This window comes from Bubalus kerabau, chromosome 4 (assembly GCF_029407905.1).
Source record: "Bubalus kerabau isolate K-KA32 ecotype Philippines breed swamp buffalo chromosome 4, PCC_UOA_SB_1v2, whole genome shotgun sequence".
Lineage (NCBI taxonomy): Eukaryota > Metazoa > Chordata > Mammalia > Artiodactyla > Bovidae > Bubalus > Bubalus kerabau.
Genome location: NC_073627.1, coordinates 181,615,809 through 181,839,103, shown reverse-complemented (window position 1 = coordinate 181,839,103; position 223,295 = coordinate 181,615,809). Strand labels below are relative to the sequence as shown.

Sequence of the window (223,295 nt, the reverse complement as noted above, 5' to 3'; positions counted from 1 at the left end):
GCCTGCGGAGCCCTGAGCAGGATGTCCACCACCGTTCCCCAAGTCAGCCGACCTTCAGGTCTCCTTGAGAAAATCTTAGTGGAGCCCAGCAGGGTCAGCGTCTGCTGTGAGGAGCCGGGCTGAGAGTAGAATTTCCTTCGGTCAGTTCAGTTCAGTTAGTTGCTCAGTTGTGTCTGACTCTTTTCGACTCCATGAACCGCAGCATACCAGGCCTCCCTGTCCATCACCAACTCCCGGAATTTACCCAAACTCATGTCCATTAAGTCGGTGATGCCATCCAATCATCTCATTCTCTGTCAGCTTCTTCTTCTCCTGCCTTTCCCAGCATCAGGGTCTTTTCCAAGGAGTCAGAGCTTCCCTGGTGTCCCTTCAACACTGCTTTCCTGGGCTCCTGAGCTGGGGCCTGCTCCTGCCCTCCTGCTGAAGGCCCTGCGCCCGACGCGAGGCTGGGCCAACCGGAACGACCGAGCCTGGAGCAGAGGAAGGTTCACCGTGGGGCTGAGCCAGAGGAGCAGGTGGCTCTTTTCAGCAGACCCAGACTCCCCAGTGGGCTTCAGGGGGCAGTTTTAGGGGCAGGATGTGGGGTTAGGGTTAGGGTTAGGGTGTGTGCCTTCCTTCCAGTGGGGGGGGGAGGCGGTGGGAGATCAGGGCAGTGCCCGGGACCCTGGGCTCAGCCTGCAGCCCACCCTCTGGGGTAGGGCTCTCACAGTGTCCGGCGTGTGAGTCCTGGGGGGACAGGACTCTGCACCCCCCAAGACTGCGCCTTTGTTTGCTGGCTGCTCCTCCCTTCCCTGATTGGCTACTGCTGGAATCTGCGCTTGGGAGCAAAGAGAAGGTCTGGGAGGCTGAAGACTGTTTCCAGGAAGAAATGGGGGAACCCAGAATGGTTCCGTACCTGAGAGGGCCCCACAGGGTCCTGACCGTTTTCACTCCTGGGGTGTCAGCTGGGGGCCTTGCAATATGAGTGATTAGCAAGAGGAAATCAAACGTTTACCCATGGGGGCACCTCCTGTCCACAGCGGAGGCGCTCTGGTGGGGGGCATCTCAAAGAGGAGCCTTGGAGTTCAGGTCTAAGTACTGTCTTCCACTGGGCTTCCCTGGGGCTCAGACGGCAGAGGATCTGCCTGCAATGCCAGAGATTCGGGTTTGATCCCTGGGTCAGGAAGATCCCCTGGAGTAGGGCATGGCTACCCACCCCAGTATTCTAGCCTGGAGACTCCAATGGACAGAGGAGCCTGGCGGGCTGCAGTCCATGGGGCCGCAGAGTCGGACAGCACTGAGCGACTAACACTTGCACCATCTTCAGTTAAGGCTGAGAAAGAGTGTGTGGAGGCCAGTATAGGAAGGGGACTCAGAATGATTAACAGATACAGATACGGTTGTTGTGCAGACTTAAGTCTATGGTGATTTGGTATCAGCCTTCTCTCCTGACTCAGACAGGAGACTCCCTTACAAACAGAGATTTCCCTTGTGGATGAAAAAGCGTTTCTGCCATATCAGTAAACATTGTTACAGACAGCCGGCCACTGAAGCTGCCCTTGTACCCTGGTGGTGAGCCCCCAGGGAGCCCGGAATGAGGACACTCCCAGGGTGGGCTGAGAGTGATGCTTTGCTGGGCTGGCTTGCTGAGGACTTGCCGGAAGTAAGTCTCTCAGATGGCTTTCAGGGAGAGCTCTGAAGAAGTGAGGGAGGAACCAGGATCTATGAGAGCTTTTGCAACAAAGACCAGGGGGTCAGAGCATCAGAAGACACTATTAATTACAGAGAACCAAGCATCTCAGGTTGGTGAATTTAGCCCCTTTCTATGAATGGGAAGAGGCAAGAGTCGGCTCCCTGACGCCACTCCCTTGATGTGCAGCTCAGCTACCTGCCGGGCCAGTGTCCTGGGCTTTCTCACCCTGAGCCCCTCTGCCCTGGGGTGGCTGCGGCCCCTTTGTCTCCACTCCGAGTCCCCCCAGGACTCACTTTCCAGGGCAGCTGTGGTGGTTGGGTGGCTGCAACGTTGCTGGTCTACTCATGTTAGCGTTAGTCGCTCAGTCGTGTCTGACTCTGCGGCCCCACGAACTGTAGCCCGCCAGGCTCCCCTGTCCACGGGATTCTCTGCAAGAACACTGGAGCGGGTTGTCCTGTCTCCTCCAGGGCATCTTCCTGCATCGGCAGGTGGGGCGTTACCACTGGCGCCACCTGCAGGGGCTGGTACGCAGCAGCATGTTTCGCTCACAGCCCTGCAAGCCCAGTCTGGCGCCAGGGGGGTGGGCTGCCAAGGACAAAGCTCAGGTTGCCAGAGCTGCTGCAGGTCTTTGCTCAGAACCTGGAAACCCTCACCTTCGGCAGGAGTGAACATAAAACTCTGAATTAAAGTGTCCAGAGATAAGAGTGGAAGCCACAAACCAACAAAACAAGCCCAGCTGGAACCAGCGGGGACCACGGTGGTGACAAGTCCGACCTCCAGCAGAGCCCGAGTCTCATTCGAAGCTGCTTTTACTACTTTAGATACTAGATGACAAACCTACCAGCGGCCGTGGGAGGATGCAGACTGGAAAAGGACAAGACGGCGTGGCAGCCGGCTCCCTCGGAAAAGCCCCGATGCCTCCCCGTCATTAGCATCGCTCCTCCTCCTCTGTCTCTACTCTTGGGAATTAAACCGCCCTCTCCGGGTTGGGTGAGAATTGGTCCGTGAACTTGGTTCCTGCTTTTCCGTTCTTTGGCCACTGAATAAAGCCTGCGCTGTGTTGATCTCGACTTTGGTTTTGGCTGCTCCAGTCTGAATGAGAAAGGAACGTCTCCTGCCAAGGCAGGGAGCCGCGGCCTGGCCGGGGCCTGAGCAGGGTCCCCTCAAATCAATTCGGTAGCACGTGGAGGACCCCAGCCCGAGGCAGGACCAGACTCTGGGGGAGACGCAGCCTCAGGTGAGTGGGCAGGAGCTAAGACACCGAGCCCGTCCGTGGATCAAGGATGAGACAGGCTGAGATTCAGATCCAGACTCAGGAGACATGCTCTCATTCTGGAAAGTGAAAGGGATTCTCCCCCTTGTTCTGCAGGAAAGAAAAAATTCAAAAAGAAAGAAAGATTAGCCCATGAGCTAATCTTTCGAGCTTTTATCAGATAAGCCGAAAGTATTTAAGAACATTTTCAAATCAACACTTCACTGGATTCCCAGAAATAGTTTTGTATTTTGGCAGTACAGCAAATGATAAGACGTGATTCCCAGCACAAGTGAACTACAGAACTCCAGCTCCTCTAGCCCTGGAGACGCAAGGCGGGAGCAGCAAGTCTGGTTGCTTCCGGTTAACCAGCCGGTCCGGCCCTGACAGTGCGGCAGCAGGTAGAGCACAAGCCAGGCGAGGAAGGGAGACTTCAGGGAGACACGTGGGGGTCTGCACCTGCAGGCAAGGGAGCAGCAACACCTGTGAATATCGATGTGAAATAAAACTCAGGTCTTATGACGAGACAAGGAAAAGTTAAGCATGAAAAGTCTTCTCTGCCCTCTGGCCTCCTCTCCTGCATTAGGCATCGCCTGGACTACCACATCGGCAGGAATATCCACTCAGCTAAAGAGCAGCCTTCTGCCAGCATCAGCAAGACGACTCTTCATCGAGCACACTAGTTGGTAATCTCAGAAGAGGTCGCACGAACCAGTGCGATGATGACGTTTACATCTGACTGTGTACCGTTGCTTTGATGTACAGTCCTCTGGCTCAAAAATCGTGTGTAACTGTGTCTTGATTTCTGGTGGGTGGGCCAGTTCTCAGGGCTTTCTGAGATGCTCCTCAGGTCATAACCCTTGAATCTGGCTCAAATAAAGTTTTCCATTTTTTCTTAGATTGACTGATTAATTGTTCATCAACTTTAACTTTCTATTTTCTAGATCCTCCTGTTGATAATCTATTACCTTCTCAGATAATCTATTACCTTCTTGCTCCTTTATAATCAAGAACCTACTTCTGTTAAACTGAAAAGAAAAATCAACTGGATTGTCATTTATCCCAAATCTTTTCCCATGTCCAAGCTCAATTCAAAAATTTTTCCTTACTCAAAAAATCATTTTGAGGCAACTTAAGGAGTATTTATATTACATAGGAAGAAAAAGCAAACACGTAGATAAGGAAAAGAAGTCAGAAGAAAATTAAGAACTGAGGCGGAGGTCAGAGTCTGGAGATGACTCTAAAGATAGACAGGAGACCTCAGTGTTTGGCTGGACATGAGCCAGGGCTCCTTGGGACCAGCTGAGAGGTGCTGGCACAGGATGCTGCATTGGACACGAAAAAGGAGCCCCCAAGAGCTGGGATGTGTTGGCTTCCTCATATCAGGCAGGTTTGCCTTATCTGCATTGATTCTGGTGGGAGTTGATCTTCATGTTGTTTTTACATTCCATTCAGCTTATACAGTGACCAATAACTTTTGGGGCATTTTGGTGAAAGTGAAAGTCGCTCAATAGTGTCTGACTCTCTGCAACCCCAGGGACTATACAGTCCATGGAATTCTCCAGGCCAGAGTACTGGAGTGAAGAGCCTTTCCCTTCTCCAGGGGATCTTCCCAACCCAGGGATCTAACCTGGGTCTCCCTCATTGCAGGCAGATTCTTTACCAGCTGAGCCACAAGGGAAGCCCAAGAATACTGAAGTGGGTGACCTGTCCCTTCTCCAGCAGATCTTCCCAAGCCAGGATTGAACCAGGATCTGCACTGCAGGCGGAGTCTTTCCCAGCTGAGCCACCAGGGAGGCCCAGGAATACTGGAGTGGGTAGCCTTTTCCTTCTCCAGGGATCTTCCCAACCCAGGGATCAAACCCAGGTCTCCTGCACTGAAGGCGGATTCTTTACCAGCTGAGCCACTGGAAAGCCTGAGAATACTGGAGTGGGGAGCCTGTCCCTTCTCCAGCGGATCTTCCCAACCCAGGTAATGGGAGGAAGGTGCAAACACCCAGTTACAGGGTGAGTGGGTGTTGGGACGACCACAGAGCTGGGAGCAGAGCTTAAGCTGCTGTAGGGCCTGAGGACCATGGGTCCCATGAGCCCTCATCCCAGAGGAAAGAAAGGATTGTTGCCTCTTTCTGGTCCTTTCTCTGTGTTGTGTCTGTGCGAGGGGAAGACTGCTGAACGTGAGCAGCTTACAGGGCAGGTGTCCCACCATCACATGCACACCTTGCACGGACACAGCGATGCATGTCAATTGCCTCCCAGTAGAACTGGGGTGGGAGGGACGAACCACACACAAGGAAACAAGGCTGCTAATCTGGTCCCTCGGAGAGACTTTGCGTGATGGTTTTTGTGAAGAAACTTCCAGATCTAAAGCCATGCAAACGTAAAAGGAGAAAGGACAAAGAGTCACATTTGTTTTCCTCAATGTTTTCCTTTTAACTTGCTTCAGGCCCGGGGCTCCCCCATGTTGTTCTGCTGCACTGAAAGGTCCGCACCCCCAGAGCTGAGTGTGGAGGGAGTGGACCGTCCCAGGACCCTGACAGCTCCGGGCCTCCTGCCGCAGAGGGACAGGGACCAGGGACCAGGCCCCAGGGAGCCGGGAGGCTCCGCTCACTGAGGGCTTCTGCTGCTCCTGTGACAGGGCTCCCGGGAGGAGGCGGGAGGGCTCTGGGCTCCAGAGGGCGGCTGCCGATGGAGTCGTGGGCGCGCAGAGCATCCGCACCATCCAGGCCTCCTCACTGCCCGGGGGGAGGGCACATGGCGAGGAGTGTGGGGTGACCCCGGGGGGCACGCGGTGTGGAGTGTGGGGGGTGACCCTGGCGGGCACGTGGTATGGAGTGTGGGGTGACCCCGGGGGGCACGTGGCGAGGAGCGTGGGGTGACCCGGGGGGCACGTGGCGAGGAGCGTGGGGTGACCCCGGGGGGCACGTGGCGAGGAGCGTGGGGTGACCCCGGGGGGCACGTGGCGAGGAGCGTGGGGTGATCCCGGGGGCACGTGGCGAGGAGTGTGGGGTGATCCCGGGGGCACGTGGTGAGGAGTGTGGGGTGACCCCGGGGGGCACGCGGTGAGGTGTGAGGGGTGACCCCGGGGGGCACGTGGTGAGGAGTGTGGGGTGACCCCGGGGGGCACGCGGTGTGGAGTGTGGGGGGTGACCCCGGCGGGCACGCGGTGTGGAGTGTGGGGTGATCCCGGGGGCACGCGGTGTGGAGTGTGGGGTGACCCCGGGGGGCACGCGGTGAGGAGTGTGGGGTGACCCCGGGGGGCACGCGGTGAGGAGTGTGGGGTGACCCCGGGGGGCACGTGGTGTGGAGTGTGGGGTGACCCCGGGGGGCACGTGGTGTGGAGTGTGGGGTGACCCCGGGGGGCACGTGGTGAGGAGTGTGGGGTGATCCCAGGGGCACGTGGTGAGGTGTGGGGGGTGACCCCGGGGGGCACGTGGTGAGGAGTGTGGGGTGACCCCGGGGGTGCGTGCTGCAGAATGTGGGGTAACCCCGGAGCCTCTTCTCCCAAACACCCTGGAATGCACACTCCAGCTATTTACTTTCTAAAAAACCGTGCCGTGGTCCAGGGTGAGAAAAGTGTGGTCGCAGCCAGCTTTGTTGGTACATGCCTGGCAGGATCCATCCGGAGGGCGGTTTCAGACCAGAGGCCCAGGGCCTGTGTGGCTGCTGCCCCGTCACCCCATTCTCACTAGAGGGACCCTGGCTTCTGACCCACCTCCCCACCCCCAACTTTGGCTTCCCAGGGGCCCATGGTTCCCCGGCTTTGGTTTGCTACTCGGGGCCGAGGAGGAGAGCAGGACTGGACAGACTCCCCACCTCCCCAGGCTCAGGGGGCTGGCGGGACCACTGGAACCACTAACACACGTCGATTTGACCCAACCTTGTTGCCGCTCAGCTGTTTCTTAACCACTTTATCATTTTGTTTTCTGTGCTGTTCACTTTATCACAAGCGTCATATTAGTGTGGATTTGTAACTGTCATTTCTGGTAACACCATAGTGTTCCATAAAGTGCCTTTATCTCATCTGCTCCAGCCTCCCTCTGTACTAGGACTTTGGGGGTTGGTTTCACTTATTTCAGTGCATTTTCAATTGTTTTGGTATTTTAGGAGGGACATCTGGAATTACCAGGTCAAGAATTTTGTAAGATTTCTGACCTTCTTGCTAACCTGCTTTCCGTCATGTTTACACTGATTCTCAGGGCAAGATGCTTTCAACCACCAAGCTGAAAGATTTCAGTCACGACAGCAGCTCCTCGGTGTTCCGACATCTGTTGAGCTTCCGTGATCTTGAAGATGCGCCCTTTCACAGAGGTGCGCCCCATGGTCTGAAGAGACGGGGTGGCGGGACCCTAAATTCCCCCCAGGACCCCACGCTCCATCCGCCCTGGTGCAGCTGACCCAGTGCCAGGTGTAAGATATGGGCAACACCTGCTGGAAGACGGGCTCAGAGGGCGTGGAATCTCAGAGCACAAAGTGCTGCTGGGACTCCAGGAAGGCCGGGGAGCCGCTCAGCGCCAAGGGGCCAGGGGTGGCCCTGTGGCAGCTGGGAGAGCTGTGAGCCTCTGCACCCCAGGCCCGGGGAGATCTGTGACAGGTGCGGACCTTGGGACGTGGATGCATGCTGCATGATGACCGTGTCCATCGGGAGGGGCGTCTGCGTCTGTGAGGACGTCCCTGCTCTGGGGGGACACCCGCATCGGACATGACCTCAGGAGCAGAGAGTAGGGGTGACGGCAAGAGGTGTCACGTAGCTTCTGGACAAGCTCAGGGGCAGTGCTTCCAGGAACAGTCCCGACTGTGCGCATGGACCTCAGGGTAGACGGGTCAGCCTGCAGCCACGTCGTCGCAGAAGCAGCCGTGGCTGGGGAGAAACGCCCCCTGCCCCAGACCCCACGCGCTTCCAGACTCAGTGAAGACGCACACGCAGCTAGAGACCCTTCGTGCTACAAATGTGGTAACACCTTTTTTATTTAGAGTAAGATGTGTTAACATCCAGCATGACAAAATTTGTACAAAGTTCACAATTTAAAAATGAATATCACTGCAACTTGTGATTCCACACATTTATAGCAAAATTAAAGTGTCAACAAACCCATGCCGTGTAGTACAAAAATAAATCAAACTTCAGTTCCACAGAGAGCACGATAAATATTTATACAAAATTCTGTCTTAATAAATGATTACTTAAATTAACTTAGAAATGAATATGAACAATAAGTTATAATAAATAAACTCTGATGACTCACAATAATTCCATATGAAAGGTCAGCATTCTAATATGTGACACTTTTGTGATCCCTATATAATAGTCACAGATAACTTTGATTTGATATTATGTACCAACGTTAGATGAGCAGCAGATTTGTGCTTAAAACCCCTTTCCATTGTACATAGGTGAGAACAATTAGAATCCCAAACTGATACTACCTATTACGCTACGAAAAGCATCACTATAATTGGCAAAGAAGCTGCAGACAACGACGGGGCGGGGAGATGCATGTGCCGATATGAACAACGGGGGCCCGTGCGGAGGCCGGGGCCCCGGACGGGATATGTGGCCGCAGGTGGCGAGGCGCACCTGGCTTCAGCTCTCAAAAAGGCAATTCTGAGCAGGGCAGCTACAACGAATCACGCAACAGAAAGAGGGCCCCGCAGGGAAGGCGCCGCGGCGCCCGAGTCATCACACAATCTTCTCCCAGCTAATTATTAAAGTCCTCCTGGAAAACTGTAAGCTTTTGTACAGTGAACAGTATAAAGTGCCGCTGGGATGTACATGTATTTATACATATATATATACCGAGGTTGAGTATTGTATCAGAGTATTTGCGGTGAGGTCCCTGTAATGTCCCGTAGCATCATCAGGTCAGCGGGGAGGCCTCCTCGGATTCCTCCAGGGTCAGAGTCACGAGGCTACTGACACGGGAATTGCACACCTCCGTACGGATATATAGGACAAGGTAAGTGCAAATAGTCGACTGGCACGCTGTGGGGACAATGACCCTGTAAGTCCTGTTCTGCTAAAAATATTTTTTTTTTTTAATTTTTACAAAACCCATCTTTTTTTTTTTTTTTCATAACAAAATTTTAAAGTACTTTTGTACTTCCTGCATAACATCAAGACATGGAAGGAAGAATGCTATCACATGTAAATCAAGTCAACAGCAATCGAAAACACGACAGGTCGTCCCGGGGACGCGCGAAGAGAGGGGAGCGCGGCGGTGGAAAGCGGTCTTACGCATCGTGGAGAGCAGTCGTCGGGGGAACAGTCAGTCTGCAGGGTGGAAACGAGTCTGAGATGATCTAGTGTAAAGCAAAAAAGTGCTGAAGGGCATTTAGTTACTCCCACCATCTGACGGCATTCGTTCCTAGAGAAGGTTGCGACCGAGCAAACAAGGCTATGCGAACGTTCTAGGGTCCGCGGGCCTCCGGAGGGCGGGGCCGCACGTGGAGCGCGCATCCGCCTCTGGACTGGACGCGGCTTCCCGAAGCCGGCGCCGGGCGGGGCGCCTGTCTGAGCCGCTGTCCCACCCAGGCCGGCCCGCAGCTCAGCCCGGTCACGCGAGGACTGGCACCGTCTGCCTTTATCCCCCACGGGAAACTCAGGACAGCGACAACAGGAATGGTAACTGGATAAGGTGGAAGGGGAAAGAAAGAGTCTCAAAGGATCTTTGAGCGCAAAGGAAAACACATGGATTCTGTTGGGTAACAGACGGTTCAGAGGGCGAGGAGCCCTCGGGGAGGGAGGAGAAGGTTGCTCCAAAGCGCCCGAGAGAGGAGGAGGAGTCTTCGGGTCGTCCACCTCTACTCTGCCCCTGTCTTAGCTGAAGGTCCCACCGTCACACCATGTAACGCTCAGGAGTTAATTTAAAAGTGCTGTTTAAGCTGCTTTGAATCTTCTGCCAAGTTTCCATGGCTTGATGTTGTCTTACAATAAATTACTTATCTCATTTCTTACAGTTAATCCATATGCCATTTCCTTGGAATGCAAAAAACCTCATTTATTGCCCCCACCATACACCATCCTCCTAAAACAAACAAACAAAAAAATCACATAATATTTCCAAGCATTGTTCAAAAATAAAGCATTTTTTTTTGCAACCAATTCTTGCTATGAAACAATATGCACACAAAATGTATTTCTTAAATTCCGTAAGATCCTCCAACATGAGGCAAAACGATAACATCTAAAAAGTGGCTGCTGGGCCACCAAATGATCATTCAGAGCTGTGTGTGTGTGTGTGTGTGTGTGTCCATTTCAGTTCAAAATACTAAACATTTAATCACTAAAGCATTAAAAAGAATGTACACTCTATTTATTTTGATCGGCTTACCTCTTCAGAAATATATATACCCCCAAATGTGCATACATTAGCAGCTATAAACATTACATGGCATGTCACACTATGTCAGCTTATATGAAAACGTACAAAAATGTGAATGTATTCCAAAACTATTCTGCAGGTACTATCTTTAAAGCAAGACATAAAATCATTATGAAGTCTTGTAAGCATAACACTGTTTCAAACAGAAATAAATATATAACACTTTCTGGTAAATTACAGCAGCAAAGAACAAGAGGCATCGTTTTTTAAGCAAGATTCCACCACTACAGCAGCTGTTCAGACCTGAATTCCTCTCACAGCCTGCTTTATATTTTCCAGTAGAGCTTTATTTTCTGGGCTCTGATAACGGTCTTGATTTGTATACATGTCCGTCAAAGTAGTCACGTATGCATCAAAATTTTGTTCATTGATTGGATCCTACGAGATATTAAATAGTAGTTCATATGCAACTTTTATTTTCTTAATAGGATATTCACATCAGCATAAAATAGTATCCCAGCCTAACGCCACTGTCCTTATCTTACTTAAAAGGCCTTTCAGAGCAACTTAACCTTAGGGAATTTACCGATCAGCCCCACCAGAGCGGTTCACGGTACGGTTTGGGGGAGGTAACTGCAAGCATCTGAGGTCTGAGAACCACGAGGACAGACAGACAGACAGCTACGCTAGGATGAGCACTGCGCTCGGCCCCCGAGGGCCTCCGCCCGGTGCCGGTCACTTACCATGTGTGGCAGCTGGATGTTGGCGAGGCTGTGGATCAGGGACTGGCTGAGGTTGGCGAGCTCGTGCAGGAGCGACTCATTCTGCTGCTCGATCACCTTGTTCTCCTCCTCGATGGTCTTGAGGCTGGACTCCATGGTGGTGATCTGAAACGCACAGACCATGCGACATGTAACACAAGCCGCCCCCAGCAAGACGCCTCGGGGGCCTACGCGGGGACACAGCCTCTTTGATCAAATCCAGAGGTCTCCGTGTGAAGAGCTGGACGCTGAAGGGGTCACTTGGTGTGCTTTGAGTCCTCGCGCTCCAGCCCTTGGCACCTGGACCCTAACAGCTGGTCTCTCTGAAAAGGAACCAGTGCATGAGGGCGGGCGAGGTTCCCAGGTCGTCTCAGCTTTCATGCAGGTTTTACCAGGTCTTCTGGCCACTGAGCACAAACGATCGTGTGAGGACCCGCCTTGTGCCACCCAGGCCTTTCTGCTGGCGTGACAGGACGATCTGCCTGGATCAGTGCCTTAGGACGTGGGGCTAACACTTCCTAGGCTGAGTCTAATGCTGCGCAGAGAAGTCCTGAAATATTGTTTACTTGTGAGTCACTATCCTCTGCAGAGAAAACATCTGCTTCTGCTTTATTGACGACGCCAAAGACTGACTATGTGCATCACAACAAACTGGAAAATTCTTCAAGAGATGGGAAGACCAGACCACCTGACCTGCCTCCTGAGAAATCTGTACACAGGTCAAGAGGCAATAGTTAGAACCGGACATGGAACAACAGACTAGTTCCAAATTGGGAAAGGAGTACATCAACGCTGTATATTGATGTATATTGTCACCCTGCTTATTTAACTTCTATGCAGAGTACATTATAGGAAATGCTGGGCTGGATGAAGCACAAGCTGGAATCAAGATTGCCGGGAGAAATATCAATAACCTCAGATATGCAGATGATACCACCCTTATGGCAGAAAGTGAAGAGGAACTAAAGAGCCTCTTGATGAAAGTGAAAGAGGAGAGTGAAAAAGCTGGCTTAAAACTCAACAATCAAAAAACTAAGATCTTGGCATCTGATCCCATCACTTCATGGCAAACAGATGGGGAAACAATGGAAACAGTGACAGACTTTATTTTCTTGGGCTCCAAAATCACTGCAGATGGTGACTGCAGCCATGAAATTAAAAGACGCTTGCTCCTGGGAAGAAAAGCTATGACAACCTAGACAGAATATTAAAAAGCAGAGACATTACTTTGCCAACAAAGGTCCATCTAGTCAAGGCTATGGTTTTTCCTGTGGTCATGTATGGATGTGAGAGTTGGACTGTAAGGAAAGCTGAGCACCGAAGGATTGATGCCTTTGAACTGTGGTGTTGGAGAAGACACTTGAGAGTCCCTTGGACTGCAAGGAGATCCAACCAGTCCATCCTAAAGGAAATCAGTCCTGAATATTCATTGGAAGGACTGATGCTGAAGCTGAAACTCCAATCCTTTGGCCACCTGATGTGAAGAACTGACTCATTAGAAAAGACCCTGATGCTGGGAAAGACTGAAGGCAGGAGGAGAAGGGGAGGACAGAGGATGAGATGGTTGGATGGCATTACCGACTCAATGGACATGAGTTTGAGCAAGTTCCGGGAGTTAGTGATGGACAGGGAGCCCTGGCGTGCTGCAGTCCTTGGGGTCCCAAAGAGTTGAACACGACTGAGCGACTGAACTGATCCTCTCCGTAGTCATGAGGCAGGGGTCCCTAGCGGCCTGTATGGTGTCACTGCCTCCCTACCTCAAAGAAGGGTCTGGCATGGCTTCCTGACCTCTCTCCCTTCCTCTAACCTGCCAGAGAGAATGTAACCATTGCTGTGGAGCCTCCTGGCCTCTGCCGGCCACCAGACAACCAGGCCTCACTTACTGCACAGAAGGCTGGAGAACTGCTTGCTCTGCGAAGGTTGGAGGGACCCGGCGATGGAAATGAACAGGGAGCTCCTGGAGGTCACAGCGTGTGTGCTGGCTCCATGGGTCCCCAGACTGGCCTCAGAGGAGAGGCATGGAGACAGGACTGCCTGTCGCACGCCAAGCTCACAGCCTGGAGCCTCCAAGTGGCAACACCGACTGCCCCGAGTTACCCGCGTCTCTGCTCATCAGCGCTAAACTCTGATTTCTCAGGTGTTGTGTCCCTGCTCACATCCAAGGATCCCAAGCAGTTGGGGTCTGAGGGAGCCCCTGGCTTCAGCTTTCCCAGGTTCGCCAGGCGAGATCTGGCTCTTTGTGGATTCAGGAGCAACAGCTCCTTGTCAATAGGCACGTCTCTAGGTGAGAGTGTTTCCCGTGGAAGAACACTCGTTGTCCTGGGCTTCTGACCCAGCAGGGTTCAGAGAAAAACCTAGCACCAGGAACCGCTCTGAGTTGGGGCACAGGTGGAATGGGGCACGGGCAGAGTGCTGCCAGGGGGTCAGCATCCCCCGCGGCTGGCCCCTCGGGGTGGAGGGGCTGACCACGCTCCCGCGGGGCTCCCAGCAGGAGGGCGGAACCCGCACCTTCCTCTCAAGCCCACCCCGAGGCAGCCATGGGTACTGGGCGTCTGGCATCATCCAGCCCAGGAGAGGCCAAGGCTGGCTCTGATGGAGGAATGGCCCGGCCATCTGTCCGGGGCACCCGGGGCTCGGGGAGGGGCTGGAGGCAGCCTGTTCTGCAGGTCAGGAGCCCCGTGCTGCCAGCTCAAGATCCTCAGCCTGCGGAGGGCGGGGGTGGACAGGGAGGGGGTGTGGTGGACAGGCCCCCTGCTATTGGGAGCATCCTCGTCTAAGTGTGTGACGAGCAGCAGGCTTCCTGCAGCGGAGGGACGAGGACCCGAGGACCATGTGTGCATGTGAACACAACCACTTGCCCGGGCTCAGGATAGAGTTGAAACGTATAAGAGACATACACAGAGCTAAGCAAGCACTGATTTGATGAAACAAAAAGTATACATAACTCTACACTTGAAAAAATTTTTTTTTTTTGCCAAGCCACAAAGCTTTAGGGCTCTTAGTTCCCTGACCAGGGACTGAACCTGTGCCCCTTGCCTTGGAAATGCCGAGTCCTGGCACTGGACGCCAGGGAAGCACCCGTCCTGAGCACTTCTGATGGAGAGACCACTGAGCTCTTCTGAGCTCGGGACCCAGGACCCTGCAGGGACCCTGGTTTCCCGCAGCCTCTGCAGGAGTAAAACGCGGGTCAGACTGACATTCATGCCTTTGAGGCAGCAGAACCAGAGCCTGCTCCTGCACTGAAAGTTCACACGGAGCCCGCAGGTAACACAGGTAAGGGGGAGGCTCGGGCGGTCTGGGTTCTAAGCTGGGGGTGGGGTGGCAGGCACCATGACCTTTGCCTCGTATCCATCACTGGGTGTCCAGTGTGGCCAGGGGGCCCCGCTGAGCTCTGCCTCCGCCTCCGGTCACAGCACAGCAGCGAGGCCCCCTCCCTCCCTGGGTGTCACTGGCACCGTGGGGGCAGCGGGGCAGGGGGGCACCAGAAAGCCAGGCAGTGGGGTCTCCAACCTTCCCACCCTGGAGAGGCTGTGCCCCCAGGGGGCAAGCACCAGCAGCGGCCTGTCCCTGGATGCCTGAGCCCATAGGGAGGGTCCCAGAAAGGCTGCGAGCGTCCCGGAGGGGACAGCTGGGGAGGGGGGTCTGACCACGGGGAGGGGGGTCCAAGCAGGACGGGGACCCCCAGTGTCACCTGTGACCACACCGGGGTGGGGGATGGCTGTGGAGGGGAGATCTGACCATGGGGAGGGGGACCCAAGCAGGATGAGGGCCCGGTGTCACCTGTGACCACACCAAGGGTGTCCCACCCCAGAGCCTCAGGAGGCACAGCCCTGTGGACAGCTGAGCGGATGCCCTGGACCTGCAGCTCTGCAGCCTCGGCTCGGCCGTTGCAGGCCGCACGTGTGGCCTGATGCACGCACGTCCTGTGTGGCTGCTGCAGGCACGTGGGGTCAGGACAAGGCACCTGGGCTCAGGCCTCTGGCAAGGGCTCAGTGGAGACCGGACCTGGCCCACCCAGCAGCCTCGCCAACAGTCTGCGTGGACACAGGCGGGCCTGGAGCCCAGGGACAGGCTCGGTGTTCCCTGAGGGGACAGGTGGCCCAGCCTTGGCCTCCGGGGGATGAGCTCTCCCCCTGCAGGGACAGGAGACCCTCAGGACCCACCGCTGGGAACTGCGCTTCCCTGAAACGGACACGAGTGAACACTAGTCCCTCTGGGGCCCCACGGGGACAGCAAATTTTGCTGCTGAAATCACCTCGATAGAAGACCAAGAAAAGGGTGAGAGAGTAAAGGGAAGACTGGGCGAAGACCAGGGGAGACGTGCCTGCTGGGGGCCTGGAGGCTCTGGGGCCACTAGGTTGGGGGCCGCAGAAACTGTTACCTGAGTTCTGAGCTTGATCATGTCAGCCTCCATCTGAGAGTTGGACTCGTTCAGCTCCTTGATCTCCTCGTCCAGCTGCTTGATTTCCTCGTCATTCTCTATACCTGTGGGGACGGGAGGGTCAGAGACATGGGCCGGGGGCCGCTGTGGGGACAGGAGGGTCAGAGACATGGGTCCAGGGCCGCCACGGGGAGGACAGGGGGTCAGAGACGCCAGGCCTGGGGCCGCCGCGGGGAGGACAGGGGGTCAGAGACGCCGGGCCTGGGGCCACTGCGGGGAGGACGGGAGCACCGTCACTCCTCCAGAAAGGGAGCCCGGTTTGCTGGGAAAACAGGCTCTTGAATGAAAACGAAACGGTCATGGGTTGTGGGTCTTCTCATCCCCACTGCCATCCTCACAGTGATGGCACCTACAAACGGGAATCAGCTGGGGGTCACGGACCCTCACAAACGGAAAGGTTTCGTCTTCAGCGAAACCTGAGATGGTTCACCAGAGCCTGCGAGTGTGCCCCTCTGAACCCGGTGGTCACCCCGTGTCCTGGGCGTGGGTGTCCCTGGCTCTGGCCGTGACCTATCTGCTCTGTGTGTGGTCTGCCTCTCTGTCCCCCCACCCCCTTCTCCCCCCACTCTCAGAAGGAGCCAGGTGGCTGATGTATCTGAAAAGAAGACAGTAGGGTGCCCCCCACCAAGCTGGGGTTCTGCAGATAAGACTCATCACACACACACACACACACACACACGACCAAAGCCCTGACTTGCCAGGCGCTGAGCGGGCGCTCCTGTGGGAGGCGCAGGGACCGGCTCCAGGTGGTGGTCTCAGAAGCTCCCGGAATACCGACCCTGACTGGTGGGCACACCCCTCATCTGAAGGGCCAGCTTGTGAGGCTTTGTGGGGAGGAGTTCCGGGGGGCCAGGAGGGCACTGCAGGCACCAGCTCCTGAGGGGGCCCGGGTGGACTGCAGGGAGGAACGTCGGGGTGCCTAGGGGCGCGTTGGAGGCCAGGTCTCCCAGCCGGCTGCTGCTGCGAGGCCTCGCCGGGTCAGAAAGGCCCTGGCGCTCGCGGTGCTTGCCCTGGCCTCCTGTGGTTGAGAGTCCCCAGGGGAAGAGCGGAAATCCTGCAGATACAGGTGCGGGACGGGCACTCCTGTCACTTGCCCGGCAACTGGGGGAGACTGGGGGCCGCTGTCCAGCTTTGCAGAGAGAGGGGTCCAGTCTGCCCCAGACGGAGGGCCTCTGACAACCCAGAAACCCTGCACACGCTGCACCCGGCGCCAGCACCCGGGAATCGAGAAGAGAGTGAGTGGGGGTTTCGGTCTTCACTGCTGTTTGTAGTGAAATGAAGAAAAAGAAGACTCAAGAGAGTAACACATCCTCCTGTAGAGAAGCCCATTTCTTCTAGGACATCACCTTTCCTTGTGAATGTGATCAGGCGGGACGTGTCGTTGCGCTCAGCTTGATTTCCCTTTAATTATCCTTCCTTCCGAACGGTTTCTCCCACGGATCTGTTTCAGGTGGGAAAGTCAGCCTCATGGGAGAGGTGGTCTTGAGTGCCCCCTCCCTCGGCCATGCTCCCACTGTCACCTGGAGGACCCTGTGTCCATGACCCTGATCAGCCCCTTAGGTCCACAAGGCGCTTCTCTGCAGCCTCTTACAGGGTCCAGAGGACCAGCAACAAAATCTGCTTTTTTACCAAACGCTCCCGAAAAGCAGCCCAAGGATACATTAGACGATACTGCCAGTACTGAAACGAGGTCTAACCTTTCTCAGCGGTGGGCAGCTATTTCCTGCTCTGTATCTGTGACCAGGCCTTTATGGAAATCCCTCAAAATTAGGAACTAGGGTCAACTGAGTTAGTGTATACAAAAGCAACCACTTGGGAGGTTTCCATCAAGGTGATGGCCAATGTTACTATTCTTCTGCAGTTGAAGGTCAGGTACAGCTCAAGGTAAGAATGCATAAAAACAATCAAGATAAGTGCATAAAAACCCTGATTTGTAAAGCAACTAAGTCATGAGTTAATTTACCATGTAATGAGGATTTGCCACGACATTCCTTTAAGTTCCTTAAAGGGCTTCCCTGGTGACTCAGGTGGTAAAGAACCCTCCTGCAATGCAAGAGACCGTGGTTCAATTCCTGGGCTGGGAAGATCCCCTAGAGAATGGCATGGCTACCCATTTGAGTATTCCTGCCTGGAGAATTCCATGGATGGAGGAGCCTCAGGGGCTACAGTCCATGGGGTTGAAAAGGGTCGGACGTGAGTAAGCAACTAACAGTTTCACTTCCTCTAAGTCCCTACCCATCCAGGCGCAGTGAGTACATCTCGTGTGAAACCTGAGGAAACATCACAACCCCTCCTGGATCTTTGGGCTTTGAGGGTCAGGTTTTCTCAGCGAGTTTCTGTCAGACTTCTGGACAAGCTCCCCAGGTTGTATTTCTTGTTCTTTGGGTCTGGACGATTTAAAGTCTTCTCTTCTCCAGGTGTGCTCTGCAGCTTCAGCTGAAGACCAGCCATGTGAAGAGTGAGTTATCACATTTTTCTAAGAAGCACAGAGAATCCGCCTCTATTCCCCGACCCCTGAGGGCCAGCTGCCTCTGCAGATTTCGCGATCTTCGTTCGGACTGTAAGGTCCCTGATGCCGGGGTCTGTACACGAGGCCAGTGGAGCTCGTCCCAGGGAACCGCCCTCTGTGACCCTCAGAGCCGCTTGATCAAGAGACCGGGCTTTGGATAATTCGTGACAGGAAGGGTGAAGAATGCGCTACGCATTCTTGCGTCTGCCTGTATCCAATCCGAGATTCATGTTTCCCTTGAGTCGTGAGTGTGTGAGTGTGATCGTCAGTGGAACAATCCACTTCGGGGCTGGCAGTCTGAAGATCACGGCACTGTTATGAGACCCAGGGAACGGCGGAAAGACTAGCATGCCTCAGATTTCCCCTGAACTTGCCTTGATTAGCTTGTCAGGATGCTCCATCAATGGTACTTCATATACAGCGAAGCCTGTGAGATACCCCAGCGTGTCAGCGCTTTTGTCTTGGGGCTCAGTTCAGTCGTTCAGTCATGTCGGACTCTTTGTGACCCCATGGACTGCAGCATGTTAGGCTTCCCTGTCCTTCATCAACTCCCAGAGTTTACTCAAACTCATGTCCATTGAGTCGGTGATGCCATCCAACCATCTCATCCTCTGTCCTCCTCTTCTCCTGCCTTCAATCTTTCCCAGCACCAGGGTCTTTTCCAGTGAGTCAGTTCTTCACATCAGGTGGCCAAAGGATTGGAGTTTCAGCTTCAGCATCAGTCCTTCCAATGAATATTCAGGACTGATTTCCTTTAGGATGGACTGGTTGGATCTCCTTGCAGTCCAAGGGACTCTCAAGAGTCTTCTCCAACACCACAGTTCAAAAGCATCAATTCTTTGGTGCTCAGCTTTCTTTATAGTCCAACTCTCACATCCATACATGACTACTGGAAAAACCATAGCTTTGACTTGATGGACCTTTGTCTGCAAAATGTCTCTGCTGTCTAGGTTGGTCATAGCTTTTCTTCCCAGGAGCAAGTGTCTTTTAATTTCATGGCTGCAGTCACCATCTGCAGTGATTTTGGAGCCCAAGGAAAGAGTCTTGGGGCTAGATTCTGACAAAAGGGAACTAGAAGAATTTTGATAAAGTTATGAGATGAGAATGTGGTCTCTCTGGAATATAGGTGAAATCTTAGGAGCCTGTTTCACTGTTTTGAACTTTCATCAAAGAGCGTCCATCAATTATCATGTTTTGTTTGACTTTCATGGAAAACCAGCGTCTACGCAGGGTACAGAGATCACATGACCAGTAGATGTCCTGAAGTCTGGAGGTGTTTCTGAGCTGCTCTGATGAGAGGCTTAGCAGTCTGGGATTTAAGGCCGGCTTTCCAAACACGACAGACAGACCTGGAATCTGAATCCACATCCGCTACTTACCAGTCCAGTGATGACTACTGTCCTTAATCTCTCAGAGCCCCAAATGCCCGCATCACAAAAGGTCCCGTCAGACACAGTGGCTCTAAGAGATCAACTGTAGGTCAGATGCCTGACCTTCAGCGAGACTTGCCAAACAGGGGCCAAAGAAAAGCGTCAGATGCCGCTGTCCGAGCAGCCTGCCAGCACCAGGCCTCTGCAGGCACGTCTCTGCTCTGACTGGAAAGTAGCACAGACTGGTTTTGTCCTGCTGACCCGGTCATGGGAGCTAAAAAAATAGCTAAAATAGCTAAAAGAAAAAATATTGCATCTGCTCTAGTGCTGCTGCTGCGAAGTCGCTTCAGTCGTGTCCGACTCTGTGTGACCCCATAGACAGCAGCCCAGCAGGGTCCCCCGTCCCCGGGATTCTCCAGGCAAGAACACTGGAGTGGGTTGCCATTTCCTTGTCCAATGCATGAAAGTGAAAAGTGAAAGTGAAGTTGCTCAGTCGTGTCCGACTCTTAGCGACCCCATGGACTGCAGCCTACCAGGCTCCTCCGTCCATGGGATTTTCCAGGCAAGAGTACTGGAGTGGGGTGCCATCGCCTTCTCCGTGCTCTAGTGCAGTGGGCTTCAATACTTTGAATTAAAAAATTAGCAAAAGACACAGCTCTTCCTCACAAGTCCTAAAATTGTCACCTAAAGCTTTTTATTGTGATGTTAAATAGTTGTCAAAAATGTATATATTTCTAGAAAATTTTATGTTGCAGAGTATCTTCAATATATTTCCATCAAAGCCTTGGGTCAAGTGTTTAATTTATGAAAACAATCTACTGTGTAAATTAAGTGGCAAATCAGGCTTCATTATCAAAACAATTTGCAGATCAGATCAACCTTCCCATGGAGGTCATCATCACTTTAAATCCAATAAAAACATTAGCCTGGGCCCCCATCGTACCTCTAGTTTTTGGTCTAGGAGGTCAGTAGGCGTATGGATGGATGGACGGTGGATGGATGAGAGGGTAGCGGATGTGCGGATGCACTGCGGCACACAGGCTGCCTCTCCGTCTCCTGCTGAACTCAGCCCTGCTCCCCCGCTCCCCTGCCTTCCGCCTCCCGGGATGTGCCCTCAGGAGCCCAGCATTCAGGAGCGCTTCCTGTTCTGGTGAGTCCTTTCTTAGCTAGCTGACAGTGGGGACTGCAGTAGGGGGAAGGGCTGGCCCATGACCGGTGGGTTCTCAGTCTGTCAGATTCTGAAGAGTCAGGGGGAGTTTGAGGGTCTGGTAATGAAGTTCCCAAAGGCCTCCACAGGGGTGTGCCCCCAGGTCACCGCCGAGAGCCCATGTCACCCCTCAGAGCCCAGGTTACCCCTCAGAGCCCTGGTCACCCCTCAGAGCCCCAGGTCACCCTTCAGAGCCCAGGTCACCCCGCAGAGCCCAGGTTAACTCTGAGAGGTCCAGGTCACCCCTCAGAGCCCAGGTCACCCCTCAGAGCCCCAGGTCACCCCTCAGAGCCAGGTTACCCCTCAGAGCCCCGGTCACCCCTCAGAGCCCCAGGTCACCCTTCAGAGCCCAGGTCACCCCGCAGAGCCCAGGTTACCCTCAAAGCTCTAGGTCACCCCTGAGAGGCCCAGGTCACCCCTCAGGGCCCCAGGTCACCCCTGAAAGGCCCAGGTTACCCCTCAGAGCCCAGGTCGCCACTCAGAGCCCAGGTCACCCTCAGAGCTCAGGTCACCCTTGAGAGCCCAGGTCAGCCATCAGCCCAGGTCACCCCTCAGAGCTCAGGTCACCCTTGAGAGCCCAGGTCAGCCATCAGTCCAGGTCGCCACTCAGAGCCCAGGTCACCCCTCAGAGCCCCAGGTCACCCCTCAGAGCCCAGGTCGCCACTCAGAGCCCCAGGTCACCCTCAGAGCCCCAGGTCACCCTCAGAGCCCCAGGTCACCCCTCAGAGCTCAGGTCACCCTTGAGAGCCCAGGTCAGCCATCAGTCCAGGTCGCCACTCAGAGCCCAGGTCACCCCTCAGAGCCCCAGGTCACCCCTCAGAGCCCAGGTCGCCACTCAGAGCCCAGGTCACTCCTCAGAGCCCCAGGTCACCCCTCAGAGCCCCAGGTCACCCTCAGAGCCCAGATCACCCCTCAGAGCCCCGGTCACCCCTCAGAGCCCAGGTGGCCCCTCAGAGCCCAGGTCACCCCTCAGAGCCCAGATCGCCCCTCAGAGCCCAGGTTACCCTCAGAGCCCCAGGTCACCCCTGAGAGCCCAGGTCACCCCTGGGAGCCCCAGGTCACCCCTCAGATCCCAGGTCACCCCTCAGAGTCCTGATCACCCCTCAGAGCCCAGGTCACCCATGAGAGTCCCAGGTCACCCCTCAGAGTCCTGGTCACCCCTCAGAGCCCAGGTGGCCCCTCAGAGCCCAGGTCACCCCTGGGAGCCCCAGGTCACCCCTCAGATCCCAGGTCACCCCTCAGAGTCCTGATCACCCCTCAGAGCCCAGGTGGCCCCTCAGAGCCCAGGTCACCCATGAGAGTCCCAGGTCACCCCTCAGAGCCCAGGTTACCCTCAGAGCCCCAGGTCACCCCTCAGAGCCCAGGTCACCCATGAGAGTCCCAGGTCACCCTTTAGAGCCCCAGGTCACCCCTCAGAGCCCAGGTTACCCTCAGAGCCCCAGGTCACCCCTCAGAGCCCAGGTCACCCCTGAGAACCCCAGGGCATGAGACCCCAGCTTTGAAGCCCCCTCCCGGAGGGGAGAGAGGGCCAGGTCCCCTCAGCCCTACTGGGTAGAGCGGGGCCCTGCCCGGCGGTGAGCCGGCTCTGGTTCCCTCACAGGTCACCTGCCTTTGCTGCCGCCTTCACCTCTCTGAGCTTCCTTTTCCTTCTAGGTAATGGAGAACGTCAGGGCCCAGGCTCAGGCTGTTAATGATATAAATGAATCGGTGCACAAAATCCCCGGACAGAGCTGCAGGCAGGGGAGGGGGCCCTTCCCTCAGCTCAGCTCCCCGACCGCAGACAAGAGGGGAGGGGGAGTTCTTTCATTTCCTTCTCTCCTGATAGTGTGTGTTAGTTGCTCAGTCATGTCCGACTCTGCGACCCTATGGACTGTAGCTCGCCAGGCTCCTCTGTCCATGGGGATTCTCCAGGCAGGAATGCTGGAGTAGGTTGCCATGCCCTCCTCCACCTTCTCTCCTGAACACTTGACCAAAATCAGAAACCAAAACCACACACAAACAACAGAAAAACCAAAGCCCCAAGGCCCCTGCCGCACGGCTCCGGGGAGGGAGGCTCACAGGCCTGCAGTGAATGTGTGTGCGGGGGTCCCAGAGGATACCCTGATAACTGTGTGGGGCCCCAGCTACTTGGAGACGATAGGGGGTCACTTGGAGGACACTCGGAACAATGAGGTCTTTGGGGGATGAGGCCAGAGCAGGCTCTTCTCTAAACTTTAGAAAGAAAAAGAGAGAACGCTGGATTTTAGAACCAGAAAGAGGCTTCGGGACCTTCAGACATGCTCCTTCCCTTTCAGGTGAACGCCTGGGGGAGAACGGCCAGACTTAGGCCCGAGTCAGCCCAGGGCTTTGAGTGGGCCTGGCCATGGAGCTCCACCACCGTAAGAGGACAGGGCGTCATGGAGAGTGAGTGACCTTGGACAAGGCGTACCCTCTGGATGCTCAAGAGAAGAGAGTGAGAGGCCGTCTCTTCCTCACACACATGCCTTCAACTGCGGAGGGCAGGCGTGGCTGACGTGGGCAGTGACCACTGACCCCTAGCCCCTCAAAGAGAGGAGCGAATCCCTCGAGTCCTACCCTTGGGTCAGACACACAGGGATGAGGCCATTTATCCGCGGAGTGACATGTTCAGCTCTGGGTTCAGTAAGAAATGCCTCTAGTCTTGGCAGAAAAGTCCCGACAGGTGTGGAGCGAGGGGACTATCAGGCCGGGCTTGGCATGGACTGGGCTTGGGGAGACCCGGGTTTGACCTGACTCTGGAGTTTCATCTCCAGGTGACCTGGGCTCCCAGGGTCCTTGTCTGTGACAGAACCTACAGCAGGAAGACAGGTTCCGAAACCTGGAGTCATGGAGCTGAGCTCAGATGCAGAGATGAGCCGATGGCAACCCCCGAGGGTGACCCCGCTGACCTGGGCTGGGCCTGGAGTTGGGCGTCCAGCCAGATGAAGCCTGGGCTCCTTGCCCACGTGGCACCCGCCCTTTCTGGTTCCCAGCTGCGCTTGGCCGACATGGAAGAAGGATTCTGAGGGTCAGACGTCCCACAGGAGAGATGCCAGCCAGGGCCTCCCCACACTCTGGCCGCCCTCCCGGTGGAAGGCTCCTCCTCCAGTTTGCAGACCTGCTCACCCCACTTCTTGCTGTGTCTACACTGCTCCATCTATCCAGATTCAAAAGCTGGTGCGGGCTCACGTCAGTTTGCAGAAGAATTTTTGTTTTAGCTCCAGGGTTGTTTGTAGGTGAGATGTCATGCTAAACATTTCAGAAAGAGCTCAGTGGATATGGCTTTCCTTGGGGCAATGTGCCCCTCGATGGCTGAGTGAGAGGGGGTGTTGGTGACCTTGGAGTCTCTAGACCGGCTCCTCAGGCTGGTGGGCTGGTCTGAAGGCTTCTGTCCAACTGGTCCTGCGTCTTGAGCCCCCAGGTGACTTGAACAGACGTGGGGCTCGTGGGACCAAGACTTCAGGTGAGGTGTCGTGGCCCTGGCTGCCTTTCTGGTGGGTGATGGAACCCATGTTGAGGACTGTTGTCTCTGCGCCCCTTGAGCCATCCTCAGGACCAAAAATGAATGTCCAGTGAGCGACGGCAGCTTCCAGATGGTGGCTAGGGCTCCCAGCTCCATCAGGCCAGCACGCGGCAGGGCTGGATCCTGGTCTGCCTGGACCCCAGCCCAGGAAGTAGGGGAGGAGGGTCCGGGCTCCTGTGATGTGCCCAGGCCTCTGGCCCGGGGTGACCGCGCCTTTGGGGACACAGAGTCAGGGAGGCACCTTGCCCAGAGCCTGGATCCACGACTTTCATAGAAAACCTGCTCTGCCTGAGCCCCGCTCCCCAGAGTACCCCCGAGGGGTCTGGAAGGGGAGGCTCTCTCGGGTCACTTTGCTGACTCCCGATCACAGTTGCGCTGAGCTCTGTTCACCAATGAGCACAGAACCTCGGCGCCCAGGGACACACACAAACACTACCCCGGTGACCGAGGACTGCCCCTCTCGGGGACACACGAGGTCACCCCCCTCGAGCCTTGGCGACCGGGCTGTGGTCCGAGCGTCCGTCCGTGTGTTTGTTACAGACATGTCCTTGTTTAACGCACGTGCTGGTCCATTAACACTGGACTCTCGCCCGCAGCCCTAAGACGGAGCCGGTCTCTCACGCTTTCTCCCCAGGACCCTTCGTGGCCCCTCACGCCCAGGTCCCCAGATGACACCACAGCCCTGCCTGGTGCCTCTTAAACCGTAAAGTCTCCAACAGGACAACACACAAGCTGGAAAAACACAGCAGCAGGGGCCGCGCGGGAAGAGGGCCCTGGTTAGGGACCCCCTGTAGGAGGAGGCCGAGACGAGGCCCTGCAAGAAACTGACCGGGGGCTCCCCCGCCCCGCCCGCGCCCGCGCCCGTGCCCCAGGGGCCTGGAAGAGCCCGGAGGGCCGACTGGGGGTCAGAACACAGCCTTGAGTGTTCTGCAGGCGAATCCACTGCTGTGGAATCTGGGGGCCACAAGGACAGACTGGGACTGGACTGGTACCCTGGCATGCGGCCGGGGCTTCCCACCTGCACTTCTGTGCCCCTGCAGGAGAGCATCTGGAGGAGGGCTGTGTGGACGGACAGACAGGCGCAAGGATAGACCCCAGAGGACAGTGGGGTGGGGGTGGGCTGCATGTGGCCGGGGGACCCCTGACTCGGCTCCCTGGGAGGCCACCCCCCGTGGACTGGCTCTGGACAGGCAGGAGTGACCGGAGCCCCCCTTGCACGAGGGGCCGGGGTGGGAGGATGGGGGAGGCGGGGCGGGAGGGCGCTGTTACCGTTGCTGGCCCGCTGCCGGATGGTCAGCATCTGCTCTCCCGACAGTTTCGCCTTCTTCATGGCGGACGTGGCCCGTGGGCATCCCGACAAGCTGGGGGCGAGACAGGAGATGGCGTGAGTCACGCGCTGGGGACCCCAGCGGCGGGGAGAGCGGCCCGGGGCCCTGCCTGGCAGAGGGGACACCAGCTGGGATGCAGGCAGGCGCGGTGGGGACCACAAAGCTCAGGCTGGTCTGGAGCCCAGGGCCACGGCATGGCTGGGCCGAGGTCTGGCCACCGGGCTCCAGGGAGGCAGACCAGCACCTTCAGGCCGCGTCCACCTTTGAGGGTTTCCGGGACTCTTACGGAGAAACCCCCTTCTTTAAAAACTTCCTTACAGAAAGTCTCAAACCCGCACAAGGGTTGGTTGCAAAACGTACCGAAGTGAAAGGTGGAGTGAGGAGCCCCCAGACTCATGCTGACCCAGCAGGTCCCCTCCCCACAGGTACTGGGAGAAATTCAGGGTCCACCTCCCAGCCCCCGGTGTAAACACCTGTGCACTCCCTGACCATCGGGGTCTGACGCCTGGCTGTCTCCTCACACACGTGCCAAGGTCCCCTGTGTATCCCCTGTGTACTCTGCACCCTGGGCTGGGCCCTGAGCCTGAGCTGTGTCTCTGCAGGATGCCTCTCCCTGTTTCTTACTTTCTGGGTCCATGCTGAGGGCCACCCCACCCAGGGGCATAGCACAGAGTCACTAGGCAACACGTCTGCCTCGGCTCCGTGAGCTTCTGGAAGGTCTCCTCTGATGCCTTCTCTAACACTTTCCTGATGTGCTTTCGGCAGGTGGGGGGATAGGTCTTCGTACAATAAGGAAGTTCCCAGTTGTGGGTTCGAGGGGACGCTTGTCTCTGATTACTGTGCAGGGTTCTCCCCCTGGAGGCTGGGTGACCGCCCCGCCCGCTGCTTCTCCAGGAACCTCGCTGGGCCCCAGACTCGCTCAGGAAGCTTCTAGATCCACAGGGGAAGGGGCAGCAGGACAAACAGGTTGCTTCCTGTTTGCACCCCTGGGACTGTCAGCCCCAGGCCCATTGATCAGAGGCCAGCATGTCCCCGGGGCTCCAGGACGCTCATGAATTGAAAGCTGTGCGCTGAGGGTGACCGTCCACCACGACCCTCCCACCCGAACACTGAGCGGTCAGACGGAGCGATGGACAGAGCGAGGGTGGACAGAATGGAGGCGGCCCAGCCACACGGAAGCCAGGGAGGGCCACGGTGTCCCCAGGCATCCGTCAGCAGGCGGATGGTGCCCAGCAGCAGGATGACCTGCAAACAGTCTCACACAGGGATTCCTGGACCCACGCAGAGCGTCAGAATCTGATTTCAGTCTGCAGTGGTTTCTCCTCGTTTCCAGTTAACTGAACCGCTGGCCGGAAGTGACAGACTAACGGCGCCCTGCAGCCGGAGCTGGGAACTAAATTAGGAGACAGAGGCCCGGAGATGGATGCGTTTTGTGCACGCAAGCCCGCTCTATGCTGCTCCCATTCCGATCCTGTGACTGCATCCCAGCGCGGCTCAAATTTGGAAGTGCCCTGGGTAGGCAGCCTCAGCTTGGGTGTTGGGTGGCCGGGTCCCCAGCGAGGGCACAGTGCCATCTAGCGGCCACTTGCGCCAACGTCACCGGGTGCCAGGGTCCCAGCTGGTCCAGGGATCTCAAGTCCACGTGGCGGGTCCTGCTGGGGAGACTCTGGGGGTCTCAATGCGATAGGGGTGGAGTCCTGGCGGGGGGAGACCCAGCAGCCCTTAAGGAGAAGTCGCTGATGAAAGCCAGACTTCTCCTGGAAGGGCCCAGAAAGGTCCAGGATCCAGATTCCCAGCAGCAAGGAGTTAACTGGTCTCTGCCCCAGGGCCCGCACTTGGGCCCCAGACTGGCTGCGGCTCCAGCAGGAACTCCAGGAGGGCTCTGGGCAAACACTGCCAGGGCTTCAGGGGGACGGAGGGGATGGGGGTGGGGGGCCCGGCGTTTTATCAGGACTCGCCCCCGCTGTGCTGCAGTCTGCTGGGTCGCAAAGAACTGGACATGACTGAGCAACAGAACAACAACCCCCAGCCCAGCCCACCCCCGCCCACCAGAGGCACTCCCTTCAGGAGGACGTCGCCGTGAAATTCCCAGGGTGGGGCGGTGGTTAGAGAGACACGGGGCAGTGGGGTTGTATTGCTCCGAGGTTTGCTCACGGCCCAGAGTGGCTGGGAATTGGGAACCATGGGCCCTGGCCTGGCGAAAGGCCCCGACGCGGTGTCTGTCCCAGGAAATGCAGGTTTGCAGTTCTGGTATCTTGTTTGTGATTTCACCATTGCTGCTAAAATCCTCGTAAGGACCCCACACCTCCCTGTACAGCACACGGACTCCCACGCTAACGCCGCCTTTACGAGGTGACTCTGGGGCCGCGCCACCCGTGCGCTTGAGGGCTGGGAGTGCAGCACGGCAGGCAAACACGAGGGACCGGCGTTGACAAGGGCGCGTGTCACACCCGCTGAGCAGCCAGCTTTGCATTGGCTTCCTGGGACCTCAAGGCGGGTGTCGGGGCACAGGCTGTCCTCTGACCCCCAGAGAATCCCTGCCTCCCCTTACTTGTCCGATCTGCTCCCGTTTCAGTGTGAAGGGCTGTCCTGCGGTCCTTTCTCAGTCCATGATGCAGATCTGGAGTTTTTTCCCCCAAATATTCTTGAGTTTCTCCCAAACCATTTGGTGTCAAATGTGTACCCTGAGCCTTGGAGAGAGGGCAGTGTTGGAACAGCAGGCTCTGCATCCAGACACCCGGGCCTCGGGGCAGTTGGGGTGTCCCGGTCACAGGCGTTAATTAGCAGGGGGCTGTGGGCAAGAGGGGAGAGTGGCAGGGTCCGCAATCACAGTGTTTCCCTGGCTCGGTGCCCCTCCGCACATGCATTTTGATGGCGTCACAGGGGAATCAGCTGTTTGTGAGGGTCTGGGGGCCTGGGCAGCAGGTATAACAGGATTGCTGGGGTCTTCTCTCCAAGGACGGGGAATTGAGGGGCTTGCACACCGTCCTGGAGAGGATTGCTGTTATCATGCTGTTCTGACCCACTGTTTGCCCGGAGTTGCTGTGGAGCCTGAGGGCAGGTGTGGAGTCAGACAACCCACAGGGATGGCCTTTGGAGGATCAGGCATGCTTTCCCTGGCAGTGTGGGGACCGTACTGCTCACGAAGGGGCTCTAGCACTCTTCTCTTGGGCAAGTGCCCCGCTGGTGCGGGGTGGCTGCGGCCCCCTGCGGGGAGGCCTGGATGCTTGTCTCCAGGAAGCTCAGGGATCAGTCCGGTATAAATCATCGCTGTGGATGGTCGTGTCCCCAGAGGACGCTGATGCTCTGAGTCCAGAACCGACAGGACCCAGTGGGAAACTGGCCTGTGAGGCACCCTTGAGTCAAGGTGACGTAGTGCTGGAGGGCTGGGGGGCTTGTCCTGTGACCTCACGAGGGAAAAGAGGGGTGTTTGGACCCGGACACAGAGGAAGGACGTGTGACAAAGGGCAGAGACAAGGCGGCGTCCCAAACTGCCCTCCCCACCCGCAGCCCGCCCATGTCACGACCTCTGACCTCTGACACCGAGAGGACAAACTGTTTAACACTGAAACACAGTAGGTCGTGGTGTGTGTCAGGCAGCGTAGGAAATTGACACCATCATATCTGTTCATCAGTTCTGGGCTTCTCATCCACATCTCCCATTTTCCTATACTATTTCTGTTTTTGGATATGAGCGTAACTGTTCTGTGAGTGTGGTTTTTTCTTCCCATGAGTTCAGGGGCACATCTGGGGAGCAGGTGAGAGTGCAGGGGGCCGCCGACACTGAGGACGTAGGGCAGAGGTGCTGCAGGAGCGGGGACACGGGGCCTGGGCTCCTGGCAGGGGGTGACAAGTGTGGCTGGGCGTGTCCTCACCCAGCTGGGCCCCTGGCTGCCCACGAGGGCTGCTCAGGGTGCCTTCCCAGAGTGAGGACCCAGCAGGCAGGTGCTGAGGGCAGCAGAGGGTGAGCCTGAAGGACCCAGGGCCACGGAGCTCAGCAAGGGAACTGGGGTTCGGATGGGGCCTGCAGGGCACCCTGGGTGCTGCTCGGCCCTGCGCCGTCCCAGGTGGGAGCCCCCACCCGTGTGCTGCGCACATGTGGGCCTGCATTGACTCAACCAAGCGCTGGGGAGCCTCGGCTCTTGCATCGTGGTGACCGAGCATCAGCCATGGGCCCAGCAGCCTCGCACGTCCAGTGACCCCAGACCTGCAAACGGAGCAGCAGCGGATGGATGGACGTGCACACGCTTCAGGAGGAGAAAGTCTCAAAACATCAAGCATGGTGGCATCTCCCCAGGAGTCTGCCCCCAGCCCATGTGCTCTCGGGCCCGGGAGGCCGGCGCTGTGACCCAGCAGCTAACATTCACCGGCCCTGTGGGATTCGCGGTTTGGAACAGATGTTGGATCTGAGTTTTTCCCTTCTTAGTGCTTTCTCGCAAGTACTGAAATGTGGAGGTTGGAGTAAAAGAGTTCATACATCTGAGGAGCTTGCAGGGGCAGCAGTCAGCACAAGGTGGGTGGACAGGGGATGGGCCGAGGTGGCCAGTGTGAGGCCTGCCCCAGAGAACAGGGCCTGTTGGCTTTCTTCTCTCCTCCCAAGGAGGCAGACTCTGATTACAGTGTGAAACGGGGGCCTGGCTGGTTCCCCCAGAAGAGTACCACAATCACGCTGAGTCAGCACAGGGTCTGCTCCAGGGAGACGGTCTTCACGCCCGCAGCATCTTCTCCTCCGGAAGCCTGGGAACCTCTGCCCTCCTCACCTCCTGCAGATCTCAGAGAATCCAGAACGGAGGCGTCTCCTCTCGTAAGTGAGCTGCCTTGATTCCAACATCCTTTCCTCAAATAGAGAACTACCAGCTGGGCTGGAGGCCCTGCCACGCCTTCCGTTCCCTCCACCCCGCCGCCAGGAGGCAGTGGGAGCCGAGGTTCGGAGAAGGCGGGAAGGGGCGCGTGATGGCCCTGGGGAGAGGCAAGTGTCCAGGGGCTGGACAAGAGCCCAGTAGGAGTGGGTGCAGGGCTGGCCTGCGGCCAGACCAGCGCGCCAGGGCTGCAATGCTGTGAAGTCCAGATTTACCTCCCCCAGTCTTGAGCCAGGAACCCTGGGGCTGCTTCAGTGTCCCCTGTCCACACGTGGGGTTTGGGCGAGTGTGGCTGTGGTCTCAACCTGAGAGGGAGCCCACTTCCACGCTCCTGGGCAGACAGCGACCCATCCGCCGAGGCCAAGGGCGGTGGGTGCTCCTCCCGGTGGGATGGCTGGGTGGAAGAGGTCTGCCCTCTTCGCTCCCTCTCCCTGGGGTCCATCCCATGGCACCAGGCTTCTTTCATACCTGCCATGCGGCAGCCTTGGCCTTGGTCTTGCAGATACACAGACAGACAGACTGAGACGCTTGTGGTCCACAGACATGCGCCCAGACAGCCCTTGGTCGTCCAGCTTTCTCCTTACTGGCATCTCTGAAGTGGGACTATGCAGACCTCAGGGAGCTGTGGCTGCTTGTTGACATAAATTTTGGTAAAAACAAAAAACAAAAACTACAGCTTTTCCACATCACAGAAAGGCAGGTGCATAAAGGCTCTCTTCTCCTTGGACTCACAAGCATCCCAAGTGGACTGCATTTCCCAGCATCCCATGAAGACTACACTTCCCACCATCCCTTGCACTAGGTGATACTATGGACCAGGTTCCACCAGTGGGGTAAGAAGGAAGTAATCTGTGTTCCCTGACTCCCAGGGGGATCCTCCGCATTCTCTCCGTCTTGGGCTGTGGAATGAAGACCACCCTTGAAGAAGGTGCTGAAGGTGACTGAGCCCTTCTCTGGTGTCCCCTCATCTTGTTCTGTCCTGTGAGCAAGAAAGGAACCTCCAGTCTTTGGAGTGGTTGTTAAGGCTGTGTATCCAGCTTGCGTTTACATTAAAGGAGAAGGTTGATTACAAAAATAACTCATGGAAGTCACTCACTATGGTGACATTTTTACCACAATTCTCTTGGGAAACATCAAGCACAATAAATATCCTAAAAAAGGCGATCTCTCCATTTATAAAGGACTGTGAAAGTGAAAGTGAAGTCGCTCAGTCGTGTCCGACTCTTTGCAACCCGTGGACTGTAGCCCACCAAGGTCCTCTGTCCATGGGATTCTCCAGGCAAGAATACTGGAGTGGGTTGCCATTTCCTTCTCCATAAAGGACTGTAGAGGAACTGAAAACAAATAAATTAGGTCATGTGGTCCAGGTGGGAAGAGGTTTAAGAGGGTCTGGGAGGTAATTTTTAAAAAAATTATTTAGATGAAGCCCAGTGAGAGATGACTTACTTCTAAGGTCACTTACTTATTTATTCATTAGGATTAGAGCTGTGGCTTTAATTTTGGAGAATCTTCTACTCTACGTAAAGTGGAATGAGACTGAAGTGAGTGCACAGTGTGGCCATTTCCCACAAAGAGCAGTGGATCCACAGGTACAGAAACCCCCTCCCCAGCCCCTCCCTCACGCCTCTGTCTCTCCTGCATAGGAGGCTCCACAGTTTGCATAGTCCTGACACCCCCACTCAGGCTGGGGGGCCTTTCCAGTCAGCTGAGCCATTGCCCCCACCCCCCGGAGGCAGGTGAGACCCTGCCAGAGTGTCCTCTCTCTAGCCCTTCCCCTCACACCTCTGACCCTGCTCCTGGAATCTGACCTGGAACCACTCCAGGCACCTCGTCACGTGTCTGGTGAGATCCTGGTGCCTCGGTCAGTCTGCATGTCAGGATCTGGCCCATCAAGTCCCTGCGACTGCCCTGTGCCTTTAACTCTTTCCATTGCCTGGTTTCTTTCCTTCAGATAAAGCTCACATCCAGCTGCCCCTTCCAAGAATGCCCTCCCTTGCTCCTGAGCAGCTACACCTACTCCCAGGTCTTGTTGTTCATCTCAGCTGCACCTTTTGACTCAGCCAGTCCTAACGATGGAGGGAGCACTTCTAGAGCTTCACAGAAGCTCTGCTGAGGAGAAAGGGGGTAGGAGGAGGTCCTCCGCATCCTTATATGGAAGAAATGAATGGAAACGATTTCACAGCAGATGGGGGCATGGGCACGCAGGGGGCGTGTTGGTGTGGTCACTTCCCTGAAGAGGAAAGTGGGGCAAGCGGGTGTCCTGGGACCAGAAGCCAGGGCAGGTGCCCCCCTTTCATCTACGGCCCCTGAGAAAGTGGCCCTTCATCATCTCACTGGGTGGTCATGGATTGGGGGGAAGAAAGCACCAAACAGGAATTTCTGTCTGTGTCTACTCTTCTGACTCTAAAAGCTGCTTTGCTCTTGTGGCATGTGGGCTGTATAAACAGCTTGAATCTCAAGCCACTACCTGTGTCTTTCTGGGATGCTTGTCCACACCCAGGCCTCAAAAATCTGAGGAACCGCCAGTGGGTTCCAGACAGTCGTCCGGGCCCAAGGACTTCACTGGGGGAGGCATCAGGACCCTCTGCTAAGCCCGTGTTTGTGCCTCAGCTGTATGCCAGCCAGGGTTGCGGTTCTCACACCGCCAGGGAACAACATTCCATCTATACAATGAAACAGATGAAAACTTGTCCAACAGCTGAAAGGTGCAGGCCAGCATGCGACAGGACACGACTCAGCCTTCAACAGGAAGGTGGCCTGATGCCGGCTACGGTGTGGAGGGACCCGGGAGCTGTGCTGATGGAGATGAAGGCTCATGGGACAGACAGCCTGTGATTCCCCCTAGCTGAGGACCAGAGAGTCCGACCCGCTAGACGGCGGTGCCAGGGGCCAGCGGGGCTGGGAGAGTGCGTCCAGTGGGTACAGGGTTTCCCTCTGGAGGTGAGGGCTCTGGGGGTGAACGTGCTTGCACAACAGTGAGACTCTACCTATCGCTCGCGAACGGGACACTTAAGAGTGGGTAGGACGGTAAATGTCATGTTGTGTGCTTTTTACCACAATTGAAAAAGTGCAGGTCAGCTCTCCCAGGGTCCTGTTCACCCTCAACCCCCTGCACCCTGTCCCCCATGACACATTTATACCCAGAAGGAGGGCGCCCGCCACCTGCCACCTGGGGGTTCCCGCCACTCTCCAGGCAGCATGCACGTCCCTTCCCTCCCCAGAGGGGGCAGAGGTAGCGGGTCAGACAGCTGAGTGAGCTTCACAGAGAAATGAAGCATTAAAATCTCCGCGCAGCTCCGCCCACCACAGGCAGGGCCCCGCCCACCGTGGAGCAGCCTCCGATACTGAGGCTCCGCCCCTGCGGCTCCGCCCACCACAGGCAGGGCCCCGCCCACCGTGGAGCGGCCTCCGATACTGAGGCTCCGCCCCCACAGGCTCCTCCCTCAGTGGCTCCGCCCCCCGGCTCTGTCTTTCTGTGGAGCCGCCGGAACACAGCTCTGCCCCCAGTGCTAGACGGGGTGGGCTGATGGTTCCTGCCCTGGACTCAGGGTCTCCTCCTGGCACCCTCTCGGCGCCCTGGGTGAGCTGTCTGCAGACCCGAGGGTGCATCACGGGGATTCTGGACGGAGAGATTCTGCGGAAGCACAGTCACGTGTCTGTCTTCACTAGACCTGCCCCAAGATTCCCTCCCGCTCCAAGACGGGGGTGCCTTTGAATCAAAGCCCCCGCCTGGCCAGACACAGTGCGGAGGAGTGTCGGTTAGGGGAAAAGAGACCGGGAAGGGTAGAAACCAGGAGAGCCTGGGCGTCTTTATGCGATTGCTGGGTCCGGGCACCTGACTGTCAAGCCGGAGGGTAAGCAGGTGTTGGGGGTGCGCGGAGGGGCCCAGGGTCCCGCCAGGTGGGAGCGCCTCAGAATCAGGGGCCCGGGTTCGCCCCACAGGCCCCAAGGGGGCGCTGAGTGACCAGCCTGTGGGGGGTGCACGCTGCTGGGTGGCTCCCCACGGTCACTCTTCTGATTCTCGGGCAACAGTTCAGTCAGAGGCTTGGAAACAGCACGAGGAGCAGTTACATTCATGTCCTCTGGTGATGTTTCTGGTACCCAAGAGTGTGTGTGTGAGTTAAGTCGCTCAGTTGTGTCCAACTCTTTGCCACCCCATGGACTATAGCCTGCCAGGCCCCTCTGTCCATGGGATTCTCCAGGCAGGGACACTGAAGTGGGTTGCCATGCCCTTCTCCAGGTACCCCAGTGCTTATATGTCATCAGAGAAGTGGAGCTTGCTCTCATCTGTGTCTGATTATGGCTTATCTGTGACCCTTACCCATAGATCACGTAGGCAGGACTTAAAAAATTTTTTTTAAATGTTTTTGATTGCCAGAGACTGAAGGAAGCAGGCACTTTTTGGAGGGCATTTTGGTACTTCCTATCAACATGTGAAAACTAGCGTTTCTGCCTCTGGGACTGTGTCCTGAAGACGCCCTGGCACAAGGGAGCACAGATGTCAGCAGAGCGAGTTCTCTCGGGTAACACCCCGTCTAGAGTGGAGTTTGGGGGCGCAGGCCAAGCCCTCCCGCTGGAAGGGAGGGCGGCTCTGAGCGGAGTGAGACGTTTGTCCCGCTAAGTGCATGCAGTGGCCAGCCTGGCCCAGGTGCCCGGGTGCAGGGCTGGCCCCACCCCACGCACACAGCCATGAGCACTGTGATCTGTTTCTACCCAAAGGAAGAAGCCAGTGTGTGCTGTGGGTTGGGGGCCTCTGTGTCTTTGGATGCAAGCCTCTCTGTTCAAGGGTGCTTTCTGAAGGGAGATGCGGGGACTCCCCACCCCGCCTTGGGGAGAGTCAGGGAAAGACACTCATCTGTCTCTTTTGGCCCCTGAGTTTCTACCTGAGCAGGAACTTCTTTACAATAAAAACCAAACTTCCTAAAGAATGTTAAGGCTCATTGCCGCATGTCATTCCTTTCGGCTTACTCTGTGTTTGATGTGGTTTTGCAGATGGAGGTGAGGTGCCCGGGGTCTGAGGTTAGAGAGTTCATGAGACCCTGTGGGTTTATGTCATACGTGAGGTGCTGTGTCTCCCGCCTGGCTCCCAGAAAGCTGGGGGTGGCTGAGATGTGTCCACATCAGTCATTCATCCTGACGCCTGCGGGGGCCACTTGCCTCTTCTTCTGAGTCAGTGTGATTGTATGTACATAGATTTTAAAATTAAGCAAATAATAATCAGTGTGGGGGGTGATTGGATTTTTGGAGGTTTTCTGATGTATCTGATGAGGCGCCTGTAACCACGTGCCACCTTGTCCTTGAGTGGGATATGTTTGCCATATTCAGCCAAAACGAATAATTAAACCCACAGATACTCTTGTGAGTGTGTGTGCGTGTGTAAAATGACAACCTGTTTCTGTGGATCCCAATCAAAGGCATTGGGAAGCCTCTCCGTATACACTGATGTGGTGGGACGAGTGTGTGCTCTGCAAAATGCGTCTGAGTTTGCTTCTTCCTTCCCTGCGCCTCGGCATGCTGTGAGCTGGTGTGGGTTCCCAAGTCCTCGCTCCCCCTGGCTGGCACGCAGGGGGGCAGGTGCACTCACCTGCGGTGGGTGAGGAAGCTGCCGCTGACGTGCCCCGAGCCGTCGCAGCCGGGCGTGGGGCAGGACATGCCCTCCGTCTTGACCGACTTCCAGGAGAACTGGGAGCCGTTGAGGTAGCCGTCCTTCTGCCTCTTGGCCGCCAGCGGACACCCGGACGCGCTGCGGTGCGAGGCGTACTTGCCGGTGATGTGGCCCTGGCCATCACACCCGGGCACCGGGCACCTGGGGGCAGAGGGGGCACGTGACTGTCTCGCCCCCAGGTGCCCGGTGGCCCCACAGCCGAGTCAAAGTAACCTGACACGAGGGAAAACCCAGCATCTTCTACTCCGGTTCCGGTGGGATTAAAACAAAACAAAACCACTCAAAGGCACCACCTAGTGGAGCCGTGAGGTAGTTCACCCTCCGGGAAACTGGTCCAGGGAAGGTCCAAGAAGCTTTCCTGGAGCAGAGCATCCCGGCTTGGGGAGGGATGCTCACACCGCGGGAGGAAAAGAACTCGTTTGTTGGAGCAGCTGGGGTGCGGGTGTCTGTCTGAGAGGCACCGCTTTGAGACAGGGTCTCAGCCTTCGGCAGGAGATGTGCAAACTCAATGGGAAATTGACTTTGGGATTCTTTTTTAAAGATTATTTTAACAAAAAAAAAAAAAAAGATTATTTTATAAACCTGTTCTTCTCAGCTTCTCAGCTCCTGTTCTTCTCAGGAGCTGGAGAACACCTATTTGTTTGGCCGTGTTTTCTAGACCACAGGATTCCCCTCAAGCCAGACAGGGGTGTGAGCAGCAGAGGTGGTTTAGTTACAAGGTACTCCAGGAGCACTTTTTTATTTTTGTAATAAATGGGAAGCTCACCAACTGGAGCTAAAGTTCAGCAACAGCCTAATCAAGCAGTGCTTCTGAGACCTCTCTGTAACGGGTTATGCAAAGCGCCGGGACTTACAGCCAAACCACAGGCACGCTTTTAATTGAATTTTTTGGTTTGTTTTCATCAAAAATTTTCTCCAAAGACACTGAGTGAGATTAAAATTTCAGGAAAGTGGCATTGGATTTATATCACAGGTTTCTGAGGCTCACTGGGAAGAGGTTCAGGGCCATTGCCTGCACGGAGAGGGTGGGGGCTGGCCTTGTACCCCCGATGATCTCCATCCTCCTTAGCAAGAAGCAGAGGACCGACAGCGGAATGACTTGCATAAGCGGGAGACTCAGCCGTATGCTGGGTGTTGTGGTTAATAACGTCATAGGCACTCATGAATCTGACAGTGTATGTAAATACGCTCAGTATGTATGCAAATACACCCAGTAAATTAACTCTTTCTCCCCGTGAGTGGTAGAGGGACGTTCCTTGTAACCGGTTGTACACCCCAGATGGATGGACATTCGGCTGTCACCTCGTCTGTCCCTCGGAGGGTGCTGTGCGTGGTTCTGCTCTCGAAGCTGTGACCTCGCCCTCGTCCAGCCGCTCGGAGCCTGACCTGCCCCAGCCGGCAGCCCCCCGCCCCGCCCCCAGCCGGCGCACCTGATGGGCTCCTGGTCCTCCTTGTCCTCTTTGCTCTGTGCTATCCTGATGCCGCTCTTCTTGGCTCTTGGGCAACCTGAAAGGCTAAGGAGACAGGTGACTTCAGAAGCTGGCCTGCACCTTTACCCTCGAGCTCCTTTCACCGTTGATGGTGCTTTGACCCAATTTCCTCTGGAAACTGGTGCTCCTTGGCGTGAAGACAAAGTCCTGGGGGAGGGCCCATTCGGGCACAGGAGAACCTTGGGGACTTCAGACACTGCAGGTCTCCCAGAAGGGCACCCAGAACCTGGTGGGGGGAACTGGCCCCTGTGCGGTCCGGAGCCCAAGGAGAGGCGGGACTGGCTTGTGGTGGTGGGGTGTTCTCAGAACAGAGGGGCTACAGTGCGGAGACACACAGGCCCCTCTTCCTTTCTGCAGCCGTGCCTGCAGACGCATCACAGAGCCCCCCAACCTGGGAGGGGTGTGCACCTGCCGTCCGGCCCCATTTACCTGATGTACGACTTCCCATGGCACCTTTGGAAGATGCAGTGCAAACTGACCAAGCTGATTTTATTTACTTTTGGAATTTGGAGAACTAACAGCTCCCATTATCTAAAGGAAATTTTCCAGCTGGAATGTCTGTATGATTTTTCTTTCCTGTTCAGCAGTAGCTAATACCAGGCTATTCGGTGTGAAATTATATAGAATGACAGGGAATCTTTGTAAGGAACCAGAGAACCGGGCCCCGGGCGGTCTCTGGAGCTGCCCAAGGGGCTGGCGGCGGGGCCCGGCGGGGTCTGGGAGGGTGTGCCGCTCTGACCCTCTTCCTGACTTTGTCGGGGCTGCGTCCCCCGAGCACGCTGGTCCTCAGCCCCTCGCCCCATCACCTCCGTCTCCCTAGCCATGTCCCGCGCTTGTGCAGCTGCCTGGCTCCTCTCTGGGAAGCCGCGCCTCCCGGCAGAGGTTGGTCTGAAGCCCAGACCTGCGCCCTGGGGCTGATCGGTGTCGGCCCGTCCTGCCTGCCTCCCTCTTGTCCTGCCTTCCCTCCTCCACCCTGAACTTCAGGGCGAAGCGTGGCTCTGGGCCCCCGCCTGCCAAGATGGGGCTGGGAGTGAAGAGAAACTGGAACAGAACCAAAGCAGAGCAAGTGGTGCCACAGGGAGCTCAGTCTGGACCTGACCCTGACTCCGAGGAAAACTTGGCTCTGATACAGGGGCTGGACTGGAATCCTGGCATCATGTCCAAGGCGGGAGAGTCCACAGCCAGCTGTCCCAGGCTCTCCCAGCCTTGGCAAGTTTCTCCGAGGCTCTGCCAGGCTCAGCGAGGCCAGCCTATGGGTAGGAAGGGGTGCTGCTGTGTCTGAGTGATGGTCCTGCATGCTGGCCCTTGCCCTTGAGAAGCTGTGTGTGTGGCTGTCTGCATGTAGAGCTTTGTGGCCCACGTGAGAGCCTCTAGATGGGGCCAGTGCCCCCCAGAAGGTTGCCAGTCCTGATCTGTGCTGGTACCGGGGAGCCTTGAAGGGGGCTCTCACTCCTGCTGGTGTCTGCGCTTCCTCAGGCTGGTTCCCCCACCTGCCCGGGACCGGGGGACAGGTCCACCTCGGGGCAGGGAGGACGTGGGGCTCCAACTTGGTCTCCCCAAGCTCAGGGGACCAAGTGGCGCATCTCAGCCCTGTGCTGCCCCGTCCCCAGGGAGGGCAGGTTGTGTCCTTGTTGTGAAAGAGCGGAGCGAAGGTGCCTGGGGACCAGGACCAGACCTCGCGGGGTGCCGGGTCCCTGCGCCCTGTGTTCACGCCCCGAGGGTCAGAGCAGCCCTGGAGGAGAGTGCAGCGATTCATGGAAATGCTCTCGGCACAGACGGGAGGGTCCGGGGACGGGTTCCTGCAGTGCCGTCCTGGTGGACAGCCTGGAGCCTGTGGGGTGCCGCTGCCAAGGCGGGAGGGTCCCGGGGACTCAGGCTCCCGCTGCGCGTGCTCCAGGCCACAAGGCTGTAGTCCTGGGTTGGGGGGGTGTTGGGGAGCCTGCGGGGAGGGCCTCCCAGAGACGCTGCTGTGCCGAGGCATCTGGAGACGGCCGAAAGGAGCCAGCCTGGAGCGGGGCCAGGGAGAGAAGGCGGTGCCTGGAAACAGCGCCTCTGCCGGAGAACTGAAGAAAGGGCTCTCGTGGCTGTGGTTCGAAGACTGGATACTTGGGACGTGGCCTGAGCTCCTCCGTCTGCAGAGCGAGGTCTCTCCGCCGATGTCAGAGGAGACAGAGCTTCTGACGATGGGTTGTGTTTTTTTGATAGGACATCAGAGATGGCCAATACTATTGATTACAGTAAGCTTAAGAAAGCTTCAGAAGTGCTGGAGACAGCAAGTCACACCACCATCCCAACCGCAACAAGAGCGCAGGCGAGTCACAGCCTGTGTCGGGCGGGAGGGCAGCCCTGCCTTTCCCCGAGGGAGTGTCTCAGGCCGTCCAGGGGCAGTCCGTCCACGACCAGCCGGGACATCGGCGGTGGCCTCTTAGCCAAGTCCTGCTTCCTACAGCTAAGCACTCAGAGCCTGTTTCCTCCAGCGGAGACAGACATGATCCTTCCGCTGCTCAGGGTGCTCTGAGGATGGCGGGGGGCACGTTTCCTGGTTCCCGGGGCAGCGTCCAGGACACAGCCCTGGGGAGAGGTGATGTCCGAAAGCAGACGACCTGCCTCTGGTTGGGGGCGTCGGGGGGCCCGAGGGTCAGTCCTCTCCTCCCTGGAGCCCAGCACCTCACCTGCCTCTGGTGGGGGCATCGGGGGGCTCGAGGGTCAGTCCTCTCCTCCCTGGAGCCCAGGGAGGGGCACGCACATCTCTTCGTGGTGTGCTTTGCGGACCTTGCGTGTTTCATGAGTCAAAGGTTGCGGTCGATCTAACAAGTCTATAGGCTCCATTTTGCCAATAGCATCTCTCACTTCATGTCTCTGTGTCATATTTTAAAAAACTCTCGCAATATTTTAAGCTTTTCCATTATTGTTACATCTGTTATGCTGCCCTGTGATCTTTGATACTACAAGATAACTACAGCTTGCTGAAGGCTCAGATGATGGTTAGTGTGTTCACAGCATTTGAATCAGTGGCCCGGATCCACCGAATCCGCCTTATCTCTGAGGTGCCTGTGCCAGGCTGGAATCTTGGCAGGGTTTAGAATAAGGCTGAGTGAGGGTCTGCTCCCTGGGAGGAATTTCCCCAAGGTTCGCAAGTAGGGGCACCACCTCGTGTTCCCAGGATGTGACAGTCGTCCAGTCGTGTCCGACTCTTTGCGACCCCATAGACCATGCAGTCCGTGCGATTCTCTGGGCCAGGATACTGGAGCGGCTAGTCTTTCCCTTCTTCAGGGGATCTTCCCAACCCAGGAATCGAACTCAAGTCTCCCACACTGCAGGCGGATTCTTTACCAGCTGAGCCCCCAGGGACGCCCCGAAAGGCATGTTTCTACGTGTACTTGTGGCCTCTGAGGGTCACTGGGCCTCTGTCCCTCTCTGGCGTCCAGTGTGCACAGGAGTGTCACGCAGGCCCCTCCTCCCAGCCAATGGCTCGAGCCCGCTCTGACTTGCACACACGGAGCGTATTTCTCCGATAAACAATGCTGTGGAACATGCCACCCCACAGGGCTGCGTATAGCCCACAAGTGCGCTGAGAACCAAGTCAAATTTATTTCTCAGCTCTGTGGACTAGTCCTGGTACTGTTAACTCCAGCCCTAGAGAAGGGCTTCAAGTCAAGCTTTAATTACATTTTACTCACAAGTTTACACTATCCTAACTAACCCTGTTCTATGTAAGTGAATGCATACACATGTTTAAAATTAAATTGAATACATTTACGTCATGCCAAACCAAAAAGAAAAAAAGTAGAAAAGCAGACAGGTGGACATGAAATGACCAGGAAAGGTTCGCTTTTAGTTTGCAGGCGTTGCTCGGTACTGGGAGCTGTGGCCTCGTGAGGGCTGAGATACAGTCTAACTTAAAATCAAGAGTAGCGCAGAGTGTGCTTGGCTTAGATACTGAACTTGAGCTTGATCTGATTTCACTTCATGTTCCCTAAAGCAGTGAGGCTGCTGCGGAGATCCCTTCTGGAGGTATTCACTCTGCTCTGCATTTACGATGCAGCAGCTGGCTCTGGCGGCCTGGTAAACCCAGCAAGATGACCTGGCGAGACTCCTCTGGACCCTGAGGTGCGTGGCAGTGGCCCCGGGAACATCGGGTGTGTTTGGAGACGCCCAGTCGTCAAGAATGGGGAGGGGGTGCCAAGACAATGAGTGGGTGGGCTGGCGCTGCTCCCCAACACCCGGCGGTGCACGGGGTGGTCCCAGGGCAAAGGAGGGTCAGACCCCAAACGTCCACAGCGCCAGGTGACAGCCCCAGACAGAGACTGAGGTGTTTCCATCGAGCGAGTGTGAAGTCTGGCCATCATTCGGTTCTCTTACTGGGGCTTCCTAACCCCTGCATCCCCAGACCCGCGCTGTTTAAAGGATGCTCCCAAATGGATGGGAAGTGGACACAGAAGCATGCGACTTGCAGCAGGACCCTAACGAGGAAAGAGCCTCCCTGGCGAGCTGTGTCCCGAGCCAAGCCCAGCCAGCCGGCGGGGGGCGGCCCTGACCGGAGCCCCAGGACCTGGTCACTTTGCAGCCACACGGCGTGGCCCCACCCTGCCCCCCATGGCCCAGTCTGCTGGTTTGCAGCCGACGGGCCTCGGGGTGACCCCCAACTCTCCTGACTCCTCCCTCTCTGTCTCTTCTTTGTCCTTCCCCTTCAGTTTTTGTGGGGGAAACTGAAGGGCTCACCCACTGCCCAATCTATGATCTGATCTCAGAGAACGGCAAGCTGACAGCTATGTCGCCTGCCCATCTGTTGGGGGCAGCTCTGCGCCTCCGTGGGAGGCTCTGTGTCAAGGGTCTCCGTTCAGACCGGCTCTTGTCCTGACCGGGCTTGTTGATCCCGACTGCACTCGACAAGGCATTCCTGCTCAGGGCCTCGGGTCTACACCCTTCTTTGCGCAGACGTTGTATTGAAAGTCTGTCCCTGCGCTCCTGACACAGGGCCTGCTGTGGGGGTGCTGCTGTCGCGGTTTAGTTGCCAGGTCATATCTGACTCTCTGGGACCCCACGAACTGCAGCCCTCCAGGCTCCTCCGTCCATGGGATTCTCCAGGCAAGAATACTGGAGTGGGTGGCCATTTCCTTCTCCAGGGGATCTTCCTGACCCAGGGATCAAATCTGTGTCTCCTGCATTGCAGGCAGACTCTTTACCCTGGCCACCTGGGAGGCTCCTGGTATAGAATGGAGGTTCATAAACTGTTTAGGGCGTGTGAGCGGCCTGGAGTCCCCATCATCTCGGACGACGGAATCTCCACGCTGCCCTTAGAAGTCCCTGCCTTCGGGGACCGGCGGGCCCGGATTTGTGAGGTCAAGCATTTCTGTGTGCTCAGCTCTGCTGATCCCTGCTTATAATAACCAAACAGCTTTGTGGCTCTAATCTCAATATTTAGGAGATCAGCTCTCAGTGGGATTAGCAAGCTTGCCTCTCAGGGGCTGTTCTCAGGGAGCTTATAATATCCTGGCTCTTCTTCTCATCCTTTGTCAATTTAGAAGGGCGTGCTCCTGCATGACGAGAAAGGATTCCTGCAGATGGAGCTGGTGGCACCATTGCCGGAGGGACAGGGGCGTCCGAGGGGCCCGAGAGCTGGTGTTCTGAGTGAAGGCGCCATTGGCTGGGGTCAGCCTGCTTTGTGGTCGAGGGTCTCTAGACCCTCAGTTCCCCGATGGAGCCACCTGAGCACGTGTGGAGCCTGAGCTGAGAGGGCATGGGGGAGGGTCTCGAGCCCGAGGCCCCCGTGGAGCCACCTGAGCACGTGTGGAGCCTGAGCTGAGAGGCCATGGCGGGGGTGGTCTCGAGCCGAGGCACGTACCTGCGGTGGGAAGCGTAGTTGCCCGTGATGTGCCCGGAGCCGTCGCAGCCAGGCGTGGGGCACCTGCAATCACAGACACACACAGGGGTCACTGGAAAGCTTCAATCTCCTGAACAAGTAGCTTCCTTATTCATCTAGTTTCTGAGGCTCTTAAGTGCTGAGCCTCCTTTGGTGAAGGAGGCGGGGCAGAGCTGGAGGGTCCCCGGGCGCATGGAGCAGACCCATCCCCGTCTCCTCCAGGCTCGGCCAGACCCCGCCTCCCTCTGCGCACGGCGGTGCCCCCGGGGGCCGGAGGTCTCGGGGAAACACCTTGGTCCCCAGATATTCAGCCTGCAGTCTCCCCACCTCCACACGCCCTACGTGCCCACCCCGTCTCTTATTCAAGCTCGGTGGGCCAGTCACAGCTGGCGAGTTGCTGCACCTTCCACGCATGATGTGAGAATTTTTACATGAACAGGCACACACACTGGCCCAAGACTGGTCTGTGTCTAAACTCAAAACCGCACGTTACAAGGGCCCGGCCACACTGACCCCCTCCCAGCCCTGCCCCTGATCGACTGCAGGGCCTGGTGCAGGCACCCCCGTGCTAGGCCAGGGAGTGGGACCAGGGTTCTTTCAGACCCTCCGTGGGCACTCAGGGAGCTCTGCTTTGGCACCAAGGTCTCTTGGTCCGCAGGTCAAGTCAACTGAGATCATGAGAGGGGTCCGGACGCCTAGGGGCCTGTGCTTAAACCTTCCCGGGAGCTCCCTGCAGTCTCTCTGCCACATCAGAGCTGCGCCCGTGGCAGACGCTGTGTGTGAAGAGAGTTCCCTGAGTCCTGCCTCTGCGGACTGCCTTGAATCCACCATCGCGGGAACCAGCTGTCCTGCAAAGACGCTTTGGCTCCAGCTACGTCAGCTGCATTTGTACCCGCCAGGAGGGTGAGAATAAAGGACAAAAGAGGGAAACATATCTTTTCTTTTTACGAAGTGTTAGCTCTCAAGAAGCAAGGATGAAATGATAACGGTGTGACTGCCCAGGAGGGACTCTTGGAGGGGGCCCTGTGCCAACATCCACACTCAGTGAGCATCTGAATTCCTGGCAGGGACACAGATCACGAATATAAAACAGTCAATAAGGGTAAATGCTTTCTGGGTGATTTCAGCTTGCTCTCTGCGCTGAAAGACACCTGGGTATTGGCTGTTGGGCCAAGGCCAGCAAATTACTTGCTTACAGACAGACTTTCTCAAGGTCAGTGAGCGTGTCAGGGCATGTGTGACGGGCCCACACAGACCCGGGCTGAGTCCAGGGGTGTGAATGTCATATCTTGACACGTAGATGTCCAGTCCGTTGTGGATGTTTAGGAACTGCCTAATTCTCATCTAGTCCTGGGGAAAGGGGCACAGTCACCGACCTCGAGCACAGGGCTGGTGTGTCCTCTGAAGGACGAAAGTTTAATTGACCGCCTGCACTGCGGGGAAGGCAAACGTGGGGGAGACGTCGTCGACGTGTGTAAGTGGAGTCAGGGTGTAAAAACTGGAGTCGGAGGCTGAAGGATGCTGTACTTTCATCAAAAGCAACACGCGGATCAGACTGTAGACCTGACTGTCGCCAGACTAACAGCTGTGCATGAACTTCAAGTCTGATCACAAGACTATTCGGTCAATAACGTGAGTGACTGAATTGAACTAGCTGATTTCCCAAATGGCACCTCATGTGGAGAGACCTCCCCAACCCCAGAGGGAGGAAATTTTGAAGCAATAAAAATCATCCTAAGAAAAGCAGCTCTCCATGCACGGCTCTGTTTTGAAAATGTATCAAGAAACAGAGACGTTTCCTGCCAGCCAATCATGTACACGTGGCCTTGCTTTGTGGGCAAAGAAACCCTTCAACTCTTCCTAAGTTCAGTGCAAATTTATTTAAAATATATTCAGTTAAACACAAGCAGAAATTTTTAATGACTGTTTTTGGTAGAGGCGAGAGGAGGTTGACACACCCTGCTCCGGTTTAATCGAGGCGTCACAAGCAAGACTGCAAATGAAAACAAGATCTTTACTAATTATAAAAAAGAGAAGAGGAGTTTGGAGTAGTTTTTGTGCATTTAAACCATTTATGAAAGTGTCATTTGAAAAAAAGATGTATTTAAAACACCCTTTGTCACCATGAAAACAAAGAAAATGTGGAGTTGGGTCATTTTCAGAGCTTTCACAGTGTCAAAAAAGAAAAAACATTTCCGGAAAGCGGCCTGGCTTTCTGGAAAGGTTTGTTGTTTTATTTTCAGGGTTTCAAGTTAGGTAGATGAGATCCAATACCTGGCCTGCTGCTGTGGGCTGTGCGAATGTGGAGAAGCTAAGCCCTCCGCGGTCACACCCTCACCTGGGGGAAGAAGACGGGCCGTGGGGGCTGCGAATTCACACTCACGGTCACCCACCCCAGAAACAGCCCGCCCTGGTTCTCCGCAGGGCGGTGGTTTGGCGTTTTCTTCTTCAGGGAGAGCTTCTGAGGTGCAGGAGGCATTCCGGGATGGGGACTCATTATTCTTTCTCTAACAGCGCTGCGGAGCTCATTTTTGTGTTACTGCTCAAGACTTTAAGGCTTTTACAAACTCTGAGATTTGCATACAGATTTCCTCGCTTTAATACATCCCAGCGTTTAAAAATACACTGTTTTCTGAAGTTGGTGAATGGGTAAGCGGCCATTCGCGTAACAAAAGGAGTCCGCTTCCGGCGGATCAGCCCCGGCAGCAGCTCAGGCTGCTGCACGATCAACGCACAGAAGCTCGATGGGCTTCTGCCGGGAGGGGCGCGTTTCCTCCGCGAAGGGAGGCCGTGTGTGACCACCCATACCCCGGAGGATGGAACCGGCGGGCCGCTTGTGCCGCACAGCTTGGCTTTGGAAACGGCAGCAGAGCGCGACTGGGTTTCCATGGAAACTCCCCCCAAGGCTGGGGCTCCGGCGCCTGCGTGAGGCCACCCCAGCCAGAGGTCCTCCCTGCGTCCAGCCAGTTGTCACCGACGCTCCACCAGGTCTGTTTTACAGGCCTGTGGTTAGAGCTGTAAGTTTCTGATAAATAAAATACTAGCTTCTTCATTTTTTTTCTCTCTAGTCCAAAGGTACCATGGGTAAAAACACTCTGAGACAGGAAATAGTGAACGCATCATCTTAGAATCTCTGTCTATTCCCAACGAAAATATTCGTGATCCTTTGCCTTATCTGTGATCTTGAATTGCCTTGGGATTTAATCCATATCAAGAGAAAGTAATTCGGGGTAGTTCATATTATTATCTGGCTGAAGAAATTGGTCCTGTGTAGACATTTAAGAAGGTATATGGAAAAATCATAATAAAATCTTTAAACCACGTTTATGTTTTGCAAAATTCAGGCAAAAGTCTTAAAAAAAAAAAAAATCAGGACCACTCACAAACTCCTGGATTTCCTGGAACTAGCGTCTCTCAGTACGGACAGAAGAGGTTTCTGTGGCTTTTGTGAATCTAAGGCGTAAGGCCTGAGTACTCTGACTTCCTCTCGACCATCCGGCCCCAGAAGGGCCACTGCAGCTCACACCTCCCCAGGTCGGGAGCCCCACCAGCACAGGAGAGGTCCTCTCCATGCATCACGGCCTGTATCAGGAGAATCCTCTGATCCGCACATCACAAACGGGGCAGAGGCTGCCTCCTCGCCTTGCCTCTGATTCATCCTCTGCAGGACATGTCACCCTTGCTGTGATTTTCCTCCTGTTTACAAAACCGGGACCCTGACGCAGGGTGTAGCGGGAATAGAAGTGGTTTAATCTGTTGACTGAAGCTGTGCTGTGTCACTTAATTACTCCGATGGACATCTTTAAAGCATCTCCTCTGTGTCCCGTCGTCCTCTCTCTTTTGTATTTGTTGTTGTTGTTTATCCTCTCTCTCTTCTGTAAAGAAATTCGAGGGCTTGATAAGTAGTTCTGATGAGTGAGACATTTAAAGTAGGGCATCTTCTCTGCGACAGGAGGGCCCCGTCAGTGACGGGCCCTGAGTCTGTGCAGCCGCCCACCCTGGGCTCAGGCAGGGAGCTGTCTCATTGGCCCCTCGACAGGGGCAGCGGATGGCCAGGCAGGCGTCCAGCACAGCCTCAGATGCCTGTTCTCAGGGATCAGGTCCACCGGAAGTGATGCGGATGAGGACCCAGAGCCGGCCAGTCTCTCTGCAGCCCCCGGGCGGGGGAGGCGCCCTCGCTGGTGGGTGGCAGGAGCCACACGGGGCCGTGTGACCAGTCTGCCCAGTGTCTGCTGCGCCACCTCCCCAGGGCCGGTCCACAGGGACAGCGTCCTCAGGATACTCAGGTCTCTCATCTTGATAAAACCGGTTACTTAGTTTTAAAAATCTTATAAGTAAAGGCGAAAGCCCTGTGGGCAGGTCTGACCTGTCCTGGGGCCTCACCTGGCCTGCGAGCCGCCCTGTGAGGTCAGACTGCAGACAGGCCCCGGCTCGGACGGCAGCAGCAGAGGAACGCTCACTGGCCCCGCGGGACGACAGTGTCAAAGTTACTCAGGTTCCGGGAGATTTTTGAAGAATTTCGTGGCGTGCTTCTGTAACAGCCCTTTTTATTTTAAAAAAATTGTCTATTTATTTTAATTGGAGGCTAATTACTTTACAACATTGCGGTGGTCTTTGCCACATGTTGACACGAATCAGCCGTGGGTGTACGTGTGTCCCCCATCGTAGAAGCCTTGTTAGTCCCTTTCTTTCACACTCATCCTACCAGGGGCATTTGTTAGGTAAAACACAAAATACTCTCAGTTTTAAATACTCTCGATTTTAAATGAAATCACAAAAAAGGCAAAATTAGGCCTCATCTATAATAGTAAACTGTAATTGGAATGATTGATGTCAACTCTATAAAAGATCTGTCCCATTTATATGAAAAGTTCAATTCAAAAACATTTATGTGAAAACTCAAAAACATTTTTTTTGACTTAAAGAGATGTGGTTCTAAAAATGTGTATCTTTATTTTGAATTTTTTGGCATATAAATGGGAAACAATAAAGAAATGCAGAGGAGTGCAAAATAAAGCTGTTTTAAAACAGACAGCTGACATAGACTGACTTTGAAATCTCCCCAAACAGAAAGAAACCAGGTCACTTAAAAGCAATAGACATCTCTTCTCCCCAATTTCCTGGGTTTATTTCCTGAAACTGGGAGAAAGCAAGGATCTTATGAGTCGATTTTTAGTTTGCGTGACAGCCAGTCATTTTCTCTTCTTTTGAATTTGGTATGGAGGAGACAAGTTTTGACCTTTCTCCGCCCAGGCCCCACCTGGCCCGTCTCACTGGGAACCGTTCCACCTTCCCACCCGACCTGGGCCCGCCTGGAGACCCCTGTCTCACCTCGTCCTTCTTCTTGCCTCCTGTTAAAAGACACAGGAGCACTGCAGACACAAGCCCTGACACCAAGGCAACTTCCTGGGCGGGGGGCTCGGCGAGGTTGGATCCCAGCCCCTGTAACGCCACCTGCACGGCCCCTGCTGGCCTGCAGAGGGGGCGAGTGGGCGTCCTTCCCTCCCAGGCCTGGGGGAGGCGTTTGCAGACTGGCCTTCCACCTGCGCCTGTCCACAGGACGCACCCCAGCGTTCCCCATCCCCGGCTCTCCGCCCTTCCCGAGTCACGTAAGGACCTTTATCCTGCACACTTGGCCTTCTGGTGTCCTGAATGTCTACACATTTCGAGCCCTGATATTAGCAGACTTTGGGAGAAAGCCTTGCTTTCATGCATGACGTGTGAACCAAAATCACCTTTTTCTTTTGCTTCCAAGCACTATTATTCTTTTTAAATTACACTCAGACACAAACAAATCAATGAAAAAGAATCATAAAATGTAGTACCCTTCACACGATTTTCCAAAAACATTCATTTTGATGATTCAGATAGCGTTTTGGAATGGGTTAGACCTCAGGTTACTAAGAGCAAAGTGTGGTCTTGCAGATCAAATTTAAAGCTGTGACTACAGGGGCCCCCAGGCTGCTGACTGCCCACAGCCTAGTGTGGTCAGGGGGCAGCAGGTGGGCACGGGTGGTGGCCTGTGGGGCAGGTTTCACCAGAGCCGTGATGCCCGGCGACTCACTGACCACAGCAGGGCTGCAGTCGGCAAAGCCCAGCTGGGTGGCATGCATGCCCTGCCACCCGTTGGTAAATGGCGTGTCCTCATGGGTTTAAATTCTGACTCAGAGGCCCACACGCCTGCATCAGCCTGGCGTCACCTCTAATGAGTGTTGTGAGACCCCCCCGCTGCTCATCCCCCACTCAGGCCCCTGGATGTCCTTGGAGGGTGGGCGTTGCCCAGGTCTTGGCTGTCAACACTGGGCATAAGGGCCCCGGACGGAGCTGGGCTGGGCCCGGCCCTCTCCTGGGCCCATCTCTGGGGGACACTCGGGGAGCACTCTGGTGGTCTGGGGAGCGTGGGGGTGGGCAGGGCCTGCGACGGCAGTCCCACGGTTCATGCTGCATGCTCTCCGGCATCCTCCGATCATGCATCTCTGCTCTCAGGCCTCCCCGTCGGGCCGGGCGCTGGCTCGGACCCCAGGCGCCGCTCTGAGCCGCTGCCCGCTGCCCGGCGCCCCAGGTGATCACGGACAGGCTCCTGCCCAGGGTGGCCGACCTACCTAGCAGTGCTGCCGTCCCTCTCAATAACGGGGCGTGTCCTTGGGGCACTGCTGCGGGAGCACATGCACGTCCAGCAGCAGGGGAGCGGCTAGGCCGGAGCTGCGGCAGCCGCGGTCAGAATTGGAATTGGACGCGGAGGACCCATGCAAAAAAGAACATACAGAAAGGTGACTGTTGGAGAAACCGCCGCTGACCCCAGCCAGCCGTCCCCGTGTCCTGGGGCCACCGCGCTCGCTGTGCCTGTGATGGGCATGCTGGGCCTGGGGGCTGGACGCGGGCAGGGCCGCCCGGGGGTACTCACCTTCCGCGGTTGCACAGAGCGCTAGGGCGGCCACACCACTTACACGGGGTGGAAGACGGGCGTCAGGGACTCGAGTGCCCACTGGGAGGGGACCCTCACTGGCCACGGAGCAGGAGGGGGATGGAGGGGGGTGCCCTTTGCTGCCCTCATAGCGTCCCACCCACGTCCCTGCCTCTCAGGTGAGGCAGCGTCTGTGACCACATCCAGCTGGCCTTTAGTGGTAAGAAGTGGACCCTGGGCTGGGGAACGGATGGTGGGCAAAGGTCATCGACTAGGAGGGGGCAGGGAGGGCTGCCAGCTCGTCCAGGCCCGTCTTCTCAGCACCAAGAGTCAGTGGGGTTGCACTCGGGGAGGAGGCTGAGGGTCACCATGCCAGGGACACTCCAGGCAGGCATGCACGGGCCGTGCCCACCCCCCGAGCCCACGGGCACCCGAGGCGCAGTGCCGCCTGCCGGGTGGACACAGGCTTTGGTGCGGACGTGCCAAGGGGCCAGCTGGCTGTGGCTGCTGCAGGAGCACATGCACGCCCAGCAGCAGGGGAGTGGCTAGGATGGCAGGGACTGGCAGAGCCAGCTCCATTGCTCTGTCCATGGCAGTTCAAAGCCCCTCTCGAGGCAGCGGAGGACAGAGGTTCCATAATTTAAAAGCAAGTCCACTTCCTAAACTGCCGACCACAGCAAGCCTTTGGGAGGAAGTTTGTCCAGGGCAGAGGAAAGGACAGTCTAGGACCAGGACCGAGGGGCACTGGGACCAGTCACATCGTCCCTTTCAGCTGGAATCTTGTGCCTCCTTCTTACGTTCTTGTCACTGCCGTTTCTCTTATTTTTTATACTTGTCATGCTTGTGGATCTTTCATTTTTTGAAGCCCCCATCTTTTCTCAGAGTAAGTGTCTTTTATTCTAAACAGGAGAAGATTAAAAAATTTCTTTGTCCATCTTCTACATGAGTAATCCTGGGGTTCTCTGCAAACTCTCATGTTTTATGTCTTTTCTCTTCCTGTCCATCCCCACCCCTCTGCCCCACGTCTAGCCTCCTGCCTGAGCCTCTTGTTCACAACTGTCTGGGTTTTGAACACTTTCCAGGTTGGTTTCTCACCTTAGTCTCCGGCATGTCCTCCCTTCCTCTATGGAATCTGCCTTTTCCCTGTCTCACGTCTTTTTTTGTCAAGTTTTAAATGGTTTCATAGATGCTGAGTTTTGCAGAAGTTTCTAGAAATAGATTCATCAGATATCCTTATCTAAAGCCAAGAAGGTGAATCCAAACAGGTGAGCTACATGTTTAGGGTCACATAGGCGGCACGCCGCTGAGAGCAGAGCAGAAGCCTCTCCTCTGGTGCTTCTTTCACTCCACTAGACTCTGTAAACGTCCTCTTCTCAGCAACAGATCCAAGCCTATGGCCCTGTTGTGAGGTCTAGCCCTCATCTGGGGGAAGTTCAAAGACACAGAAGGTGGTTTGTTCTTGTCTGCGATCCACTGACCCCCATGGCCCTCTGGGTGTCTCACAAGTGGGAGAGGATAGAAACCCATTTCTGTGATTCCTGCATGGAGGGCATGGCCCCGAGCAGGGTCCAAAAGTCACCGATGGTCCTGATTTCCCTCCGATTATGGGAGGGGCGAGGGCACAGATGGGCATCAGAATGTGAACCACCTGCGTGGTCCAGATGTGGCGACCCGGAGAGCAGGTCTGGACTCGGGAAGGTTCCTTCCACTGAGGAAAAGCCCAGAATCGCCAGAAGGTGCCCAGGAAGGTCAAGGAGAGGCCTGACCCAGCGGGGATGACAGGCAGGGAAGAGGCAGGGAGAGGGCAGAGAAGGGAGGAGATACGAGAGCAGGTACCAAGGACCTGGCTCCTGGACACGCCTGCATCAGCCTGGGGCCAGCTCAGGGAGCTGGGTCGGGGGCGCTGGGCACAGGGTGGACCAGGTTCCCTCTGTGACTGCGGCAGGTCCCTGGTGTGCTGAAGTGGAGACTGCCTGCCGTGGGGCCCTTGGAGCCTCAGCAGGAGGTCACTGACCCTGGGGAGGTGAGCGTGGGGCGCACTGTTTGCAGGGAGAGCACAGGGACATCCTTCACCTCTCCAGGGCCACGGAGCCCACGAGCAGGCGTCCTCGCTGGGAACCTTGCAGAGAAGCAAGGCCTCCCCCAGGTGGACATGTCTAAAGGGAAATTTGGGAGAAGCACTTGGAGTGAAGCAAGAGAGAGGGGCTAAGGAAGAAAGAGAAGTGGAATGAGATGAGCCGACGGGTGAGGAGGCCAGGAGTGAATGTTCACCGTGAGGAGTGACGCCCCCACAGTGACCCCCGAGACCCGACGCCCCACAGTGACCCCCGGGACCCGATGCCCCAGAGTCACCCCCGGGACCCGACGCCCCACAGTCACCCCCGGGACCCGACGCCCCACAGTCACCCCCGAGACCCGACGCCCCACAGTCACCCCCGAGACCCGACGCCCCACAGTCACCCCCGAGACCCGGCGCCCCACAGTCACCCCCGGGACCTGAGGCCCCCACAGTCACCCCCGAGACCCGATGCCCCACAGTCACCCCCGAGACCCGACGCCCCACAGTCACCCCCGAGACCCGGCGCCCCACAGTCACCCCCGGGACCCGAGGCCCCCACAGTCACCCCCGAGACCCGACGCCCCACAGTCACCCCCGAGACCCGGCGCCCCACAGTCACCCCCGGGACCCGGCGCCCCACAGTCACCCCCGGGACCCGGCGCCCCACAGTCACCCCCGGGACCCGGCGCCCCAGAGTCACCCCCGGGACCCGACGCCCCACAGTCACCCCCGGGACCCGACGCCCCACAGTCACCCCCGGGACCCGACGCTCCACAGTCACCCCCGAGACCCGACGCCCCCAGTCACCCCTGGGACCCGATGCCCCCAGTCACCCCCGGGACCCGATGCCCCCCAGTCACCCCCGAGACCTGATGCCCTAGAGTCACCCCTGAGACCTGACGCCCCCAGTCACGTCCGAGACCTGATGCCCCACAGTCACCCCCAAGACCTGATGCCCCCAGTCACCCCTGAGACCTGAGGCCCCACAGGTTGCTGCCTGCAAGTCCAGGCTGTGGGGCAGCCGTGTACCACTCCCTCTCCCACACCCTGAGGCCCTGGGCTGCTCTGCCTCCCGGAGGGAGCGTCCTGTGTGCTCCATGGGTGGAGAGGACTTGAGGCCTGGAGCCAGGTCACTCGGGAAAAGGACAAAGCATTTGGAAGCACTGAGCTCGGAAAAGACTCAGGGAAACAGTGCTGCCTTGGACCCGGAGACTCTCCTGAGGACGGAGCTCTGGTCCCAAACTTTCAGGAAGAGCTTTCTCGGGGACCCCCAATGGAGGAAAGCACAGGTGCTCACGGGGACGGGGTGACTGTGGGGAACAGAGGGCAACAGTGGGTGGATGGGGCCAGGCCTGCCCGTGACCTCCTGGAGGCCCAAGGGCTAATGCCCCAGGCTTCATCCTCGGCCTGGGATGGCCCAGAGAGGCACCAAGTGTCCACCCCTTGGGGGGACTGGGACCCCTCTGCAGGGTTTTTTAGGAGGCCCAGCCTGTCTCCAGGTGACGGCACATTCAGGGGAGGCCTTCTGCAGGCCCCCGGGAAGAGGAGGCAGGTCCAGGCCTCCCAGAGCCCTTGCCAGCAGCCCCCTGTCCCCACCTGGGTCACCCACACGACCCCCTCTGTTTACTTGAGCCACAGTCTCACCCCCATGGGGGCCTCTGCTTCCCAACAACTTCCCCGCCAGGTCCTGTTTCCCTTCCGGACCCGGGGCATCACAGGGCCCGAGCTCCCGTGGTCTCTCCCTCCCATGGGTCTTCCCAGCCACCCAGGCCAAGAGCTGCTCTCTCCTCTCTGTGGATGCCCTCATCCCGTGGGGCAGAGCAAGGCGCTGTCCTCTGTGCTCGAGTCTCTTGCCAGTCTCAGGGCCCAGAAGCTGGCCCCTGTCTGCCTGGCTCCCCGTCCCAGAGCAGATGGAGGAGGGGCCTCTCCCTCCGAGCTTGGGCTTTGGCAGCCAGTGCTCATAGAGCTTGTGCTTCTCCATTTTCTGCCCAGCAAGCTAGGTGCCGGGTGACTCAGAGCCGGTGAGGACACCTTGGTGGGTGGTGTGTGCTCTCGAGGGGCCTATCCTCGGGGCCCTTCCTGGTCTCAGGGGGTCTCAGTGGCTGGGGGACGGTCCAGCTGCGTCCCGGGAAGTGATCTGGTCTTCCACCCAAGTGCTGGCTTTCCTCCCAGCTGGAGCTGGCGAGCTGCCATTTCCTGCCCTTGCTCACTGACGCAGCTTTGCCCCTCTGCCCTGGGTACTTCTGTGGGTGGCAGGGCTAAGGATGCTTTCTGGGTGGGTGTTAGCCTGCTGACCAGCGGGGCTGTGCACGGACTAAGTCGTAGGTCCTGAGCATCTGCGTGTGTGAAGCTGGGTGTGATCACAGGGACTCTGTGATCATAGGGATGAAGTGAGCCTGGCAACCGGCCCTCCCAAGCCCTCCCCACCCCAAGACCCAACCCTGAGACAGAGGACACCAGGCCTCCCTGTCCTTCACCATCTCCCGGAGCTTGCTTAAACTCATGATCATTGAGTCAATGACACCATCCAACCATCTGGCCCTCCGTCGTCCCCTTCTCACACCGCCCTCAATCCTTCCCAGCATCAGGGTCTTTTCCAGTGAGTTGGCTCTTCGTATCAGGTGGCCAAGGTATTGGAGCTTCAGCTTCAGCATCAGTCCTTCCAATGGATACTCAGGGTTGCCTTCCTTTAGGATGGACTGGTTGGTTTTCCTTGCTGTCCAAGGGACTCTCAAGAGAGCCCAGCACCACAGTTCAAAAGCATTGGCAAACCACTTCAGTATTCTTGCCTTGAGAATCCCATGAACAGTATGAAAATGCAGAATATGACTTAGCTATTTTTTTTCTCTCCAGATGGGCCGGTTCACGGAGATCCTGAATCTCAGGGAGCCTGTTGACTTTCCCCCTAGCACAGAGGACGGGCCTGGAGCCAAGTTAGGCTTCTGTGCAGGGTGCTTCCTAAGAATGGCCACTGTCCCTGACCACCCAGCATCCCAGGCCATCCCAGAGCGAGCGCCAGTGACCATGAAGGCCTCTGTGCAGCAGTGGGCTGTCTAACTGCTCACCCACACTCTCCAGCAGCCCTGGGTGCTGGGCTCTACTCTCTTTGGCTGATCTCGCAGACAAAGCAGGCACAGAGGTGCCCAAGATGTGCCCCCAGCAGGCTCAGAGGCCACTGCCTGCTGGGGGGCCAGTGGGTTTAACCTGGGCAGGCTGATGGACAGTGGGCAGTGGCTCTGGAGAGGCACCATGACAGCCACCGACAGGCGTTGGCTCTGGGTGCTCCTCTGCCTGGCTCACGACAATCCCAGCACTGCAGAGCGTCCTGTGTCCTCCTGTCATGAAGTCCGGCTCAGATGCATCCGGTCCTCTGTAGGGACCGCGGTCCTTGTCCTGGGCTGTGACATTCTGCCCACGGAGGGTCCCAGGTGGTGCCTGGGTGTCCTGGGAGTGGACCTCAGGTGGCAGGGGCTCTGTGGATTGTTCAGCTCCACGGGATGCCACCTGGGGCTGTGGGCAGGGCGGTGGGCTCGGGGCAGATGGGCTCGTTAGGGAGACAAACAGATCCGGGGTTCCGCTCGCCGTGGACACGCTGCCTCTGAGGGCTCTCCATCCCAAAGTGTGCGGGAAACTCTTACAAATAAAGCCACGTCGTGGAGTCTGCTAAATATCAGCACTATCTGTGTTTAATGGAAACCAACCTGGATCTGAGTTTTAAGGAAATCATTTTAAAACGTGGCTACCCCAGAGCATATTTTATAAAAACTTCACTTATCGCAAACCACAAATGAGTTTATAGGAAATGAATCACATTTAAAAATGATTTTTGTTATGTTAGCCGTAAAGGAGAACCATTTTCTGGAAAAATAATAAGGAAGGAAGGAAAAGGAGAAGAAGGAAAGGAAAGAACATGTTTAATTAGGAATTAGGAAGAGAGGAACACGGTGATCTGTGATTCTCACGTTTCATCAGCAGTCGCCTGGGGAGATCTCTGGGGTGGGGGCCCATTCTCTGGCCCAGAAGACAGGGCAAGTTTTGCCCCCCTGGGAGGAGGGCTCTCTGGCAGTTCATGCTGGGTGGGAGGACATTCTGCCCCCGCCCCATGGCACTGCAGGGCCACCCAGTGCTGGGAGGTACCACAGGATGAGCGAGCCGGTTGCTACAGAAACCTCCTCCCTCAGACACCCCCCTGGTGCTGCTGATTCTGTGATGTGTGGGAGAATTGGGGAAGCCCGCTCCTGAGCAGGGGAAACTGGCAGGGAGGGGTGGGCATCCCGGGCGGGCAGGGAAGGCCTTTCCTGGAGAGCAGGGCTCAGTGACACCATCTCTTGCCTGGACAGTGCTGCACAACCAGAATCAGGAACTGTTGGGACAGACACACCACTGGGTCCTCAGAGCTTCAGGAACCATGGGTCTGAGAGCCTGGGGGACCAGAGGCCACCCTGCAGCCAGGCTCCTCTGGGGCCGCCCGGATAGTCTGAGTCACAGCGCCTGGAAGCTCTGCGGACACAGCTGTGTCCCGAGAAACAGATTGGAGACTTGCCTGCAGAGACGTGCTCCCTGCGTGCTCCTGGGGACAGAGCACGCCCCGCATGGCCTGGGGACTCCCGCTGGGTCACCCTTCGGGAAGGACTCTGTGCTGGGCGCCAGGGCCCTGGGGCTGTAGCCCCACTCTCTCCACGCTGGGCAGGGTGTGCACGTGTGAGTGCAACACGTCTACAGACTCAAGGCCCAGGGTCTCACTCTGCAGAGGTGAGGACCTCGGGGCCCCCGGGCTTTGACGGTGCTCTGTCGAGGGGGAACGGCAGACCCCAGGCCCTGACACGCTCCTCCTGTCAACCTGCCCCAGACTTGCTCTCCAGCTGCCACGTCCCCAGGCCCAGAGATGGGAGAGGAGGCCGATGAGTCCAGGCGCCCAATTAGCACGTGGCCACACCGGGCTGGACGAATTCGTGAGGACCCGGGGCCTGCGCTTGCCTCATGACAAGGATGCTCACTTCTCATGTCAGGGAAAGAGCGAGTGACCTAACAAGCTGTCGAAACTCAAAGGACGTCAAACGTAAAAAACCACATCCTTGCTTGTCAGAGGGGCTGAGGGGCTGGTGCGTCCTTGAGGCTGGGGAGTCAAGCGTGGGGTTGTTCTCTGCACGCATACAGTGTCAGCTCTCACAGAGGCTCCTGGGGGTGCTGACGCCCAATCGTGAGACTTTCTTGGCTGAGGCTGTTCATGAAGTTATTTCTTGGTCCAGAGAAGATGCACTTCAGCCAGAAAGGCACCATGGATCCCTAAGAACCCGCACTGTGGGCCGCCTGGGCACTGCCCTCTCACGGCTGCTCTCACCTCCATGTTTGATGGGGTCCCAGAGAGGTCACGGCCTCCCTGCCTCTGAGGGCCCCTAGAGAAGCTGCCCCCAGCTTCTGGGGACCCTTCCCCAGTCTGGCCGCTCCGCTGCTGGTGGGCGGGGTCTACCTTGCAGAAGCATCCTCAGACCGCGCCTCTGTGCCCTGCTGTCTTCCCACCTGTCTTTGGACCAGACCAACCTGGAGCAGAAGACGATGAACACAAGTTTCTTCTCTGGGACCAGGACACCAGCCTTCATCAGATGCAAGTTCACTGTCAGCCCTGAATCACTCGCTCTGGTTAGACTCTGAAGGAAGTGTTTTCTGTGATTTTCATGTTTGCTTATGCAATTTATCAGTGCCTACCACACAGCAGAAATGCCTATTGGGCCATTTTCTCCTCTGGTCTGTGGACGACGGGGCTGCAGTCTGGTCTGTGTGAAGAGCAGCTTGGAAGTTCAGCTGAAGCTCATACTCGTTCTGAGAGGCCATTCAGAGCTGGGAATGTCTCCTGTTGGCAGAATGCTTTCCAGTGTGCGGAGGCCCGCAAGCTCCTGCCAGCCAGTTATCCGGGCTTTAAGGGTCGTTTCTTCTCTGCTGGCCTTACCACCCGACTCACCCTGCCCTCTGCTAGAGCTGTTTGTTGGTACAAGGGAGCTGCCTGCCTTGTCTCCCTTCAGCATCTCAGGGCCTGAGGCCACGCGAAGCTGAGGCAAGTGGCCAGAGAGTCACGTGGGTGAAACAGCAACAGAGTTTTCTGAAGGGACTCAAGGGCCACAGGCCTCAGATACTATGAAATATAAGATTTAAAGCGAGATTGTCATTTCTGATACCAGGAAGTTAGCATCAGAGGCTCCTGGAAGGTCACTCCCGAGACAGAAACTTGGGAATCAAAATTCAGAAACTCAAGGAATCAAAACGGGCTTTGCAGGAGATGCGAGATTTGTGGGGGAAATGACAGCATGGCCCCCAGTACACGGGCTGACAACTCGACCAGGGGACACGGCTCAGCCTCTTGCAGGCGGCGCGGCATGCGACCAGGAACGTTAAAATGTGATCTATTTTAGACGAGACCGCCTAGGATGTGAGGGTCTGGTCTGCTTGGAGCTATGAGATGGGCAGAGAATAAAGAGAGGGTTTCTCAACATCTCCAGTGCTGTTCTGACCCTCAGACAAGGCACAGGGAATGAAAATGCCTCTGTTTTCATCTGAAAAACACGTCACCCAAAAAGGCAAGGGAACTGAAGCAAGTATTCAAGGCAGACTGAAAGCTAAGAAATGACAGAGCAAAAGATGATCAAAATATGCCAGTTGGGAGGATGTTTTAGAATTCAGAAAGTGGGGAGAAGAGAGTGAAATTAGTAAGCGAGGATGAGATCTGATGAAGGTTTGATGGGCTGATGGACATTTTTATTTGATGATCTTAAACCTGATTTGCAAGTCTGATATGAGCATTTTAAAATAATACCATATTAGACAAGAGGCAGGAAAAGATATATTAGGAAAATGGAGTCCTTTTATCTCTGAAATATTTTGATCTCAGGTGTTGGGGTTTCGAGTGTAAGAAGTTCTGTTTCATTCACGTGGTGCTGCAACTGGGTCAGACTTTAAGTGCTGACTTCCTCCTGACCTCCCCCCCGCAGCCCGCCGGCCCCCAGCCTGCTGAAGCCCCTTTGGCCTGGCCCACCAGGCCCAACTGGGCCGTTTGCACCTCCCCGTCTCTTCGCAGACCCCGGTCCTTCATCGGAAGCCCTTCTCTCAGTCAATCTGGAGCTGGCGCCTGAGAGACACGGCCCGCCCCATCCTTGCAGGGAACCGCGGTGTGGGCGCCAGCTTCGGCCCGCCGTGCGCGCAGCAGGACTACAGCGGTCACCTGCCTCCTGAGGCGCGCGGGGGCCCTCACTGCCGAGACCCGGCCCTGCTCTGACTCCCCAGAAGGGGCTTGGAGGAGCTGCCCCGGACCCCCGGACCCCCTGAGGTAGAAGAGGTCGTCTTGTGACGCTTACTACCCTCCTTACACCGCACTCCTGGAAACCCAAAGGTGTTTACGTGCTTCCAGGTCTTTGGCGGTCCTTATTAGTGCAATGGAAAAGGAATTTTCCAAAGAAACTGGCTGATGGATCGCAAATACTTGCAACGAAGGGATAAACAAAATCTTAAATGATTTCTACGTAACCTAAGAGCCGGCTCCACCTAGTTCCCTGAGGGACTAAAAGCCAGAAACACGCATTTTCAAGGGTGAACAGGTCTTGTTGTGATGCGAAAGGGGAAGAAAGCAGAAACACCTCAGCCAGAAGCAGAGAGCAAGAGGGAACAAAGCGGAGTCGCTGGGACGATCCTGATGGGACGAGCGGAAAGAGCCTTCCCTTGGGAAAGGCCAGGATTGACAGAAACGACTGAAGCTCGCTCAGACTCCCCACGGGCACGTCCAGTGCTGAGTGGGGACCAGGCCAGGTCCTGGTGCTGAGCCCCACGCGCCCGACCCCTCTGCCCACACACCAGCCGCCCTGGGAGCCCTGACCCCGCACAGTGCTAGAGCTGAACTGAGCGCACCACACGTTCGATGGAGAACAAACCAACAGAATGGAAAACCCAACGGATAGTTACCCCCTTCCTTGGGAGACAAACCCCTTGGAGAAGAGAATGTGGGAAAGCTACATGGCCTAAAAATGTGCGAACTGAAAGTCCCGGAAGGGACTAACATCTCCAGTGTAACATGTCACGGGGTGGTGGACAGGGAGCGCCAGAGACAGCAGAGGATGGTGGGGTCCACGGGCCGGCACGGTTCAGGAAGACAGGAGCCACGACGGGAGGGAGGAAGCGGACAGAGGGGACCCACGGCAGCACCCCAAGTCCCTTGGGGACAGGACGAGCCTCTCACTGCTTCCACAGACAACCCAAGTATTGGAAACAGGCTGAGGTCACTTTCCCTTCCTTCGGCGAGTTTTAAACGTGGGGCAGGAAGCAGTGGAAAGTTGCAAGTATTCCTCCCACAAGCCTGTGGGTCCCCGCCTGCACGGGGGTGTGCGTCCCTCCTTGCCGTAGACAAAGGGGGCTACATTTGGGGCAGAGGGGCTTCCTCTTCATCTTTTCAGAGTCGAGCTCAGACTGCCCAGCTCCATGACTTGTGGGGGCTCTGGGGGGCCTGGGGCTCATCTCTGCTGCCTGCAGGGCAAGCTGCCTATCTGCTCGGGCGCTGGGCACAGTGGACCGGCCACTCGGCTTCCTGCTGGACGGTGATGCCGCTTCCGCCCCAGCTTCCCACCCTTTGCTTTTCACTTGGAAAATCATGGTCCGGGTGCAGGAGACGCCGCACGCCACTCAGCAGAGCGAGGCTGGAGCAGGTCGTGCGCGAGCCACCAGGGGTCCATGTGGCTGTCACCAAGACCGTCCTTCCATGCACAGCTCTGTCCCCTGTCTCAGGCTGACCGTGTAGAGTGCGCCCTCTACCACTGTCTCCTCCCCACCCAGGCCATCAGCGTTTATGAATTTACTGGAACTTTCCGGATCATCCTTCGAATCCCCTCCCTTCCCAGGGGAAACCTGGGGCTCAGATGCGTGGCCGCCTGCACCCAGGGTGCCTGCTCAGCCTGCCTGCTGGCACTAATGCGTCCCCCGTAGGATCGTAGGCTCCTTATACGACTGCATTGCACAAACCAACTCACTCTGATTCATTCACAAGCTTGTTTACTCAAACAGCTGGTGTCCCCAGAGCAGTGCAAAGTGCTGTTGAGGACCGGGCAGATGCTGGAGCCCCAAGAGGCGCCCTCGGAAGCCTCTGTCCTGGGCTTGGTGCAGGTGGCCACACGGCCACACAGACAGCATGCAAGACCAAACAACTGCTGCAGAAAGAGCTGGGGTGCCAGGCTCGTGGGGGAATCCAACCCCGGTGAGGGGTCAGCCAGCTCTGTGAAGAGCGCACCCAGCTCCGAGGTTGGGCTCCTGGAGACAGTCTGGGATTGGATGGAGAGAAGGGTCAGGGAAGGTCAGCTCCAGAGCTTGGCAAAGGGCCAGGCAAGGGAGAGCGCCAGAAAGGTTTTGCACTGTGAAGTATGCACACACGGTAGGCAGTTACCCGAAGAACTAAGAGACGTGTGCATCTCAGGGCCTCTTAACCCATCTTTAGGACTCAAGGCGGAAAAGCCCCAGACTCCTCTGTCCATGGGATTCTCCAAGCAAGAATCCTAGGGTGGGTTGCCATGCCTTTCTCGAGGGGATCTTCCTGATCCAGGGATTGAACCTGGGTCTCCTGCATTGCAGGCAGAGTTACCAGGGAATCCTAAGGTGAAATAGTCTGTTAAGCTATGCTTGAGGTGAAGCCGAGGTTCTTCTCCCAGCAAAGACTGGTGAGCGGCAGTGCCCTCCCCGCTGCTGGACACAGAGCCGGGTCGTCCGGCCTAGCGGGGCCCGCCGTCCCCAGGGCGGCGCGTGGGAGTGCCTCTGCTAGATGATCAGATGGTAGGTGGGACGGCCTCTGGTGGAGGACCCGCGTCATCACACTTTCCCACCTCCTACCGGTTTGTCCGCTCAGCCTCGGCAGGAAAAGCGAGCGTCCAGGGAAAGCGGACAGTGAAGCCGCTGGCTCGGGACAAGTCCTGTCGCTCTGATGATGTGTGAGGGAAATTGCGTCATCAGTCACATCCGGACAACGCATCCTCGCAGGGCAGCCCGTGGCGTGGCCGCAGGCCGCCATGTTGCTGAGCGGGAGACTTCTGTGCTGCCCGGTCCTAAGGGGACCGGTGGGCCGCTGGGCTCAGGGCCGGCCGGCCACGGAGGGAACCTGTTTGTGGCGGGAAGTGGAAGCTCTGTAACAATGTCCATTTCCAGGAAGTGATTGGGTGGCCCTGGGCTCCTCCAGTGGAGTTGAACAGAAGGCAACCCCGGGGCTCGGCGGCACTCCTGCTGACTCACTCTTCTAGTTCAGGAGCTTTAGTCGCCACATATATGCCGACGACCAGGTTTCCAGCCCCAGGCTCCCCTGAGCGCCTCTGCGCTCACAGGGCCCTCTTCTGATTGCCTGGGATAGTCAACTCTCCGCAGCTGCACCTTCACCAGCTCCAAGTCTCCCCCCAGGCTTCCTGTTTTTGGGGAATGCAGATGGTGGGGGAGCCTTTGTGGGGTGCCCACCCACTCACATCAGGTTCCTCTGGCAGGACCCCCAGAGTCTGACCGCTCCTGGTGCCAGCTTTGCTCCTGACCTCGTCTTTGGAATCACCTCCAACGCTGGCAGTCACCAAGGCCTCCCCCACAGGCCTCCGCACCACCCTTGCCAACCTGCAAGCCATCCTTCATTTGGGGCCAGTGTGATGGGTGGAAGATTCAGGTGACGCCCCCACGGCACTGACACCCACTTCCTCGGACTGGAGCTCTGAGTCCTGGAGGCCTGACGGGGTCTGAGCTCTGATGTGCTGCTTCATGTTCTAGAACCTTCCCCCGGATGCCCCTCCCTGGCCCCCAGAGTCCACACAGGGGTTTACATGCAAATCCAGGGAACAGCACACACCCTTGGCCTGTCGTCCGTGTGTAAGGCTTGACTACAGGAGCTGGCGGGTCTATAAAATGAGACGTATGTGTGCGGAGCTCATCACCCGGCTTCCTAGGGCGCCACTCCATCTGCGATCCACCCGCTGTCTAACTGTCCACTGCTGGCAACGAGGACGGGTGGACCTTGACGTGCCAGCCACCTGCGTTCCTGGGCTGGGTGTCTGTGGTTGATCATAGTTCTTTGTCAAGAATGAAGCTACAGAATCACCACCCCCACCCCCAGGAATATGATGCACCTTTTAAAGACTCCATAACCTGTATGGTACATGAAGAAGCAGCCTTAAAGATCCTCAATAGATGTGATTAATAAAAAAGCTAACTCGTATTTAGTAGAGAGATGATATTATATGTAATTTTTCTTCCCCTACATTCTCAATTTTTTGAGCTTATAGTAGCCTTGCTCCCAAAAAGTCATTTTCAAACTCCCTGGTCTTGTTAAGAGCACACGGTGCCCCCTCTCAGCTAAGATCCACTCACATGTGCCTGTGGTGGGCGATTGCACACCCCAGTACAGTTCACCTCAACCGAAGGAAGGAGTAAGACAGCACCAAAGCCCCCTGCCCACAGGATGACGCGAGCAGAGGGACCCAAAGCTGATGTTCCCAGGCCAGGGCAGGGTTCACGGAGCAGGGGCCGCGCAGCCACACGCCCCTGAGCGTGGACGCCGAGACGGAGCTGCTCTCTGCGGCCCTGGGGTTGAAAACGAGCAAAATCAAGTTATGGTCTTGAGTCCCAGACTCTGCCCTGCGCTCTGTGGTGGCATCTTCAGGATCCAGACGCCAAGGATAATTGGGATGGGGAGGGGCTGAAGGTGCCCTCCGTGGAGCAGCTCTCCTGACAGGTAGGCTAATTAGGGGGATAAGTAAGCAAGCTTGCAAGAGGAAGATTCCAGCCATGAACAGAGAGCAGGCTTCTGACCACTTCCTCGCCCCAGGTACTAATAATGTATATGTGAATTATCAGCCAGGCTTATTTAGTCACCACAGAAGCAGCCCAAGGTGCTCTTTGATGACACCTGCTTAACCAGATTTGAATTTCTGTACAAGTTTGAAAGTAATAAAGTCCAATATATTTTAAAAATAACAGAGGCTTTCCACTACCTTGTATTGAATGCTGCCTGACTGGTCCAAAACAAGGAGGTTTTGGTGCGACATGCAAATATTCTATTCTGAAAAAAATACTGTGAAACTTGTATAATATTTAGTTTTAATCTAAATGGCATGAAATTAAAAAGAGGACAGAATGTAAATATAAAAGGACTAACCTATTTGTCAGTGTCTTAATAATACCACAAAAATGTTTAGGACACAGATGATTAAAAATTTGTAAACTTTTTGGTTGCAGGAATAAAATATTCCTGAATGTGTATTAAAATACAGTAAAACTATATACAAAGGACAGTACTGGGACTTCCCTGGTGGTCCATTGGTTAAGAATTTGCTTCTAGTGCAGGGGACTTGGGTTCGATCCCTGGTCGGGGAACTAAGATCCACAAGTCAAGGGGCAAAAAAGCCCATGTGCTGCACCTAGGGAGAAACCCTCCCCCCGAAGAACGAAGACGACGCAGCCAAACAAAGAAGCAAACGTTAAAAAAGAACAGGTCAGTGAAGTCCAAGGTTCTATGCGGCACTGTCCGCTTGACAGGTGTGGCTATTAAATCTGGATCAATAACGCAGAATACCACCAGAAATGCAATCCCTCAGCCTCATCACCCTCTCAGAAGCCACGTGCAGCCATGGTTGCCAGACTGGACACTTTCATAGCCCCAGAAAGTTCTGTTGGACACTCTTGTAGAAACTAACATTATAAAGCCAAATCACACCTTTGTTTTTAATGATCAGAAAGTATTTGCACTTAATGTTTTTTTTTATTTTATTTTATTTTTAAATGTTTATTTTTTCTTGAAAAGGTCAGGTTAGAGAGGCAGTTCTCATGTCTTTCTACTATCGCAGTATTCTCGAATCCCCTGTGAAAGTAGTAGGGTGTCTCCATCTCTTATTGTGGGCAGACAACAGGATTAAGCGCCTGAACCACCTGGAGATGACTAAGCAAGACCCATGGGTACCTGGGACCTGTCTCTCTTTGTAAAAATGCAAAAAAGAGACACTAGACTAGAAGGGATGTGATTTTCCTTGAACTGTAGCTCCTGGAAGATGAAGGGTCACATTTAGGAACAAATGCACAGGTGAATCTGCTCCTGGACAACTCTGCTCACTAGCACCCCTGGCCCACAAACGCTCCCTTCACCTCCTCAGAGTCGGTCTTTCCGATCAAGAAAGAAACCTGAAGAGAATGGTCCTCTCTCCTGAAATTGCCAGGAAAAATGCCCTCCAAAATCCTTGTCGATGATTTCCCAGAGGGAACATCTACTTTATTTCCAATTTTGCTCATTTTGCTCTGGGGAGCTATAAATTAGTGAAGTGTTTACTGGAATAAAACCTCAGATTCACAGTGAAAGGCCAACGCAACCTAGACCTCCCTGGTCAGGCCTTTCTTTCCTGCACAGAAGCAGCTTCTCAGGCAGCCTGGGGTCGGGGTGGGCCAGCCGCTGAGCGGGAAGGAAGGTCATTGCTCAGAGTCGCCCAGAGGAGCCCGGGGTGAGATGAAAATGGGACTAGCTTCCCAATAATTAGGAGAGGCCAAGTTTAACCAGATGCAATGCACGAGGAAGATGCAGGCAATCCAACATGCTTTATGAAGGGCCATGTGTCTGGCCTTGAATCCTGGCCTAATGACACAGACAACATACCTGTATTCACGCACATGTGTGTTCATGCACTGACACACAGTGTATTTAAATACGTATTTTAAAACTGCAGTATTTGAAATTATAAGGAAAGTCATTTTTTTCCTTTTGTTCACATGCACCAAATATGCTGTATATTTTATATTCTTAATTTTACAAAGATTAATCTTGCAGTTAAAAATTAAATGTATTCAAGGAGTAATTTTTAAATAGATTGCTGCTGCTGCTGCTAAGTCGCTTCAGTCGTGTCTGACTCTGTGCGACCCCATAGATGGCAGCCCACCAGGCTCCCCCGTCCCTGGGATTCTCCAGGCAAGAACACTGGAGTGGGTTGCCATTTCCTTCTCCAATGCATGAAAGTGAAAAGTGAAAGTGAAGTCGCTCAGTCATGTCCGACTCCTAGCGACCCCATGGGCTGCAGCCCACCAGGCTCCTCCATCCCAGGGATTCTCCAGGCAAGAGTACTGGAGTGGGGTGCCATTGCCTTCTCCAAATAGATTGTATAGCGTGGGCTATTTTAGCTTAGCTTAGATTACAAGTTGTGTTCTATTTATTTAGAAATAATTAACATCATTCAGTACAGTCTGATGTCTGTGTTAAAATGTTACCATTTCAAAATGGAGGAAAGGAGTGTTCACAAATATGTCTTAAGAAAGGTCTTCCTCATGGCCTTTTTCTGGACTTAAGACTTCCCCAAGTGTATCGCAATAAAAAACATAAGAAGCTCAAGGCTAGCTTTGCCATTAGAAACTCAGCCCCGTCCCCAGGAGCGGGATCTGTCCCTCAGGGCTCCTGTTTCTCGGGTTAGACTCAGTGGTCACTGCCAGCTGGTCTGTGGACAGCCAGCAAGCAGACCGTCCAGTGGGCAGAAGAAGTTGGTTTGGCCTCTTGGAAGACAGCGCGCACAGCAGGATGAAGGTGAAATGAAATGCAGGGCCCTTGGACCCATCCTCCCTTTAACAGAAGAGGACGCTGCGTCCCAGTGGCGGCAGGGGTGAGGGTCTGCTCGATGAGAGCCCTGGACCAGGGGCCCTGATGAAACCCATTCAGACCTACAGAGCTTCCACACAAGACTTTAATTACTGTGTGACTGAGCAGAGAGGAGGTTGGGGATCTGGCCTCATTAATCACATTTCATTTAGTTTTGATGAAAATGGATGATGAAACACCAAGAAACAGCCTAAAGATTCAATTTCTCAGGGCTGACAAGACCAGATTTTCTGGGCAGTCTTGTGGCTTGTCCAGCAAATCCCTGATTGTGACGGAGAAGGTGCCTGGGAGGCCAGGGGCCGGGCTCCTGACGACTGTCTGTGATGAGCCTTGATTCAACTGTGGTCCCGGATGGAACCCACAACTGCCAGCTGGGCCAGGGCCCACTGAGGGGCGTCCACTCGGCTCCCAGGAGGACGGCCTGATGGCTGGCTCCACTCTGCACCCCCCCGGAACTGCGGGGCCTGGGGCTCCAGTCTCCCTGCCCGGGCCCTCAGACCCTCAGCTCTGCCCAGCCCCTCAGCCCCGCCGTGCCCCCTATCCCCCCAAGGCCTCCTCTAGGCCCCTGTCTGCCAGGAGGCTTGCCCACTGGGCCCCCCTTCCATCTGCCAGGACTCCCCGCACTCTTCTTGGTGGCTGTGAACACGGGCCTGGGTGCCTTGAGGGCAGAGAGGGGGGTCTTATCTCTGGATGTGGGTTACAAGTTTTTAAAATGAAAGAATGACCAGCTTGGTTTATGGTTTTCCAGGAAATGCCCTCTCCCGGTTTTTGCTTCCACCTTGATGCTCAGGGACTTTGCACAACATCCCTTTTTACTGAGGGGATGTGAGCACAGAGGGCCTCGGGGCAGCAGGAGGCTGCACTCGTTGTGATGGCAACAACCGGAAGTGAGAACACCTGCAGTGCCGGCCTGCAGATGCATTCGTGCACAGCACACACGCACAGGCACGCAGGCACACGTGCTTGCCCCTACACACGCGCACACGTGCACAGGTGCACACGTGCTCACGCACACACACACACACGTACACACCCACACATGCACAGACACACATGGATACACATGCTCACGCTCACACAGATGCACACATGCTCACGCACACACACAGGCACACATGCATACACATGCTCACACGCACACACATGCACAGATGCACACGTGCTCACGCGCACACATATACACACGTACACACCCACACATGCAAGACACACATGGATACACATGCTCACGCTCACACAGATGCACACATGCTCACGCACACACATATACACACGTGCACACCCACACATGCACAGACACACATGGATACACATGCTCACGCTCACACAGATGCACACATGCTCACGCACACACATATACACACGTGCACACCCACACATGCACAGACACACATGGATACACATGCTCACGCTCACACAGATGCACACATGCTCACGCACACACACAGGCACACGTACACACCCACACATGCACAGACACACATGGATACACATGCTCACGCTCACACAGATGCACACATGCTCACACACACACATATACACACGTACACACCCACACATGCACAGACACACATGGATACACATGCTCACGCTCACACAGATGCACACATGCTCACGCACACACACAGGCACACATGCATACACATGCTCACATGCACACACATGCACAGATGCACACGTGCTCACGCGTACACATATACACACGTACACACCCACACATGCACAGACATACATGGATACACATGCTCACGCTCACACAGATGCACACATGCTCACGCACACACATATACACACGTACACACCCACACATGCACAGACACACATGGATACACATGCTCACGCTCACACAGATGCACACATGCTCACACACACACATATACACACGTACACACCCACACATGCACAGACACACATGGATACACATGCTCACGCTCACACAGATGCACACATGCTCACGCACACACACAGGCACACATGCATACACATGCTCACACGCACACACATGCACAGATGCACACGTGCTCATGCGCACACATATACACACCTACACACCCACACATGCACAGACACACATGGATACACATGCTCACGCTCACACGGATGCACACATGCTCACGCACACACACAGGCACACATGCATACACATGCTCACACACACACACACTTGCACAGATGCATAATCACACACATGTATACACCCCCACACACAGGTACACATGCATACACCTGTGCACACATACACATGTCCACACCCGCACAGACGCACACATGCTCATGCACACACACACACAAACCCACAGGCACACATGCATTCACACACCCACACACATGCATGCACATGCATGCTCACACATACACATGTGCATGTGTTCACACACAGGCACACACATGCTCGCAATACATATGTACATGTACACCATGCACACACAATACACACATGCTCATGCATACACACATGTATACACACCTGCACAGCACCCATACACAGGCACACACACAAGGGAACATGGCAGGGAGAACCCAGCCCTTGGGCACCCCCATCTGCAATATCCCTAACCCCAGGCGTTCCAACAGGTGTAACTGCTGCAGTGTCTTTCCTTTCCTTATTTTTCTTTCGAAATTAAAGGACCTGCTATAAAGCTCTCCAAAGCTGGAGGCTCAGAAGAGTTCAGAGTGAACTGAAGTTCTCCTTATTCCAAGGAGGTCACAAAATCATTTGGTAAACATTAAATTAGCGCTTACATTTTCCTTCTGCATTCTGCTTAATGTTGTCAGAAAACCCAGCAGTTCACCCTGAACTGTGGGACGTGTGTGTGCTGCCATGGTGATGATGACGATCACTGAGCGTCTACAGTGAGCCAGGTGCCAGACGCGCCCATTTCACAGATGAGGACTTGACGCCTTGGATGGGAGAGGCAGCGCTCAGTGCTTTGTTTTCACAGAGTCTGCTGCTACATCTGAGTCTTCCTTTGATAACCTAAGTCTGGTTTTTCACGCTGCAGCCTTGCTCATAACCTGCCTCCAGACCTGGCAGATGGTGGAGAACAAACAAACACACCTAGACTGCATCTCAGACCCTGCCAGAGAGACTACAGGTGCTTCTACAAAGTGAAGATCCCTTTATAAAGGAAAGGAAACATCAACACCTTTCTCTCTTTCTTTCTTCGCTTCGCCTTGTTTTTGGTTGACTTGTGCGTGAGCATGGTTAAAGGTGATTAAAACAGAATCCCAAACCCAACCACTGGGTCTCTCCCTTAGTAACCCAGGCCTAACAGCAGCATCAGAAAGAGAAGGAACAGGAGGGAGGCTCTTAGAACATGTGAGTTCTTATGGCCAGTCAGTTCTGGTCGTAAGCGCAAACAGTCCCATGATGTCTGTCTGCAGGGCCAGCGTCCCCCGGGCGGGCCCTCTGGGGTTGACTGTGGCCGGGGCAGTCTGCTCTGGAAACAGAGAGAGCAGCCCGGCCTTTCTCCGGGACCCTCAGCTGAGCAGGGCGGCTTTGCTCTATTAGTACGTGTGTGTGTGTTCGTTTGTGTGAGTGTGTGAGTATGTGTATGTCTGTGTGTAACTGGAGTCGTCCTGAGGCACTCTTACTGTGGAAGCTTCCCTACACTGCTCCCCTCAGTTTCCCATGTGAAGCACTTTAAACTGGCCCTCCTTATGGTAAAAACAAAATGCACCTGCAACAAGCTGCATTTCCTGGGGTATTTTTAAAAGATGCCGCTGCACAGACTTTATCACCTTCTACACATGCAGGGACACAGACGGTGGGGGGAGGTTCCTCTGGGGATGACAGAAGACCCCAGGAAGGGTTTCCCACAACCACTGCCAGGCCCCACCTGGGAGCTTAGCCTCACGGGCTGGACCCCCATTTAGTCCCCATTGTGGGTCATGAGAAAACTGCACGAGCTCTAAAGATGAAACCTTCCGAAGAAAGAAGAAAGTCAGAGCTTGCATGTCCACGCAGTTAAGCACAAACTTTTAATTCTTCATCCAAAACCAGACCCAGTACAGGGTTACTAATTTTGAAAAGGCAGCGTGAACTGTGGAAAAGGCAATTGGGCCACTTACTGACTGAGCCGCCGACCACCCAGCCTGTTTCCATATCTGCAAGGTGGGTCCAAGTCTCCCTCTTCTCACAGGGTACAAACCACCCCACCCTCGTTGAGGGGGCCTCACCATCCATGATAGGGCTATGGGCGGGGAGCCCTGCAAATCTCAGGGTGCACTGGGCTCACGGGGTCCTGGTGGGTCTCGTCTGTGGTTTGATGTGACCCCAGGGGCCTGAGGCCGCTCCGTACAGACCCTCATGCATACACTGGGGCACTCAGGTGGCCCTGCTGTTGCAGAATAAAATGATTTTCTAACTGAAAGAAGGGTGTCCGAAGGGTGCTCCCTGTCTCTCCCAATGTGAGAGCTGAAGCCTCAGGACGACTTCTGCTGAGGGGAGCTAACTGTCCAAGGGGTCCCGTGCCTCCTTCCACACAGACACACACCCTCTGTGCAGGCCATGGTTCGAGTCCACAGCAGGAGTGATTCACAAAGTTGCCTGGAAATACTGCTGGGAACCAAGGGGGTGGAAGATGCTAGAAATGAGGACCGTTTCTCAGAACTCGGCCTACGGTGAAGGTGGGTGAACTTCCTGTACCCAGAACAATGGGAGCTAGGGGCCGAGGCTCTGCTTGGTCCCTGCCAGTAACTTCCCAACACCTGCACGACATCCACAGCTGATGAGAAAATCCTCGAAAGTTCTAGCAAAAGTAACCTTTAGAGAAAAGTCGTATCTTGGCTCAAGTTCAGAATTCTAATTCTTCAATTTAAATAAATGTAACCAGGTTTTAAAAAACGTTATGGGATGTATATGATTAAAATTCGTGTGTCTACGGTGAAAATACCTGGGAGAGGTGCCTCAGAAGGACAGACCACACGAGGATGTTTTAAAGGGCAGAGACCAAGGGGAAGGTTCACCGCCCCCCACCCCCAAGGACTGAGTCCAAGTTCAGACTCAGCAGGAAAGGGAACCAAGGTCGACAGTTCCTTCTCCTGCCAGGACCTGCATAAATCACAGAGGTTCTGGGTCTGGAAGACAAAGTCTCAAGCAACAAGGGGGTCTAATGTGTCCCCCCAACTCCAAGTGTAAACAGGAGCCAGTTTGGGGGCCCATTTCTAGAGATAATTGCTTCTGATTTGAATCAGCTTAAACTGGTCAGTTTAAGTTTAAACTGGTCACGGAGCTAGCTAACACACTTACATCATGCCCGTGTCTGCACTGATCTTGCATTGGGGAGTAGGAAAAAGGACTTCTGGCTGGGAGGATGTGGTTTCTTTAAAACAAAACACTGAGGGTGATGTGAAGTGATTTACGCGGTCTCTTCTGTGGCTACTGCTCAGGTGATCTCAGCCAGGGGAAGTTTTAGGGGAGAAACTCCTCTTGAGCATCAGAGCTGACTTACATTAGGCGGAGTTCTCACCAAAAAAAAATCACATTTGTTTGGACGATTTTTTTCCCTTTCTTCCCCTTGCCTGGGGTCTCAAAGACTGCCACAGTCAGGGGTCCTCTCACGGAGGGCGGGGCGGTGTGGGGGACGCTCAGCCTGGGAGGGGCGCCCGGCCGTAAGCGCCCGCCTGGGAGGCTAGGGAATCCCGCCTGCTTCCGGCCCCTGTCGCGCGTGCCATCACCTGCCTCACTGCCTGGTCACCGACCTGCCCTCTGTGGCCCACGGACCAGGGACGAGAAAGCAATAGCTGCAGAATCTGAATGACATTCACAGACACATTACATTTTAATACACATTCAGTTTACATATTGTACACAAGTCGACAAAATGATCGGCTTCTTCTTAAGACTATCCCATGTGCGCTGCTCTGGGTAAGTGTCATCTCAGGAAGTTCAAGAGGATGGGTGACCCAAGACCCAGAGTGTATCTGGCAAAACTCATTGCCTGTTTGAGATCAAGAATGTTCTGTTAATAGCCAACTAACAAAAGTCCACGTTAGAAGTGACAAGAGGAACGTTCTCAGAAGCTTCTGTTTCTTAGCTGATGCAGAAGAGAGAACAAATTTTGAGGCAATTGAGACCCAAAGCTGTGTGTATGAAGAGGTGGTGACCACTGACTCACACAGTCTTAACCAGGTAAGAGGCTGTGCAGTGAGAATCGACCAGATTGTTGAAAATATACACGGAAAGAATTAGCTATTAAAGGGGCACGTGCGTGAATTATTCTAGAGGAAGCAGCTGCAAATCCTAAAAGGATTAATCTCTGCTTCTGTGCAGGGAAAGCCTTTGTGGGTGCAGGAAAAAGCCAGAGATGGAGGGGTGTCATCCATTAAAAGATTAACGAGAAAAAGCCACAGTATAATCTAAGGTATCCTCAGCTGAGAAAGACTTATCATCAAGTGAAAAATGGTTGTTTAAATATCAGATTATTTATAGTAGACATGGAGGTGAAACAGAGCATTTCAGAAAACTTGTCAAGTTTGGATTTCCTGGGAAAAGGGTCAGTCGAAACGGGATTTACTTGCTGCAAAGACAAGTGACAAGTTACAGGTGATGGAGGCTTTTAGACAGCTGGAAGCAGGAAAGGCCACTGTGGCCTCCCCTCCGGGAGGGCCAGGGAGGAGGCAAGGGACATCCACCCTGCACAGGAGGCTGTGAAGGGCACATTCCCTCTGAAGATGCTGATGGTGTGGATATCACACCAGCCTCCAAGGAGAGATGCGGCAAAAAGGAAGTGCCAACCCCGGAGGAGAAGCCGGTCTGCCTGGAGCTTGAGATCAACACGACCGTCTAAGCCCAAAGGCTACGGAGGCAAACCAAGGAGAGCCAGACCCGCCGGAAGCCTGCTCAGGTCTCCGAGTGGAGGCCGCCAAGGAGAAGCCGCGCTCCCAGGAAGCTGTCCCCAGGCTGTCCCGTTTACAGCTGGCCTGCTGGGACTGGAGATGCCCTCCTCAGCGAGAGGCAGACGGAAGTCGCCGTGTGCCGCCGTGTTAGCCAAGGTCCGAGTACGGTTAACCCCATTTCAATCGTGAGGGGAACATGATTTCAAGCCACGGAAAAGGAGGTCTTAATAGAGCGGGCTGGACGGTTCTTGCTAACGCTGTCCGTTTGAGGTCCTAAGCTACGTGTCCGCCAGGCACTGCGTGGACGGCTACAGACCGCATAGCCGTCAAGCAAGAGGCCGCCCTCCCGGTGTTTACACGCCACGAAGAGAACTCCAGGGTCTGGTGGCGGGAGGGCTAGTTCAGGAGGTCACTGAACATGAGCAGGTGGTCTATGGCGCTAGGGCCCTGGACAGGGGTCCTGTAAGAGACGACACGGAGTGAAACAGAGCCTGCACCCAGCGGACTGATGCCCTGCTCTGTTGTGGGAGGGGGGGGTCCTGGGGGAGGGAGCCCAATGGGGTCTGAAGGCAGAATTTCCTCTGCATCAGAAGGAAAGCCCTTTCCAAACGAAATGGAAGCCAAGCAGTTTGATGTGATGATTTTTATAAAAGGCCAGGTAATTAAAAACGATGACTGGAGAATCTTGGTTCTCATCAGGTTGTGGAAAGCTTGTCTCGCCCTTGTTCTCCTGACAGATGACAGCAGGTAATAACACGCGGGCTGGGGCTTGGCCTGACTTCTTCCAAAACCCGCCTAGGAGCCGAATGTGAATACGTCCATCTACCTACTTACATCTACAGACACACAGAGAAGAGAACCCTTAGTCTGGCGGTATGGATGCGGCTGACCAGACCCACACTGAAAACCCAGAGACAGTTACAGGCGCAGAGGAGAGGGGGCCATGCTGTGTGTGCTGGTGAAGCCTTAGCAGGGTTACGGCTGCCCTGATGAGCATCTGTGGCTATGACCACAGTGCACTAAAGGAATTAGCTAGGATCATGGTGGAGTTTGGTTATTCGTCCTATTTAAATATCCACTCTAAAAATGATCATATTAAGCACTGGCTTAAAAAAATCAGATTCTGACTTTTCACATGACAATCACTTCCTTAAAGTCTGAGTAACGCTGTAAAACTCCCCTTCCACGTGCATGCATATCTGGAGAGAAAATACCTATGCTTTAGAAAATTCAAGATGGGAAGGATGCGATATGAAAAAGCTAGAGGTAAACGAGAGGGAAAAGGCAGAGGGATTGCCCACACAGGTGACCAAAATCCTCAAGAACATTCACGTGTGCTGTTTAGGCGCTGGTGCACACACGTGGCTTGGTAAACACATGCTTCTTTGCAAACGACACACCCCTTTTGTTACCACTAAGTGAACAGATTTTAGAAAGAGAAGGATTTTCGTTAAATCTTACTTGAGTTCTTGTGAGCTGGTGGCCAGCATACTTCGAATGCTTTTGTCAGCCAGCGGGCAGCCCGACAGACTGTAAGACAGGCCAGAAGAGTCCGGTGAGAAGCCCTGAGGCCCAGCGTACGTCCCCGACAGACACAACATAAAACTGAAATCAAAAAGTTGAATGCAGAAAAGCGATGGGGCAAGTGCTGTATATTGAATTTTGTTGGTGCAGTGAACTAATGCATGCTTCCACAGAAATTTAAGGAAGCATGTCTTTGCGGAAACCATTTGAAAAGTAAGATTCAAATATTTGGGCTCTTTGGTCTCAATGTCTGTAAATCATAATCCAAATTGAGGTAGCTTGCTTTGAGATAAAAGACTTTATAGAAGACGTCGATTAGCATGCTTTTGAAGGTCAACATATAGCACTTAAAGGGGTGACACAGAAGTCAACGTTTGTACTGGGACAGCATTGTTGAGGTAAGCTGAAAACAATAAATTGAAAAGACAGAATCCACCATGAGAAAAGTGAAGGCACACCTTCTGTGCGAGGCGTAATTACCAGTCACATGACCACTCCCATCACACCTCGGTGTTGGACATCTGCCACCAAACAAAAACAAAAACAGCCAAAGTAGTAAGCATGTTTCCCGCCCCCCCAAAAAAAAAAACTTGAAAAAAGTTTCATTGTTTCCAGTTTAGCTGCAATGTCTGCACGGGGTTTAAGCTGCCTGAAGAAAAGCTGCAAATGCACAGGATCACATGGAAATGGCGTCTCCATAGCACAGAGCATCGCTCAGAACAAGCGTCCACGGCTGGCCTGTCGCCCACCCGCCTGGCCCCTGGGGACATCTGTGCGCTGTGCGTGTCGCATGCTCAGACGGCAAGGCAGATACAGACCCGGGTAGAGGTGAGCCAGAGGAGGGGCTCGGGGGAGCGACCGTCCCGCCGCACGCCGTGCTTACGTTATCAGGTCTTTCTTGCTCTCCTTGCACTGGGGGTACTTGGGCTTGGGGCTCGGGATGGTCACCTCCCCTGGGTACCTTCTTTCTTCGAGGGCCTCCTGGAAGGGGTCCAAGTCTTCTGGCTGCGGGTGAAACACAGCTTCAGGGCCACAGAAGACACTGGACACACAGACCGGAGGCTGTGTCCCACGCACCCCCCACCCCCGCCGTGTCCCACCCCCGCCCCGTGTCCCAACCTTACCCTTAAAATCACAACACACTCCCGTCGCGAGGATGCAAACCCAGTTTCGTTCAAAGAGCATCTTTGGTCTGTGGGGCACTGTTTCTCACCACTGGCTCTAAACCCCTAGTTCAGTGCGGAAATTCTAAATCCTGCAGCTGCACAGACAGGAGGGGCAGAGAAGCGGCCGGGCAGCCAAACCAGCAACTCAGTGGACCTCGCTCACCGGGTTCAAGACCTACAGCACTGTATCCAACACCGACAGGCAGAGCTTAAGCTTTACACGCAAAGATACCTGGGGCGTCTGGCAATCTTGGCTAAGTGTTCTACACTGTGGAAGTATTCTACATGCTTAAGTCCCAAGGCAAGGGAAGGCCAACATAGACTGATGCTGTGAGTTTAAATTACTGTTGCTGCCAAGTTGCTTCAGTCGTGTCCAACTCCGTGCGACCCCATAGATGGCAGCCCAGCAGGCTCCCCCGTCCCTGGGATTCTCCAGGCAAGAACACTGGAGTGGGTTGCCGTTTCCTTCTCCAATGCATGAGAGTGAAAAGTGAAAGTGAAGTCGCTCAGTTGTGTCCGACCCTTAGCAACCCCATGGACTGCAGCCTACCAGGCTCCTCCATCCATGGGATTTTCCAGGCAAGAGTACTGGAGTGGGGTGCCATTGCCTTCTCCGAAATTACTGTTAGGCAGCATTAAAAAAAAATTTTTTAATAGAATATTCTTTGGCTAAGAGGGGCCCCTTGCAGTAACCTAGAAATTCCTATAGGTGGCGACGTTCAGCAAACGTGTTTCCTGAGTGCAGGGTTTCACTTGTGTGACACGTGACGAGGGCAAAGCTGCGGTCTTTTTATGGGGGCTTAATTTTAATTAAAATAAATTCGGAGATTCAACTACCATGCCTTATTTGGTAGTAACGATTTAACATTGTAGGAAAGAAAAAGCCCTTTGGAATTTAGCTTGCCACTTAGATTCTATTCTCCTGGATACTTAAATCAATTTGAAGAATAAACATAACAGGCTTCAGATGTAATGGCCTTATAAACAGGTACCTTCCCTGACAATTCCTACAAATAGCTAATGTTTCCTTTTTATCCACCTCTCTGTTTCTGTAAGATGCTATGGCTTTGATGGTGGTCTCCCTATTGTGTTCAAAAAGAATTTTCATTTTCCAGGGAATAAAGGAGATGTCATAACTTTCAGAATTGAACACTGGAGAAAAAGTTAGTCTAATAAAGAACAATTCTTTTTTCATTTATTTTCTTAGCCTAAAGAAAATTGTAACTATTTTAATGATTTGAATTTGAAAATTGTAACTACTTCAAAAATAAGTTCTTGACGGAGGTGTTTTGGTAATGTTGTAGTCAACAAAGATTTGGGTGACTATACAAAAATAATTTACTCTAGGCTCCAGGGCACTCTTGGGCATATTTTGGTGTTTTGGAGAACAGACCTTGTCCTTCCCTGGTAGCTCAGATGGTAAAGAATCCCCCTGCACTGTGGGAGACCTGGGTTTGATCCCTGGGTTGGGAAGAACCCCTGGAGAAGGAAATGGCTACCCACTCTAGTGTTCTGACCTGGAGAATTCCATGGACAGAGGAGCCTGGTGGGCTACAGTCCATGGGGTTGCAAAGAGTCAGACACGACTGAGCGACTTTCACTTTCACTTCCCTGTCCCTAGCTTCAAGGAGCTAGCTAATTAACAACACAATTAAACATGTAAGCATTTAAGAGTCTCCTTATAATTCCTTACCTGCAAGGAAAACCCTGCATTCTATCAATTTATCACCCAGAAAAATGAATTGGTAAGCTGTTTGCACATTTTCTTAGAGAAATCATTTGCAACAAAACACACTTGTTGGAAAATAAAATTCATCGTTGAAAGGAGTCAGTGGTTTGTTTCGCTCTCATCAGTGTTACTCCCAAACCTCTCCTGGGTTAACCAAAAACGTCTTCTAAGCTCCAGTCAGCTAAAAGTCATATTTAAAGGGAAAAGACCATTTTCACTAAGGCGTGCACCCAGGGCATTTTCCCTCAGCGGTGCCCGCTTGGCAGACTCGGTGGGTGGGGGTGGGGGTCCACGAAAGGGACGTACGGTGATCTCTTTGGACTCGTCCTCGTCCATCCTGCGAGGCTTCATCTTGGTGTAGTCCACGGGCAGGTCCCAGCAGTCCCCCTCACTCAGCTGGAAGCACCGGCTGCTCACCACTGCCTGCTGGGGGGACATGGGCTCCAGGGGCGTCAGGATCGGGCAGCAGCCTTCCCGCGGCCGCTGCTTGTTCATGCTCAGGTCCAGGGTCCCGTTCTCATCCACCTCCATGTCAGGGTTCTGCGAGACAGAAAGACAAGGTGACCATGTACATCTCCCCCCAGACCACAGCCCTTTCGCCAGGACAGAATCCAAGCTGCAAACTCCTCACAGTAGTCTCACTTGCAAAAGCTCCCCAGGTGAGCAGAAGCGGCCCCTCCTCCGTTCTGCTCTCCACGCGTGGCTGTGAAACTTGCTGACAGGTGTGCAGGGCATCCATCTGTCTGCTTATCTATGGACCACCTCTCAATCTCTCGCCTTTTATCCATGAATCTATCATCTCTCTCTCACTTAACTATCATAGATCTTTTCCCCCTAATATATTTCTGCTTATAGAAATAAGCCTCACCAGAAGAAAAACAAGTGCCTGATTTCAATTCTATCACAGTTCAAAGACCTCTTAAGAGGTCAGAAATGGATGTGTGTACAAATTATACATATATACGTAAACATGTACACAGATTTAAAATTCTCCTTTAGTTTCACTGATGCTAATACTCCCAGACTTGGAGATGAAGAAAATACAAGAATTTAGAGGGATGGAGGAGAGGAACTATAATTTACTTTTTTTTTTTTTGGTGGGGGGGATCAAATTGAGTCCTATCGGGTACAGGCTCTGGGAATATAGTAGTGAACAAAACAAAACCCCCCGCACAGAACTTACTTTCCAACACAAAACCTTATCATACACGATAAAGAGGATTTTCTATTTTAAGGCAGGGAAATGTGCAAACACAGTACAACACGCTTCCACAGCAGTGATCGCGGCTGACCTGCTCAAGGGTCAGCAAACCTGCAATTTAGTCACTCAGCTTTACAAAAGCCAAAGAGGTAAAGAGGTACAGGGTGAGGGCTTTTTTTTTTTTTTTGATGCTTTAAACAGATCAAGAATCCCTGAGAATCTTCCTCTCGGGAATGGGGAGAGAAGGAAGGGCAGATGGAGGACAGAGGAAAGAAAAATCAAAATATCCCCGACAATGCTCCATCCCCCTCCCCCTTCAAAGAGTCATACTCTCTTCAGCAATTTGATGTCAGAGCTGGCAAAGAGACGCCAGACGTCTGGCGTCTCTTTCCTCGGGATGTACAGCAGAGGGAATGTGCCTGGAACCAACCTCCACCTCTGGGCTGTTACCGGGGTAAAATCCCAGCGTTATGCTGCCTGAACCCTCCTTGTGAGAGTGCACCTCTGGTTCCCAGCTTTCAGACTAATACAGCCTTCGTCATGTCGGACTGTAATTCCCTCGGTCTTAGTTTATATTTAACAAAGCGAACAAAAAAATCGAAGGGGTTATTGTCTTTTGTTTTTCCCCTTGCCACAGAATTTCCTCCATGGCATCCTGGCATTTTAGCAGCCCTGATCACCATGGAAATTGCATGCCCCTGACACTCCTCCAAAATCCAGGAATAAAAATATTAACAGAGAAGAAAGCATTTGCAAGACATAAAATTACTGACCTTTCTCCATTCACACAAATCACACCTATTTCTAACAACTACGGCCAGTGTGGTGTGCTCAGGAGCGTGCCCAGCAGCGCTGGGCGACTGGGCGGCCCTTTGTTCTGAAGACGAGAGCCGCCCGCTCGCCGGCGGGGGCAGGACGCGCTCGCGCCCGGGTCCCTGGCCGCCTGGCGGCCTCTCTGGGCAGCTCCGGGCGCGGCGGGGCCGAGCGATTCCCACTCCTGCCACGAGCCGGTCGACGAGGACCCGCCCTGGCCCTGCTCACCGTTTTGGCATCTGGTGCTCTGAACTAATGGAAGCTGACTGTAATTGCTTGGCTGGGAGCCCGCGGGGAAACGGGATTTTTGCCCTTTCTTTGTTCCCCAGCTCTGGGCTGGAGGGCGCGGTCCAGCCCGCCCGCGGAGGCCTCCGCCCGCGGCGCTGCACACCCTCCTCTGATTAAGGGCCGGGGAGCAAGGCCCCTCGAGGTTCCCGGTCTCCGTGCTGCCCTCGAGATCGCCAGGAGGGGAGCGAGGTGTGGGTCCCAAAAGGGGGAGGGGCAGCGCTCCTAATGCACAGGTGAATCTGAAAGACTGATCTGGAAAATGTGTCCCCAGGGCCCTGCGCAGCCAGGCTTCCTCGGGGCAGAGCCGGGTTAGGGCGGTCTGCGCCGGCGTCTACGGAGGCCGCGGGACGCGCCCGGCGGGACCCCCGGGTTTGGGCGGCCAGGAAGGGAGGTGGGGGTGGGGTGGGCCGAGGCCGCGCCCCGCCAGGTGCGCCAGGCCCCGCCCCGCCAGGTGCGCCCCGCCCGTACCCGCGCGGCGCACAGGTCCTGCGGCTTGGTGGACAGGTTCTGCGGCATCTCGCGGCAGCGCGTGGACAGGTTGAGGATGGCCGTGGCCGCCATGTGCGCCGCCTCCACGTCGTGAGTGTAGTCGAAGCTGCTCTTGCTGCACGTGCTGCTGGCGCTGCTGCCGCCGCCGCAGCTCAGGTTGCTGCTGCTGCTGGGCGCATAGGTGCTGGTGGTGCTGCTGCTGGGGCTGGCGTCCTTGCAGTACCGCTTCGCTGGGGAGACAGCGCGCGGCGGTGACTCGGGGGCCCCGCCCAGGCCCGCGGCCGCAGAAGCGCGCCCCGCGCCGCCCGCCCGCCCTGTGCGCCCACACCTGTGCGTCGGTCCCCAGGGGGACAGGGCATCTGCCCACCAGCTAATTCCCTGGAAGAAGCCTGGCTTTTCCCTGCTTTTTCCTTCTTTCCCATTGTGTGGGCGGAGCCGGGAGCCCGCAGGAAGAGCACCGAGGCTCTCAAGCAGGTGGCTAGGGCAGGGGCGCTTTGGAACTGATCCCTTAAAGGCCAGCCCTGGTTCGGGCGCGGGCAGCTACTAGCCGCACCAGCCTGACCACAGCCCACGGTTGGCTTCTGTTATGGCTGCTTGTCTACTCTCACGGGGAGATGGGGACCCTGCAGCCCACACATCCCTCTAGGGACTGGATGGCCTGTCTGGCGCGGCCAGGCCGCAGCAGGCCTCTGGGGCATCCTGCCCTGTGCAGATGGCCCAGATGCACAGGCAGGGCTCTTGTGGGTCTGCGAGCACCCGCGGTCTGGGAAGGGCGGGCCCTGCCCTCGTGTGCATCCCAGCCACCAGCTTTGCTCAGGGATCCTTCTGAGCAACCAGCCAGTCTCCCGACCACCCACTCCAGCCCTCAGGGCAAGAGTGGCTTCCGGAGCTGTTTGCACCTCCTTTAGCGCAAGGACGGGAAGATGACTGATGGATGACTGATTAGGATGTGTCCGGGGTCATTAAAGACACAGGATGCCCTTTGCTTAGGAGTCAGCAGCTCGCCTGACCCTGCAGAGGGGGCGGGAATTACTCCAAGGGGAGCCCCAAGGGAGCCAGGAGAACTGACTGCAGGGTCTGCAGGGTGCCACCCCCTCACAGGGCACAGGCCCCTTCCTGCAGGGAGCTCAGCCGTCACCCTGACAGAGGCCGAGGTGCGGGGGAGCCCAGAGGGGGCTCCAGCCCTGCTCAAGGCTGCCTGTGTGCACGTGAGAGCCCCATCAAGATCATTCTGGCAGACAAGTCACCTCTTCTGAAAGAGGGAGGGGACGCCGCTCCCGTCCTCAGCACCGCCATCCTGGTGCCCTGCCCACCCGGCAGCAAGTGACCGCAACCTCACAGCCACCACTGCTGGTCATCATCGCACCCCCAAGAGTGGCCCCAAAGCGCCCTGTTCCAGCAGGGATGAAAGCACTGCCTTTCACCATCGACGCCTTTCGACCTGGGACGGAGACTGAGCTTTCCTGACCCCAAGGACGCGGCATGGGGAGGCTCTGCGTGTGCAGCCGCTCGGGGAAGCTGCTGGCCTTGTTGAAGCCCTGCGTGTGGGCCCGGGCCCAGTTCCACACCCTCACACCCGCCCAGTGCGAGGAACGCCTTCCATCCTGCTCATCAGACTCGGTCAAGCCCGAGGACCAGCCCTCACACTTGTGTGTGTGCCTGCCCTTCTTCCCTCCTCTCTCCCCTGTGAGCACACCTGCTCAGCGCAGCAGACAGAGCAGGGGGGCCGTGGTCTCCCGTCTGAGCACAGATGGGGAGGCTGGGGCTGCGCAGGGGCACCTCCAGCAGATTCTATAAACAAGCCAGGGCAGCCGGCCCCTCGGCGGCTCACAAGACTCGCCGAAAGGACTCAAGTTTGTGGCTTAACATTGTTTACAATTTTGTTATAAAAACATGAATATTAAAAACTGGGAGAAATGAAATACCACTTAGGAGGGATTTTTTTTTTTCCCCTAGTGAAAAGAGGGATTTTTTTTTTCTGGTTCAGGAAAAGAAATATGGTCCACATAAATAAGAAACAAAGTTTTGTTTTGCAATGAGGGGATTTCAGTTTCTAAAACAATGTAAACGGCATACGCATCTCTATGCAACAGATTGCACTCCGCAACTTCTGGTAAAAGGCACTGACTTTACCAAATATTTAAATCAAAAGACTCTACTTCCCCTGGATTATGCCAAGCTGATGGGCCTCGTCCAGAATTTTAGCAGCTGATGGAACTGGACAATTTGTTGATGTGCCTGTCAGCTCACATGACCCAGAAGGAAGGCGCGCAGAACATTTGTTTCACAAGCATCCTTTCACTGCGGGCCATCAATCATGCATTCTTTGCTCCAAATGCAAATAGGAGTCTGTGTACTTCAAGTCTCTCAGATAATGAAGCGCTTTGGTTTTAGTCATTACTTCCTATTTGTAAAATATTTATAAAGCTGTTAGTGTCAGTGATCCTTGTGACCAATCACATGAAGAGCCGACTCATTGGAAAAGCCCCTGATGCTGGGAAAGATTGAAGGCGAAAGGAGAAGAGGGCAGCAGAAGGTGAGATGGTTGGATGGCATCACTACCTTAATGGACATGAATCTGAACGAACTTCAGGAGACAGTGAAGGACAAGGGAGCCTGGCGTGCCGCAGTCCACGCCTTCGCAAAGACTCGGCTACAACTTAGCAACGGAACCACAGCACACGCAGAGCTTCTGGGGCTCACTGCATGGACACCAGGGGTGCCACACAGCAGGAGCAACTCTGCCTCGCTCCCAGCCCCGGGGCAGCCCCCTTTCCACTTTAACCAAGTAAAAATTTGCTTTCTTTTTCTTTTGACAAAGCTATTTTCCACCAAAGCTTTTCCCAATCAACTGGCAAACAAACGCATGCCTGTTCCTTGATGCCAGCGCATCCTTGAACTTAGGAGACGGAACAGCTTCTACTCCAGAGAGAGGCCCTCGCATTTACAATGTCAGGAACCCATTTGATCTCACCCCGTGCTGAGAAGGATCTCTTCAAGTGCCCTGCCCTCTCGTGCAGGAGAAGGAAAAACAGGTTGGGGTTTCCAGTGATTAAAGATGATGAATTAGAAAAACAACCAACCACCTTCCAACTTAGTCTACTCTGCCTGAAAGACTCTTAGGACGTGGGTGTGTTGCCCTTCTGAATTATCATTTTCTGTAGGGAGTAGATCACTGTGGCCTTCTGATCTGAATTTCTGTGAAAATCAGACAAAATGGAACACAGACGGAGATATGCTTCCTGAGGATCCGCCCCCTAAAGTTTGGGCCTGTGCCCCTGTCAAGTCTGGTTGGACTCAGGGGTCTGCACCCCCTAATTCGTAGCCCTGACTCCCAGACGTCATGTGGGTTCCTGGCGGTACTTTCCTGTAAGCAAGCCGAGACGTGCATGCAGAGTCCTCAGGGGAAGAGCAGCATCTCCGGAAGGCAGTTTGCTCACGTGGTTTAGGGTTTATCACGTCTAAACCAGGGCTGGATTCTCAGTGGTCTCCCGCCTGCTCACTTGCTCTGGGCGCCCTCTGCCCGGCTCCTGTCCGCCCAGGTCGCACCCGCCAGTGGGGTTTGGGTCTTGGGAGATGGGACGTGGGACCCAGCGCTGCAGGGGGAGGCCTGGATCCCTCCTTCTGCACGAGCAGGTCTGAGGAGGCTAGGGGCAGGCTTCTGAGTCCAGGCGCGATCTGTCCCAAGGATATGGTTGGGGAAGAAGCTTCTGGAGGCGGCGGTGAGTGTGGGGGGCAGGAGAATGGGGAGGCAGGTCTTCCAGGGAGAGGCTGGCCTGGGGGTGGGGGTGGAGGCAGGGAGGCCTGGCCCAGAGAATGGGGCCTGGAGGCACAGGAGGGCTCGCCCAGGGACCCTCCCTACCCCAGTGATGAGGCCTGGGCAGGGGCGGGCAGGCGATGGGGAGGTGGGCACATCAGCTACAAGGCCTTTGAAGAGCAGCTGTTGTTCAGTTGCTGAGCTCTGTCTGACTCTTTGCAGCCCCGTGGCCTGCAGCACACTAGGCTCCTCTGTCCTTCTCCATCTCCCTGACTTTCCTCAAACTCATGTCCATAGCGTCGGTGATGCCATCCAACCATCTCATCCTCTGGCATCCCCTTCTCCTGCCTTCAATCTTTCCCAGCATCAGGGGCTTTTCCAGTGAGTTGGCTGCTCACATCAGGTGGCCAAAGTATTGGAGCCTCAGCTTCAGCATCAGTTCATCCAATGAAAATTCAGAGTTGATTTCCTGAACAGAGAGTGGTTAAACCATGGTCAGGAGAACGTGCAATTTGGGAATAACCCAGAGGGAGGCTCATGAGGGGGCCTCGTGCGGGGCTGAGAATGTAGGGTCTTAACAAAGCCTGAGGGTGGTGATAAACCGCTCAGAGACACAGCGGGATGGCTGAGACCCGGCTGCAAACTTTCTGCCAAGGGCCTGGCAGTGGTGGAGGCTTTGGCGGTCACGAGGTCTCTGCCAGAACCGCACGTCGGGTTGTTGTTCTGGGAAAAAGCCACCGGTGATATGGGTGAGGAAAACTGCTTCTAAACACTGAAATTTGAATTCTTCTTTGTTTTTTTTCCCCCCATCTATTTCAAGTGGAAATGCCATTCTTAGCTCACCATAAAACAGGCCTGGGGGGAGGCGGGGAGACGCCAGCCAGGGGCTGCTGAGGCGCAGGGCTGGCAGCCTGCAGGGCCTGCTCCCTCCTGTATCGCTTCCGCACTGGGCTGTCCGATGTCGGTGTCCTCCCCGAGGCAGATGACACACAGTCGTCTCCTCACTGCCTCCGGGTCATTCTGTCCCTTCTCTCACACATCTCCAGTCCTGCCTCGCCAGCTGGCTGGAAGCTTCCACTCACTTGTGGGTTTCCTGCCTTCTGGTAGCTTCCATTCATGATCAAGTTTAAAATTCACCACTTTGGTAAAACTCCTGCTAATTCCTTCAGGCAGCATGGACCCTTGCTTTACTGTGCCTGGGTGTGTTTCACTGTCTTCTGTTTACGCAGTCTCTTCCTTAAAGCTTGTTATAAAGCAAGAAGAGGGAGAAAATGGATAGATGTATGGTGGACAGATAGGTGGGCCCATGGACAGATGGATGGAGAGAGGGATAGACAGACAGGTAGATGAGACACACAGATAGCTACTACTGAGAGTCTGGAAGGACGCGGGTGAATAAATCGATGTTTGTTGACTGTTCTTGGCCATGGCTGGTAATGTGAGGGACGACCCCAGAACCTGGGTCAGGGGTCCTGCTTTTCCAGCCTCCGTGCACCCAGACCTTGAGCCCCATGCCCAGGCGTTATGCTCCCCTCCGCTGTCTCTGGGGGCAACAGCCCAGCCATCATGCACCCGGGGCACGCCTTGGAGACAGCCGTCTTGGGGGCGGCCGGAGATGCCGGCCACGCCACGAAGGCTGCCTTTCCCTTTCCCTCAGTTCCTAGAAGACCTGGTGCTGAAGTGCCTCTTCTGTGTTCTTTTAATGTGGGGACCAGCTGAAGAGCAGGGCAACAGCAGGGGTCTTTTCTGGGGGCCAATGACACGAACAGGTGCAGGTTCCCCTCCGCAGCCTTGTTGGCTGAGCTGCACCTAGTCAGCCAGCAGCCTGGAATAATTGCTCCCTCTGCTTTCAAGGAACCACCACATGGGAGGATTCGCGTGTCTAGTACCACTAGGCTACACGAGGAAGAGCTGAGAAAGGGCATGGTGATCCTGGTCATGACCTCACAGATCCAACCAGAACAACGCAAGGACGGGACAGGAAATCGGGTCTCGTGGGACAACAGGCCGTGTGCAGAAGTGGCCACCAGACCCTACAAAACAACAGTGAACCGGGACCCTACAAGGACAGACCTTAACTGTGTGGCCTGAAGAATTCAGGTTCTTCAGACCCCTCATTTGCATCAAATGAATGAAGTTATAACAAAGCCTGAAATTAGCAAATTATTACTACAAAACCCTCAATTATTATGTTATACCCTAAGCCACTCCCTTTTCTCCGCTTCCATCTCTGTTCCTATGTATTTAGAATTGATACACGCAAGGGTAATCAATCTGAGATACATCAAAGAAATATTACATTTCATTCACCATGCAAACTAATTGCTATTAACGTAAAGAATGACTAAAATAATGTAGAAAAATGTGCAGCAACTCATATGGAATTGTTAAACGGTTTTGGAACTCCCCAAGCATTCAATTTAAATGGATTTTTTTGGTGTGCTGAGAGTTTAATTAAATATCTTTTTCAGAGAGCTGCTCCGAAATCTTCCAAACCCTCTCTCCTGGCCTCTGCTGGAGAACGCCAAGATAAGACTCCTAAATCACCCAGCGTACACAACCCATGTCCCCATCGGTAACGTCTGCCAACTAAGTCCATATATCCTAGAACTGCAAGTAGAAACGTGGTTAGACAGATACGGCAAGTCACAGGACGCAGTCTCCCCTCTGTGCTTCAGTTACTTACCAAGTGAGCTCTGTGATGACGTGGGAACTAGTCTGTTTAGCGTTTGCACCCCTTCTTGTGGGTTCAAATATGCACGAGTGAAAATAAACGCCCTTTCCACCTGAAGCACACGTTTACCTATTTCTGGGCTCTACTTTGTTGGTGGACACAGAGGCAGCCACGAGTGAGGCCAGTGACAGAGGCACAAAGCCAGGACAGGACACTCCCCAGGCCCCACCCTGGGGTCTGAGCCCGCTGGAAGGAGGCTGGTGGGGCCCGCGGAAGCTGCATGTTAGATCCACTGGTGAATTTTTAAAAATGCTGTCCACAGGGACCATGTCTGGGGAGTCAGATTTAACTGGTCTGGGGTGCAGCCATAGACATGAGAATTTAAAAATCTCCCCAATGAATGTACCATGCATCCTGACTTGAAAACAGGCAGGGAACACAGAACCCTCAGAAGGACCAGGAACTTCGGGCAGCTACCCCAGCTCTCCTGGCTTTGTCTGTGTTGGGGCGTCTATCAGAGGAAGTTGGTGCAGATGAGGACACGTCTCAGCAGCGCCGTGGAGCAGACGAGCCCACGGCTGTCTGTCTCCACCACCTGCCGGTGCCTGGGTGATGCTCTGCCCTGGGGATGACGGGGAAGGGGTCTCCCTCCCTCCCCGCCCCCTCCCTCTCCCAGGACCTGCTCGCCCACACCTGCGGGTACCTGGGGCCGCAGGAAACCCGCCTAGGCTGCGGGCGTGCTTTCCTTGGTGCCCAGCGAGCGACCCCATGCTCGGTCGGTTTGTAGGCAATGGATATGCACAACAACAACATTATCAACGGCAAGCGTGACGCTCATGTAGAAGAGGGTGCACCTCCTACCATCGAATCCTTTGGGGGATATGTCCCTGGTTTGCACCTTGGGAGCTATGGCCCGCTTGCCGTAAGCATGGCTGTCGTAGGTGCTGTACTCAAACGAAGTCTTGGAATATTTCTCCAGCTCTTTGGCCAAGTTGGAGCGAGGCGTGGTGGTGGGCACGCTGTTTCTGTAGCCGTAGTGTGGGATCTCCAGCTGCTTTACAAAGCACATGGGCCTGGAAGCAGAGAGAGAGAACGGACAGCTTGCTTTCTCACGGCCACACATGAGACGCGGTTCATCTTAAAACGAGAACATCGTGTTTCTGAGCTGTGTTAAGGAACCGGGATCTCACACTAAAATCCCAGCTCTGTTTTCTCAAGAAAAGGCCAAGCGTGCTGTAAGGATACAACATCAAACTGGCTTCTGCCAAGATGCCGACCTTTTGGAAATAAAAGAGCAGAAAATAAAATACTTAACCTTTGCCCCCCCCCCCTTTTTTTTCTTTTCAGAGTCTAAGAAAGTGTGGAGAAGATCACGCAAAGTGGATGTGGGGAGGGACCGCAGACCCCCGTGTCTCCTTTGCGGGGCCTTCAGACAGTGCGGCGAGCGTCACGCACGGCGAAGCGAGAGAAGCTCCCTTAACAAAATGTGAGGGGTGAGGGCAACAGTCTCAAGGATGTGGACGGAGACGATGCTACAGAGCTGGACGAGAGAACGGAGCACGTCCTGGCACGTTTTTGACAAACATCGACCTGCACTTTCAATGCCGTTACCGTATTCCTGCATTTTTCTACACTGTGGAATAAAATATTTAAATGGAAGAACTCTCAGTTACATATTCATGAATATTATATCTTGCTTTTTGCGTGTCCATCTATCTCAAAGGACCTTTTAGACTTAAAAAAAAATAATTTTAGATTTACAGGAAATTGGTGCAGAGAATTCCCTTAGACTTTTTGCCCCAAACTTCTCTGTATGTTAACAAGTTTATCAAATCACCAACACACTTACTTTGATGTTATAATTTACCTTATTTGCTTCTTCTCAAATCACCAGAAAGATGTAACAGTTAGTGAAATGTCTATTATTTGGGGCCTTTTAGTAGGCAGTGGGGTGGGTCATAAATGAATGAAAGCTTGGGCCTTGCCCTCAAAGGTCACCTGGACTGTGACCTTGTTTTAGGAGCCCAAGGGCTCGCAGAGTCCTGGGGAATGGAGGACACCTGGGGCCATGACAGTCCATTCAGTTTTAAGGGAGAAGGTGACGTTTGTCAAAGTTAAGATCCAGGATGGGGCAGGAAACACACCAGGAACATTGAGCGATAAGGAACAAGAAAGCCCCGTGCCTCTCTGGGGACAGCAGGAGGCAGGGTGGGCAGGCCCAGGCTGGGACTGTCCACTCGTCCAGGACAAGGGATGTGGGCCTGGAAGGCACAACCCCTGAGCCCCGAGGAGGTGCGAGCAGCTCTGAGGGAGGGTGCGCTGGAGCAGAGGCGTCAAGGAGGGATGTTTGGTGACGAGATGGAGCAGGCGCTGGGGCCTGAGCAGGGATCTGTGTGTGGGGTGCGTGGGGCAGGGCCGCAGCCCCCACCCGAGTCTCAAGGACCTGTTAGGCCACCTGCCCGAAGACTCTTAAAAGCATAAGAAGCTGAACAATCGTAGGTTGAAATTATCTTCCTTCCTTCCTGTCTTCCCATCCCGCCGCCGCCCCAAATGCGCGGCCCCTCGTGAAGGCATTCGGGGACCGTGAAGCGGTGTGGATGGTCCAGGGCCTCCAGACCGTCTCACGGCCAAGCCATCAGCGCCGAGCTGCGCCCCGGGGGGCTGCAGAGCTGAGCCCAGCCTGGCCGGTCCCATGCCTCCCGCAGCGCTGAGGGGGCTTTTGCCCCCAGGCTTCTTCCCCGCTCTGCCTCTGCGCTCCTTGCCCAAGGCTGGGGGCAGGTCATCGCTGCGGAGGGCCCGGCCCAGGGCCTGCTGTTTCACTGTCACTTCACGTGGCTTCCTGTCACACTACATGGAGAAAGGGCCCGGGCTCAGGGTCAGAAAGGAGGCCTCTCTCTGAACGAGGCGACATCTGCCACTTCCGATGTGTCTTATCCGTGCCACGCGGCCAGCGAGCGCCTCAGTGAGAGGCAAGCTTGGAGCCGAGCCCAGGACGGGGGGAAGGAGGTGGGCATGGGACCTGTTCAGCCCTGGGGGGCCTGTGCAAGGGGAGGGGCCTGAACAGAAGCCCCCCGCCCCGACCTCTCCCTTTGCTCAAACTCTCCTGTGGTTAATCCTTCTCAAATGCGCACTGCCGGGTTCCGGGGCGGGCGCCGTTGCGCTGAGTGGTCCTCGGGGAGGGACGCCTTTGGTGTGGACGCGCCTGTGAGCAGCGTGAGTCACGGGCACTGGCGGCACGTTGGGTGGGCAGCGACCTCGAGGAGAAGATGCCTCGAGGGCCGCACCCCAGAATTTACTGAGCTTTCTCTCTAAACAGTAGGATCATAGAAGGCTTTTATTTTCTTATTTCTGTCCAGTGAAGCATTTCTCATTTTCTGTAAAGATTTTAACTTTTCTATTGAGAGATAAAAAGGAGTTTAATGACTATGGCAAAATCCTTTCAGGGAAATGGGAAGTAATACACGACAAAACCAGGGAGGTGTTTGTATCGTTTGCCTAGTGGTTTTTTCCAGGTGATTTATCCCAAAGAAATAATTTAACAGAAGCAAAATCGCATGCGTGTGTGTGTGTGTGTGTTTGTGTGAGTGTGTATCTGGGTAGGTGGGTGTGCATGTTTCTGTGTTTGTGCGTGCAGGTGTGTGTATCTGTGCATGTGTGTGTAGGTGGGTGTGCATGTCTGTGCAAATGTGTGTGTGTGCAGGCATCTGTGTTCACGTCTATGTATGCATGTATGTGTGCGTGTGGGCACTGTGCATGCACACGTGTTTTTGTGTATGTCGTGTGTGTGTACGTGTGTATGTGTGCAGATGTGCAGGTGCGAGTGTGTGCACACGTGTGTGCTTTTACGTCTGCATGTGTGTGTGTGTGCACGTGTGTTTACTGCTTGCCCTTCAGGAGTCAGCTTGGACTTGCCCTAAGTGCCAGGCTAGAATCCCTTCCAGCTCGTGTGTGCCCCCGCCGTGGGCACCAGCAGCCGTGGGGATCTCGGTGCGATTCTCACAAGGACAGGGAGGCTGCTGCTGTGAGCCTGACTAAATATGGAGGGCCACCAGCTCGCACCTGGGTGAGGGCTGGAAGGGAGCATGCGGAAACGAGTGTCGAGGGAAGCGAGGCTTCTTCCTCACTGGCTGCGAGGAGCCGTCCTGAGCGTCGCAGTGGAGGGCGCCAGCTGACCTTTGCCCCCACCCTGTCTTCACGGCCAGCGACCGAGTGCCTTCAGGTAAGTCCTCTGCCCCCTGCACCCTGCTTTCCTCACCCACTGAGTGGGGACGACGACACAGGTGACATCATCCCGCCCGCCTCCTGGGGGCACCTGAGGACGGGGCTTCTCTGCACTGGACGTGGGCACCCTTGGAACGCAAAGGTTGGAGCAGGGGTGCTGCCTTCTCCCCCAGATTAAGATGCAGTGACTGGGGGCACCCCGTGAATTCTCCAGCTGCCTTTCCGGCCAGAGCCTGGAGCATCGGGGCCAGAGGAGAGCCAGAGACGGCTCCCTCCGCAGTCCCAGGGCTTGGGGAGACCCAGGGGTGCTGCATGGTACCGGGGGTTGGGGTCGTGGCCCCAGTGAGATCCCTAACTGAACCGGCTCCCCCGCCCTGCCCCAAGCACGGCCACCCCTCGGGGGCGTCCGGGCGCCCGTCCCGTGGGGAGGGCCATGCAGGGATCCCGATGGCACGTCCGGTACCTGAGCACTCGGTCCGAGGCCTGGCTGGACTTGGACACGTCACAGCCCTGGTGCTTCTCCTGGGCCTTGGCCAATTTCTCTGCTGCAGCAATAGGGCATCCGGAAAGGCTGCAAAGACAGGGGTCTAAGCGTCCTCCGCAGTGCCCCTCATCGACCCCATCAGCTCCTCCCTCCCTCCCTCTCGCAGCATCAGGCTCCCGAGCCTCAGGGATGGAGTGAACCGGGAAGGGGCTTCACATGTTTACCCCCCAGCTCCATCAGACATGCTAATGGCCGCGTCACGTCAGCAAATGCACAGCCCTTCTCAAGGATGACAAAACAGAGGCAGAATCATTCAAGAGACACAGAATCTTAGACACAGTGTCTGTTCTGGGATGCTTGCTGGGGAGTTGACCACTGGGTAGGATGGGTTTCTGAAAATCCCGAGTGCAGGGCTCTCTGGCACTTGCTGACCTCCGCACGGTGGACACAGGCTGACCAGCCTGGCTGCCTCCTCCCCAGAAAGAGACCCAGAAGGGGGAGGAAGGGAGAATGATCTTGAGGCTCCTGTAAAATGTTTTCTGAACCTACGTATTTACAGGAAGAGGCAGCAGGGTGCTCTTCTGTGTTTGAGCTGATTTTTCGTGAAACCCTGGTGTCTGCTTTGTGCATCTCTGCTCACAGAGCAGAGGCTTCACCCACATACACACAGAGTCCGGAATCGGTGTGATTCTGGTGAGGATTCACAGAGGACCTGATGCTGTAAGCCCTGTAATCAGGCATCAGGGGGCTGATCCAGCCATCACATCACGGTCCTCCAGAGGACGCCCAGGAACGTTGCCGAGGGGTACAAGTTTGTGACCTCACTCATTATAAACTTAGCACAAGTAACCAAGTTTATCAGACGAGCAACAATGACAGTGAAACTGATAACAGCTCCCTCCATCCAGACACAACGTGATGCAACTCCCTCCATCCAGACACAACGTGATGCAACTCCCTCCATCCAGACATAACGTGATGCAACTCCCTCCATCCAGACACAACGTGATGCAACTCCCTCCATCCAGACATAACGTGATGCAACTCCCTCCATCCAGACACAACGTGATGCAACTCCCTCCATCCAGACATAACGTGATGCAACTCCCTCCATCCAGACACAACGTGATGCAACTCCCTCCATCCAGACATAACGTGATGCAACTCCCTCCATCCAGACATAACGTGATGCAACTCCCTCCATCCAGACATAACGTGATGCAACTCCCTCCATCCAGACACAACGTGATGCAACTCCCTCCATCCAGACACAACGTGATGCAACTCCCTCCATCCAGACACAACGTGATGCAACTCCCTCCATCCAGACACAACGTGATGCAACTCCCTCCATCCAGACACAACGTGATGCAACTCCCTCCATCCAGACATAACGTGATGCAACTCCCTCCATCCAGACACAACGTGATGCAACTCCCTCCATCCAGACACAACGTGATGCAACTCCCTCCATCCAGACACAACGTGATGCAACTCCCTCCATCCAGACACAACGTGATGCAACTCCCTCCATCCAGACACAACGTGATGCAACTCCCTCCATCCAGACACAACGTGATGCAACTCCCTCCATCCAGACACAACGTGATGCAACTCCCTCCATCCAGACATAACGTGATGCAACTCCCTCCATCCAGACACAACGTGATGCAACTCCCTCCATCCAGACACAACGTGATGCAACTCCCTCCATCCAGACACAACGTGATGCAACTCCCTCCATCCAGACACAACGTGATGCAACTCCCTCCATCCAGACATAACGTGATGCAACTCCCTCCATCCAGACATAACGTGATGCAACTCCCTCCATCCAGACATAACGTGATGCAACTCCCTCCATTCAGACATAACGTGATGCAACTTGGTGAAGCTGGGACGGTAGGCAGGACAGACACAATGTGAAGGAATCACTCTCAGGCTGTTGGGTAAAAAGGGCCTGCTGGGAACTGAGTTTGAGAAGTCACTTAGCAGAAGTTGGGACCAGGCATGAAAGAGAGCGGGGTCTGTCCCGAGCAGAGTGCGGCTCTGCAGCTGCAGCCAGGAGGGCCTGTCTCCTTGGGCCCCTTTCCCGGCCTGTGCCCTCACCAGCTTCTTTGCACACGTGCTGGCACCTGCTGACACCCACATGGATGACCGGGGTGCCAGTAGGGGTCACGGGGCGGCCGAGTGAGGTCACACTGTGCTCGGTCTGTGGTCTCTAGCTGCCATCCCATCTGATGGGGAGAGGAGGGGACCTCCTGACCCCTGGAAGCTAAGGGAGAGGTTCCTGCCTTCCTTGGAGTCACTGAAGATGGTTATGGCTCCATCCGGGATCTGACCTCAAGGAGGACACCTTCTAGGGGACCGTCACTACATCACAAGCTGGGGAGACACCTGCAGACTCAGGGTCTAAGCCCTGAGCTTTGCCGGGTGCCCTGGGCTGGCTCAGCTCCCTCTCTTGAGGGCAGTGCCCAGGCCCCTGTCCCGTGGGGCTGCGCCCCCTCCCGAGGGCACGGGGAGGGGCTGCCGCGATCGGCTCCCTGCAGCGACGCAGGAGCTCTGCTTACCTTCTGTGCGAGTTCCTGTTGCTGTTTACATGCCCTCGCCCCGTGCAGCCTGGAGTGGGACACTTGAGAACATTCTCATGCATGGCAAGAACTTGACAAGGAGAGGCAGAGAAAACAGCCCAGCGTTAAAACACAGAAACGGTCCCAGGACAAGTATATGCAGTCATTTTAACAAAGGCTGGGTTAGTTTACAACAGACAGTCCTACACACGTCTGAGATGGACATGGGCAGGGAGACACAGGTAGGAAGAAGGGGAGGTGGTCTCCACCTGACTCTGACCAGCATGCAAGGCGGGGTGCGCTGGGCGGGAGTGGGGGCTCGAGCAGTGGGAGCACAGGGCTGCTCCCACTGGGGCAGGAAACCCGGGTCCCCGTGTGGCCTCCAGGCGCAAGCTCGGGGCGGGGGTCAGCCATGTCCAGCACGCAGATCAGCAGCTTGTAAACACGCCTCTGCCTTGGAAACACTCGGAGGGGGCGGGGGTGAACAGGCCTCCCAAACCCGAGTGTACATACAGCGAGTTAGAGGGTGGCTTCTCATTTAGGAACTGGGCGTCCTATTCTTGATTATACAAGGAACAAAGAGCTATGCGGGCCCAGGGGACACCAGGAGGGAGGTGCAGGGCCTGGCCTACAGGGCGGAGAAGGCCACGCTGTCCGGAGAGCCAGCCCGAGCTTCCCCGAGGAGGTCACAGCCCTGGACTGTTGCTCGTGCGTTCCTTTCTGGTCCTCACTGACCGATCGCTGCCCTGGACGGTGGGGTCTGCCGGGGGTGAGCAGTGCCGTGACCGCCCCCGCCTTGGCCCCCCGTCCAGGGTCCCTGAGCTCCGTGGGACCAGTGCAGCGGGCGTGCTGACCCTCTGTGGCGAGGCTGCCCTGGCACCCGGCGAACACGGTCCGCCCGAACCCCGTGTGTCGCTGTTGCCTAGAGCCCCTCTCATCTCAGGGACCCTCCCTCCCTTCCCCGAAGCCCCTCATGTCCCCCCGACGGGGCTCTGTGCCCCCTCAGCCCTGTCTGTTCCAGCGGTCCAGGCTCCATCTGTGCGGGGCGGCCAGGGGGCTCACTCTGCCAGGACGCGGCCTGAGCAGGCATCGGGGTCTCCTCTCTGGGGCGTGACCCTGCCCCCTGCCACCCGCTCTCTGACCCGCCCTCCTCAGCTCGCTTCTTGGCCCTTCACTGATGCCCGATCACCTCCTCATCACTGCTCACGACCTTCCCCGTGACGCAGCTTCCTCTCCTCCCCGAGACTGAACCCTCCAAGTGCTAAGTCTCCCTTGGAGACGGCACACGCTTTCCGCTCCTGCCTGCGTGGTGGGCCACCCTCTCCTGCCAACACCTGCTCCGTCCTCCGCATCCAGCCTGCCCTGGGACGGGGTCTGTGCTGCCCTGGGTCTGCAGGGGTCTCGGCTTCCTCCCGGGCCCAGTCTCCCTCTCGGGGGTCAGCTCCAGCCTCTCTCGGCAAACTCGCTGCCCTCTGCATCACCTTCTGCCTGACTTTTTTCTCAGGCACCCCCTGAACATGTGGGCCTCTCAGAAAAACCGCCTTCTGCCCCGTCCTCTGCCCCTGGAGTGTCTCCGCTCCTGTGTCCCCTCCTCTGCCTACCTTCCTACACACCTGTGTCCAGACCTCCCAGTCCAGGCTCCTGTTCAGCCTCCTTTCTGAGCAGCTTCATCCTGATTTTACTGACGCTGCCCAGAGGACTGGCCCCGTGTGTCTGACCTTGACCGAGAGTCCCGGCTGGCCGTCTGGCCCGTGGGGAACAACACACACAGCGTCCAGCTTCAGCTGGAGAGTCCAGGCCACCAGACTCCCTGTTGGATGCGCCCTGTTCTGGATTCCCCACCTCGGTGATGTGGGGAGACTCGCCGTCGACCCCGGGAGGTTCCTGGGTGTCTTCTCAACCTGCCTCCCTTTCTCCTTCTCACATCCTGTCCTGCCAGCCTGTCTCTGGAACGTTCCTTGGACCTGACCCTCTGGCACCACCTCCTTCCTGCCGGGCCTCCCATGTGGACCATCACGACAGCTCTTAGAGAACACCCAGGGTTCCCTCTCAGACAGGACGGCCCGAGCATCACCCGTGTGAAGCCCGCGGTGGCCCTGGCCCTGATGCCCGCAGCAGGGGCTGGAACTTGGTGGTGAGGTGGGCACATTGTCTCATGCACATGGCTGACCCCTGCCAAGCCGGGCTGGGGGCTCCTGGAGCAAAGCTGTGTCTCGTGTTGTTCTCCGTGAGTCCTCTGTTCCTCTAAGGTGTGTTCAAAGCTGGGGTACAGTCTACTTTACGGAATTCAACTGGACAGGAAAGCGCTTAGGGTGTGCTGGCCCAGAAAAAGCTAACAAATCAAAAGTAGAAAAAGACATACTTCTGTGGAGGCTTTGACTCTTTGTCATTTCTATGGCAAACACTCCTGTATGAGCCCATCTTTGGAAACGACCTCCTGGGGGTGCCCGAGAAAGTGACGGTGACCCTGGTTCAGAGCTGAGTCCACGGCACGTGAAAAAGGCATAGCCAGGTGCGGCCTGACGCGGCGTCGGGGTGCAGAGGAGACTGCTCTAGACTGCTCTTGGGGAAATGGGGGGTCAGGAGGATCGCTCAGGCGTGAGAGGAACGGATGCTCTACTTTGACGTCTCAAAGAAACAGCGCACAGAGAAGCTCCCTGTTCTTCAGGCGTTAGTGCTGGGTCCTCCCGCCTTGTTTGTAGATGAGGACGAGTGGTACAGAGCGCAGGTCTCCTGCCCCACGACACAGCCGGTCAGGACTGAACCCAAATGCCGAGCCCAGGTCTCCATGGAGACAGCTGGCTCGGGGCTGGGACAGAGGTGGGTTTGGGTCTGAGCTCTGTTCTCTGCTCGGAGGAGCTCAGAAAGCGGCGCGCATCCTCAGACGCCAGGTGCCGAGCCGATTCCCAGGGGAGGAGGAGGCGCCTGGCCCTCCCGTTCCTCATCTGAAAACAGGGCCAATGCCCCTGCGGGTGTACTGGGGATTGGATGAGTGCGAGTGGGTGCCTGACCCAGGGGTGCTGGGCGGAAGCGGCCGGGGTGAAGCGAGCTGCTTCTGCTCATGTAACACACGGGCGCGGCCTCTCTGCAATCCGCTGCGGCCACAGCCCTGCGCCTTCGCTCGCAGGACGGTTCCGAGAGACTGGCCTTCCCACTGCCAGGGGCCACCTGCAAGCCTGCAGCCACAGCAGCTTCTACAAATACGTCATCTGAAAACACTCAGCTCAACCTGTCCTCTAAGCTGCACAGCTTTCTCTGCTCCTCCAAAGCTGGCCACTTTGATGGGGAAGTCCCCAGAAGGGCCCCCTCAACCACCAGCTGGCCATTGCCGCTTCTCCAGCTGGGCGACGAGTGGTCCCCGCTAGAAACCGCGTCTTACAGGATGAGGGACCCCCACCGCCTTAGACCCCAGATCAGGGGCCGACACAGTCATTCCTGAAAAAGTGCCTTTTTCCTGAGCCATCAGTTCTAACTGTACCTTCATAGTTGGCACACTTTATGTGTTGAGAAAATATAAGCAAAAAAAGGTACGTCATTTCAGTTCTAAAATAAATTTAGTTCTTTTCATAGATGGAATGCATGTTTTCAGAACCTAACTAATTCAAATAGATTCGTAAGATCGAAACCAACTCGAGTTAAACCTCCTTAAGATTTTACGGTGTAGAAATGTTGGGACATAATGAAATAGAGATGCAGGTACACATAAATACTGGTTCGCGTGGATGGAGAAGTTCGGATAACTGGGCAAAAGCCACCTCGGAGTCCCTTTTCTTTGGGGGTCAGCACGTGGGGCGCGGGGTGGATGCCTCGGAGACTGTCTAGACTCAGGGCTGCGATCTGTGGGGAGGAAAGGAGGGAGGTGCCTGGCGAGGGTCACCGCGAGCTTGGGATGAAGGCAGGACCAGGCCGTCTGCTCGGGGGCCACGGGGGATGGCACTGATGTGGAGCTGGGGTCCGAGGTGGGTATGCAGGGACCGCACCGAGGGGACGCTGTGGTGGGGGGCCGGGGTCCTGGCCGAGCTGCCCCTCGGACAAGGAGGACACACGCGCCAGGCGGCACTGACCGGAGATGGAATGACAGGCGAGAGGACGCAGAAACGAGGCGCAGGCGTGTGCACGCCAGGGCGCTGGGGAAACGCGGACTTACTTTCTGGAGGGACCCTATCTTTGTGCGGGCATCCGGACAGACTGCGGTGATGTGGATAAAGCCCGGTTACGTGGCCCGTTCCATCGCACCCAGGGGTGGGGCACTTGCTCTCTTTCTTTTCTGCTCTCGAGGGATCTAAAAGCGATAACAGGTGTCAAGAGAATGAATTTTTTTTTTCAACCAACCGAAGACAAATGTGATTATTTAACAATCTGAAGAGACCTTGATACATAAAGACATAAAGCAGGTGTCGGGGGCACACTGCAACATCCTGGGTCGTTCTCTGGTTTCAGGTGATTTTTTTTTTAACCTTAAACGGTGTAATCATGAATCATATTTTACTTTCGATGCTAAAGAAAAAAAGGCTCTCCATACCTGAACTCTTGATTAATCATTTCCCGTGTGTTACATGATAAGTTGTTGCTCAAAGAAATCAACATAAATAATGATGAGACAGTGACCTTCTCAGAGAACAAGACATCTCCATAATCCTTCACCAACTGCTTCGTGACATCCAACCAGGAAACATAACGTCTTTTAAGCACTCTGCAGCAGAGTTTCTTACTGAATTCTCTGATCGTATGCGCCATTAACTGCACAATTTTACTGGTACTGAAATGTCTTCTCTTGAAACACTGTTCTTAGGACACAAATTCAGTGCTTTTCTCAAGACAGACTGAACTCTCAGAAGGCACTGCAAGCAGATGACCGAAATGGCAGGACTCCCACCTGACAGAGGTGATAGGCAATCAAGAACGTTTCAGAAGCTGCGGCAGCAGGAATTTGTTTTGATCTCTTCGTCTGTGCTTGGAGCCAGAGGAAGGCTTGGACAGCTGTGCGAGCATGCACCAGACTAAGGAGCAGCACTTCTGGGCAGCCTGGGGCGCCGTGTTGCCCACGGGGCGGACGCCAGATGCCAGAGTGCGGCGACATTGCCAACAAAATTAACCCTAGACCAGCACTGGCCGCAGCCCATAAATGTGCAGAAAATAACCCCAGAACCTATTTCTACGATGAAGCCCAGACCAAACAGTAATACCAGTGTGTGAAACACTACTTTTGAACCAGTTTTCAGAACGAGAGGCACAGATGAAGCATAGATGGGGACTGTTGGACGTCTGGCCCGGGGAAGCTACAGGCAACAGATCTTTCAGAATTTAATGCTTTTATCTTGATACTGCATTAATCAGGCCAATAGTAATTTTTCTAGTAAAACATCTAGAAAACAGATGTTTTACTTTTGGAGAAGGATTCATTTTATATCAAGAAAGAGGATTGGTCTAAAATTTTTGGAACTTTTATAAAATTTTTTTCTTAATCATTTATGTAAACTTGAAATAGACATAGGACTCACAGGAATATACATATATATATATACTTTTATGTTTGCATAAAAATCCTTCCTTTTATTGTTCAGCTAACATTTTATTCTCTAAAATATATCTTCCAGGTCCTGGAATCTCTTAGTGAGAGATATGTCCTAGATACAACGGTCAGCTACTTTCTGCCTTTATTTACAGATAATCAACTCTGAAGACAAATCTAAACCTATGCTTCTGTGACTTCAATTTCTAAGTATCTTTAAATTTGAGATTCTCTGACAACCAAAGGCTCAGCATTTTATTGCCTTTGAGTAATTTCGTAATAATAGTGGTATAACTGAATGGATGCAAATATAAAATAGTAAGTGCAAGTAACCATTTCAAAGGAAAATATTATTTAAGATCATAAATTAGAGATATCATTTAAAATAACAAACTAGATATAAATGACTTTAAATGATAAAAACATAAGTTGTAACTATTAGGAATCATTATGTGACTCTTTTCCATGAGTTTTTACAGTTTCCTAACAAATTATACTATGTCATGACCTATGAAAGTGTTCTGAAGCTCAGCGCAGATTTGTATGAACACCATGCGGCTCCGGCCACTGCAGGTTTGGAGACGCCTGGGTGTACTCTCCTCTCGATGCCTGTGTCCTGGGGGAGGGCGGTCACCTCTGCCTCTGCCAACACCCCCACCTCCTTCCTTTCTCCCTTCTCACAACCCCACTTCATCTTGAAAGCAAATCTTTGAGCAAATGCAAAACAACCAAGCAAGCAAAACAGGCCAACAGTCTACCCAAAACCTTGCAACGACGTCTAGAAACACCCGCGTGCTGGATCTAGCCCTTCCCTTTCTCCCTTTGGAGTAGACACTTGAGGAGAAGGTGGAAAAAGTTTTGTGATGAACTTTTGTTTTAGCTCAAGCTTTTGGAAAGGTTACTCATCTTTAATTTAAATCATTTTGAAGAGATTGTGTATGAATGAGAATTGGTATGAGTGTTCTCTCCATGTTTAATATAGCAGCAGAGAAGCTGACCATAGATTGTTGATACACACTTGGCCATGCCTGCCAGGCTCCTCTGTCCATGGGATATCCCAGGCAAGAATACTGGAGTGGGCAGAGAGTCCCTTCTCAGGGGATCTTCCTGACCCAGGGATGGAACCAGGTCTCTGCACTGCAGGCAGATTCTTTACTGCCTGAGCCACCAGGGAAGCCCAGGAGGGCAGATAACTTTTTTAAAATAGGAGACACTTTCTCTCTCTCCACACATTGGTGTTCTTCCTTGGCTTTATTTATTTGGTTCTGCATGTAACTATGACATCTTCAAAAGAAATTTGGGAGCGATGTGGAACACACCAGAGGGGGCGGATGTGGAAAACCTGGGGAGAGGCTGAAGTCGTCAGGAAAGTCCAATCCCCAATCCTCCCCCCTTTCAGAGGAAAAAGCGCATCTCCGTTTGGGGATTTTACTGTTTGTTTCCATTCTGTCCCTGTTTATTGAGGGGAAACAAGTGATCCGAACTCCACTTCTTCCCCAAAACAATACAAAACAACAATAATAACAAAACAAAGTGAGTGAAAATCTACAGCAAGTTGCTGGGTTGGAAGAAACCGCAGAAACCAACACAGGCACAGGAGCCCCGCGTGCATGAGCCCGCGTGGTTGCCTTCGCAACCAGACTCACGCCTGAACACTCTGCAGAGAGCCGTCGTGTCTGTCCCCGACCCAGTCCACAGGGAAGGACACCGTTTCTTCCCAAGTGTTCCGTGTCTGTGTGTGTGTTAGGTCGCTTCAGTTGTGTTCGGCTCTGTGGCCCCGTGGCCTATAGGCCACCGGGTTTCTCTGTCCATGGGGTTCTCCAGGCAAGAACACTGGAGTGCGCTCCCAACCCAGGGATCGAACCCACGTCCCTCATGTCTCCTGTATTAGCGAGCTCTTTACCACTGGTGCCACCTGGGATTCTCAAATATCCAACTATGGATTTCTAAGAGACTGTGTTCATTATAAACACACTAGCTGCATCTCCGCATCTTGTAACACCCAAAGCAAGCCTGACGATCCCCTGAGCTCCATGTCATGGTCTTTAAGAGAGGACCCTTCTTCACACACTGCACTTCACAGGGTCTGGCCTACACCTGCTTACTGAAACGGCCGTCAGCACCCAAGCACCTGGCACATGCAGGACCAGCAGGCCTCTGGCTGAGGTCCGTCTCCAGTGGAGTTAAAGAAAAGCCCAATGCGCCCCTGGGGGTGCATGCCCACCAAGAGAATACACACCTGTGTCCGCACAGAAGTGGGTTCTGATTGTGTGGCGTTGCCCTAGCAACTGATTTCCAAAGCAAAATCTGGACCTCGTTATAAGGAAACAACATTCATAAGGAAAAGGACCACACCCAAGACAGAAGACCTTTCTGGCACAACTAGGGAAGGATTTAGGGAATCACCAGTTTCATTCTTGAAGTTGCTTCTTCTCACTCGGTTCTGAAAGAGTCTTGAAACTGAAATATTCACAAGCTCCTACACGAGGTCAAATTATAATCCACTTCATACTGAAAGCGAACATGGCTGTTACTGGAAACCTGCCGTCGACTGTTCAGGCTGGGAATATACATCTACACATATTAGGTGTAGCGAACATGTATGCATATGGCTGAATGTACAGACCCACGCAGATATGCACCCACATACTTTACAACTAGAAACCTGGTTGGAGCTATGGCAGAGGATGGTTTTGAGTGTCTCCTGATAAAGCAAGCACCGTGACTGCTTCCGCGGTGGCTGGGAACAGAGAGGGGTGGGTACGCCAAAAGGACGACTACTGGTCTCCTCCGGGGACACCGGCTCCCGTCACTGACCGGCTACTTAAGACAGTGGACGTGGAGCCACCACCCTCGCCTCACGTCAGTGGTCATTCTGCTGCTACCGTCCCGGTCTAGCAGGGATGCTTCCCTTGGGCGAGGTTCCATCAATACCTGTCACTGGATGATAATTTCATAAATCAGGAACTTCCCTGGTGGCTCAGATGGTAAAGCGTCTGCTTACAAGGCGGGAGACCTGGGCTCAAACTCTGGGTACGGAAGATCTCCTGGAGAAGGCGATGGCACCCCACTGCGGTACTCTTGCCTGGAAAATCCCATGGATGGAGGAGCCTGGTGGGCTACAGTCCATGGGGTCGCAAAGAGTCGGACATGACTGAGCGACTTCACTTTCACTTTCATAAATCATGATGCCACCTACTCAATGCAATTTGAAATGCACACTTCACCCCCCCTTGGCTAATTGTCACATAAACCCTTCCCACTCCACACGGACTGTGGCTCACCTGCCAAAAAACAGACTCATCCTAACATTCTCTATCACGTGACGGGCTTGTGCTCTCACCCTGGATCTCCAAGACATGTGTCTTCCCCTGAAATATCATGTTATTAAGCTGCTTTGTGCATTTCTCAGACAGATATGTTATTTGCTCTTTGGAGACATAACCATGAGGCATAATTCTGGAATCACCTACAAGAAGCATGCACCGGTGATGCAACGCGGTGAGATGCCTCCGTGAGCGGCAGCCTACGCCCGACAGCTTTCGCCCTAGCTCCCGCTTCCACGAGGCCACTTACGTTAGGTAGAAATATTACCTTTACCATAGTATGGCTTTTTGACATGGCTGTCAGCGGACTTAGGCTTCCTCTCCTCCCCAGGGAGCGGCCGCGGGGACTGGTCCTCGAAGGACCGCAGACTGTCCCTCCGGCCCGCCTCCAGCGCCATCTTCTCCCTCATGGCCTTGGCCCTCTCGGTCTCCAGGGCGATGGCTTTCTCCAGGAGGGTCAGGTTGCCCTTGGTCATGTCAAACACCTCCTCCGACCGGTCGGAGGTCACGGAGGCGGCGTCGTCGTCGCGCTCGCGGTACCCGCCGTCCTCCTTGGCACAGCTGGAGAACGTTCTGGGCCGAGGGCTCAGCTGCTCCTCCAGCCGCATCAGGTTCATCATGTCCGAGTAGCTGCGGTCCGGCGTCCGGCCCGGGAAGTCGTCTTCCGGGCGGCCGTGCGCGCGCGGGCCGGCGCCGGGCGGGGGCGGCCGCTCCTGGGGGCTGCCCTCGCTCAGCTTGCGCGCCAGGTCGAAGCACTGGTTGCGGAGACACTCCAGGCTGCTCAGACACACCTCCTCGTCGCTCTCCTCCACCAGCTTGTCCGCCAGCCCGTTGTTGGCCGGCTTGCCCAGCATCCCGTAGCTCAAGGTCCGGCCGTCGGGCGGCGCCAGCGCGTCCGCGTAGGCGCGGTCGCCCGGGTGGTCCCCCAGCACGGCGCCGTGGCCCTGGGCCAGCAGCTTCAGGGAGTCCACCGTCTCCCTGACCACGTCGCTGTCGAGGTCCAGGCTGAGCTCGCCCTTGCGGCCGGGGACCTCCGTCTTGTCGCTGTCGTCCTCCAGGCTGTGGGACGTGCTGCTGTTCATCTCGGACTCGGTGCGCGCGCGGTACGCCGCGTCCTCTGCGATCTTGCCGAGGTTCAGCAGCGACTTGGCCACCAGCTCGTCGTAGTTGTCGTACTCGTCGTTGTTGTTGTCGTCCTTCTCCGCGTCCTGCAGCGCGCGCGCGCCGTGACAGCCCAGCTGGTGGTCTTCTGCAAAGAGAGCAGACAAGAGGACACACGAGAAAACAAGAGGGAAAAGCGGCTAGAACTTGTGGCTGCAACAGCGCGGAAGGCAAGCTCGGGGCGCGGCCGTCAGGGACCTGGAGGCCGCCTGCAGGTCCGCAGGCGGAAGGGACATTAAAAGGGGCCTGTGCTCAGGGAACGGGGGCTGCTACAGACTAGGAGTTCTGGAGTTGACAGACAAGCCGCTGGCTAGCGGAAACATAGTCTTGTTGTTGCTGTTTAGTTGCTAAGCCGTGTCTGATTCTCTGCAACCCCATGGAGTGCAGCCCGCCAGGCTCCTCTGTCCATGGGATTCTCCAGGCAAGAATACTGGAGTGGGTTGCCATTTCCTCCTCCAGGGGATCTTCCTGAGTCAGGGATTGACTTCCCATCTCCTGCATTGGCAGGTGGGTTCTTTACCACTGAGCCACCTGGGAAGCCTAAATATAATTTTAAAATATTACTTTTTCATTACTTCTAAATTTTAAGCATTGCTTTTAAAATTGGATTTCTTTATTTACTGCCTGACCACGTGCATAATAATGATATCCATCGTATGACTAGGCTTTCTAAGAGTTTGTGAACTTGTTGTCACCTTATAAGCAGATGTTCACAGCAATTGCTTTTAAAATGCTTTCACAGAGATGCTTGGGCAGCACAGAAGAAAGCCCAAGGTTCTGGCGGGTCCTGCTGGGGTCCTGACATGCCAACATTGGGGGTCCTGCAGGTTGCCGACATCTCAACATTGGTGGGTCCTGCCGGGGTGCCGACATCCCGACATTGGTGGGTTCTGCGCCGACACCGACCCTGGGCAGTCAGTACCAAGAGCACATGCTGGGGTTGAGAGTGGCTTTGAATTTTCTACCTTAGAGCCAGTTTATCAAGATACACTGTGAAGCAACAAGCCCCAGCAAAACTTAGAAGGTACTCTGATTCACTGTATCTCAGTGGGCTGGAGAGGGTGGGTGGGAGAAGTACACAGTGGCCAGACGCCCGTTAAGAGCAGGATTGTGGTGAGTTGGCACCCATAGCACACCATCCAGCACTGCTGCGGTCATCCTGTGCCTCGGCAAGCCTGTGGCCAGCTGGCAGATACACCGTGTGCGTGACCATGTGAGCCGGCGGATATAACGTGTGGATAAATGTCATGTCCACACTCAAAAGAATTCAGGAATACTCATTTTAAAAAGGACCATGTTAAAAATTACACTCACCCCTGTATTCGATGGCATCACCACTCGATGGACCTGAGTTTGAGCAAGCTCTGGGAGTTGGTGATGGACAGGGAAGCCTGGTATGCTGCAGTCCATGGGGTCGCAAAGAGTTGGACACGACTGAGCGAGTGACCTGAACTGAACCCCTGTATTTCATCTGAAACATATTCTAATTCTTAAGGGATATTGATCGAGTATGCATCGTTTCCCCTCATGCTCTGCAGCCACTACCACATATATTGCAAAGTACAGATAATACTAAATGGATTTGCAAATGGATTCCCCTGCCCACTTTAGGTTGGATTTGGTTAACTGCCTGCCATTTTCAAATATACTCCTTGTTTCTATGATTAAACAAACCAGAGTAAGAAGAATTTTTAAAGTGTATTAGTGAGGAAATGAGGTGTATTGATTGGTAGAATATACTGGGTGATTCAGAGCTGAGTCGGGGCCCAAGAATTTTCTTTATGGATTCTGTGCTGTCTCCTTAGAAAAGGTTTTTGTTGGTGAACAGGGTTGGACATCAACACATCAGTAACAGAAAACAACATCCTTGCTGGCCCACACGTGGAACCAACACATTTTTGAAATTTAACATCTCTCTAAACATCAGCAAATCAAATTTGTCATATATTAGTCAGAGAGTATCATTAATTGTATGAAATAAATGTTGTCGCTGCTTTGGATAATTTCTAGGAGTTGATACCCTGAGAACGAGCGTACATGTTTTCCCAAAGAGCAGCAAAAGGAAAACAAAACCAGTGAACGCGTCAGAAATACCGAGGAAGCGTTCACCTAACAGCACATCACTCACGGCCAGGGTGAGGCTCTCAAAACCGGGAGGCCACCCTCTGTGTCCTCGAGGCTGCTGGACCCCAGCCGTGAGCATGGGGATGGCAGGAGAGACGGCTCCAGCCTCAGAAGATCCTCATGGGTAACGGACTTTCTCAAGGTTTCAGTATTTAACTCTTTAAAAACGCATGTGAGACAAAGTCAAGCCTTAATGATGTGGACGGATGGAGGGGGTCCGTCAGGAACTTGCCAACAGCAGGTTCGAAGCTTCAGCCTCCAGAATTCAAAGTCACTCACAGTGAGCTTTTGGAATTCCGTTTCTGATTTCATGCTTTCGGGCAGTTTATCCTTCTAGTTGTGTTTTTGCTGAGGCTCATGATGAACAGGACCACACGTGGAAGTGGGCAGTGGGAGACGGTCCAGAAGTCTCTGGGCCAGCTAGGCATTAACAACCTGGTCTTGATGGTCCACAAACTGAATTTTCAATCCAAAGAGATTCAGGAGTCAGTGGGGGTAGTTCTTCATGTGATGAATGATCCAGGAAACAGGGAGAGTGTGTTTGCGATGAGAAAAGATGTTTTACCAGAAAATTATTTTATAGTTCAGGTCCACATTCTAAACAAAAGAGCACAGCCACTGAGAGGTTTAAGGAGAAGGCCCCGCATCTCTGTGGCCTTTCTGCCCGGATGGAGTCTCTTCTCTAGCAGAGCCTCTGCGGTAACTCACGGGGAGGGCACGTGCAGGGGACAGCCTTGGGCTTGCCTTTGGGAGGGGCTCCCAGTGTGTCCATGAGGCTGGAAACTGGAGGAGGGCTGATCCAGCCACTCCAGGGGAGGGCCCTGCGCCCAGGAAGCATAGGTGGTTCAGGAGCTCAGCCCACGGGGTCTCCACAGCATTTCCTCATCAAGTACACCGGGATCTTTTTTGGGATTCTATGCATCTTTTGGATTCCAATGTGAGCTTTGTGAAATGTTGTAGGTCCGAACTTTATCTTTTGAATCAGATTGTTAAAAACAATTTATGCTCAAAGCTACAATTAGAAAACAGCAACAAAAAATTCTCTAAAAAATGGAGCCATGTAGGAAATTTTTCTTCTCCATCCCCATAACCAGAATTTAATGTGGTTAGAACTCTGTGGATTATAATCTTATAAAACCAAGTGCAGACTTCAATGAGCATTTTGTCTCCAAAGGTTAGTCTGAGACCCACCTTTTGATTCTTTCAGCGTCTAGAATCAAAAGGTAGGTTGCTGTTGTTCTTTCCAGACATTAAAATCTCTCAAGTAGACAACAGATTAAAACAAAAACGTAGAAGAACAGGAAGAAGAGACACTTCTTCACAGCAGAAATTCTCTAGGTCTGCCAGGTCATAGAAGACGTGGTCTAAGAGGCCACCCTCCATGGGTTGCAAATCACAAAAGCCCACAGTTTCCTCCAGCCCTTCATGTAGGAAAGGTCACTCCTGGGCGTCACCCTTCCTCTGGTGGTGAGAAGGGTGGAGGCTGGGAAGAGCGGGCCACAAGGACCAGAGGCCCACTGACCTCACTGAGGGCCACTGCCCCCAGCTCCCCGACTGTACTGAGCACCCAGGGGAGCCCAGGACTGCATGGGGCAGGGTGGACACTGAGGTCCCCTTTGCAGAGTGGAAGGGCCCCTCCTGGGTGTCCTGGGTTCCTGAGCTCAAATTCCGAGAGCTCGGGGTGGGTTCTCGACGGGCAGAGCAACGAATTGGCCTCTGAGAGCTGGCCCAGGCCCCCTTGGCCTCTACCCCAGAACCCGCTGCTTCTTATTTTCTTCTTATATGCAGACATACAACCCCTTTCTTCTTCCTCCAAACAACAGGTATTTCTGCACCAGCACCAGCCCTGTGCAGCCCCAGGGCGTCCAGTGTTGGCTATTCATTTACTAGTACAGGTCAGACCTGCCCCAGGGCGCCAGGCATAGCGCTGCAGCTACAGACTGCGGTGACCACAAGCGTGGACTGGAGAGCTGCCTTTTAAAAAAAAAATTGTTATTATTGATGTGAACTATTTCAAAAGTCTTTATTGACTGCATTATCGTATTGTTTTATGTTTTGGTTTTTTGGCCGTGAGGCATGTGGGTGGAATTTTAGCTCCCCGACCAGAGATGGAACCCACACTGCCTGCGGTGGACCTGGAAGTCTTACCCAGTGGACCACCAGGGAAGGCTGATGCCTGGGTTACGTTAATAAAATACTCAGCATCTCTCAAAGGTTGTTTAAGATGGATGGTTGCTATCTGGCACAAGACTTCCCTATTGATTGTGAAAAAATATTTAGAATTCCCCGGGACTGTTTTCTGGTTAAGGAAGTAGAATACTGCATGCCAGCCGGTCAGAGTCTCCCTGCACTGTGTGCACCAGAGGATCCCTGATGCCCAGAGACCAGTTCACAGGCTCCTCAGGGGCACAGTGGTCCCTGCCTGGGCCTGGACAGGGGAGTCCTCCTTCTGCAGGTGCTCTACTGGGGGGCAGCCCCCCACACCTGAGGGCCTTGCTCTCACGGGGCATTGTCCCCTCGTCTCCTGCAGGCTGCTGCGAAGTTGCTGGGATGCAGGCGATGCTCAGAGGTAGGAGAGCCAGACGGGCCCCCGCTGGGATGACACCCTGCAGATCGGGAAGGACAGACAGTTCGCCTAAGGAGCGTCCTTCGCCATCACCGCTGCCCCTGATCCTGAGCTGTCTGTCCCTGCTCTCACGTCAGACAGCAGTTTCTCTGTCCTCACTGGAGCTCATCACGGCGGAGATGATTTGGGTGAATTATGTGCAATCACCCGAAATGCACTTGCAGCCCTCCCTTCGGAGCTCTGCGTTGCCGCTTCCATGGCTGTTTCCACTGCGGTCTCCTCTCTGCACCTGTCTGCTCACCAACGGCTTGACCTGCTTCTCCCGGAAGGAGTGGTTCACGGGACTACACTCGTTCCTGCTGTGTGTCTGCTGCGGAGGCTCCGTCCCTGCAGTGGACACACGCTTCTCCACACCCCGCTGTCCCGGGCTCGCCAGGGCGCGCCCCGGGCACCGGGTCCCTGGTGAACATGCCGGGCTCCCCCCGAGCCCTGGGCTTCTGCACGTTCACCATGTCGGCTCCTGACCTTGCCAGAAGCCTTCCTTGGCCCTAGACGGACCCCATGAGACAGACCCGCACGGCCTGTCCCCATTGTCTCAGTCGTGGGGGGCCAGAGTGACCTCGGGGCACAGACGGGGGTGGAAAGGGGCGGCGCTGGATGGGGCTGGGGTGCGGATGTGGGGGTGCCTCCGTCTGTCGGTTCCTCGGGTCAAGTATTGCTTTTCCAGATGGCTTCCTCCAGCTTCAAAAAGGTCAGAGAGGACACCACAGGGCATGTCTGTGTCCCGTCCCCAGCTGAGGTCCCAAGTGTCCCAGATCTGATGGGCCTCGGGGACACAGACACGGCCATGTCTTCCCTCCACCGCTGCTTACTGAGCCGCGTTTGGGGCAGACGGGTGACCCCGGGAGAGGGGTGGGCAGCAGCGACATCGCGGCGTCAGCGCGGGAAGAGAAGCAAACGAAGTCGACATAAAGTCTGCGGTCGAGTGGTGACCTGGGCCGTGAGGGACAGGAGACCCGGGCAGAGGTCACGTCAGGCGGAGTCGGGCCTGGCCGGCTGGGAGCTGGCCTCGGGGCAGAGACTGGAGAATGAGGGGCGTGCACGCCAGGAGCCGGCGGTGGCGGTGGGGAGCCGGTGGTGCAGAGCATGCTGCCAGCTTCCTTAACTTGAATTCAAATTCAGGGTGTTTATATGTAAATAGGCACATGTGGCCAGGGGCTGCCAGGCCGGCCAGTGCAGTGCCAGCACAGGGAGGCGCAGCGGGAGCTGAGCGCTGATTCCGGCTCTGATAACCTATGTGCACATTTAACTTACACTTGTTGGAAAAGACTCTGATGCTGGGAGGGACTGGGGGCAAGAGGAGAAGGGGACGACAGAGGATGAGATGGCTGGATGGCATCACTGGCTCGATGGAGGTGAGTCTGAGTGAACTCCGGGAGTTGGTGATGGACAGGGAGGCCTGGCGTGCTGCGATTCATGGGGTCGCAAAGAGTCGGACACGACTGAACTGAACTGAACTGTATTTAAGCGACATGGACTGACAGGGACCGCCCACCACCAGATCCCTGCGCGGTCTGGGAACAGCTCTAGGAGGTCTGGGGTCTGGCGGCAGGCATTGGTTAGCTGGCCTGGTTTGGAGGTGACACTCTGGTCCTGACCACAGTGTGGCCTCAACTCCTTGGGGCAGATGGAAGGGCACCCCGAGGGCAGAAGGCCTGTCTCCAGGGGCAGCCCGCTGCCCAGGGCTGCAGCGGGGGAGGGGAGGCTGCCCTGCATCTGCAGCGTGGTCCTCCCGGCGTCTGCAGCATGGTCCTCCCTGTCACCTGCCCACGGCCACGCATCCTCTCTTTCCACCCCAATCAGACCTCATGCGTGGACAGCTGACTGATGGCATCCAAAGAGCAGGCTAATATCTCACCTCTACAGCCGCTCAGAAGAGCTCCATTGGCTTATTGATTCTACACTTTGTCCATTTCCTAGGCTGGAGCACGATTTTAAAATGCCTTTCAAGCTAAATGAGATAAACTGAAGCAAAAAATAATGGTTTTCACAAGGGATCCAAGTTGCATAATACTTTTCGGTGTAGGTCGTGCACATTATGCTTCTTAAAGTTTTTATTCGTTAGGGATCTTAATTAGAAATGTGGGTACATAAAGTTTTATTTATTCACTGCTTTGAGAACGTTTCTACTTGACGATATTTTAGGTTTGTGGTTTACCTATGTTTGGGGACCACAGAAGAGAATAGTCATACCCCACCCAGACAAGAACTGCTTTGAAATCAGTGGTTTTCAGACTGAGACAGACGAGAGTACAATAACCAACTGCCTCTCTCGCTCTGCGTGTCTGTACGTGTTTCACACACACATGCATATGTACACACACCGCCTGGAGACTTTGCAAATTAGCCGGTCGACCTTGAACACCCTGATCCAGTAGAACAAGATTGCTGCTGATGCTGTTAACTACGGAGCGCAGAGGAGTCTGAAGACTTTGGTCCTGCTGTTTCACAGACAGGTTTCATGTGGCTGTTTCGAGGCGTATGATCGGGAGGAACTTGGGGGTGCGGGAACCCCCTTCTCTTCAAGCGTATTCCATCCGTATCAGACAGAAAAGACCTCTCAGGAACACTACCACTTTCTTTGGAAACCTAACATGAAACTCACGAGTCTTCATTATCTGAAAACTTTAATTCTTGCTTTCAACTCCAATCTTTAAATCCTCCTTCTTGGCTTATGACTTCTAATTCTGGCCTTTGTGAAGAACTATTATGTACAAGTTTTCAAGCACACACTCCTCTTCCACACTATACTATGTTTTGGGGGCAAAGAATGGTGCCTGTTTAGGTTTTGGTTCCCACGGAGCCCTGTGCGCTTCTGTGTGCACAGAAAGCTCACGCCACGTTTTGAGCTGAGCTGTCACTGAGCTCTGAGTCTTTAAGGTGACTCAGCCTTGATGGACACAGCATGTTTGCTCGGCGTCACCGCGGACCTTGGCCTCAGGATCATAGAAGGGCTCGAGTTTGTGCCTGGGAGCCCAGTTTCTTGCAAAAACTACCTGAATCAGTTGCTACACAGCCATTCTGGACCGCTCACCTCTCTCCAGCTTCAGTCCGTATGGCACCTGCGTTAGGCTTCGCAAGCAGGCAGTGAGGTGAGCAAAGGGCTGGTATTATCATCCTGACCTCTGGACGCCAGACTGAACTCCAGGCAGAGAGAGACACGTGTCTAGAGTGTCAGGATGTGCCTTCCCACCTTGCTCCACATCCCGCCAGGCTAGCAGGTGGAATAAAAATTAAATTAGGACAAAGAGGGCAGGAGGAGGAGGAGGGGATGACAGTGGATGAGATGGCTGGATGGCATCACCAACTCAATGGACACAAGTTTGGGTAAACTCCGGGAGTTGGTGATGGACAGGGAGGCCTGGCGTGCTGCAGTTCATGGGGTCGCAAAGAGTCGGACACGACTGAGCGACTGAACTGAACTGAACTGAAGACAAAGATGGAACCTGGTCATCCCTTCAAGTAGACTTTAAAAACAGATCGAGTAAAGACATATTAGATCTACTCTCTTACATCAACCATTTCTCATTATTATGTAAAAAGATGTTTCCCATACTTGATGCATGTTGCTGGCAACTCAAACGTACATGACTTCACTTTGTTAGCAAATTTTCTGGTTTGTATTGAAGCATCTGAAAATTCATGAAATATAAGATATAATTATATGTTCTAATTCTGTAAAATTAGCTTGAAAGGAGAAAGTTAACTTTTATCACAGACAGATATCTAGAAATGTCTAATTCTGCCCTCACTCATTTCTAAGTGGTAGAGCCATGCGCTTCGCCGTATTTGAATGCTAAACTTCCTAAAATGACATGCTCATGAAGGGATAGATTAATTTTTAAGATAAAAAGTTATCATATTCTTTCTCCCAACTGTGAACAGTTGAGACCTTGCCTTCTAAACACATCTTGGTTTCCACGCTGATCTCAGAACGCTTTTTTCTGCTGACTGCGGGAGAAAGCTGGTGGGCTGATTCTGATGTTCACAGTCTGTCCGCGTTCCAACTCACTTCCCTCATCAGGGCCGTTTCCTGGGAAGGATGCGAGAGGGTACTTGGCTAATCAGTGCGAACTCCACGCCAAGAGGGAGGTTCAGGGGCCACAGCGGGAGACCCTCGCCTCCTCATCTGTCCTCGTCTTCGGGAAGCTCAAGCCTCTGCGTGCGTGTGTGCTCAGGTGCTAGGTCGGGGCTGACTCTCTGTGACCCACGGACTGTAGCTGGCCAGGCTCCTCTGTCCATGGGCTGCGCCAGGCGAGGAGACTGGAGTGGGTTGCCATTTCCTCCTCCAGGGGATCTTCCTGACCAGGGATCGAACCCAGGTCTCCTGCATCTCCCGCATCGCAGGTGGATTCGCCACCTGGGAAGCCCCAAACTCAAGCCCACTGATTACAAGTTGTCACAACATTTTAATTATGTGACACCCAGTACATTACCCTGCATGAAAGAAAAAAAATACCCTGGAAACCGGGCAATTTAAAAAAGTTGTTTCTGTGAGGGTGGGCTTTGACTTGAATTCCCTTCAAAAACAGATGCGTGTCTGCTGAGCAGCTGGAGGATGTTGGGGACCGCTTGTGGGGGCGGGCAGTGCACACAGAGCCCCGAGTCAGAACAGGACGGCGCGGACCGCCCCCGAGAAGGGGCCCTTGGCGGGAGAAGGGGTGAGCGGTGCTGCCGGACAGCAGCACACCGGGCTCTGCTCCGCATGGACCACCAGCCCGCACCCAGCTCGCCCCCTGCCCGAGCAGCCCGCGTACGCGCACACCCTCGGCGTGATGACCCACACTCCCTTCCAGCCACTCAATTCCTCTCAGACGTGAACTTCCAGGCAGGCATACACATCTTTGGCTGATTCATACACAGAACATGAAGCCAGGAAATCTCTAGAAAAGGAAGGTGTTTGCAATTTCACTTCATTTGACCCAATTGGGCAAATCAACGGTTCTCAAAGTTGAATTGTCAAGACAGCCCCAGATTCAAGTAAAGGGTAAGCAAAGAAAGGATTTACATATTTATAAATGTATTTCAGAAACAAAATATATTAAGAAATTAAGTGTTAAAAATGGCAGTGGACGTGAGGGTCTTCTCTAGTCTGGACAGTGCATTCCTATATTCTTCCTCGTGGAATTTCCTTTCTTGTCAGTAGGCAGATACAATATATACCCGAGAGGAGACACAGATGCACATGCTTATTTTCTACACATATATATGTGTGTATCTATTATTTAAAGATGTGTTCTTTTTAGTGGGCTATACTATGAAAATAGACCATGACTTACCAGGCATTAAATGACCATTGAATCTGTATTTCTCAAATTATGAGACTCTGAAAAGGTACTAACTGTACCATGCACAAAATCTGCTATTATAATCTACAACCCCTGGATAATCATTTTCTTAACTTTAGGATAACAAGGGAACTTTAATCTGGCAATTACAGACTTAAACCACCATATGCATTTTGAAAATAAACTTCTTCGTGCAAAAGTCCAGCCTATGGTAGGTCGACTGGACAAAATAGAATTTTGGTTAATTAGTTATGAATCTAACGTAATCTGAAATGAATTACTCAGAGAGCCTTTCCTGTCGTTGAAACAGGCAAAAAGTGATATAAAGAACATAAGTTCTGAAGAAAGAGAAACCACCAACAGAGTCTAAGCACACACCTGTGTCTTACAGAAAACAATCCAGTGTTTCTGAGCCTCAGTGTCTGTCTCATCAGTACACCGACAGGGAAGCAGTTTCTACCCCGCCCGTCTTACACAGCCACGGCGAGGCTCAGCACAGCACGCACGTCGCTGCGCTCGCTGGAAACGCACATCATTAGTAATACTTTGGTTCCTGTGTGAGTGCACTGCCGGAGGGGTCTCAGAACTAAAATAAACACCTCATTTGCAAGTTATAACAGTTCTTCTGTAATCAGTGGTGCCTATGTAATAATTTGGTGGTTTGTATACATTTGTTTTCTCTATAACAAAACCTCTCAGTAAACTCCACATTTCAATTTATAATAGAGGTGGGGAAAGAAAACAGCATCCTTTTGGTAGAAATAGCCTGAGGTTTTACATCCCCGGTGAGGCTAAGGGCAGCTCGGCTTCATCCCTCAGCTCCCGAGCAGCCCTGGCCCCTCTGGTGGGGGCCCTCGCTGGTGTGGACGGGCCTCCTGAGCAGCCGCACAGTGCCCCCCCAGGCCTCCTGGCCCTGCACGCTGCCTGCCTTGCCACCTCCTCTCTTAACCGATGGTCACTGTCCGTGCTGTTGGCTCAGGAACAGGCTAGGCCCCCCTCGGAGAAAATCCGCTGACGGCCGGCGATGTAACGGTCACCAAGAGTGCCCACCAGGACAGGCAACAGCGCCTTCGAGACACTGACCCAGTGCTCTGGTCAGCAGACACCAGGGGCACTTTGCCCAGGCTTTCAGAAATGCCCAGTTTCTGCCAATACACGGAGGGGAGGAACGCACACTCCATGGGGGTGCCCTGCAATCACACCGAGCTTCCCACGTTACAGACGTGGCCGTGGGGGCAGAACTCACACTGGCTGGTGGTGATCCTGGCAGCAAACTCAGCTATCAGGTAAAGCAAAAGGCACGTGGGGAGGACGGAAAAACAGGAGCAGGTGGGCACACACCTTTCAAAGCCTGCCTGTCCTAAGTGGCCACAGCTAGGAGTCTGATCATGTGAAAGACATGGTTCATCAGCCCGGCTATGTCTCCTGGGGTCTAACCTGCCTGAAAATTCCTGGCCCTGGGGTTAGGGAACTCCTGCTGTTCAGTCCACTTGGCAGGTGTTCATGGGGGTAGACGGGGTCTTGGAACGCCTGTTCACAGGCTCCTGCAGTGGAGACTTCTCTCCAGAATAGAGAAGCTCTGTGGAACATTCTCCAGGAACCAGGCCTCGGAAGTGGGCTCTTCTTAGGACGGATGCGTTTGTTTGACTTAGGAATCAGGCAAGCCTGTGACGCCCCCAGCCCAGAGCTTAGTGTAAATCAGAACCTCGGTGCTGGGTCCGTCAAATGGGCCACCTTTGAGGTATTGACTCTTTGGGACGTAGGATTTGATGAGAGCCTGTCCAAGAGGGAGTAACTGACTCCACTTACTGTCTAACTATTTGGTCAAACTGACATACTTGTCGTTTAACAGAAGAGGTAGCCCAGTGATCCACAGTATGGGCAGCCTGGCTGAACCTCTCATTAGTAGCTCTGGTTGATTCCTTTCAAGTTCACGTAATCAATAATTCTAACTGGGGCTCAGCTGGGGGATCCAGAGCTGAGCATGAATTCTGACACCAGGAGCCGGCAGGCGATCATTTATCCTTCTGCTGGGCCTTTTCTTTCTGGAACCAACTTCCTTACATGCCTCTGACATGGACTCGATGTTTGCAGAACACTGACTGGGTGCTGGGTGCCAGGCGACGGCACATGCTCAGATGCTATAACCATGCAATTGCTTCATGAACCCTTGTTTACGCCCACTTGACTTTTCCTAGAAAACTCTCTCTAGCTTTGCTTTCTCACTTTTTAAAGCAATTCTAAGTGTTCAAGTCCGAGCGAACAAACCCAATACAGCCACAAGCTGAAGCCTATTGTTTCAATAAGGCTCTGTTCACTTCTGAAAAATATGTTACTTTGCATTTTTAAAAGTAGATTATTTAAACTGTAGCCCTAAGTAAGCTAAAATTGTCAGTCTAATTCTAGCAGACGGAGGGCAGAATCTACACTCTGATTAAGACACTTGGATAAATGAGGCTCCCGTGCGTGCACATCTCTCCCACCCTCATCCATCAAGCACCCAAACTTTCGCAACTTCAGATGTTCATGTCTACTGCTTTCGAAACACAGAGAGACAGTAGGGAAGAGCAGTATTTTATACCATCTTCATATGAAGCCGTGGTTAAGCTGCAAATCATGAATCAGCCTCAACAATGGATGGTTTCACCCAGAACAGTACACATTGAATACAGCGTCCAGAAATAATTTTCCAAACTGGTCAGATGTCCAACTTTCGCATTCCACGGTTTTATTACCCAGAGCTGCTGTTTTTAATTGTCAGCATGGAAGTTCCATCTTCTCACCAGTGACAGCGCAGTCTGCATAGCAGAGCGCGGTGTCTGCAGGTGGGGTGCCCTCATGCTGATGCCCAGGCTGCCTCTGCACCACGAGACAAGGAGAATAAGCTGGGGAGACCCCGCTTCACTCCATGAGGTTCGTGTGTGTGTGTGTGTGTGCGTGTGTGTGGACAGGTACCTGTAGGTATGCCTGCATTATCCATGTAAATGTGTCTAATGGTTTTCATAAGTTCCTTTCATAAGGACCTAAGTCATGACAGCAATCGAGGATTATTTCACAAATTCAGGTTTCCTGGAACTAACCCGTATGAGCTGTGAAGGAGGAATGTTGATTTGTGTCCACACCGAGGGTTAGCCATGACCTGCCCACATCAACAGGACCTGAACATCTCCCTCCGCTGACGGACACCGCTGTCCATGGTGTCGGAAAATTAGCGCTTCTCCGAATTCAGATTCTCGAAGAGGTTTGACCCCAAGGAAGAAGCATAAGGGGGAACAAAAAGATTTCTTTCATTTTTTAAAGCGGTTTGCCATTTCTCTGAGGCAAACTCCAAGGCAGTAAAGACTAGAACTAGACTCTTCAGAAACCTCCTACTTCTCTCTAGAAAAGAGACAACTTCTGAGAAAGGACTGGCATTTGAACTCTGGTCTTTCTGAGTCTGACACTAACAGAAAGCTGGATGTAAAAGCAAAGCCATCTGAAATTTATTGCTCCAAAGATGCCACCACCCAGCACAGAGGGCTTCTGACCTGTCCGTCTCACCAGATTAGAAATACGGTTCTCCCACACGGAAGCAGACCACGGGTTAATCCATCACTTCATGGAGTCGCATTCCTCCCCGACCCCTGCCCGATGGTCACTAACACAAAGCCTCGGCAGATGCAGGACAAAGCCTGCTTCACCAGCTCGTGCACAGGGGTCACACAGAGCTTCCAGGTCCCGTGGAGGCCCGTGGGCTGGGCCACGTCCACCCCACCACCCCCAGCGTGGCTCAGCACGGGGCCTCTCGGGGGGAGCACCTGGGGAAACGCAGACTGAGCTTTCTGGATGAAAGCGGCCAAGCTAAACAAACGAGCACACCGCAGACGTTTCAGCAAATTCGGGGATGACCACTCTGAATAACGACTTGACTGAAACGGCACCTAAGGTCTAAGGGGTGCTTGACAGACTTCTCTACATGGAGAGTGAGAGCCAGGCGGCCGGCTGTGCCTGCAGCGATGCCCGGCCGCCTGAGCCCAGGGCCCGCAGAGAGTTACCGTTGTCCTCGTCGTCCTCGTCCTCCTCCTCGTCCTCCTCGTCCTCGTCCTCCTCCTCCTCCTCGCGGTCCTCCTCGTCCTCGTCCTCCTCGTCCATCTCCTCCTCGTCCTCGCGGTCGCCGTCCTCGTCCTCCTCCTCGTCCTCCCTCTGCTCCTCGTCCTCGTCCGACTCGTCCTCCTCGTCCTCGTCCTCCTCCTTCTCATCTGCGTCCTCCGAGCATTCGCTGTCGTAACACTCGTCCACCGACGAGCTGTCTGCCTTCACCGTGAACGGTTTCCGCTTGGGAGCGGGCTCTTGGGGCTGTTTGTCTTGCGTTTTTCTTTTTTTAGCCAAGGGACAACCATACACACTGTTAAAAAGACAGAGAGAGAGAAGACCTGAGTTACTGTCGTTGAGGGCTGGGGCTTCGGGAGTCGTGGTTGGAGAGGCTGAGGTTCAGCACAAGTGCAGAGAGGGTGCGTGCACACGGGCTGTCACACGTGTGCAGCACCTGTGCACAGAGCAGCGACACACAGAAACCCAGCAGGCGAGGGTCTCCTCTCTCAGACGTCAGCACCATCCCCATGATCGCCCAGGGACCCTCGCAGCGTCCCCAACGTTATGAAGCACATGCGCATCACCCTGTAACTGACAACACGAGTTTACTAACTGTCTCTCCAAATACACTCGAGTGCACCCGAGTGTAACACACATTCTGAAAGTGAAAGCTGCTTAGGCATGTCTGATTCTTTTCAACCCCGTGGACTGTAGCCCATGGTGTTCTCCAGGCCAGAATACTGGAGTGGGTAGACTATCCCTTCTCCAGAGGACCCTCCCAACCAAGGGATCGAACCCAGGTATCCCGCGTTGCAGGCAGATTCTTTACCAGCTGAGCCACAACAGAAACCCATGCATTTAGAAATAAGAATTAGTTCTGCACGTTGCATTAATACATATACATTATTGTGAAATATGAAAATATATATGTTGTGGAAAAGCTCTGGATATATTTGGATTTGAATATTCTCAAGATAACACTGTATGTGTAGACAGAATGACCACTTTGAGAACACAGACCATAACATTTATCGATGAGAACAAGTTTCAAAGTCTACAGAAGTCGTCAGCCCTGCCCCGGCACTGCAGACAGCACTCGGCTTATCTAGCAACCAGCACTGATCATGCTGAAACCACACAAACTTGGGTGAGATCCTTAGGATAGGCACTCATGACATTTCCTTGAAAAAACAAAACAAAACAAAACAACAATTCTCCAAAGTTCTAAATATAGTCCTTTTCTTCCTGGAAACCCTGTGTGTGTGTGTGTGTGTGTGTGTGTGTGTGTGTATGAGTGTGTGTGTGTGTGTGTGAGTGTGTGAGTGTGTGTGTGTGTACTACAAGGAATGAGGAGAAAAGACTTACAGGGAATTGCTGTGGGTGATTATTCCATGTGTCTAAAATGAGGAGTGTGACCCCCACTAATAGCTGAACACTGTGGCAGGGCATTCCCACAGACCATGATCAGCTTACTTTTGGGCCCAGGAATTCATTCAGTCGTAACCCACCCAGTGCATCATTTTCTTGGCAGCCCCCTCTGTGCTGGCCTGTGCTGGCAGCAGACTCAGAGGTCAAGGGCGAAGGGCCACCTTTCAGGTCACTTTTGGTCCGACAGGACTCAGCCCTGGCGGGAATTCTGCTTCAGAAGCTCTGATCACTGTTTGCCATGGTGCACCCAGCACACAGGGGCAGGGCACTTATCAAGAGGTTGTCGAGTGACTAGACACAGAGTGACAGACATGTGACTAAAACATAGAGAGGGGGCCACATCACAAGAAGAGGGGTGACAAGTCAAGGGAGCTGCTGCGTCTCCAGGAAGAGGCCCCAGAGATGGGCCTGGAGGGCCATACACAGATGCCCGGGGGTGAGCACGGGGATCTGAGAGCTGAGTGGGGTCGGAGTAGCCTTCGGGCTGCTCAGGGACTCAGGGTTGAGTGCAGCAAACAGGAGCTACTGAGTTCTCTCATGCAATCAGTGGCGTGATCACGGCTGCATGTGGGAAGGTGACTCAGGCTCGGTGGGGAGGACATGGTGGGCAGGAGGGATGCAATGGGAGAAGGCAGCAGAGCCTCCCTGTGAGCCCAGTGTGATAGGCCTTCTGCCTTTTGACTGTTCTCATCTCTTAAAAACACAACAGTCAACCCCAGGATAATATTTATTGGAATCAGAGAAGCTGAAGGAAACACATACTGGTCTAGAGAGTGTTTCTAATAGGAAATAAACAGCTATCTGAGATTTCTCTTATGGGAATATTTACATGGATTTGGGGAGAAGCTGTGTCGATAATCCGGGACAAACATTCCATTGCATGAATGGCCACATCCTCTTGGCTTCCATCCCTGACAACTGGTCAGGTCCAATTTCCATTCCAACCCACGTCTTCCAGATGTGGTCCTGGATTTCAGTGGACTTGTTGATGTATTCACTCTGTGTTTATCTGAATAAGTCAGTGAGTGTAGCAATAAGGAGTCTTGTCCTTCTGGGCTCTGTTGGTGAACTTGTGGCTCACGAAGACTACTGTTACCTCCCCAAATCTCCTCTCTCTTGTCTCTGTCCATCAACAAGTTGTTGGATGTTGATACTTTGTTGCTGAACCACGAAAGACGCTGGGATTCTTGGCCTCCGGAGGAGAAGAATTCAATCCAGGGCCAGAGATGAGCTTGATCACTCAGAGCTTTTGTGTAATAAAGTTTTATTAAAGTATAAAAGAGCTATTAGAGAAAGCTTCTGACATAGACATCAGAAGCGGGCAGAGAGATCAAGGCTCGTCTCTGGCCCTGGATTGAACTTTTCTCTTCCGGAGGCCAAGAATCCTGGCGTCTTTCATGGTTCAGCAACAGCCTTTCAGTGTGTCTGCCCTGCATCAAAGCTACATGCACACCAGGTGTTCACCGGAGCAGCCAGCCAACATGCTGTCACCCTCAGGTCCATTCTGATGCAGGCAAATGATGGGAAACCAGCTAACCTTGATGTTACTCAGAATGGCCCACTTCCACTGGGCAATGGGAAGGTCTGCTGATGGTGTGAACCCAGCACACCGGTGTGAACCCAGCATGATGGTGTGAACCCAGCATGACGGTGTGATCTCAGCACACTGGTGTGAACCCAGCACGCTGGTGTTGATCTCAGCACACTGGTGTGAACCCAGCACGCTGGTGTGGACCCAGCATGCTGGTGTGAACACAGCACAATGGTGTGATCTCAGTACACTGGTGTGATCTCAGTACACCGGTGTGAATGCAACACAATGGTGTGAAGCCAGCACGCTGGTGTGAAGCCAGCACGATGGTGTGATCTCAGTACACTGGTGTGAACCCAGCACGATGGTGTGAACCCAGCACGATGGTGTGAACCCAGCACACCAGTGTGAACCCAGCAAGACTGGACTTCTTGCTGGTTCTCCCCTCTCTGCTACCCCAAACCCTCAGAGGCTCAGACCTGAGATGGTGGGGTTGTAAAGTTCAGAGCATGGGAATGAGACTGCATTTTCTTTTTACCTGGATTGGCTTTATTTCTTTCTCCTGCATTTTGTAAACCATCTGGATTCATTTTTTCCAACTTTCTGGAATTAGTTGGCCTCAAGCTTCCAGTGTCTTCTGCCAGTTTAACATGGTTTGATGCTCAGGTTTTTTTTTTTTTTTTCTTTATGGCTACTAATGTAAACTATAAATAAAATCGTGCTCCACTTACAAACAAAATCAGGCCGCGAGTTCCTGGTATCGATTTTAGACATGACAATCAAGCCCCCAGGCCAGATTTTACTTTACTTGTGTCAAACAACTCCTGGATTAAGTGAAAGTGTTAATCACTCAGTTGTGTCCAACTCTTTGTGACCCATGGACTGTAGCCTGCCAGACTCCTCTGTCCATGGGATTCTCCAGGCAAGAATACTGGAGTGAGTTGCCATTTCCTTCTCCAGGGGATCTTCCCAACCCAGGGATGGAACCTGCATTCTCTGCATTGCAGGCAGCCTTTACTGTGAGCCACCAGGGAAGCCCAGACGCTGTGGCTGCATGGGCCAGGATGTAGACCCCTCTGTGATCAGCAGATGCCTTCTGATCAACGATACCCAGTGGTCTGAAATATTTCCAAGTGAAGACTTGGGAGGAAACCCTGGGACATGCACAGGGGAGCATGGTGCCTCCTATGCCCGCACGTGGACCCCATGTCTGCTGAGGGGCGGGGCAGGACAGGACACGCCCAGCTGGGGAAGCACGGTGTCTGCTTCTCTCTCACCTGCGGCAGCTGTGGTCCAAGAGCTGGAGAAGCCAGCCTGCCTCCCAGCTGCTGCCTCCTCCAGACTCACCTGGGCTCACGTCTGCCAATACATACGGATCTTTCTAAAAAACAACATCCCCCGTGGTCCTGGAATGTCTCAGCAGGACAGAGTAGGCAGGAGAGTCTAAGGTAAAAGTGGCAATCTGGTGCCAAAAGGAAGCCCCAGGCATGAACGCAGCCGGCGCCAGGGCTGACCCTCACCACCGCGGGTGGGTCTGGGCTCCTCCAGGGCTTGGCGTTCATGTCAGCATCGTGCCCCTCACTTCAGTTTCTCAGCATTACCATCAGCCTCCACCAGGCATCGGCTGCCTTTCCCACAGCTGCTGAGGGAACCTCGGGTGTGAGCGTTACTCGAGGAACGTCGTTGAATGAACAAATCAAGGTTTTCTCCACTTATTAGTAGTGAAAGCACTTACCACATCCTGGCATGATTATGGCTGACAATGTCTTTCTCCTTTGCAGGACTGAGCCGTCAGCCGGAGGTTAACAGCTTGTTCTATTTTTAGAGCTGCAGTGTCTAATAGAGTAGCCACTAGTCACACATAGCCATTGAAGAAAATTAAAGGAGATTTTGAAATGAACTGCTCAGATGCACTCATCATATTTCAGGAGTCCAGGAGCCATGGGTGGCTTGTGGCTATGCCAGCTTGGACACAGTAAGTTCTGGGTAAATATCTGCTGAGTGAGAGCCCTGTGGAAAGGACCTGGGCACTGAGGGGGGCTGAGCTTCAGGGGGCGGCTCAGTGTTCTGAGAAGCCGACAGCAGGAAAGCTCAGCCTTCCGGTCCGGTCGCTCACGGGAACAAAGCAGATAACCCTAGCAGAAGCAGACTCGGCCGCTCTGATGGACAGGGGACCACGCGGGAGCTGAGATGCTTCAGCAGGAGGCAGTGGTCAGGCCTGCAGGCTCTGCCCATGTCTGAGCTGGGAGGCAAGCCGAGGCCTGGGCACTGTCCACAGGGTCCCCAGGACTGCTCCTCATGCCCCTGCACCCCCTCAGTCTGCAGCACACACAGTACCCGGAGGTGACCGCAAATGCACCCTGGGTGTCCTCCGCACGGTGCAGACTTCAGAGGCAGTGGGTGTGATGACTGAGGACCGTGACAGCACGTGCTTCAGCGTCCGTGAGCTACGTTCCCGGGCTCCTGGAAGTCACGGACGGAGGGCTGCAGCCCGAGCCCTGCGAACCCAGGCTTTGACGCTCAGCTACTCTGTGCTTCTGGGCACCTCGTACATCCTGCAGTCGCTGTAGTGTTTGCAGCCCTTTTGATGTTAACTTGATTTAAACCACGTTTAGTCTTTTGTGTAAGGTTATTCTAGACAATTGGTTACGTGCCACAAGACCTTGCCGTGAACACACATATATAAATACGGTGTACGACATGCTCTCAAGGCTGGTTTCCATGTTGCTTTTAATGGTATTTCCCTTGACATTTTCACTTCTCCAGTTTTCATACAAATGGGGACAGGGGCTCTGACCCTGAAGAACACACCTGCCGGGTGTGCCCCGTGCCCAGCTCACCCATCACAGCTGCTGGCAGAGACCCAAGGTCTAGGATGAGGCGGTCTGTGCTCGTGAGCACAGGAAAGCCAAGGCCAGTCCCGCACCCACGAGTATTCTTTGTGGTCTCTTCTCTGATGGCGGGTATTTCTCTTGTGTTGCTTGCAGAGCCTCAGTGTGTCAAGGATGAACAATTATTTTGGAATAATGGACATCCTGTGTAAACATGATTCTGGAGTGCTGTGTTCTGCTGTCGGCCCAGCACTCAGAGAACACGTATTCCGTGCCTGGTTTCCTAAAATCTTTACACATATGGATCCAGTAAACGCTGCAGTGACCCACGGGGACAGCTGCTCTTTTAATTCAGTTTTCGAGAGACAGATACTCGGGGATATATGCTGAAAATCTCAAGGCTGAGTAACCCCAGACACGGTATTTGACCCCCCGCCCAGGCACGGTTCACCATGTCTCGGTTTTCCGGTCTCCAAAGAGGGAGACACATGCCCGCCTCTCTTACTGGGGTGTGGTGAGACCTCATTCACATGGTGACGTTTCTGCTTTTCTGACGTCTTCACACGCTAATGGGCTCCCCATAGGTTGTGCTGAATAACTAGGCTGAATGATTCATTTGTGCAGGAGACGTTTCGAGTGGCGCAGAGGGCCCTCATCTCTCAGGACAGGAGCAGAGAGAGCTACCCTCCTGGAGAGGATGGGGCTCGGACAGCTACACAGAGGGCCCACTATGGAGGGGGCAGGAGAGGCACGGAGACAGAAAACAGTGCAGTGCAGCTGATCAGAGGCACAGAGACGGCCCTGGACACAGAGGCGCCCATCATGCTGGTCAGCGGCTTCCTGGGGGCACGGGACGAGATCAGGAAAGCGGTGGGCTCACTGAAAACCCTTCCTAAGGCTGCAGTGTGGAGAAGGGGCTGGACTCAGGAGAGGACTGGACTCAGGAGAGGGGACTGGACTCAGGAGAGGGGACCGGACTCAGGGAGGGACTGGACTCAGGAGAGGGGACTGGACTCAGGGAGGGACTGGACTCAGGAGAGGGGACTGGACTCAGGAGAGGGGACTGGACTCAGGGAGGGACTGGACTCAGGAGAGGGGACTGGACTCAGGAGAGGGGACTGGACTCGAGAGGGGACTGGACTTGGGAGTGGACTGGACTCGGGAGCGGACTGGTCTCGGGAGAGGACTGTACTCAGGGCAGGGGACTGGTTCAGGGGAGAGGACTGGACTCAGGAGGGGACTGGACTCAGGGGAGGGGACTGGACTCAGGAGAGGACTGGACTCAGGGGAGAGGACTGGACTCAGGGGAGGGGACTGGACTCAGGGGAGAGGACTGAACTCAGGAGAGGGGACTGAACTCAGGAGAGGGGACTGGACTCAGGAGAGAGGACTAGATTCACGAGAAGAACTGGACTTAGGAGGGGACTGGACTCAGGAGAGCGGGCTGGGCTCAAGGGTGGGCTGGCTTGCATCTTTGGTTTGTGGGGTCACTGTTCAGCGGGATAGAGCTGGCTTCCTCGGGAGGGTGGAGAGAGGAGAAGACAGCTTAGACAGACATCCGGGAACTGGGGTGTCTGAGGCGAGGGAGGGGAGGAGGGTCAGCAGAAGGAGATGCAGAGGACAGGGAACCATCCAAGTGCCCAGGGCTCTGAGGAGGTCTGCGCTGGTCCCCAGCAGTTGCAGTCTGCTGGAGCGGTGGCCGTGGAGAGACCTGCAGCTCTGGACAGCGCTCAGTAGCCTCTGGGAGGTCACCAGAGCAGGAGAAGAGTGACCAGGCCAGAACGGGTGTAGTACTGGGAGCTGGGTTTTGATGTGGCCTGGAAGGATGGGCCATGTCTACACAGACAGCAAGGGTCCAGCCATCACGCACGTGGAGAGTCTGTGGGCAGCATCGGAGCTGCATCAACACAAAAGTGAGTCTGCTGAGAACATGTGCTTAAGTAACTTGCTCAAGATTACACAGCTATTCAACTTTGGGTAGCTAATTTAATCCCTTTCAGCCTCAACTTTTCCATCTGTAAGATGGGCACAGTAATTACTATTTTAGGCTTTTGACAGCAAATGATAAATACAAAAAATATATAGGATCCCTTCTGATTGTGTGGAAGGGGCTCTCATTTTGTCATTCTCTCCTTCTTGTTGTCTTATGTACAGCTGACATTCCTTTTCACCACTGAATTTTTGAACGGTTATTCCTACATGTCCTTAGAATACATAAAGACATTTAAGAATATTTCAGAAGTAATTTAATTAACTGAATTATTCAATAAATACCAGCATACCAGCATACCAGGCTAGCATACCAGCATACCAGGCTAGCATACCAGATGTCTGTCTGATATCTTTCCAAGAACATATATATTAATAAAACCAATTCAGTTTTGACTACATATTGACATATTTCCTCAATTTTTTTCTTTTATTCTCTGTAAACTATTGTAAGCAAGAGCCAGACTGATTTGAAAAGTATATATATTTTAAGTTAAATGTGACACAAATGTTCTAGGAATTGTAAGACATTCAGTGAATAATTTTTCAAAATGTTTACTTGACCCTATTGCTTTAGAGAATTAAAAAAATCTGTTTCTGGAAGGCAGAGATTTGCTTTACTTTTTTATATAATTTTAAATGATGTAGCCTGTTATTAAATATTTATTGCCTTGAATGGCAGTTTAAAGATTCAAATAAAACATAATCACTATGTAATTTATTTTGACTCAAAAAGAATGCTTCCCCAGGGAAAGGCAGCAGCCTGGTGGGTCCCTGGCCCATGGGGGAGGGTGGGTGGAGGCTCCCAGGACCTGGCCTGGCCCCCTTTTCCCAAAGCCCATTCCAGATGAGGTTATCTGGCTGCTGAGATTGTTTCTCCTATTTTAAACACTTCTTGAAGTTCTTTCAGTGCGCTCCCCTTCGTGTTCTTTTCACCTGGATTAGCTTGTGTCTCTCTGCTCTTCCAAAGCCCAAAGGACTCGACTGGAGCAGCCTTGGTGTGAGTGCAGCACCGAACCCGCCCTCCCCGCCCCGGTCCCCCGGCGGCCCGCTCCGTCCTGCCCCCGCCCCCAACCCCGCCGCGTCCTCCCCCCGCTCCTCGATCCTCCCTATTGCCCCGCTGCGTCCTGCCCCCGCCCCTCCCCCATTCTGCCCCCGCCCCTCCCCCATTCTGCCCCCGCTGCTCCATCCTGCCCCCGCCCCTCCCCACATCCTCCCCATCCCTCCCCCTCCGTCCTCCCCAGCTGCCCCTCCATCTTCCCCACCCCTCCCCCGTCTGCCCCGCCTCGTCCTCCCCCGCGCCTCCCTCGGTCCTCACCCCGCCCCTCCGTCCTCATCTACTTCCTCTATTCCTGACCCTTCAAGACCATCTCAATCTGCTTTCTCCTTAAAGTCCTTCTAGGTCAGTCTAGAATTCAGGAGGCTCTGTCTTTGATACTCCATTGTAAATGAATATTCCGACTGTAAATGAATGGACAAAGGAGATGTGGTACATATACACAATGGAATATTACTCAGCCATAAAAATGAATGAATGAAATAATGCCATTTTTGGCAACTTGGATGCAACTAGAGATTATTATGCTAAAGCAAGTCAGGCAGAGAAAGACAAATGTAATATGATATCACTTACATGTGAAATCTAAAAAAAGATACAAATGAACTTATTTCCACAACAGAAAGATTCACAGGCATAGGAAACAAACTTCTGGTTACCCAAAGGGAAAGGTGACAGAGAGGGATAAGCAATTTACACAGTGCTGTTTACAAGCAGGTAAACACCCACAGTATAGGCCCCAGAACTACATTCAGTGTCCTGTAATGACCTATAGTGGAAAGAGATAATGAGAAAGAAAAAACACATAACTGAATCACTTGGCTGTATAGCAGAAATCAAAAGAGCATTGTAAATCAGCTGTACTTCACTTATAAAAAAGACTGACAGGAAGAACCAAGAATCAAGCTATATAAGAATTTATGATTTTGCCAGTGGTGTCTTTGCCCCAGGGACAAATATACAAGCAAATATATGCAAATGCAAAGCTAACGATTTCTTACTCTCCCTTAAATATATACTAGAGTTCTCCTTGAGATGCTCAGGACAGAGTACTTTGTCTTTCTAGGGCTGGCAAAAAATTATTCAGTTGTGGAATAGTGAAAATTCTGGTAGTTGAAGGATGGAGCTGTTTACATGTTCAGCTTGGGATGGAGGGTATACATGTGAACCTTCCTAGCTCAGATAAATAGGACCACTCTTGGGCTTGTATGTAAACACCTGATAGAAATACAATGAGCTGTACATCACGTAATATATGTACAAGCATGCAGAATATGCACACGCATAAACTCACTCTGGGGAACATCCGTCTCTTACAGAAATTAGGAAGCTTCTTAAATATGCATTTTCTAATCATTTACTGCAAGAGAAATGCAAGCTCCTACCCCACATAGATGTTCAGAGCTGTCCTGTGGTCTGTGGTCAGATGCGATCACCCACGCTCAGGGTGCTACAGGCCTAGACTGTAGTTTAATGGGCATCAGGCTACAAATAATAAGCCTTAAAATCTGGTCATCATCAACAGGATTCAGTACGTTTTCTCCACGAAACGGCCTTGCTTTTAATTTTTTTTGGCAATGGGTGGTTACAAGCCGTTGAGTCTGCACTTTTTTGTTGTTGTTGATGGAAGCATCAACTTACAGGGACTTCCCTGGTGGCTCAAATGCTGGAGAATCTGCCTGTGATGCAGAAGACTTGGGTTCGATCTCTGGGTCAGGAAGATCCCCTGGAGAAGGGCACGGCAACCCACTCCAGGATTCTTGCCTGGAGACTCACATGGACAGACGAGCCTGGGGGGCTGCAGTCCATGGGGTTGCCAAGAGTTGGACACGACTGAGCGACTAACACCCACAGCCCCCACACATCAACCTGTAACCAAATCCGGCCTGTATGGCTTCCCACTCAGGGTTTGGATGACAGCTCATCTGGACTCAGCAATTTTTACTGCAGTCGTTTTCATTTCTAACAACCATTGGAAACGTGAGGTCCCGCTGTGAGAACAGGTTCCCTGACTGTGTTTGCCGCCTGGCTCTCAGACGTGCCCCGTGTGCAGACGTGACCCGGGCCCAGCGCCCCTGCCGGGCTGGCCCTGGGCACAGGGTTCCACCCTCAAGGACCAGGTCCCCGCTGTTCCCAGCTCCACAACCCTCGTTCTGAACGCGGATGACGGGGGTGCCCTCGGGGGGCATGCTGAGCCCGGCTCTGACAGAGGCTGTGACCCTCTCGTTAGAGAGGGCGTGGCAGAAGCCATTCTCTGGGAGGCCTGAGTGTGCTCGCGTGCGTGCGTGCGCGTGCGGTCTGCTCCTCTCTCTGACCCTGACGCCGGCTCTAGAGAGGGCGCTTGCTTCTCTGGTTGCTCAGAGGCTGCGTGGCCCAGCCTGCGGATCCTTCAGTGAGGCCCCCACCGAGGACACAGCTCACCTGTCCCTGCGAGAAGGCGCTAAACCCGCCTCCCCGTGCCTTGCCCCCCGCAGGCCTGTGAGCTGGTCTGACAGCCTGTGGAGGGACCTGCCCTGCTCGGGGGTAAGAGCTGCCCCGATCTCGTCCTGCAGCGAGGGGCCTGGGAGGGGACGCAGCCGTGCCCGACTGCCCTGGGGGACACCTCCCTGATTGGGAGTCAGACCCCTCAGCTGCCGACGGGTGCAGAGACGCTGTCTGTGTATCCATCTCCCTGTTCACTGACACCACGTGGACGAGGACTTTCTTCTCTTCTCTCAGTTTTCTCAGCGAGCACCCACCTCCCCAGCGTCAAGCAGGAAGACGCGTCTTAGTCCCGCAGATGCGGAAGTCCTCCACGCAGGTCTGGACCGGAAGAGCTGGACGTGAAGCCTCCTGCTAACTGTGCGACCTTGGGGGGGGGGGGGTCTCAGCTCCTCGTCTGCAGGGGGAAGAGGCCAGTCCATCCCCCGGGGTCTCCAAGGGCGTTTTCTGGAACCCAAGAGTCGTGTGGCCTCTGCTCCCTGGGGCGCCCCCGTCCGTGGAAGGCTTCTGTGGGGAGGGGTCTTGGGGGTGTCAGCCTTATTGCTAAGGCTCCTCATTCTAGAATTCTGTGCTGCTTCCTTTCACGGTGCCTACTGCCATCCGGTTCCTCGTATTTTTTTTTTAAATAGATGAATCTCATCAATCAAAAACCATCAGATACTGGAAAGAAATGAATAAAGACTGGTGTAGAAAACGTGGACCCCTTTGGGGGTGTCAGCTTCTCAGCATTTGAAGGACGACGGCTCAAAGGTGTCACGTGGCCGTCCTATGGAAAAGCAGCAACCACAGATGGGAAACCGAAGGCCAGAGGCGGATCCCTTCAGGACAGGTCCTTCCACGCCTGCAGCGTGGCCTGGAGCTAACGGCAGCTCCTGCGGGGGACCACCTGCCCCGGCCACCCCGCGCCCCCTTCTCCCCCTGGGGCCAAGGACTCCGACCCGAAGGCTGGTCCAGAGAGGGAAGAGGCAGCCAGCCCCAGCCCCAGCCTCCCCCTGCTTGTCTCGGGAATAGGACAGTGACGGGGGGCCCAGCCTTGCTGGGGGGGGGGGGTCCCCTGAGTTCGGGCTCAGGCCCAGCTCAGCAGGCATGCCACCTCCAGGAGGGTGCCTCCTGAAGGCCCACAGCCCACGGGGGTTTGGTTTCCCTAAAGGGATGCAAGGATGACGAGGAATCCCACCAGGCGTTGCAGGCCGTGCCTCTGCTGAGGGTCCTACTCCCGCAGCTGGTGGAGTCGGCCCTGAAGACAAGCCGTGCTGACTGGCTGGGCTTCCCTCGGTTTGCACATGGGGCTGGGCCACGGGACCCAGGTCCGCCAGCCAACTCTGTCCGCCTCAAGGGCGTGGCTGTGATGCAGGGTCCCCGCGGGACCATCCACCCGGAGGGGCTTGTCCCCGCCTTCTGCTCTGTAGGAATCCCGCCGCACCACTGGTTCATCATGTCTTCAGAAATCAGAAAGAGACGCCATGAGGCGTTCGACCTCCGGCACGTTGGGAGCTTGCAGCGGTTCCGCGTGTGGGTCCCCTGTGAGTCACCACGGTCTCCAGGCTGAGAGACGCGTGGCTGAGGGGCCTCGGCTTCATTGCTCGAGAAGGACCCTCACAGCGTCTTGTGTCTGTGGCATTTGTAAGTGGCGGGAAGGAAGGGAGACGCTTGTCTCTGGCCCTGTCCCCTGCTCAGCGCTTTGGGGCCCTCACGCTGCGGGCTCTCGTGAGTGTCCGTGTGTCCAGGGTTCTCCAGGACCCCTCCTCCTGCCTCTCTGGGCACATCCTCCCCTGCACCCTGCACGTCTGGACGCACGTGTGTATCGCTGTCACGAGTCACACGCCTTACGTCAAAGGGTGGGTGTCCCTGTGTCCCGAAATATCCCTTCTGCTGGATGACTGTGTGTGCCGTGAACACTCAGCAGTTAGACAAACAGAGCATCTTTGATGAGGCCTGGAGTGTCGTATTCTACCTGGCCACAGAGGTGACCCCTGCACACCTACCTCTGTGCAATCCCTTAACTAAGCTGTCATCTCTGCAATAAGCAGCAGAGTGAGCCTCCACACCAGATTGAAATCCAGCCTGAGCACTTGCTTGCTCGTTCCTGGTCTGGGGCGTCTTCTACACGCCCACACCTCCGTGCTGTGCAGTGACTGGTAAGCGTCCGTTTGCCTTTTGTGTCATCGGCTGTGTGCTTAGGGATGGTCACCAAGGGCAGGGCCGTGTCAGATGCAGCCCTCGGGTGGCCCCAGGGCCTCTGCGTGGCTGCAGAAGTGTCTGCTCGCTGCTCCCGGCTTCCGGCACCCCCACGGTCAGGTGGGGCTACTGGTACCCGCGGCCGGAGGGCCAGAGAGACTCGGAGGCGCTTGGAGCCCCAGCTGGGCTGGAGGAGCCCCGGGCAGTGAAAGTGCTGGGCCCCAATGCCCACCCTGCTGTCCTTGCAGACCTGCATTTTATCATTTGAAATCTAAAGACGCTTGTCTACGACGTTCAGGCACAGCGTCCCCCTCAGGGGCTCCGACCCTCCCTGACACCCTTGGCTGTGGGTCTGGTGAGGCCTCTGCCCCCAGGCTTGGAATGCGGGGTGGTGGGGGGGCAGGTGGCCATGACAGAGGACAGAGCCTCTCACCTTCTGCCTGGCCCTGAGCATCGCCTGGAACCTGTTCCTCACTGAGCTCTGGAAGGTCTCAGCCGAGGCTCAGTCTCAGGGGTGGGAGGATGCTGGAGTCCAGCTCACAAGAGCGAGCTCGTTTAAGAGGAGGAAAGCATGGCTTACCTTTCAAAACATGCCTTTCCCCAGAATTTTCTATCAATAGCATTGTTTAAAAAATTCCCAATCTTCTAAAAACTTATCCTTTTACAAAAAAAAAAATTCTTTCTGAATAAGAAGGAAGTGCTTTAAAAACAATTATCTCATATTATTTGCTGAAGACAACAAGGACACCTCCTCCCCGCTCCTGGAAACACAGAGGGGCCCGTCTTGCCAGAAACACACTCCTGAAACCGGTCCTGTCCTCACGTCCTTCAAGCTCCGCTCCTCCCTGTGACAGTCTACCCCGAGGAAGGGGCCAGCAGCCACAGAACTATGCAAAGATGCTTATCCCACCTGATCTATAACTCGGAAAAGTTAAAAACAACACTAGATAGTTTCTGGACACCAGCTTGGGGCCGTGGACCCCGCCATCGCCAGGGATGCAGGGCTCCTGGCTCGTCATCCCGCGACAGGGTCCGCAGCCCCCAGCCCCAGCCTCAGCCAAGACACCGTCCACACACCACCAGCTCTGAAACGTGGCGGCCGGGTACCCAGCACAGCCCAGCGCAGATGGTGGAGGGAGCCGTCATCCCTGACCAGAGCCCCACCACACACCCACGTCTGCTGTATGTGCAGAGCGGCTTCAAAGCCATGGTTATACGTTAGCAATCATCAGTCAAGAAATCAGGCCTAGATGATAATTCCTTTGTTTCATCTTAACCAATACAGATTGTAAATATGAGAGATTCTCTAAGTCCTTGCCTGAAAATACCTATATTCCTTCTCTTTGAATGCAGAGTTATTTAAAAAGTATATTTAATTTTATACAGTGTCAAACATCTCCCCTGAAATGCATTACCTGTTTTATTGACAGTTTTAAACACACCGAATCAGTCACACTGTCTTCTGAAATATGTAACAAACGTGGCCAGGGCCAGCGAGGTGTCCACTCGGGTAGACCTGCTGGAGATGCGCAGCACACACATTGTTTTCTCGGGATGATGGCCAGGAAGCTTTCTTTTTTTTTCTTTTAATAGAGGATTTGTTGCGACAATAAAGGTCAACTGCCATCCCAGTCCTGAAGTTTGTGTTTGCACACAGACAGTTCATCATAAGGCGTCGATCAATGGCGGGTCTGGGAAATCCACTTGCTCGAATCTTCACTTCATACAGACCAGTCCCTAGAACGCCACCTTTTTGCTTCTCTGCAACCATGCATGCAAGCTATCAAATAAATGGTAAAATAGGTACACCCTAGTTCCTGATTTATAATGTTAGTGACAGAAGGAGGGACGAGCACGTTGTAAAGTTCAGGGATGGGCGATGCCCAGCGATGTCTTATAAGGAATGAAGGGGCTGTGGACGCCCTGGCTCCTGGCTGCGTGGCTGCGTGCACGGAATTCTTCACCCACGCCCAGGCGTGCGCCCTGCTGCACGGCAGTCATGCATTAATTAGAGCATAAACAGACACTGCGGTGTTGCCACGCACCAAGTGGATCTTCATTTCTCACATGTGGGGCCCTACTAATTAAAATCAGCTTTGCAATTAAATGTGGAAAATTGTGTTAAACTTTCAAGCATGGTTAGAAAAAAATGCAATTATTTTTAGGGTTTTTTTATTTTAATGCAAATGCAAATTCTATCCATGTGAAACCAGTAAACGGGAAGTATAGGATCCCTATTTTTCTTTCTTCCTCTGTCTCTTTCTTTCTTTTTTGATTATCCAGGCTCCTCTCAGTTGCACGTCGCCATGCTCCACTGTCTTTCCCAGTGCCTGGCTCCGTTCCAAGGCTTTTAGTGAGAGCTCTCTGTCAAGGCATGAATAATACAGCCCCCAGGCTGCCGGCAGCCTCCAAATGAGGCGTGCTGCATCAGGAAGGAGCCCTCAGCTCCAGCTCCAGAACAAGCTCCCGTGAAGACAGGCAATTATTCACCCGCGGCTGCCGCCATGGCAGTCACACTGGTGGGTGCAAAGGTATATGAGATGGGAAAAATCTGAAGGAGGAACACGCACCACAAGCCAGAGAGAATCCAATAATTTTCTAATAGGAAAGAAATCTACCGTTTGGAGCTTTTAATTTTAAAGTTTCAGGATAAATTGATTTGATTCTGAATTTTCTAAATTGGGAAGGATTTAAATATAATACCAAGGCCATCAACTGGCTTTTGCAAGACTCTACAGCTCGATTTCAGGTCAACTATCTCACCAGAACCATGTGCTCAACAAACAATAACCTCAGCAAAACAGCTGTGAAGGGCAAATGTGAATAAAATCCATTAAATGTCAGAAGTAAATTCAGAGGGTTCACCAACCAGATCACGTGAAGAATAAATCCACATTAGGGACTCCCCCAGCCCTACACACATTCTCCTTCATTGGAGACTTATATAAAAATCGCTGTTCAGAAAGAAGTAAGTAAAGCCAGTTAATTTCAGTGGTCCAGTATGTATCTAACTGCTGAAAGGAAGGCTAAAATTTCAAATTCCTCTGCATTACTTAATATTTATTAATCTGTGATAGATTTTTTTTTCAGATTTCTTTTTGCTGTGGAACATTTTTAAAGTCTTTATTGAATTTATTACAATATTGTTTCTGTTTCATGTTCTGGTTTTCTGGTTGAGAGGCACATGGGGTCTTGGTTACCCGAGGAGGGACTGAACCCTCAGCCCCTGCGCTGGAAGGTGACCTCTTAACCACCGGATCACCAGGGAAGTCCCAATCTGTGATAGATACTAATAAATATTATTCCCATCTCTAATTTTTACTAGGAAATTTTATAAAGACTTTAGAACAATAAGGCTTCTCTGGTGCCTCAGATGGTAAAGAATCTGCCTGCAATGCAGGAGACTCGGAGTCAATCTCTGGGTTGGGAAGATCCCCTGGAGGAGGGCACAGCAACCCACGCCAGTGTTCTTGCCTAGAGAATTCCAAGGACAGAGGAGCCTGGCGGGCTTCAGTCCATGGGGTCGCACAGAGTCAGGCACGACTGAGCGTCTAACAAATACTTACAGTCGTAGCAGTAGAACAATAAACTAGCCCTGATTTTGACAATGAATTTAGTATCTATTTATTTACCCCTTTGTAACATCAAGTTGCACTGTGTCTTTAACACAATATTTTATATCAACTTGGGGACAGAAAATTGTGATTATAAGGCATTAGAATGTTCAATCTCAGTCAAATTTTTAAGAGTAAATGTTGGTAGGAAAGTTTTCACGTCCCACATTCTGGCTGTCCTAGTAACAGGTCATGTAATTCTCTGGATTATTAAACAATCTCTTTTTCGGGTATTTGAACCAAACTAAAACAACTACAGATGGAGTGAACTGGGGCCTCTTGACCCCATGTCTCTATCCATAAGATACCTATCTTCAGGCTTCCCAGGTGGTGCTACTGATCAAGAATCTGCCTGCCAATGCAGGAGACACAAGAGACGCGGGTTTGATCCCTGGGTTTGGAAGATCCCCTGGAGTAGGAAATGGCACCGCTTCAGTACTCTTGTCGGGAGCATCCTGTGGACAGGGGAGCCTGGCGGGCTACAGTCCACTGAGTTCCAAAAGAGTGGGATGCAGCGGAGCACACACACCACCCAGGACAGGCAGAGACCCCAGCTCCCGAGACATTGGGTCAGACGGGATCTCGCACTAGGCAGCTCTTCCTGCACTTGTCTGTCCTTGCTGGTTCAGGGCCCCAGTCTTGGGCTGGCTCTGTGTCCTTTACCCCTCCCTACAGGCAGTCTTCCAGCCAACCAACCCAGAGCCCAGTGACTTCCTCAACTCCAGGTTCATGGACTCTTCCTCCATGTCTTTCATTTTCTTCCTGCCACCCAGGCTGTAGGCCGGAAATGTTCTCTTTTCACCCACGGCTGTTTTAGACGCTTACAAGTCACCTGTCTGCCTGCACAAAGGAATGAGGTGGTCCCAGGAGGAGAGCAGGGATCCACAATGCGCCTCTCCCTGAACCTGGGTGTCTAAGAACCAGACTCCGGGAACTCATTTAGATGGTGGAGGGTTAGTTTTGCACCTGCAAAGGCAGCTCTGGGATTGGCCCCCACGTCACGTTTGAGATGCTACCTTCAGCATCTCTCACATAAATACCATTTTGGAAAAGCCGTGTGTACTCAGGACCGTGGAGTGTGCAGTCAGGTGTGCAAGAGACGTAAGACGTGAGTGGAAAGGAAGAGACGGGATTTGCTGTGGACAGAGACTGAGACCGCATTTTGGTTCATGAAAGAGAATTACTTCTGGCCTTGATTGCAGATTCCATGATGATTTTGTCATAATTATGTGCTAATAATATACAGCCTAGAAGAATCCGAGTCGTGTGTCTGGATACTAACAATGTTTTGGAAGATAAAGGCTGGTGGTTTTGTCCCTGATCATGTGCATGTGAAAGTTTTAGTCACTCAGTTGTGTCTCTTTACAACCCCCTGTAGCCAGCCAGGCTCCTCTGTCCATGGGATTCTCCAGGCAAGAATACTGGAGTGGGTGGCCATTTCTTTCTCCCAGGGATCTTCCCAACCCAGGGATCGAACCTGGTCTCCTGCATTGCAGGCAGATTCTCTACTGTCTGAGCCACCAGAGATGCTGACCACACGCATCAGGAAATGAAAATGTTGACTGAGTTGGGGCCCTTGTGGTCAGTGTGCAGGGATCCAGAGATGGGCCTCAGGTCCAGGAGGGTGGCCCGGAGGAGGAACGGGTATGGCGCCTGCATCGGACGCAGGGGCTCTGTCACTGCTCTTCCTCTCTTTCACCCTGACTGCTTGGCGACTCAGCACCACTTGGGATGCCACGTCCAAGCCCCTGGTGTGCCCGGGGGTTTCATTTCCCTTGTTTCTCCCCAGTTTCTCTCTCTGACTCACCCTTTGTGCAGTTGTGTGTATGCTTATCAGGCAGCTAAAACTGTGAACGATTAACACAAACAAATGCCCTGAGTCGATTATCTGTAGTTCAAGGATACGGCTTTTGCATAAGGCAGAACGTCCAATAAAATGATATTAGAAGTTTAACTCCCACCCCTTCGTTCTTAACCAGGACTGTAAATCATGAATTCCTTGAGAATTCAGACTATTGATGAAGTTCACAAGCATCACCCAGTGGTTGGTCCTCCTCTGCCCTCTATTTCCGGTTTCTTATGAACCCACAGCTCTGCCTTCCTTACCAAGGGAAAACGTCACCCATCTCAGCATCCACAGGAAACCAAATCCCCACTGAAGTGGCAAGACCATGGCCCAGGGCCACGGCCTCCGCCCAGGGACACAGCCACCTCCCAGGGCCACGGCCACCAACTGGGGCCACCTCCCAAGGCCACGGCCACCAACTGGGGCTACGACCACCACCCAGGGTCACAGCCACCACCCAGGGACATGACCACCGCCCAGGGCCACGGCCTCCGCCCAGGGACACAGCCACCTCCCAGGGCCACGGCCACCAACTGGGGCCCACCTCCCAAGGCCACGGCCACCAACTGGGGCTACGACCACCACCCAGGGCCACAGCCACCACCCAGGGACATGACCACCGCCCAGGGACACGGCCTTCGCCCAGGGCCATGGCCACCTCCCAGGGACATGACCACCGCCCAGGGACACGGTCTTCACCCAGGGCCATGGCCACCTCCCAGGGCCACTGCCACCAACTGGGTCTACGACCACTGCCCAGGGCCACGGCCTCCACCCAGGGACATGACCACCACCCAGGGACATGGCCTTCGCACAGGGCCATGGCCACCTCCCAGGGACATGGCCACCAACTGGGGCTACGACCACCACCCAGGGCCACAGCCTCCGCCCAGGGCCACAGACGCTGCCCGGGGACACGGGCACTGACTGGGGCTATGACCACTGCCCAGGGCCACAGCCACCGCCCAGGGCCACCACCACCGCCATGCAGGCCCTCCAAAGCAGTGAAACGGCACACTGAAACTCTGGCCAGTATTTGGTTCTCTTAGGAATTATGCTAAAATAAAGATTACCTGGTAGACTTCATTTTACTACTTGAAATCAAATTTCCAAAAAATTTTATTTTTTACATTGTTGATTCCCTTCACCTGCCTCAAATTAATTTTTGCATGTTCAAATAGCTAGATATCAATATACTAAAAGAATGTCTTTTATACTCAGCTACAAACTGACATGATGAGTGAGTAAAATGAAACTGTAGCCTTAACAGGAGTACATTCATTGAAAAGTGCATCAGTTAAAACCTGAGCGTTGGCCGCTCAGTCGTGTCCGACTCTTTGCGACCCCGGGGACTGTAGCCCACCAGGCTCCTCTGTCCATGCGATTCTCCAGGCAAGAACACTGGAGAGGGTTGCCATTTCCTTCTCCAAGTAAAAACCTGAAATGATGGGCCATTTCATCAAGACCCAAACTGAGGCCGCTGTGCTGGTCTTATGTGAAGATGTCTCACGGGCGCCGAGCCCCAGCTGGGGCAGGTGACGCCTGTGTTGGGCGGTGCAGGCATTTACATGGTGACGCCTGTGTTGGGGGCGGTGCAGGCATTTACATGGTGACGCCTGTGTTGGGGGCGGGGCAGGCATTTACGTGGTGACGCCTGTTGGGGGCGGGGCAGGCATTTACGTGGTGACGCCTGTGCTGGGGGCGGGGCAGGCATTTACGTGGTGACGCCTGTGCTGGGGGCGGGGCAGGCATTTACGTGGTGACGCCTGTGCTGGGCGGGGCAGGCATTTACGTGGTGACGCCTGTGCTGGGGGCGGGGCAGGCATTTACGTGGTGACGCCTGTGCTGGGCGGGGCAGGCATTTACGTGGTGACGCCTGTGCTGGGCGGGGCAGGCATTTACGTGGTGACGCCTGTGCTGGGCGGGGCAGGCATTTACGTGGTGACGCCTGTGCTGGGCGGGGCAGGCATTTACGTGGTGACGCCTGTGCTGGGCGGGGCAGGCATTTACGTGGTGACGCCTGTGCTGGGCGGGGCAGGCATTTACGTGGTGACGCCTGTGCTGGGGGCGGGGCAGGCATTTACGTGGTGACGCCTGTGCTGGGCGGGGCAGGCATTTACGTGGTGACGCCTGTTGGGGGCGGGGCAGGCATTTCCGTGCATGAGAGCAGCTGTCATGGCGCAGACACTGTCTTTTCAAAATGAAAGAAACAGAGCCAGATATAATTGAAATCTGACAAATTTGAAACAGCTACAGTCAGAAGATGTTGATGTGTACAAGAATCTTACCTACTACAAGGACCACCTTTTCAGTCTGAGAAATTCCAATGTCACCTCTTAGTTAAAACTTACTGATAATATGTAGCCATTGAGAAACAGAACGTAGAAAGCCTTACTTGATACCTCAGTTCGATTCCTGGGAGAGAAGTCTTATCTCTGACATGGCATTCTGAATGGTAATTAGCTTTACATAACAAAGTCTGTGGGCTTCCCAGGCGGCCTTAGTGGTTAAGAACTTGCCTGCCAATGAAGGTAGATGTCAGAGACTTGGGTTTGATCCCTGGGTTGGGAAGATCCCCTGGAGGAGGAAATGGCAACGCACTCCAGTTTCCTTGCCTGCAGAATCCCATGGACAGGAGCCTCCTGCGCTCCAGTCCATGGGGGCGCAGAGGGTTGGATATGACTGAGTGGCGTAGCAGGCACGCAACAAAGTCTGCAACTTTCTTGTTTTAAAACCAAAGAAATTGAAGCCAATACAGGTGGCGCTACTGGTAGGGAATCTGGCTGCCGATGTAGGAGATGCAAGAGACGAGCATTTGATCCCGGGATGGAGAAGATCCCTCAGAAGAGGAAATGGCAACCCATTCCAGGATTCTTGCCTGGAAAATCCTACGGACAGAGGAGCCTGGCGGGCTACAGTTCACGGGGTCACAAACAGTTGGACAGGACTGAGTGACTAAGGACATACAAAAGTTAAATAATTCACCCAAAGCCCCCGGGTCACTAGTGGCAAAGGGAAGACTGTGTTCTGGGACCCCCAATATGCCTCCTGATTCACTGTTTACTTTACACTAGTAAAATAGTGGAAATTCCAATAATTGTATACATTATGACTCATGGTGAAAATAATGCCATTTTAAATTTAAAAATTAAAATTATTTTTGTTTTAAAAATTTCGTTTGGCTGCTTCTGTGAATATTCTCTAAAATTTCATCTACTTCGCTCCTGCACAATTCAGGGCATTCTGCACTCTCATCAGCATTGAGTCTCAGAGGAGGGTGGAGCCTGGCTGTCTTCAGTTGGCCCAGCCTCAGCCTAACCACCATTTTCTATACAGGAAGAGGACCCCGGGGAGGTTGTACACACAGCCTGCATCCCACAGGACCCATCATGGGGTCCACAATCATGGGGTGCATTGTGGGCAGAAATACAAAGGCTTGAGTCAATTCTTCAGAGAAGGCAATGGCACCCCACTCCAGTACTCTTGCCTGGAAAATCCCATGGATGGAGGAGCCTGGTAGGCTGCAGTCCATGGGGTCGCTAAGAGTTGGACACGACTGAGCGACTTCACTTTCTCTTTTCACTTTCATGCATTGGAGAAGGAAATGGCGACCCACGCTAGTGTTCTTGCCTGGAGAATCCCAGGGACGGGGAAGCCTGGTGGGCTGCCGTCTATGGGGTCACACAGTCGGACACGACTGAAGTGACTTAGCATAGCATAGTCAATTCTTTGGGAAATTCATGAGTATTCCTGCAAAAGTGTGGTTATCACACCTAATTAAAACTAGCTGACATCTAATTAAAACTTTTTAGCCAAATTTAATCATTCCTTCTAGTAGCAATATAATCAAGTTTAACTATTGATTAATCATGAGATGATTGGGCTTCCCAGGTGGAGCTAGTGGTAAAGAACTTGCCTGCCAATACAGGAGATGCCAGAGACCCGGGTTCGATCCCTGGGTCGGGAAGTTTCCATGGAGAACATGGCAACCCACTCTAGTATTGTTGCCTGGAGAATCCCATGGACAGAGGATCCTGGTGGGCTATGGCCCATAGGGTTGCAAAGAGTAGGATGCAACTGAAGCGACCTAGCAGGCATGCACACATGAGAGGATTAGGGGGAAAAATCCACTCACAGTTGGCTAACTTGTTTTTCTCCATCATAAACATAAACCAGTCAGGTTTTAAAAACAGGACTTTAAAAAAAGAATTTACATATATACTCCTTCATCAAATAGCAAATACTTGAAATAAACCATGTATTTAAATCAGATAATTTTGCACAGTAAGATAATAATATAATACATTAAATATAATAATTTAAGTCACAAAATTCTCTTAACCATGGCTAGCTGTTCCCCCAGTCTGAAACCGTTTCATCGTGGGTGCCCATTAAAATTCCCTGCCTCCCTAAATGCTAGCATGGGGGATTTTGGAGTAATTTGTAATTTTCCCTTGATTTTGCTGAAGGACAATCATCATAATTGCTTGATTTCACCGGTAAATTAGCGCTCAGCTGAAAAGGAAATAGTGAGCGAGGCCGCGAGGACTGTCGCCTGGGGGCTGGAGCACCTGCTGCAGCACCTGGGCCCGCGTACCTGGGCCCGGCCCCCAAAGGCTGCTTGGCCGGACGACAGGCTCTCAGCCTGGGTACGGGAGTCGGCCACAGGTGAGCCCTGGCCGGTGCACGCTTCTGACGTACCAGGGCCGCGACCTTCCGCACAAAGGGGAAGCTGCCTCCTTCCACAGGGCCGGGGGCCCATGAGACGAGAACCTTGCAGCCGACCTGCCCCTGCCCTGCAGCCTTGGCGTGAAGCCTTGCCGCCACAAGCCCCTCTCTGCTCCATGCTCCCGGTGTCCCCTCATCGTCTCTGCCGCACGCCTGAAATCTGGGCTGACGGGCAACATCACCTGAGCCCTGGAGCCCCTGAGCCCCTGGAGCCTGGCCCGGCCTGGCCGCTCCAGCCCAGGCCGTCCCCCGCAGCCGCCTGGGGCCTGGCCTTCCTCCCCCGGACCGGTCGAGCTCCCGCTGAAAGACCAGAAGGCCGTCCTTCACTCCACCACCTGAGGGTCACCATCCTGAGCTACAGAAGGAGAAAGCGGAACAAGACACCCCGGCCCCCGCGAACCGGGGGCGGGGCGGCGCTGACCCCTCCTGTCCCCCGCGGGTGGGCAAACGCTGCCCCAGGCGGCCGTCGGAGCGACTCCAAGAGCCCCAGGTCCGGGGGACAGGGGAGCCTCGCCAAGGCGGCGCCCGCGAGTCACGCGGCTCCGAGCCGAGACCGCGGCCTTACCTCCTGTGTCGCGCGTACTTTCCGCTGACGTGGCCGCTGCCGTCACAGCCGGGGGTGGGACAGCTGCAAGAGGAAAGGACGGGTCACTCAAGTGCCCCCTGGATGGCGGGCCGGGGGCGGGGATGCGGACTCACAGGGAAGGCCGGACACTGGGGGGCGGGGGCAGGCCCCGGGCCCCGGGGAGCGCGGAAGCCCGCTCTCTATCAAGGGGAGCGTTCTCTGAACCGCCGCTGGGCACACGTGCGGACCACTGACCTGAACAGCTCCTGGATGGCCGGCTCCACGGGAACTGCAGAGAGAGGAAAAGGGACGCTCATTTCTCTTCCATTGCTAGACTCCCCTCCACCGCTAGTCCACCCCACCTGCCACAGACAACCCCCCAGAGGCCCAGATGGAGGGCTTCTGCAGGACGGAGGTGACCCCAGCAGGGTGCCGGGGGCCGGGAGGCACGGACGTACCTCGGACCCCTTTGGATCGCGTGCGATGCCGCTTCTCCTCAGCGTCCACCTCCATCTGCAGGGAGAGAAGGCGGTCAGCGTGCTCCCTGCTGGGGTCTTAGAGACAGTGTCCCTCTGTGAAGGGGGTTTGGCCGCTGGGGAAGGGCCAGGCAGTCTACCCGCGATGCTTAAAAATAACAAGCAAGACCTTGGTCCTGCAGGGGCCCTGCAGGGGAAGACTTTGATGAGGACACATGCGGGTCAGTCAACCTAAGTTGCACTTGTACGGAGAATACAATAGACAGTGGTGAAGTTTGCAGGAAGGAAAAACATCCACATAGAATGTCCGCCATCTCCTTGTAGCTGAAGTGTTTAATCTGGTCAGGGACCTATGTGGGAAGTGGGGGGTGTCAGAAGGACAGGCTTTCTCCTGGTGGCTACTCTCACTGTGGTCTAGCCCTGGGGGCGATTGGCGGCCACCTTGGTCTGAACCATCAGGGGCTTTCCAGGGTCATGGCCCCTCCTGGTGGTCATGGCAGGACTTACGCTTGGAGGTCGCAGGGTGTCTCCATCTACTACCTTGCACAATCCTCACACAATTCTGTAAGGGTGGCATCTACATTCTGCGCCCTTTACCTGGGACTTGCCCAAGATCATCCGTGTGGCAGCTTTGGTGCAGGGCCCCAAAAACCGCCACTGTCTACACTTCCTCCTTGAGTTAAAAACATACTGCTGGACGGGTGAATGCAAGTAATTTAAACACAGCAAAACTGCTCATTGCAGAACTCCACTCAGCACATCAGAAGGGTCAACAAGAGAAGAGCAGTAAAGACGAGAGCCCCTCTCACCAGCTCCCGCCCTGGCCTGGGCCATTTGTCACCCTGTCCAGTAGGAGATGGGGCTTCAATATCTGGGTCGGGAAGATCCTTTGGAGAAGGGCATGGCAACCCACTCCAGTATCCCTGCCTGGAAAATCCCATAGACAGAGGAGTCTGGCGGGCTACAGTCCATGGAGTCGCAAAGAGTTGGACATGACCAAAGTGACTGAGCACACACACGTGCCAGTGTGGCCAGAGCTGTATTCTAGGTGGGAGAGACATGGCAAAATCATGTGTGCAGGGGGGTAGGGGGGAGGGATGGGAGTTTGGGATTAGCAGATGTAAACTGTTGCGCTAACGTGCGGCACAGATAGAAAACAAGGTCCTACTGGATAGCACAGGAGACTGTTCAGTATCCTGTGATTAAACCATAATGGAAGCAATATGAAAAATAATCTGTTATCTATTTATCTGTATCAATAACCGAGTCATTTTGCTCTACAGCAGAAATTAATTGGGCTTCCCTCATAGCTCAGTAGGTAAAGAATCTGCCTGCAATGCAGGAGAATCGGGTTTGATTCCCAGGTGGGGAAGATCCCCTGGAGGAGGAAATGGCAACCCACTCCAGTATTCTTGCCTGGAGAATCCCATGGACAGAGGAGCCTGGTGGGCTACAGTCCATGGGGTTGCAAGAGTCGGACATGACTTAGTGACTAAATCACCACCAACAGAAATTAATATAAGAATTAATACAGGAAATTAATACAAGTAACTCAGCTGTACTCCAACAAAATTTTTTAAAAATTAAAATAAAAAAGAGATACCATGGATGCAGAGTTCACCTCCTCCACAATTTATGACAAGAAACATCAGAATCTGGGAGAAGACTAGTTAGACTCCTGTGACTCTGCTAGCTGATATTACAGAAAGACCCGGTGGACCTGCTGTTGGAGCAAAGCTTCAGCAAGTCGAGACTCTGCAGAGAATCCCGGGAGAACGGGCATCTCTGGCCTGAGCCTTCATATCAACCGACCAACAAATACCTACTCATCACTCTGTGTGCAGAGTAGCAAAAATACATATAATAAAAAGCACAAGCTCATTTAGTGTTTGCAATGTGTGCTGAGCTTTAAGGGAAAACTTCAGGATTCAGGTTAAAAAAAGGGCTGGGGCAGATGTTTCGGGCGAGGGAACAGGACGTGCAAAGGCCTTGGGCAGCTCAGGGGACCTGGGCGCTTGGGTTGCTGGGGGTGCGGACCTCAGAGCCTCAGAGGGGCACGGCCGGTCACGCCGTGGAGGCGGAGACTCCCCCTTGACATTTTGCTCCTACTGTAGCTGAAATAAGCCTGGGCGTCACCTGGGCTGGGGACTTGTCACCACACGGTGTGGAGGCCATCGCTCTGTGAGATGGAGTCGAAAACCTTGGCTCACTCGCCGGTTGCCTAAGAACTGTTCTATGTTTTTACATTTAGGTTTTAATCCTTTTTCGTATATATTGGGGACAAACTTATTTTCTTCTAGGTGGATAGTCAAGCCTGCAACTAACCCCTCAATTAATGAATACCAGCCCCCACTAACATGCGCCTCTTTTTGTGGGAAGGCTGCACCCCAGCTGGCCCCTCTGGGGACGCTCTGTGTATCCCAGGGCCGGCCCTGGTTGAGCTCCCGGCCCTGTAGTGTGTTGTGCTCTCTGAGAATAAGCCTCCATTAACACTGGGATAAACATATATGCATAACTATATATAAAGTGGATAACCCACAAGGACCTACTACATAGCACAGGGAACTGAATTCCATATAAGGAACAGAATCTGAAACAGAACACGTGCGGAGTTACGTGTGACTGAGTAACTTTTCTGCACACTCCTAGCACAACATTGAAAATTAACCATGAAGCTGTTAATCGCTCAGTCACGTCTGACTCCTTGTGACCCCACAGACAGTGTACCCCCAGGCCCCTCTGTGCATGGGATTCTCCAGGCAAGAGTACTGGGGTGGGTAGCCATTCCTTTCTCCAGGGGATCTTCCCGACCCAGGGATTGAACTTGAATCTCCTGCATTGCAGGCGGATTCTTTACTGTCTGAGCCACCAGGGAAGCCCCAACTATACTTCAGTTCAAATTATATATATATATATATATATATATGTGTGTGTGTGTGTGTATAAATATATATATTTGTATAAATACTTCATACATTCTTGTAAAAGAATAAACCTCCTCTCTGAAGGTTGCGGGAGATAACTTGTAGACCACGCCTAACGGAGCACTGGGGGAGTCTCTCCTCCTTCAGCCAGTGGGGCTGCCAAGTGACATAGTGAGACAGAGGCACACTCCCCTCTCACACAAGTTTCAATGTCCAGAAACTCCCAGAGAGGCTTAGGTTCAGCCAGGTGTGCACAGTTCAGGGCATGAGGTGTGCAGAGGTCTGCACTGCCCAGGTTTACACCGGGAGTGCGGGCGAGGCCCCTGCCCCGTGCCCACCCCGCCGATGGTCACCCGGCCTTTTCCATCGGAAGTTCAGGCAAGCTGTGCTTTGAATTTGCTCTTCTGGTGGGGCTGAAACCTGAGCTGTAGGAGCTTTGCTGGTGACGCGGGAGTGGTGGTATGCAGGCTTCTGACCTATGTACGGGCTCTGGACTCCCCTGGGCCTGGGGAAGGGGCAACCGGGTACCACCACCTGGGTTTCTGATTCTCTCTCTAGTGAATCATGCTTAGAAAAGTCACCCTGAAGGAACTATTTCAGCATACATTAAAAAAAAAATTTTTAAGCCCAATGTTTATTTTAAAAATAAAGAGAGGGTTTGGGGAGAGCTTTAAATGGTTTTATACTTAAAGCCTAGAATGTAAGAAATTTGCTGTTGAACCAATGAAAGCCATAGAACGACTCAGTGAATTGTGTTGTAAACTGTTAACTTTACATCCGGAGCAGGACTTATTTTATTATTTGATCCCCGTGGTAAAAGGTGCACTGGTCAGGTTGAGCTGTACTGAAGATAACAGAATATTAACTGCACCAAAAAGCTGCACATTCATGGATTCCATCAAGCTTTGGAGGCTGAGCAACTTCCAGGCCACAGCCGTGTCCCCAGGAGGGGCTGGACGTGGGGTCCAAGAGCATGAGGACCATTGTCTTCCTAACCTGCATTCCCCACCGTCATGCTCTCCCTCTGCACAGATGGGGAGGAGGAACCCTGGGGCTTCGGCATCCGCGGTGGGCAGCTCAGACTTGACCCAGAGCCTGAGCTCCCAGCTCCCTCCTCCACTCCCTGGCCACTCACAAGCAGAAGCCGCTTTGTCATCAGCCATTAGCCGGCCCTGCCTCTCACCCACTGCCCCCAACCTGCGGCCACTCACTGCTCCAGTATCACCAGGCGGGGAGGAGGCCGCAGGCGGCGGCGGGACCTGTGTGGCGGTGGGATAGTCAGGGAAGGTGTAATGAAAAGAAACGAGGCACTTCTGGCACCACCAAGCTTGCAGATCAAGCTGAGTGGAGCCGTTCCTGCCAGCTGCCCTGTCCCCGGTCTCCGTCTCCTAGGTAACTGAGACCCGGCTCCACGCACAGCTTCACATGATGGGAGCTGCTTCCTCATCTCAATGCAGGCTCTGGGAAGTTTGGGTTCATAAGAAATCTACCAGGAAAGATCAGCGAGAATCAGAGATGATGGATGTAGGCATCCTTGAGTAGCTGCTGGGGGAGCTGGGTTACCTTGCAGGAAGTCTTCTCTCCCAGGAATGGAGGCAGCGTGACTCCGTGGGCAGGACACAGGCCCACAGTCAGGTCTCTCTGCTCTGGTCCAGGTCCTCCCCAGCCTGTGACCGTGGCGAAGTCACTTAATTTCTCTGTGCCTCGATTTCTCCATCTACAAAACAGGGACCACATGGTAAAGCACCTAGTGACTTCAGGATGACACCAAGAGGGCACGTGGATAGAGAATGTGCCCTCTGCAGTCACCACGGACCCTCCAGCTTTCCTGAGGGACCGTGTCTGCTGTCCTATCGATGGACAATGATCCCTGAGAGAAGTGTCCTTCTGGACTTGGGGCTCCTGCTCAGACTCCGAGAAAGGGTCTCCCTTGGGTTGTCTGGGAAGACTTGTTCCCTGCTAGCCAAGTCATCTGTGCAGGCTGGGGGACATTCTCCAACTGAGAAGGTTCTAGAACTCCTGGTCCAGGGGACGAGTGCTGAGCCCTCCAGACCTCCTTACTGGATTCTCCTCTCCACGTCTGGGGCAGGAGCAGGCCCCGGCACACAGCAAAGTCATTCCAAACCAGAATCTGAGGGTGACCCTGTTTATTTAGTCTGTGACTTCTCCAGGCGGCTCAGGGGCTATCAGACACGGCTGGTCTCTGTGACGTCGTGGAGCCAGGGGACTCTGGTCAACACCACTTTCTTGTCCATTACATCATTTACCTGTCAACCAAATGACCCTAACTTTCTGAGTGAAGAAACCCACACTCAGAGGTTGAGACACTTTCTCAAAGCTCCACAGTTAGCTGTTGGGAGAGCCATGGAGAATCTGCGCACTCTTGCTTGAAGGTCTAGGGCTGTCCCAGGGCTGCTGGGTGTTCACACCATCCCACCCACCCCCAACCAGGCAGGACTGTTCCAGGGCTGCCGGGTGTTCACACTGTCTCCCCCACTCCCCACCAGGCAGGACTGTCCCAGGGCTGCTGGGTGTTCACACCATGCCCTGTCCCCTACCAGGCAGGGCTGTCCCAGGGCTGCCGGGTGTTTACACCTCTTCCCAACCCCCGACCAGGCAGGACTGTCCCAGGGCTGCTGGGTGTTCACACTGTCCCCTCTCTGCCCCCCACCATGGGAAGAACTGGAAGGGCTGAGACCAGGACCAGCAATCTAAGTCCTGGGGTCCCAGATGAGCCTTTGGGTGGTGACTTTCAACCAAAAATGTTTCACCCCAACAGGTGCCGTGGACACTCCCTCATACTGGTTTGCCATTCTAAAGGGCCCACTGCCGCTCACTTCTGTTTTATAGGAACTGAAAACCTCTCAGCACACTAACCGATCTGTCATAGACGACAGCAAAATGCTCAAGTGGGACGTCAACTAGCTTTGTAATTCCTGTTTTGAACAACAGGCAACTAGGTAGTTGAGTCAAATAAGAAAGAGAGGCTTTTGGGTCACTGTCCTTGGAACTCAGCCATCCTTCCTGTTACCTGGGAGCCCGTTGCCCTGTCTGCCTCTGTTGACCTTAGAGCTGAGCTGTAAATCCTTCCCTTTTACACTTAATCTTCCAAGGCCTGATTTCATCACACAGACAAGGACTGAGTCTGCACCTGCGTGTCTTGCCAGGAACACAAGGACACAGACCGCAGAGGACTTAAGCTCATAAATTCCCAGAAAGAGAAAGGAGTTACACCAGATTTGTCTTCCTTCTTTTCGACTTTGCCATTTAGAACAAAAGAACATCCCCCCACCTCCTCCTCGGAATACCTTTTCCCAAACTCTCCTGCTTCATCTGTCCCAGGGCTCAGCACTTGGGTCCCCAAGACCCTGGAGCAGCCAAATCACCCGACTTTGTCTTGGGTGCTGCACCCGGGGCTGGTTAAAATGGCTTTGTTGATAGAGAAGAGAAAAAGGAAGCGAGAGAAGGCAAAAGGAAGATAGTGCTCCTGTGCCCTGGTGCAGGATGAATCCCAAATCTAACTAGGCAGGTTATGTTATACAAGTGACCAGTAAAATGTTTAATGGTTAAAAGATTTGAAGTCAGATGGACTTGGCTCCCAAAAGCACTACCACTTACTTCCTCATAATCTGAGCTCGTTGTTCATAAGCATGAATTTCCTGGAATTTTTCAATCTCTAAATTAGATAATATACAAGAAGGATCTAGGTAACCATAAAGGCTCAGTGAATGGTAGCAAATTTACATAGTATCACTGTATATATATTTACTAATATGCCTACATAATACTTCTGAGTTCCACTTTCTCATTTACAGCCACGGTGATGTAAATAGCTCCTAAATGGGGATGTCTTTAATTAACTAGCATTTCTAGGGGGGTCACTCGCCTGCACTTTGCTAGACTTGAGTGATTCAGTATAAAACAAGATAGATACGACATTGTATGTGAGTTTATGGGAACAACAGAAGAAAGAATAATGAAGAGTTAGATCAGCACAGTGGTACCTATAATATGCAAAAACTAGTTTATTTGGGGTGTAAAGAAAAAGAGAGGATGAAAGAACTGAAAAAAAAATCCCCCAAAACTTTAAAACAGTAGGTTTGGGTAAAATAGAAATTCCATACCTATCACTACAATAGGTACTGGTAACACCAGTGATTGAGAAAACAGAATATAATCCACTGAAGGGTTCCCTGGTGGCCTCAGATGGTAAAGAATCCACCTTCAACACAGAGATATGGGTTTGATCCCTGAATTGGGAAGATCCCCTGGAGGAGGGAATAGCTACCCACTCCAGTATTCTGGCCTGGAGAATCCCATGGATGGAGAAGCCTGGCAGGCTACAGTCCATGAGGTCACAGAGTCAGACACAACCAATCAAGTAATACTTTGACTTTTCAAATCTACTAAAACACAGATTAAAACAAGTTAGTACATTGACAACACTCAGTTTTGATACTATGACATATGTGGATGTTGGCCTTTCTAAAATAAATTGTTTTCTAAAACTGTAGCTATAAGAACACTTTACAAGCAGCAAATATTCAACTCAGTGTGAGTAACATTATCAAGAAATACACATATAAATAGCTCATAATATTTAAAAATTAAACAAGTTATATATGAACAAGTGACAAGCAAACTGTTAATTATGGGTCAACTCCTATTCTCAGCATAAATTATACTGGGTTTGAGATTCTGGTTTGCTCCAGTTGTCACATAAACCTGTGGCACACCTGCGGGCATATGCTCTGGAAACCACGGAGTCGCGCTACAGAGGACGTGGGACAGCAGAGGCGACGAGGCCAGGGAGCCCCTGGAGGGCGCATGATGATGTCATTAAACTAGGAGGTGGCTCCCTGCGGCCAGACCCGAGTCTCTGCTGCAGGAAGACAGAGGTTCCCTCCCAGGGACAGGCTGAGTTCCACCCACACCCACCCCTGCAGCCACGGCTGGGTCAGGTGTCCTGCCCAGGTGCTGCCAGGATTCAGAACCGAACTGATTCCCTCTTTGTGGAAGCCAAGCTTGTTTTTTTTTTTCTTTAACATTAAAAGTCAACGGCATCACTTTTTGGTCTTCTCCCTAAGATCAAGCGTAAAAGTCAGTGGCAGACATTCTCTCTGGGACGTTTATTTAGGAAATCAGAGTCTCAGAGTGATTATTATTATTATTTGCTTTTGAAAATCACACATCACACATGTCTGCACTGAGCGTGTGCGAGGAGGAGACGCAGCTCCCAGGGCGCTCTCAAGGCATCGCTTGCCCCTCGTCCTCGGGACACCAGGGCGGGGCGAGGGCAGCTCCCTGGGTTTCTGCTCCACCTCGTTGCCAGCAGCGTGGGCATTCTGCCTTTGCCCTCACCCTCTCCCTAACTCTGGGCATGCAGGTCACTGAGGAAACCTGTTCTCCACTCCTGCTGCTCAGCACTCGGTGCACACACGACGTGAAGCCTGCTGGTTGCTGAGAAAGTGCTTCTTCCTTCCTTTTTAACTTCTCCTTTATTGTCTTTACTGTGTGTGCATGTGTTTTGAATGTCTACTAAATGCATTTCAATTGTCATATGTATCGTCCTGGCAGGGCTTTCCCAGTAGCCCAGCAGTAAAGAATTCACCTGCAAGCAGGAGACCCAGGTTCGATCCCTGGGTCGGAAAGATCCCCTGGAGAAGGGCCTGACAACCCCCTCCAGTATTCTTGCCTGGAGAATCCCATGGACAGAGGAGCCTGGAGGGCTACAGTCCATGGGGTCACAAAGAGATGGACAGGACTGAAGCGACTTAGCACGTAGCACTCACGCATCCTGCTGATAAGTAGATCTTATTATGCTTGGCTTTTTCATTTTCTTTTTTTCATTCTTTATCTTTCTTCTCCATCTTTCAGAAAGTTTTTCCAAATATATCTTTCAGTTCTTCAACTGCATTTTAAAATTTCAAGAGTCCTATTTTATATGCCCAAATTGGCTTTGTCTCAGTTACATGTTTGCATTTATTTTGGTGATTGTTTGTCTTCGCAAGAGGACCATCTCTCTCCTCAGACACAGTCCCTGTCCCCTCTGGGTGAAGCGAGGGCAGTCCCACCGCTAGGTGGCTCAGGGGTCCTCACTGTGCTCCCCCGGCATCTCGTGATCCTTTTTACCCCAGAACTTACATCATACATTCACTCGTCTCATTCATGTCTTCTCCTATGTGGCTTTTCTTATTTCTGACAAAAAATGCATTACCACTTGGTAGTGTAACAGCTTGCTTTCTCATCTGTTTGAAGTGGTGCAGAACCCTCCTTTCACATTTTGGACATTTATAGGAAACAGTGCACTGAGGACATTTAACGCCCCTGCTTCTCAACCGTCCTCTGAAGGAGCATCTTCAGTCCCTTCTGCCGAGGAAGCTCCACCAGACAAGGTCGGAGCAGCCCCTTGGGGACCCCAGCATCAGTGTGGTCACTGAAGTCCGACCAGGCCGGACGAGAGGAGGAATTACAAAATGGCCACGAGGCTGGTGACATGGATGCACCGCACACCCTTCCAGGATGCCAATTGAGAAAGAAGCGTTCGCACTTACTGTGGTTCAGCTGGAGCCTGGTGAGGGTTAAGTGACTGGATCCTTCAGAAACAAGATGTGGGGAGCATGTCCCATCAGGCGTCTGTCGAGTGCTGGGGATGGCAAGGACAGAGCCAGCCAGCATCACTGCTCAGGGGACCCTGGCGGGACAGACCATCAGTCCCTGGGTGGCGGGATGTTGGAGCGGGGAGAGGGCTGGGGAGACGGCTGGGGAAGGAGAGTGAGGGGCAGAGGAGGGCAGAGCCCTTGGGGAGGTCCCCTAGGAATCTCGGACGGCCCAGGGGACTCCCCCTCCTGCCTCTCAAGCCCGACCCAAGCCGGGTGGGGGCTGAGCACAAAGACACTCGCCGGGGCAGGCCTGCTCCCCCGGGGCACCCAGCAGGGCGATGGCTTGAGGCATAGGGTTCTGCAGAAGTCAAGGGCATCTGGGACCTTGCAGGACAGCTGCTGCAGCTGCTGATGGCCAGGCGGCCTCTGGGGGTGCTTGGGGGTACTTACATGCAGGTCAAGTTTAAAGACAAGAGGAGGAAAATGATGTTAGAGTCAAGAGCGAGAAGCAGGCCTGCTGGACAATAATGTAGGATGGACCTATGCTTATGTTAATATTTATTGACTTATTTGTACAATATAAAAGCTTGAAGCCACACAGGACTAGCCTTCGTGTACACCCTAAGTGTCTGACCCCCCGAGTCATTCTCAGCTCTGATGTTCAGACAATGAGCAGCCAGGTTACCTCGGGTGAGGGCAGCCCCTACCTGTCTTGGTGTGGATTTCAGGACTCAGATGGCAATTACGCAGCATCTACCTGCTTAAACGATCTGAAGTGGGTGGTGATCAAGAGTCCACAGGCCCCCAGCAGGGGGGGGCCTTTGAGGAGCCTGAGCCTGCCCCTGCCCCTTTGAGGAGTGGGCCGAGCCGAGTCCGTGTCCCAGGAGTAAGACCAGCAGCTGCTGTTCAGCTCCGAGGCCCCAGGATTCAGCGCAGAGTCACCGTGGGAGCATCCCTGAGGCTTCTCTTCCCTGAGCACATCGGACACGCCCCGTGGCTCTCCCGCCCACTCCCCACCTTCTCCTCCTGGCATGCGTCCCCGGGACGGTGGAAATGAGAGAGCAGCCTAATTCCTGGCAACATGGAAGGCGGTGGATTTCTCACTCATCCTCTTTCCAGAGCGAGTGGGGAGAGTGAGTTGGTTTTTGTCAAACAGCCTCAGGTTCTGCCTTGATCAGCGGCCCCCCAGGCTTGAGGTCTGTGGACCCAGCTGCTCTGAGTCCCAGGTTCTCTTCTTGACGTGGGCCCAAATCCTGCCCGTTAGGTGGTGGGAAATTAAATGAGGTGACGGCTAAGATGCCCAGCACCAGACCCACGTGGGACCGGCTTCCGGGGCCGTGGGATCACCACCATCAGCATCAAGGTCTGTCGACGTCTCACCCAGCCTGACTGCCAGGGTTGAGCTGGGTCTCAAAAGGTCGTGGGTGGAAATTCTAATCCCCAGACCTGGGAACATGGCCTTGACTGTGACCAGAGCGGCTGCAGATCAGTGGGGGTGACGGCACAGAGCATGGGGGCCACTCCAGCGTCACTGGTATTCTGATAAAAGGGAACTTGGGCACAGCGATGCCGGCAGGGAGAGGGTCTTGTGACCCTTACTCAGGGCTCTGGTGATGCATCTACAAGCCAAGGACACTGAAGGTCGTCAGGAAAGCCCCAGAAGCTGGGGGAGGGGCCTGGGGCACCCCCCCCTCCCCACGGCCTCAGAAGGAACCAGCCCAGCCTGAGCTTGGGTCCTGGGTGCGAGTCCATCCTCCAAACCGTGAGACACTGACCGTGCTGCTTAGGCCCAGGGCTGCCCCAGCTGCTGAGCACAGGCGCGGGTCTCCTTGCTCCGGCCCTCGAAGGCCCCGGCCCGGGAGGCCCCGCCCCTTCGCAGGCCCCGCCCCCTTGGAGGCCCCGCCCCTCGGTTGGCTCGCGGGGTAACGCGTTTCCAACACTGGGATCAGGGACTGTGGCTCTACCCCACCAGACCCTCCTCACTCCCTTCCTGGCTCTTACTTCAAAGCCACCACCAACGACCCCCTTTGAGGGCTGTTCATTTTGATGGAGCTACAGGTCAAAGGTCACAGTCACATCCAGCCATGAGGCCCATGACCCTGGCTCCACCTTCCAGGCTGAGGGGCATTTTTAGGCAAACTTCAGATTGCCCTTTAACCCTCAGATCAGGTCCCAGAAACTGTCCAGCTGTCTCTGCGGAATGGTGGGATGTGACCTGCACAGAGTACATCTTGGAATATCATTTTTTTGTCTTTCCCACAGTTCCTTGTCAGTCTGAGCCTTCTCCATGACCCGAAGGAGGATTAAGTTCTATCGGGCAGCACTCAGGAGTTGTGGCTTCTGCAGTGAACCCCTGAGGGTCAGAGCCGGGTCACGGCGTGGAGAGAAGGCGCTCGGGCGCAGGTCCCCAGAGGTGGCGGGGATGAAGGGCCTCGGGGGACCTGGCAGAGACGCTGGGGCAGCGGGCCTGAGGCATCTCTGCGGCCCCGGGCGAGCTCTGTGCAGGTGCGAGCCTCTGGGAGAGGCTGGACGGCGCCCGCGTGTCCGGAGCGGCCCTCAGGTTCTCGGCCGGCACGGATCGCCAATAAGAGAAACAGCGTCTCCCCCGGGGCGGCCTGGGTCCTGCCTATGGGCTCCCCACACCCGCGGTCTGTCTGTGTTCCGAGTCTGGGGGGCTTCTACGCAGAACTGTGCGGACGGTGTTCTGCTTCCACCCCACGCGGCCGTGTGTGAAGGCTCGCCTGGCTCAGACGACCTGGCGGAGAGGACACCCTCGGCCGTCACCACGTGGGGAAGCGCCGGCGGACGGGGTCTTGCCCTGAAGACACAAGGCTTCTTTTCTTTTTCAGCCAGCGGGGCAGAGCCCAGTCGGAAGGCAGGGGGCCCGAGAAAGCTCCGAGTGAGCGCTCCTCCTGCTTGGAGGTTATGGGACCCTCGGACGAGCGTCCAGACTCGCAATCAACCCGCGCTTTCAGCCACAGGCGTTAAAATCAACACGGGATATGTTTCCTGAGGTGAGACCGTCATTTGAAGAGAAACGTGAAGATCTGATAAGATTAAACATGATTGGCTGCCTTAGGAATCTTCGAAACCACCTAATTTTAAAGTCTCTCAATTAAAACAAAAATTCAAGGCAAACGCTTTCTTGCCAACTTGCTTTCCTTATATCTGGCAAACTTGGACTCTCTACTGAGAAGATATTTTACATTGATTTAAAAATACTTGCCTCAAAACAAATGCCAATTTCAAATAATTTTGAAATTTTTGATCCTGACTGCAGACACAGCATTAACATATTGTGTCTCCCGTCTGCTCTCACTGAGGTGTTTTCTCAAGCCCACCAAACCCCGAGTCTTTCTCAGGCAGCCCCGGACACGTGGGTCCTTTTACTGGCCTGGGGGCCCCTTATTTCTGCGGCTGATGCAACTCACCGCCTAATTTCCAAGCTGTGCTTTCTATCCCCAAATTGAGACACCCCCAAGACTCTGTTCCTGAGCCTCTCGTCTCATCCTTGGCAATTTCTTTCACCGCATGAATTAACTTTTACCTCTAATTAAACAACACAAAGTTCCACCTCCAAGCCTGTTTTCCCATCATGTATCTCCTGAATTTCAAGTGTCTGCCCCACCCCTCAACCCAGAAATCCAGGGGCTCCTCAGACTTAGTGCCCAGGTTTGTCCACACCATCCTGACCTTCGCAGTCGCTTTCCTTGAGTAGAAAACCACCGTTCACTCTCTCCACACCCCTTGGAATTTTCAGTCAGCTGGGAGGTTTTGAAGTCTTTCCATCTCAGCTCTGAGATGACTCTCAAGCTCCCCTTTGGCCTTTCCCTGTTCCTTCTACCCACCCCCTCCCCTTCTGGGCTCTGGGCCGCACTGCCTCAGCCTGCCACCCCGAGTCTCAACCATCCTCGGCCCTTTATTGTTTTCACGATGGGAAAACTTTTAAAAAGCTTGTGCAGAAACCCCACCTATAAGATAGCTGGAAGTGAAGTGACTCTCAGGATGAAGTGAGGTGGGACGGGGGGTCTCACTGGCTCTCTCAGTTGAGGCTGAGCAGAGTCTAGCTGAGAAGTCCCTTCTGGCTCAGAGTCCTAGGGTGGTCCACCCCCAAACCGACGTGAATATGGAACTCCCCCCATCTGAGGTCTGAGTTCCAACCCCACGGCAGTGCCGCTTCCTGAACTGCGGGATCCTGAAACGTGCTCCACATCGCATTTACCCGGCATGGTGTTTCACACCCAAAAGTGCCCCGTGGCATCTATTGAAATGAAACCACCTTAAAACCCAGCACATGTAAGAGACATCCAGTCTGCCTTCTACATAAAAGAAGGCACAGATAACTCGGAAGATCAGCAGCGTGGTTTTTCTCATCAAGGGAATAGACTGGGGGAATTTTGAGATCTCTTGAGAACAGCTATCGGATTGTTTTCGATGGGTGCATAAATATGCAGCAGCCTGCTGAGCCGGCAGCTCTGGGGGCTCCCAGTGGGCTGACCTGTGAGGACTGACAGCCACCTGACTCACCTGCCGCTGCCACGGGGCGAGAGCATGCATTTACGTCCATTTACATACAGCATTCCTGTCACCCAGCTCCCAAGCCTGCATACGGATTAGGTAGTGTGACCTATGGCAATTATATTCAAACCTGATACTCAGAGCAAGATACCAGAAGCAAAACAAAACTCTAAACCAATCAATTACGAGCCTGATTAGGACAAAGACAGGCAGAGCCTCAGGGAGAGACGGAGAAGCCTGCAGCTGGGTGAGGGGCGTGTCTTCTCACACCTGGGGCTTTAAAACAGGGCAGTGCCCTGCCCCCCATGCTTAGACCTCAATGGGCACCACGGTGAGCTGGGTTCTGCATTTGGGTTTAACGCCTGATTTCCAGTTTCTCTGACAGAACAAAACCAGGCCAGCCCCTGTGTCCCGTCCCTGCCACACGTGACCTCTGTCAATCTGAACCAGCCCTTCTCCAGGCGCCCTGTGGGTGACAGTCAGGTCATGTCCATGTCCTCTGCTGTTCACCTGACCAGGTCAGAGGAGGGTTGGATGGGTTTCTGGGGGCCGTGCTGATCTCGGACCCCGCATCCCACCTGCCCTGGGGGCGGGGGAGCTGGAGGAGCTGGGAGGAAAGCATCAGGAAGGGTTGGGGGAGAAGGTACACGTGAGCCCCCGGGTGACCCCAGGCGCTGGTTTCTCACCGCCCACCAAAGTGCCGGCCTCACTGAAAATGCAGCTTCTCGCCGGACGGCCGCGGCTGCTTTCAGAGGTCCGTGTTCTGGTCCTGGGTCAGGGGCCACGGTTGGCCATTGCCAATCACAGAGGTCAGCCTTCCTGACCTGATGCTGGGAGGTGGGGGGACCGCTGGGTTCCGTGGTGGCCTCCGTGTCGGCCCTGCTGCTGTGGAGGGGGAGGTCCTGGCTGTCCCCTGCCCCCCACACGGCCACCCCTAGAGGAGAGGCACACACGTCCGCCCATGCGGCTGCTGGCCGAGCCCTGGGGGTGGCCGCTGAGGAGCCAGCACCCCCGATCCCCGAGGAAGGGCAGAGTCAGCCCTCGTGAGTTTGCTCTCGAAGGGTGAGTGGATTTCACTGAGCAGGAATGGTCAAGCCACGAGCAAAGGAAACAGGGACCCCGGAGGGAGGGATCGTGCAGGAAATCCACACACAGGCAAGCTCGCCTCAGCATCACCAGGAAGCGGTCAGAAATTTGGGTGGAAAGGACAGAAGCTACCTGACAGCTGGCCAAACATGCTGATGAGAGGGTCTGCTAAGTAGGCGTCTGTGAACTACGTCAGCTTATTAAACGGCGCTGCCAAAATCACAGGACAGAAAGCAGCGGTCAGATACGAGCTGACTATGTTCGTATATCTAGCAATGCAAATTAAGAGTGTAATGTACAGGAAAGATACCATATAATCACCAGCAACACCCTTCAGAGGCTGGCTCAACGTGGCCAAGCCAGGCAAGGGTCCCGACTGGCCAGCCCAGAGCTCCCGTTCGCGGTGCGGACAGCCCGGGGAGACACTGCTGTCCCTGTGGAATGGCGCGGCCGGGATGAGAAGCCATGTCAGTGGCCCGAGGCTCCTGGAAGGGCTCGCATGCAGCCCCGAGACGACTGGTGGTCCGTCTAGAGCAGTCTGCAGTCAGGGACCCCTCCTGAGAGGAGAGCGATTAAATGGATTTTTTTTTTTTTTTTGAGCAAGTCCCTTTGAACCTCAATTTCCTTATCTGTAAAATGGAAGTTTTTTTTAAAGTTTTTTTCAGCTCTAACATTTTAGAATGTTTGAAAAAGCTTCTAGGTATTCGACAGCTCAGAGTGAAGGACCCTGTTCTAAATGTATCAGAAGGCGAAAGGGGATTTCTGTAAAGATGTGTAATCACCCAAGGCAGTTGTTTCCACTTTAGACTAAAGTGACGGTAAGTTCCGTGAATGCATGGCTGGCACACGTATGACCACGCCCACGTCACAGCTGTGCATGCAGGCACACACACGCGAGTGTGTTACAGCCTCACTCAGCAGGCTCGCCGTGCTTGCTACGATGTGCTGGAATCACCTTCCTGTGCATGAGATAATCCAGGTTGTATTTCATTAAAAATAGACCTAATAAATTATCTTCAAAACTGCCAACTGAAGAATTGCACGTAATTTGGAAAATTATTGGCATCTGACAAGTATTGATGTGTCAACATATCCTGACCAAACACCTATTTCTAGGAGTAAGAGGACACAAAAGTAAATACACAGAATCACACCATGACTTCCTAATTGCTCATCTAACATTTATCCATGCTTATTTGCATATTTCATACTTTTTTAAAGTGACTTCTTCCTTCTGAGGCGGGGTGCAGCCACAGTGTGCGGTTCAGAATGTCTTAGAATATGCAGGCTCACATTTGTTTCTAACCTCCGCCCCTCACCTCTTATGTGCTCCCTCACTTGTTCCTGTGTCTCCACTCTGTAAATACCAACTGCAGGTCTGCTATTTGCCAGCTGCTCTTAATGCTAAAGATTCAGGTCAAGAAATAAGAGACAGCAATTGGCCTACCTATAATTTAAACAAACATAAATCAGTTTAAGATATTTTCTTCCTAGCTTTATTAGAAAGGTATTTGTAAGCTGAATGTGTATCCCTAGAAATTATGCAGGAGTTTCAGATGTTGATTTCTTCAAAAGTATATTGAAGTGAAAGATCATGAATGTGTAATAAGGCCCCTGAAAGTACAGTGTAAGTTAATGGGAGACGAAGAAGCAGTCTGAACCAATATGATTTAGGTATCATTTTAGTTATACGTTTCAGCTGGCCTTAAGCTATGTCTCTGTTTTGACTACTAACCAGAGTGACCATACAGTTCAGCGCTAATGGGTACCTGGCCCAAATGTCTTCACTTTTCAAAATTAAATCAGATTTGTAAAATCTATATTAAACTCTGATGAAAGCATTGGTTTCCAGTGTCTCACGTGCTGAGGATGCAGCTTTCTCCACTATTTTGGTTATGTGTTGAGTATTTCTTGACTTCCCTGATGGCTCAGTGGGTAAGAATCCTCCTGTAATGCAGGAGACACAGGAGACTTGGGTTCAAGCCCTGGGTCAGGAAGATCCCCTGGAAGAGGGAATGGCAATCCACTCCAGTATCCTTGCCTGGAGAATCCCAAGGACAGAGAAGCCTGGTGGGCTACAGTCCATGGGGTCGCAAAGGGTCAGACACGACTGAGCGACTAACTTTCACTTTCATGTTCTAACAGAAATGACAGGGACTGGGGGTCTCGGGATAAAGACGCCTCCCTGTCCTGGCTGCTTTGTCCGGCATCCAGACATTCTGGAAGACGTGGAGACTTGAACAGCTCGCCAAGCCCTGGTGGGGGCTGTGCACCCTGGACGCCCCATGGGGGGGCCCAGGAGGACCCCCTCCCCGACTCAATGTCCCATTCAGACTTTTGTTCACAGTCACATGGCGGTAAGGAGGGGTTAATTCTGACAGATAACTGCACGGGCTCCTTCAGGACCCGAGCAGGGAGCACTCACAGGTGGGCGTTGGGAGGGCTGGTCAGGACTCCAAGCACCTGCAGGCGAGCTGTTCAATTCCTCTCATCTTAAAGACAAGACAGAGGGTTAAAGCTTACTACGTTCTCTTACAGCCATTTCTAAAAGTCTGACAAACACTGAGAGGAAATTCGCTCAGAGAAGAATGTCAGTATCAACACGATTCAGATATCTAGACACAGGACATACCCTGAACTTGACGTCGGACTGAAGGCTTCCTGGGTCGGCCTGGAGCCCCGGCTTCCACCCTGTCCTTTCTTCCCAACGCCTTCTGTACCCAGGGAGCAGATTTTGTCCACACACCTGTTCACGTCCGAAACACGGTCACCGTCGGTTCTTCCCTTCCCGTCAAGTCCGCACAACAACCAGTCTGCACAGCTCTGCCTCCCAAACACGTCTCACATCAAGTGCGTGACTTGAAGAGTGGCCTTGGCTGAGTGGAGACTCCCACGCGCACAAGCGGCCGGCCAGCCTTCTTCCTAGGACCTGGATGCCGGCCATCCCCTCCTACCTCACCCCCCCACCCCCACCCATCCCCGCCGCCCCGCCGCCCCGCCCTCCCGGGTTCCCAGGGGCCTCTCAGGTGGCCGGGTTCCGCCTGCCGTGCGGTCAGGGGCCGTATTCGTCCATCTGTGCTCCCATGTGAGTCTTGCTGTTGGTCATGCCACCGGCTACATCTCCCCCTCTTTGATTCATCTGCCGCGGCCTCAGTCACAGGCCGGCCACGTGTACGCCCGGGCAAACTTCACAATGCAGTCCAAGCTCCAACGTGCCTACAGGGTCATTTGTGAGGAGGCCCAGCTCCCCCTCGGATCCACCTGCTTTGAAGGACCCGCCAGCTCTCCAGGACCCTTTGCTGTCCCTGCCCTCCCTTCCCTGACCCCGTCTTATTCCCGGGGGATCCAGCAGAGGAGAATGGACCCAGCACAAAGGTGGGGGTAGGGAGGCTTGGGCAGCCCCCCGGGAATAAGGTGGGGTCAGGAAAGAGAGGGTGGGGACAGCCAGGCGTCCTGTGCCGCCGCCCAGTGTCCTGCGCTGAGCCGTCCGCCCTGCCTGCGCCCCGCGGTCACTGCAGGGCCTTCTGCTCTATGCGCCGTCCATCCTCACAGTCCCGGCCTGCCTGGCCAGCAGCCAGGGAACACTTGTCGAGGGGACAGCATTTCACTGAGTGCTTTTCCTGCTCTTAGTACCACTGAGGAACACTCTGTGTTCATGAGTCTCTCTCTCAAATACTGTGGCATTTAGTCGTCCCAGCATCATAGTGACATCTGATGAAAATCTGCATATGACCTTTACTTGTTTACGGACAAACTCCTGGCTCCATACGCTAGTCAGTCAGTGTATGGACTTGCTACTGTTAAGAAACTGAAAGTTCAGCTTCTGAAGGACGATTCAAAGTTGATCTACGGACGGGGCAAACATGGTTCCCTGAGGATGAGCATGGTTGTCGCTGAGGAATAGTTGGGACTTTGGACCCAATGTGTGTGAGTGTGCGAGTGTGTGTAATTGTGTGAGTCACAGTGTGAGTGTGAGGCTGTGCGTGAACCTTGCGGGGTGCCCCCTGTCTGCAGGATGAGCTGCTCACACCAGGCAACCTGTGCAGGCGGCAGCTCACCGTGTTCGCCCAGATTTCCAGCTGGTTTGCCCTCACCAGGCTCTGCGTTTGGGGACCAGGGTCCACCTGCAGGGTAACCTTCTCCCTTAGCACTTCACCTGCCTCTGCTGGACTCGTGGGGAAGGAGCGAAAGTCCGTGTGCATCTGACACCCACACCTACACACACCTGGTCCATCCAGTGAGTCCTTGTGAACAAATGTCCCCTGGGCACAGGGGTCAGGGTGATTGGAGGGGAGGCGCCAGGAGAGGAGCCTGCAGAGGACCCTTCCCCACTCGGTTCCACGCAGCCTCTGCAGTCAGAGGGTCCAGGGAAGCGGCTGACGGTCTGGGACATCATCCTGCCTAGAAGTGAGCCAGGCATTTATAATGTGCAGCTGTGTGCATCCAGGTCGGAAAATTGATTGCAAATGAATTTTTTATTCACATTTTCAAGTTCTGGAAGGAACTTGAAACATGGCCTTTTAATCAATTAACCTCTTCTCAAAGAGCTTATCAAAATTGTGATAGTTATTTGAGAAAAATACTGATGTTTTGTTTTCTGTCAATTTCTAAAGAGTAAGTCATTTGTGAGGGGCAGGTCATGGGATGGGGTAGTTATTGCAACTCTGAAGCAAAATTTTTTCCTATTAGATGTAAATATCTTCTATTTCACTTATTATTCTATCAATTTCAGGTCAAAACCACTCAATGATCGGCTGATTTTTTTATTGCATTTGTTCAATCACTAATGCCAACAACCTACATATCCACGGTAACGGATGTGCTTTGAAACAGGAAAAAATGGGGACAGTCCAATGAGCCGAAAGGAAAAACAGGATAAGTCATCACAAAGAACATAGTTTTGATGGTATCACCTTCTCTGGAAGGATATGTTTGCTTGTAAAAATGCACTTATCTAAAAATCCAAAGGACCTGGGGTTCATTCGAGAAAAGTTTCACGTGGTAAGTGAACGTGACCAAAGGACCTGGGGTTCATTCGAGAAAAGTTTCACGTGGTGAGTGAACGTGACCAAAGGACCTGGGGTTCATTTGCGTGGTAGTTTCACGTGGTGAGTGAACGTGACCAAAGGACCCGGGGTTCATTCGTGTGGTAGTTTCACGTGGTGAGTGAACGTGAGAACACCACTGTCGCATTCGTAGTTTCGTTGCTGGTAACTTGTTCTTTTTAATTCAGTTAAAGCTTTGAGTAAAGGCAGGACTTGAGACGCGCGTGGATTTCCTGGTGTGTGACTGGTGGCTGCTGGTCAAGATGGCACCTCTGCCGCCTGGCTTCCTCGGGGACACCTGCCCGCCCAGCCCAGCGTCCCCTGTGGGGCAGGCCCACCTTGGGGCTTCACGCTGGGATGGCGGGGAGAGCCTGCTCTGCTCATGAGCTGAATGGGAGTTACTGGTGGATCATGGTTCGGTGACTCTGTTGTACAGATGTCCTTCATCTTTTACCAAACGTTTCCTCCAGCATACTTGTGTCTTCACGCTCCGGGGAAGGGGGTTGGGGGCGGGACACCGCACCCCCAGCAGCAGGAGCGCATAGTGTGGCTGCCGGGGATCTGCTCCCCTGCTTCCCGGAGGGGGACGCCCCCGTGGCAGGCTGGTGGGCTGTTGGAGGAGGGCGGGGTTCTGGGGACCTGTGTCCTGCAGCCAAAGCAGATGGTGTCAGGGAGTCGTCAGCCGCTGGTCCAGCCAACATCTTTCTCAACACCAGTGCTCCCACTGGAGCCCTCGTATGTGGTCGATTCAGTTCAGTCCAGTTCAGTTCAGTCGCTCAGTCGTGTCCGACGCTTTGCAACCCCATGAATCGCAGCACGCCAGGCCTCCCTGTCCATCACCAACTCCCGGAGTTCACTCAGACTCAACCTGACAATCTCGACAGAAGGAAAGTTCTTGCGTTCTGCTGAAATTTCAGGGTGCAAAGACTGCCTTTATTTAAGTTCTTGTAAGGACCCGCTTCATGCAGCCACGCTCCATCCCTTTAGCTCTGTTACCAAACATCCAGGGCATCCCAGGTGGCTCAGTGGTAAAGAAACCACCTGCCATGTGGGAGACCTGGGTTCACTCCCTGGGTTGGGAAAATCTCCTGGAGAAGGGAACATCTACCCACTCTAGTATTCTGGCCTGGAGACTTCCATGGACTCTAGAGTTCATGGAGTTAGTTGTAAAGAGTCAGACATGACTGAGCGACTTTCACTTTTGCTTATGTTAACTTGAACTGTGGACTTTGTTTTCAAGGCAGTTGTACTGCCTCTGAAGGACAGGTGTAGACTCTGAAGGACATGTGAAGGACAGACGACATGAATGAGCGGTGCGACTCCCATGACACTTTGCTGAGTCATCAGTTGACTCAGTGCCCAGAGCCACAAGGTTACACATCGCACATTCAGTCACATCGACCCCTGTACCTTCTTAGGAGCTCAGCTCTAGCACATTAGCTAGAGTTGGTGCTAAACCCCCAGGGTCATTCAGTGAAACTGCTTGTCCTTTCCTTACCCGTGATCACCGTTGGGGGAAGTGGACTTCTCAGGCCCCTGCCGCTCTGCCCTTCCGACCTCACCTGCCAGCGGCCCTGAGGTCGGCACCGCCCTCCAGGTTCTCGGGTGACCCTCCCTCAGCCTCTAAGCCTCACGGACTGGCCACTCACTGTCCCCCTCCTGCCTCATTCTGGAAAGCACCCCAACGGCGGCCTCTGGAGCTCGAAGCCAGGCAACTGGGCATCCTGAGTGCTCCCCACCACCAGGTTCTTTCCCCTGCAGTCCCTCGCCTGGGAGCTTGCCCTCCACCTCCCTGTACCCTCCAGCCCCATCTCAGGTGACCTGACTTCACTGACACCCTGCTGGTGACTCAAGCTCTCCATCCCTCCTTTCTTCCCTCCATCACACCTGACCCTTTCCACACCCAGATCTTCCTCCCCTCCAGCCCAGGAATGGCCTGGCCTCACCTCATCATGTATGACTGTGAGAGTTGGACTGTAAATAAAGCTGAGCGCTGAAGAATTGATGCTTTTGAACTGTGGTGTTAGAGAAGACTCTTGAGAGTCCCTTGAACTGCAAGAAGATCCAACCAGTCAGTCCTAAAGGAAATCAGTCCTGACTATTCATTGGAATGACTGATGCTGAAGCTGAAACTCCAATACTTTGGCCACCTGATGCGAAGAACTGACTCACTGGAAAACACCCTGATGCTGGGAAAGACTGATGGCAGGAGGATCAGGGGACAACAGAGGATGAGATGGCTGGATGGCATCACCGACTTGATGGACATGGGTTGGTGGACTCTGGGAGATGGTGAAGAACAGCGAGGCCTGGCATGCTGCAGTCCATGGGGTCACAAAGAGTTGGACATGACTGAGCGACTGAACTGAAGTGAGCACCTCATCAGCGAGACAGAAATGGCTCCAGACAGTGGCCCCGTTCCCCGGCTTCTGCGCCCTGCCTGCCCCTCCACCTTGCAGCTGCGCCTGCTGGGCCATGTCTCCCCCTTGAAGCTGCTCTCCATCTGTAGCAAAGCCCCGTGCCCTCCTGTCAGGAGACCCCCACCCTAGACAGCCTCCTTTCCTGCCCTGCCCCCTCCCCTTTGCACCCGTCTTCTGTAAAATCAAGCTCAGTGAGCACAGGGGCTTTGCTCTGCTCTCCGTGGGGTCCTTGGCATCTAGGGGTGCCCGTCCCTTCAGGGGTGCTCAGTAACAGATGTTAAATAAGTGAATAAATAGCTGTGGACACACAAAAGGTACCCAGTTATCCATACACTGGTAACAATGAACATCAATTTACAAGTACTCTCCAGAGAAGATGAGGTCACAGTTTGACTGAAGGGGAATTTGACTGGACACATGGGAATAAGGACATGGGACTAGACAGGAAGACATATTTTTACCATTTTGGTTCACAGAGAAGGATTCCATCAAACAGAATTTTTTTTCCCTAGAAAATGAATGGATGAAGAAAAAGCCCAGACAGGCATTTTTCTTGTGCAGTTAATTTAACTAACTGAAGTACTGGTTTCCTGGATGAGAATTTTAAAGTTATTATTTTGTTATCTCTTTTTCCTATTGTTGGTGTTTAGTTGTGACCCCATGTGCTGCAGCCGGCCAGGCCCCTCTGTCCATGGGATCTCCCAGGCAGGAACACTGGAGTGGGCTTCCAGTTTCTTCTCCAGGGCATCTTCCTGACCTAGGGATCAAACCCACATGGCCTACATTGCAGGTGGATTCTTCACCACTGAGCCAATCTTCTATTAATCTGTCTCACCCACATATGTGTTGCTTTTGTGCATTAATGTGTTATACATTTAAATATACATGAACAGAGAAGAAAATAGTGACAATACCTGCTGCTAATATCTGTGTGTAAATCATGCACAATTAAAGTTACAAAGAAAAAATTTCTTTGTAACTTAAATCCATCATACTTGTGACTCACCATCAAAATTAGATGTACCCAATGTTAATTTTTGTCAGCAGCTACATATGCAAGTGTTTAAATACAAATAAAGAGAACTATATAATGTTAAAACTCCCCCCAAGAATTTCCCACCTCCCACAACAGAATGCACAGCTGGGTGTGAATATGATGGGCAACCAGCATATGATCAAAATAATAACAGAAAATATTCAACAGGCTGTGAAAGCGCCAGTCTCCCACTCAGACACAGGGTGGAAGTGAGCCTGTGTCTGTCGGTTCAGATGTCCTCTTGCCTTCATTTTGTAAAGGGACCCAGGATTTAACAGACCTGAAGGCAAGGACGGTGATTGAGCGACAGGGACCAGTCTAGTCTCCCTCCCTCCAAACCCAAGCCTGGCTGCAGGGATGGGCTGGCTCTTTAAAAAGGACCGCGATCCACAGTCTCTTTAAAAATAACTCAGTTCACAACAAGGACTTGGTGTTCCTCGCCCTCCCCCACCTCTATTTTGGGACGCCAGCCCTGTTATCACGGAGCAGAATCACATTCACAGCAGGCACCACTGACACATGGAAATTTGTTGGCTCAGTGGCACTAATTGGGTATCTGTACTTGGGAGGATGATGGCGCAAGGGGGAGGTGTTTAAACCTGTGAGTTCAGAACCCCGTTTAGGGTCCATTTCTATGTAAATGAAAAGCACCCGCAGCTTCTGTGCAAGGCACTTGGTAAGACATCCAAGCCAGCCCCAGACTACAGGGAGAAGCCTTGAGCAAGGAAACCGATACAGAAGAAAACCGTTTTTTCCCATACCTTCTGCATGCAAGATTTATGCAAGAAACTCCCATTAGCACTAATGAGACTTATGCATGTAAATCTCCCATGAAACGACAGGGGATTAGCCCCATCCATCACCGTGCAGACGTGGCTTCCAGGAGGCTTCGAGCAGACAGACAGCCTCCCCTTAAAGTGCTGAGGCAGCACAGCTTGGCGAGGTCTGGAGAGGAGGGGACCCTGCGGAGCCACACGGCGCGGGGCAGGGGGGAGGGCTGATCTGCACGAGTGGGCAGGATTCAGAGATCGCAGGCAGACCCCCCTCCTGCTCGTGACACAGCACGAGCAAAACGAGACCGATAACCCGCCTTGCGCAGAGGGGTTCTCTGCCCATCATAGTTCCACACTTTCTCTCAGGAGGACAGATGATGCATTCCCAGCAACCAACTGTCCCCAGCGTCCTGCCAGGCTCTGCACATGCCGGGAAGGAGACCTGTTGCCTTTTTCCAGGCATCTCTGCTGGAGGAGATTCCGTCTTTGCCAGGCTCCCGGGTGGAAGGGCTGTCTGATCCCCAGGACGCCTCTCCTCTCCCCCGAGTGTCCCTCTGCCCACTCCTTTCCCATGGATCCACCCCGGGTCCTCTCTGCTGGCCCTGCGGGACATCTGTCCTGCGCTGGGAGTGTCAGCTCTGCCCGGCCACGGCCTCTGCAGGCTCTCCATGAATGCTCAGTGGATGTAAACACAGACGGTGAATTTCAAGGGGAGCAGGATCCTTAGGTATCCCCAGGCCACGACGTGGAGAAGAAATTCCTCCCCCCACCCCAGGAGCCTTGCCTGTCCTGCCTCCTCCAACACCGACGAGCTTCTGTGTAGAAACACGCCTTCAAAGTGTACACACAGCGACACTCAGGGGCTTTGCGCCCTAAGTTTTCATTTCACAACACGTGCTGGGCCGCAGTTCATACAGGCTCCCACCTTCAAAACTAATTCTTAGCATTCCGTTGCAGGAATACAGGACATTCATTTAAGCAGTCTTTGTGGACAAATAGTTGTGTACAAAATCCTGCTCTTGCAAACAAGTCTACAACGCGTAATGAAAAATAGCCAAGTCTTCTAAAACGCTGACTAGATGACAAATGCCATTAGATTCATCCAGCCCTGCCCACCAGGCTCTAAGGTAAATGCAGTGCAGTCATGCCTGACATCCAGAGGGAGATGGAGACTCGAGAGAACAGAGCTTGTCCAAGGTCAAGCTTGGACGTGGATCCCGCAGGCACTGCCCACTGCAGCGTCACACACACAGCATCACACACACACACACACACACACACGCAGCTCCTGAGCATGTCTGTGCACCAAGCCCACACACGTGGAAGAGCTAACGCGGAGGCAAGGCCCTTGCTAAGCTTCGCTGATGTTGCTCCTGTCTGTAACCCATGCTCCTCAGCGCTGTTGGAGCATGGCCGGTGGGTGCGATGCCATGACCCTGTGACTCTGTCACGTGGATGATACTCATGAAGCTGAACGCCTTTTCCAATGGAAAAGCCACTTGCATCTTCCCTAAAATATCATCCCATATCCTTCCCAGGTGTAGTTAATAATTGTCAAATTCAATGTGCCGGTGTCGCCGTCTGCCTGTCGCTGCTCGGTTCTAATCGGCTTGTTCCTTGTGTGTTTATTTATTTATTTTTTTATGTTTGTTTGTTTATTAATGCAACCTTAAAACAAGGCATGCACTACCATCTCCATCTTTGGAAAGTAATTTTGATTAGGGAAGATGTATTCATTTAACTTCTATATTATCTGCATTTAAATTTAACATCACTTTCAAGACTGGAATGCGTTCTTCACTATGCTTCGGCAAGTGTCTGTTAATTCCCACCCATGAATTTTACATTGGATTTAAATTGTGCCTGAAAGCCACCCATGAGATAAGGGCTAACATGATTTTTATTCAGGTCAAATGAGAACATATCCACGAGGTGAAAGAAAATGATACAAGAGAGGATAGTTGTATTTCTTCCCCCAAAGAAAAAATACATAAACCTCCAGTGGCCATTCTAGAACCTTCTCTGGGATGTGGCTCCTTGAAAATCCCCTTCTAGGTGTGAGAAGGAAGTGGAACATCAGTCAACATTCCTCCTTCGGGACCTACTGCACAAGGCTTAGGCTATGACATTGAGTTACAAGTTTCCATTGTCTGGCAGGAAATTTTAAAGCTCGGCACATTACTACTTTATGAAAACATACATTCCACTAACTCCATACAGAAGGGACTGTTGACATTAGCAGACTCAGAGGTTTAATGATAAAACCTCTTCCATGGAAGATGTTGCCAGTTATTTAAGCAGAACGTGTCTCTCCAAACATACAAACGATGGTAGAGCTTGATAAATAAAATAGTGAACAAATGTTCAGACCCAAGGAGAGGGTGTGAACTGTTATTAGGGAGGAAATAGGAAGATTAAAACAAAGTCTGCATTTAGCTTCGACCAGCGCCACACAGGGCCCCAGTGAGGCCTCGGGACGCACGTGTCTCACCCGTCATGGACTTTCAGTCTCCCGGGGGTGTGTGCAGCCCTGATGGGTGAGGGGCGCCCCCGGCACCCTGGGGTGTGGTGGACGTGGACCAGGAGCGCGCGGAGGGCACAGCCACGCAGTACGTGCTGCACCCTCTCTGGGGGTGCTTCTGCTCTTGGGGTGTTTCTGGAATTTTATAACATACAGTCTGATGTTCAGAACTCCTGGGGCCAGGACCCCCCGGGTCCCTTCTGCCTGCTTCCCCTGCAGACAGCTCCGAGCGGCCCTGTTAGGTCAGGGCCAGCCCGCCCAGCATGAGGGCAACGGCAGCACAGCCCTGGGCTCCCTGGCCACCTCTGGCTTCTGAGGTTTCCCGGGTTCAGCTCTGGGGAAATGGGAGGCAGGGCATCCCGACTCTGCAGCTTGTGTGGAAAAGCACGCCATCCTGAAGCGCTCATGGGCCTGCGGAGGGTCAGGAGGTGCGCGAGGTCACGGCCGCGGGTCAGGAGCCGACCTCGCTCCCGGCAGCAGGACCGCCGTGGAGCCTGGACAAGCTCCCTGGGTGACCCCGGGCCCGCAGGGGGACTCGGGGCCCCCGTCACCCCCACCCACGCGGCCTCGCCTGCGCCCCACCCCGGCTCCAAGCAAACACCCACGGCCAGAGGCAGCTCCTCTCCGCTGGGAGGAGAGGACTATCAGATCAGATGCTCCCATTATAGTCCGGGGTACGGGAGCGATTAGTCACTTCGCCCCTGCTTTCCAAGACAGCGGTGGCTCCGGACGCTGAGACAAATCACGAGAAAGCAGAGTTCCACCATCGCCCAAATGTCAGAAAAAACAAAGCCCTTTTATTTCTTTTTCACTATCTGTAGTACCTTATATGGAGAAGGCAATGGCACCCCACTCCAGTACTCTTGCCTGGAAAATCCCATGGATGGAGGAGCCTGGTGGGCTGCAGTCCATGGGGTCGCACAGAATCAGACACAACTGAGCACCTTCACTTTCACTTTTCACTTGCATGCATTGGAGAAGGAAATGGCAACCCACTCCAGTGTTCTTGCCTGGAGAATCCCAGGGACGGGGGAGCCTGGTGGGCTGCCGTTTATGGGGTCACACAGAGTCGGACACAACTGAAGTGACTTAGCAGTACCTTATAACATCACATTTAATAGATAGTTTTATAATGGCAGATAAAAAAGTTATAAAGATGATTTAAGCAATACTGACTTACCACTATGAAAATGATCGAAAAGCATTATGTGGTGAATTAGGGATGATCTCGACGAAACACAAGAGGAAATTACTGGGCTGTCTTCTGGGAAGGGTGCACAAAAGCGGTGACCTCCGAGTCGTGTGAACAGCATCGCCCCGTTAGGCAAAACTGTGATTTAGTGGCAACCTAGCAGTTTTACAAATTCTTGGTGTGCAAGCGCGTATACACACAATATATGCACACACAGGCAATATCTATTGTGAGTATATGTGGACTCGACACAAGGGTAGTCATGTGTGATGTTTGCACAGGGCTTCGGGGACATGCTGGGAAGGCTAGTCCCAGCTCTCAGATCAGGAGCCTAATTGCCCACCTAAGCTTGAATCCCGTCTGTGCCATTTACTGTGCGACGTTGGGCATTTTATTTAACTTTTCTATACATATGTTTCCTCTGATGGAAATTATGGATAGATGGAAGAGGAACACAAGGTGTTTCGAGGACTGAATGGGATGTGGTGAGAGGTATCTCTCTGTTTGCTCAAACTCATGTTCATCAAGTCAGCGATGCCATCCAACCATCTCATCTCTGTCGTCCCCTTCTCCTCCTGCCTTCAATCTTTCCCAGCATCGGGGTCTTTTCCAATGAATCAGTTTGCCTCAAGTGGACAAAGTATTGGAGCTTCAGTTTCAACATCAGTCCTTCCAACGGATATTCATGACTGATTTCCTTTAGGATGGACTGGTTTGATCTCTTTGCAGTCCAAGGGACTCTCAAGAGTCTTCTCCAACACTACAGTTCAAAAGCTTCGATTCTTTGGTGCTCAGCCTTCTTTATGGTCCAACTCTCACATCCATACATGACTACTGGAAAAATCATAGTTTTGACTAAATGGACCTTTAAAAGTTGGCAAAATGTCTCTGCTTTTTAATATGCTGTCTAGGTTTTTCACAGCTTTTCTTCCAAGGAGCAAGTGTCTTTTAATTCCAGGTTGCAGTCACCATCCACAGTGATTTTGGAGCCCAAGAAAATAAAGTCTGTCACTGTTTCCATTGTTTCCCCATCTATTTGCTATGAAGTGATGGGACTGGATGCCATGATCTTAGTTTTCTAAATGTTGAGCTTTAAGTCAGCGTTTCTCTCTCCTGTTTCACCTTCATCAAGAGGCTCTTTAGTTTTTCTTAGATTTCTGCACTTGGCTGGTGTCATTAGGGCAGAGTTTGGTACTAGCGGATACTTAAGGAACACGGGCTTTCCCAGGTGGCTCAGTGGGAATACTGAGAATACTCCTGCCAATGCAGGAGATGTGGTTTCCATTCCTGGGTCGGGAAGATCCCCTGGAGGAGGAAATGGCAGCCCAGTATTCTTGCTTGGAAAATCCCATGGACAGAGAAACCTGGTGGGCTTCAGTCCACGGGTTGCAAAGAGTCGGACACGACTGGGTGCACACACACGCTGAGCCCTTAGCACTTACCACCAGCATTTGCAGTCTGCAGTATTGTCAAGGGCTGCACTGCACTCCATCTAGCCCTTTATCCCTATTTCACAGAAAAAGAAAGTAAGACTTTGAAGGGATTTGCCCAGAGGAATACAAATGTTAATCGGCAGGGCTCCCACGAAACTAACAGTATTTGTCAGCTGTTTTAAAGAAATCTGCATCAAAGGGTCAGAGAGCAGAGATATATGAGGCTGGAGCTATTTCAGCGGATTCCTCCTTCTGGATGAACGGCGCACTTTTCTTTAAAGTAGGCACCATTCGGAACACAATTCACGGAGTTTTTTTGGGGAAGTAGATATTGATTTCATTTTGAGTGACATCTTTAGTGTGGACGTTGGCTGGGAGTGCGATCTCCTCCTTGGGCCCTGGCTCAGAGGAGACTCCGTTTCCTGGAGCAGCAGCTGCAGGCAGCCACAGATGCCCAGCTCGCAACCGTGGTGGGTAATGGGGCCACACAGACGGAAAATGCCCTAAATCTAAACCTCGTGGAGTGGCACTTTCACTTCTCCCACAAGAGCAAGCCCCAGGTTCCTTCTTGACTGGGGGTGCTTGGTGAATCTGGGGGTGTGGACAGGAAGTAAGTCCACGGAGTAGCGGGGGGTCACTGCCAGTTGAGCAATGGTGATGGGACCATGGACCCTTACCCTGCACCCTTCTGACGCTGAGCTGTAACCTGAAGAGTAGAACCAATGAAAGAACACTCCTGGAAATCTACAGCTCAAACAACTGCAGGGCAGCAGGTGATAAGAATCTGGATGGCCGAATGTGATCACACTGGGCATTGGAGGTGGAAAGGGTGGTGGGCAGAGTGAGAGCAACTAGCCATCAGCTTCTGGGATGAAGAGCGCTGGATCGGACCATTCTGGAGGCTCCCTCCAAAAGGACCGCGAGATGGAGCCATCCCACATTCTTTCCCGCAGACTGCAGAAGTCACATCTGTTTCACCAACACCAAACATAAGCCAGGAGGAATCGAATCCTTTGTCCAAACAAGCAGCTGCACCTGCCAAGTGACTGGCATCCATTCCTGTGCCTTGACTTCATCTCTGGTTTTCTGTTTTTCTCCTGCATAGAAGCTCACTCCCAGTTCATACGTCTAATGACTTAACCTTGCAAGACCCAATTCTGGGGTCACGTCCTCTGCAAAGACATCTTTCCCATCTGTAATCAGAGTGAAGATCTCTTTTTCATCCTCCTAAATCATCTTCCCCAGGTCTCTGGTTGCCATGAGAAGTGACCGAGCTCCTCACAGGGGCTGGGAGCAGAAATGACCGGGCTCTGCCCTGCCCTGAAGGAAGGAGCTTCAGGCCTGTTTACTGTGGTCCTTGCCATGGGGACCTTCTGGGGACTGTGACCATGCCTCATTCATCTTATATCTCCTGAGCCTAGAAGGGTTCATGGCACAAAATAGGTACTCAAAATTGTTGAAAAAATGGGGACCATGTGAAAACAGTGATTCATACACAGTTATCCCTTGGTACCTGGAACAGAAGGGGCAGTTATGAACAAACCCTCTCCTCTGCGTCCTTGTTTGTCATCTACTCTACTGCTAACTTCTGAAATACTTTCACTGGGCTTGGAAATAGAGTTGCATTAGTGATTGAAATGGGAAGGCTCCTTGGAATTAGTGATTTGTGTAAAATGTAGATCTCTGAACAAAATTCCTTTCTGTCCCATCACTGGCCACCCACATCTGGTGTCTGTGTGGTCTTGGCTACTCATTAACTACAGCTTTTTAGCAGAATCACTTACGCCCTCTAATCTCGCCTTTACTGAGCTCTGAAGTGGTAAGAGTAATCACTCAGACTCACAGGGTTTGGGAGGAATGTAGTGCTTACCCGGCACTGATGTCCAGGGCCAGGCTAGGTCACTGGTGGGTTTTTTTGGTCAAAAATGACACAGGAGGACCATTGATCACACATTCAAATGCACCGCACCTCTCCACACTGTTAGCACTGATCGTGGCCTCGAGTGGTGCCCTATCATACCTAAGTTTTGTATCTTCTAGACTCTAATTATGAATAAACAGCTTCTGAATGCCAGGAAGCTTACCCTGGTGGAAGAGACCAGGTGGAATATTCCATGACATTGGTGGTTTTCTACTAAGGAACTACTGATTTCAAAATTCTGAGTTTTAAGAAATTTAACAGAAACTGTCTCTTCATTCTCAGTGCAGATTTGTGTAAAACTTTATATTTGTCATTCCTATATAATTGCTTATTGCGTTCCAGACCAGAATCAGAAAAAAGAAAAGAAAATCTTAATTTTTTTTAAACTGAAAAAACATGTATTTATGGTAATGTTGCATGTTCAAATTGGATAGGAAAATTCACTACCATAAAGTATGAAATCTTCTATTTCTGTCTGATTGAGAAACTTGGCCATGCAATTTATAGTTTCAAAATAATCCCCATCAAAAGTCCAATGTCACTGTTTTGCAGAAGAAGATCCATCCTACTATTCATATGGACTCTCCAGGAACCCCAAATAGCCAACACAATCTTGAAAAAGAAGAACAAATGTGGAAGTTTCGTATTTCCTGATTTCAAAACTTACTACAAACTTACAGTAACCAAAAAAGTGTGGCGCCGGCGTAAAGACACACACAGCACAACGGAACAGAATAGACCGCCCATAAGTACCCCTTCACACGTGCTCAGATGGCTCCTGACAAGGGTGGCAAGACCGCTCAAGGGAAAAAGGGCAGTCCTCTCAACAAATGGTGTGGGGAAACTGGATATTTACATGCAGAAGAATGACAGTGGACCCTTACCTTACCCCATATACAAAAAGTCACTCCATTTGGGTCAAAACTCAGAGCCAAACATAGGAGCTAAGACTGTACAACTCTGAACAGAAAATATACAGGAAACTCTTCATGATGTTAGACTTGGCAATGATTCCTTGGATATGAGACCAAAAGCCACAGAACAAAAGAAGGATAAATTGGACTCTGTCAGAATTAAAACCCTTTCGCTGTCAAAGGACACTGCCAAACGCCAAGGCAAACTATAGAATGGAAAAAAACATTTGCAAACCATTTATCTAATAAGGGCTTAATACCCAGAATATATAAATAACTCTTATAACTCAGTGACAACAAAGCTATCTGATTAAGGCAAGAAGCTTCAACAGACATTTACCCACAGAAGATACACAAGTGGCCAATGAGTCCATGAAAGGATCCTCAGCCTCACTATCATCAGGAAAATGTAAGTCAAAATCACAGTAAGATACCACTTCACATCCATTCACATGGCTATGACTAAAAACAAAACCACACAGAAAACAAGGTGCTGGTGCGTATGTGGAGAAACTGGAACCCTTGTGCATGGATGGTGAGAATGTAAAATGCAACAGCCACGATAGAAAACAGTAGGGAAGTTCCTTAAAAAATTAACATCCGATCGAACAGTTTCACATCTGGGTATATCCATGAGCAGAACTGAAAGCAGAGATTCAAACAAATATTTCTACACCCATTCATAGCATCATAATTCTCCAAAAGGTGGAAGCAACCCAAATGTCCATTTACAGAGAGTGGATAAAGCTAATGTGGTCTCTGCCTGCCACAGAATCTTATTCAGTCTTAAGAAGGGGATTCTGATGCCAGCTACAATGTCACGCTGTTAAAATAACCAGTCACTAGTGGACTACAGTCCATGGGGTTGCAAAGAGTCAGACACGACTCAGTGGCTAAACCACTGCCAAAGCAACGATACTGTGTAATTCCGCTTGTGCAGGGTCCCCAGAGCAGGCAAATTCAGGGAGACAGGGAGTGGCTGGTGGTTTCCAGAAGCCAGGAGGAGGCGGAGGTGAGTGCCTCGTGGAGACAGAGTTTAAATCTGGGGAGATGAACAGGTTCTGGAGACGGGCGGAGAGGGTAGTGCTCAGCTCTGTGGATGCGCTCCACGCTGCTGAACTGTGCACTTAGAGATGGTTCAGGCGGTCACTTTTACATTCTGTGTATTTCACCACAATTTAAAAAGCCCTTAAGGAAAAACATTAGCCATAACTGGGTGTTTCCAAGGACCTGACTCTAATGGGCCACGGCAGCACCAAGGGAGGCTGATCATCCCTAACTGAAGTGTCCTGTGATGACCCCGGACAGAGCACGCAGGCCCTCACTAAAGACACGTCTAACTTCCTTAAAGACAGAGTCCCTGAGTAGACTAGCAGGGGAAAGAGAGATCTAATTGTAAAGCAGCTCTGTACAAAGGGACTTCCCAGGTAGTGCTAGTGGAAAGAATCCACCTACCAATGCAGGAGACCCAAAAGACACGGCTTTGATCCCTGGGCCGGGGAAATCCCCTGGAGGAGGGCATGGCAGCCCACTTCAGTATCCTTGCCTGGAGAATCCCATGGACAGAGGAGCCTGGCAGGTTATAGTCCATGGGGTCACACAGAGTCAGACACAACTGAAGCAACTGAGCAGGCATGATGTACAAAGAAGACCCCACAACTGACAAGGCTGAACAGACCTGTTAATCTGGCTGTGAAATTATTTTCTAGATAATGTTGTTGCTGCTGCTGCTAAGTGGCTTCAGTTTTGTCCAACTCTGTGTGACCCCATAGACGGCAGCCCACCAGGCTTCCCCGTCCCTGGGATTCTCCAGGCAAGAACACTGGAGTGGGTTGCCATTTCCTTCTCCAGTGCATGAAAGTGAAAAGTGAAAGTGAAGTCGCTCAGTCGTGTCCGACTCTCAGCGACCCCATGGACTGCAGCCCACCAGGCTCCTCCATCCATGGGATTTTCCAGGCAAGAGTACTGGAGTGGGGTGCCATTGCCTTCTCCAAGATAATGTTGTAACTGGATACAAAACCATTTGAATCTCTGTTTAGTAATAGTGATAATTTCTGACATTGTACTGAGTTTATGAAGGTTAAGGGACATTCTATCCTTGATCAAATACAGAATCCTCCATCACAAACCTGACTTTGTCCTTTTTCAAGTATATGTTAAGGTAATACACACACACATGTCTGCACGCAGAGCCTGGAGTAGGGCACGGATCCTTACCTTTATGTGGCCCTTGGATCGCCATGCGTCTGTGGACCACCTGGACCCTTCCCCGACGGGATGTTGTGGATAATTCCAGAGACACAGACTCTTGACTGGACTCGATAACTACATTTTTTCCTCCTCCACGAGGTGCAGTCGGTCTAGAGAAGAAGCAGAGGGCAGAGGAGTGAAGTCGATTTCCATAGTGCAGGAAGGGTCCTACCTGGGGGTCCAAACACCAGGGAGGTTCGCCTTGAGGAGGAGAGCTGATGGCAACCAGCTGGTGCACGGACATGCCGGGACGCTCCGGGGGCACGCCGGGGCGCTCCAGGGGCCCTGGGGACGGTGTCCCAGGGACTCATTATCCATCAGTAATTCATTATAGGAAAATCTCTTTAAAAAACTAAACTACTGTTTGTGATGTCAAGATTACACAAAACTGCAACCATACTCTCCTAAAACCAAGTGTAAGAGCTATTTTTGATTGAGTCTGAAAATCATAAAGGCCGTATGAAATATTTAGGAGCGAGTTAGGGACGCAGAACAACGTGTCTGCGTCAACACAGCGCTTCTGCTGCTATAGGCCGTCAGATGAGTCTTTAGTTTCTTCATCTTCTCCATTCAAAGGACAGTAAATAAGCTATAGTCCTTCCCACAGAAAAGGCTTTACAAGGACATGCTATTTGCTAATGAAAAAGGAAAGCAAAGTACTAACTCTTAAGTATTCATTAAAAATTTTTATTTGTTGTAACTATAAAGCAACAACCAAATGTAGTCTTTAAAACGGCCTTTGTGCATAATCTTCTATGATGAATATTTGCATAGTGGGCACAGTTATTCTGAAGATGTTCTGAGATGTTACTAAATTGGTTACCAGTGGTTTGAATGGGATTCGAGGCAGTGGTTTTATGAAAATGCATCTTAATTCTCATCATATGAAGAACATCAAAGTAGACAAATTTAAATAAATCTTATAAATCAGCCAACACAAAGCAAAACAATTACGTGATTGAAAAATGAGTGAAAAGGATGATCTATTAATGATCAAAGCCACTTTATCTGATACATTGCCAACACGTTGCTCAAAATCACATTTCAGCGAATAATTTACACATTTCACTTTTCTGGTAATCCCAGAAAGTTACCTCTATGGCTCTAAGCATTTCCTAAAGGGCTAAGGGAGCATCCCACGGTTCCCCTTCTTTTCAGGGAATCTGTGAGGGTCTACCCTGCAAGGACAAAGCATACCCTGAGGGGCAGTCAGGAAAAGGATAGGCTCTCCACGAGCGCGATTAGGATCTATGAGACCCTAATCTGTGGACAACGTTTCGTTTGGCGCATGCTCTGTTCTCCACTCCCGCATTCAGAAATAAATCCGCGGGTTGAGAAAACATTCTCCTGCCCATGTAGCTGCCGCCTGGCTCTGAGCCTTTCTCCGACCCGCTCCTCCAAATAGCACTGAGTCTGCTCTTCCACCTTGTGACAGACTTCCCTGGTTCCCTCAGGCTCACAGGGAGCTGGGGTTCCCCACAAACATGAGACACCCTGTCCCCCTTTGGAAGACAGACAGAAGTTAGGGTGGCTGTCAGCAGGAGACACCACGTCTCGCCTAGAGGGGTCTTCACCCCTTAGTCGTGTGTCGGATGTAGATTAAAAACTCATTGACAGATGGATTACAGGCTAAATGCCCTTGAAGTGTATTTGATGCTTCTGACTAAATGCATGTCTATTTTGATTTAAGATGACTGAGATGTAAAACAGAAGTTTCTTCTTTAAGGCAGAAGTTCAAAAAACAGAATGAAGGCTCCTGAGCCAGTTCTTGGAACAAAACGCGTCTCATTGTGTAAGAAACGACGGAGCATCTGTACGACGGAGCCGCTCAGGCACATGCGCTCGGAAGACGCCGCCTTCCAGGAACTCGGTGCGGGACGGAGGGCCGCGCCCCGAGGTCCTGCCTGCTTCCGTCCCTGCCGCCCCTGCTGCTTGTCGTGATTTGAGATGGACTTCCCAGGGTGAGCTCCCGAAGCGTTTAGTTGCCAAACACAAATGGCACCAACAGCGGGCGCCTCCGGGCATTCAGTCTCGCTGTCTCAGCTCCCCGCGTCCACCGTCACTCAGATGGGGCTCTGGGCTTACTTATGGCGTTTGTCATTGCATGAAATAACTGCACGCATTCCACTTCCTTTTAAACTACCTGCTTTGAGATAATCGTGGATGATCCACATGCAGCTGAAAGAATGGTGCAGAGAGTGAACCAGCGCTCACACCTGTGCCCAGCACGCTGTAGGTTGACCGCCCCAGGCATCTGGGGTGGCGAGTGGTGGCGAGGAAGGGGTTCATGTGGGTGGGGGGTTCCCTTCCCAGGATCTCACATCATTGTCTCCTCTTAAAACAGTACATAGAAAGAAGCGATCTGAAGTAGAAGCTCAGTTTTAGACCACTGCGTTATAAATGGCTGTATTATAAAATTCATTTTAACTTTACCTTTATTAATATTCATGACCTAGGACAGATTTTGACTTTCTCCATTTAAGAGGACTAGGTATTTCTTAGTTTTTAGATGAGTTATGTAGTGAATAAAGAGCATTCTTTGTCCCCAATTCAAGGATGATTGATAACTTCGTTTTTGGTTTTTAGACTGACTATATATTAAGAGAGAGACTGAAATTCAGTCTTGTCATGAAAGATAGACATACGTGACCCTTTCTTTGAAATGTTTGCATTTTGGACAGAAGAAAACCAAGTTTCTCTGTTTCTTCCTTCCCTTCCTCCCTCCTTTCTTTTGTTATTTTTAAAATGTGTTTCCTGATGATGAGGCAGGAGAGGATATTCCAGGCTGGAATCTGGAAGCACTTCTCCATATATAACAAATCATAAACAGGGTCACCTTTAGTCTCATTATGTGTATAAAGTGGTTAAAAAGCTACTTTGATATAATTTTCACTCTCTCTAATTTTTTCTTCTAACCTTTTAAAAAGACCATCAGAGAAACTGTGACGAGCAGTCCGAGGACTCTGACCCTGTGAATGTGACGTGAAGAGCGGGGTGGGCCACTCTGAGGCAGATTTGCTCCTTGCTAATTTGTAAATTAGTGCTCCTTCTGCTTCGTGCTTTTGCTCATGGCTCGTGGTGGCTCCCCGCTCACGTGCGTTACAGAAACTCCAGCAGTGCCCCCAGGCCCGCGAGCCACGCGGCCGAGAGGTGCCCTGAGCTCCTGGGGGCCTCCAGGGACCACCAGAACCCCCGGCAACTCAGGACCCATTTGGAGCCTCGAAGAACGGTTCTGCTGGGAACCAAGAGTGTCTTTACTTGGCTAGTGTTAAATATAGACTTTGGAACAGCTGTGTTCGGCACCTTTGTTAACAGGGACCCCTAAGAGAGCCTTGAAAGCCCTTGGGAATTCGTTAGCTCTTGTGGGAACATGCCATTTTCAGGAGGTGCGCGTTTGTCGGTCTCCAATGGGGAGGAGGGGTGGGGAGGGGTGCAGGAGGTGGGGAGGGGAGGACGGTGGGAGGAGGCTGGCCACGCTCTCCTCCTGGGGGACAGGCCACAGCCTCCTTCAGCTCACCCCCTCGTCCAGCTCAGCTGAGACCCAGGTTCCGTGAAGTGCTCCCCTAGTCCCAGGACCCGAGAGCCTTCAGCCTCCACTCAGACCACCTGTGGTCCGTAGGCTGCAAAGACCCGTGTCACCATGAACAGCAGGAAGCACAGATTTACAAATGTAGCGGGGGAGGGATAAATCAGGAGTTTGGGATTATTAATAACATATACACACTAGTGTACATAAATAGTCAACAATAGATGGTCAGCAAGGACCTCTGTTGGGTCAGGGGACTCTACTCAATACTTGGTAATAACCTTATGGGAAAAGACTCTGAAAAAGAGTGGACGTGTGTACACACAGAACTGGGTCACTTTCTTGTACACCTGAAACCAACACAACATTGTACAGCAACTATTGTTGTTGTTCAGCTGCTCAGTCGCGTCTGACTCTTTGGGCCCCATGGGCTGCAGTACGCCAGGCCTCCCTGTCCACCACCAACTCCCAGAGCTTGCTCAAACTCATGTCCACTGAGTCGGTGATGCCATCCAACCATCTCATCCACTGTCGTCCCTTTCTCCTCCCGCCTTCAATCTTTCTCAGCATCAGGGTCTTTTCCAAAGATTCAGTTCTTCACATCAGGTGGCCAAAGTACTGGAGTTTCAGCTTCATCATCAATGAATATTCAGGACTGATTTCCTTTAGGATGGCCTGGTTGGATCTCCTTGCAGTCCAAGGGACTCTCAAGACTCTTCTTTCCTCCAGTTCGCTTTTGTCTCTTCTCCATTCTGTTTGTTGGCTTGTTCTGGTTTCCTTCCTATTAGAGGATGTTTGCAGGTGTCTGAGGATCCTTGGTGGTTGCTAGCACTTACCTGGGCAGCACTGGCGTGTCTCCTGGATGGATGCCCTGCTCACGCTGCCATGGGTGATGCACCTGGATCTGGGGCATCTGTGTCAGGTGTGTGGTCTGTGTGCGATGAGTGAACGCTGTGCCCAGGCGGCATGGGCTTCGAGTCCAGTCTTCCGCTGCATGCCTGAGTGCTCTTGGTGAGTTACGGAATTTTTTCTCTCCATCAGTTTCCTCATTTGTAAAGGGGTCACCACAGAAGAGCTTATAAAGAGTTTAGAAAACTTTCAAAAAGTGGCATGTCACTGGATTGTGTCTGCTACACAGTGAGAGCTACAGAGGGTGTTTTGAACCAGTCAGTTGATAAATAGGCACCTCTCACCCGAGGAACCCGCTCGGGAGAAGATCAGGGGGATCGCGAGGGGCTGAATACTCAGCCTCTGCCCTTCCTCTGGGTCCGGCTTTCAGCACAGTGTCCAGCCTCAGCCCACCAAGAGCCCTCTGCTCTGTTCCACCAGAGAATAAACCTGGAGATGCTGGAAGGAAATTAATAAATAAACCAGCAGAGATGCTGGAAGGAAAAGATCTCTGGGGTCTACACGGCTTTTAACCTTTCAACCAACTCACCGGTTAAGAGTGCAGCATCATCTCACCTCCCGTGGGGCCTGAACCTGCCGGTCCTGGAGGTGTGAGCGTCCTGGGGAGGGTCTGAGCCCAGCCCCCTCCCTGCACCTCCCTCCTCACCTGTCGCTGCCCTCTAGCCTCAGACGGGCCGCCATCGGCTCCCCTCTGTTCTGTGTGTTTTTTAATGCACGTGACTCTTCTGTCATTTTAGTGGGATTTGAGGTAAGAGCAGAAGCCAACGTTCTTGAATCTGCCATCTTTTACTGAACATGCAAAGTCTAACATCTGTTCATCTCTTCACAGGAAAGCTACGTTCTGAGAGGAGCACAGAGACAACACAGCAGGTTTTTTTTTTTTTTTTTTTAATCCTTTCCTCCTAGAAAATAGTCATCTAGAATCCCATCTTTATTTTGAGTTGACTCTAACTAGATTCGTGTATTGAGTACAAGCATTTATGCCTGTTCAGTTCAGTTCAGTTCAATCGCTCATTCCTGCCTGATTCTTTGCGACCCCATGGACTGCAGCACGCCAGGCCTCCCTGTCCATCACCAACTCCCCGAGTTTACTCAGACTCATGTCCATTGAGTCGGTGATGCCATCCAACCATCTCATCCTCTGTTGTCCCCTTTTCCTCCTGCATTCAATCTTTGCCAGCATCAGGGTCTTTTCCAGTGAGTCAGTTCTTCGAATGAGGTGGCCAAAGTACTGGAGTTTCAGCTTCAGCATCATTCCCTCCAATGAACACCCAGGACTGATCTCCTTTAGGATGGACTGGTTGATCTCCTTGCAGTCCAAGGGACTCTCAAGAGTCTTCTCTGACACCACAGTTCAAAAGCATCAATTCTTCGGTGCTCAGCTTTCTTCACAGTCCAACTCCCACATCCATACATGACCACTGGAAAAACCACAGCATTGACTAGATGGATCTTTGTTGACAAAGTAATGTCTCTGGTTTTGAGACCAACGAGTAAAATTTTCTCATTTTGTTTCAATTGTCTGTTGCCCAGATGATTAGTCCACAGTGATTTCCTCTTGATTGCATCTCTTTTCCATCACACGCCAGCTTTTTCCAGTCCCCTCTCTCTTCCCTTCTAATGTCCTCTTTCCACACCTTCCAGGCCCATGTCTGCCAGCTTTCCATATCAGTTCTGCCTTTTGGTGTCAAGGCCTTTCTCTCCACAAGCCTCCCCTTCGGGAGTGACGGGAGGCTTCCTCCCTGATGGGACTGTGGTTCACTTACATTTGTGTCTCTAGAACACGGGAAAAACCAGGCCCTGTGAAGCGAACAGCTGGTATGTGCAGTGCGAGCCCCGCGGCTTCCCGCAGACCCCCAGGCTCCTGTGTCCCCCGCTCTGCTCTGGGGTCTCATTCAGCAGCGCCCAGAACGCTCTGTCTTCACTTCCCTCGGACCCCCAGGCTCCCATGTCCCCCGCTCTGCTCTGGGGTCTCGTTCAGCAGCGCCCAGAACGCTCTGTCTTCACCTCCCTCAGACCCCCAGGCTCCCGTGTCCCTGCTCTTCTCTGGGGTCTCGTTCAGCAGCGCCCAGAACGCTCTGTCTTCACCTCCCTCAGACCCCCAGGCTCCCGTGTCCCTGCTCTTCTCTGGGGTCTCGTGCGGCAGCGCCCAGAATGCTCTGTCTTCACCTGCTGCGGTGCGGTCGCTTGTCGGGTTTCTGAGCCTAGACTCAGAGCTGCAATTCTGCGTTCCCTCCATCGCGCCCCGAGAAAGACACTGGGAGGTCTTTTTTCTTTTTCCCTATTTCCACAATAATTATCTGAGTGAAGAATCTAGATGGAGCAACTCTCCCTAGGATGCTGGAACATGTCCCTCCATTGCCCTCCTCCTCCTGAGGATCCTGGCCGTGTCCTCCCCGCCACTGACCTGACTGTCTGCCCCACTTTAGAGGGGTTCAGAAGTAATGCCCAGGTCCCCCCTCATCCTCAGCGTCGGGGTTGAGGGAAAGCACATGCTTCCCCGATGAACCACAGCCTCGGCCTTGCTGGCTGACTTTCTGGTTTCATGTGGGCTTGCTGCCCTTGCGTCTGGCCACTCTCTGGAGCACTGCCCTACCCCCTCCTGCGAGCACAGATGGAGCTGTGCATCCCATGGGAAGCGATGGAGCCTTCCCAGATCTGCGTCTCGGGGAGCCCGAGGAAAGAAAGCTCATGGAAAGGCTGGGGTTGGAGGGAGTCAGGATAAGAAGGATGGCATGCTATCGGAACTACAACCCAGACACACTGGGAGCCCAGAAACAGTGATCCCGGATACACTGTGACCCCGGACACACGGGGACCCCAGACACACTGTGACCCTGGACACAGCGGGACCCCAGATATACTGCGACCCCAGACACAGCGGGACCCCAGACACACTGTGACCCCGGACAGGCGACCGTGCCCCTCAGGGCCCAGTTTTCTGGCCTCCTGGGGCTCTGGTGATGGTTAGTGGGAGCCCACGGCTTGATTACAACAGGGCGTCTGCCTCGGGTGGGACTGATGACTCAAGCACATGGATTCTGAACAGGAAGCTGGGACAGAGGAATGGCACAGGCTTGTGGGATAAGTTTAATGACTTTTCCCAAAAATGTGAATAGAGGTGTGTGGGGAAGAGAACAGGTTTAATTTCAGCAGCGGCCCTGGGAAATAGGGTCTGTTTCACAGGTGACTCAGGCTCACTGCCAAGGGCACAGTCTCCTCCATGGTGAACGGAGGGCTTCGGGCAAAGACCCACGTTTCCAGTTTACGAGGGAAACTGAGGGCTCTTTGGGGAGCTGGGTGGGAGGAGCTCTGTGGGGCGGTCCAGTCGGGCCGAGCTGGAATTTGCCCCCCCAGTTCCTCCACCCAGACCTCTTCGAGTTCTGCTGCTTCCTCCGCGGGGCTTTGATGCCCCTGCACACAGAGCTCGTCCCTCCAGAGAAGCGGGGACCCCTGTGGGTGGCGGGTCTGCGCATCCTCGTGGGGTGAAGGGACTGCGAGGGTGTGAACGGGCGGAGGGGCGCCGCTGGCCTCCAGGGCAGACCCTTCCCCCACACCCTCGCCCGGACCCTTCACGCTTACAGACGGAGCGCACCGCCGGCTTTTTGCCCAATTTTGGTGATTTGCAAACTGGTCGCAGCCACTCCCCCACCAGTTCCATTTAGTTTACATTTTAAAATTCAAGTCCCATGGATGTATTTGTACTGTAGTAATGATGTTCCCCCGTCAACTCCCATTGAGGCTTATTTCATTTTTGGGCAGACCTTCCACATGTGTACTTGTTGCATAATCATAGCTACCGTTGTTGCCAGTTTCTGCTCCAAGATTTGTAGTTGGGACCAACCGTGTGCAAACTCAGCTTTACCTTTTTAAGTTAAAGCACACAAGTGCTTTCCTCTTTTTTAATAATAAGAATATTACTATTATAAAAAGCACAATGGGGATGCTGAAGAGATCATTGATGTCACTGCCGTGGGGTGATTAAATATGTCCAGGTGGACCCGAACATATCAGGAGGTTGACTTTTCAACTCTTTTCCAACCCGATAATCTCTGAAATCTTGAATGATAGATGTAACCTCAGTTTTTGATAACCTTAAAGCTTTTGAGGTGAACTATTGACAAGATAATGGAGCACTTAAAGTATCTAAGAGGGTCCAGGTGAACAAGACACGCTTATTTCTTTATAGTAAAATAAGAACATTTTAGAGAAGCTTCTTGAAAAGTAAACTTTTTCAGTTGAATACTTTCCCCCATTTTCTTTCACTATAAGATGTCAGATAGTTTTAGATTGAAATATTTCACTGTTGGCTGTAATAATCAAAATTATAAAACTGATACATTTCTAAAAACCCATCAAATTGTAGAGAGCTACAAGATTCAAGTCAAAGGTTAACAAGAACCACTTAAGATCCTAAAATTCAGAGTCACACGTGTACAAAGCCACAAACATATTCAAAGCTAAAATGCAGAGCTTCAGTGTAACCCTTAACGCTGGTTGTCACTGCCACCTTGCTGAGTGTGTATTTTCAGGTAAATATTTTATTTATTTATTTTTGTGTATAAATTTTTTGAATTAAAACAATTCGTGCACTCTAAAGATTGCTTTCCAATCACAGCCATAAACCACTGGCTGCATTTCTCACCTTGCACGTCTCCGGGCTGTTTGCACTCAGTGGTTTGGGCCTCCCCATCCCCCACCCGCAAGCCCCGCTTCCCTCATTGGTCGCCACCGGTTTGTTCTCTGTATCTGTGCTAAGCCAGCTCAGTCATGTCCGACCCTTTGCGACCCCGTGGACTGTAGCCCAGCAGGCTCCTCTGTTCATGGGATTCTCCAGGCAACGGTACTGGAGTGTGTTGCCATTTCCTCTCCCAGGGGATCTTCCCGACCTAGGGATCGAAGCTGCACCTCTTGTGTTTCCTGCGCTGGGAGGCGGATTCTTCACCGCTAGCGCCACCTGGGAAGCCCTGTATCGGTGAGTCTGCTGCTTTTTGCTATGTTCACTAGTTTGCTGTATTTCTGGATTCCACGTTCAGGTGAGGTCCTGCAATATATGTCTGTCTCTGTCTGACATCTCATGTCCCCTCGGCCTGCATGGGTCCTTCAGTGAGGCAGCCCTTCCTAAAGCAGCTGCCATCGGATGGGGTTTGACTGCCTGCCTGAGACTGTCTTCACATCTTAACCTTCATCCAGGCGGCCTGGGTTTTAACCACCTTCCACTACCTTGAATTTACCAACATCTGTGACTGCGTGCGGAGAAGGCAATGGCAACCCCCTCCAGTACTCTTGCCTGGAAAATCCCATCGGTGGAGGAGCCTGGTGGGCTGCAGTCCATGGGGTCGCGAATAATCGGACATGACTGAGCGACTTCACTTTCGCTTTTCATTTTCATGTATTGGAGAAGGAAATAGCAACCCGTCCCAGTGTTCTTGCCTGGAAAATCCCAGGGACGGGGGAGCCTGGTGGGCTGCCATCTATGGGGTCACACAGAGTCGGACACGACTGAAGCGACTCAGCAGCAGCAGCAGCAGTGACCTTGTGAGTCTCTCTGCACTTTTCCATAAAGGAAGAGAAAGGTGCCCTTGGCTTAGCAGTGGGCAGCTCTCTGCTCCATCATTCTGGAGAAGCCTGTCTCTGCTGTGCCTGTGCCAACCTGACCCTGTGTTTCTTTACTTAATTGGATCAGGTGACACTGTTTCCTAATGAACTTATAAAAATTCTGCTTCTTCTAGACCTTAATAATTTGATAAGGTTTGTTAAATTTTATCTTTTACACACACACACACTCACACACAATCTAGAACCCTAGTTGGAAGTTACAACAGAAAGAAGATATTAGGCACCAAAGCACAGCAAGAGAACTCGGGTTCCTATGATCTGAGGGAATGCTGTATTCTTTGCAAACTGTTTGTTTTCCTGCCTTCTTGCCTCATGTCATTTCCCAGGCCAGCTCACTCCTATAAATGTATCTACTTCCCCTTAAATTCACTAGGTTAAATTCTACTCACTCAGGCCCAGCTCAATTGTCACTTTCTCCCCAAAACCTCCTTTCAACTCCCCAAAATAGGTTTTAAAGTCTATAGTTTTTAAAGAACCAAAACACCTTTACATTTTTTCATGTAACAGAAAAATCATGCCTCGTCCTGGGGTTAGAGCCACATCCTATTCATCTCACTAAGCTGGGTTTTCATGGTCAGAGGGGGTTCGTACAGAGTCCGGTGACGATGAAGATAGCAGAGAAGCTCACAGCCTGCCTGCTCTGCCCCTCGTATGCTCTCAGCGGTTCGTAAATATTGACTCAGGAGCCTCACGAGCCCTGGGGCAGGATGGAGATCCTGTCCGTAGACGGATCCTGGAGAAGACTCGGCCATAAGCATAAATGGTGCTGTCCATAAACTTTCTCTACGCGTGAAGTTAAACCATGCCTGGCTCTCGTTTTTACCCAACTGCTGAACTGGGAAGGCCACTGAGTCTAAAGCAAGACCAGTTCCAGGAGGACTCTAGGGACGGCACCTAGAAATGACGACAGCTGGGTGGGGGTGTTCAGAAGGGGCCTGCGTGGGGTGGTCTCGTCTGCGGTGAGAGCGGCCCTCAGTGTGGGAGGATAGGGGGAGAAGGAGCCGCCGGAGTCTGCTCCCGCTTTCTCTGCCTCGTCTTCAGAAGGACCGACAGACGCGGAACCAGGGCGTGGTGAGGCGGCTGCACAGACTGTGTCGTTTACAGGAGCGTCATTCAGGACAGCGTTCAGATCAGTATGAGAGGATATAAAGCAGCCCATACGTTTAACAAAAGAAGTGCAGCCCCTCTGCAGGGAAGACGAGAACGCTTAACGGAGACGCGTCAAAGGAGATCTGAGTCAGCGGAGGGACAAACCACACTGTGATGAGGTCAGTCTGAGGTCTCCTCAGACTCACGGATGGCGCACTTTCAACCAAAATACCAAACGGGTGGTGCAAGAAGCTTGATATTTTTATATGGAAAAGCCACGGGTCAGGGATGTCTTGTGAAGAAGACTATCAGAGAGGGGCAGGTTGCTAACCCGACTTCGGTTCTGAAGCTGTAGCAGTCAAGCCCAGGGGATAACGCTGTGTCTTGGCAGATCAACCTATGAAATAGGGTCGAGTCTATAAACAGGTCAGCACCTGTTACATGGGAGGACTTTGGGGTGGAGAAGCCTTGTCAAAAGAGAAAAAAGAGACACTCTCCAACAAAAGGGATGAAAAAAATGATCATCTGATGGCAAAAAATAAAGTTGGATTCTTATATCTTCTACAGAGTAAACTCAAAGTGGTTTGAGGAGTTAAATATTAAAACCTCAAAACTCATCTTAAAAATGTAGATTAATATATTCTTAGATCTTGGAAAAGTAAGAAAAAAAAGTAAGACGCAAAAGCACTGGCAATAAAAGAAAAGATGGATGAACTTGACAATATTAAATTAAAAACTTCCTATAAAAGACACCTTAAAGACAGTGGAAAGTCAAATTACAAACTCAGGGAAGACATATTCTTGATTTGCATAAAGAATATATAAAGACCTAAAAATAAATAAGAAAAGCATACTCAGTACAATGAGAGATTGGGCAGAAAGCATTAATAAGCATTTTGACAAAGAGGAAACACATCCATGTATGGAGAGATCGTTAACAATTATTTATCAAAGATATGCAAAGATGAGATCCTATTCCCCCAGCTCTTGACAGAGTCTTGAAAAGTCTGATGATGCCAAGTGTTGGGGAGATGACGGCCAGTGTCTTCTTAGAGGCTTAATTTACTATCAAGAGATTAGCGTCAGAGAATGCTTGCACTTGGAAGGATCTGAGAAGGCACTGGGTCCAGTGACCTCACCTGTGAGCTCTGATGCCCCCTTGGTGTGGAGGGGTGAGTGGGAAATCCCATGAGTATGCCTAATGCTGACCAAAGGAGCCCACTCCAGCCTGATAGCAAGAGCTTCCTGGGTCATCAACAGAAAGGAGAGTCCTGCGGCTAGAATGTTCGAAAGCTCGTGTACAAAAGAGCCCTCCCTGCACGGAGGAGCAAACACAGACCCAGACTGAGCAGAGTCACTAGCAGGCAGGGCAGCCACGGGGACTGGCATTGCCCGGCCGACCTCCCGCCGCTGCCCAGGCAGTCCACTGCCTGCTTCCCGGGATGAGTCCAGGAAGGGAGCGAACAACATTCCTGGGTACTTGCACACCCCCTGAAATTCTGGAGTGTGAGCTCTGTGTCCTCAACAAACATAAACGGGACGCACTACTTGCTCGACAGGTAAACAGGGTGCTGGTGGTTCAGTCACCGAGTCGTGTCCGACTCTTGAGACGCCGTGGACTGCAGCCCTGCCAGGCTTCTCTGTCCACAGGATTTCCCACCAAGAATACTGGAGTGAGCTGCCACTTCCTTCTCCAGGGGCTCTTCCCAACCCAGGGATCGAACCTAGGTCTCCTGCATTGCAGGCAGACTCTTTACCGACTGAGCCGCCAGGGAAGCTCCACACATAACCATATTTCTGAACAATTTACCTTAAAGTGAAATCTGAAAGATAATAGCATTTTCCTGTTGTACCACAAGACCACAAAAATAATCTCAAGATAAAGATTAGAGTCTCATCTTCAAAATTAGTTAAGAGGAACCCATGCTTTGAGGTCAAACTGAGAGAGTCATTTCCTAGGCAGGTTGATAGGGAGTCTAGGGGTCCTCAAGGAGAGAGGGGTCTGGAATTCTCAAGGAGGAAGAAAGGACAAACTTTTTTTCCTTCTCTACATTCCTTAGGATTATATAACAATAATGTATCCTGCCTGAGGACAGTCTTTGGATTAAACCTTCTGGCTAATTCTGTTATCTTAAAATGTAAATTATGGGAGGTCTTTACAACCTCCAGACATTCTTTGGCGTATATAACTTCATTGTTAACACTAGCAAGCGGGTACTCTGTCTGCCCCCTTCTGATACCTATGTCAGAAGCTTTCTCTATGTCCTTTATACTTTAATAAAACTTTATTACACAAAAGCTCTGAGTGATCAAGCCTCGTCTCTGGCCCCGGATTGAATTCTTCTCCTCCAGGGGCCAAGAATCCTGGTGTCTTCCCGTGATTCAACAACAACCTTTCAAAACTGGGATGCCAGCAAGTCAAGCACTTGAGAGAACAGCGATTCGGAGTGGACGAGATGGTCTCCAGGTTTGGCAAGCTGTTCGTCAAGTACAGACACTCCCACGCGGAGCACAGGGTCTCAGAGATGCTGCGGGCTCCACCCCTCCTGACACGGGGCGACGCAAGAGCCGGCGGTTCTGTGTCGGGGCAGCCAGGCCCTTTCCTCCCAGACAGAGGCTCCTGGATTTGTGGAAGGACCATCTTCATGGAGCGTAGATGGTGGGACGAGAGAGCGGGGAGGAGACAGCTGTGGAACACTGGACAAAGAACTGTGTCCTTCGAGGAAACTGGCTCAGCCAGAGGACGCTTCTAACTCTCAGACGAGGTTTAGGCGGTGATTCCATGTCAGCTCTCTGGCCGCCGTATTCCGTAAAAGTGAATATGGTCCCTGCTCCCAACCCCACGTCTTCTACCTGCCTTCCGCCGGTGGGAAACTTCAGTCAAAGAATAAGTTTAATCAGAGAAAGGAGAAATGTGGAAACAGGAAAGCAAAGTAGACCAAATAATGATAATGTAGTCATCACGCATAGTCAAGGACTTTTAGTTCTTTCTCAAGGGCTGTAGATAACATTCTGAGCCACCTCCTGTGAGCTCTTACAGACACGGAAACCCCAGGTAGAGAAGTGAAGTGCTGGATGAGCAGACTGTACCCAGCACTTGAGCCGCCACAGTTCTGAGAACTGACGGCAAAGAAATGGGAACAACTGCACCCGGAACTGAACACTGCCCGTACCGCAGACAACGCAGACGACGCTAGTCCGGCCACTGACGCATCGCAGACAACGCAGATGACCCTAGTCCGGCCACTGATGACCAGCTGTGGAGATGACTGTGGGAGATGACGGTGCTCTTTCTGCATGTAACCTTCCCCCGACTCTGTAAAGGCTCTCATCCCCAGCTGGTCCGGGGGACCGGGGTGCAGGATCGGCCTTTGGACGGGTGTCCGCCACCTTCCCCACCACTTGCCAGCATCTGGAATAAAGCCAAGTTTCCTTTCCACCCGCCTGGCTTTTGAGTGGCAAGCAGCTGGACCCACCACCTCCCCTTTCGGTAACAAAAGGGTGTTTAATAAAGTTGCTTATAAAGTCAGGGCTCTAAGTATTTTGCCTCCCAAAAAAATGCTGTTTGTAAAAACAGGGGAAAAAATAAAAGCCTTCAATAAACAGCCTTTTAAAAAATGTCAGCTCTCTAAACACTGGGGGATAAGATCTCCAGGGCACCATGGAACAAATGGTCTTAAATGAACAGAGGAGATTCCCCACCCCCCACCCCCCAGCACGTCCTGAGGTGCTTCTGGGGGCCCCTCCAGGCTCGCGCTCTGGCAAGGACCGGTGTAAGTTTCAGCCACTGTTGCAAATCAGGTTTTTAGGAAACAACTTTGACTTTGATGCTTGCTCTGAAAGCGCTTGTTTTCTTGTGTTTTTCCCCTAGTTTTACCTTCACAGGGGAAGATATTCCTATAATGGTGCCAAACTGGCCTACCTCACAGCTTAAGAGATTATGTTGGTCTTTTGTGGTCCAGCACTACAATTATTTACCGTTTTAGAGATAAATACCTGTGTCCTTTTTGCCTTTTTTGATGGGTGTGTGAGACAGAAAGGAAGATGGAGACAGGGAGACAGACACACAGAGACAGTCACGGAGAGGCCAAGAGACAGACACGCGGGGCGACGGAGACACAGAGAATAGGAGAGAGACGGTCGCTGATGATTCCCACCCCCTCGGTGGCCAGGGAGGAAGACTTCCCTCTGAACTGAAAACCCACTTGCCCTTGCCTGCTGCTCCCTTCCACCGTCTCTCAGGGGAAGCAGGGAACGCTATCCAAGTTAGACTGGCAGTTTCCTCACTCTGCTTCTTCCCTTGCAAGGCACCGTCCGGCTGCCACTTCCTCTGCAGCTGTCCGTCCATCCGCCCCCGCCCACTTCTCTGTCCACCCTTGCGCGGTTTGCCGGCCCTGCCCGCTGGCAGAGAGACTGCGCCGGGAGGGCGCGCCAGGATCGCACACGCGCCGTCCGGCCCCTCCGCAAGCTCGGAGCCCGACGGGCCGGGCTGCCCGCAGCGTGAGAGGGCGCGGACGCGGTCCTGGGGAAGGGGGCCGGGCATGGAGCCAGTCTGCTCTTCGTGGGATCTGAGGTAGGTTCAGCTCACTTTGCCCTGGAGAGTGAGAGACAGAACTGTGAACCGTGCTTGTGCTGAACACATCTTCACGTCCACTGTATCAACCGCGCCAGGATGCACGGACCTGAGAGTCCTCTCTCAAACTCAGCTATTCGGATAGCCAAGCAGCAGTTACAATAGTTCACTAGCTCGGAAGTAAGAAATCAATAATAATCGCTAATATTCATGTGGATTTTAAGGAAAAGACCAAAGCTGCATGAATGGAATGAGCACTGGATATGTGGGTTTCATCTGCATGATTATTTGACTGTCCTTGAAAAAGTCATTTAACTCCTATTTGAATATGTACATGCGGTAAATGTCTATAATTATACTTTATCTGCATTCCCAATGAATTATTTTGAACATCAACATGGGACAAAAGTGGTAAAAACACTTTAGAAAGTATGGAATGATACTAACACAATGTAGGAAGGATTAATGCTAGGAGTGATGTTAATAATAATACCTGTGGGAAAAGCAGATATGGGCTCAAGTTTGAATGGACGGAAGAGTGGTGCTTCAGAGTGAAATGCACAGATAAATCCGATCCTCCGGTGGCCTTCCGATTTACGCCGCAGAAATAAAACGTTAATATGTAGTAAAACCTCACAAATCCTGGCTAATTGGGGGAAAGCCACTTTGAATTTCTGAAAGGTTTTAAAGTAAGTGTAGTTCTATTTCTTTAAAATGTATATAGTCATAGGAGCCAGTGGTTAGTAAAAGTGCTGTGAGGTCTCCACTCATAATGAGGGTAGGATAATGTTTAACCATCGCTGACTCACTACTTCAGTCAAGTATCTACGCAGAGATGTGTGTGGAGTTACAGGCAGCCCTGGGCATAAACACAGAAACAGGGGACTGGCCTGTCCTCAGCGAGTTCTCTGTCCACTGGGGGATGCTGACAAGCGAAAGGGGCATCACCAACAGATCACAAACGCTGCTGTGACCCAGGGACCACAGGCTGCTGCGGGCTCACCCTGGAAGGACACGTTTCTCAGTTCTGGAGGGGGGAGACTTCCCATAGTAACACCTACCGGGTAAGCTGGGATAAGCTGAAAAAGAGGGTGGAGAAGGTGATGGAACTTTGTTCTAATGCAAGTCAGGCAGACCATGAAAGATTTGTAAGTACGGATCCTAGATCAGAGAATTTGCATCATCTGAAGTTCACTCTGGCTGAAACGTGAAGAACTGATGAGGGACATGACTCTGGAGGAAGGCAGGCTAGCTCGGAGGCGTGGGGTCGTGGCTCGGGCGGGGAGGAGGCACAGTCACAGGGAGCAGGAGGAAGGTGATCTCTGCTTGGTTTGGCTTGGCGTAAGTCTGGGACCTCCAGGCAGAGACACGCATTAGTACAGAGTCGCAAGTGCAGATTTCAGCATCAGGGCTTCCGGCCCCGTCATCAGATGCTGCCCTCCTCAGCACACTTTGCGTCAGCTCCCCTGGAAGATTCTCACAGTTTCCCAAGGGGCACATCCTGTGAAATCCACGCGTGGCGGCACCCGGGACAGCCCTAGGCGGTCCCCCTCTCTGCCCTCCACCGTGAAGGCTCCTCTCTTGGGCGGCCGCCTTGGCCGACCTTCTCACCCTCCCTGGGCAGCACCTGCCCTCAGAGTCTTGCGCCGTCTCTGCGTGGAAAGTTCTCAAGTGTGCCCTGAGCACGTGAGTGGATTTCAAGCTTGTGGGTCCACAGATCTGAAATCACCCGCCCAGGGGGTGTCTCCTAGGTCCCCAGACTCGCCACGTGCCAGCCGAGCTAAGGTAAGGACCTGCTGGGTCCCTGAGGGTCCTCCTCCGGCAGAGGACTCCCCTCACCCCACCAAAGGCATCAGAGACAGGCTGTCTGCTCCTTCTGGCTCTTGCTGTAACTGAGACCTCCCCAGACCACCGCCTCTTCTGTGGTCCCCTCGCTCCTGCCTGAGTCCAGGGCCCGCCCCCCTCCATAGGGGAGCAGAGATCCCCACGCTGCTCGCTGCCCTTGTGTGTCCCCCTCCCCACGCACGGCTCCACGAAGTGTCTCAGTGACCACCCGCTTCCCCCACCTTTAAACGCCCTCCCTGGCTCCCCTGACCACAAACACCAACCAGCCCTGATCCGCGGCCACCCCAGCCCCTCTGCAGGCCTGGGAGCCCCTTTTCAGCCTCTCCCTCCAGCCTCCGTGACCTGGGCCACACGTCTTAGCAATTCTCACCCGCACACGGCCACGTGGTTATGCATCCTTCTTCCTAACTTGTCCTCCAGCCTGAGAGGAGGGGTCACCCTGTTTCCAGAAAAGCCTCCCTTCACGCCTTCCTGGTCCCTGTGGGCTGAGGCAGGGCTCCCCGCTCTCCTGCAGCTCTGCCCCACTGACCTCTGACCTCCTCCCCACAACCTCCACCGGAATCCCTCGTCTCACCAACAAGGGTCTTAAGGTCTGGGCACTGTGGTAGCTTCACACGCTCCAAGCAAGGCCCAGGCTAATGAAAAGAAATTACTCAGTGAATGTTGATGAAACTATACTGTTTAAAAAACTCCAGAGCAATAGAAATAGAATAAACCAATTTTATAACCATTTCACTTATCTTGTGGGTGATTGAGAAACTATAAATCAAGGTAGAAATCTCTCCTATTTCTGTAACCTGGGTCAGTTAACAATCCTTGCTCTTAAGCAATTTTTTTTTTTTAAAACATGCCAACTGTTTTATTTTTAGCTTCACACAAAAGTTATATTCTTTCCTTTGAATTGTGCTATTCAGCCTCAGTCAATGGAAATAACAAACACTCCACTGAGTTTTCCTATCAGCTGGCCTGAGACTCATGGGCACTGTGAGTCTGAGTTTATTGCAATACATGTAGGCCGTGCTCGCACCTTCAGTAAATACAGTGGGAGGTGACGTCTATGCTGCAGAGAAATCCAGAAACAAAGATGCCCTCCTGGGAATGAGAGTTTCAGTCAAGTCCTGGAGAAACTCATAGGGTGGATGGGGCAGGGTTAGAAATAAAGGAGAAATCAGTTACTGGTCCAGTTAAAAGGAATGTGTAAAACACAGGCAGAAATGCAGGCGCTCCCGAGGAGCCAGTGCTGAGACAGCTGAGGCGGCGTCTAGAAGAATAGAAAAGGCTGTTTAGAAGGAGAAGACACACTCAGTGATTGAGATGAAGAGTCAGCCTGATAAATTCCACTCTTGTGCAGGAGGCCACACAATGCAAGGTTTAAAAAATGTACAGAATTTAACAAAAGAGGGCAAGAGACATACACTAAAAATTACAAAATACTGTTGTAAGAACTTAAATGGAAAGCCATCCCATGCCCCATGTCCAATTTGGCAATACTCCCAAAATTGATCTACAGATTCAGAACAGACTCTAACAAAAGCCCAGCTGTTTTTTAAATGAAACTAAGTTGATTCTAAAATTCATATGGAGATGCTAAGAACCCAAAATAAGCAAAACAGCTTGAAAAGGAAGAACAGAGTTGGAGGAATCAAATTCCCTAACTTCAAAAACTACTACTATTACTACTACAAAAAAGAAAAAAGAAAAAACGAAAGAAGCAACTGGGAGCTTCCCTGGTGGCTCAGTGGTAAAGAATCCGCCTGCCAGTGCAGGGCACCCGGGTTTGATCCCTGGTTTGGAAAGATCCCACCTGCCGCAGAGCAAGAAAGACCACACACCACAGCTACTGAGCCTGCGCTCCAGAGCCCGGGAACCACACTGTTGAGCCCATGAACCACAGTTTAGAGAGTAGCCCTGGCTCACCACATCTGGAAAAAAGCCCGCATTGCCATAAAGACCCAGCACAGTCAAAAATGCATCAGTCAATAAATAAATCATTAAACAAACAAACAAATAAAATTATACAAAAAACAAGTAACTGAAACAGTGTGATGCTGGTTTAAGAACAGACCTGTAGATCAACAGAAAAAAACTGAGAATCTAGAAATAAACCATAACACTTATGGTCAATATCTATTATATACAATAGGATGCCTATTACATATATTTAAAAAAAAAGAAAAAGGAAAATAACAACTGGTAGGAAGGATGTGAAGAAATTAGTGGTGGAAATGTAAAATATTACAGCTACTTTGGTCATACCTTGGCAGTTTCTAAAAATACTAAATGCAGAATTAACACATGATAACAATTTCACTTGGAGAAGGCAATGGCACCCCACTCCACTACTCTTGCCTAGAAAATCCCATGGATAGAGGAGCCTGGTAGGCTGTAGTCCACGGGGTCGCTAAGAGTCGGACACGACTGAGCAACTTCCTTTCATTTTCACTTTCATGCATTGGACAAGGAAATGGCAAACCACTCCAGTATTCTTGCCTGGAGAATCCCAGGGACGGGGGAGCCTGGTGGGCTTCTGTCTATGGGGTCGCACAGAGTCGGACACGACTGAAGTGACTTAGCAGCAGCAATTTCACTTCTATCCAAGAGAAATGAAAACACACTCGCACAAAAACGTGTACATATGTGTTCACTGAAACATGATTTCTAATAGCCTAAATACAGGAAAAACTCCAATTTCCATCAACTAATGAACTGTAATACATGCAGCCAAAGAAATACTGCTCATTCATAGAAAGGGATGAAGTTCCGATTGGTGTTAGACCAGGGATGAGCCTTGGAAATAATGCTAAATGAAAAAAACACAAATCACAAAACCACCTCGTATTGTTTGATTCCAATTATGTGAAACAGAAGCAGCAGAAAAGAGGTAAGTCCTTCGAAATGGCAAGTAGGCTCCCGGTTACCAAGGGCTGGGGAGGCTGGGAAGGGGAGTGGGCTGAGGGGAGTGCCCCTGCTGGGGAGCTGAAGTCCTGCCGAGGTCGCGGTGAGAGCTGCACAGCTCTGTGGACCCGCTGAAGCGCCGAGCTGCACGCTCTCTAATGGGGGACTTTTAGGGTACGTGGAATAACTCTCAGTAAAGGCGTCAAGAATACGCGTTTCCATGGCAGAGCGAGCCCGGGATACAGTGGGCCCTTTCTCTAGTCAGCGGCATTTTCACTTCAGTTTCTAAATGTCGTCAGTGACCATAAACGTGCTCCTGGAGTGGGCAGCGCTCCTGACTCCCACTCCCACCGGGCCAGCTGCCCCTCAGACGGATCTGGGCCGATCCCAGGTGTCCTGCAGAATTGCCTCCTGGGTGGCATGGTTGTCAACACCGATGGGCTCAGCGTGGGACTCAACCTTTGAGCCGAGTGGCTCTTGTGTGTGTTTTTAATGTCTTTAAAAAAAATTTTATATTGGAGTATAGTTGATAACAAAGTTGTGTTAGATTCAGGAGTATGGTACATTCGGTTACACATACACACGTATGTATTCTTTCTCAAACGCTTGTCCCCTTTAGGTCGTGATGGAGTATTGGGTAGAGTTCCCTGTGTTACAAAGTAGGTGCTGGCTTATTACCTATTTTAGCAATAAATAGAGTGTACACCTCAGTCCCAAACAACATGGAAGAATGAAAGGGCGTGTGCTCTGCCCCGAGAACACCAAGATCACAACTGCTGAACAACCATCAACAGAAAAAGACGCTGGAAACTACTGGAAAAGATCCCCCCAGCCACAGACTAGAATTAGCCACAGAGAGAAGTAGGAGGGTCACAGTCGGGATAAAATCAGTGCTGCACCTGCCAGGGGGTGGGTGACCCACAAACTGGAGACAGGACTGCACAGAAGCTCTCCCACGGGGGCGAAGGAGCTGAACCCTGCACCAGGCTCGTCAGCCAGAGGGGCCCTGACGTGTCTGGTATAAAGTTAGCGTATCTGGTTCTATGACTTCCTGCTGGCCATTTGTTTGAACATTCACCCATTTTTACATCAGCAAATGATTCCACAGACAAGCACGTCAGTGGCCAGCGTCTCTTGTGAACGCAAGACCAGATATCAGAAATTCTGACCACTCTACAGCCACTAGACGACAATGCATCTTTTTAGCAATAACTCAGAAACTAATCATTTTATAATTTTATAATTTTATAATTTTATAATTAATCACAGTGAAAGAACAGGCTTCCCCCCAATATGGTGTATAGCAGTCTACCGTTTATAGCGACATGATCACACGGAAGCGTTTTATTGGAACTTAACGTCCAACAGTCACACTCACGAGGGGACAGAGTCTCAGAAATAAAGCTTCATGACCTCATCAGAAGGCTGCTTGCATCGGCTGAGTTCACGCTGGAGTCAGATGGTTTCCAACCTTCCAGAACACAGGGGGAGCTCTCCCAGAGGTCCCTGCATGCCAAGGAGGGTGCCCTCATGGTTAGGAGTAAAGCCAGCGGCGTCAGGAGGTGCTGTCAGCTCCAGTTCTGTGCCCACCACCCCAAGCAGTTCCCCCACCAGCCCCCGGCCGGGCCTGCAGCAGAGGACTGCCGGGAGGAAGCAGCCTGTGGCCCCCCGGCCCCCCGCCCCCCATCAGGACGCCTTAGCGGTCTGCTGCTGGGCTGTCTCTGGACCCCTGAAGGTAAGGCTCGGGAGCACCTGTGAGCCTCCCTGGAGACCTGCCCATGCTGTGGGGATGGTGTGGACAGTCCTCCTAGTTCACACGATGCCCCCTGTCCAGGGGCAGCAGCTCCACGGGAAACCCCCCTCCCCACCTGTCACCACTTTTCTCAGGACATCTTCAGGGCTGGGAGGCTCCACGTGCCAAGCCCTGCCCGGCTCCGCCTGAGCTGAGACCCGGTGATTGACGGGCCTGCCAGCGTCTTAGACTCCTGCCACGTGGCCTGGTTGGCAGAGGGGTGCTCTGTGCGTGGCGGTTGGGGTGGGCAGTAGGCGGACACCCCTGTCGTCCCCGCCCTCTGAGGGGATGGCCACAGGCACCCTGGGCAGAGGCCTCCACCGTAGCGCCGTCTGCAGCTGCTGAGCTGACGACGTCAAGCTGGGTGCCGTCCGCCCCTTACCAGCAACCGCCAGCCACCTCTCCAGCACCTAGAACCCTAAAATACCGTGGAATCAGTCCCAAGGAGGAGGAGGGCTGGGACCCCTTGGCAGGAGGACGGGATGGGTCAGAGAAGAGATGCCCAGACTTGGTGCCAAGGAAGCAGCAGCTTGTGTGTGTTGGGGGGCAGGCGGGGGTGTGTGTGGTTCAGTAAAGAAGCCGAGTGACGACCACCCACGTGACAGAAGGCCCAGCCCCTGCCCTCAGGGCGGCTGGCTCCCACCCAGGAGTTCACTGAGAGGAGGACGCCCTTCTCTGGGTGTGATGGGGGGCTCACTTATCCAAACAGAACTCGGCCAAGGGGGCAAGTTGTCCCTTCCAGGCTGAGCCTCAGGCACCAGGGTTCCACCGCTGGTCCCCAGTTCTGGTTGTCTTTGGGCTCTTCCAGGGCCAAGCAGCCCGGAGCCAACTGACAGCAATGAGTGGAGGCTTCATCCAGCCCCCAAGGGCCTGATCCTCACTGGCGCCTCCTCTGGGCTGTGGCTCTGGCCCCAGGGGAGACCCTGGGAGACTTGGTCCCAGCTGACAGCTTACCCGCCCCATGGGAGAGCCCAAGACAGGGTCCAGCTCGGCTGAGCCTGGCTCCCCCACATGCAGCGCCAGAGACCATGGGGGCAGCTCCCCGAAACCTCTGAGAGCTGCTGGGCTTTGTTACCTGGCAGCAGACCACAGACCCGGAGGAGGACTGTGAGAGGAGGTCACTGGGGAGAGAGCCATCTGCCTTCCAATGCACCCCGGGCGCTGGAGGGGCCCAGGCTGCTCCTGACGGGCTTCCAGGCTCTGGGAGAGCCGCCCCTCCCCACCCAGAGCTCCAGCAAGCGGAGGTCCCCGGGCCCCGGGGCCAGGCGCCCCTCGTGCGGAAGCCACAGCCACACAAAATCGGGTCTATTCAGCCTCCTCGACTGCCCTGGCCACGTGCAAGCTTTGTGCCCACAGTCACCTCGGTGGACCTCTGCCTCTGAGCTTTCTGATGGCATCTCAGACGATCTCGTTTCTATGGGCAGGTGTAAAGAAATATCGAACTTTCAGGACACTTACGAAGAGTAAAGGAGGAATGAAGAACCTCAGTGCCCAGAGCAGAACTGCGGGCACACGGTGAGCAGTAAGGAAACGTTCCTTATCGTGGCGGCCGAGCGGGGCCGTGTGCAGCCTGTCTTAAGGCCAGAGGGGAGGAGGCCCTTTGTGAGGGAGACTTGGTTTTTGTGGCGGTGGCGCCTTTGCCCCCACCCCCGAGGTAAAGTGATGTGTGACTGCGATTTCTCTAGAAGGCAGGAAAAAATGCATCGGAAAATCAGTCCAGGAGCCCATGGAACAGGCAGCTGGACCCTCATAAGATTTTGTCCTCCAGAAAGTTCACCAGACAAACCGAGACAGAAAAATCACAGCAGACAATGCTTTTGTAACAGACACTCGGTCATGAGGTTCGCAGCCCTGAGCTCAGGACGCTGACCTCACAGTGGGTGTGGCCGGGGTGTCTCGGGGCGGTGGTCAGCCTGGCCAGGGCCTGAGAACATCCCGATTACCGGAGCAGGGAGGAGGTGGGTGCAGCGGGACGGGGCGCAGGGGCCTGCGTGCGGTCCGCACTAAGGTCCGGCTCTCTGGGAAGCCCTGATCGCACCCGCGTCTTCCCGCTTCCTTCCCGTGCCGCCCCGTCCCGGGGTCTCCCCTGCGCCCTCTGCTGCCACTTCCTCTCTGGGAGGACCTCGACTTTCGAGCTGTGTCCGCAATGTCAGGGGAAGATCAGCCTTTCAAGGTCGATGGCAGAGCTGAGCTGGGCATTCACCCTAGAGGCCCCGAGGCAGGGTTCAGGCTGCCTTGAGGAAGGTTCCATCAGGGCCGGGGGGCCAGCCGCCTCCAGCATCCGTGACACCCCAAAGGGAAGGAGAGACTTCCGTGTTCTCCTGGACCAGAGGTCGGGATGGGGGTCCTCCTGCCATAGTGACCCACATGCCTGGACAGCGCGGGCTGTGAAACTGATTCAAATACCCCCCAGACATGCCATGTCTGCGGCTCCTGAGAGGCCTCTGTAGCCCCAGGGCCCCCGGCGTGCAGCGGTGTCCAGCTGTTCTGCTCGCGTTCAGCTCCTGTCTCTCACTCCTCAGGGCAACATTTCACTTTCTCAGAGTGAGGACAGGCTTGTTGAGGACAGATGTAGAGCTTACGTATCTTCTCAGGTCATCAGGACCACTGGCAGGACTAGTAAGGGACTCTGAACACATTGCTATCCATGTGGAGCTCCCAGCTGACGGTGGCTTTCCTCAAAGTGACCCGAGGTGGCAGGCAGCCAGCAAGTAAGTGCCTGTCCACGTCTGCAGACTTGAGCGACTCCTCTGCCTCCAGGGACACAGCACAGTGGACGCAGGAGTCCTGACTTCTCCCTCCCATTCACTGGACACATAATAAGCATTTTATTTAAATAATCACATTTATTCTGATAAATAAGCCCACATATCAGAGCTGCTAAGTCGCTTCAGTCATGTCCGACTCTTTGCGACCCCAGAGATGGCAGCCCACCAGGCTCCCCCGTCCCTGGGATTTTCCAGGCAAGAACACTGGAGTGGGTTGCTATTTCCTTCTCCAATGCATGAAAGTGAAAAGTGAAAGTGAAGTCGCTCAGTCGTGTGACTCTTAGCGACCCCATGGACTGCAGCCTACCAGGCTCCTCTGTCCATGGGATTTTCCAGGCAAGGGTACTGGAGTGGGGTGCCATTGCCTTCTCATATCAGAGACACCTGCATAACTCCTGGCCTTTAGAAATGATTTCTCTTTCAGGAGACAGCTATTGTTTTTCCAGTCACACCAATATTTTGTGCTTTTTTTTAAGAGTCTGAACATAAAAGAATGTGACATGGAGGCTAAACCCGTCAGCCAGGCCCGAGTCACGTGACCGAGGCGGGGTTCATGTCGACGACTCATTAGAGCATCCTGAACTGTTAGAGTTCTGCCCTGTTCCTGACTAGCAGGCAACCACACCTCCCACGGAAGACGGTGATGTGGAGCCGTCTAGCGTGTTACAACCCCGGAGGAAGTGGAGGGCTTCCGGGGTCTGCGGGGAGGGGCCGAGATTTCTGCCTAGTGTCCTAGGAAGCCCAGGGCGGCTCCCATGACAGAGAACCATCTGGCCCAGCAGCCTCCAGGGCACAACCTGGGGTGGCCTTTGGGAAAACAAAGAACCAAGAACCAAGCTAGACTTGACTTGGCAGCTGGCTTCTTGGGGCCAAGATGCCAGTCGTGAGAGAAGCAGAGGTCTCAGGAAAGGCAGGTTTGCAGGCATCTTCCACCTCCACATTGATGCTGGGGTGAGCTTACGCGGCACCGGTCACCTCTGCAGGGAGGACAGCAGGAGCCGGACCACCCACTGGACACCTGCTCCCCAGCAACCTTGAGCGGCATGGGGCAGAGATCGGAGCATGTCGTGGATCCCAGAAAGCAGAGCATCCTGGCAGGACCATGAGGTTCAGCATGAGCCCTCTGGGGCAGTGGATGGAAAGCAGCTTCGTCTGGAGGCAAAGACATGGGCTCTCTGCTGCACAGCGCACCTCACTCTCCCAAAGGCCGGAAACCTACCCTCGTCCACTTTTCCCGGCATGACATGGTCCTCTGGCTGAGATGACCACTCCAAAAATTTAAATCATGGTTGCCACACAGCTGACCCTCGCCCAGGTCATTTTCTCTGACTCTTACCACCTTCTGCGTTTCCCTAGTGGCTCAGACGGTAAAGAAACTGCCTGGAATGCAGGAGACTGGAGTTCAATCACTGGGTTGGGAAGATTCCTGAAGAAGGAAATGGCAACCCACCGCAGTATTTTTGCTTATAAAACCCCATGGATGGAGGAACCCCGGGCGGCTACAGTCCATGAGATCACAAAGAGCTGGACACGACTGAGCAACTAACACTTTGACTTTCAACAGGGAATCGGGTCTGCTTCCATCAAAATAAAACTGAACATTTTGCTTGCAGTCCTGACAGAGGATTTTATGCTTCAATTTTGGACTCATTTGCTTCTTCTCACTTTTGGAAAAAAAAAAAGTAGAGATGATTTTAAAAAAGTAGGGAACCATTGGCTGCTAATACACAAAAGCCTGTGGAAGGTTCATGGCAAACAGATCTCAAAATGGAATCTCCTTCGAAGAATTAGTGCAAAGAAAGAAAGGTTTGTAGGGACATCCAACAGTTTGTTTCTTTTTGCTATTTTTTTTTTGTCTGCACTGTGCGGCATGCCAAATCTTAAGTTCCCTGACCAGGGATCGAACCTGTGCACCTGCAGTGGAAACACAGAGTCTTGACCACTGGGCCACCAGGAGAGTCCCTCCAGCACTTTCTTCAGGCAGGTTGTCATCACGTCACTTATATCATTACGTAAGAGCTGGTTGTTACTTAATGTAGTGAGGAGGTAGAGCCCACACATTTACTCATCAAAATCCACTTTGTTTCACTTGAAATGCTGACCAAAATATCCTAACAAAGAGTGAAAATAATGTAGCCTTTGTGTGCAGCCTTTGTCTGCAACTAACCTGAGCTCGCGAGAGAGCCTGCCAAGGTCACGGACACCTCCCTGCAAGGCAACTTGTGCAGCCCTGCAGCGGACGTCGTGAGCTTTATAACCGACACAGGCCTTAGAAAGGCTAGGATCTTTAAACAGCGTTCAGTTCACTCCATCTTGTTTCCTTCCAGAAACTGAGTAGGCAAGTTGTCCATCAGCATAGACAGGAAATCAGAAGCTGAAGGAAATGGGAAAGACCTCAGATCAAAAAGAAACAGCAGTGTCTGCTGAGGGGTTGAGGCTCCAAGCCCCCTTGCTCCTGAGCTGGCCCAGGTCTCACTATCACCCGGGAGACTGGGCTTCACGCTTTTATCTCTGGGAAGAGAGAGGTCAGCAGAAGACAGGGGAAATCTCCCCGAGGCTTTGAACCAAAACTTGCAGTAGATCAGGGAAGGATTCACTGTGGAGACCAGTTCAGGAGAAATCACCCCAAACCCGGACCCTTCGAGGAGGCCGGCCTGAGCGGAGGGTGGTGGACCCTTGTCCACGGCTGACCACAGCTCAGGGAATCCTGGTGATGCTGCTGGTGACGTCATCCAGGCTGCTGATGACATCAGGGCTGGAGGGGCCTCCGCTCCCTCCTCAGCCCCTGCCCGCATACACATGAGCCCCTGAGATCTCAGATAAAAATCTCCAAGAAAAGGAAGGAGCCGGCAGCGTGGGAGGTGGAAATAATTCAGATAAACTTTAGAGAAACTATGAAAGCACGCACAGAGAGGAGCCGACTGGGTTGGGACCTTTGGTTTGGTTCTTCGCAGAAGCGACTGTCTCTGGGCGTGTCACCTCCTCTGGCAGCACGTCTGTCCTGGCTCTTAGATTTATTCTTTCTGCTCAACCAATCCCTGCTCACGACTCTCTTTGCTAAGCCCCGGCTCAAAACTCATGGCAGGGAGGCACAAATGAAATATCACCTTTTACCTCCACATTGAACCGAAGACTAACATAAATGCTGACACAATTCAATAATATTCTGCCACACTTTTGATACTAAAGACACGAAGTGTAAGTACATGAACATTAAAGTCCAGGCCCACCTGGAGCCCAGGTCCCCCCCGCCACACACACACACACACACACACACACACACACACGGCCTGTCGTTGGACTGGGCGGAGCAAGGCCTTCCCTCCTGCAAACCGGCTGCCCAGCAGCACTGTCCACTGTCCTCCAGAGAGCTGGACACAGAGTCACTGCCATCTTAAAATAATTCTTGATTACGTTTGATTGATCTTTTATATGCTATTTACATGTCTCTGGATAGGCCTTGAAAGAACGTGAGTTCGCAATAAGCATTTTATAAAATCACTTTTATGAGGGAGGTATTCTCTCTCCACCACGGGCAGGGTGAGAGCCTGGTTTCCAAGTGCTCAGATGTGAAAAGCTTCATGTCAAGGACCAGATCCTCCACCGTGGGCTCAGCATGAACCTCGTGTGGGTTGCTTCACCCCTCTAAGCACTATTTTTAATATCGGTAAAATGAAATTGTAACATTAAAGCAAAGTGAATTTCCCCAAATGTTAAATCCACCCATCCATCCATCCATTTACCCATCCACTGATAGGGTTTAAAGATTAAAGGAGATAATGCACTTAAATACTTCATCCTGCATCTGTTCTATAAATTGTGAAATGGCAGCTATTACTGGATGACTTCATCTGAGAGAATCAGCAGTCACGACCTTTTCTGAAAGCAGGCTCTGTGATGAAGCGTCTCCATTCCAAGCGCCTGTGTGGGTCCTGATTCCAGACAAATCGAGCACCCTCTCCTTATCCTCTGCGTCCTTTCCCAGATCACGTACACAAGAAACCTTTCTGATCCCCCACCCCGACTGTCATTCCAGTTCACTGAATCCCTGCCGGGAGACACAGCACCGCCGTGCGGACTTGTTTGAGTTATTTTCGAGCTTGCCCCGGTCCCCTAGACCTCCCCTGCAGGAAACCTGACTTGCTTGTGCATGATCCTGGCAGAAAGCCATGTGCATATTCTGTGAGCCGTGAATGCCTGAACAGCGCTGTTACGAGAATTATCGTCCACGGACTGGTTCGGGCCATGGATGAAACAAATCTGTATTTTCTTTTTAAATTAAATTTTTATAGGCAAAGTGTTAACATGGTTTAAAACCAGACGGCAGTCAGGATCTACTGTGAAACATCTTTCCTTGCTCATCTCTCAGCATCTGCCAGATTCTAGCCCCCCAACGCCTGTAAACCTTGTCCTCGGATTCCGAGGGAGCCTCAGACATTCTCTGCATGTCTACACACAAAGCCTCCCATCCTCTCCCATTTATTACAGAGACGGTGGTCTGTCTGCTCTGCACTGCTCTGTTAGACTCTTCACTCTTCACAAGGCAATACCTCTTGGAATGTATATAATCTAATTAATTGAGCCCTCAAGCACCGGGTCCTGTGTAGGTTAAGCCAATTGTCCAGGTCAAACGGAGCCCAGATTCTCATCTCAGTAGGAGCCCTTGTCCTTATCTGCATCTAGCTGCATCCACCCAGAGCATCTATGACAACTCTCCTGTTGAATACACGCCGGCACGGAAGTCCTGCACATAATAAATGCAAACAGCGCGAAAGTATATTATTTTAATACCATGTAATGTCATAAAGAACAAAATATCTCGAAATTCCTGTAAAGATGGATGCTCTGTACATGGAAACCTGGTCCCAGCCTCCATGTATTTAGTGCTAATTGAGAATTCCTCCACCGCAGAGCCTACTGTTGCTATGGACACCATCCCCAAGAGGAGGTTTAGAAAATTCCTTTGCACGTTCACAAGTCTGCATATTTCCCTTTAATTCGCAAAGAAATCTCTGCATGGGGTGGCTTACATGTGAGGATTTTGATGTTTGGGGTGAAAAAAAACTCACCCGCCACGGCAACAAAGCAGCCATGAGACAAATATATTTACAATGTCCTCCACAAGGACCCGCATTAAAAAACTAATCACCCCTCGACAGCCACAACGAGCTGAGCCCTGCCTGTGCCGGCGCCCTGCAGGGCTTCATCCTTGCTGTCCTCAAAGTCAGGCAGCAGGTCCCAAGACACAGTGAGGAAGCAGCTTGTCACCCCCAGGCAGCCGGCCTCCTGCTCCCCAAATAAGGAGGTTAGCCCCGAGCTCTGAGTCCACAGCGGGGCCCAGGGGGACAGCCTCTGAGTGATGGCTTGGCCAGTGGCCAGTGAGACGACAAGGGCATCACCCGATGCTCTGAGAGCCGCCACATTGGGTGAACTGGACCAATTACAATGAGCAGCCTGAGTCCTGATGACTGCAGCCTCCCGTGTGTGCGCGCACAAGCGTGTCCCCCGCATCCGGTCAAGCAGTGTGCCAGCCCAGGCCCACCTGTCCCTTCCCCTGGCCGCCCCCTCCTGCCCCCTCCCTCCCCTCCTGCCCCCTCTCTCCCCTCCTGCTCCTGCGGGCACCCACCCTGCAGACACTGGGCCCCCTCCTCCTGGAGGAACAAGAGCTGATCTCACACTGGTTTCTGGGTACAGTAAAAGGGCAGCAAAGGGGTGGCTCCTGGGGTGGAGGTGAAGTTGGCACAGAGCGGTGCTGTAAATACCGCAGCTGTGAATACAGAACTGCCTCCCGGCTCCTGGAAAGGGCAGACACTCACGTGTTGCCATCACCTCTGGCCAATCCTTTTCAATTAGGTGCGAGACTCCTTTTAAGAGAGGTTAGGCCTTCCAATTCTGGTATCTCCTGTGAGTCACTGATGGACTTTTAAAACACTCTCAACATGAGGACAAATGGCTCTGTGTAGGTCACGCTGGAACTACCTCACATCCTCCATATGGGTGCAGCAGGGCAGAGCGTAAGCTCGATACGGATGAAATCACGAGAGAAAAAAAGGGTCAACCAAGAACAACAGCAAAAGGAGTTGCATGCGGCAACATGACCCCGGAGTCAGGGTCCTCCAGGAAGACTCACCGCTCTCTGAAGGCGGGAGGAAATCCGCCCCGAGTGATGTCGAGGTACTGGACCCAGACACCACGCTGGGGGTGGAATTAGAAGGTTACACTTTCAAATAAGAATTGAGCAGTGCTCTCCGGGGCGCGGGCCGGGGCAGCTGCGAGCACAGGCATCTTCCCGAGCGAGCGGCCCCTGCGCACACATTACGTGGATGGGGCACCCCAGGGGCTGGTCCAGCAGTGGCCGGCCTGTCAGCAGCGGCACTGACTTGGGGCTGGCTGCCTGGGGCCTGAGCGGCCGTCATGGACGCCGAAGGTCTTTGTGCTCGGTCACGCATGCGACTCCTGCTGCTTCCTGTGGTTTTGGGGGTCGTCTTCCACCAGTCACAGTGGTAAAGACTTTGAGTGTAACGTGGGGAGCACCTTCCCTGGCTCCTTCCACTGGGTACCCAGACAGGGCCAGCTTGGATGGAGACTTGGGGGTCTTCAGGCCTCAGCTGGTAAAGAATCTGCCTGCAATGAGGGAGACCTGGGTGTGACCCCTGGGTTGGGAAGATCCCCTGGAGAAGGGAACAGCCACCCACTCCAGTATTCTGGCCTGGAGAATTCCATGGACTAAATAGTCCATGTGGTTAAAGAGTCGGACACAAGTGAGCAACTCTCACTTTCATTCTCAGGCCAGGGAGGGCAGGTAGCGAAGGTGTTTGCCATACCTGAGAGTCCATAAGGCTCCTTATTCCCATCCAAAGTTCTCAATCCATAGCCATCGTCACTGGAGAAGACTTACCCGTCCAGAGTGGGCTCGCAGGGCAGTCAGCACAATAATAAAATTCTTCAGTGGGGGACGCCGAAAACAATACCTTAGGTCATAGCTGTAACCCTTTTAATCACTGGCAAATTACCTACTTATTTTGTCATATTCTGTAATGCCATCTCTTGTATTTGTTGATGATTACATGCTATACCTCGGAGAAGGCAATGGCAACCCACACCAGTACTCTTGCCTGGAAAATCCCATGGACAGAGGAGCCTGGTCGGCTGTAGTCCATGGGGTCGCTAAAAGTCGGACGCGACTGAGCGACTTCACTTTCACTTTTCACTTTCACGCATTGGAGAAGGAAATGGCAACCCACTCCAGTGTTCTTGCCTGGAGAATCCCAGGGACGGGGGAGCCTGGTGGGCTGCCGTCTATGGGGTCGCACAGAGTCGGACACAACTGAAGTGACTTAGCAGTAGCACATGCTATACTTAAGACAAGAATGGCTCAGTTAATCTTCAGAAAATGTGACTTAATGGTGTTTTGCAGAAGCTCCGGTGTGATGTTAGCGGAGGGAAGGAAATGTGTGACTGTGGCCCGTGGCGGGTCTGCAGCTTTGAGCTCAGCGGTCCGTTTGGGACCCACTTGTGGGAGACGGCAAACCAGGGCTGCAGACGGCTGGGAGGAGGGCTTAGTCTCCACACCAGGAGGGGCTGCTGCAGCGTAGCGGCATGAGAAGAGAGGCCTGCTTACATGCCCAGGCTGCTCCTGGGGGAAGGCCTCTGTCCCTCCTGCTTCTGTTTTCCTCCCCTTTGGAGGGAGAGTAAGACTTTGTTAATACCCTTTTTTTTCCCTCTTCATTTCTGCTGGACATGTGAGCAATTGCCTTCTTTCCTGTGTTCACTATGTTGTTATTTTTGGATTTTTTCCCCTCTGACAGGATGCTATTTTTTTCTTAAGCAAGACTGTATCAGTGGGGACAGAGCTAATGGGGCCTAGATGACATGTCCCTCAGAGAGCGTTCACATCTTCTAACAGGAAGGCGTGATACACGCTCAAGGATTCCTCACGAGTCACTGTTGCACTTCTGCGTGTTTGCAGAATGAATAGATGTTTGGGAGGTAAATTGTTTAGAGACTCTTGCCAGAGCCGAGGCTCCCAACCTTAGGGAGCAACACGGGACAAGATGCAGTCTTCTGTGTGCCTTCTGTGGTTCGTTTTGAGGAAAACAAACAAACAACTTAATGAATTTCAATAAAAAGATTAGGCTAACGGGCGATGCATTTTTATACCAAGGACACAGGAATCATTAAGATAACTCGGGATGCGCATTACTTTAAAGCAATTGCTGGTTGAAACCAAAGTTAAGCACATTCCGACTGAATCCGCTCTGTGACTTGTGCCTTGCTTGGTGCGCTGAGGAGCCTGTGTCCCCGTGAGGCTCCGCGCGGCTCCTTGTGGGGGCCGCTCTAAACGCTCGTGGCGCCGGCCTGACCCTGAGCAAGCACTCTGTGCACACCTGCTCTCTGGGGAAAACTCGCTTCTTCTCTTCTAGGGGAATGTGCTAGAGACAGTCAGATAAAGAGTCTATGGTAATTGGTTGCCTTTATTTCCTTTACTGTGTGGGACATTCAGTATAGCATCTGTATATGACTGATTAAAATAAAATTCATGCCCGGGGTGAAAGGTCCACAGCTTAGACAGCGACACTGAAGTCCTCAGTATACACCCTCCCGGCTTCTGGAAACAGTGCCAGGCATTTTCCTGATGCTTCAAATTCCATACGTCCAGAAGTGGGGTCCACTGTGTGCCCCTAAACCTGCTCCGCGCCCTGCAGCCAATGGTTTCCCTGGGGTCGGGAGGGCCTTTCACTGCCCAGAGTTCAGCCGTGGTCGCTGTGAGCGTGGCCGAGGGGTCAGACAGAGCAGGTGTGGGTTGGCTCAGCATGGTCTGTGCTGCTTAGCTGACCTCAGGGAGCGTGAGGAGCCTTGTCTGTAGAGCAGAGACCACGAGGCTTGCGCCACACAGCCGTGCTGAGAGCCAGAGTCCACTAAACCACCTTTAGGAAGCACCAGCTCCGGGTCTGGCACATGGGCCAGGAACAGTCAGTGCTGGCGAAGCGGGAACCACATGAATAAAATCTGAAGGAAAGGAGTATGTAAAGGCTGTGTATTGTCACCCTGCTTATTCAGCTTATATGCAGAGTTCATCACGTGAAATGCTGGAGTGGATGAAGCACAAGCTGGAATCAAGATTGCCCAGAGAAATATCAATAACCTCAGGTATGAGATGATACCACCCTTATGGCAGAAAGTGAAGAAGAACTGAAGAGCCTCTTGATGAAAGTGAAAGAGGAGAGTGAAAAAGTTGACTTAAAAGTCAACATTCAGAAAACTAAGATCATGGCATCTGGTTCCATCACTTCATGGCAAATAGAAAAGGAAACAATGGAAACAGTGAGAGACTTTATTTTGGGGGGCTCCAAAATCACTGCAGATGGTGATTGCAGCCATGAAATTAAAAGACCTTGCTCCTTGGAAGAAAAGCTATGACCAACCTAGATAGCATATTTAAAAGCAGAGATGTTACTGTGCCAACAAAGATCTGTCTAGTCAAAGCTATGTTTCTTCCAGGAGTCATGTATGAATGTGAGACTTGGACTATAAAGAAAGCTGAGCGCTGAAGAATTGATGCTTTTGAACCATGGTGTTGGAGAAGACTCTTGAGAGTCCCTTGGACTGCAAGGAGATCCAACCAGTCCATCCTAAAGGAGATCAGTCCTGAACATTCATTGGAAGGACTGATGCTGAAGCTGAAGCTCCAGTACTTAGGCCACCTGATGCAAAGAACCAACTCATTGGAAAAGACTCTGATGCTAGGAAAGATTGAAGGCAGGAGGAGGATGAAATGGTTGAATGGCATCACCGACTCAATGGACATGAGTTTGAGTAAACTCCAGGAGTTGATCATGGACAGGGAAGCCTGGCATGCTGCAGTCTAGGGGGTTGCAAAGAGTCGGACACAACTGAGCGACTGAACTGAACTGAAGCTGATGATGCAGGCTGCGGCAGGGAGTCAAATCACCAGGAAACCCCACCAGTGACATCAAACACCTCGTGCACAGTAACCCAGGGTTCTGCAACAGTGGCCCAGGGACCACAGCCAGCCCACAAGTCTCCTTTTATAAATAAAGTTTTATCGGCACACAGTGCACCTTTCATGACCACGCTGACGGACTGCTTGATGCCACAGGGCACAGGTGAGCAGTCGCATCAGAGGCTGTCTGACCAGCAAAGCCTCGTATATTTGCCATCTGACCCTTAAAGAAAAGTTTGCCGCCTCTGTCAAGAGCTGAGCAGGCAAGGCCGCCAGAACAGCCTGTTGGAGCCGCTGGTTTTGAAAGGCAGGAGCTGATCTCCAGCCACGGGACAGGCTTCAGTTCAGTTCAGCTCAGTTGTTCAGTCGTGTCTGACTCTTTGCGACCCCATGAATCGCAGCACGCCAGGCTTCCCTGTCCATCACCAACTCCCGGGGACCTTCAGGAGCGTCTTAGTCCATGGGGTCTTCACAGCATTTTTTATTTTGCCCCCATTGTACTGATAAATGATAGCAGCCATTGTGCAATAACAATATCTTAAAACTATCAATTGTGAGCTAGTTTCCCAAGAACAAAGAATTGTATTAATTTATTTCCAGTTTGGAGGGAAGCAGGACCTTCAGAGCCCACTGGACACCACGGGGGTGATGGTGATGGGGAAGGGGGTGGAGGGCGGCCTCACCCCTGGCACCCGTGATGACCAGGCTTCTCCCGGGGGTCCCCGGATATCCGCTACTCACCCTGATGAGCCATGCTATCCAGACAGCCTTGCCATCCTGAGTGTTCTCGGAATCCGATCTTGGATTCCTTCCTGGAGACGGTGCCGCATGTCTGGGGGGTGGGGGAGGTGTGTGGAAGCGGGCGCTGTCAGCCATGGCCGAGCTTCACTCTTGCCAATGTGACCCACAGGCTGGCTTGTGGTCTGGATGCCCAGGACATGGAGAAGGGAAGGGCTTCCCTTCAGAAGGGCCTCCCTGACCCGGGAAGGGGGCCTGGTGCAGGAACAGAGAGCCTGGACCTGAGGTCTGTACTTGGCTCAGCATCAGCAGAGGTTGAGCCGGCGTTTAGGGATGTTGAGCATCTTGGCTCAACAAGGCGCCCTGCCTGGGTCTCGACTTATGAAACACCACCTGATTCTGCAAACACTTTCCTCCACGGAGCTGCATCCTACCGCCTCCTGTGGCTGGTTTACCTGCGTTGTCTCAGCAGGACTGTGTCCCCTGCCCCTGATCCCAGTTTCCTAGAGGGATTGGTGGGTGGGCAGCTTCAACACCCTCACCTTCTCCTACTATGTCTGTGATGCCAAAGCCACAGAAGCCGTTCCCTGGCAAAGGCAGCAGCGAGTAGGACTGACCCGAATCACCACAAACATCGCTGCGCAAAGTCAGCAGCTTTTATTGTTGTTGTTATTTAGTCACTAAGTCATGTCTGAGTCTTTGCAACCCTATGAACTATGGATCGCCAGGCTCCTCTGTCCATGGGATTTTCTCGGTGAGAATACTGGAGTGGGTAGCCATTTCCTTCTCCAGGGGATCTTCCCGACCCAGGGATTGAATTCGAGTCTCCTGCGTTGCAGGCAGATTCTTTATCACTGAGCCATGGGGGAAGCCCTTTTTTTCTTATTACTTCTCACTTGTTTACTTTTAACTTTTTTGGCCTCACCACAGAGCATGTGGATCTTAGCGCCCTGACCTTAGAACCCTCGCCCACTGTGGTGGAAGCACAGAGCCTCAGCCACGGGACTGCTGGGGAAGGGCCACTTCTCACCGATTTATATCATCCTTATTTCCGAAGCTCCAATACTTTGGCCACTTGATGCAAAGAACTGACTCATTGGAAAAGACCCTGATGCTGGGAAAGATTGAAGGCAGGAGGAGAAGGGGACGACAGAGGATGAGATGGTTGGATGGCATCACTGACTTAATGGACATGAGTTTGAGCAAGCTCCAGGAGTTGGTGATGGACAGGGAGGCCTGGTGTGCTACAGTCCATGGGGTCACAAAGAGTTGGACACAACCGAGCAACTGAACTGAACTGAAATGTGTAAGCCATCAGATTTTATAGGGCTTGCAGCAACTTTTTTATTTCTGGATGTTGAAAACCTGTTCTGTTATCTAGACCTGTGGCGTGGGCTTGCTGCACCTGCTCTGCGCTGGGAGAAGGCGCACAATGAACTATAGACGGCCGCGGTCGAGACTTGCTGACCGAGTGTGTGAGTTTGCAGACGTGGCCTGCGCAGCCCTTGCCCCTCCTCCCATCTGTCCTTCACGCACTGCGGTGGTTCCCTGTCTACACCGCAGTGGTCATAATATGGGCAAGGGCAGGTCGCCTCAGTCACGTGCTAACTGCTGCAAGGCTCCGGACTCCACCTCACTGATGTCAACACAGTCCCTCACAGATAACTACAGTAATCACGGGAAAAGCTCTGATTGCAAAGTCCTCATTACAAAGACAGAATCCTCACGAGCTGTGAGCTAAGCTTTCAGGCTTGGTCCGCCAGCACCACTGTGGGGTGTTCACCACAAAGCGGTCCACAGAAGGATGCCCCCGAATTGTCCACACGCCAAGCGGCACACACTTGCTGGAAGGGACATTCTGTCAGTCGCTGGAGCCCCCGGGAGGGGGCATAGCCCTGACGACTGCCCTTGACCAAGGACTGGTCCCTGGGGGGCCGGCTCTGAGCGTTGGGCAGCTGGAAGCGAGGAGGCGATGCTGAGTCGGCTCTGGGCAGCACCAGAGCCCAGCACCACTGTGTCAGCTCCTTCGGGACCCAGTTGGGGCCATTGAGAGCCTTTAAAGGATGAGTCCCCCACGAGGCACATTTCAGCTCTGCCAGCAGCTCGGAGCTCCTGCCCTGGTGGAGCGTGGCCTCTAGAACACCTCTGCCTGAACAGGGCATGCAGGGGTGTCCGTCCAGCCTCTCACACCCCACGCCCGGATCTCGCTCCCAGAGCTGGCGGAGGGAGGGTTAGTTGAAGGGAGGGTGGGGCCACCAAGACGCCTCCCTGAGGCCTTGGGAGTCTTGTCCGTGTATAATTTTGGAGAGTGGATGGAAAAGCAAGTGAGACTCACCAGCACGGGTGTGGAAAGCCCGTTCTTGCAAAGAGGAATCTGGCCTGGCATGCGTGTGCATGGGTGTCCTCCTGGGTCACGGGCACCCAGCATGGATCGTCAGGTGGTGGGGGGAGTCAAACCGGGGAGCAGAGATGGGCCGGGCCACGGGTGAAGGTCCACCCTCAGGCATGTCGTGTGTAAGCGGCGGGAAAGGCCCAGGGAGAAGGGGAGGCCGGCCCCGAGGGGGCCCGCCTGGTCTTTCGTCTGCACGTCGTGCTGATGGGGGCTGAGGGGGTGACCGTGGACGGAGTGCGTGTGGTGGGGACACACTCCCTGCCCGGTCACACGACGGTCACCATGGTGACCGCGGCAGTGATGCCGTCCCCCGTGGGGACTGAGGCCACCAGACTCTGTCTTGACTCCTCCTCCCGAGTCTGCGGCCGAGTGACAGACGAGACGAGATGGATACTGGAGACCAGCCTCTGCTCCACTTCTGGGGCAGGATGGGCGAGTGCCCGCCACACCCTCCTGTGAGACCAGGAGACTGCGGCATCCTAACTCCCTGCGGAGGCAGCCCTGCCCCAGGAGGCCCACTGCGTTTCTCCAAGTTCACTGCACGGAGGCTCGTCTGCTCAGGCCTCCCCACGGCAGTCCCGTGGAGGTGAGGGTGTGGGAGGTGGGCGCCCCAGCCCGCAGCCTCGTGAGAGCTGGTAAGATTCATCCGTGTCACACTGGAAGCCTGCCTGACGATCTGGGTGAGGCGGCTTTACAGACCTTGTTTCATTTAACCCTCACACAGGTTGTACAACCATCCAGATGAGGACCGTGACCTTGGAGCTGCAGGGACATCTCCACGTGTGATCAGATGAGGACCCTGACCTTGCCGGCGGCAGGAGCCTCTCCACGTGTGACCTCACAGGGACTCTCCGCTCTGTATCACACGTGGGATGAACGCTCTCTTCTTCCTCAGAATCCCCGTGCCGTTCCTCAGACTTGCAGGGAAAGCATTCTTCCTCTCCTGACAGTCACTCTGAGGCTGCGGCCACTTCTCCTGGAGGTCGACCTCACGCTGGTAAATGAGAGACTGGAATGCCTCCCTCGTCCCCTGGCTTCAGGCCTCAGATGCTGCCTCCAGTGGAGGCTTTATGAGGCTCCCTCCCAGACGGGCTCCCTGACATCCTGCCTGGGCTGCCCTCTCTCCCTCGAGGACCCGCTCATACTCAGAACCTAGATATTGCCTGACTTCCGGGTGTTTGATGAATGTTTATCTCACGAGACCATATGTGTTCCTAAAGCAGGGCCCTGCATCGAGTCCATCATCCACATTCTGGAATGTTGAGGCTCTCCATAGATCCTCCTCCAAGCATGAATGACATTTGGCGAATGAGTGGAGGACAGAGGTGCCCAGACCCCAGGCCCCTGAAGAACACAGGAGTAGGGCCAGGAGACATCAGTGAAACTCGGCTCAGGCGCTGGGTCACGTCCTGGTTTCCAGACTCCTCACGCTGTGCACAGATCACAGTCCTTTCCACCTCCTTGGCTGTTGCTCTCTCTATCTGGCCTGTGGGACCAGCCCTCTACCTACTTCATTTTTCAAAAAATGCAGCATATGCACAGCCTCCCCTGGTTCTAAGACTCCTTTGCCTTCCTCACCCACCTGGGGCTCATCCTCCTGGGCCTCGCCTGGGGCTCGGGCCCTGCATTGCTTGTGTTCGGCACTGCTTCACTCTCTCCTGTGAGGCTGCCTGCCTCCACGCCAGCCCCAGAGGGGATGTTACCCACCGTAGGCCCCACACGCTGTCGCTCGTCATCTGCCTTGCTTTCTTCACAGCACTGGAGACTGTCTATTCAGCGATTTACAACGCTGTTATCTGAGTGCCTCCAGGATGCACATTCCACAAGAGTCTCGCTTTTGTCTGTTTGTTCCTGACATCGCCCAAGTGGCCCAAGGAAGCAACACATGGTGAGTGTTGAGGAAAGCTCTGGCAACCCTGGGCAGCGTATTAAAGAGCAGGGCATCACTTTGCTGACAAAACTCCACATAGTCAAAGCTATGGTCTTTCCAGTAGTTACAGATGTGAGAGCTGGACCATAAAGAAGGCTGAGCACCAAAGAATTGATGGTTTCGAGCTGTGGTGCTGGGGAAGACTCTTGAGAGTCCCTTGGACAGTCAGGCAATCAAACCAGTCAATCCTAAAGGAAATCAACCCTGAAGAGTCATTGGAAGGTGAAACTCCAATACTTTGGCCACCTGATGTGAAGAGCCAACTCATTGGAAAAGACCCTGATGCTGGGAAAGGTTGAGGGCAGGGGGGAAAGGGGACGACAGAGGATGAGATGGTTGGATGGCACCATTGACTCAATGGACATGAGTTTGAGCAAACTCAGGGAGATAGTGAAAGACAGGGAGGCCTGGCATGCCACAGCCCATGGGATGGCAAAAAGTCAGACATAACTGAGCAACTAAACAGCAACAATAATTTAAATATAGCAGAGTCATAAATTGGCGTAATGGTGGGCTGCCATTTGAAATATTGGAACATTCTTCACATTTTAAATGCTACAGTGAAATGAAAACAAGCACAGACCTCAGGATACCACCAGTCAATATAAAATAATTCCTCCATTTTTCTGGGAGGTTTTCCTTTTTAAATGAAACTTGAATTGCTATGACAGAAGATCATCTACATTCAGTAATATTCATCCGATACCACTCCCTCTGTGAGGTCCCCCAAAGCGACCACCACGGAAAACTCCAAGTGTACATTCTACGACAGTCATTTCAAAAACACCAGCATTTTCTTAATAAAATAAAAGGAGGTTAATAGGATGACAAGCCATCCTCTGGGAGAAAGATGCAGGAGTTAGGAGACCTGTGTGTAACTAGGGAGTAGATTTCAGGGTGCTGAGTCACCCCCGTTTCCTCGCCCTTGTGTCCAGTAGCTTACACTGTCAGCCGCCTGCTCAGGGTAAGAATTCTTGGATGAGCATAAGGAGTCCACCAGGTGGGTGGGCTGTCGTCCCACCGGGTCAGGCCTTTGCTGACCCACAGTCACGGCCTTGTACTAAGAGAAAACTATCACGCACATGTTTCAGTTGCATAGAAGGGATATTTGACACAGTCAAATATAAATGAATAAGAATAATATGAGAACAATTGCTAGGAGTAAATAAGAATCATAATACCATAGTAATGGTGCTTTAAATAGTCCAAAGTGCTTTTCGCCTGCATAAAGAGACACTTAGGGATTCATGCTTACCATAAATAAATAGTAACCTCTGAAAGATGTGTTGTAAGGTAAAAACTCATAAATATTTTATTTGGAAGTCATTAACCACCAAGCAATTAAGGCAAACTAAAAATTTGGTTTTTGTGTAATGGATATATTAAAAATTTATCTCAGTGCAGGGCACTGGATTATGGCTTTGAATTCTAACACATGGTTCAGGGATTAAATGGCCATTTTCCCCACAGTGTGAGGCAAGTTTCATCCTCACCGGGGCAGTAGGGGCAGCACGGCATGGTGTTGGGGGCCTGGCCCCTGTCCAGGCGGGCCTGGGCTGAGAACCAAGTGACCACTTATTCGTCCCTTGTTGGTGACAGGGGAGGACATGACAACTAGCCTGGCCACAGGACACACTGGTACGGACTTCATCTTGTTGGAAATGACCCATGAGCGGATACCTTTCTACACGTGCATTTTCTTCAATCTAATTGTAAATTATTATTTTGAATGTCTAAGTTAAACTACATTAACCTTCCTGCATATTAACTATAAGAAGCACGTTAAAAGAATTCATGACCAAGAGGAGAATCCTGTGTGTGTGTACGTGTGTGTGTGTGTGTGTGTATGTGAGTGTGTGTGTGAGTGGTGGAGGGCCGTGTGAACGAGAAGACGGGATGAGAAAATGAAGCAGACCTGCGGAACCGCCCAGCTCATCGCGGATCTGGGAGGACATTACGGTCACCACGGGCGGAGCCACCTGCTCCAGCAAGCCCTCACTCTCATTAACATACCATTTTACTAATAATCACGTTCAGTTCCATAAGCCTGTGGTCTCAGAGGAACGTAAGCTGATTACTGTGCTCTCGGCTCTCCTCACCTTGGCCCTGATTGTGGGTGGTCTGCCCCTGCACACCCAGCCCCTCGCAGATCGCCCACCGTCCACTACTTCTATCTGGGAACGTTCAGGTCCACATGGGCCCATCTCCTTGCAGGCGATGCAGGTACAAGGACTGACTCATTTCCTGCTGGAAAGGCGCCCAATGGCTCGACCACAACCTAACTCGTTTCAAAAAAGAGCACTGAACTCTCTGCTGTCTCCTCTTTCTACTACATTAAACTTTCCACCAAGGGCTCCGTTATTTATTTTTATGCTCTGAAATAATTGCAAAGTCAGTCCAGCGCTGCTCTCCATCTCAGTCTCTTAAGTGATTGCGCCCTGAAGGCAGGTGCGTCTGCCTGTGCAGCTGTGCGAAGAGTGAGGGGAGGCGGTGGCTTCCGGAGTGGTTTCCGCACAGACACCGGCCGGCCTGGAGCTTAAACAGAAGGCGCTGATAACCTAGAATCCGGGTATATGTAGGCTGTAGAGGATCACACCATGCTGCTCCTTCCCTGCTTGGGGAAAAGACTGCATCTCACAGGCACGCACACACATGTCACATGCACACACACCTTATCATCCCTTCTCACGGGTCGAGCTGAGCTGGGAACACCCCGCTGCCTGCCGGCCCTCTGGCTGGTGTTGCATGCGCGGACCCCTCTTACTGATTCTACCTGGAGCCGGTTCTGCGCTGTTGGCATTGTAGACCCTCGGCCACCAGGTGGCGGTAGCCGCCACATCCCGCCAGGCTCCACAGATCGTGGGACCCTGTAGAGTTGTTGATTTCACAAGACAAGTTGCCTCTGATCAAGTCCAACTGACTTACTGTCAAAGTGCTATTACTGGATAATTTAACTCTTTGAAAATTTTTTGGCATTGAACACGATTGTGCCCGACAGTCGTTTTTATCAAGTCCGCCTGTACGACTTCCGGTCCTGGCGGGCACAGCGTCACCATGAGGTCCCCACACCACCCCCGGCTGCCCCGGAGCCGTGGAGGGCAGACGGCAGTGCGCGTCTCAGCCCCCTTCTTTCTCAGCTCCTGAGTCTCCTCCTCCCGAGACTAAAAGCAACAGGAAGGAGCGCCCGGCAGGACCAGTGCCTGGGGTCTTGGGAGCACCCCCGTGAGAAGAGGTACGACCTCGCTTCACTTTCCTCCAGTTTTCCTCCTGTTAACAGCTTTCCCCTCTCTCTCTGGGACCGGATTTACCTGGCTGTGTCTGCAGTACCCGTGTTACCTCCCTGTGCGAAGCTATGATGCTGCGATGCGGTCAGCGTCTGCTGCGGAAGGGGCAGCGCGGGCGCCGGCCTGAGACCTTCTACATGTGAACGCGGGTGACGCCTCACTCTCTAAATGTTGTCTAGGGTGGTTTATGTGGCCGTTCTGTGCTCAGTTTACTCATCGGTAGTGTGAGAATAACCCCTGATTTCCACCACAGGGGCTCTGAAGACTCAAAGCATTAACACTCCTGCAGCACCGAACCATACCTAGAATACGGCAAACGCTCCTGGTGAGGAGCTGTGGCTGTCGCGGAGTGTCTGCATGTGCCAGGCGGTATGCCCATTGGGCAGATAGAAAAATAAGGCTGCATTCCTCTGCATAATGGTTGGAGTGACGACATGGCATTTGTTCAACACCCTGAGCTTTTCAAAGTGACTTGTGTACAAGATCTAAGTCTTCAAAAACCCCCAACTTCTAAACAAAATAGAATATTTAAGAAAATGTGAATTAATGGTGCGTGGGCTGTTGTACAATTCTAGGACATGGACAACACTAATCAAATGTGCAGAGAGCTCAGAGTTGTTCCTCCTCTTCTTCCAAGAGAATTCTGGGTTTGCTCTTCCCCAGCATCTGGGGATCCTGTGTCAAGTGGGTGCCTGGACTTTCAGGCAGAGCTGTGGGGCTGGGAGGGAGGAGAGAGAGGTGGCCGAGGCGGCAGTGAAGGCAGGGGACAGCCGCTGGGAGAGCAGAGAGTGAAGCAGGAGGGCAGTGTCCGGGGTAGTTAGATGTGGGGGAGAGTGGAAATCCAGCCAAGGGCAGGAGATCCTGCAGAGTCTTCAGACTGTGAAACGCCCCCACCCTGGGTTTCCCTCCAGAAAACAAATATCCAAGGGTAACAAAGAAGATGAATAGGAAGTAATTAGAAATATTACGAAACATTTTAGTTTTCAAAAGAAATAATTGTGAGTGTTGTAAAATGTATGTTTGTGCTGCAGCTAGAGGAGAAATTCAGAAGGAAAGCGTGGAGGAAGTAAGGTGCTGAGGACCACTGAAATCACAAATAAACCCAGACAACCTCAAGTGCTGTGGAGCCAGTCCAGAGCAGAATCTGATGCTGTTTGCACTGACTTTCCAAACATCCCAAGAGACGTATCCGTTCTGGCAACAACACCACAAATCAAGAATCAAGAATCAGAGCAGTGGCTAATGCTCGGTTATGAAACATTTTCATATGAAGTGTATGTTTGGTTCTTGTCCAGCCCCTAGGACGTGGGTGAACAATATCTCCCCATGGACAATGGTTCTAACTCGTCAGGAAGAGTAGGACCCCAGCTCCACTCTTGTTCCTGGTCCCCCACGTGCTGCCCTGGGAGGAAAGCCCCTCACTGTCTTTCTGGTCCACCTGCTCTCAGCCCTCAAGGCCTCCTTACGTGGGTTGTCTTGAGACTCAGAGTGAGTCTCCAGTGAGCTGGAGCCCAACACACAGTCACGCTCAACGTCACACAAGATCCATGTCAATGCTTTCACTTGCTTTGCTCTGAATGAAAGGAAACCAGGCTTCCCAGATGGCTCGGTGGTAAAGAATTGGCCTGCAGTGCAGGAGATTCAGGTCTGATCCCTGGACTGGGAAGATCCCCTGGGAAGGGGAAGGAAGGAAGGAAGGAAGGAAGGAAGGAAGGAAGGAAAAGGCAACCCACTCCAGTATTCTTGCCTGGAGGATCCCCATGGACAGAGGAGGGTGGCGGGCTACAGTCCATGGGATCGCAAAGAGTTGGACATGACTGAGCGCTAAACAGAAACAACAGATGAGCCTGTAATCCCAGCTGTGAGCAGTGCTTCTGCTCCTGGAAGATGTGCCCTCTGAAGTGACTGG

The 223,295-nt window shown here is 53.0% G+C and overlaps 1 protein-coding gene and 2 long non-coding RNA genes across 6 annotated transcripts; 2 read left to right on the top strand and 1 right to left on the bottom strand.

Annotated features, from left to right (window-relative positions):
- Positions 1-9,919: 9,919 nt before the first annotated feature.
- Positions 9,920-143,464, bottom strand: MYT1L (myelin transcription factor 1 like). 4 transcript variants are annotated; one of them, XM_055579548.1, is made up of 21 exons: positions 143,410-143,464; positions 143,207-143,240; positions 142,952-143,014; positions 118,667-119,016; positions 103,708-104,682; positions 98,743-98,877; positions 94,596-94,686; positions 92,005-92,112; positions 88,182-88,393; positions 84,964-84,966; positions 80,869-81,119; positions 78,405-78,638; positions 76,087-76,208; positions 75,141-75,209; positions 43,239-43,301; positions 37,334-37,417; positions 35,823-36,044; positions 25,321-25,412; positions 15,380-15,489; positions 10,987-11,130; positions 9,920-9,946 (listed from the first exon to the last, which is right to left on the bottom strand). In XM_055579548.1, exons 1-21 carry the CDS (start codon positions 143,462-143,464, stop codon positions 9,920-9,922), a joined length of 3,444 nt encoding a protein of 1,147 aa, XP_055435523.1. The 4 variants fall into 4 exon arrangements, with proteins under 4 accessions (XP_055435523.1, XP_055435525.1, XP_055435521.1 ...); XM_055579550.1 differs by having other exon boundaries at positions 15,386-15,489; XM_055579546.1 differs by lacking the exon at positions 9,920-9,946 and adding an exon at positions 10,168-10,681 and having other exon boundaries at positions 15,386-15,489; positions 103,702-104,682.
- On the top strand, positions 33,898-37,868 carry LOC129650749 (uncharacterized). The gene is made up of 3 exons (XR_008713981.1): positions 33,898-34,092; positions 37,183-37,595; positions 37,751-37,868. It is a non-coding gene; the product is annotated as an uncharacterized LOC129650749 (long non-coding RNA).
- Positions 86,507-88,948, top strand: LOC129650748 (uncharacterized). The gene is made up of 3 exons (XR_008713980.1): positions 86,507-86,746; positions 87,118-87,335; positions 88,668-88,948. It is a non-coding gene; the product is annotated as an uncharacterized LOC129650748 (long non-coding RNA).
- Positions 143,465-223,295: the final 79,831 nt, after the last annotated feature.

Bases quoted from the DNA above. Each gene is read 5' to 3' on its own strand.
- MYT1L (XM_055579546.1), bottom strand. From the start codon at position 143,464: ATGGAGGTGGACGCTGAGGAGAAGCGGCATCGCACGCGATCCAAAGGG. The intron at 98,878-103,701 runs GTAATATTTCTA...TATCGCTTTTAG, and splicing joins AAAGCCATACTATGGTAAAG to ATCCCTCGAGAGCAGAAAAG. The intron at 36,045-37,333 runs GTGCGCCGGCTG...CTCTGCCCCCAG, and splicing joins GAGGACCAGGAGCCCATCAG to GTGCCCGGTGCCCGGGTGTG.